The sequence below is a fragment of the Lynx rufus genome, unplaced genomic scaffold (genome assembly GCF_022079265.1).
Source record: "Lynx rufus isolate CCGP_SWC_20201006 ecotype Redwood Valley unplaced genomic scaffold, mLynRuf1.p SCAF_12, whole genome shotgun sequence".
Taxonomy (NCBI): domain Eukaryota; kingdom Metazoa; phylum Chordata; class Mammalia; order Carnivora; family Felidae; genus Lynx; species Lynx rufus.
The window spans coordinates 9,987,192-10,275,549 of NW_025814826.1; the positions used below are offsets into that span (position 1 = coordinate 9,987,192).

Genomic DNA, 288,358 nt, shown 5'->3' on the forward strand with positions numbered 1-288,358 from the left:
TTTTCAGTTTTTTGCAACTGTCAACTGTTGCAGGCGTCATCAAGCGTTTTAATTTTGTTATCTTATGTGTCAGAAAAATAGTATCTTATTGTTTGTATGTATTCCTTAATTATGAATGGGATTTGAGCATATTTTCATATATTTTGGTCTTAATAGTTTTTCCCCTTTTAAACTTACTGTTCCTATATTTTATCAGTTTTGGAGGGATTGTTATCTTTTTCTTATTGATATACATGACTTCATAAATTAAAGAGCCCTTTGCCTTCAGTGGGAATTGCAGATATGTTTTTCCAGTTTGTTATTGGCCTTTGCTTGTTCTGTAGCTTTTTTGTTTTTGTTTTTGCCATACATGAGTTTTTAATTTTTATGTAGTCAGACCTATCGGTCTTTTTCTTTGTTGCTTCTGGGTTTGTTTTTCTTAAAAGACATTTTTCCATTCCCAGAAAATACATTGATCTAAGCTTTTTTTTTCTAGAATTTTACTGTGTTTGTGTCTTTGCTCCATCTAGAATTTGCTTTTTAACATTCTCTGATTTTATAAAATTAATGTGTTTTAAATTTCCATTGCAAAAATAATAAGTATATTTTGTAAAATGGGGTTTATATTCTTTTTCTATTAAAATGGCAATGAAAGGAGGAATGTGTGTTGCGTAATTATTCATCTAAAAAGTGTATTTAGGGGGCGCCTGGGTGGCTCAGTTGGTTGACCATCCGGCTTCGGCTCCGGTCATGATCTCACAGTTCGTGAGTTCGAGCCCCGCGTCGGGCTCTGTGCAGACACACTCGGTGCCTGGAGCCTGCTTCCGATTCTGTGTCTTCCTCTCTCTCTGCCCTCCCCTGCTCACACTCTGTCTCTTTCAAAAATAAAAACATTTTTTAAAAATTTAAAAAATAAATAAAAACTGCGTTTAGTCATTTTAACAAGTAGGTAAAAAGATAGGACCGTAGGACTCTGTCAGGGATCTGGGACCTTTATCTTTTAATAATGTGGCCATGTTAAACATTAGACAAAACATGACTTTGGCTGGGATGGAGCTAGGGGGATTGAAATAAACTGGAATTTCCAGTAAGTACTGGGAGAATAACGGTTAAATAAAACAACTTTGTCGGGGAATGGAGAAGCAATGCTAATTTTTGTCTCTTGAAACTTTCCAATGTGTTCCCAGCTGTCCTGTGGCAATAGAGCTAGTCATGAAGGATGAATTGTTTATTGATTCGCAACATCAAAATCTGTCAACATTCTTTGTTTTTATACTTCCTCATCACAGAACATCAGTGTATGTATCGCAAGTCTGTCATCGTTTTTTAAATAATGGCACCCTTGGTCATAACCACGGGGCCTCTAGAACTAGAACATGACTGTACTCAGCCACTGAGGTAGGAGTTAGAGGAGTAAAAGCAGATTTCCGAAATCACCAAGTGTTTTTTAGTTTGTGTCCCTTAACCTTTCATGTGTATCTTTTTTCCACAGTACGTTTTCTTATTTATATATTGTTAACATTAAAACTAATTTATCTTTCTGAACATACATACGAGTAGAACGGGAAGCCTAGCCGAGATTAAAATACTCTCCACTAATCACACGCAGACATAACATAGACTCGTTTGTAGACTATTGGTAGTGTTCAAAAGAACTTTATCGTGCAGCTCCTGTGTTCAAATAAAATCTTACCAAAAGGCCAAATATGGAAAACAGATAAAAGTAAAGCTTCTAGAGTTGCTTCCGATAAAACAGAAATGAGGCTAGCAGCCCTTGTTCTAGTCCAACTCTCTTTTTCTTCTTGTTAAATTACAAGACTTCTTCAAAGTTGCTTTTATGAAAAAAAAAAAAAGGATGTATTTTCAATCTGAGTACAAAGTGAACAACTCAAAAAGGGACACCCCCTACCCTCGCCTTCTGCCTGGAGCGCTTTGTCTCCACCTCGTCTCCCACATTTCCATTCCCCTTCCCAAAGGCAATGGTGGGCAGCACCTTAGTATGTTGTACTTCGAGACATTTCCCAGAGCTGTCCACACACAGTGGGATGGAACATAGGATAATATTTTGACATTTGATTTTGTTTTGAGTTTAATAAGCCGTACTAGTTTCTCCATTTTAATACATAAACATTTGCGCTATCATTTTTTCTTTTTTATATTTATTTTTGAGAGAGAGACAGACAGGGTGAGAGCGGGGAGGGACAGAGTGAGAGGGAGACACAGAATCCAAAGCAGGCTCCAGGCTCTGAGCTGTCAGCACAGAGCCCGACACGGGGCTTGAACTCCTGAACCGTGAGATCATGACCTGAGCCGAAGTCAAACACTTAACCGACTGAGCCACCAAGGCGCCCCTGTGCTGTCACTTTTAAACAGTCCCATAGTACAGATCTGAGACGGTCTTTAACCATTACCCTACTATGAACATTTTGGTTGTTCCTAGCTTTTGCGATTGCAGACACTACTGCAGTGTGGATTTCTAAGTAGGGTAGGGTCCTAGAACTGAAACTTAGGTTAAAAGTCCTGCTAATTTTTGTATTTAGTATGTCATGTTAAGTTGCCCTTCAAAAATGTGTATTCTCACCAACTATGCACGAAAAGGGCCACTCTTCCCGACTGTCCAGAACGTTGCATGTTTTCAATTCTTATTGTTACCACACTGATCAAAGTTATTTTAATTGGCATGTCCTGATAACTAGTGAGGGATGAACAGTTTTTCATATATATTTGTTATGCAAGTGCGTGTGCTGTTAGGCATCTAATCTTTTCACCAAATGAATACTAGCTAGTTACTACACCATTTTCTATTAAGTGAACTAAACTTTGTCCTTTAATTTGGAATTCTGTGTGTGTGTGTGTGTGTGTGTGTGTGTGTGTGTGTGTGTGTAATTCTACGTCTGGAATTCTTTTTGTCCCATCGGTCACTTGTCCATTCCTGTGCCGCGTTTTTGATTACTGTAGTTCTCATTGTATGTGCTAATAATTGCAAATCCCTCATCATTAGTCCTTCAAATTTTTCTCAGCTCTTCCTGAGCATTTTTACTTTTTTAGGTGAACTTAAAATTTTTTCATTTTTTTTTTAATGTTTATTTTTGACACACAGAGAGACCCAGCATGAGAGGAGGAGGGGCAGAGAGAGAGGGAGACACGGAGTCCGAAGCAGGCTCCAGGCTCCAGGCCCCGAGCTGTCAGCACAGAGCCCGACGCGGGGCTCAAACTCACAAACCGTGAGATCATGACCTGAGCCGAAGTCGGACGCCCAACCGACCGAGCCACCCAGGCGCCTCTGTCAGTTCTATTTTTAAATCCCCATTAGGATTTACGGTTTTCAGTTCAGAAAGAGTGATGTCACAACATTGAATCTTTCTATCCAAAGACTTAAAATGTCCCTTTCTGATCTGTGTCTTTCCGTAAAGCCTTTATACTCATATAAATCTTGGTACTTTTGCCAAGTTTATTGCTTGGTATTTCACACTTCTGGTTTGATTTTGAATAGGATCTTTCTTGTTCTTACACTATTGTTTGCATGTAACCGCTCGTACTTTCTTACATCCAGTCACTTCACTGAACTCTTTTGAACAGTTCCAGCGTTTCAACTGATTCACTTTGATTTTCTAAATCGGCAGTCATGACACCCTCATAAGAGTTTCTCTTTGCCAATATGTGTGCCTTTTAATCTTTATTCTTTTCCTATTGTATTGGTTAGGATTGCCAGGAATGTTATGATAATGGCACTTGCTTCTTGCTTTTTATTTTGCAGTGAAAGCTTAGAAGCATTTCTATTCGATGTTAGAGCTTGCCTTAGAATTAAAGATACTACTGTATCCTAGAGGTTTTTTTTTTTTGCTCTTATTTAATAAAGTGCTAAAATACTCTTAAAATGTCAAATTATTCAAGAATATGGGCATGTATCATTAAATCCTACTTTATCATAATGTATTGTTTTAGTTCACTCTTGGATTTCACTTGGTAAGTTTACTTTGTTTATATTTGGTTTTTGTGCATTTTGCCTGGTTTTGGTATCAGAATTAGACTATGCTGGCAGAATGCTTTGGGAATGCTTCCTTTTTTTTTTTTTTCCTGTGTCCTAAGTAACATTAGCATTATTGGTTCATTGAACCCTTGGTTAGAAGTCCAGGAAAACTAAGCCTGATACTTTTTTAAGCAAGATACTTTCATTTTTTTAAATCATATTTTTCTTCCATTTTTTAATACTTTCGTGAGTTTTTTTAATAATTTATAATTTCTTCAGAAATATCCATTCATTAAAGAAAATGTGGTATATTTACAATGGAATACTAGTGATCAAAAAGAATGAAATCTTGCCATTTGCAACAATGTGGATGGAACTAGAATGCATTATGCTAAACGAAATAAGTCAGGAAAAGATATATCAAATGATTTCAACATTTGTGGTATTTAAGGAACAAAATTGACGAACATAGGGGAAGGGAAGGAAAAATAAGATGAAAACAGAGAGGGAGGCAAACCATAAGAGACTCTTAAATACAGAGAACAAACGGGGGGGTGGCGAGGAGGGTTGGCGAGGTGGGGAAAATGGGTGATGGGCATTGAGGAGGGCACTTGTTGGGATGAGTACTGGGTTTTTAATGTAAGTGATGAATCACTAAATTCTACTCCTGAAACCATTTTAATACCATATGTTAACTAACTTAGATTTAAATAAAATTGAAAGAGAAGAAAAAGTATCTTCACTTAGATTTTGGTCTATTGATATAAAGTTAGTACATTAACTTCCGATATTTCCTTTCATTGACTTTTTTTAAATGGTTTCTGTCATAAAATGATTGAAAAACTAGCATAAAACATTTTTTGTGGACAGCTCACTTGTTTTCCAAATGTTATTATCTCAGGCTGCCCGACAGTTCTGGAGGCCGTAGCAGAGGGGTGTAAGAGACAACAGGAAGTGCTCCCCAAGTCCTCATGTACCCCGGATCACGGCCCAACCAGGCAGAGGAAAGACGTCGGCCAGGCCAGTGCTTCCCAGACCTCAGGCAGTTGCCTGTTACCCTCATAATGTCACCACACCTGTTGTCAATGTGTAGCGGCAGTTTTTTTTAACTCAGCTAATTTTTAAAACTTAAAATGTATTTGAGGGGCCCCTGGGTGGCTCAGTCGGTTAAGCGTCTGACTTCGGCTCAGGTCCTGATCTCGTGGTCTGTGAGTTCGAGCCCCGCGTCGGGCTCTGTGCTGACGGCTCAGAGCCTGGAGCCTGTGCCCCGCCTCTCTCTCTTCCCCTCCCCCGCTCATGCTCTGTCCCTCTCTGTCTCTCAAAAGTAAATAAATGTTAAAAAAAAAAAAAAGTATTTGAAAAGCAATTTCAAATACGGCCAAAAATGAAAACTCACTATCCCTTTTAGTATTTGTATACTAATATAATAATAGAAAGGATGTTCATCCATTTAACTACCTAAAACAATGCTAGATACCACTCATTGAGAAACAGTGGAATGGATGGCGAACGGTAAAGAAGATAAAGACCCACATCGTCCCCTCAAGGAACCAAGAAGCGTGACACAGCATCCCGTGTACCATGAAAAGGCTGCCCTTCGAACATCATGGTAAGTTATCACAGGAGGAGATACAGGAGTAGGATTTTTCCAGGTTAACAACTTGGGACAAGACATTCCAAGAAAGGAAACAGCATTTAGAAGGCACAAAGGCAAAAGCATGCCATCTGCTTAGACATCAGTAAACGTCAAACTCCTGGTGAAGCTGAAGAGTCCTGTGCCTGCAACCTGAACACGGTGCTGGCTTTTTTAAATTCTTTTTTTAGTGTTCATTATTTTTGAGAGAGAGAGAGAGAGAGAGAGAACAAGCAGGGGAGGGGCAGAAAGAGGGAGACACAGAATCCGAAGCGGCTCCGGTCTCTGAGCTGCCAGCCCAGAGCCCGACGCGGGGCTCGAACTCACAGACCGCGAGATCACGACCTGAGCCGGAGTCGGACACTTAACCCTCTGAGCCGCCCGGGCGCCCCGAGTGCTAGCTTTTTTAAATCAACACATTAAATAAAATCTACTGGAGGGTTTGCTGGCTGCTGCCAAGTAGTGAGCCCTGTAAATGGTGTTTCAAGAAAGGTGCAACAACTAGAATGTTCCATGAAACCGTGTAAATGTCCGTTGGTGGCAGAGCACAGGTACTGCTACGAGCTTGTTTCGTTTTCTGTTTGCCACGCACATTCACACACTGCCTGAATTCCGCCCCTGATCGCTGTGGGGCCACGGACCGCAGCTGAAGATTTCCCGTGGAGGGATCTCTCGGACTCAGGAATTAGCCTTCCCCGGGAAGCAAGAGGCGTGGAAGGAGGCTCTCGTCCACATCAGTGATGTGTGTGTGTGGCACGGAGGACCAAAGGCAGAGGCAGATCTGAGAGAGGTTTAGGAGGTAGATAGAGCTCGGATGAGAGACGCGAGTGTCAGCCCGGTGGGCAAGTCCTTACTTTTCCTGGGAGACATTCTGTTCCTGGAGACCTCGTAGGATAAAACTCTCCTTTCTGCAAGAGCGGAGTGGGTTACTTCTCCAGCTTTGAATGGGGAAGGCATTCTGTAATTAAGCAAGACACCTCTTGGAAATCCTGAAGAGTATTAATGGGAATCCTCCAGATCAACACTGTCCAATGGAAACATAATAGGAGAAGGGGTACCTGGGTGGCTCAGTTGGTTAAGTGTCCGGCTTCAGCTCAGGTCATGATCTCACAGTTTGTGGGTTCAAGCCCCGCATCGGGCTCTGTGCTGACAGCTCGGAGCCTGGAGCCTGCTTGGGATTCTGTGTCTCCCTCTCTCTCTTCCCCTCCCCCACCAGTGCTCTCTCTCTCTCTCTCTCTCTCTCTCTTACGAAAATAAATTTAAAAAAATTTTTTAGAAATATAAGCAACAAACGTAATTTTACATTCTCTAGTAGCCACATTTAAAGGTAGAAATAAACAACAGGTGAAACTAATTTTGAAAATATTGTTTTAACATGTAAATGATATAAATCCATATTAATAAGATATTTTACTTTCTCTTACTAAGTTTTCAGTATCCAGTGTGTTTTTTTTAATTTTAATTTAGAGAAAGAGAGAGATCATGAGAAGGAGAGAGGGGCAGAGGGAGAGAGAGAGAAAGAATCCCAAGCAGACTCCACACTCAGCACCTAGTCCCACAAAAGGCTCGATCCCATGACCCTGGGATCATGACCTGAGCCAAAATCGAGAGTTGGTCGCTCAACTGAATGAGCCACACAGGCACCCCCTGGTTAAAATATTGTAAGTACTTTAAACTTACAGTACATCTCATTGGTAACCAGCTACACTTCATGTATTCGGTACCTACAGGGGGCTGGTCACTGATGGCTTCCGTTCAGATAGTGCAGATCTAAATTTCTGGAGAACGAAAAAGAACACTTTCATTCTGAGGCTTTGGTATCTTGTAATGAAATCTCAGATGCTTAGGAATTCAGATTTCATCCTTAGCTGATAGAAAGACATAGTCATTGAAGCTGGAAAAAGTTACCAGATTTGCATTTTATAACCCAGGATGAAATACTGCACAAGCCTTCCTCCTTCCAACTGGAAAGGTGAGATTCTTTTGCAGTATTTCAAATAAAAGCTTAGGAAGTCCTAAATTAAGGACTAATTAATCATTATCTCAAATGAAGTATAATCATGATTTTTTTAACCCTTGAAATAATCGGCAATAATAAGCTGAGATTACAAATAGTAAACCTATATGCTGAAAGTTTCTGTTGTAACTGTTACAGTGACTTGTGTCTGAGCCTAGACTAGCTATGGATCTTGGATGAATTTGCTTTAATTCTTTTAGGCCTGATGGCCTCGCTCTGGGCATTGATGAAGAACTCAGACTCCACAAGAACTCTGGGGAATTTGCCATTCTGGGGAATCCCTTCTCAACCTGCCCCACAACGAGGGACGGGAGAAGCGTTTTACTTTCTTTAAGACATGTGCTCCCTTTATTCAAATTCATTTTCTTTAAATGACATTTCTAAAATAAATAGAAAAAAAATGCATCTAAACGTTAATTTCCCGTGAGGAAATGCAAATAGCATACAAACACAAGAAATATACTTTTCCCTAATCACTCATTAAACAAATAAGTATGCCAGGCACTGCTAGACTTTGGGAGTTCACAATACCAGTTGAAACAATCCTTAAATACCAGGTTATATCTCTTCAGTTAGCAATTTAAAAGTAGTAGCATTCAATGATAGCTTGTTACGATAAATAATTCACTCATTCACTAGCTGTTCATTATCGCCTTTTGGAAAAGCAACGGAATGGGATCTGAGATGGCCCAGAGTTCTTTAACACTCGCTGCCAACCCAAGCCTGTGGCTATGACTCGAGGATTTGAGTTCCATCAGGTACCTTTAGTTCCAAATATGCAGTTTCTTGTCTTGTGGCCCCGGGGCCTACCAGCTTATCCCTGGATTCTGCTGCCCCTCCTGGGCCTTCCACACGGTTGGACTGGCCTCACGGTTGCTTGTTTCCATGTTGCCTCTAGACATGGTCTTGATCCATCCTGACCTCTTCATCTTTAGCCCTCAGTCCAGTCTGGATATACTCCCTCTGTCATTTATCTGACTCCTGAGGATCTGCCCTGCGGAAATCCTTGAGCGAGGGGGAAAATAGGCATATATCCATGAAAATATTCATTATATCCATGAAGATACTCGTTATATCCATGAAGATACTCGTTATATCCATGAAGATATTCGTTATATCCATGAAGATATTCGTTATATCCATGAAGATATTCGTTATATCCATGAAGATATTTGTTATATCCATGAAGATATTCATTATATCCATGAAGATATTTGTTATATCCATGAAGATATTCATTATATCCATGAAGATATTCGTTATATCCATGAAGATATTCGTTATATCCATGAAAATATTCATTATATCCATGAAGATACTCGTTATATCCATGAAGATACTCGTTATATCCATGAAGATACTCGTTATATCCATGAAGATATTCGTTATATCCATGAAGATATTTGTTATATCCATGAAGATATTCGTTATATCCATGAAGATATTCATTATATCCATGAAGATATTCGTTATATCCATGAAGATATTCGTTATATCCATGAAGATATTCGTTATATCCATGAAGATATTCGTTATATCCATGAAGATGTTCATGACATATAGGGAAAAATTTGAAAACAACCCAAATATTCCCTAAAGAAGACTGGCTGTTTACATTGTGACTATTAAGACCATGAAAACACATAAATCTGCTTTTTCAAAATGTGTATAGCTCAAAGGAATCTCTCCAATGTTCTCCAACACCAAATAGTGCACTTTGAGGCCCCCATCTTAGGTCTTGCTACCCCTCTCCATTGGTCAGAGTGGAGCCTGGGATTCCTGTCTGCTCAGCCTCGCAGGGGCCAACGCATCTAGGTTGTCCTGCTCTGTTCTGGCTTAACCTCAGGACAAACTCTGGCGAACTGAGAGTGGGCTGTAAAGGTATTTCAAGTTCTACCCTTTGCGATCACGGCGCACATGGGCTGTTTCTTCTTGTCTCTGTGCCCCACCACGTGGACTCACTGCATGAATTTATTTATGCCCACAAAATTAATACCCATGCTAGAAAAAACAGTGTGCCCTGGAATGTTCCCAGCCCTTCTCCTGGAGAAAAATGTAAACCACAGTTTGAAGCGATAATGGCACGGCTCACTTCCCCAAAACTGAATGGTACCAAAAGAGTTTTTAATATTTTAAACTTTCTCCTCAGATTCCAGTGACAGTCTCACCATTTGTTACCAGGGTTCTCTCTAGAGAGAAATGGTTTCTAGGTGCATTTTACCAGATAACTATATGTTGAGGCACCATCTGTCTTGAGATTTTATACCGTGGCATGTGAAAATAAAACAGGCAAACAGTGTAGCACGTAAAGAGACGTAGGCAAGATGCATAAAAAGCTGCAGGGGAGGGTACGAGAGTCAGATCTCTGCCCTGTCATCAGATAATCATTAGTGCTTCTTAGTAACACCAATAGTGAGACATTAAAATCTGGCGTGCGCCTTCATAATTACTTCTCCTTGGAATTTTGTAGCACCTTCTGTTTTAAAAATTTATCCATTTTGAGAGAGTGAAAGGGAGAGACAGAAACCCAAGCAGGCTCCTTCCATGCTGTCAGCGCAGAGCCCAACATGGGGCTCAATCTCCCAAACTGTGAGATCATGACCTGAGCCAAAATCAAGAGTCGGGCGCTCAACCGAATGAGCCACCCGGGTGACCCTGCAGTAGTAACTTCTAAAATCTTTAGCGATGGACAACCTGAAGATGTCTTTAATGTACAGTTGCTAACTAAGAAGCAGCCTCAAAGACGGCCTCCCAGTGATCCCTGCCTTGTGTAAGTCCCCTCCCCTTTAGTGTGGAGGAGACAAATAGAATTTGGCAGAAGTGAAAGAATCCGATTCTAAGATTAGGTTACAAAAAGACTGTAGCTTCCATTTGGGCACTGTTTTTCACTCTTGGAGTTTTCTCACCCTGAGAGAAACCAGCTGCCCTGTTGAGAGGCCCTTGTGGCAAGCCACTGAGGCCTGCCACCAAGTACGTGAGTGAGCTTAGAAGCACATCCCTTCCCAGCAGAGCCTTCAGATGAGACCACAGCCATAGCCAATGGCTCACCTGCAATGGAGTCTCAGGAGACACCTTGAATCAGAGACAGTCAGCTAAGCTACACTCGGACTCCTGACCCATGGAAACTCTAAGGGAAACATGTATATGGTTTTAACCTGCTGAGTGTGGGGATAATTAATTACATGGCAGTAGATACTAACACAGTAACCGAGCCATGAAGGTTACTACAGCCACTTGGTTGACCAAAAAAATTTTGACTTCTTATTCATAACTTATAAGCAAGAATCTCAAATTTCTGCATAATTGGTGAATCATCTCCTCCCTACTGATTCTCACTGATGGTATCCTAGTCTAGGCCACCATCATCTCTAGCATCAATTTCTACCGGGGCCTCCTAACTGTTGTTTCTGACTCCAAGGGTGTTCCCCCATCCGTCTGTCTTCTAACTCTGCAGCAAGCAAAGCTCTCTAAATTCCAAATCTGGTTGTGTCTCTCCCAACTTGAAACTCTTCAGTGGCTATTCCATCCTTCTCTGTGCCCAAAAGAAAACCCTGAGTATCATCCCTGAACCCTCCCTCATGTGGCCCCCATAATAATGCTCAAACGCCTTCCCACGGCCTAGCCGCCAGCCCAGCCCACTTCTGCTTCTCTCCCAGTCACACCACGCCCTCTCCACTCATCCCACCATCCAGCCCGGACCCTACTGTTCAGTTCCAGCTTCTGCAAAGCCCTTCCCTCAGCTAGGACATTTCCCCAACACAGCGTGGTCATCTGACTAAATCCAATTCAGCCTAGCTCTCTGAGATCAGAGACTTTGTCACTCTCTCACCTCCCAGTCCCCTCTTGCCACCCCGTGTGGACCAGTCCCTTCCCTGAGTTCCTGTGACTATCTGCCCTGAGCACCTGCAGACCCCTCACACTGTCCTTTGGCAGAGTCTGGACCACTTCTTTGAGTTGAAGCATTGAGCTGAGAACCGCTGCTAAAATGTAAAGAGCCCTTTATTTATTTTGTATTTTTTTTTAAGTTCACTTATTTATTTTGAGAGAGACAGAGACAGCATGAGTGGGGGAGGGGCAGAGAGCGAGGGAGACAGAGGATCCCAAGCAGGCTCTGCACTGTCAGCATGGAGCCCTCCACGGGGCCCAAACCCACAAAACCACGAGATCATGACCTGAACCGAAACCAAGAGTTGGATGCTTAAGTGGCTGAGCCACCCAGGCTGCCCCAAAACCCTTTATTAATTCACAGCCTTCCGTGTCCTTAGCTGGAATAGTTAGGTTATCGTTGTCCTTTTACTTTCGTAGGAAGATGGCAAATCGTTCTTCTTACAAGTTACTTCATTCAATATATGACAAGGATTTGTAGCATCATCTGATCTTTCCATTTATAGAAATTGAGATTGACCCGTAATCACATGATCAGTTAGTTTCAAAATCAAGAGCACCTACAATTCTCGAATCTCTGACTTCTGCCCCAAGTACTGATGGACACTTCCTGTCTCTACTCATGCTCACAAATCCACTGACTTCTCCTTTCTGCCTATGAGAAAGGCACCTCCCAGCCAGCATTACAAAATACTACATATGCCCCAAATATCTTGACCAGGGAGGTCTTTACATAAACATTTTCACCATGTCTGAAAAACTCATACCCAGCAAGACTCTGAGTGGTAAACTCACTTTTCCTGTTCTATAGATGAAAACAATAATAAATAATTAGAGATTTTTGCATCCCCATGTGCCAATTTTGTATATTAAGTAGACATTAGAGGTATTTCAGATATTAAATTGCCAATTTTGAGTTTTCTTTCTAGCCTAGTTCTGTCCAACTTTTTACTGTTGTATATAAAAGGAGAGTTTTAAAGATCAAATTTTATTATTTACTGCTTTTTTTCAAATTCATTTATTTTGAGAGAGACAGAGACAGCACAAGTGGGGGAGGGGCAGAGAGAGAGAGAGAGAGAGAGAGAGAGAGAATCCAAAGCAGACTCCACGCTGTCAGCACAAAACCCAACGTGGGGCCCGAACCCACAAAACCGTGAGATCATGATCTGAGCAGAAATCGAGTCAGGCGCTTAACTGACTGAGCCATCCAGGCACTCCTATTATTTACTGCTTTTTAAATGATTATAAAATTGACATTAAACTTTTTAAGTTTAATCCTTTTTCAAATTTTTTTAGTTTTTGAATTTGGAAGGCTGCAGTGTGATGAGTTGGTTTTTTTTTTAATTTTTTGATGTTTATTTCTTTTTGAGAGAGAGCGAGAGACAGAGTGCAAGCAGGGGAGGGACAAAGAGCAAGGGAGGCAGAATCTGAAGCAGGCTCCAGGCTCTGAGGTGTTGGCACAGAGCCCAACGTGGGGCTCGAACTCACGAACTGGGACATCATGACCCGAACTGAAGTCGGATGCTTAAACAACTGAGCCACTCAGGCACCCCCCCGACAAGTTTTTAAAAATGCTTCTCTCTAGGGGCGCCTGGGTGGCGCAGTCGGTTAAGCGTCCGACTTGAGCCAGGTCACGATCTCGCGGTCCGGGAGTTCGAGCCCCGCGTCGGGCTCTGGGCTGATGGCTCAGAGCCTGGAGCCTGTTTCCGATTCTGTGTCTCCCTCTCTCTCTGCCCCTCCCCCGTTCATGCTCTGTCTCTCTCTGTCCCAAAAATAAATAAACGTTGAAAAAAAAAATTAAAAAAAAAAAATGCTTCTCTCTCACCCACGTTAGTGAGCCATAAATCATTCAAAAACTCTGTGATCCAAACTAAATATTCAGGCACTTGGAAGAAAACAAAACCTATAAAGCAATCCATATCCTTCCAGAGAATATAGCAACAACCGTATGTTGTAGCAAATCAGACCCGTGTGTAATACTTTCATAGATCAGCGTGTCCTTCCAAATAGCTGGCTACCTCGGCTGGTCTGCCTGACGTCCCAGGATGATGTCTGGCAGCTGTGATCATCCCTGTCTTGCTCATGAGCAGGGATCAAGAGAGAGTTTCAATGAATCCATGGCCTGCCCCTACCTACCATTGCAGAGCACAGGCCAAGAGTACCAGTGGATGTCCGCTGTGTGCCTTTTGGCGTTGGTGATATGTGGTGTCTCTAGAGCTCAGGGCCCAGACCGTGGTTCTAAGAGCAGATCTGTTATTGAGAACAGGAGCCATAATGCGAGTCTTTTAAAACCAGATCCAATACTCAATTATCAGAGTCACATCATAATCAGGGAGCAAGGCTCTCGAGTCAGCACTTGAATCCGAAAAGGGTAAGTTGAACTTGGGGTATCTTAATTTAAGCCCTGACTTAATATTCCCTGAATTGCCTTATGAAGGATAATCCACGTTACCTTGTGTTACTAAGCCATGCACTATCACAGAGGATATTATTCATGGTTACCAACCTACCAGTCATTCCTAAAGGATCCCAAATTTCCCTGCCACAGAATTTGGGTACCTGGACCCTAACCTCTACTCTAAGGGTGGTTCCGAGAGTAGCCAACGCAAATCAGTATAGTCACATCTGTCCTGTGACAGCAATTGGATCGGAAGTGGACACATGGTCTAAGTCACCTCGATCAGCAGGAAGGTCAGACTCTAAGAAAGTCACTACTCTTTTTATAGGGATACTTTTTATGTCTTAATGATTTCCTGTTCTTCCTCTCTCATGAGGCTCGTCCTTCTCCTCTGCCACTATTTCCTGCCCTAAAGTCTATGTGCCTCCTCCCCAGGTTTGGGAGACCTTTCTCTCCACATGAAAAAGCAAAGAAAGATGGTTTATTTCTATTTATTTTTATTCTTTTAAATGTTTATTTATTTCTAAAGGTTTTTTAATTTATGTATTTGAGAGAGACAGAAACAGCTCAAGTGGCGAAGGGGCAGAGAGAGAGGGACAGAGAGAGTCCCTAGCAGGCTCTGCACTGTCACAGAGCCCAACACGGGGCTTGAACCCGTGAAACTGTGAGATCATGACCTGAGTTGAAACCAAGACTTGGACCCTTACCTGACTGAGCCACCGAGGCACCCCATAAATGTTGGTTTAGTTATTTATTTTTGACAGAGAGAGTGTGCATGCACACGAGAAGGGGGGAGGGGCAGAGAGAAAGAGAAAATCCCAAGCAGGGTTTGCACGGTTAGCACGGAGCCCAATGCGGGGCTCACACTCACAAACTGTGAGATCATGACCTGAGCCCAAATCGAGAGTCAGATGCTCAACCCACGGAGCCACCCAGGTGCACCAGATGTTTTATTTTCAAAATGAAGAAGAGGAAGGAAAAGAAGAAAGGAAACAAATGGAAGTGTAGCATATGGATCATGTCTAACTCATATACACAGTTCTTGGTGCTCGATCTCTCCATCTAAATACAAAATACTGTACGATTCCACTCCTGAACAGTCAAATTCATAGAGACAGGAAGTAGAATGGTGGTCAGTAGGGGCTAGGGGAAGGGAGGAATGGAGAGTTATTGTTTAATGGGTGCGGTATTTATGATGGAGATGATGAAAACGTTCTGGAGATGGGCAGTGGTGTTGATTGCACGACAATTTGAATGTAATGAACTGCACATTTTAAATGGTAAGTTTTATGTATATTTTACCACAATAAGAAATGAAAAAAATATATATATAGTATACACCAATATGTAATATTTATTACATAATTGTGTATATATCAATATGTAGTACTTATTCCATAACTTACATAATTATAATTTTTCATGTAACTTTATCTACCTCACTTCCTCATTAGCTATCTGACAGCCCAGCCCTCCATCATTACAGGGAGCAGACTCGAGAAAATGGATGACATCAGCACAAGTTATCATCAGGGCTGGGAAACAGCTCCACAGAGCCAACCTCTTCTGTGGTCAACGAAATAATGCAGTGCTCACCATGGGCAGAGACTGCTCTAAAACCTCGGTGTATATTAACTCATTAATACATAACAAGAACTCCACAAGAGGGGCGCCTGGGTGGCTTAGTCGGTTAAGCGTCTGACTCTTGATTTCGGCTCAAGTCATGATCTCAGGGTTGTGGTATTGAGCTTTGCCTCGGGCTTGCGTTGAGCGCAGAGCCTGCTTAAGATTCTCTACCCCCCTCCCCCTCTATCTCTGCCCCTCCTTGGCTCTCTCTCTAAAATTAAAAAAAAAAATCTTCTAAAAAACAAACAAACAAAAAAGAGCTCTATGAGATGGTATTTTGCTCATTTTGCAGATCAAAAAACTAAAGTACTGGAAGACTAAGTTACTTGTTCAAGTTCACACAACTAGCAAATGAGGTAGCTGGGATTCGAACCCAGGTACCGTCTCCAGAATTCTCGTAGTCTTTTGCCCAAATGAGACTTACCAAACCAGGGGTCCCTCTATGCCCCAAACCTATAAGGATACAGAGATGAGTCTAGAAATGGACCCTCTTTCTCTGTGCCTTGGTTTCTCCATCTGAAAAACAGAGGTAATAATGACACCTATTTCATAGAGTGGTCATGAAGATTACATGAGTTCATGTACATGACTTTGTAAAGTGCTCTGTGTATCTGGCTTGTAGTAAAGACTAGTATTCGTCATTGCTCTTAAGGAAAAATTAGGAATCAAAGATGGTTGTCGTGAAAAAAACCTCTCAACAAACCAGATATACAAGGAGCGTAGCTCCACATAATAAAGGCCATATATGACAAGTCCACAGGTAACATCATATGCAACAGTGAAAAACTGAAAGATTTTCCTGTAAGATCAAGGACACAAGGACACCCAGTCTTGACACCTTTATTCAACATAGTACTGGTAATCCAGGCAGAGCAATTAGACAAGAAGAAGAAATAAGAGGCCTCCGAGTCAGAAAGGGAGAAATGAAACTGTCTCTATTTGCAGATATCATGGTATCGTATATAGAAAACCCCAAAGACTCTATCAAAAACCTGTTAGAACTGATAAATTCAGTAAAGTTGCAAGATAAAAAACCAATATGCAAAAACAGTTGGATTTCTATACACCAATAACGAACTATCAGAAAGAGAAACCAAGAAAACACTTTTATTTATCATTGCACCAAAAAGAATAAAATACCTAGGAATAAATTAAGCAAGGAGGTAAAACACCTGTACACTGACAACTATAAGACCTTGATGAAAGAAAATGACACAAAAAAATGGAAAGATACCTGTACTCGTGGATTGGAAGAATTAATACTGTTAAAATGTCCATGTTTTTCAAAACAATGTACAGATTGGATGCAATCCCTATCAAGATTTCAATGGAATTTTTCACAGAAATAGAACAAATAATCCTAAAATTTTTATGGAACCACAAAAGACCCTGGATAGCCAAAGAAATCTTGAAAACGAAGAACAAAGCTGGAGACATCATAGTCGGTGATTTCAAACTATATTACAAAGCCATAGTAGTCAAAACTGTATGGTATTGTCATAAAAACAGATACCTAGATTAATGGAACAGTGTAAGAGCCCAGAAATAAACCCACACATATGTGGCCAATTAACTTATGACAAAGGAGCCAAAAATATGTAATGGGAGAAGGGCAGTCTTTTCAATCAATGGGAAAGCTTGATTGGGAAACCTTGATAACCACATGCAAAAAAAAAAAAAAAAAGAAAAGAAACTGGGCCACTTTCTTATACCATACACAAAAATCAACTCAAAATGGATTAAAGACTTAAACATAAGGCCTGTTTAAGTCCTTAAACAGATGCAAACTTATAGGGGTAAGCTCCTTGACAGGTCTTGGCAACGACTTTTTGGATCTCAGATCAAAATCAAAAATAAGTGGGACTACAACAAACGAAAAAGCTTCTGCACAGCAAGGGAAACCAACAAAATGGAAAGGCAGCCTGCAGAATGGGAGAAAATATTTGCAAACCATATGTCTGGTAAGTGGTTAATATCCAAATATATAAAGAACTCCTACAACTCAAAAACTCCAATTAAAAACTGGGCAGACAATCTGAACAGACATTATTCCAAAGACGTCCAATGGCCGGCAGGGACATGAAACTATGTCACCATCACTAATCATCAGGGAAATGCAAATTAAAACCACAATGAGATATCACCTCCCACCTGTTAGCATGGTTATTATCAAAGAGTCCAGAAATAACAAGTGTTGGTGAGGATTTGGAGTAAAGGGAACACTTGGGCACCATTGGTGGAAATGTAAATTGGTGCAACCACTCTGGGAAATGATATGGACGTTCCTCAGAAACGTTGGAATAAAACTAACATATGATCCAGCAATTCTACTTCTGGGTATTTATCTGAAGGAAACTAGATCACTATATCAAAAAGATATCTGCACCCTCATGTTCATTGCAGTGTTATTCACAGTAACCAAGATATGCAAACAATCAAAGTGTCCATCAACAGACAAATGTGAGATATATCCTAGAAGGAATCAAAATAGAAGGAAATCCTGCTATTTTTGCCAATATGCATATACCTTGAGGGCATTATGCTAAGTGAAATTAGAGAAAGACAAAACCGTATGAGCTCATTTGTGTGTGCAATCTAAAAATAAACTCATAGATGCAGAAAACTGTGCCAGAGACAGGGGGTGGGCAAAATGGGTGGAGGTGGTCAAAGGTGCAACCTTCCAGTGGTAAGATAAATAAGTCCTAGAGATATACTAATGTACAGCATGTTGACTATAATTAACAATAGCATATTGCATATTTGAAAATTGGTGAGTAAACCTTGACGGTTGTCATCACAAGAAAAAAGGTTTGTAACAGTGGTGACACGTGAATAGACTTAACGTGGTGATGGTTGTACAATATATACAAATACCAAATCGTGGGGGCGCCTGGGTGGCTCAGTCGGTTGAGCGTCTGACTTCGGCTCACGTCAAGATCTAGCGGTCTGTGGGTTCGAGCCCCGCGTCGGGCTCTATGCCGACAGCTCGGAGCCTGGAGCCCGCTTCCAGTTCTGTGTCTCCCTCTGTCTCTGACCCTCCCCTGCTCACATACTGTCTCTCTCTCTTTCTCTCTCTCAAAAATAAACATTAAAAAAAACCCATTTTGGGGCGCCTGGGTGGCGCAGTCGGTTAGGCGTCCGACTTCAGCCAGGTCACGATCTCGCGGTCCGTGAGTTCGAGCCCCGCGTCGGGCTCTGGGCTGATGGCTCAGAGCCTGGAGCCTGTTTCCGATTCTGTGTCTCCCTCTCTCTCTGCCCCTCCCCCGTTCATGCTCTGTCTCTCTCTGTCCCAAAAATAAATTAAAAAAAACGTTAAAAAAAAATTTAAAAAAAAAAACCCATTTTTACAAATATCATGTTATTCACCTGAAACTAATGTAATATGTTATATTACTAATTTCTCAATTTTGAAAAAGAACAAAATAACTAAAGGAAAAAGGTGCTAAGAGAGTAGATCTTAAAAGTTTCATCACAAGAAAAAAGGATTGTATCCGTGTGGTGATGCAGCTCATTGTAACCACAACGTGTACATCTATCAAATCATCATGTTGTACACCTAAAACGGATACCATGTTATACATCGGTTATAGCTCAATTTAACAAAAATGTTTGCCGGAATGTTGGTAAGAAAATTTTTAGAGAGAGAGTGAGAGAGGGAGAGGACAGAGGGAGAGAAAGAGAGAGAAAAAATAATCTCAAGCAGGCTCCACGCTCATCACAGAGCCCGATGTGGGGCTCGATCCCACGACCCTGGGATCATGACCTGAGCCGAAATCAAGAGCCAGACGCTCAACGACTGAACCATCCGAGCCCCCCGATGAGAGACTTTTATTTTTGCTACATAAAAACTGCCTTCTTAAGGTTTGTACATTTAAATTTTCTTCTTCTTGCAAACGAGTAAACGTAGAAGCATGAATGTTAGGGTTTTTTGTCTTCTCATTTTTAAACCCTGAACCCTCACCTTCCTGGTCATATTGTTTTAATCGTAAAGAAGCGTAGGTATTGGGCTTGAGGTCATAAGATGGCGATTTGATCCAGTTTGGGCAAGTGATTCAGTGTCTCCGACTCTTTGCTCCTCAAAATGGAAATAACAATTCCCGGTCCACAAAATAATCAGGAGGATAAGTGAAGAGATGCTATAATCGAGTGGTTAATGGTCTTAGGGTCATTCATTCCTGTGTTGACAGCCCAGGGTCTTGCTGAAGCTCCTTTGCTTGAGAGACTCTCATGGGTGTTGTAGGGTTTAGCACACTTATCGCTGTTCCAGAAACCATGTGGTCTCAAAACATAGAACTATTTATGGGGTGTTGATGAAAATGATGCTGTAGGATTGTGAAAGCACTAAGAAAATACGGGTTATTATTTCTGTTACTTCCTAAGCAACTCTTAAACGTGGGATTTAGAATCCCATTTTTTAAAAGAGGGATTCAAGGTTAAAGGCAGTTATGCGTCCATTACAGGAAACCTTCTGGAGACAGCTTCCCTGTTTGGGAGGTCTGGTAGCTTCTACTGCATAGCCACTCAGAGTAGAAGCGCGTTCCCAGGTGGGGTCACCATGTCATGCCCTCAACTACAAATGTGAAAACAGATTCACCAGTATGTGCTGCTGCGTTTTTAGTTTCACTACCGGAAAAGCCTGCTTGGATGGAAAGATTTCATTTGCTATGCTTTCTGCCTTTGAGTCTGGTTAGCATCGTAAGCAGGTGTTTTTTCATTCAAAACATGTTGTGGCCCTTGTTGAAAGCCGGCATGCAGTAGACAGTACAACCTGGGAGGGACACAACAGTTCTGGACTTGCTAGGGCTGTCGCCAGTCTCTAGAAATACTTACAGCAAGAAAGCTTCACTCCCTGGCTGGCACACCTTATCTTACTTATCACGCACCAATCCTCCTTCAACTTCCTGTAACTAATCAAAAGACAGTGGTTTAATATTTGAAATTCCTCCGTTCTTCTAGGTCAGGGCTCGGCAAACCGTGGTCCACAGGCCGAATGTGGCCCACCACCTTTTTTGTAAGGCTTGTCGGAGAAGGATGGTTTTTACATTCATAAAGAGTTTTTTTTTTTTAAGGAGAAAAGTACTTTATTTCATGGCAAGTGAAAATGAAATGAAATTCAGATTTCACTGTCTATAAATAAAGTTTTATTGGAACACGGCCCATTCGTTTACACGTTGCTTATGACAACTTTTCGTGCTCCAAGGACAGAGCTCCACTATTAGCTGGGAAGTTCCCATTATATTTTAGCTTAACAAAAAATAAAGGAATCAATAACCAGAAATACTTACCTTTTCACATGACAAGTTCTGATTTTCTAGTAGTGCTAGAAGCTAAAAATTAATTTCAGGGTTTAATCTGTTAACATTTAGGAATTGACTCAAACAAAGGGGAAAACCATGTCGAAAAGTATTGTATTTAATTTATTGTATTTATCTTTATTGTATTTATCTTTATTCTTTATATTTGTATTTATTGTGTTTATCTTTATTCTTTATTCTACAATTTATTGTATTTATCTTTATTCTGTAAATCAGGTGCCAAATATGCACTCTCTATTCCATGCTTGTCTCTGACATACCTATCCAAAAAGAAAAAAACAAACAATTGTTCTAGACTAGGCTTTAAGCTGAAATGGATACTGTAGAAAATGAAATTAGGGGATGTGGCTACATTATTCAAGATTTTAGCAGCTGTTGAAATAATTCCCTTAACTCTCTCTTTTATTTCTGTAGCAAGACTGCCCTTATTGTTGACTGGATTCAATGCTACCTAGAGTTTCAAAGGTTTTCCTTTACCAGTCTCCCGGGGCTTACTCAAGTGCTCCAGACTCCAGAGTTGAATTTGCCTCTGACTCGGTCGTTCCTTCCTTCTGCCGTGGGTCCCCCTACAGAAGAAACCAGTCAGTGGAGAGTGTGTGTGTGTGTGTGTGTGTGTGGAGAAAAGGGTGTAATAGCCACCCCACCTCAGTCTTTGAGTAGAACCCTGATGACTAACTAGCAGAAGCAGAGGTCCCGAGAGCATAACACTTGGCTATACTGAAAAAAGTCTGGCTACAGAAGAGTATGAATTTAAATGCAAATAAAACTCATCATGTAGATGTTCCCTGCAGTCCTCTTTTGAGTAAAGAGTTGAAAACAGTGTAGACATAGATTAAAAAAAAAAAAAAGAACTGAATTTTTAAACAGATTGTGGTACATACACGTAGAAAAATGCAATTCGGAACTATGTAGAACTATTGTAGAAATACTATGTAAAATTCAACCAAGACGTTCCGTGCAGCCATGTGACAATCCGATGAAACTGAATCTACTGATACACGGGTACGTTCAGGTCCCCAGTTTCAGGGTCACCTCATCTATATAGCGACTCTGCACCACCGAGTTTCCCCAAAATATCTCCTGCCCCACGTCGGTATTGACTACCTGCCTCCGTCATAACTATGGCCTGCGTATACTCAAGTCTTCGTGCCTGTGGACCATCCCCATTCCAAAGGAATAAGGGGAGGGAGTGAGGGGAGAGAGAAAAATAATTAAATTGCAATAAACTTAGTTACTGCTTTTCACAAGCAAAGTCATTTATTCAAATGACTGTTTGAACTTGCTCCCTTGATTTGAATATGTGGGACAACATCCTATAGAGATAACGCTATGTTAGGAATTTTACGGAACTTATTTAACTAGAAGATGGCAATTCATTTAAGTAGCACTAATTTGCAGGCAGCCTATCCCCAAGAGAAGCACGGAAGGATTTGTATGTTTGGATCTGAGCTCGCTGTAGGAAGTGCATTTGTGACTCACCAAGACTCCCCCGGGTAGCATCTGGATACTTAGTCTACACCGTTTACTTGGTTATTGTGATAAAGTCAAACCATGTCCCCACAAGTCTTCTATTGAACTACAAGTCCTCAGCACCTCAGACCGTGACTGCATTTGGACATAGGGTCTTTTAAGAGGTAATTAAGTAAAAATGGGGTCATTAGGGTGGGCCCTAATCCAAAATGACTATTGTCCCTCTGTCACAGATACGCACAGATGACGGAGTAAGTGAAGACACAGGGAGAAGAAGGCCAACTCTAAGCCAGGGAAGAGAGGCCTCAGAAGAAACTGCCAAGACCTTGATCGTGGACTCCTAGCCTCTAGCCCCGTGAGAAAATTAATTTCTGTTCCCTAAAAGCCACCCTGTGCAGTACTTGGCTATGACAGCCCTAGCTAGCAAACGAATACAGTAATTAATTGTGCAGTAGGGAGTTTTTAATATGATTTTAATATTCTTTATGTTTTATACATGTTTATGTAATGTGACGTGAGCACCACGTAAAACTTCTAATATGTGTATGTGTTTCGTCCCCACTAGATGGTAAGGTTCTTGGGAGCATTTCAAACCAAACCTGTATAGCTCAGTGTCCTTGTAGAACTCCCTAGATGTTTACTGGCTTAATCTAATCACAAAATGTGTCACTTCTATGAAAAAGAAGAAGTGAGAAAAGAGAGGGGGAAAGTTAGTTTGGGGTTAGACACTGACATCTCTCTGTGAGTGATTCTGTTGGTTACTTGTTAACCAAAGATTGAAACAATGCTTTAAGGCTTTACCAAATGATCTTCTTGGACCTAATGTCATATACTCTTCACAAGGGCCTGGGACAGGAGGGCCACCATTGGCTATACTTTGCAGACGGAGGAAAGCGAGCTCAGAGCCGTCACAGAACTCGGAAGGTCGCACAGAACCAGAGGGGCCGGCCTGGAAACGCGACCGGGCTCGGGGACACAGGGGAGGGGTCCCACTCCTGTCCTCGGCTAAACTGCAGTCACTAAACTCACCGAGACGCTCCCGGAAACCGAACTTGAGACGACCTGGAAGTCTTGCCCTTCTCAACCAGGCCCGTTGTCAGATCTGGAACCTCCGAGGGGCAGGGGAGAGGCTCTGCAGTGACAAAGAAAAGCGACGGGGTCGCTTGTTATAATTCGGGGGAGGAAATCAAGCCCCAGCACTGCGCTCACTGCAGGTTCTCAAATGTTTCTCGGGGCAGTTTTTCTTTTTCCATTCGTGGTTTTCCGGCCACGGTCAGAGGAGCCGTGCCCTTAGTTACGATGCCGAAACTTCTCACTTCTCCATTCCCGGGGCTTCCTCCTGGGTGACCAGCTGGCTGACAGCTGGCGAGCTCTCTGCGGACCTGAGAAGTCACTCCAGGCAGGAGGTGTCACCGGATTTCAGGGTGCTCTGTCTCTGGGGAGGCCGCAGGGCCCCGAGGCCCCTGGCCCTTCTGGGTCTGCCCAGCCCTCCCGTGAGGATGCCAGCCTGTCTGCCCCTTGAGTCGCAAACTCAGTAAACAGACTGCTAATCGTTGCCAAACGCGTGAATCAGGGAAGGATGGATATACCGACAGAGGAGATGTTGGTTTTCCTCCAAAAATGAGTGAACTATTTGGGAAACTGAATGAAAACTAGATCTCTCCGGGGCGCCTGGGTGGCTGCGTCGGTTGAGCATCCGACTTGGGCTCAGGTCGTGATCTCGCGGTTCATGGGTTCGAGCCCCGCGTCAGGCTCTGTGCTGACAGCTCAGAGCCTGGAACCTACTGTGGATTCTGTGTCTCCCTCTCTCTCTCTGCCCCTCCCCCGCTCATGCTCTGTCTCTCAAAAATAAAGGAACGTTTAAAAAAATTAAAAAAAAAAAAATCGGATCTCTGCCCCAGGTCGTGGAATGAGCCAGACCTCAGAGCCGCCCAAGGCGCTGAGAGGAGCGAATGCCACACTCCCTCCCCGTTCGTGGGGGATGCAAAATAAAAGCAGTGCTGAACAGACAGGCAGCTCCAGGAGGGCCAGATGCTCATAAAGAATATCACGTCCATCGCCCCTCCCGCAGTCTTGTCCTTTTCGTTGGACGAAGCCATCGAGGTTATCGGTCAAGTTGCCTTTCCGATTTCCAGCTTCGGTCTCCAGGGTCTGATATTAAGTGCCTTGCCAGCCTCCTAAACATAAAAGTCCCAAACTGTTTTTCAGCTTCTAGCTAAAGGCCTCCACTCCGCTCCCATCATTTGTTTTCCTAACCTAGAGTCACACGCTAAAAGCATGTCGCACGGCCATCTGCGCGCATCTGTAACGGGGCAGCACAGGGGCCTAATTTCTACCTTCACGAATATGCACCTTGAAGCCTGTAACTCGGGGAGACCTTATTTTGCTGAAGCGCTGGCTCCCCTCCAGGTAGAGCGAGCCCACAGGTACAGCACCTCCAACCAAGTCGGTCTCATGAAAGGCTGCGGAATGAAGGAAGTCTGAGCACGGTATCCGTGTGACGTGAGAGGGAGAAGGGAAGGGGGGTTGTAAAAAAAAAAAACAAAGGCACCCCCTGCCTTCCCATTCAGCGTCTGTCTCCATGATCTGCCTGCAGAATATTCTGCACAGAGAGGCGTGGAAGTCTGGACAGTTCAGTAAACTTTGCACACATGTCCGAAATATGCAGAAATGCACTTTAAGGAAGGGGTAGTGGCACAGTTTGTTGTGTTAATCTCACAGCGTCAGGCTGAGCGGAGAGGAATCCAGGGCAGCCGTGGAGAGATAGTAAGGGCAGGGTGGTGGTTGTGGGGAGAGACAGTGGCTCCAACTGCCACTCAGGCGTCCAGGGAGAGGGTGGAGGCCAGCAAAGACAAGTGTGGGTTTCTGGATGCCTTCTCTGTGTCCCCCCACCCCCCACATGATCTCTCTGATTCATTTTCAGACTCAGACCTTAGTAGGATTTCAAAGAGAAACTCCAATGGGGTATCACGGTATCCCTGCAAACTCCCCATTGTGACCCCCCCCCCACAAGGCTCTGCTGTTCCCCGGGAATGTGAACTCAGGAGGGGAGAGAACTGGGCACAGCCAGGGCACCTTCTCGAGAAGGACAGGGCGTGTCATGGGATTCATGGGAGTCGTGGGAATCGGAACCTGCATCCCCCTGCCCTCCACCCCAGGTTTCTCAGGAATGCACGCCTTACCTAACAGCAGCCCAAGGGGGTGGGGTGGGGGGACTCTTTGCTGGAGTGGAATTTCTCAGCAAGCAGCCTCAGCTCCAAATTGCTGGTTTGCTAAGAGGCCCTCTAATCCTAATGCCCGCTCCCGGGGAGCACTTTAAATGACCGTTCACACGGTTCCCAAGGTGTTTTCAAATACCTGGCTGCAATAAAGTTCGGATGGGAAAGATTTTCTTTCTCAACAGATTATATTTTGTCATTGTTTTGTTTTGGTTTTTAAGTTTTTTCAACGTTTATTTATTTTTGAGAGAGAGCGTGAGAGTGAGCGGGGCAGGGGAAGAGAGAGAGGGAGACACAGAACCTGAAGCAGGCTCCGGGCTCTGAGCCGGCAGCACAGAGCCCGAGGCGGGGCTCGAACCCACAAATGGTGAGATCTGACCTGAGCCAAAGTCGGATGCTTAACCGACTGAGCCACCCAGACGCCCCCATTGTTTTGTTTTCATACATCAAATTGCCTATGATGCTATTTTTGATTACAGAAGAACGTCAAAGGTTTTGCCCAACACCAACTGATTGGTACCATTACTGGTAATGATAATCCTGTGTTTGAATTTCCAGGTCACCCTGAATCCACTCAGGCTGAACGGTAGATAAAAGGCCACAGGGCCACCCCTTGCACTGGCCCCGGAGGGGGATCTTCTACTGTCATTATCGATCTATTCTCTTTGCTTCCCAAAGTTTTTCCGACACGCTCTGCCTCATTGGCGCCACATGGAGGGCGGTCCCAGCCTGTGGCTGCCACAGCCTTCGAGTTACCAACCGCAGCTTGACGTCGTCGTACCTGTATCTTCTATCTGTTGCCATTTATTTCATTCTCTCTTCCCTCCACCTTCATATATTTCCGGACCCCACTTGGCTGAGCCCTAGAAAGGCACTGGGTCTGTCGCCACCCTGGCCACAGCTACAGAAAACGCTGGAAGAAGTCCGAGTGGACAGGAACAGCGGGACGTCTCTCTCTGGGATTCCCTCCTCACCCGTGGTCCCCAGGCCAAAGCCACTCCTCTTGACTTCTCTTTACGTTATCCTAAGTATTCCCACCAGGGACTCAAGCACAGGAGTTTTCAGAATTCCACTTAGTATAACACGTGCCTGGCATCTATCAAGCAAAAGGGAGAGACCATCAAGGAAGGAGCCACATAGAGAATAACTACAGTCACGGTCCCAACAAACAAACAAACAAACAAACAAAAAACGGGTTTCAGATAGTAGTGATAATATACCCTCCGCTTCCAGAGGGCAAGCTCAGGGTCCCAGGAGTCACTGCCTCAGCTCTTTGCAAGTCTGTAGCACCTCACCGTCCAGGGTGCACGCGACCAAGGACAACTAGACATGTGGGCGGTAAGAGCTCTAAGTGGAAAACACACACCTGATTTCCAACAGTTCCAAAAAAGAATCCAAAACATATTAGTATTTTTTATATCAATTGCGTGTTTAACGATAGGATTTTGGATGTTGGGAGATAAATAAAACATATGGCTAAAATGAAGTCCACCTTCTTTTTGCCTTCTTTAAGGTGGCTATTAGAACATGAACGCTGATACCTGTGGCCACCATTTTGTTTCCACGGGATGTTGCTTCTCAAATAATGGCCTTACCTCCTGCCTTGCGGGGAGCCTTCTCCAGGGGACTTGCTTAGTTCCTTACAACAGTCCAGGACAAAATTCTCTGTGTCTCTCACTTCCCATATTCCTCCCATTCGATTCTGCTCTTCGGTCTGGGACAGTCACCTCATCCACAGCCAACCAAACGGACCGTCCTGATGGGGTAGGACCCTCTCCGATAACCAGGAGGATTGTATCTGCCCCTTACAGCCAGCTTCACCATCCAATAATCTCAGTCCCTACCATGAGAATTATAGATCCCCCTCATCATAACCCCTCATCCATCTCAGGTCTTTCCCAAAGAAAATGCAACATCCAGGACGAGCATTTATTGCGAAACTGGTAAGAGCCCCACCTTCCTGAGACGGTCTATGTATCTGGCCGTATCTACATGGAAGGTTCACAGATCTCATGAATGACCTTTATTTTTTTAATTTTTATTTCTTTTTTTGCCAGATGGAGGCTATGGCCTGCCCAGCACCACAGAGCTCCGGGAAGGAAATGCTGACCCGACCAGCCGGGTAGCTTGGTTTTAATCTTGTCTAGATTTCTATCTAATTCACATTCCTCTGGTGCCTACCAAAGAAGAACACTGACGTCACACACATCCTTTCGAAGCCCATAAAGAATAATCCTCTTACCATGACTTACCCGTAGGATAAGACTTTCCCTACCTTTTAGGGGTTACGATATACCCGGTAAGGGATGAAAGAGAGATAACAAGATCTGGGGACACATCTACGTGGGGCTGAACAACTAACTGGACCCCAAGAACATTCCCGAGGTCAGCTCTATTTACGCCAAAAAATTCGATGAACAGATTAAATGCTCTCACTTTTCATTCAGATTTAGAGGCCTGGTATAAAGACAGCTATAGATTTATGGAAACGGTAGGGTTATCGGAAAGGGCTGTAGGATGCTAGATTTATACCAGCCGCTGATAATGCAGCACAGTCTGGGGGCAGTTCCTGGTGGCTGACGTCTGAGGAAATAGACGGCAACACCCAACTGCAGATGGCTCCTGATAACTGGTCATCTCTTTTCCGAGTGGCCAGAAGTGTTATTTCGGGAGCACGACACAGAGCAGACCATCTGTTAAGGTTCTGGGGGAAGCTTCAGTTGGTCGTATGTGGCGAAGACAGCCAATGAGGCAGAACTCGAGCACGGCCGTGGACGTGCCAGAGGTCGCCGAACCCCCCCCCCCCCCACCGTGCTGACCGCAAGGGAAGGGCTCCGAGCTCCAGGGATCACGGACACTCCAAGGGAAGGGGCTGAGGGCTGCTGGGGTGTCTGCTGGGCCTCTGCCAGGCCTCCGTTGTCCCCGTATCTTGGAAACTGGGAAACGTGTTGCTTTGCTGTCTATTTTTGGTACCAGAGGACTGTGGCCTTTCCCGAACAAGCGTGTCTCTCGTGTTAACAGTGTGCGAGCAGACGTGCCCTGGGAAGGCTGGTTCAAGGCTAACGGGGCAAGAATTACAACACACAGCGAGTAACTGTAATTTCCCAGAGGAAAAGCGAAGCCTGCAGATCTTCTCAAACCTTTATCCCAAGCGTGAAGTTTTGTTTTCGATGCTTGAAAGGCCAGAGTTGTCTTCGTAAACAGAGACTGGGCCTCAGCAGGCCAGAGCAGGGGGTCGTCTGACCTCGGCCATCACTGGCCAGGCCCTGACGGGCTCTGGCATTCACCTGCTCTCGTCTCCAACACGTCCCTCGCCCCGGAAAGTTCAGCGTGCGCTTCATATGTCTTGCAAAGCAACAGCGATGGGTAAGTAAGCCATACGATACAAAAATACATGTATGCTGAAACAAAACAGCTTCTTTCTAGATTTCTCTATGGTCAAATTTGGGGTAATTTCTCCCTTTCTCCCTCTCTCCCTCCATTCCTTTCTTCTTTCTTCTCTCCGTTCCTTGTATCTTTCCTCCCTCTCACCCCCCCTTTTTCCTATCCTTCTTGACCCTGCCCCTCTTTTGCTAGTGCTCTGTGCACCTACATTGTCTCCCTATTGAATAATCCCGATCTGGTGTCACCTTTGAATAATCACACACCCCCAAACTCTTTGACTTCCTGCACTTCTCTTTATGGTTTTATCTCCCACGAATGTATCTACAGTGAGAACATCGTCTATTCATATCCCTCACCCCACATACAAGGACACTCTGTTCATTGGTTTCTGTAATCCCTAGTGTCTCTTGAGGTGGCACGATGCTCCCCCATCAGTTCTGGTGGCCTCTGACTAATATATCCCAACCCATCACCATCTTTCAACAATAATAGACCAGGGAGTGGGGTCCCAATCAGGGGGCTCTACAACCACAGGACTTCCTTTCCTTTTCCTTCTCAGCATCTTGGAGGGTCTCTTCCTCCTTCCCCCCATTCTCCCCGAGCCCATGGCCATCCTCAGGACCAGCAGAGGGTACGTCAGTGCAAAAGGAAGATGGCTGCCCCTCCCCCAATCACCTTCTCTCAGTCCCAAACCTGGCACATCACGGCATCCCTTTCCCTCAACTCCCCTCCCCACAGTCACTGTTCTATAACTCATGCCAGAAATTTTCTCCATCTCATGTAAATACAATGACCAGATTTTCCAGAAAGTTCTAACTTAAATTCTTCTGTTTGCCAAGCCCTACCTCCCATTTGAGGAAATATGGCCACTCGTCCAGTATGGAATATAATGGAAGCCTGTTGTCAGTACCTGTAAAAATAACTCTGATTTTGTCCTTTTTAGGGTCTAAGTAATTGTCGAGCAGCACAGGAAGAAGGACGGCATAACAAAGTTAAGGTGCATGACTTTCACACTGGACATCTCATACTTGCTTGAGAATCTGGAAAAAGCAGCAGACTTTGATTTCGGAAAAACACACAATGTGCAACATCAAACTGCCCTCCACATAAATGGAGAGGACAAATTCTTTTTTTTTTTTTTTTTTAGTTTGTTCATTTATTTTGAGAGAGACAGAGTGTGAGTTGCAGAGGGGCAGAGAAAGAGGAAGAATGTCAAGCAGGCTCTGTGCTGTCAGCACAGAGCCCACACGGGACTCGAACTCACGAAATCGTGAGACCATGAACCAAACCCAGTGGAAATTGGGAGTCAGATACCCAAGCCACTGAGCCACCCCGGGGGCCCCGAGAGGACAGATTCTTTAATGGGAAGTATCAGAGGAGGTAACGACGCAAAGGGAAAGCAGCAAGACCTTTTTTGTTTCACTCATTAATACGTTGACTCTTGTTTCACGCCCACTAAGTGCTGGAGCGTTCTGGGCACTTTGGGAATGCAAAGCAAATATGAGGCATCCCTTTTGCCATCCAGAAGTTCAGTGCAGTGAAGGTAGACACGCCTGCAAATCATTCTCTTTTGTTTTTTAATTTCAAAATCATCATAAACTTATAGGAAAGTTGCAGGTACAAGATGAAGACATTTTTCTTCCATCGCTTAATGCGAAGTTGCCGATCTGTCGTCCCAACTCTGATAACCATGTCTCTTATTTTCTGTATTCTGATGCTCTGACAGCTGGGGTCTTGCTGCCCCTGGAGGGGCCGCCCCTAGCAGGGTAGCCCGTTCCTAAAGATGACGAACAACCCGCATCGAGCATGCTTTTCAATGCAAACCGACCAAGCCAGAGTCCGCACCCATGATCTACACCAAACACCTGATCACCCCAAAGCAGGTACCAGACAAGAAGGACAGCTTCTCTGCCCAAGAGCCTACTGATAGTTCAAAACAGCCAATCCCACGCCCGCTCGCCCCGCCTCGCCTGTTCTTCCCATGGAAGCGAGAGTAAAAGCTCTGGTCTACACTTTCCCTTCACTCCCTCTGCTTCCTTACAGACACTGCTTCCCCTTGTGGGCCTGTGTGGGGTGCCACGGCTCCCGGGGACTATAACCAGCTAGATAGATCTTCGACGGCGGTCTCTCGTTCCCGTACCTAAATGCTAACAAAACCTGTTAAACCGCGGTCATCTGCGACTACTTCGTGCGTACTTCCTACATAACTACAAAACAACTCTTAAATTTTAGAAATTAACACTGATACGTTACTGCCATCCCATCTTCAGACACCTTTTCAGTTTTGCCAGTTATCCCAGTAATGTCCTCTAGAGCCAAAGGATCTAGACCAGAATCAGACATCACGCGTAGCCGTCAGGCCTCTTTAGCATCGCGTAGGCCGGAACGGTTCCTTGGCCTTTCCTTAACCTTCAGGACCTCGACACTTATTGAGATTACAGGCCAGTTATTTTGCAGGAAGTCCCTCGATCGGGCCTCTCTGATGCTTCTTCGCACGATTAGGCTCAAGTGCTGCATCTTTGATGAAATGCCACAGAAGAGACGCTGTGTCCTCAGCGTGTGCCTTCGGGTCACGATATCAGTTCGCTTCCTTACTTTGGTCACTTGATGAAATTGTGTCTGCCAGGCTTTTCCACTAAACGGTTACCCTTCTTCCCGTTATAATTTATAACCTTTTCGTGGAGGAAAAACTTTGAAACTATAGAAATATCCTGTTCCTCATCATACGTCCAATTTACGTATTACCACAACTTCTTCCTTTCTATGTTACTCAACAGGCTACAATCTGTTACTTAGAGCCCATTATAATTTGTTACTCTCATTATTTTGTATTCAGATTGACCCAAATTTAACAAGTGTGTGCTTTTTAAAAAAAATTTTTATTAATGTTTATTTTTGAGAGAGAGAGAGAAAGAGAGAGAGAGTGTAAGCAGAGGAGGGGCAGAGAGAGGGAAGCAGTCTCCAGGCTCTGAGCTGTCAGCACAGAGCCTGACGCGGGGCTCGAACTCACAAACCGTGAGATCAACCTGAGCCGAAGTCGGACGCTTAACCGACCGAGCCACCCAGGAGCCCCTAACAAGTGTGTGCTTTTAAAAAGTGACCTCAGGGGCGCCTGGGTGGCTCAGTCGGTTGGGCGGCCGACTTCGGCTCAGGTCATGATCTCGCTGTCCGGGAGTTTGAGCCCCGCGTCGGGCTCTGTGCTGACAGCTCAGAGCCTGGAGCCTGTTTCGGATTCTGTGTCTCCCTCTCTCTCTGACCCTCCCCCGTTCATGCTCTGTCTCTCTCTGTCTCAAAGATAAATAAACGTTAAAAAAAATTTTTTTTTTAAATAAAAAAAACAAAAGTGACCTCAATTTCCTTCTGACGTGCCCTCGGACTTTTTAAAGTACTTCCTTGCTTTCTTTCTTAGTGAGATGTTCCAGCCTCTTCTTGTACTTTCCTTGCCCCAGCTCCAGAATTGACCGTTTCTCCCAGGAGTCCTGTATCTTTTGAGAGGATGATTGTATTGAGAAGTCAAGCCCCAGGCACTGGATGTGTTCATTTCCATGGGGGTGTTGCTGCTCCCGGCCTTCTTGGGGAGCAGAAGGAGGAAGCATCGGTATGTACCCATATGCACATGTACACATCTGTGCACACACACACACACACACACACATTTTGTTCACATTTATTTCTCTGTCTCTATCTCTCTAACATACGATTCTGTCTTTGGAGAAGGATAGGGTAGGGTGGATGATGCCAATAGGTTTGGGGTCCTGAGAAGGTTTTTGTTGTTGTTGTTGTTCCTTGGTTGGTTGATTTATTAGTACGCTAGGGCTACCATAACAAAATGCCACGGACTGGGTGGTTTCTACAGCAGCTATTTGCTCACAGTTGTAGAGGCTGGAAGTCTGAGATCAAGGTGTCGGCACGGTTGGTTTCTCCCAAGGTCTCTCTCCTTGGACAAAAGATGGTCGCCTTCTCCTGTGTCCTCCCATGGACTTTCCTCTGTGCGTGTCTGTGTCCTGATCTCCTCTTCTTGAAAAGACACCTGTCACATCAGACGAGGGCCCACACATCTGCCTTCGTTTTCACTTAAATACGTCTTGGAAGACCGTATCTCCAAATACGGTCACGCTCTGAGGTACTAAGGGTTGAATCTGAAAGGGAGGGGGGTACAATTCAGCCTATAATAGTTAATTTACCAGAAAAATCAGCATGCTTTTTGGCAAAGGTCTACACGTTCTAAATCTAGAGAAGTCAAGCATCAACACAACAAACAGTAATGACGATTTTTATTTTATTTTTATTTGTTAAGAGAGAGAGAGCAAGTGAGCAGGAAAGAGGGGCAGAGGAAGACAGAGAGAAAATTTTAGGCGGGCTCCAAGCCTGAGGCAGGGCTCGATCCCATGGTCCTGGGATCATGACCTGAGCTGAAATCAAGAGTTGGGTACTCAACCAATGGAGCCACCCAGATGCCCCAGTAATGAAGACTTTTAAAAAGAAACAAACAAACAAAATTCATAGTTCCCCTCTTCAGTGGACAGGCTCTGTCTAAATTGGGATGAACCAGTCTGCTCACGGCAAAGAAGGACGTCCTTCCCTTCTAGGCCTTTCGATAGCCCGTGGGGACTCTCTTCTCCCTAATATCTGTAGTTACACTCAGTTTCTCATTTTAACTTTACTTGTAATGTCCAAAAAAAAAATGTCCTTTGAGAATTTAATTGGTTAAAAAGGCATTTTTAAAGATTGACCCTCGGGGCGCCTGGGTGGCTCAGTCGGTTGGGCATCCGACTTCAGCTCAGGTCATGATCTCACAGTTCATGAGTTCGAGCCCCACATCGGGCTCTGGGCTGACAGCTCAGAGCCTGGAGCCTGCTTCGGATTCTGCGTCTCCCTCTCTCTCTGGCCCTCCCCAGCTCATGCTCTGCCTCTCTCTGTCTCAAAAATAAATAAAACATTAAAAAAAAAATTAAAAAAAAAAACAGATTGACCCTCACGCTAAGCAAAAACAATATCAAGAAATTACGATTTCTGACGAATTTCATTCTTTGTTTCACAGGATCATCAGTTCCACATGAAGCCAAAAGGTCCACTTTTTTTTCTTTTTTTCTTAACATCTAAACTGGCTTCGAATGGAGACAGACTTCTCCTTTACTTATTTCCATCTTACTTTTTTTACAAACTAGTATCCGTGAGCGTGCATTTTATGCTACGTAACACAAGGGCATGATTTGACCGTAGTTGCTTTTTGCCACGAGGGGTTGGCACAAAGCTTCTCTCTGCATCAGGTTCTGCTGCACCAGCTCAGCGAGGAGGAGTGTGCAGTGCCCGGGCTGAGGCCGCAGAGCTGGGCTGTTCGGGGCAAGACTCCCGATCTGGCTGGCATGCCCTCTCCTCTGCCGTGAAATGGAAGAATTGCCCCCGTCAGGGCGCCTAGTGCCTGGAGAACGCTCAACAATAAACAACTTCGTGCCGAATACTTGTGGGAATCAGAGAGAGAGAGAGTGTGTGGCCAAAAGCCCCCGCGACGGTACCCGCCAGCCCGAGAGAAGAATCGAGAAAAGGGGCAGTAGAGAAAGAGCGATAGATGGCAAGCTTTATCATTTCTGGCGATGGGCCTTGGTGATAGGGTTAAGGAATTGGTGCAGAAGAGCGGAAGTCAAAAATTAGGGGAACTGCGACCCGTTTTCTTTAGATAAACCGTATCTTTATATGAAGAAGGTAGATTACACAGAGCATCACGCTTTTCCTTTGGTTCCATTGCGCACCCCGGACGGGCATCCCGTCCTCAGACCCGGCTCTGCGTCCCCCTAAATCCCGGGGAGTCGTGCCTCCCTGGCCACTGCAGTAAGAAGCGGTCTGGGGGACACACTCCCCCAGGGTGGCCAGTGGGCACCTTCCCGTGTGCATGAAAGTTCACTGAACTCGCCGCCCAGCCCACCCCTGGCCTTGTTCTCTTCCCTTCCATCAGCAGCTCAGAGCTGAGCTGTCCACTAAGCTCTCCTCCACGCCGTCCAAAGGCCCTCGTCCCCGGACTCTGAATTAGACACGGCAGAAAAGAGTCTGAAAGGTCAAACGCAGAGTAGTTCCTCTTTCGGTATCAAAATAAAGCATTCCTTGCATTTCCCTGAAATTTCTTCTTCCTCTTCTCCCGCTTCTCCTTCTCCTTTGAGACCGTCCGGGGAGAATTTCCCACGAGCCGAGCTACGCTACATCCTCGACAGGCTGGGGCTCGGTGAGACCCCACTGAAGTCGCGGTCTGCTCATTTTAAAACACCAAAACCCCAAGTTTAGCGAGTCCGGAGGTTCCCGAGCTTGGGGCGCGCCTGGGTGGCTCAGCCCGTTGAGGGTCTGACTCTTGATTTCGGCTCAGGGCACGATCGCGGGGTCGTGGGAGCGAGCCCCTCTGTTCTTGCACACTTCCTACAGATCCTCGTGGCTGACCCACGTCTCAAAATTTCTTCCCCGGACATGACACTTCACACGCACACGCGCGCACACACACACACGTGCATATGTCTGCGTGCATGCAAAGCTATACACATGCATCTAACACCCCATACACAGAACGCCTGCATACCCGCATTCCTGCACAAACACACACGAACATCCTCACATCGTGCTCCTACATACGTGCCTTTACCCCGCCCCCCACAGCCCTGAGCACACACACTCATCTACGCACACAAATGTCTATACACATAATTACACCCTGAACACCCATCGGTGCACCTACCCTGACGCACACGCTCCCCTGCGTGCACACACCCTTACACACGTGCCAATACCGTTCCCACGCACACACACCCCTGAACACACGCTCCCCGTACACACACAGACCTGCCCGCACATGCACACGCGCCCGGCCACTGTCAGAACACGGATGAAAGCGGAAGAAGCTAGGGTCACGTGTTATCATTTTGTATTTCCAATAATGGGACCAAGGGAAATTTTCTCTCTGCGTTAATTTTTTTTTTAATGATGTTATTTAGCAATACATATATACGGAGAGGAGAAAGATCATTTCAGGTCATCCAGTCAAGAAGTTTTCGTGCTGAGGAGACATTTGAGGCAACCTAACTAAGACCATGTCAAGAACTGCACTCAGAAGACACCTTTGTGTGCCCTCGTTTTGTTTTGCTTTTTAAAAGATTATGGAATTGAAAACATGGCCTTTGTTCTACTTTGTATTCGATTACCGGTGAATTTTTGCAATTAAAAAAACATTTTTTTTTTTTTTATTTTGAGAGAGAGAGAGGGCGTGAGCAGGGGAGGGGCAGAGAGAGAGGGAGACACAGAATCCAAAGCAGGCTCCGGGCTCTGCGCGGTCAGCACAGAGCCCGACGCGGGGCTCGAACCCATGAGCTGTGAGATCGTGACTTGAGCCGGAGTCGGTCGCTCAACCGACTAAGCCACGCTGGTGCCCCTGAATTTTTGCAATTTTAGAATACTTAAGTATTTTAGTTGAGCGCGTGCTATCCCAGCTTTGCAAAACAATGGTAAAACACAGAGATTCCATCCAGGGATACTGTCCTCGGACCATTTATTACCAACAACTTACGGAAGCAGAACTTCTGGAGCTTTTGAGAGTGCAGATAGAAGGCTTGGCCTGGTGCTGCTTACACATTCTGGGCTCTCCCCATCTACATGTCTGAGATTCAATTTCTTTCGCCTCGAAAAGAACTAGAGTGGATACTTTTCTATTAGGACAAATATACCTTGGTATCCTCCAACCTATGTGTTAATATTTACGAGGAGAGAAGTACTGAGCACAATAAAACCATTTCCGATGTGTCAAGTTTTATAGTGAGTCACGCATCTGTCTAACCAGATAAATGTGACAGGACATCCTGTAGGCACCATGCAGTTTTTCCAATGCTTCTAAGTTTTTCTCTTTTCTTTTACTTTTCTTTTCTCTTCTTTTCTTTTCTTTTCTCTTCTTTTCTTTTCTTTCCCCCTTCTTCTTCTCCTTCTTCTTCTCCTTCTCCTTCTCCTTCTCCTTCTTCTCTTTCTCCTCCTCCTCCTCCTTCCCCTCCTCCTCCTCCTCCTCCTCCCTCTGGCCCTGCATGAGACCCAAAGGCAATCACACTGTAACCAAATACTAAAACATGTTATAAGTCTAGCTGCAGCTGTGTACAAAAAGAAAGAATTGTAAAGGAAAAAACAAAAAAGAAAGAAAGAATTGTAAAGGTACTATTGAAGGCCGATCATGTTTGATAACATCTCCGCAAGACAGATTTTTCTTTTAGAGCACAAATCCCTTCTCTATTGATTTTTTACTCATTTGTACTTTTTCCACTCTCACTTCCACTCTTGCCGTGTGCTATTGTTGTTTGTTTTTATTGGGAAATAAGGGACTTCTCTGAAAGGGAAAGGACACTTCATTTTGTTTCAGCAACATGCTACTTTATACAGAGTTCCCACATCGACTTTGGTTTTTACATAACCTTCCTGACGGAATGGTGACAGGATCGTCAGATCCGGTAGACAACAGATGATGAGCCACCAATGAAAATAATCACCAGAATAGCACAGAAAGTCAGCTAATATGTATCAAAAGGATGAACAATTGAGAAGTTGATGAATCACTATTTAGGTTTTACTTACAGAACAAACTCTGTGGTTTCTTTAGCGAGAATAACACTTAATAAACATTAATTGATTGAGTCGTATTTGGTTTTCACAAACGTCCTCAAATATCTTAAGCATTGTATTTCACACCAAAAAGTTATAATCACCCGTCTAACCCCAAAGATGATCACGCAATGAGTTAAACTTAATCAAACATTTAACTGTAGATATTAACATACATGTACAAAAGTAATGCACGACTTTGATAATTATTCTTTCTGCCAGTTACTGGCTATGTGATACTGGGAAAGTGACCTAGCCTCTCTGAGCCTTACTTTCCTCATCTGCAACTTAGGGATTAACAACACCAACAGCACATCCTCGTTGTGAGAAGTAAATAAAGCAGCATCTAGCAAGTGTCCTGCTCAGCACACGATGAAAACGAGATAATTATGGTAGGTCAAAAAGCCTGTGTTCCATCCTGGAACCATCAAGTTACTAGTTTGAGATCAGACAAGGTTTCTCTTTTCTGTCGCCCAACTTTCTTATCATGAGATGAAACAAAAATACGCATGTGGGGGGGCACCCGGGGGGCTCAGTCCGTTAGGCATCTGACTCTTGATTTCAGCTCAGGTCATGATCTCACTGTTCGTGAGTTCGAACCTCACGTCGGGCTCTGCACTCACAGTGTGGAGCCTGCTTAGGATTCTCGTTCTCTCCCTCTCTCTCTCTCTGCTCCCCTACCCCTCCTGTTCTCTTGCTTTGTCAAAATAAATAAATAAAAACTTAAAAAAAAAGCAGGAGGGAGAGGGGAAATGGGTGAGGAGGGCACTTGCTGGGATGAGCACTGGGTGTTGTACGTAAGCGATGAATGACGGGAATCTACCCCCCAAAACCAAGAGCACGCTGTATATACTGTAGGTTAGCCAATTTGACGATAAATTATATCAAAAATAAAAACAAAAGCACGTGAAGCCTGCTGCACACTCCTGGCCATTGGAAGGCAGCTACTGGATTCCCTTTCCTGACCTTCCCTGGTGCTCTGGCTCAATAACGGTTACAGCTCTCACGTCCACTCCATCATTAATCCTACAGCTAGTTCATTTAACCAGTTCAGCGTCATTCACGTTAGCGAGGCCCTTGTTCCCTGGTTAGTGCAATGTGAAGCGTGTGAGATATAGAAACTGATTGAGAAGCTGGAAACAGCATCCACTTTTCAGAAATCTCATCGCATCTTTGAATGTCCCACTTCTCGACAGAGGAGTTCTGCCGATGAGCGTCTTGGACTTCAGGCCTGCTGAATCTTCCGGATGCTTCCATCGGAGCCTTCTCGGGGGCAGGGGGGCCCAATTCTCATTCCTGTTTCCAGACTCATGCCGCACATATGTCATGCACACACGTGTACACATGGATACAGTTATGGTCTCTTCAACCTCATTTAATAAATTGTCCTAAATTTGAATTTTTTTCTCCATCTGTCTGTAGCCTAACGTGTTTGATTATTCTAGCCTGACTGGTTCGCAGTCATGTCCTGAGCCCATTTCTTTAGAGCCCCCTTCTCTTAGGTCCGAAATCCGGGTACTGACAGAGATGAATAAGTACACATTAAAGATGATTTCTTACAGTCATCTGCGTTCTCTCGGGAATGCGCCCTAAACAGCCCTGTACTTGAGCACTGTTCTAAACTTTCAAGTTCAGATCACAAAACACTCATATGTAAAGGAATTTTAGAAGATTCAGCTTTAGTTTTCTGGTCACCGGAAGGATTTCTTTGATTCCATTTAACAGGAGCATCTAGTTGGACTGGTTTATAAGACTCCATAATAGTTGAAGGTTTAATCTCCTTAATACAAGCTACTCACCGCCTCTTTTGTTTGCAGATCCCCCTCAAAGGATTTTCCTTCTTGAAATCAAAAGCTGCTTCCAATTGGTCTAAGCAAAAATATCGCTTTATACTGCTCACATAATTTCCCAGGTCACAGTGAATAATTTTCTCAGGTCAAACGCCCTGAACAGGCAATAAAAGTCCTCCTAGTATGTCTTACCATCAAAAGCAGAGACTCTGAAACCTGAAAGTTCCTACGGATGCCATGCGGACCAGCCTCTAAGCCCAAAAGTGAGGAAACCAAGGTTTCACAGCTAATAAATGGTGAAGCCAGAGCTGAAACAGAGCTCTCATAATTCCTATGCGATGTTCTTTCTATCAAAGAAAGCTTATTTTTATCACCAGCTTAAATCCCAGAGAACTTAAGCTTTATGGATGCATAAAAGCATACGATTATTTTTATACAATTGATTTTTAGTGCACTGGAGAACGCATTCATCTCGCAGATATTCATTGAGCTGTATGTGTCTGGCAGGGAGTGCACAGATGAGGTGGGTCATCACTGCAGACCAGTGGAGATCATGGAGAGAGTAGAATGCACCATGGTTCTGGATCCGAAGACCTGAGTTGAGTCCCAGCCTCCCATTCGCTAGTTATGTGCCCTTGAGCAAGTCTTTTCATTTCTCTGTGTGACATAATGCATGCGATGTACCTCGACCAATGCCTAGTACTCCATAATCGTTACTTACCTTCCCCCATCTTGAAAAGCAGAGGTAGAAATCACGCCTACCCTCTGTACCTCAAAAGACTTCTTACAGAGGTTGAATGAACCAACGCCTTCTAAAACCACTTGTAAAATATTATTATGTTTCTCTTACCACCATATTATCGTGACTACTATCTTACTCTTTGTTTCTTTCCAGTTCAAGCATTCCAACCACTTAAACGAAACCCATCCGTGTGGTCCCAACCACCTTCCAAAACCCACAAAGACCAGAGTAAGGAGAAGAGAGTTTAAGGAAGAACTTGTGTTTCTGTGTGCCTGACCCCACTGGTTCCATTTTTTTGCATTCACCAAGCTCCCAGAGAAGTTAGGTAGTAATTCCAGTCTTTAATTGTATCAAGAGGTTGTTTTTGTGTTTTGTTTTATCTTCACGGAGTTTATCGAAAGACTCGTCCGTGTTTGTGATAAAGATATTAAGGATGACTAAGGATATTAATACTTTTGTAACACGTTGAACCATGTAAAATTGCCAATAGTTAACCATTTTTTGGACCTGTAAAAATGGCAGTTTCATAGGGTTCAACCTAGTATTTCATTCAAGAGCAGTGGTCATGGGAATGTTAGAAAGACTCACTCCCACATTTAGCTGCAAGATGGTTTCATAACATACACCTGAGGACGGCTTACAGCGATCTCTCAAGCAATGCATCTGGGATGAAACTAAGCCCGATGTCTAGAGTGCGATGCTGAGTGGAACAGTGGCCATCGTACTGGCTGGGAGTTAGGATATGCAGCCGGTAGAGCCCGCCATGTGTTAGATGAGTTGAGTCCCTGAGGCATCTCACAGAAGCTCTCTGAATCTCAGGTTCCCACACCGAGCCTAAGAAACTATACCCGTTCCTTGGATGCAGGCGAGAAGAGTCTGGTCTCGCTCCCCATGAGGTGGAGACCCTGCCCCTGGCATGCCATGCCCTTCCAGAGAAGAGTCTCTGAGTTCCCGCCCTCCTGGAGCCCCCCTCCACCCATGTTCCCGGTACGACAAACCACAAAGTCCCCGCCTAGGTGTTTCTGGGCACATCGGACGCTCAGGTCTCCTCCCCCAGGGAACGCAGCATGGCAGCTCACGTCTCCCTAGGCCAAGAGACAGCCGTCTACAGAGCTGCAGGTGGCATTTCGATGTGCGGGTTAGGAAGGCCGCACTCCTGCGTGCAAGGCTGCTCAGAGTGAGGGGCAGAGGTGAGAAGAGAAGGGGTGAGTGGCAGCACAAGGAAGGGCCTTCAGCCAGCCATCAGCGGTCCTGGTATCGCCTCGCTCCGAGGCAACTTCCCCGGGGTCTGAGAATTCCACCTTCCCAAGTCCTTCCAAGACGGTGGTCGTTAGTTTTGTGCGCCAGCTCGGCTGGGCCAGGTACCCGGACATCTGGTCAGACTTCACTGTAGAGTTTGCTGTGAAGGCATCTTTCAGACAAGACTAAAATCTAAATCGGTGGACTTTGAGTAAAGCAGATGAACCCGTGGATGGGCCTCGCTCAAGCACTTAAAGGCCTTAACAGCACAGACTGTGCTCCCCTGAGGGGCACCTGGGTGGCTCAGTGGGTTAAGCAGCCGACTTCGGCTCTGGTCGTGATCTCACGGTTTGTGAGTTCGAGCCCCGCATCGGGCTCCGTGCTGACACCTCGGAGCCCGGAGCCCGCTTCGGATTCTGTGTCTCCCTCTCTCTCTGCCCCTCTCCCTGCTCACACTCTGTCTGTATCTCTCTCTCACAAATAAATAAACATTAAAAAAAAAAAAAAAGACTGTGGTCCCCTGAGAAAGGAGGAATTCTGCCCCCAGACTGCATTTGAACTTGAGCTGCAACGTCAACTCTACTCTTTCCTGGCGTCCAGTCTGCTGGCCAGCCCTGCAGATTTTGGACTTGCTGACCTCCATAATTACATGAGCTGATTTGCTAAAGTAAACCTCTCTCTCATATTGATTCTGTTTCTCTGAAGAATCGGAATTAATACAAAGGTTTATTTTACAAGGTAAGAGGCTAATCATGTTTTATGTATCACTTGATGTATATAGACTAGATATATTAGACACATAGTATTTGGGCCGCTCAGAAGCAGTCCCACAAATATTAGGGCTGAACCTGAATATGTCTGCAGTCCCACTTTGTGCAATACAAGAGGTCCGAAAGTGTGTGCTTTAGCCATGTGTAGAGAGCCCTACATAGATGCTCATTGCTATCAGAGGGTCAAATCTTGGCATTAAAGCTACCGAGGACTCTAGAAAGGGGGCGGTGGGGGAGGGATGGGAACAGGCAGTAGGGCGCAGTGGGAAGGCCATAGGCTTGGTCAGCTAAACCCAAAGTCAGATCTTACCTCCATGTTTCAGCAGGGGTGAGTGATCCGTGTGACCTTGGAAAACTGCTCTTACTGGCCTGTGACAGCGTTCCCATCAAACGTAAGCCGGAGGAAACAGCAGGGGTCTCAAACATTACTGAGAAAACTGTGTATGTGATGTGTCTAAGGGACTTGCCCCGCTCAAGAACCATCCGCTACTTTGCGAGGGCTGTTGCCACAAAGGACCACGAATGGGTGGTTCGAACCACAGAAATCTGCCGTCTTGCAGTTCTGGAGGCCAGAAGTCCAAGATCAAGGTGTTGGCAGAGTTGATTCCTGCCGAGGCTCCGGGGAAGGATCTGTGGTATGCCCCTCTCCTAACGTCTGCGGGTTTCCTCGCGACATTTCTCATTCCTTGACTCGTACCTGCACCGCTCCGTCTTATGCGGCATTCTCCTGGCGTGCCGGCATGGTCATCCGGGTTCACGTTCTCCTTTTCTTTATAAGGACAGAGTCCTATTGAATTGCCCCCCCCCAATGACCTCTCTTAACTTGGTTATCTGCAAGTTAATACCTATATTAGAAGAAAGGTACGGGGGGCCCTGGGTGGCTCAGTCAGTCGAGCATCCGACTTCGGCTCAGCTCGTGATCTCACGCTTCGTGAGTTCGAGCCCCGAGTAGGGCTCTGGGCTGAGGGCTCGGAGCCTGGAGCCTGCTTCGGATTCTGGGTCTCTCTCTCTCTCTCTCCCCCTCCCCCAGATGTGTTCTGTCTCTCTCTCAAAAATAAAAAAAAAAAAATAAGAATTTATTAAATTCTTAAAAACAAAGAAAAAAAAGAAAGGTATAAAGCGACAAGTCAAGAAGAGCTAGAGGTGAAGTTTCATAGGATTTTAAGGGCTGAAAAGATGCAACGAATCTAAAGAAGTTTTTGCGACTCTTTGATGAGGTAGCATTTGAACTGGCCCTTGAAAGATGGGTAAAAATTGGCCAGGTGAAGATGGCCGGAAGGAGAATGTGTGAAAAACAAAAACAAAAACAACCCAAAAAAGATGTGAAGTTATATGTCAGTGTGAACTAAGCTGCATAAAAATATTCTCAACGTCTTGTGTCTTTAAAGTATGAGTTGGCCTTCTTGTCCTTCCTTCCACCTCTTCCCCCACCTCATCCCATCACCGTAACCCTAGACGAGGAAAACTGAGTCACTTGACTGCCTTCACAGGACCTCGTAATAGCTAGATGTGACTCACTTTGTAGATAAGCAAACAGAATCACGTTAAGTATCGCGTACCCGATCATCACAAAGGACCTCTTCTGATACCCTGGGGTCACGTCAATGAGCAGTTCAAGTTCAACATCACAGCCTTGAACCAAAGCTCTCCCACTGGGTGGTAAGACAAATACATATACTCTAAAATTCCAACTTAATTCACGTGAATTTTTTCTCTTATAACTTTGAATCTGTTCTACAGTCAGATCTGAAGACTCCCTAAGTAAGAACTTCATAGGACAGTGTATTTTTAGGATAGTGGTATTCTCAGAGCTTAACAACAGTGAATCAAAATAAACAGGACTTTGGAGGAACACACACACGCACACACACACACACACACACACGCACACACAAACTATTCAGATCAACCAAAAGACATACCCAAAGTCAGAAGAAAAAAAAATCATAAACCTACCCTGGAATGAACTCTCCCTTTAAGAGGGCGGTTGAGATTTTACGGAGTGGCCTGTAAGGAATATTCTGCATTTTCTGGACATTTCTGGAGGTGGGGGCGAGTGATGGAAAATGACCACAACAAGGCCGTGGAGGTCCCCCCTAACACTTCAGCTGAGCACTAGAGAGATATCACTAGCCTGGAGACAAGTCAAGGAATCGTACCAACACCTCTTTGTACATCATTAGAATCTGTAGCTCCCCGTGGAATACTTGGCCGAACAGTGGTGGCCATTCGCGCCCAAGAAGTGGTAATAGCCAGACCAGGCTATCAGGCTGGCTCTACAGAGAACTGGGGGGGGGGGGGGGAAGGGCAGGGGGTGGTTAGCTGATGCCTCCCACCAGGGTGAAAAGCAGAAGCAGCCTCTGAAGCTAAATTCATCCGCAGGCAGCATAGACCAAGGAACAATTTCCAAGATGGTCACCAAACTACATACATACATACTTACGTACATGAAAACGACACAACGTTGGTCAGTGCAGATAAAGGATGTAACCGGAATGTAAAATCGTTATCAGCGTTGCACGAACACCCTCCTCGGGCTAGGTCTCCGCACGACAGCTGGTTTTCTGGGGGAACCATATCCAGCATGCCATGCCGTCTTGCCGCTGGTCCATGAGAGGTGATGGCATTCACCAGACCCCAGAGGGCCAGTTCACCATGAAAGGCTCTGAGGGACAATTCTGTCAACACGGAGTGTCGCAGAGCTCTGAGAAGCAGTTCGGGTTTGTTTGCATACTGGGAAAGGGGCGCAAACACCCATGGGCACCTCGTTCGTGCTCACGATTTAAACTATTTTGCTGTCACGTCTGTGACAGCAGACGAGGTAGCGGCACGGTCCCAGGGGCCTCAGACACGACGCCCTGTTAGCACCAGGCGGCAGTGAGGGCTCCCCATGAACACGAGCAGCTGTGTTGTGACAACTGGTCCCGAGTGCGTTTCTCAGCACGCGCGTCCCCTGGGCCCGTGAGTTGGGCACACACACACCACACACACGCACACGCACTCGGGCCCCTTCCTAAAAGACCCACAGCAACATCGCTGTGCTACCTGGAGCCTCTGGGACCAGGTTCATCTCAAGATCCCCAAAGCAATTTAACCATGAAAACTTTTTCCATGTGACACCTATTCATATTTAACAGTTTGAGAAATCCTGCTTTGCGGTAATTAACGCACAAATAACGTTTTATGGAAAATTTTTGTAGCCTGAAAGGGTTTGTATGAGTTTTCGTTTTTCTTTATTAATTCCCTGGTGTCTACAAGCATTTGTGCTAAAGTCCACCCCCTGCCCCCAATTTGTGTGTGTGTGTGTGTGTGTGTGTGTGTGTGTGTTGATTTTTTTTTTTTTTTTGATGCTTACCGTTATACTCACACACAGGCATACAAGTGATTCTCTTCCAGATGGCAGTCCTGGGAGTGGGGGGAGGACCTGGGGGAGGTTGCGACTGTTAGGACAGCCAGTTTCCGGGGGGGGGGGTGGGCGAGCCCTCTTCTGGACACACTCACAGCATGGTGGCACCAAACCCACGCAGGTGGCCTTTGCTTTCTGGGAGCAGAAGAGGAGGAGAGCTTAAAGGAAGCTAGAGGAAGCAGTGGGCGGCCCGATGCACGGCCACTGGGCATCGAGGGCACTCCTCATCCGTCCGCACCCCAAGCCGCTTGAGCGGGGTGCTGCCCAGTTCTGGGAGTGAGGTCGCTGGCCTCGGCTCGCCCATCGAGACTGGCCCCCCTCCCCTGCCCGCTTTGTGAAATGGCTTCTTTCTTGCTGGGAACACTAAAGGTGACTAGCGGGGCTGCATCGCCCAGGGGAAATTACGCTACACAACCAAGCTTTCGAGATCAGTATCTGTACCAGGCACCCTGCACTTCCAGAGAAGCAAGCCAGGTTTGTCCCAGGTAAGGGGGGAGGGGGAGAGGGGCGAGGGCAGGGTGGCAGGGAGACTCTTTTTTGCAGCCCTTTCCTACCCGGCACCTCCCTCAGGTGCTGCTTCCAAACACTTCTTTCCTGCAAGATGTCCTGGGCACCAGGTGACCCCTGGCCATCATTCCCCACCGCCACCACCTTCATCCAAACCTCCAGGCTTAATGCCAATAACACCCCAGGCAAGCTCTCCAATTGAACTACATCACGGGGTGCTGGCTGGCTCAGTCGGAAGAGCATGCGACTCTTGATCTCAGGGTTGTGAGTTCAAGCCCCACGTTGGGTGTAGAGATTATAAACAAACAAACTACATCATGAAGCTGCTCTGAAAATTAAGTGGTTTTATGCTTCTTTTTTTTTTCTTTTTTTGATCCTTGCTACTTGTTTTTCCAAGGCTCTCTACTTCCTTCGACTGATGCAATCCAATTTCAGAAGGTTCTTTCTGTTCCAAAGTGATAGGATACCTCATTTCTGTAGACATTACAGAGATAACTGACTCAGGCAAGAATCATCAGGGGACACTAAGCTAGTGGGTAAAAGTTTGATGAAGTATAGGAAACTTCCTCACATAGTTCGTAGGGAGCAAGCTATCTCCCTACAAGATATTGATTAATTATAAAAGGAAAAATCGTGACTCTGGAATGGAAAAACTAGGCAGACACCCCCTTAACTAAGGAGATAATGGGCCTTCTGCCATCAATGATGCCTTCTGCCCGAAATGCACAGCCCGAATCTAATTATGAGGAAATATCACATAAACCCAACATGCAGCATGATCTGGAATTTTCTTTTGCTATAAAGTGTATTTGTGGGACAACTGTCAATATTTGAATGGTCTACAGATTTCTTCTTCTTTTTTTTAGGTTTATTTATTTTGATCGGGGGCAGAGGGAGGGGCAGAGACAGAGTCAGGGAGGGAGAGAATCCCAAGCAGGCTCTATGCAGGGCAGAGCCCGATGCAGGGCTCGAACTCATGAACCGTGAGATCACGACCTGAGCTGAAATCAAGTCAGACGCTTAACCGACTGAGCCACCCAGGAGCCCCGGAATGGTCTGCAGATTAACAGTGTATCAATGTTCGTTTCCTGATAAGAGAATGTTTTTAGGAAATACACACTGAGGAATTTAGGGGTAAAAGGGCATCGTGTCTGTAACTTACTCTGGAGCAACGGTTGAGAAAAATTTGCGGATTGATAGAGCACAAACATGGTTAAATGTTAATGGTTGGAGAATCTGGCTGAAGGATAGATAGCGATTCTTTGTGGCTATTTTTGGAACTTTTCTTCAAGTCAGAAATTTTGAAAAACTAAGTACATGAGTTCGTAGATATTATAAAAACATCTAGAATTAGAACCGGGGGCAGGGCTGATACCAGAGTGAGGACATCAGCTTGGTTTGAGGGCCTAGATACCCTTGCTAAAGATCAGAAGCTATGGAAGGAGGGAATATGGCACTGACCGGGGGCCTCGTCCTTCTGAGAGAAAACAAAAATGAAGTCATAACCAATTCTCCCTCTTACCTCGGGACATTCCCCCGTAGACCCCCTCCCCCAAGCCCTCCATATGACTACGTGAGACTTTTATTTTTTACACACAATCTATATTTTGGTCTAATTCCCATGTAGCCCCGTCTTGTGCATCATCGTGTATTTTGTTATAAATTTGATAGGATTCCAATCTCGACGATGTTATTGGTATTATTACCCTTATTCGCTAGCTCGGTTTTTAAATAACTTCTCATTCAGGTAGTTTGGTTATCCCTTTGTAATGTAGAAGAATTGAGAAGGACTCGGCCCAGATTCAGCCACGTGTGCTTTCGGGCACACCGGCGGGGTTTCTGCGCTTTGCCGACTGAGAAGCCCAGACTTTACAGAAGGCATTGGAATCCAAGGGTACAAACTTGGGCTGCGAGGTCAGACGGACAGAAGGGGTTTGAATCCAGCGTGTGCCATCTCAAGGTGAATTTGGGTGAGTCACCTTCCTCCTTTGAGGCTATTTTCCTACCTATCAAACATAGAAAATAAAGCCGGCTTGTTGTGAGGACCGATAGGAGGCTTTAATATAAAACAACCTGCCCAGTTCCTCCCTGGTTGTTGTGACAAAAACCCTTTGTAAAAAGCAAAGGGAGTCCTCCCTCCAGCAAAGGGAGTCCTCTCCTTGCTGCAACTTTTCCAGGGTTTTTTTTCCTTTTTAAGTTTATTTATCTTGAGAGAGAGAGACAGAGACAGAGACAGAGAGAGCCAGCGGGGGAGGGGCAGGGAAAGAGGGAGAGAGAGAATCCCAAGCAGGCTCCACACTGTCAGCGCAGAGCCAGATGTGGGGCTCGAACTCACGAACCGTGAGATCATGACCTGGGCTGAAACCAAGAGTCAGATGCTTAACCGACTGAGACACCCAGGCGCCCCTCCAGTTGTTTTTATGTCAGTGTGTGCCTGACGTTATAAATAAGCAATTTAATTAAGTAGCAACTTAGAAAAAAATGAGTGGAAAAGTTGTTTCTATGTAAACTAAGCTGAATATTTGGAAACGGTCACAGGTAAAATGGTAAAAGCAGGGGCACCTGGGTGGCTCAGTCAGTTAGGCGTCCCGACTTTGGCTCAGGTCATGATCTCGTGGTTCGTGGGTTCAAGCCCCACGTTAGGGCTCTGTGCTGACAGCTGGGAGCCTGGAACCCCGCTTCGGTTCTGTGTCTCCCTCTCTCTCTCTCCCTCCCCCACTAATGCTCTGTCTCTTTCTCAAAAATGAATAAACATTAAAAAAATGTTTTTAATGGTAAAAGCAAATAATTCTGCTGATTTAGGAATGACTTAGGTGTGAGTGAAGCGGCTGTAGAAGGCAGGAGACTGAGGGGAGAGATGGCTTCGGGAGTCTTTCCTCCGCTTCCAGAAAGCTGTAACTGGAAACCAGAGATGAGGGCCCATGGGTGTGGGTTAGGGAAGAAAGAGGATACAGAATGCCCAGCCGGGGATTCACAGAGGAAGTGCCGTAGCATCACATGAGAGATTGGCAGGGAACGAACGTGAATTCGACCTTAAGTTCAAGTGAAATATTTAAAAAAAATTTTTTTTTTCTTAACGTTTATTTATTTTTGAGACAGAGAGAGACAGAGCATGAACAGGGGAGGGTCAGAGAGAGGTGGAGACACAGAACCCGAAACAGGCCCCAGGCTCCGAGCCGTCAGCACAGAGCCCAACGCGGGGCTCGAACTCACGGACCGCGAGATCGTGACCTGAGCCGAAGTCGGATGCTTAACCGACTGAGCCACCCAGGCGCCCCTCAAGTGAAATATTTAAGGCACATGTACATCACTTTTATTACTTCCCCACTTTAAACAGCTTTTTTCATTCATCAGTCCCCAGTGCGTCAGGGGAGAGGCCTTCTAGTGCATTTGATCCGGAACGCTGGCGGTAAGTAGACACCCGTTTGTCTGACAGCTACCTCCCGTGTCCTCCCAGGGTCTTGGTTGGAGCTTTTACCAACCATCTTGGCCTCTCCTCGGCCCCACCTGGGGAGCTTCAAAGTCTCTCTCGCTCCACCCCTTTGATGTAATGACCGGGGTCGGGCCTGGGTAAGGCGACTCCCACGTGCTGCCAGGGCTGGGCACCGCTGGGCTGTGCTGTTTGCTACACGGGCCTCGGTCTGCGACCGTGTCTGCAAGGGTCAGACGGGCCGTCTCAGCCCCCACTCTGCCCCTCCCCACAAAGCCAAGCAGGGAGCTGGTGCAGAGAGTCTGTACGAGTCCCTGCATTGTCTGCAAGAGTCTGAGCCTCCGGAGGGCAGCTCCCGGAAGAGTGAAAGGGACCCTGGGACAGTCCACACGGTGACGGCGGGGTGAGCTGGGGGTCAGATGGCAGGTGAGCTGACACGGAAGCCTGTGCCGAGGATGCCCGATCCCCGCTCCAAGTGCCACGATCGGGCGCATGATGTAGATGGTGTTGAGGGAAAATTTCCTTGAAGTCAGGCATTTCATTTTCCGACCAGCGGATAACAGGATGTTCTTCCGCACCATCGATTCTCATTATTCCTACCAGTTACGGTCTATAAAGATGAATGAATCAGCTAATACCCAACCACTGCTCCTGACGGGAAGGCAGGCTTCAGCAGCCCAGAGCCTCTGGCCCCTGCACGTTCGTCGACGGACCGATAAGTGACCTTGTTTTATGTGTTTCTGTTTAAAGACACCTTCTTTAATGTAATCTGTTGACTCACCAACATCGAACTCATAGCCAACCGTACCATACGTAACTCATGCCCGAATAAAGCCTACCTAACACATATATCTCTTCCATAAGGCACATCACAGCCTTCTCGTGCTCGGAACGCTAGACCGCACTTCAGCACTACCCTTTGCCATTTTAAACAGTGAAATTACCAGCAAAAAGCACAGAAATGCAAAAAAACATGGCGCTAAACGAAGCCCCAAAGAACGCCCGGTTTATAGTAACAAGAGCTGCAACGGGAAGGCGGGGCGTGACCTTGTCTGACCTCTGCTGGGAATGGGTGCTGGGGAGACGCAGACTTTTCACTGCTACGCTCACGTCCCCGCGTGGCTGTGAAAGCATTGGGTGCACGGATTTGGGGGTTTCAAATAAGTTTTAGCGAGGGGGTGAATTTGCAGGTGCAGAATTGGAAAGACTGAGGATGTGCCATTTCCACTATTCCTCCTCTTGTCCTGCCCAGGCATGTCCCCCGCCTTCTTCAAAAGCCTGCTTCCCTTGCCAAGAGGGATCTTTGTTGATTTTCTTTTTTCTTTCTTTTTTTTTTTTTTTTTTTGTTGTTGATTTTCAGCCTGCCTCTGATTGTTGCCGTGTGTGCTCAGTTCCCTGTTGAGACTGCCCTTGAGACAACTCAGTCCGTCAATTATGAACCAACCAATACTAATGAAGTATTTTAAAGCACCTAATAGGCTTTTTAAAAAAGATTTTATTTTTAAGTAAGCTCTACCCCCCACACGGGGCTCGAACTCACAACCCTGAGATCAGGTGTCACATGTGTTACCGACAGAGCCAGCCAGGTGAGCCCTCAAGCACCTAACAGAACTTTTGAGAAGTGCGGTGGGAAAGAGATAAATACAAGAAGCCGTGCCTTCCAAAGAGGGGTTCGCTATCTCCCAGCAGTGGAGGAGAGAAAGTTACCATGTGAAACAAAGGCAAACAATGTTAAAAAGGACCTAAGTCTATTTTAAAATGAATGTTGCACACTCGGAGTGTTCTGGACGTCTGGAAAAGAAAGATACCAATGAGGGCTTTAAGTAAAACTTTTCCAAAGACATGAAACTTGCATGGGGCTTTGAGGAAAAACAAGTGTCGAGGGTGGGTGGGGAAGTATTCAGGATATATGAATGCAACCTGAGAAATGGAAAGGAACATAGATTCGCATCCAGCGCTCACCCCCCCTACCACAAATAAGAACAAAGAGACAAACTTAAGCAGGGTGCTTGTATGTAAGGTGCTTGTATGTAAGGATCTAAGTGCAAGCCCAGCCCTGCCTGGTGATCCTTTGTTCCTTATTCCACAAGACACTTTACTGAAAACCACTGACGGGACATTCCAGATGGATTAATCAACACCAAACATTTTGCCAGGATCTCAAGGATGCATGGGTAATAGTAGTAATAGTATTAAAATACGAATCAAACAGTAATTTTCATTTAGGGCCAGTGTACTTGACAGGTCGTCCTGAAGAAAGGTGTAGGCAATGGGGTCTCAGGTAATCAATTACTCCATAGGATCCGTGACCGATTTCACGCACACATTCAATACCTTCCAACAGGTGCCCTACCCTCTCCTCTTCGGCAGGAAAATGAACCGATTACATGCTATTGAACATCACAGGTATAGGCCATCCTACCTTTTTTTGTTGTGTAAGGCAGTAGATTGCAAACGTCTATAGTCTGTTGTCACTAATAGATGGCTGCTGTATAGGATTATGTTAAGGTGGCTACTTGATGGCTGGACAATGGCTGTCGCCTCAGGTGGGGCCAGCCTCTTAAGAATCTTAATAACCCACACTTACGTGGCCAATTAATCTGCAATAAAGAAGGTAAGACTATACAGTGGGGAAAAGACAGTTTCTTCAATAAATTGTGCTGGGGAAAATGAACAGCTATACGCAAAAGAATGAAACGGTCCACTTTCCTTACACCATACACAAAAATAAACTCAAAACGCATTAGAGACCCACGTGTAAGACCTGAAACCATAAAACTCTTAGTAGAAAACACAGGCAGTAAACTCTTGGACATCAACCAAGGCCATTTTTCTAGATATGTCTCCTGAGGCAAGGGAAATAAAACCAAAATAAACTCTTGGGACTACACCAAAGTAAAAAGCTTTTGCACAGCGAAGGAAACCATCATCAAAATGAAAAGGCAACCTACTGAATGGGAGAAGATATTTGCAAATGGTATATCTGATAAGGGATTAACATTCAAAAATATATAAAGAGCTTATACAGCTCAATACCAAAAAACCAAAAATGGTCTGATTTAAAAAATGGGCAGGGGACCTGAACAGATATTTTTCCAAAGACGACATCCAGATGGCCAACAGACACATGAAAAGGTGCTCCACATCAGCAATCTTCAGGGAAATACAAATTAAAACCCCAATGAGACATCACCTCACACCTGTCAGAATGGTTAAACTAAAAAAGACAAGAGATAACAAATGTTGGCAAGGATGTGGAGAAAAAGGAACCCCCGTGCACTGTTGGTGGGAATGTAAACTGGTGTAGCCACTGTGGAAAACAGAATGGAAGTTCCTCAAAAAATTACAAATAGAAACACACACACACACACACACACACACACACACACAGTGGAACATTATTCGGCCATAAAATAAGATGAGATCTTGTCTTTGTGACCACATGGATGGATCTAGAGGGCATCATGCTAACTGAAAGAAGTCAGACAGAGAAAGACAAACACCATATGATTTCACTTATATGTGGAATCTAAACAACAAAGCAAAAGAACCAACAAAGCAGGAACAGACCCATAAATAAAGAGGACAAACTGACCGTGGCCAGAGGACACGGGGGTAGGGAGATGAGCAAAAAGAGGTGACGCGAGTGGGAGCTCACAGACTTCCAGTGAGAGAATAAGTTAAGTCCTGGGGGCGAAAGGCACAGCGTAGGCAATGGGGTCAAGGGTACTGTAACAGCCTTGAATGGTGCCGATCAATGGTTGCTCCACCTGTGGTGAGCACAGCATTGCCATATGGACTTGTTGAATCACTATGTTGTGCATCTGAAACTCATGTAACATTGTGGGTCAACTGTACTTTGATTAAAAAAAAAAAAAGATTAAAAGAAGAATTACAGGGGGGAAAAGAGAAAGGTAATGGGTCAGAAGTGCTTAGCCCTGGCACCTGAGAGGCCCCACTTGTTCGCTATTATAAATACCAAGAGTAAATCTCCTACAGGCCGCTATTTATTTCCTTGTAAATTCCACAGCGTGGCGTAATGCTGGGATCCCGGGGAATCTCGCTTCGACCTGGGCCTCCGCCACGGCCGGGACGAGTATCTCGGACTTGCGTGTGGCATTTACTGAGTTGGGACACGGGCTTGAAGGCGGGCTCATTCTTTCAACAAACCACGATTATGCCCTTGCTGTGTGCCGAGCACCGTGCCGCATGCGGGGAGGCGGAGAGAGCCGGAATGAGAGAATAGCAGCGACCGTCACGGCGCGCTAGGGCACAGTAGGAGCCCTTTGCACGAGCATTTCATCCTCCCAGGCACCTTTATCTCCGTTTTCCGGGAAGGAAGTCCAAATTTTGAGGAACCGGGTAATTCTCCAGGCCATTCCACTCCGCTTCTACCCTCCGCCCCCGCTCAGCCCCCTGAACATCCCCGTGGGCACCCTTCAGGGGCTCACTCTGTTGGGAACATTAAGAATTCCGTGAGACTCTGCGCGTCAACTCGGCACATCTCAGCCTCTCTCTGGAGAACTCCAGATGCTGGCGCTCAGGGCGCGCCCCCTCTGCGGCCAGGAGCACCCCACCTCCTGACACCTTCGGGAGTGTCTTGGAGGAGAAGCCGAGGGGGCCGACCGAGGCTCCGTGGCCGGGCTCCCTGGAAGAGCCTTCTGTCCGCGTCGACAGGAGCATGTGGGGCCCCAGCGGCTCCACTCCCCCGAGCCGCACGCTGCGACTCCAAGTTTCTCTGCCTTCAAAGCTCGCGCGACGGCCACGCCGAAGACCCAAGCCTTGGGCAGAGGCCAAACGGTCACTTCCCCGCCCTCCCGGCGCAGTATGCAAATCCGAGCACCAGGAAGTAGCTGGGACCTCTCGGCCGAGCCCAGCGACAGCCAGTTCCTCTCCCGCCGCTCCGGGCCGCCGGCCGCTCGCTCCCCTGCCGTGGCGCCTCCGGGCCCGACGCGCCGCAGCCTCCAGCCCGCGGCAGGCGGGGCGGCCGCGCCACCCCGGGCCCCGAGCCCGCTGCCCGCCCTGCTCCGGCCCCGCGGGGCCGCCCCGTCGCGCCCCCCGCTCTGAACTCGAGCCACCGTGGAGCGCCGCCGCCGCCCAGCAACTTTCACCCGGAGCTGGTGAGTCCCCGGAGCTAGCCCGGGGGTGGGCGCGGGGTGGGGGTGGGGGGGTGGGGACCGCGGCTGTGTCCCCGGCCGGAGTCCCGGGCGCCGGGCGGGCCGGGGGCCGGGGGCTGGGGGAAACGGCGCGGGCCGCGGCGGCCGGGGGCGCGCGCCGCCTCCTGGCAGCACGGATGCCTCCAGCCTGTGGGTGGCCGGGCCCTGGGGGAGCGCGGACGCGGGGGCGGGCGGCTCCGCAGGTGTCCTCTCGGCTGCGGCGCGCAGGGGCGCGGTGGGAGGTGCGGGTGCGAGGGCAGGCGCGCGGCGGGTCCCTCCGGTGCCGACCCGAGCGCTGGCTGCCGTCCCCGCCCGGGCCACTCTCGGTGCGCCTCGGGGAAGCCCCTCGCCGCGCAGAGCCGGCGCGCGGCGGGGATCCCGGCGGGGACTCCTCGGGCCGCAAAACCCGGCCGCCCCGGGGCCCCCCGAGGTGAGGGATGGGGCTCGGCCCGGGCCCTCTGCCAGGCTCCTCGCGAGCGTGACGTCGGGGTGGGGTGGGGGGGCTGCGGCAGAATCGGTAGGCACCCTCCCGCCGAGCCCGGCGCCTCCCCGCCTGCCGAGGAGCAGTCCCGTGCCTCCGCCGGCGGAGAGGAAGCGAGAGTTATTTTAAGAATTCAGGGGTTGCCTTTCCTTCGCCTTGGGGGGAAGGGTGTAAGCGTCAGTTCCCGCTTTCCTGCGTTATCTTGGCCGACTGTGGCATCTTCTCCAAGCTGTGCGTTTGCGATGTTCCTTTCGAATAGCTGACGTGGTCGTGCGGTTGTGTCTCCGTGTGTGTGTGTGTGTGTGTGTGTGTGTGTGTGTGTGTGTATTATCCCAAACCCACCCAACTTCTTTGCCAGAAACCCGAGTTGAATCGGGCCTTGCAGTTTCCTCGCCGAGTGTCATCTTGGGCCTATTACTGTAATTACCTGCGTGGGTTTTTTCATCTCTGGGAGAACATATTTACTTTCTGAGCTGTGTATTGCATGCAAAGCCCCAAGTACACACACAGGCATTCCGTAAATGGCGCTGTTATCTGTCGCAAATACAGTAACTCTATCAAAACAGGGTTCCCTGGTTCTTTGCAATTTGTTGATTTTAAACCTAAGACTACATGGTCCGATTTAGCCACCTGACCCTCCTAGTAAACGTGCTTAATAAATACACCGGAGATTAGCTGTCTGCACAGCTAGTGCCCGGGAGTCTCACTCACCCTAAGCGCTAGCCAGTAAAGATGTTTGACTTTTGATTTGTTGACCACCCCTACAGGCACTTGTAGGGTTTAGGAGGGCAGGCCTGTTGTCCCTGCACAGGTAAAAGCCACAGCCGTGCAGGGCGGAACAGGAGTATAGGAATTTAGTAAGTCCCGAGAAGCCCTTCCTAAATGAAGTAAAGTCTGCTGGAAAAAGGGTGGGATTCAGTTAGTCCCCGGTTTTCGTTTGGAGGTAAGGAGCTAAATGTCTTGAGGCTTGAAGACATTTAATTTGATCACAGGCGGCTTTTGGTGACTGGGCCTCTTTGGAGGCAGAGTGGGGTAACCCTCTTCCTGAGTGAAGGGTAGAGGCCGGCCCCGGTAAGGGAAGAGAAAACAGGAACTGGAAAACCTAAGTTTGGGCCTCTGCCATTATCTACCAGAGCTGTGATTTGGGATAAGTTGGGTTAATGACTTGTCTGTTTGGCCAACGTTTCCTTCATAGCAGTAACTGGCGTTATATCATGATTTGTCCGTGTGTGTGTGTGTGTGTGTGTGTGTGTGTGTATTCACCACTGCAATGAAGGCTCTGTGAAAACAGCTCTGTCTTGTCCAAAACCCTAGCCCCAGTGCCTGTCGCAGAGTCGAGATTACTTGGAAGAAAGGGTGAAGTTTGGCTTCGAGTTTGGCTCCGCGCAAGGTCAAGGAACAGGGCTGGTTCGTAAGGCACTTGAAGCCCGCTGGCCCTCCGTCCTGGTTTCTGAAACGGGGATTTGAGGGACTTTTTTTGACCAGTTCTCCCAGGGTCAGTCTCTCTGCAGGACCCGTACTCAGCTGTATCACTGGGAGCAAGGGCTTGATTTGGATTAAAGGTCGTTTGCCCAATCAAAACGACCCACTCGTGTTGCCCACGTATATGGAGACCTTGCCATATCCTCCCAACCCCCAGGGGCTTTTTTAGCAGAAAAGTGGCCCAGCAATTTTGTGAATCGAGGACTATCCAAGCCCCTTAGGTCCATTTCACTTGTATTCAAAACATCGGAGACGCCATTTGGTTCAAATGAATACACAGAGTTGTGATTCAACAACATTAGCATGGGTTTGCTTATGGGTAGTATAATTTGCATCTGCGTAAATAAGAACACAAGGTGTCTGAGGCTGCGGTGCGAAACGTTGTCACAGCTCACGCTGCTGATCTCCATGACCCCCATGTCCTCAAGCATGGGTAGTCATTAGTTGGGACGTCGATCGATGACCCATCGCGAGGACGGTGCTCATCCCTTTCGCTTGTCAGGAGCGATTCCTGGGAATTGCTGATCCCAGAGTCAGAAGCCTTCCTGAGTTATAATTTCATCTGAACCTCTCATGGACCCCAGGGTGGGCAGGGACAGGTACAAAACAAAGGGGTTTGGTGTCCTGCCCAAGGTTTTAGGTGGCAAAGTAGCACCGTTGGGCAGAGTAGGTATGTTTTCTGGTTCCATATTCAGAGCGTTCCGCACTTTTCTGCCTTTGCCCTGTAGTAGGTACTCAACTACAGGAAAGAAATCACTTAATAAACATTTCCAAAAAGGGGAACCACAAGGTAATTTTCTTCTAGCTCTTGGTGATTGCATCATCAAGCAGGGCACTCAAGGCATGTTCCGGGAGATGCGTTTCTGTGCCTTTTAGCACTGCTTCCTGCTCAGGGAGGGGGGAGATCTGATCACTGCCAAGGTGACCCCTGTATCGGCTGTTGCCCAAGCAACTCTAGTGACTGCCTTGGGGGCTATTAGGGCTTATTGGTTAATACAGAAGTGCTCAGGTAATACTTTGCCCAAGGATTGCCTCCAGCCTCTGCTAGAAATGCCTCCCGTGAACCTTACAGGCCTCCTTGTGTGGTGGTTCTAACAGTAGGAGCATCATTTGCGGTGAAAATATAAAGTAGGGAGATAGGGCCCAGAAGATGCTCGTTAAAACATACACTACTCTTTACTGAGCACCTGCTATGAGCAAGGTACCCTTCAAAGCCAACACTCTTACAAGAGGGTACACATTGCCTGTTATCTTTAAAGATTGGTGACAGAAGAGGACAACTATGTAAGAGGAAGTCTTTTTTTTCCCCCAGTCAGAAATATTGAAAGATTTCTTACAGTTGCCCAGTTTCCTGATACTTAAGTTGTGAAATGTTGAGTTCACTCTATCATCATTTCTGAAATTTATTTTGAGTAAGTTCCCATTTAGGGGAGAAGCCCAAGTATAGAAAATAGCATAGGAGTCTGCCAGTTGAGGAATTAGAATTTTTGAAACAGCCCGGTTTAAAGATTTGGACCCTCTTTTGGATATCCTTGGCTTAAGTTAGCTGGTTGGGCTCTCTTGTAATTTAGAAGAGAAAGTTCAAATAACGATTTGGGATGTTGTGTTTAAAAGGTGCGTCCATGGGCACCTGGGTGACTCAGTTGGTTAAGCAATTGACTTTGGCTCAGGTCATGATCTCTTGCTTCCTGAGTTCAAACCCCACATCGGGCTTTTTGCTGTCAATGCAGAACCTGCTTCAGATTCTCTGTCTCCCCCTCTGTCTCTCTCTGCCCCTCCCTGCGTTCCCTCTCTCTCAAAAATAAACATTAAAAAATTTTTTTAAAAGGTACATCCATGCTAACAAGTTACAGGGCCCGTTGATGTAGCCTTTGTTCTTCATTCTTGGACTTTTTCCTCAATCTTGTTCTGTGCTTCACTTTCCCGTAGTACTGAATAAGCTGTCAGCATTCCTTATTTGCCGCAAAAGTAGTTCTTGAAAGTTCTATTGACCATCTGGAAATGGCTTTCATTTGTATAGAACTCTTCCAAAGTTTGGTTGTTTGACTGTCTTTATTAACCCTCACATATTCCCAGTCTCCCTTCTCTGGCCCCCCTCTTCAGCTCTCTGTTCACCCTCTTACCAGGTCCATGAACCATGAGTTGACGTGATAAGAGATGAGCATTTATGGCAAGAGTTTATTGGCTCATGTCATTGTAACTGTTCATTTTTCATAACGCTGACTTATACAAATGATGTCCCGTAAAATTATACGAATGGTGAGACCTTTATAGAATCCATCAATGTAGGTATTTCTTACTGGTCTGGGCTCTGCTTCCGGTGAGTTGGAGAACCCTGGGCAGAAGTCTCCATTCGTGTAGCTCAGAGTGCCTTTAAGTCAATCTCGTCTGCTTTTTACAGTTCATACCTCAGGCAAGTCTGATAATGCTGGGTCTTCCCACACTCCCACCTTTCTCTGAGCATCTACACTGACTCTGTTGATCCCAAGCCGTGCCATCTGAAAGCTCTTTGCCAACGTGCCTCTCTAGTCCTTCTTCCTCTGTCTGTGGGTACCGCATCAGTTGTGGGGCATGGGAGAGCTGTCAGGACTTCCTTGGGCCCACTTTTCAGTGCTGGGGAGACCGGAGAGATGGGTTTGCATTTATTCTACCTCCAACTCAAGTAATGATGTCTTCTTGGCCTTTGGGCCTTCTGGGTGCCTCAGCTCAAGTAGTGATGTCTTCTTGGCCTTCGGGCCTTCTGGGTGCCTCAGCTCAAGTAGTGATGTCTTCTTGGCCTTTGGGCCTTCTGGGTGCCTCAGCTCAAGTAATGATGTCTTCTTGGCCTTTGGGCCTTCTGGGTGCCTCTTCCTGTTAATGTTAACCCCCACGGGGGTGAGGGGAACAGAGAAGCTCGTCTCAGAGAGACCCTCTGGAGAGGGAGGACCACTTCTGCTTTCCACGGGGAAGCTGTGTCACAGAGGGCAGAACTGTAGCCAGCGGCCTGACGGGAGGCCCGAGGGAGGGGGCCGGCAAGGAAGTGATACTTCCTCCTGCTTGGAAGGCCCCAGACCCAGTCATTTGCCTGCAGCCCCACCTTCTTTACCACTCAACACTGCTTTTTTTTCCTCAGGGTTCTTTCTACCACCTTCTGCTCTGTTCATTTTCAGTTTGCCCCTGAGAGGGGGTGGGGGGGGGGAAGGGGGAGAACGAGCGTAGTCATCACTGGAGAGCCTTCTGTGGCAAAGCCCATGGTGGCCATGTTTGAGTCTTCAGCAACAGAAAGATGTACGTTTTGATGGTCACCATCATGGAAATCATTCTGAAAATCTAACTAGGTGTTCTGAGATCTTTTAATGTTCAGGCAATATAATAATTTCTTAAGCTAACTATAGTGGTTCAGTCCTGTTTTTAAAATTACTTAAACTCTAGTCTCTTGTTAATTTTTCGGGACAGGGCGGTGACTTTCATGTGACTTTCATATTTCTTTGACCATAACCCACATCAAGAAACATGTTTCACCTTGTGCCTGAATGCACGTCTATGTGTATGCAAAAAAAAAAAAGAAGAAAGGAAGGAAAGGAAGGAAAGGAAGGAAAGGAAGGAAGAAGAAACGAATTTGGTGAAAGAGCTTTTCCTTCTAGATCACCGGGCAGTGTGACCCAGAGCCGTCCTTTCGAGAACAGTGTAGTGAGATCTATTAGAGTTTAAAACATTTGGGGGAGCCCAGAGATTCCAAGAAGCTCCAGGCTGATAGGGAGGCTTATTAAGCAAATACAAATTAAGATAAATCCATACAATGGAACACCGTAGATCTTTCTAACAATAGTATTCAGTTGGGGTGCCTGGGTGGCCCAGTTGGTTGGGCTTCCGGCTCTTGATTTCAGCTCAGGTCGCAATCCCACACTGTCCACCTGAAACTAATATAACATTGTATGTTAACTATACTGGAATTTAAAAAAGAAAAAGAAAAAATAAGTTGAACACAAATGTGTGGGTAATATATGATAGTATTTCTGAAATATATGCATTGGTGAGACACATAATCTGTAAGCTATGCACATCAATACTTTTTGTACTAAAGTTTTGATAGTGATTATTTCTGGGTTATACCAATTTTATTGCCTTGGTACATTTTTTTTTTTTAAGAATCACTTATTTGGTAACATTTTTTTTTTTTTCATTTAATGTTTGTTTCTTTTGAGAGAGCATGAGCGAGAGAGGGCAGGGGAGGGACAGAGAGAGAGGGAGACACGGAATCCGAAGCAGGCTCCAGGCTCCGAGCTGTCCGCACAGAGCCCGACACGGGGCTCGAACCCACAGACTGTGAGATCATGACCTGAGCCAAAGTCGGACGCTCAACCAACTGAGCGACCCAGGCGCCCCAAGAATCACTTATTTGACTTTAAAACACCATTGTAACGAGCAGTGACGTGAAGCCAGTGTGAGTGCAGGGGAAAGGGAAGAGCCATCAGGAAACGTTGGGGCAAAAGCGGCCACAATGGAGCTTGTGTGATCTAATCGTGAGCAGACTTGCCCCTGGAGGAACTCATGGGCTCTGCGTCTTGTAAGTGGATATAATATTTTCTTAAAGGAGGGTCTCTTTCTTCTATTTAGTCATATTTAGCATGGAGCGTAACAAATGTTCCTTGAGTCAGCTGTGCAGGAATCATTCAAAGATCCAAGAACTCGTTCTAGTGGAGTGGGGATAAGCCTGGAGGGCCATTGCCCAGAATACCAAATGTTGGATTTTACTGTGTAAAAGGAGAATCGCTAGAGCCTTTTAGCGGGAAGCCATTTTTTTCCTTCACGACCAACTTCTTGCCTAGACTCTTGGCTATAAAATGGAGTTGCCAAATGATGAAGAGATAGTGAATACTCATTAGCTGCTCGGAAGAGGTGGATCATTAACCCAGGGGCTAACAGGCACCTCCACAGAGATTAATTTGGGGCTGAAAAGTAACATTTATTGCTGTCTTGTGTAACATCAGAAGCCTTGACCTTGTAGTCACTAGCAGGTCGGTACTTGATCGCTGGCCTGAGTGGTCATCCTGTCCAAACACCTATCTAAATATTCTTAATGATAGCAACACTATTGAAGAAATGAGCAATTAATTTGGAGTTGAGGTCTAAGTTTCTGTGGCATTATGAGTATTTTCCATTTGATTTAAAAGGCAAATCTGTTGGGGTGCCTGGGTGACTCAGTCAGTTGGGTGTCTGACTCTTTCTCTCCACTGAGGTCTTGGTCTCTGGGTCATGAGTTCAAGCCCCATGTTGGGCTGTGCACTGGATGAGAAGCCTACTTACAAAAAAAAAAAAAAGGAGAATGTATTATAAAGCAGCAGCTTGGTGTTGGGATCCCTTTTATGATCTATAAGATAGTAAAAGCATTACCAGGAGTGCCTGGGTGGCTCAGTCGGTTGAGCCTCTGACTTCGGCTCGGGTCATGATCTCACGGTCTAGGAGTTCGAGCCCCGCATCGGGCTCTGTGCTGATGACTCGGAGCCTGGAGCCTGCTTTGGATTCTGTGTCTCCCTCTCTACCCCACCCCAACCCGTGCTCTGGCACGCGTGCTCTCTCTCTCTCTCTCTCAAAAATATTATAAAAAAAAAAAATCCCTTCCATAACTAGGAATAGCAATATTTGGCCAAAATGGCATAATTTGCCAATGATGCTGGCAACTACCTTGCATAATCCGATACCATATATTGAATATCTCTTGTTTTCAATGCCTTTGAGAGATTCTTACCTTTAAATTTGAGGGGAGGTAATGTAAATGGTAAAAAGACAACGGGTTTGCAAGTTAAACGGATCTGAGTTCCTATCTTGGTTCCCCTGCTTATGACTTTAGGTAAGTTACTTATCCTCACCATTTAGTAATACCAGGTTTGTGATGGTGATTAACAGAGCCAACCTCCTATCTCCTAATGTTGTTTCTGGTACACAGCAGGCACCAAATAAAAGGGAACTCTTTTTATAATGGACTAGGTGATTCTTTCTTAGAGGGAAGAAACCCTTCCTTCCTTCCTTCCTTCCTTCCTTCCTTCCTTCCTTCCTTCAACAAACACATGCTGAGCAAAAATTTAAATACTGTCACAACCCAATGAGAGTTCAGAGTCTACTGGGGGGGGTCAGTCACAAACCATCCTGCCCAGCGGTTTGCCACATGCTGGAGTCTTGACTGAACTTTGGATCTGCCTACGAGGTACCCAGAACTACGGTAAGCCCAGGGGCTACCAGGGTTAGCAGGATGGTCTCGGCATTCAAGGATGCCCTTTGTAGGGGAGCGTGAGGAGACAGATGGTGTTCAGAGTGTGACCCGTGCCATCCTAGATGTATTCACACGGCACTCTGCAAGCGGAAGGAGAGGGCTCCCGGTGATAGGAAGAGACGCTGGAGCTGGGTGTAGAAGGAGTAGAAGGAATTCTCTAGATAGGGGCTTTACGGAGATAGGCAAATGAGCCTGGGGATTCCAGAGAGGCCAGGGGTCCTCTGGCCTAGGCTACTGGGATGGACTGCATCCTTACATGAGAGGCTTCGTGGTCTAGAGGGGGACAGACAAATATGGTAGTAGGCACCCAGTCTCTCTGGCTTCAAATGAAATTCTAATGTGGAATGCGGGGTCATCCATATAATCAAATGAGTACCGTAAGTTGTTTTTTTTGTCTCTCTGGACAAGACCTTGGTGTTGTCTCTCTGGACACGGGAGCACATTGCCTTTTTGAATGGTTTCAATTTTAATGGATTAAAATGGATATAGAAAGGAAATGTTAACCGGTTAAATTTCATAACTGCCTGTGTGTCTTTTACTTTCCGGCCCTCAGTTATTGTTAAGGTTTTAACTGAATTAATACGACCACTGAATGAGGATTTCATTGTAAGTTTCCTTCAATTCCTTTATGAGTGGATAACTTTTCAAGAGTCTAGTAGAAGAAACCATGCACTTTAGTGAATGACCCCAATGTTACATTACTGCCATAGTTAGAAGTCTTCAAGAGAGATGAGGCCGTGCAATCCAACTTAACAAATAACATAACCCTTCGGATGTCAAGTGTCAACCCTCGGGCTCTTGACGTCACCTATCTACCTTGGTATTCAACGTTTGAATCCTAGAATCTTGTAAAAGGAAGAGATTCTGGTAGTGTCTTACACATGGCCCTTAGCAGGGAGGTAGTTACCTTACCGTGAATACTGGGTCTCAAATGTTAGTTTCCTGCCAGGTTATCCTACTGCAGGTAATGGAGGCCACATTGTGAGAACACCGTGAGAGGGTGCTCAAAGTGACCCATTTCATTTTTGGACAGCTCTGGAGAGGAGACAGATTTTTCTATCATGCTATAATGTTTCATTTTGGTAACTTCTGCCTACTGCTTCTAACTCTGCCTTCTGGCACTGTTTTGACAAATTTTGAGGCTGTGGCTGTCAATGGGGTACGTGTAGGGACATGATTGATTGCCTGCCCACCCAGCACCATTACCCCATCTCTCTTCAAAACAGAACCCAGATTATTTCAGGATTCATCTTCTCCACTGAAGGTTAAGCAGAAGTTTTCCCCATCCCCATTGATAGGGTGGCCCTGACTGGTCAGAGGCTCTTACTCTTGCCAGTGATTGGTTCATAAATGGGCATACTTGGGTTTGGACGGTAGTCAGTAAAGGGAGGTAATGTCCCATAGGTGGTCCTAACATAAATAGAAAAGGAGTGGAGAGGGAGAAGCGAGAGATGAACGAGGAATAAAGGGGGGGAAAGAAACTCGTAAGAGTCAAGAAATTAGAAGGAAAATATAAGTTATCTTGATTACTAATTTGCTAATTTGTGATGTGTACAGTATGTGGTTTCTGTGTGTGTGTGTGTGTGTGTGTGTGTGTGTGTGTGTGTAGTCACACAGACTGGTGTGGGATTAGTAGTGATTACTGGACTTTCATAACCACAATTTATTTTTAAGATGTATATGTATTGAGTGTTGTGTGTTGGGCATTGTAGTGGGTGCTTTGGGGGAAGCAAACATTGGTAGCATGAGGTTGCTGCCCTGGAAGAGCTTATGGTACTCTGTTCTCTCTGGGTGGTTCACAGACCACAAGGCTGACAAATTAATGTGCCAAGGTCATGGATGGAACAGTAACCTTCTTGCTCAGGAGATCCCTGAGCACCTTAATCAGTGCCCAGAAACCAATATTTTTGGTTTCTCCCTCGTGCCCCCTCTCCCTCGTGCCCCCTCTCCCTCGTGCCCCCTCTCCCTCGTGCCCCCTCTCCCTCGTGCCCCCTCTCCCTCGTGCCCCCTCTCCCTCGTGCCCCCTCTCCCTCGTGCCCCCTCTCCCTCGTGCCCCCTCTCCCTCGTGCCCCCTCTCCCTCGTGCCCCCTCTCCCTCGTGCCCCCTCTCCCTCGTGCCCCCTCTCCCTCGTGCCCCCTCTCCCTCGTGCCCCCTCTCCCTCGTGCCCCCTCTCCCTCGTGCCCCCTCTCCCTCGTGCCCCCTCTCCCTCGTGCCCCCTCTCCCTCGTGCCCCCCCAACTCATGCAATTGCCTGCATGTGCTAGCTCTCTCTCTCTAGCAAACAAGAAAAGAAACAACAAAAACCCCAGAAAATAGCAAGTGTTGGCAAGGATGTGGAAAAATTGGAACTCTTGGGCGCTGCTGGTCGGAACGTGAATTGGTCCAGGATGGCTGTTCCTCAAAACGTTAAACCTAGAATGACCGTACAATCCAGTACTTCTATTTCTGGGTGTGTACCCCCCAAAATCGAAAGCGGGGTCTCAAAAGAAATATTTGTGCGCCCACGTTCATAGCAGGATTATTCACAAGAGCTGAGGGGCGTAAGGAACCCAGGCGTCCGTCGGCAGATGCACGGACAAACTAAATGTGTGTAAATACAATGGAATATTATTCAGCCTTAAAAAGGAAGAAAATTCTGACACGTGCTCAGACGTGGAGGAACCTTGAGAGACCAGTATGTTAAGAGAAATAGTCACGAAAGGATAGCCACAGATCTTCCTTGACTCATGATAGGGTTACATGCGAATAAACCCATGTGTTTTATCTACCTAACCTATTGAACATCCTAGCTGAGCCTAGCTTACCATAAATGTGCTCAGACCAGTCACATTAGCCAACATCAACGAACACAAAGACTGTTTTGTGTACTAATAAGGTGTTGAAGATCTCCTGTAACGTGCTGAATACATACTGCAAGTGGAAAGCAGAATGGTTGTGTGGGGACAGAACGATGGTGGCGTGGCAGTTGTTGACCCTTGTGATCGCGTAGTTCCCTGGGAGTCACTGCCACTGCCCGGCCTCACAGGAGAGTGCCGTGCTGTCTGTGGCTAGTCCGGGGAATGATAAAAATTCACGATGCCAAGGACTGAATGCATATCACTTTGGCACCATTATAAAGTCAAAGCATCAAAGGGCGCCCGGGTGGCTCAGTCAGAGGAGTCCGACTTCGGCTCGGGTCAGGATCTCATGGCTGGTGGGTTTGAGCCCCACATCAGGCTCTGTGCTGACAGCTCAGAGCCCGGAGCCTGCTTCGGATTCTGTGTCTCCCTCTCTCTCTCTGCCCCTCCCCTGCTCATGCTCTGTCTCGTTCTCAAAAATAAATATTAAAAAAAATTAAAGATTTTCTCCCTCTCCCCCTCTTGCATTCTCTCTCTCTCAGAATAAAATAAAATGATTTTAGAAAAGTTGCTAAACAGAAACGTATACAAATTAGATGAGGGTGGTGGAGAGGATATTTCATTGATTTTTCTTGATAAATTTTCCTTATTCTGAGATTTGCCCACCACGTTGGCTGGTGTTGACTTTTTTGGAAGGGAGGGGGCAGGGTCTTCAACTCTGTGTCATTTAACATAGAGCCATGTGGACTGATGGCTGACAAGATGTGGACACGGCTGTGTGTGTGTGTGTGTGTGTGTGTGTGCACGCATGAGTGGAGAATTGTACAAAGGCAGAGGCTAGATTGGAGGGTAAGGAGGAGGCACGATTGGAGGCCTGAAGGGGATATGGCTGGGGTGCAAAGTGGGCCTTCTCCATTCCCAGAAGATTGTAAACACACGCTAAGTGATTCTCTCACGGGACCCTTTAGAACAGGTTGGACCAGGGGCGCCTGGGTGGCTCAGTCCATTGAGCGTTTGACTTTGGCCCAGGTCATGACCTCAGGATTTATGAGTTCGACACCCGCATCAGGCTCTCTGCTGTCAGCACAGAGCTCACTTCGGACCCTCTGTGCCCCTCTCTCTCTGCCCCTCCTGTCCCCCGTCTCTCAAAAATAAACATTGAAGAAAAAAAAACCGAACAGGTTGGACTACCCGACTCTTGATAACTCTGTTCTTTCTAGCTGTGTACTCACTGATTCCAAATCATAGGAAAGCACATTTCCGATGGAGTTTTCCTCCTAGGCTCGAAGGGGAGCTTTTATTTATTTTAATTTTTTTAATGTTTATTTATTTTTGAGAGAGAGCGCAAGCCGGGGAGGGGCAGAGAGAGAGGGAGACACAGAGTCGGAGGTAGGCTCCAGGCTCTGAGCGGTCAGCACAGAGCCCGATATGGGGCTCGAACCCACAAACGGCGAGATCATGACCCGAGCTGAAGTCGGACACTTAACCGACTGAGCCACCCCGGTGCCCCTCGAAGGGGAGCTTTTAAGAAAGTTTTCCCAGCGCATCAGGGGGCTTTTTCTTTCGATTGAAGTGGAACATACACGCAGCAAGTGGCTTAAAGCAAAGCCTCCTGTGACCACCCCCAGCTCAAGAAGCAGATCCGGACCCTCTGCGTCCCCGTGCGCCCCCCTGACAATACTCTCTTCCCTCAAAGGCATCTGTCGTCCTGCGCCCAGTTTTAAGATCGTTTCCGGTGTCGGCTTGTCGGCAATAAGGTGTAAGAAACTGAAAAGCAGCACAAAGCCTTTTGTTTGGCGGATGAGCAGCTTGCCAAGCTCTGGGTGTGGCAGGCCCTGGCCAGCTCCCTTGCCTCTGCCGAATGACTGCGGTTCGATCCCGCGCAGGTCCTTGCCCTGTGTTCTACCCTGGCTGTTCCGTTGCTAAAATTCTCACCTGGGAGTTTTTCTTCCTCCATTCGTTCGTCTCGCTTTTCTCCCCATCTCTGCACAGCCAAGTGAATGTGTCAAGGCGGATATAAAGACGTGGGCTCGGGGAAGGTGGTTTCCGGCGGCCCAAAAGTAATCGCACGTCCGGCCACATGACCCGAAGCCAGTCTGTGCGTCGACATCTGGAAGTACTAACTGGTTTTGGGAATTCAGTTGGGAAGCGCCTCAGGAAACTAGGACCCATTTTTCTGATGCGAAGGAACACGGTACCCTTATTACTCACTGCCCTGCCTCCCGTCGTTCTGACACTTTATTTTTGTCGGAGAGGAGACCGCACCGTTATTTGACCTGTGGAATTTATTAATCCATGAAGTAATGCTTCATTTAGTCATCATTCAGAAAACATTTCTGGGATACTCCGTCCTCATGAATATGTATGCATGTGACCCGCAGCTACATCCACTTGCTCTAAATGGCAGAATGGTTCCATATGGACTCGGGAAGTGAAAATATTTTTAAAAAGTAGAATGAGGAGTAGGAATCTCTATTTCCTATGAAGTAGGAAGAGCACACACAGGCAGGGAGTATGGAGGCGCGGCCTCCCTCCGAGAAAGGGCGCGGGTTGTGGTCTGGGTCAAGGCCCCCGAGAACCACAGGCCAGGAGGGCAGGGGGAGCCCATGGCATAACCACCTGCAGCGCCCTGGCCCCTGACCAAAGTGTCTGAGAGTTTCCACCACTTATGTCTGTTGGTGACATAAGAAGGAATGCATCCTGGAAGTGGAGGACCACAGCAGGACCATGTTTTTGGTGAAGAAGTGTGTTCCTGAGTTGAAGATAAAAAAAAAAAAAAAAAAAAAAAAAATTAAAAAAAATAAAAATAAAAAAATAAAAAAATTGCGTTCTAATCCACGTCTGTCCCGTTGTAGGTGTAGGGCATGAGATGAAGTTCCTTAAACTCGTCAGGCCTCATTTTCCTTACACCCAAGTCAGCAATGACAGGTTTACTTCACATTCCATCCCATTGCTGCAAGGGTTAAATGAGGTAATATACCTGAAAGTCCTCAGAGAAATCTAACTCGCCACACGCCTGTGGGTGCCGTTTGGGGTCAAATTTCGGTCCCTCTAGCCTTTTCTTCCCCTTCAGGCAGGAGGCAAAGGGAAAACATTTTCTTTTATTGTTAGGCAGTCCTTAAGCATGAGAGGTAAAGCAGTTTAAAAAAAAAAAAGTTTTATAGATAAAAAGGGAGGGAATAAAAATCTTGCCTAATTTGGTCGAGGCCCACCCTCAGGCTCCCTCACCTGAGTGCCTGGATAGACTACTGTGGCCCGGCCAGAGAGTGGGTTCCATCCAGACTCCGCCCCCCTCAAGCCCTCTGACCTTAGAGCAACCTTGGCCTTTCCCCCTCCAACAGGGAGATGAGGTGCACACGTTACTGCTCTGGCTTTGATTCATGTGATTCTTACCATGCCACATAAACGAACCCAGATTTGAGGCTAATGAACGTTGAGTCTTCTCTGTTGTATCCTAAAAGATACTTTTTCTCCTCCTAATAATGGGTTACAGGATGCTCGAAGTCTGACTACCTTAAAAACACCTTGAGGTCGAGAACGAGCTTTACAGATGCTAAGCAGACCTCCAAGTTCACTTGTGGCATTTACGAGGGGCTTGACTGCATGGGACCCCTGAGTTGTAGCAATAATCCCGAACGCCGCCCTCCTCTTAAAATTGCCTTTTCTGCCTTGGATATCCCCCCTCTGACAAAAAAACAAAAAACAAAAAACAAAAAACGCTGATCCTTCAGATGTGCTCCAGAATATTTCAAAATCCCTTCAGTAGGGGGATACGGCACTCTTAAGTCATCGGAATAATTTTTTAAGATTAGTAAACATTTTTGTTTTGAAAAATTTAACAAAGTTAAATGAACAAAGATTTAAATGAAAGTAGGTTTGATGTTGAGAAACGACTGGAGTTTTTTTGTCCTTTTTTTTTTAGTCGACTTTAAAAATTTTCTATACAATTCTATGATTGAAAAAATGTATGGATTCCCTTGGCCGTCACCATAAGGATGCAGAATGGTTCTGTCACCCCCAGCGTCTGGCAAGCGCTGATCTATTCTCGGTCGCTATAGTTGGGCCTTTTCCAGGATGTAATATAAATAGAATCCTCCTGTATGTGGCCTTTTTTACAGCGTGGCCCTCCTGAGATAGAATTCACATACCATATAATTTACCCATTTAAAGTATGCAATTCAGTGGTTTTTAGTATGTTCACAGAATTGAGCAACCATTACCGCAGTCAACCTGAGAACGTTTTGTTCACAACAGAAAGAAATCCTGTACCCATGAGCTGTCCCTCTCCATTTCTCCCAAGCCCCCCCAAACCCTGCTTGCCCTAGGCACCCACTAGTCCGTTTTCTCTTTTGTATAGATTTCAGGCAACTGTTTTTAATGATATGTTGTGTGTGGCTTTTGATGTTTCCCAGACTGAACTGTTTCCAGTTTTGTTAACTAAACTTTGCAGGATTTCAAGGGGTAATTTATTTATTTATTTATTTATTTTAATTCTTTTTTTTCAACGTTTATTTATTTTTGGGACAGAGAGAGACAGAGCATGAACGGGGGAGGGGCAGAGAGAGAGGGAGACACAGAATCGGAAACAGGCTCCAGGCTCTGAGCCATCAGCCCAGAGCCCGACGCGGGGCTCGAACTCCCGGACCGCGAGATCGTGACCTGGCTGAAGTCGGACGCTTAACCGACTGCGCCACCCAGGTGCCCCACAAGGGGTAATTTATAATGCAATTGCCATAAAGCTTCATATTGTCGGCAGGGTGCGTGGGGGGGAACCTTTGCTGTGTCTTCTATACTCAAAATAGTTTTTCTCCTTTAGGGCTGCTACTTAAATAAAGGTCCTCCCCAAGAGAATCCTCCAAGATTGTAAAGGGCTGTGTTATTCACGCTGGCGGGGGGGGGGGGGGGGGGGGGAGGGAATCCTGGAAAGCTGAGCTTTAAATTCTGAGGGTAACCTGGGCATTTTGTCCTGTCCTATCCTGCAAGTGCCCTTAACTGCAAAGTTTACTTCGTGGGGAGGTGGTCTCTGGGAGCCCCAGCTCCCCCACCTAGAGAATGGACGTGACCGTAGCTTCTCACGGACTCTCCCAGGAGTCCAGCGTGTGATCACTGGAGCCAGTGCTTCTGTGTCATTCTCTTTGTGAGCGGTAATGTCATGTGGGGACAGTGGACGGAGGTCCCGGTCATGTGACCTGGCCACACATTTGCAGGTATAAATTCTCACTGTTGGAGGTATGATCGTGGGCAAGGCACTTGACTTCTGGTCATTTCCATGTGGCCATCTGTTGTGTGGCGATTAATTACAGAAGGTCTTTGGAAATTTAGCTGTGCCAATTTTTGTGAATCTATTCAGAACATAATAGAGTCTTAACAGATATTTGATATTTGCTTTTCTTTTGGTAAAGTAATCATTTTTGGCCCTTAGTCTTCAGGGAGCTTATTCTGTGCAACTGTATGGAAATTACTGAAAAGATTTTGCAAAGGCCATGGTACTCTGAGTCTAGATGCATGCTTGGATTTGAGCCAGCACTGCGTTATGAAATGTTTGTGAAAGCTTAGAAGCGCAGTGTATTGCCAAGAGGGAAAGAATGTTTGGATGAACGATGGACAAAGGAGAAACCCACACCAGGATGACTTAAGTTTTCCATGCGTTGTTTCGCCTCTGCAGGGGGCTAAAAGGACTTTCTGGCCCTTGGTCCTCAAATCCAGACCGTCTTACTAAACGCTAGCTAATGATGAGACACGGACTCCGATTCTCAGTCTTCTTAGACAAAAGACCGATGTGTCAGGACCAAAGAGAAAAGGGAGCTGGGAGTGATTAGCCGTGGTGCCGAAGGGGAAGCAAGCTTCTTTCTCAGCTGCTCGAGTTTTATAATCATGCCAGCACAGTTAGCACTCATTTTTCTTCCCATCTTGAGCAATCTTTACCTTTCACAGAAAATACAATAGAAATAGCAATTTTACTGAATGTGTGTCCTGTGTTAGATCACCAATTCTTTTTTTTTTATCTTTTTAAAAAAATTTTTTTTTAACATTTATTTATTTTTGAGACAGGGAGAGACAGCATGAACGGGGGAGGGTCAGAGAGAGAGGGAGACACAGAATCTGAAAGAGGCTCCAGGCTCTGAGCTGTCGGCACAGAGCCCGACGCGGGGCTTGAACTCACAGACCGCGAGATCGTGACCTGAGCCGAAGTCGGATGCTTAACCGACTGAGCCACCCAGGCGCCCCTCACCAATTCTTTACGAGGTGTGCTGCTAATATTTCTGTTATTGATAAGGAAGCCAAGGCTCAGAGATAATAAATTAAATGCTCCCTTAGCTACTAAGTAAATGGAACCTGAGCCAGCCTGACCCCCAGGCTGGTGTGTGTGTTTTGCAGGCATACCTTGGAGAGGTGGTAAGTTCGGTTCCGGACCACTGCAATAAAGTGCATGTTGCAGTCAAGCAAGTCGGATGAATTTGTTAGTTTTCCAGTGCATATAAAAGTTATGTTTATATTATACTGTAGTCTATTTAGTGTGCAAAAGGATTATGTCTTTAAAAAAATGCACATAGCTTAATGAAAAAATACCTTACTGCTAAAAAATGCTAACATCCTCTGAGTTCTCAGTGAGTCATAATCCCTGATCCCAGGTCACTGTAACAATATAATGATAATAAATGTGACAGAGACATGAAATCAGCAAATGCAGTTGGAAAAAGCCAAGTACAATAAAATGAGGTATGCCTGTATTTAACCTTGAAAGCTTATTTTTATTAAAAAAAAAAAAAGTCACGACTATACTACGTGGAAGGTGATGTCCTTGACTTTAGTTTATGAGGTTGACTTTATACGCTTACTTACATGGAAACCCAGGGATGTGGTCGCTCCTGAGAGACTGATAATTAAAATGACGCAGCGAATGTTTTTTTTGAGCACACACGGTGCGTCATTAACACTCACTAAGTTTTTATTCATTTAATCTTCACAAGAGCCTTTTGAAATTGGTACAGTTACCATCCCGTTTGTGCAGACTAACCACAGTGTCACGTAGCTCTGTGGGGGGACGGGGGGGGGGGCGGCTCTGGAACTTGAACCTGGGTCAAGCTCAGCTCCGCCATTCAGTGGATCTGATGTCTAACCGCTCTGTCTTGCGGAAGACAGAACCCCAGATGCTAAAAACCGGTCAGAGCAAGAGAACGCCCCGAATTTTGCCAATTTGGTGTGATTTTTTTTTTCTTTTCTTTTCTTTTTTTTTTTTTTTTTTTTTTTACCATGGTCAGAGCTTGAAAAGGTGAAGAGCGAATACATTCATTGAAATTGTACTGAAACTTTAAACATCACGTCAGGAGTTTAAAGCATGATCAGGATTAAGCCAGTTGAATTTATCCGCATTAACTTCAGCTGGTAACTGAGTTTAATCTATTACAGTTGTCACCCTTTGCTGGGAAAGAATAATTTTCCTCTTCCGCTAAAGCAGAGCAAATAATTTGTTTTATAGTGAAGACTGACTCGTGATTGGATTAAGCCTTTTCTTCAGAATGTATCTCCCATTTTTCTTTTGCTAATTACTTACGTAGCTTGCATTTTTCTTCCCATAAAGCAGGAACTCTTCAGTATCGAATACTCGCTAACGCTTGACCTTAAAATGCTGTTACAGAGCCTTGCGGTTCGAAAAGTTGTGCCTGGGCGGAGCCACTTTATTCCCTGGGAGGCAGTGTCCCCCAGCGAGTTCCCTGGGAGGCCGCTCTACGGCCAGTGTCTTTGCTCAGCACTCGGACAGTCCGTGACCGAGTGTCTCCCGTATGGTTTATAAATGGCCTTTTCCATTTCTGAATGACCGCTCTCTGAAAAGACGTTAAAAGAGCGATAGGTAAGACTTCAGCTTTTCGTTTACGAAGGATGGTGTATCAGAATCCCCGTATTCTCTTTCATTACTGGCGTTGTCAGGTGATTCTTCGAGTAAAACCCCAAATCCGTCTAGACGAAGTCGGAGCAAGTGGGAGTGTTGTGACCTTGACTTTAACAGAAAAGGAGCGGTCTCCTTTCACCGCCAGCCCTTGTGCCCATTCTTGGGCTCCTGCAGGATCTCTTGGTATACTTTGTGGCCTGACCAGAACCACCTCTGGTGGTTTCCCTGGACGAATAGTCCCCAAATGTGGTCGCTGCAGTCTTGGGGTCGGGCAGAGGTGCTGTGTCACGCTTGCTTTCTGTAGGGATGCAAGTGTTGCCGCGGGAGTCTTGGGTCAGTATTTTTCACGCCGATTCCGAAGGGGCACAGGGCATATGCTGAAATAAACTCCGTCGGCAGACAGTTTTGAGTCGTTGCTGGGCCTGCGAGAACCTTCGGGCCACAAAACCACTGCTTCATCCTGAACCTGAGCTGGAGGCAGCTAGGAGAGAGCACCCACTGAATAGCTTGTGCTAAGTCCTTATCTGGTTCCTGGGGCTCAACCAAACAGATGAGAGGAGCCGAAGCCAAAACAGGCATTGGCACCTTGATTTGGGTTAATGGCCTACCCAGGGCAGTGACAGACACCCGGCCGGAGCCAGACGGGAGTCACTGATCATATATCAGATGCATTTAAAAAAATGTCTTGGGGCGCCTGGGTGGCTCGGTCGGTTGGGCTTCTGACTTCGGCTCAGGTCATGATCTTGCAGTCCGTGAGTTCGAGCCCCGCGTCAGGCTCTGTGCTGACAGCTAGGAGCCTGGAGCCTGTTTCAGATTCTGTGTCTCCCTCTCTCTCTGCCCCTCCCCTGCTCATGCTCTGTCTCTCTCTGTCTCAAAGATAAATAAATAACTTAAAAAAAAATAAAAATAAAAAAATGTATTGATATGAAGGGGAAGGGCCTTCGCATTAGAGCAAACAGGAGAGGAGAGCCCTACCTTGAGGTATTTCTTTCAAGTCTTCAAAAGAACCAAGTGAGCTAGTGGGGAACACTGAGAATCACAAGGCTTCTGTATACAGGGCTTGTGGGACAAAGTTAACGATGATGAAGTAAACTTCAGGGGACAATGATGAGCTGAACTTCTGGTTTTGACGGCCAGTGTTTCAGGAAATGGACAGGTTGGGAACCTTCTGCTGTTGTAAGTTTTAAGAGCAGGAGATTATTTCTTGGGAAGCTTCTTTTAATTTCCGTGGTGATAGTTGAATATGAGTCCACTGTGGTTTAAGGAGACCCTCCCATTTGAAAGTGACTTCTGTCTATTTATGATTAGCCTATTGTTTGTTTATGTAGAATTTAGAAGGTTTTATGATAACTTTATATACATTTTGAGGCTTTAAACATGAAGTGACATTGTTTTATCACTCATAAAAATACTTGTTCCCTGAGAGTTGATTATAAACAATGAGCTAGCAGGAGTCTTGAAATAAAGGAAAATGATAGCCACAGTTTTACAATAGATAAATCTGAGCTAAGTAGAAGTGAGTTCTGTTTTTCATAAAATACACCCCAAAGCTAATACTTCGTAAATACTACCGTTTTCTTTATGGCTATAGTATAACCAAATTCAGAACTTTAATAACTTTCTATTTTTGGCTATCAGGTTTGTTTTTGTTTTGTTTTAAGTTTAGTTATTTATTTTGAGAAAGAGAGCATGAGTGAGAGAGGGACAGAGAATCCCAAGCAGGCTCCGTGCGAAGAGCACCCTTAGCACGGAGCCCAGAGTGGGACGTGATCCCGTGAGCCGTGAGATCATGACCTGAGTCTAAACCAAAAGTCGGACGCTTAGCCGACTAAGCCACCCAGGCACCTCGGCTCTCAGGTTTATGGAACAAAAATAAAGTTCACAGAAGCAAAAGTATGCTATGAAAGCCAGTTCCACTGCGGGTATGTTGCCATTAGGGGCTCTGTTTATCCCTTAGGGCTTTAATTTTTCTCCTGAGCATTGTTTTTCGTTTTGAGTTCAGGAGTGGGGTTAGGTTGGCAGTGGATACATCCCAGTCCCCACTCCTGAATAAGGGCGTGGAATCCCGATGCTGCTTGGAACTGTGACTGTTGTAGTCAACCAGCGGGGCCCCTGGAGTTGAACGATCCATGGCATTTCCATCGCTATGATTTCACTTCTGACATGGAGCCCAGTATTTGATGAGGTTCCTAACAAGACTGGATGGTGCCATTTCTTTTTCAAAAGCAGGTAAGGTTGCAGCGTAGGGTTTTTGTAATCGTACTCAACGCTGACTTCTCATGGGAATCACTGGAGAGCACGCAAGCCTTCCCATGCCAGGCTGCACCCCGATCAAGTAAGCGGGACTAGCGGGGGACCCAGGGTCAGTACTTCTTAGGGGTCTCCTTGAGATTCTGCTTGTGTGTCAGGCTGAGACCCATTTCACCAGCTCTAGCCATCGTGGAACCTCCGGGCCGTTGTAAGCAAATGTTCCGATCAGTGAGTTAAGGTGGTGCCATTACTCTCCGGTCACGTTCCAGCCGAATGTCAAGTGTGCTGGCGGGTGGAGACAGGCCCGGTGGAGCTACCTCTCCTCCCCCTTCGAGGAAAGCAACTAGAGTGGGCACCCGTGAGGACAGTGGACAGTTTGCGGGGTCAGAGTGCTTGTCCTGCCGTCTCCCCGACACACTTAGAAGCCTCTGGAGTGGGACGGGGACAGACCACCTGCTGGGCCAGCCTCAGTCACCACAACAGCATTGTTTTGGCTGTGTTTTTACGTGTGTGGGCTCCACAGAGCTTCTGTGACTCGGGGACTTCAGACTCAGGTGTGGGGGGGCGTCTCCCACGAGCCAGGGGCTCGCTCCCCTTTCCCCGGGACACGCTCCCCGCCGTCCTGCGGGTTGCCCGCTGCTCTTGACTTCTGTCACAGTGGCCCATGAGTGAGGAAGGACTGTGTCTGGGAAACCGTGGTGTAGCACAGTTCCATCAGAACCCCTCATTCGCTGGGGTTTCTTTCTCTCCCTTGACAGGCAGCAGGTTGACTGGGATGCTCCCAAATGGGAATCTGTCTCGTCAGAGGGCCGGGGGTGGGGATCTCCACCCGGTGAACTCGGGGCACGTTACCCCATCTCGGAGCTGCTCTTCTCTTCAGCTGTTAGAATTCCTTATCAGGACCGGTTTTGAAAGGGTCCATGAAAGTGCTCTGTGGAAAAAGAAAAGAATGAAAGGAACCCCATTCAATCTCCAGTGGAGCCGGGTGTGAACCTCCTGCCTGAGAGAGAAGGAGCAGAGCCGTGGCGAAAGCAATAACCCCGTGCAGCATCCATAGTATGGTGAGCCACGGTTAAAAAAAAAAAAAAAAAAGACTGATGGGGCGCCTGGGTGGCTCAGTCGGTTGAGCGTCCGACTTCAGCTCGCGGTTCGTGAGTTCGAGCCCCGCGTCGGGCTCTGTGCTGACAGCTGGGAGCCTGGAGCCCGCTTTGGATTCTGGGTCTCCCGCTCTCTCTCTGCCCCTCCCCCGCTCATGCTGTCTCTCTCTTTCAAAAATAAAATGTTTTTTTAAAAATTTTATTTAAGTTAAAAAAAAAAATGCTAGCTAGGATGCGGGGAGACCGCAGTACAAAACGGGACAGCTACCCCAGGACACCCTTTGACGTTTTCTTGTAAAATTCAACACACGTGTGCCTCACAACCCAGCACTTCTACTCCTAGGTGTTCACGGATGAGGAGTGAGAGCACGTGTCCACAAAATGACCTGTGCAAGTATGTAGGTAGCACTTGTTTCATAATATATATTAAAAAAGCCCAAACCCTGGAAATGCCTCGAATACCTGTTATCAGAAGAGTGGTTCAATAAATCTGGGTGGTGGATTCATAAAATGGGACACGACTCAGACCCCCCAAAAAAGGGGGGGGTATACCGATATAGGCAAGACCTGGTTGAATCTCACAAACGTATTAAGGGAAATACATCAGAAAGAAATCCAGATTGAGTGACTTCATGTGCATGAGGTTCAAGAATGACGATCAGAGGGAAGGTGTGACTTAGAAAGGGACACAAGGGGACGGTCTGAGGTGATAGGGACGTTTTGTATCTTGTTTTGGAAGATGGGTATGTGGCTGTGGACATACATCAAAATCGATCTCCTACAGCCTTTAAGATCTGTGTGTTTCATTGTATATACATACTGGTTTTGGTGGATAAGGAAAATTTCTCGTGTTTTTTTTTTTATTGTGGTAAAATATACATAACATTTACCACCTTAGCCATCTTGAAGTATACTGTGGCATTAAGTACATTCATCCTGTGCCACAACCACCATCACCATCTATCTTCAATGAGAAAAGCAAACGAGGGGCGCCTGGGTGGCTCAGTCACTTGAGCATCTGACTTTTTTAATATTATATTTATTTTTAAATTTACATGCAAATTAGTTAGCACCTAGTGCAATGATGATTTCAGGAGTAGAATCCAGTGATTCATCCCCTGTGTGTAACACCCAGTGCTCATCCCAGCAGATGTCCTCCCTAATGCCCCGTGCCCATTTAGCCCATCCCCCCACCCACAACCCTTCCAGCAACCCTCAGTTTGGTCCCTGTATTTAAGAGCCTCTGATGTTTTGTCCCCCTCCCTGGTTTTGTCTTACTTTTGCTTCCCTTCCCTTCTGTTCGTCTGTTTTGTATCTTAAATTTCTCTTATGAGTGACGTTCTAGTATAGTTGTCTTTCTCTGACTGACTAGTTTCCATCCACCTTGTTGCAAATGGCAAGACTTCATTCTTTTTGATTGCTGAGTAATATTCCAGTGAGTGTGGGTATACACAATGTCGTCTTCATCCACTTATCCGTCGATGGAAATTTGGGCTCTTTCCATTCTCATGGCTATTGTTGATAGTGCTGCTGTATACATTGGGGTGCATGTGCCCCTTTGGAACAGAACACTTGTATCCTTTGGATAAATACCTAATAGCATCTGACTCTTAATTTCAGCTCAGGTCATGATCCCAGGGTCATGGGATTGAGCCCCATGTTGGGCTCCATGCTGAGTGTGGCACCTGCTTGGGATTCTGTCTCCCTTTGCCCCACCACCCCCATGCTCTCTGTCTCTAAAATTAAAAAAAAAAGAAAAAGAAAAAACTAAAGACAGTATCATATGGTAAAGTCCAATTAAGCAATAACTGAGGTTAATACCTTGTGCATAGGTGAAGCCAACCCTGACACTTCTTGGCCCCGAAGCGTGTTGAACATACCTCTGTTGTACCTGTCGTGTCTTACCAGTATTAGCACTGATTTACCTGTTTCTCCTGCTGTTCTCTGAATTCCTGAGGGCAGAGAGTATCTTGCTTATCCTCTTTCCCCTGACATCCACGTAAGTGAGGCTTTCGTGGAAGTGTGCCACACCGTCCCAATGTCAGAACTTGGCTTGGTACATTTCCATGCTTTGCTTTTCTGTTCTTTTCTTTTCTTCTGCTCTTTTCTTCTTCAGCTCTTTTCTTCTTCAGCTCTTTTCTTCTTCAGCTCTTTTCTTCTTCTGCTCTTCTCTTCTTCTGCTCTTCTCTTCTTCTTCTCCTCTCTTCTCCTCTCTTCTCCTCTCTTCTCTTCTCTATTTTATTTGAGAAAGATCATGACAGTATGAGCAGGGGAGAGGCAAAGAGAGGGAGAGAGAATCCCAAGCGGGCTCCACACTGTCAGCTCAGAGCCGGACGCGGGGCGCAAACTCGGGAACCGTGAGATCATGACCTTCGGCAGAAACGAAGCGTTGGGCGCTTAACCGACTGAGCCACCCAGGCGCCCCTCCGTGCTTTTCTTAAATTACGAGCCTGTATTTTTCACAACTGCCGCTGTAGGATGGTTAAAGAAACTGTGAGAATTTAGAATCTTGAAATGGGGAACATTCGTGTGACTTCCTCAACGATTTGCTTCTACTTAACGTGTGTTTTATCTCCCCTCTTCTTGCTGGAGTCCGCTTATGGACTCCCACACCCGATACCATGACTTCGGCACTTCCCTTTCTCCTGTGCCCTGTGGTTTCCTGTCCTGCCTCCCAATCCTCTATCTGAACAGCACAAAAGAGCCTGGGTGACCACTGAAAATATTTTATTCTCCTAGCAGCTCGCAAGAGTCGAAACTAACACTTGGGGCTTGTCTTCTTCGGAAACTTCACGATTTCCCAGGAATAAGGAGGGGTATAAAAGAACGAGAGGGATTGCCATCTGCTGCTGCGGAAGGACCTGGACACGTTGCTTTAGGGCCGTGCCACCGACGGTCCACAGGCGGCCAGCGCCTTCTTCCTCTTCTGAGCCCGAAAGCCAAAAATAGGCTTATATGTGATAAGGGTTTCCATTCCCAGACAGCTAAACAACTTGTACCGTTTCTAATTGTACTTTCCAGATTAGACCTAATTTTCAATATATATTCAGCATTTTATCCTCGGTCTCTAATTTTATGCACTTTCTTCACAATAAGGCTACCAGCGGACATCAGAAAGAAGTGTGTGGCTTAAGGCTTCAGGGTCCTGGCTGTCAGCCTATCTTGTGATTTTCATCTTCTTGCAGTTGGATTAGGCTTCTGACATTTCTGCTCTTTATGGCGTTCATATCAACGCTTTGGCCTTTGGGCTTTTTACTAAACTTTTATTTTTTATTTTTATTTTTTTAAATACCTTCACAGCAACTTCTAGATTAATATTTTTTCAACGTTTATTTATTTTTGAGACAGAGAGAGACAGAGCATGAACGGGGGAGGGTCAGAGAGAGAGGGAGACACAGAATCGGAAGCAGGCTCCAGGCTCCGGGCCATCAGCCCAGAGCCCGACGCGGGGCTCGAACTCACGGACCGCGAGATCACGACCTGAGCCGAAGTCGGATGCTTAACCGACTGAGCCACCCAGGCGCCCCTTTACTAAATTTTTAAATCACAGGTTCTAAAACGCAGCAAAACACTCCGGTCACCGCATCCACTGTCGCCTCGTGCTAAGACACCACTCCTGATGCCTCTGACCTTGGAGAAGCGGGCGGCACTGTCGTGCAAAAGGTGAAAATGTGTAGTCGCTGCCTGACGGGGACAAAGTCTGCGTTTGGTGCAGGAAAGGTTGTGTAGGGATGTCCTCCTACTCCTGCAGAAGCTGAACCTGCGGACGTGAAGGGGGTTTCATTTTACAGATGGGAAACTCATTGACTTCGTCATCAGCAGGTATAAAGGGAGGCCGTTGAATGCCAGGTTCAGGTCTAGGTGCTCTGGAGACAGTGAACAGAAGACACAGGGCTCTGTTCTAATGGCGCGTGCATTGCTAGTCGGGACAAAAAAGGCAATATACTGAGTGCTTTCAGGCGGGATGAAGGGCCCTGAGGAAGGTAAGACTGAGTAACGTGACAGGGCATGTTGGGTTGCGTACTCCCCAGCACGTTGGCTGGGGAGGGGGCGTGTCTTTGAGCTGTGATCTGAATGATGTGGAAGACAAGGAGAGGGAGAGGATGTGAGAGGGGAGGGCAAGTGCAAAGGCCCTGAGGTGGGGATGAGCTTGAGTGTCTGCAGGGAAGAAGGACATCTCCTCTGGCTGAAGCCAAAGGGTGAGAGGTTGGAGAGGCAAGCAGAGAGCCCTCTCCAACCTCTCCTGCCTTCTCTGATCGAGGACCCTCGAGGCTTTGGTAAAGAACTTAGCTTTAATTCTAAATTCTGAAGAAAGCTGTGGGAGGATTTTAATCAATAGATAAAAGATTGAGGGGGCGCCTGGGTGGCTCAGTCGGGTGAGTGTCCGACTTCAGCTCAGGTCGTGATCTCACAGTTCGTGAGTTCGAGCCCCGCGTCGGGCTCTGTGCCGACAGCTCGGAGCCTGGACCCTGCTTCCGATTCTGTGTCTTCCTCTCTCTCTACTCCTCCCCTGCTCACACCCTGTCTGACCTCTCTCAAGAATAAATAAAGATTAAAAAAATAAATAAAAGATTGGACTGTGTAGGGAAAGCGGACAGGTTGGCAGATTTAACAAATAAAAATACAGGATGCCAGATTAAACCGAAAGGTTAGCAATGAATCCTTTTTTAGCATAAGTATGTCCCATGCCATATTTGGGATCTACTTCTACCAAAACTGACTCACTGTGCCTGTGAAATTCCAACGTAACTGGGTGTCCTGTATTTTATCTGGCGGTTGGGACACCCGCGTACACGGCCCCGGTGGTAGAGACGAGGAGGGTCAGACTGAGGATGGCTTGTGCATGTTGACTGAAGGACCTCGCTGCTGAGTTGGGTTTGGGGAATGGGAAAAAGAGGAGTCAGGCTGACTTCTCAATTTGCAACTTCAACAGCCGACAGGGCTCTTGTCTGAGATGGAGATGGCCGGAGTGGGCACGTGTGTGTGTAAGGGTATGATGTGGCGAACCCTTAAAATGGGAAAAATAAACGCACTTCCTAGGAACCTAAAGAATATTTGTTTCATTGTGTAACAGTTCTGTGTGCTTCTTTAAGGAGACACTGATAGGCATATTGAAACAAAACGATTTTTGCCATGGGGCTGTGCTGTGCGTAGGGAAGGACCAAATAAACCAGGCTCACGATGTCTGAGTTACGGCACTTCTAAAATCCAGCATTACGACCAGACCCTACCTACTGTGGCTCCACTTAAGTGTTTTCTGAAATGTTAGCCCAAATAAATTCTTTCCTTTTGAGTAAAAAGGCAAGAGTTTATAAGCACCTTGCAATACTGAATTTTCCGATAAAAATATCCTTTTTCAAAAAAAGAACTACAGGTATTATAATTTCTTTTTTGTTTGTTTAATTTTGAGAGAGAGAGAGAGAGAGAGCGAGCGCAGGGGAGGGGCAGAGAGAGAGGGAGACAGAATCCCAAGCAGGCTCCGTGCCGTCAGCCCAGAGCCCGACGTGGGGCTTGAACCCATGAACCATGAGATCATGACCTGAGCCGAAACCAAGAGTTGGACGCTTAACCGACTGAGCCACCCAGGCGCCCCTATAATTTCTTCTTAAAGTGGCCATTGTTAAAAGTTCCTTAGCCTTGACTTTATTCTTATGCAGTATAAGCCATTTTAGCAGATAAGCATTTTGATTAGAGGGGGATTGGATGTAAAATGTCCTCCTATCCAGAGAATATTTCAAGTCAAAATTGGATGTATTCCATGACTGTTTTTTCCCCCACCCTTTCTTCAAAATTAAAAAAAAAAAATGTTTTTAATGTTTGTTTACTTTTGAGAGAGAGAGAGAGAGCAAGTGGGGAAGGGTCAGAGAAAGATTGTGAGACACAGAATACGAAGCAGACTCCAGGCTCTGAGCTGTCAGCACAGAGCCTGACATGGGGCTCGAACCCCGAAACGCTGGGATCCTGACCTGAGAAATCAGACACTTAACTGACTGAGCCACCCAGGTGCCCTGCCCCCTTTCTATTTAAATCTTTCAGGAAGGAATTCCAGCTAAAATTAACATTATAGTATATGCAGTTAATAAAGTTTACTAGGCCATTCTCTTTCCAAAGGAACTGACATTTTAGTAGGGGACAAAGTATCACCTGAGTCAAATCAGCAGAAGAATTACCTGTGTTGTTTGCTACAAATGCCCTCAACCCCCATATGGATTCCAGTTCAAGGGTCTGTCAAGCGCAGGACCCAAGAATCCATTTAAAAAAATTTTTTTCTTTTAATGTTTATTTTTTGAGAGAGTGTGTGGGGGGGGGGGAGGGCAGAGAGAAGGAGACACAGAATCGGGCTCCAGGCTCCGGGCTGCCAGCCCAGAGCCCGACGCGGGGCTCGAACCCGCAGACCGCGAGATCATGACCTGAGCCGAAGTCAGACGCTTAGACCGACTGAGCCACCCAGGCGCCCTGAGTGAAGGAGCCTTTTGAGAGGCTGGAGGAGAGATGATTGCGCGCAAATGGTCTCCTTACTTGTGTGGCTCAGCGGAGTTCGTGGGGTGTCTTCTCGTGGCCGTGGCTGCGTCTCGGGCGCTGCTGGCACCCCGCGGAATAAACCGAAGGGGGTGCCGTGTGCCGAAACGGGTGGGGCCCGGGAGGAGGCATGTGCACTCCTGGCTGCCGGTTCAGGCCGGCTCTATCCGCAGGACACGGTGTTTGCGAGGGGTTATTCGAAACGAGAAGGAGCCCCGCTTGCTGAGCGGGGTGTTCGGGGAGGGATGGAAGGCTGCGGGGTACTGGGTTCCCGCGTGGCTGGCCTGCAGGGCGGGTGGGGACAAGGTGCACGGCCTACAAAACCAGGAAGCTACCTGCCAGGCTCCGAGGATGGAGGAAGCAGGGGGGAGAAAGAATCTTTCTTTTTGGAAAGACACCCAGGCCAGCCGCGAGTGGCACAGGGAGCAGAGGGCCGTGGTGAACTGGGGGGACGGGGAGTGGCGGGTGTTGGGGAGACTGGGACTGGACAGCGAGAGAAAGGGGAGAGAGTTTTCAGTACGGCTCCGAGGTATAGTGGGGTCCTGACGTAGGTCAGAGGGGTTCAGGCACGCATTCTGGGGGGAATGGGCCCCCCCCCGCTGCCTCCGTGAGCATTTTCTGTATCTCACGTGAATTATGCTGAGATGACCCCACACTTTCGGGGGAGGGTGAAAAGGCCAAGGAGAGGATGTTCCGATTCCGAGGTGAGAGGTGGGCAGTTCCTTTGGAGCTCAGGGGGGGTCTGACCACACGGGTGGACCAGGCCCCCGTCGGCGGCCCCAGCCAGGCCCTGGGAGGGGGGGGCACCACTGCCCTTCCGGCCATGTGCATGCGCTCTGGGGAGCAGCCCAAACCCAGGGACCTTTCTCCGAGGCCTCAGTGGCCGGGAAGTTCGGTGGTCATGCGGACAACAGGGTCACCGTGGCGGTCGTGTTCCCTGTACCTCCTTCCCACCTGCCTCGGTCTCCCCTTCCAGACATGAGGATACACTGTTCCAGAACAAAATCCAGGATACTGACCTACTGGGTAAAGTAAGAAGGAGCCAGGAAGTTGCTATTCTGTTCACTGCGCCCCCCCCCTGCCCTTTTCATCTTGTTGGTAACTGTGGAGCCCAGCTTCAGACAAACTCGGAAAAGGTGAACGATGCTCATGGAGTTGTTTCCAGGGGGATCCAGGACCAGCTAAACTTGAAATGGGCTCTTCGCCCTCTGTGTGTGCGCCTGGGGTTTCACCTGCTTTGAATCGGGATGATCTAATAACGTCCGATTAGACTGGGAGAGTACAAATGGGTTTGTTAATTAGATGAAAACATTACATTTTATGAGACTTCTGTGAACCACAGCTTGATGACTGAGGCCGTCCTCTGGCTTAAAGCCTTATCTGTGATCTGTTCTTCTTTTTGAAAATGTGTCTTCTTTAATTTCTATCAGGGTGTGCGGGGCTGACTAGTCTCCGGCATTCGAGAGCTGGGTGCTATAACTCCTTGGTCTTCGCCCGACCTGTTGTGAACTTACGCCCTGTGACACCAGATATCCTCTGCCTCCGATATCCGGGTTCCATGATAGGAACTATAGTTTGTTTCACGATATTTTAGCACATCCAAGTTCTTTGAAAATCGATACCACTGTGAACGGAGAACCAACCACTGAAACGGTTGAGGTTCTAGACGAAGACCCTGAGGGCTGCGGTTCTCTTCGTTCGCTTTGCTGTGTCCATGCGGCTGGACCGAGGGCATCACAGTCCTTGTCAGATAAGGACGTTGGACTGGTCAGGGCTGGTCAGTGGTTCTGGAACTTTAGCAGGCATGAGAATCTCCTGGAGGGTTTGCGCAAACCCGGGTTGTGCCTTCACCCCCCGAGGGCACAAAGTATGATTCCGAAGGTCTGGGCTGGGGCCTGAGCATCTGCATTTCTTATCGATCTCCGGAGATGCTGAGCTTGCTGGTCTAGGTAACCTTTTAAGTCCTCTCCAGCTCAAACATTTTGATTCTGTGCTCCTCTGTGAAGCAGCAAGAGGGGCCTTGTAAACACTTCTCAAAGGGATGTTTGAGACCGTTGCTGCACGTTCACGTCACAGGCGTTTTCTGTCACCCTTCCCTTGCGCTCCTGCGGATTTCCAGTCACCGCCCTGGGGTCCTGTTTCTCTGCTCCAACAGCTCCCTCCGGCCACGGAAAAAGCCGTTGGCGGTCGGGCTCCGGAGGCCACACCACATTCCCAGTCTGCAGCCATCCCGGGCCGAGGGACGGAGCCCGGTGGTCCTCCCTTCCCTCTTTGAGCGTGCGGCCTGAAGTGTGGACTCTTGGGAGGTTTCTCGCAGTACGTCCTGGGGAGCAAATGGTGCTCACCTACCAGCACGTGTCTCAGCTCTGACTCGACTGCTTACTGCTTCCGGCACCTCGGAAAAGTCACGTTCCCTCTCTAAGCCTCAACTTTCTCGTCTGTTAAATGGGGTTAATAATAGCATCTGAAGGCTTGTTCCAAGGACTGAAGGAAACAATCCATGTAGAGTGCTTGGCTCAGTACCAGGTACATAGTGTTAGAGAGATGACGGTTTTGTCAGATAGCATCAGGGCAGTGTTTCATTTGTAAAAAAAAAAAAAAATTCTTAAATTTATTCTTGAGAAAGAGCGAGAGACCGAGCGTGAGCAGGTCAGGGGCAGAAACAGAGGGAGACACAGAATCGGAAGCAGGCTCCAGGCTCCGAGCTGTCCGCGCAGAGCCCGACGCGGGGCTCGAACCCGCAGACCGCGAGATTGTGACCTGAGCCGAAGTCGGACACTTAACTGACTGAGCCACCCAGGATCAGGGCAATGGTTAGATGGGAAAACAAGGTCAGCAGGGATTAGAGATGACAATAATACAACTACCCTGCATAAACCGTGGGCCAGGCTTTTGAAATACTACTCACTTCACCATTAAATAGGGGGGAAAAAACAGACCTGCCATTTAAGTCTACTGAAATTCACTTTAATAACTAAATTCTCTCTACCTAAAAGGAATAGGAAGCAGCACTGTCAAACAAAAAAAGACATTTAAGAATAAAACAGAACCTAGATGATGACTTCTAAAACAAATGGATGTCCAATAAGCATGTATTTACTGTATTTCACAAGCTCTAAGGCAGGCACATTTTTACATTTTAATACCTCTGAAATCACAATTAATGACATCTTAATAATTTGCAGTGTAGCCATTCTGTTTTTCTTTTTTAATAAACAGCACATAAAATAATGATATAAAAATCGATGGTATTTTAGGTTCATGAAACAAAACTTTCAGTAAATTAATTTGGTAATTCCATTTCTTGGTGAATTATTTCTGTGATCGTCCCATTTGTTACCTAGGTCTTGAGAGAAAAAAATTTATCAAGTTGATCGTTGGCTAAAGGAGTCGTGGTTTTAAAGAAACACTTCTAGGGGTGCCTGGGTGACTCAGTTAAGTGTCCAACTTCGGCTCAGGTCATGATCTCACCATTCGTGAGTTTGAGCCCCACGTCGGGCTCTGTGCTGGGAGCCTGGAGCCTGCTTCCGATTCTGTGTCTCTCTCTCTGCCCCTCCCCTGCTTGCTCTGTGTCTCTCTCTCAAAACTAAACATTAAAAAATTTTTAAAAATAAATGCTTACCTTGTTTATTGAGGGCAGAAAGGGAAAATATTGGAGAGAAATGTTGGGTGTGTTAAACATCACTGTGCTTTTAACATCAGTAAACTGGAACCGATGAGATCGTGTTTCCCATTGTTAAACGGTCCTATTTCCTCATTTAAAAATAGTGCTTCTTGCGCTAGGCTTTCTACTTCTGGACGTTGTCAGGTTACGTCGGGTGCTTTCCAAACCTAATTCCACTCTGGAAGGGTGTGGGCATAATGTAGATCACAGAGCAGTGGAGACATACATTTATATCACGGGGCACTGGTGTGGAGTGTTACCCCGGACCAGTTGTTCTAGATGGGTATCCTGTCTTTGATTCCTGGGCACCAGATGTTAAGGAAGATATAAATCCCTCATCATGTGCTGAATTTCACAATGGTCCACCCCTGAGAGAAGAGTACGGACTGACCTCTGTCTGTCTCTATCCTAGAAATGTCGGAATAGTGACACTGCTGTTGAGACTGTGCAGGAAAATTAAATGCTGCCTCAGGCAGTGTGTGTGTGTGTGTGTGTGTGTGTGTGTGTGTGTGAAAAATTATCAGAGATAAAAGTTAAAAATTTAATTTGGGGTGATAGTTGAGGTCAGGGAGAGTTATTGTTTTGAAAGTGCTCTTTAAAAGTGTATGGGAGGGTCGCCTGGGTGGCTCAGTCGGTTGGGCGTCCGACTTCGGCCCGGGTCACAATCTCGCGGTCTGTGAGTTCGGGCCCCGAGTCGGGTTCTGGGCTGATGGCTCAGAGCCTGGAGCCTGCTTCCGATTCTGTCTCCCTCTCTCTCTGCCCCTCCCCCGTTCGTGCTCTGTCTCTCTGTGTCTCAAAAATAAATAAAGGCTAAAAAAAAAAAATTTTTTTTAAATAAAAAAATAAAAAAAATAAAGTGTATGGGATACCTGGGTGGCTCAGTCGGTTAAGCCATAAACTTCGTCCCAGGTCATGATCTCACAGTTCGTGGGTTTGAGCCCCACCTCGGGCTCTGTGCTGACGGCTCGGAGCCTGGAGCCTGCTTGGGATTCTGTGTCTCCCTCCCTCTCTGCCCCTCCCCTGCTCACTTTCTGTCTCTCTTTCTCTCAAAAATAATAAGCATCAAAAAAAATTTAAAAGTTTTGACTGCTGGCGACACCAATAATATTTTGTCAAACTTGTGAAGTTGAGGGAGTGAGAAAGGAGAAGCTGGTGCGAATGAGCTGGTGACATGAACTAAAGAAAGGAGGAAAGGAAAAGAGTTCTCGAAATACGCCCCCAGAGAGTCCCGTCCTCCGTTGACACAAAGGCATCATATACTCAGGTCCTCGGAGATGGCATGTCTTAGAATATTTACGCCTCCAGCGTCGCTCCGATAATGTGTCCACCAAATGGAAAGGACCCTGGATTCACGGGTGCCCAGAGCTTGAGCTGCGAGAGAGGTTTGTCTTACAAGTGAGGAGAGGGTGTGGGGCCAGGGAACATCAGGGAGCGTATTTGGGAGTCTCGGTGGTAGAGACTGTCCCGGGTTCCCCCAACTGTCTTGCTTTGAAGTTCCCTACTGGTCAAAAGACGATTGCATAAATAAGACTGAGTTAGACTAAAGAGCTTGTTGCCTTCGTAGAAGTTGGTTGGGTTGCCAGGGAAGCCTCCTCCGGCTGGCTTCAGCAGAAATGGGGAATTATTGGAGGGAGGCTGAAGCATTGCCCAGAATTGCCCAGAACTGGAGGAAGAGCTGAGCAAGCAAAGCCGTGGTGGGAAGGGACCTGGGTGGCCTCCGATCTGCTCCTGTCGCCTCAGCCCTGTGTCCTCCCCACTCTCCCTCCGCGAGGCTGGCCTCCCCTAGAGCGGCGTCTGCCCGCACCGGCCTTGCTCACCAGTCGTCCCGTCCTGAGCTTCACATTGACTTGTTGGCCTCTGGAGATTTTTAAGATGATGCCCAAGGCCTAACCCCCGGAGATTCTGACACAGCGGCTCGGGGGTAGAGCCCGGACACGTGCATTACTTTTAAAAGCCCCCACGTTGTCCCGAGGCATAGACAAGGTTAAGGATCGTGGTCTTACACGTTGATAGAACAAATACAGAGTGTACTGTTTGGAGTACGGCAGCTGAAAATATGTTTAAAAGAATTAAGAATGAGAAATCGAGGGCCGCCTGGGTGGCTCAGTCGGTTAAGTGTCTGCTTCTTGATCTGGGTCAGGTCGTGATCTCCCGGCTCGTGAGTTTGAGCCCCATGTCGGGCTCTGTGCTGACCGTCTGGAGCCTGCTTGGGATTCGTTCTCTTCCCTCTCTTTCTGCCCTTCCCCTGTTCTCTCTCTCTCTCTCTCTCTCGCTTTCTCTCTCAAAAATATATAAATAAGCATTAAAAAAAAAAAAGGAGAAATCTAGAAAGGATACATTAAGTAATAGTAAGGCACTTGTAGGTAACCACAGGGAAGTAAAATTACCAAGAGCCCTCCCAGACCGTGCTGGCTCAGCTCCCTTCTCTGGGTGTGTTACCTCCCTTCACCCTTACAGCGGCCTCACCTCCAGAGAGGGGGCAATAGCTTCATTTTCCCAACCAATTGACTGAGACTGAGGGGGTAGATACCCTCCCAAGGTCCAGTAGCTTGGGATTCAAACTCAGCCTGCGCCCACAGTTCTTTGACAAATGCAGCCATCAGGCCGAGAAGGCAAAGACGCTGAGTGGCCTCTCTGAGACCCGCGTTCCCGTGTGGGACACGCAGGGGCTGCGGGGAGGGGACCCCACCTGTCTGGAGGTTAGAGCAGCCAACAGTGACATGCCTGACGGGAAGGCCGTTGAACGTTGGGATCCGTTGCCAAGGGAGAACACGTTTTGTAGTAAAAATGCCGGGCGAGAAAGAGGATCTCAATTATTGCAAGAAAAGCAGAACTTGCTGGGCGTTCAAGGCTAATTAACGGAAATGTGAAGAATGCAAGTGTGTGAGAGCCTGAACCTAAAAGTGGTTTTGTTCAAAGAGGAGAAAGAAATGGTGGGGGTGGGGGTGGGGGGGATGAAATGTTGAAATTTGTCTTTTTTAGGAAGTTGAGATATTGTGTAGTGTTTGATGAGGAGAATGGGAAGCCTAAATCTGAATGATCTGTTGATACGGTACTTCTTCTAAAAATAACCGAGTGGAATAGGCTTCACCGAAGAGTCTAGAAAGCATCCCCTCTGCCTGGGTGACTTGGAAACGGCCGTGCTTTGAACACAGAGGATTGGACAACAGGCCTCCCAAGGGTTCTTGAAGAAAGAATCTGTAATCCTTTTGGGTTTAACCATTAGGCAAATTTAGTTTCCTGGTTTCAGAAAGAGAAAACACACCCACAGAAAGAAAAACCCAGGCCCGTGGGAACAAGTAACTTCCTCCTCCTGGGGGTGCTTGAAAACCCTAATCTGTCTGCCATGAGTCCCTCTCCTGCCCAGCATGAGGCTGGCTGGGGAGGCGTCCAAGGGGCCAAGGGGTGGTGGAGACAGAGCGTGCCAGCTGGGATAAGGAACTAAACACACTTCGGCTGAGAGGTAGGTGGGAAAGCAAGGCTCTCGAGGCAGAGAAACTGGCCAGAGCCGGCTTTGTGATTCTGTGAGCTCCCGGGACACAGAGGACCTGAGTGGCTGTGTTTCGTGCCTACCCTCTCTGCGCCTTTCTCTCCTTTTCCTTCAATCTAACACATCCTGAAGCCGAGAAGCAGAATTCTTCTTCTTTTTTTTTTTTTTTTTTTTTTACTTGCCTGGGGACAAAATCAGAGAAATGCCAAAGCCAGGTGAAAAAAACGTCTGCAAGCACAGAACTCCTTTTCCTGCCAGATATGTGAGCGTGTACCACCGATACGGGAAAACGAGTTCGCAGATTCGATGAGGGAGCCCAGCGTGAGGCAGGGAAGGGTCTGCAGTCTGGGCCACTTAGCTTTTAATAAGGCAAATGGGGGCGAGGGGTAAGAATTGAGGTGGAGGGGCGCCTGGGTGGCCCAGTCGGTTGAGCGTCCGACTTCGGCTCAGGTCTTGATCTCGCGGTCCGTGGGTTCGAGCCCCGCGTCGGGCTCTGACAGCCCGGAGCCTGGAGCCTGCTTCGGATTCTGTGTCTCCCTCTCTCTCTCTCTCTCTCTCACTTTCTCTCACTCTCAAAAATAAACATTTTTAAAAAATTTTTAAAGAATTCAGGTGGAGAAGAGGGAGAAGCTATCGTTAGAAGCTGTCTGGCGTGCCATGAAAATAGCTGGGGGTGGAATCCACACTCCTGAAGGCTCCCTAAGCAATTTTTCTGTAACAACTGTGTTCGTGCCAGAGGTTACCCAAGCCTTTTTCTCGCTTCGGTATGATAATGTCACTGTAATCTGGCTCCCCTTGTTTTCGGGGACAGGGAGGGAAAATGGGAAGTAACACATCACTCACTTGTTTTGGGTGAAGCACGTAACAGACGCTATTTCAGTTCATCCTTTACAGCCACCTTTGAAGGAGGAATATTCCTTACGTTTCATAAACGAGTAAAATGAAGTGTAATTAATGAGTAACTTGCTGATATTTATATGGCTATTAATAAATGGAGGAACCAAACCGGGCCCATGCTTCCTCATTCCAAAGCCCTTTGCTACTTCACTTCCGAAATGTTATTTTTTTAAGTTTATCTGTTTTTGAGAGAGAGAATGAATGAATGAATGAATGCGGGGAGGGGCAGAGAGAGAAGGAGAGAGAGAATCCCAAGCAGGTTTTGTGCTGTTAGTGCAGAGCCCGATGCAGGGTTTGAACTCACAAACTAGGAGATCATGACCTGAGCCAAGACCAAGAGACGACGCTTAACAGACTTGAGCCACCCAGGCACCCCCAGAAAAGTTATTTTTTTAATGTAGAGATCTTCAGCCCCAGTTCTTTGACTTTTAGTTAATGGGGGCATTTTGATTGTTTTCATGATCTAGATTCATGTTTTCATGGTCTGAAACTAAAATAATTTGGGGGTCTAACATTTACTGATCATCTATTAAAAAAACAAATGGGGTGCCTGGGTGGCCCAGTCGGTTAAGCATCTGACATTGGCTCAGGTCATGATCTCATGGTTCATGGGTTCGAGCCCCGCGTCGGGCTCTGTGCTGACAGCTCAGAGCCTGGAGCCTGCTTTGGATTCTGTGTCTCCCTCTCCCTCTCTGCCCCTCTCCTCCTCACGCTTCGTGCCTCTCTCTCTCTCTCTCTCTCTCTCTCGTAAAAATAAAACATAAAAAAATTAAAAAAACACAAAGTAATGAAGTCTACTTGTAGAATTACGTCTGACTGCAAAACACAGTCCTTGGAATTTCCAAATTCAACTTTAACTCGGTAGATGGTGTTTTATTGCTGACTTGGCAACTGGGGAGTGGTTCTGTGTGTGTTTGGGTGGCAGATGCAAGGTGGTCTACGAAAAGGTAGAAGAGACCGTGTCTGCCCTCAAGGAGTTTATAGTCTAGTCGAGGAGGCTATGTACACGTTCACAGGTAGGCAATTTAAGAGTTTTGTTACCGGCATGAGATGGAGACGTCGCGGGGCTTGTGCCTACATTCCAAATTGATTACAGAGAGAAGAAATGGGAGATAGAGAAGGATGTGACCTGAGGGGAGCAGGCAAGATTGGGTGTGAGTTAGGTTTGTTCTCGGCTCTGGCCCTACAGCTGTGTATAGAACTAACAAAAATCCCTGCTCTCCCCGGGAGGAGAGCCCGACTGATGGTGACATGGGTCCTGTAATCTGAATGCTTCCGATATTCCTATGGAGAAATGTAAACAGGGAAGTGGGCAGGGCAGGGATGAATGGCCGCAGATTGTCACTGTGAAACTGGGCTCTGCGAATAGGTATTAACTCACTGGACCACTGAAGTAACGGAAGGTGGCCTGAAGAACTTGGAATCTCGTCGGACACAGTGATCAGATGATTCGCAGAGATGAGCAAAGAGCAGGGGAAAGGCTGCTGCCGAAGGACTAGAGAGGAGGCACCTGCCACAATCTAGACTAGTTATCCCTAAAATGCTGCGATATTAGTGATTAACGTCATGTAGGGTTTCGTAACACAGGAGACTAATGTGGGAGAAACCACCGCGATCCACTATTCGTCCAGTCCATGCCTTTTTCTAAGCTTCGAAGCCAGCCACATCTTGCGGAAGGGACGGGGCTCGACGGAGCGTTGTTTCTACTGAGTCAAGCGTGACACACAGGTCGCAAAGGTGACGGGGGTCCTGAGCCCAGGTGAATAGGACAGTGAGCAAAAGGCATTTCCATGAAGAAAAATGGAAATTCAACAGAGTATGCCTGTCATGCTGTCTCCATGATTTGAGATTTTTCTAAAACGAATCGGGACGTCCTCTAGCGTATTCCTACTGAGAATGGGTGGGTTCTCCTTACAGCAGGGTAGGCAATGTGAAGTTGAAGGTGGGGGGTTCTCGGTGCCAGGAGACCTCGCACCCCCCCCCATCCTCGCCCCAGGTGCACCTGGCTGGTGGCCCCACCCTCGCCTGTCTCTCTGTCTCACTGCTCAGGCTCGCAGCACCCACCTGCTCTGTCCTAACCTGTTCACATGTTAAAGATTACTGACCCTGAGTGTGTCAGTAATTTTTACATGGTCAATCCTAGAGCAGAAGACACACAAAAGAGTTCCATCTGTGTTTAGGTTGCTAGGTCCAAACAACTTAATACACATTTATTATAACACCTTAGCACCGTTTGAAAAACTAGCACACAAACGTTGAAAGTAAAACATACTATTTTTACGTTATTCTTTTTTTTTTTTTTTCAACGTTTATTTATTTTTGGGACAGAGAGAGACAGAGCATGAACGGGGGAGGGGCAGAGAGAGAGGGAGACACAGAATTGGAAACAGGCTCCAGGCTCCGAGCCGTCAGCCCAGAGCCCGACGCGGGGCTCGAACTCACGGACCGCGAGATCGTGACCTGGCTGAAGTCGGACGCTCAACCTACTGCGCCACCCAGGCGCCCCTTTAAAGTGTTTTCTTAACGTGTATTTATTTTGGAGAGACAGAGTGTGTGTGTGCACGCGAGCCAGGGAGGGGCAGACAGAGGGAAGCAGAGGTTTCAAGGCAGGCTCTGTGCTGACAGCAGAGAACTCGCAAACTGTAAGATCATGACCTGAGCTGAAGTCGGATGCTTCACCGACTGAGCCACCCAGGCGCCCTGATGTTATTCCTAAATGAACACAATGTACCCTAGTGGGATGTGTGTACCTGTGTCATGCAGCCTCTCGACTTTTGGAGTTGGATTGGACACCACCAGCCTTACTTTCTGTTCCATGTTTACCTTCGCGTTTCTGTTCCCTGCGATCCTTCCTTTTTATCACGGCAACCACAGAAAACCCTGTTTCACACAGATTCGAAATTGCTGAAAGGAATACAGTGCAACCTAATGTTGAACCTGAGCTACCTTGAGCTACTCGTTCTCACAGCGTCCAATAGATGTCATTGTGTTTCCCTCGAAAATTTGAAATATCCCCAGGCACGCCTCGAGTTTGCAGTGGCACCCTGGGTGCCTTGGCACACAGTTTGGGAACCGTGACCGCAGGTCTGCTCTCTGCCTCCCGTCCCTTTTTCTCTTCCTGCATCTCGTGACCCTTTTTGGCCATACCCATTTTAAGAAAGTAACTTGGGACCCAGCCGTGGCCTCATTTCCTCTTTTTCACTTTTAGACTCCTGGAGTGAGTTTAAAGTTTACTGTCTCCCGTCTGCTTCTAGTATCTTCCACCACACTTGATAAGTCGCTGTTTTGTCTTCAAGCTTAGTCCAAAGAATGGTTTCCAGTTCTTCTTCTTCCTCACGTCTTTTGTGTTTAAAATTGTGGCCCTGTGACCTTTGGTCGTCTGGGGTAGACTCATTGCCTGGCTTTTAACCATCATACTTTATTGACCACAAGCTCACATGGGTGCCAGCCCGTGGGGAAGACGGGCTTTCCGTGCCTGGAGCTCTCTTGAATACATTTAAAGTCCCCCACAACCACACCGGGATGAGTGCCTGTATCACCCCATTCCCTATCTGAGGACACCGAGGCTGGCTGACCTCAAGGCATTGTAGCAGGACTGAACATCATATGGGTGTCCCTTGTCTCCCAGATAATGGGAAAGTCCAAAAGGCCGCTGTGGGTAGAGGGGACTAGCATAAATACATAGCTCGCCATGTTTGATTTCTAATTTTACAGGCGTATTTTTATCAGAGTCCAACACGGTAGCTTTCTGTACACATGTCGGCAAGGGAGAAACACCCGGAAAAGCTCTGACCCACCATAGAAGCATGAGGTGTTTTTGTTTCAATTTTGATTTCATTTGATTTTAATATTTCTTTCCAAACTTTTTGAACATGTGTAATCATATGTTCAATAATGTATGTGAAACTTACCTTGCTTTTTTTTTTTAATGTTACATTATAAAGTTGTTTTGTTTTGTTTTTTTAGTTTATTTACTTATTTTGAGAGAGCGGGAGAAGGAGAGAATCTCAAGCAGGCTCCGCACTGTCAGCACAGAGCTTGACGCGAGACTCCATCCCATGAACCGTGAGATCATGACCTGAGCCAAAATCAAGAGTCAGATGCTTAACTAACTGAGCCACCCAGGCACCCCATAAACAGTTTTGTGTTTTTTTTTTTAATTTAGGTACACAATTCTTTTAGCCATCCTTAAAAAAAATTCTTCATCGCCATCAAGGGGGAGACTTGTACACAATTTAAAAACCAAAACAGCTAAAAGCTTTAACATAAAAGAGCAGACTCCTACCCCCCCTTCCTAACACCCCCCATCCGGTTTCACTCGCCAGATCCAACCATTTTCTCCATAACAGTCCCTTAAATGGACCACATCTCTTACGTACCTGCCACTCCTCCTATTTTTACTTATTTGACTTAACTATCGGTTGACAGTGGTTCTGTGGGATTACTATTGCTGATAAAATCCTGTTCACTCTGCAGATACATATGTATAAATTCAGGGCTATATTATCAGATGTGTTTTGTCTTGCCATTTTTACAAGCCTAATGCAGTTTTACTTCTCATTTATCATAAAGGGCTATAAGCATATTGCTAGGATTCACGGCTTTATTATTAAACATTAATGGATCTCCTGTCTCTTACCAGTTATTTTCCCACACTAACACTGTAGAAGCTTAGGAATTCAGCTGAGAAGGTTTAATGAAATTCTACTGTATTTTACGCCATAATAAGGTAGAGCAGGTAAGAGCCTGCCCTTGATAATTGGAAAATTTGGGGTGTTGAGGAGCATACATAGTAGGTGGATGTGTGCAGATTTTCCCAGCAGAACTATTTTAAGGCAATCATCTTTTCTTTCTTTTTTTTTTTTTTTAAGTTTTTTTTTTAACATTTTTTTAAATTTATTTTTGGGACAGAGAGAGACAGAGCATAAACAGGGAGGGGCAGAGAGAGAGGGAGACACAGAATCGGAAGTAGGCTCCAGGCTCCGAGCCATCAGCCCAGAGCCCGACGCGGGGCTCGAACCCATGAACCGCGAGATCGTGACCTGAGCTGAGGTCGGACGCTCAACCGACTGAGCTACCCAGGCGCCCCAAGGCAATCATCTTTTCAAAATTGAAGATCTGTTTTCTGAAATATGGACTCAAAAGTATATGGATTGGTATCTTCTGTCATAATATAGTTTAAAAAATTAATACATTCCTGTTAGGGCAGTTTTAGGTTTACAGAGTGGTTTATTGAGTGGAAAGTTCAGAGAGTTTCCCATATGGCACCACCCAGTTTTCCCAAATTATTAACATCTTGGAGTACCTTGTACATTTGTTACAACTGATGAGCCAAGATTGGTACACTATTATCAATGAAAGTCCAGTTTTTATTAGGGTTCACTCTTTGTTTTGTACATCCTATGGGTTTTGACCAACGTATAATGTCATGCATCCACCATCGCATCTTCGAATAGAATAGTTCACTGCCCTAAAAATCCCCAGTGTTCCGCCTCTTCCTTCCTCCCCCTGAACTCCCCCTGGTGAGCACGGATCTTCTTACTGTTTCCAGGGAACAGTGCTGTTTGGCCTTTTCCAGAAGGTCATATAGTTGCAATCATGCGGTATGCAGCCTTTTCATATTGGTTTCTTTCATTTCGCAATATGCATCGAAGTTTTCTCCGTGTCTTTTTATGGTTCGATGGCCCACCTCTTTTTATTTATGAAGAATATTTTTTGTCTGGATGTACCTTCCTTTGTTGATACATTCACCTGCTGCAGTACGTCTTGGTTGCTTCCAAGCTCGGGCAGTTACGAATAAAGCTGCTGTAAACATCCGCGTGCAGGGTTTGTGCGAACTTAAGTTTTCAATTCATTCGGGTAAATGCTAGGAAGTCCGGTTACTGCATCATTTGTCAAGAGAAAATTTAGTTTGGCAAGACACTGCCACAAACTGTATTCCGAAGTGGCTGCACCATTTTACATTCCCCCAGCCACGAACGAGCGTTCCCGTTCCCTCGTATCTTCACCAGCATTTGGTGGTGTCGGTGTTTTGGATTTTGGCCATTCTTCTAGGCGTGTGGTGATATATGTCACTGTTGCATTAATCTGCAATTCCTTCGTGATGTATGGTGTTTAGCATCTTCCCATATGCTTGTTTACCATGATTATCTTCTTCAGTGGTGCCCGTTCAGATCTTTTGTACATTTTTAAAGCATTTTACATTTAGTTCTGCTTATCCATTTTGAGCTAATTTTTGTATATGATGTAAGGTCTGGGTCTAGATTAATGTTTTTTCTCATGTGGATATCCAACCGTTCAGCACCATTTGTTGGAAAGACTGTCATTTCTCCATTGAATTAATTTCACAGACTCCTCTGTCAAAGATCAGTTCACCATATTTCAGCAGGTCTGTTTCTGGGCTCTCTATTCTGTTCACAATGAAGTTTTTTTGTTTTTTTTTTCCATATGTGAAATTTATCGTCAAATTGGTTTCCATACAACACCCAGTGCTCATCCCAAAAGGTGCCCTCCTCAATACCTATCACCCACCCTCCCCTCCCTCCCACCCCCCCATCAACCCTCAGTTTGTTCTCAGTTTTTAGGAGTCTCTTATGCTTTGGCTCTCTCCCACTCTAACTTCTTTTTTTTTTTTTTTCCTTCCCCTCCCCCATGGGTTCCTGTTAAGTTTCTCAGGATCCACATAAGAGTGAAACCATATGGTATCTGTCTTTCTCCGTATGGCTTATTTCACTTAGCATCACACTCTCCAGTTCCATCCACGTTGCTACAAAGGGCCATATTTCGTTCTTTCTCATTGCCACGTAGTATTCCATTGTGCATATAAACCGCGACTTCTTTATCCGTTCGTCAGTTGATGGACATTTAGGCTCTCTCCATAATTTGGCTATAGTTGAGAGTGCTGCTATAAACATTGGGGTACAAGTGCCCCTATGCATCAGCACTCCTGTATCCCTTGGGTAAATTCCTAGCAGTGCTATTGCTGGGTCATAGGGTAGGTCTATTTTTAATTTTTTGAGGAACCTCCACACTGTTTTCCAGAGTGGCTGTACCAATTTGCATTCCCACCAACAGTGCAAGAGGGTTCCCGTTTCTCCACATCCTCTCCAGCATCTATAGTCTCCTGATTTGTTCATCTTGGCCACTCTGACTGGCGTGAGGCGATATCTGAGTGTGGTTTTGATTTGTATTTCCCTGATAAGGAGCGACGTTGAGCATCTTTTCATGTGCCTGTTGGCCATTTGGATGTCTTCCTTAGAGAAGTGTCTATTCATGTTTTCTGCCCATTTCTTCCACAGTGAAGTTTTAAATGAGTTTTTGTGTTAACTTCAGTGAAAATAAAATACATTTTCATAAGAGGGGAGTAGGTAGAATAGATGATTCTTATTGTTTCTTCTAGTTTTATCTCATGAGACTAGTTTTATTGATTTGTTTATTTTTAATGTTTGTTTATTTTTGAGAGGAACGGGTGGGAAGGAGCAGAGATAGAGAGAGAGGGAGGTTCTCAAGCAGGCTTCACTCTGACAGCACAGGGCCCAATGTGGGGCTCGAACTCACAAACCATGAGCCGAAGTCAGATGCTTAACTGACTGAACCACCCAGGCGCCCCATGACTAGTCTATATAGAAGTGTAGAGTCAGGGTCATGATTTTCTCATAAAAAGTTTCTGGAACCATTCCAACAAACATCGGATCTCTGTGTGTGTCTTTGTGGGTCTGTGTCTGTCCCTGTGTGTATAGGCAGACGTCCAGACATCTACCGGACAAAATTTCTGGCTATGTCCCTTAAACTTTATAGTGGGACATTAAACCTGACTTTCACCGTTGACTAACAAAGCATATTGTTTTACCCCATCGTGTAGCAGAAAATCTCAGTACGTAAGGTTATTGCCAGTAATTAAAACATCTGATTTCCTGCCACATAGCCTTCATCAAGGGACATTCGGCAGTGTCTGGAGGCATTTTTGGTTATCACGACTCACGAGGAGGTGGGGGGAGAAGGGTGTCACTCTCTTCTTGGGTAGAGGCCAAGGGTGCCGCTAACTACCCGACACTGTGCAGGACAGCCCCCCACAACAAAAAATTCTTTTGGTTCCAAATGTCAGTAGTGCTGAGGTTGAGAAATTCTGTTGTAGAGCAGCCGATTTATTTATATCTGAGGCCTCTTTTCCTCCTCTTGGCTTCAGCCTCAAGAAAACCTACACTTTTTGTCGATTTGCAGCCTACATCTAACAATTGCGCAGAAATTTACGGCAAGTTGTAACAGCTTCCTTCAGCTGCCTTGGGCTCAGTTTCACCTTTTTTTTTTTTTTCTTATTTCCTAGTAGTTTGTATTATGTTGCCTGCACGCATGTAAAGCTGCTTTAGTTCTTAAGATGGAATATAAATACATGATTTTATGCATTTCCAAATCTATGTGGCAGAATTCTTGATCACAGAAATCTGAGGCTAGACGCAGAGTTGAAGTTGATTACACTTCTTCGTTGGCTGTGCATACAGAATTCATACTCTGCCTTTCATTTCCTCTTCTGGTCATTTAAATGACACGTTTGATACATAAGCTTCTCTGATACATAAGTTTCCATGAACTCATCTTGTTTTCATTGTGTTCCCTTTTATTGTTCAGAGAAACAAAACCAAAAAAAACCCCATTGTTTCAACAATCTCCTCTTGTCTTCCTCTGTGTGAAATTGCTCAACTAAGACTTATGCAAATCGGGATCGGCTGTGTAAGCAAGGCTTCTTAATGCACACTGACCCAGGGGGATGCCACCCATCGCTTGTGCATTTGTCATCCGCTGTACACTTATCATAAGAGGGTCAGGACCTCGCCCTTGCCTCTTACCACTCAGATCCTTGCTTGCCTCACTCCAGCCATACCAGCTCCTCTTCTACCCCTCACCTCATTCCAGTCACAGGACCTTTGCACAGCCTCTTTCTTCCACCGCCAACTCCCTTACCTGAGACCTTCCGACTTTGCTAGGAGTCCAAGAGAAGGGGCCATGGGGGTATCAATTGCCTCTTGTGTTCACATAGGGGTCTGAGTCCTTGTCACCTCTTGAGACACCTGGCAGGTAGGTGTCTGTTTCTCTAAGCCCAAGACAGCTGAAGGAAGCTGAATTTTGTATCATGCCATAGATGCCCGCTTAGGTGCATCTCCTGGATGTTGAACGGTTTTCCTCAGGCGTAGTCAGCATATCCATGATTGACAGTTTATTTCCGTTTAAATTCTTAGCAAAGACCACAGCTTTAGCTGCAACCTCTCCAAGTTCTTAACTTCGACAGATTATCAGCGTTTCAAAGATCGGAAGCCACGGGTCCAGCTTCTCTGGTTTCTTATATTTCTATGCTGTACGTTCCATCCCTGTGACTTACTTACTTGATACTTGGAATTTTGTATCTCTTCGTCTTCACCTGTTTTGCCTATACCCCCAGCCCCCCCTCCTCTGATAACGACCACTTTTCCGTATTTATGAATCTGTATCTGTTCATTCATTTGCTTTGGTTTTTAGATTCCAGGTATAAGTGAAATTGTGAGATATTTGTCTTTCTCTGACTTATTTCACTTAACATAATACCTGTTAGGTCCATCTATGCCATTGTGAATGGCAAGATCTTACTCTTTTTTTATGGGTAAGTAATAGTCCTGTGTGTGTGTGTGTGTGTGTGTGTGTGTGTACCACTTCTTTATCCATTCATCAACTGACGGACACGTAGGTTGCTTCCATATCTTAGCTATTATAAATAATGATGCAATAAACATAGGGGTGCGTATAAAGTTTTGAGTTAGTGTTTTCATTTTCTGCAGGTAAATATCCAGAAGTGGAATTGCTGGATTATAGGTTATCGCCGTTTTTGATTTTTTTGGAGGAAACCCCATACTGTTCTTCATAGTGGCTGTCACAAACTTACATTCCCACCCACAATGCACGGGGTTCCTATTTTTCCACATCCTTGCCAGCACTTGCTTTTCTTGTCTTTTTTTATTTTAGCCATTCTGACTGGTATAAGGTTGTGTCTCATTGGGGTTTTGATTTGCATTTCCCTGATGATGAGTGATGTTGAGCATCTTTTCGTGTCTGTTGGCCATCTGGATGTCTTTGGAAAAATGTCTATTCAGAGCCCCAGCCCATTTTTTGATCAGACTGTTTGAGTTGTAGGAGTTCTTTATATTAATATATTTATGTTCATATTCTTCATATTGGATATTAACCCCTCATTGGATATATCATTTGCAAATACCTTTCCCATGCAATAAGTTGCCTTTTCATTTTACTAAAAAAAACTGTTTTTAATATTAATTTTGAGAGAGAGAGTGAGTGCACAAACAGGGGAGGGGCAGAGAGAGAGGGAGACACAGAATCTAAAACAGGCTCCAGGTTCTGAGCTGTCAGCACGGAGCCCAACGTGTGGGGCTCGAACTCACGAACTCTGAGATCATGACCTGAGCCGAAGTCGGGCGCTCTACCGACTGAGTGACCCAGGTGCCCTGCCTTTTCATTTTATTGATGATCTCTTTCACTGTGCAAAAACTTTTTAGTTTTTTGTAGTTTCAATTGTTTATTTTTGCTTTTGTTTCCCTTGCCTGGAAAGACAGAAAACTATTGCTAAGGCTGATGTCCAAGAGTTGATTGCCTTTGTTTTCTTTTGGAAGTTTGTAGGTTTCAAGTCTTACATTTAGGTCTTTAATCCATTTTGAGTTTATTTTTGTGCATGCTGTAATAAAGCCCACTTTATTACATATTACATATTACATATATATTTGAATATATATAGAATATATATATCTGGTGAAGCACCCAACTCTTGATTTTGGCTCAGGTCATGATCCCAGAGTTGTGGGATCGAGTCCAGCATCGGGCTCTGCACTGAGCATGGAACCTGCTTGGGATTTTCTCTCTTCCTCTGCCCCTCCCCCCCCTCTTTAAAAAAAAATTAAACCACTTATTACCTACTTATTACCAACTAATATTAATATAGTCCTAAGAAGATCCTGTTTTTTAAAATAGAACTGTTTAAAAACAATCCTGTTTTTAAAAATAGAACTTTCCTTAAAAGGCATCATAGGAACTTTCAAAAGCTTTTAAAACAATTACATTCAATAACAATTGTTATACCCTTAAGCTATTAAAACCACTTCAACTACTAATACACAGTTGTAAACTTAAGCTGGTAAAACCATCCCTCTAGTATAAAATTACATAAACCTAGTTAAAATGTACAAATGTTGGTAAATTGATCATTTTGTAATTTTTCAGAGAACTGGCTATAGGTGTAATAAACTTTGAGAGTGACCTATAGTTTTGTATTTCGAGTATATTTCTGATCGTGTGGTATTTACACACAGTCCCCTTTCTTTATAAAGAAAATATCCTTTTCTACAGAGCTTTGTGTAAGTGACCAGTTATTTTCTTAGAAACAATGTATTGCTGAATGGAATGTTAAGAAGTGCCCACATTTTTGTGTGTGTGTTTATTTAGATTAGAGAGTGCACGAGCAGGGGAGGGGCCGAGAAACAGAGAGAATGTGAAGCAGGCTCCAGGCTCTGAGCTGTCAGCACAGAGCCTGACACAGGGCTTGAACTCAGGCACCGCGAGATCATGACCCGAGCTGAAGTAGGACACTTGACTGACTGAGCCACCCAGGCACCCCAAGAAGCGCACACATTTTAAGAGACTTTAATATGTATTGTCAAGTTAAAAATAGTATCATTGACTCTCATGCCAAGCCACATGGTTTCATTTTATGGTGAAGAAATTAGAGCCCAGAGAAGAAAAGTGGTTTTGTCCGTAATTACAGGACTGTCAAGGCTGGACCCAGCAACTCTGCTCCCCAGTTCCTAGTTTCCTGTACCTGTCATTATCTTCTGCGGTCTTCTCGCCAGAGTCAAATTACCCTTGAACTTCTCCAGATTCCAAATGTTCAGGTATTTGAACCCTCACCTAATTCTTTCATGGTCTTTTCTGGACTCACTCCGGTAAATGCGGCGACTAAAACTGTACTGGTTTATTAAGGTTCTGATAAACGCAGCCGACTTGCTCTTTTTATGCATCGTTATTTCAGAATATTTCAGGATGGGCTTCCTGTTGTTTATGCTACACATTTACGTTGTAGCTAACTGCATGATACCTGGATCTCCCTGCTGCTCTGCGTCCTACAGCACATAATAAAAACAAGCTTTCAAACCAGATGGAGACATTGGCAAACATAAGGTAAATTAAAATGTCTCAGATTTCGATCACAAAAACATAAAATGGCACGAAGGGGAAGCCAGCCGTACTGCCCTATATCCATCTCTTGGGGGGGTCGAGGAAGCATATTTTGAAATTAATTCGTTGTCGACACAATTCACATGCCATAACTTCACCCTTTTAAGACACACAGTTCGGTGGTTTCTAGTAGCTTCGCAAGGTTCTAAAACCATCATCACGAATGCATTCCAGAATGCCCCTGCCTCCTGTGGGTAGCAAGCTTGCAGAATGGCCACACTGCACCTCGGCCGTGCAAAAACAGAGGAAAGAAGGCTTCACGGTCTTCAACCCTCGCTCCTCATCCCTCTGAATAACAGCAGGTCAGCAAACAGCCTTAAGTTTGCCAACAGGGTTTGAAGTTTTCCCAGCTTAGTCTTTTTTCCATCATGTCGCCACCGCTTCAAGATGGGAGTTTCGCTCTTTGGGTTTCTCCTCCTCCCTTCTTAGGTGGTACCTACGTAGGTACAGGGTTTCTGTTGTGCTACTTGGGGAGGGAAGAAAGCCACGGGTTCTCTCCACGTCCTTTGTGTGTCTGCTGCCATATGATGGGCACTGCTGACTGTGTGGAGCGTTAACCCGAACAGCCCCTCCAGAGCGAACGGATCACGGCGGGATCTCCCAGAGCCCCTGTCCCTTCAAAAGGCTTCTGAGTGAGGGGAGCCTCCAGATAGCCTTCCGTCGTGCCTCATCCTGTAAGCAAAGAGAGAGACAGACCCTCTGTCAGATGTACAGTCTCCCCCAGGTTGGATCTGGGGGTGTAGACCTACAACTACTAAATGTACTTAAAGCAACTTCCCGCCCCACCCCCCTTTCCCAGTTGGCCCTTAATAATAAAAGTGGGTGGGCGTGGCCCCCTTTTATTTAGAATGGGGGTTCTATCCCATTCTTACTCTTTCTAATGCTCCTTCAGGCTCTCTGTCACATTTTATGACTCAAGAAGTACTTCTTGTAAAGCACCCCGCTCCCTTCTACGGGGATCCCCCCTTTAGTCACAGACCAGAGGTGACACCCACACCACAGAGCAGTCCTGTGACCCGCGTTGTCAAGGATTTGCTTAGATTTACGGAACCCAGAGGAAACCTAGGAGCCAGGACTACCCAATACCAAAACGACATTGACTTAATTGCCCCTCAACCTTCAGGACCTCGTATTCAAGGCTGGTCGAAACCAGGGTCTGGACCCGGGTGGCCCTGGTTATCAGCTTACTAACTGTGTCAGTATGGCTTTCTGGGCGATTTCATCCAGGGGAAAATACCGAGAACATTTGAAAATGATTACCACGGCCTACAGAGGAGAGAAATCTTAGTTGTCTAAGAGAGTCTGGCTACATCTTTTTCAATTCTATCTTTCTCAAAAGGAATTTAGGAACGTTGGCAAAAGAAAACTACTTAAGTAGGAACTGATGGAGTTGATTATGGAGTTTAGTTCTGGAGCTTTCTCCTCCTCTGTTGTCCTGAGGCTACCACTGAGACACTTTCTCTCTGATAGGTTGTTGGAGCCCCTCCATCGACCTTGCCTCTCTAAAAACATCTCCGGAGTCTCATTCTTGAAAGTACACTAAGAAGGAAAACAATCAAAGGGTGTCAAGAAGGCTTCTATTTGGGCAGACAAAGCAAGGCTTGAGTTAAATAGCTGGTTTTGGAATGTAAGCACGAGGCATGGAAGACGTTATTTAGGGATAAATTCCTGGGAATGACCCTTGAACCAAACACAGCCTACTTTGGAAGTTCAAGATCACTATTTGGGGTTTTTTTTTGTTTTTTTTAACGTTTATCTATTTTTGAGAGCTAGAGAACACGAGCAGGAGAGAGAGAGAGAGAGAGAGAGAGAGAGAGAGAATCCCAAAGCAGGCTCTGTGCTGTCACCGCAGAGCCCAATGGGGGGCTCCCACTCGTGAACCGTGAGGTCATGACTTGAGCCGTGCTTAACGGACTGAGCCACCTAGACTCCCCCCTTCTTTTTTATTAAATGTTGAAGGTCACTTTGGGGGGGGATTCTTCTCCCTATGTCGTTGGGGGTTCCTTTTTCTTGTTTTTCTAAGCTCACTAATTCAGAGATGAAACTCACAGTATGGGGAGGCAGTAAAGCCTTGGGTGGGTCAAGAAGTGTGGCTTCGAAGCCGATGGAACAAGTTCCGTTTGTACCTAAGACCTTTGATAACCTCGCACGGGTTCACCTCTGGGCTTTGCTTTCCTCTTCGGGGCAATGCTGGGCACAAAGTAGGTAATTGCATATTCTTCGCTGCTCCTCCCTTCCCACATACACATGTCTGGTAACTCCAGAATGACGCTGGATATTGCAAGGTTAGACAGGAGGTCGGTAATCGGAGGAAGGTTCTGGAGCTCCTGATGAGCCTTTGGATGAGTAATTGGCTTGTTGCTGGGAAAACTCCATGCAAATTAAAGCAGTCGGTTGGGAGAAGTAGTGGTGAGTTTAAAAAAAAAAAAAGACAATTTACTTTCTTTTTGGCTGATGGAGTAAAGACAGAAAATTTACAAACCATAATAAAACAAAATGGGATACCAACACAGTTTCTTTGTAGCATTTTATAAAGGCTGGAAATGCAGGTTCTGGGGGGTTAAATTCTAGTAACCTTGTTTTTAAATTTTAAGATCTAGGATTTTAACTTGCCGTTAAAATACGGATTCAGATTACACAGGGGGAAATGGCTTCCAGTTTCCTACTTGATACATCTTTAGGCTCTGATAATATGAGAAATGAGTGATTTCAAAACTTTTATGTAGCAGTCAAGGAAGTGATTTGTACGGACTTGAAAAATATAGGTTGAAATATAATATATGGGGTGTAATACCTTTACTTGTTTATATATTTTTAAAATGTTATTTATTTTTGAGAGAGAGAGCACGAGTGAGCGAGGGGCAGAGAGAGAGAGAGAGAGAGAGAGGAAGAGAGAGTCCAGAGTCCGGAGCAGGGCTCGAACTCACGAACCGCAGGATCATGGCCTGAGCTGAAGTCGGATGCTTCGCCGACTGAGCCACCCAGGCGCCACCGTAGTACCTTTTAAACTTGGGAAATCTGTGACAGAGGCCAAGATATTACCCAAAATGCATGTTAAATGCAAACTCAGGAACCTCTTCCACTCCCCAGCTTCTCTCCCCGTCTTTAATCACAGGGTAATGCATATGCACTCACATTCTGCTCATCATGCCATACCCAAGCATACGGCAGAGTTGACCCGGCATGGAAGGCACCCACCCCAAAGAGGGGAGGGACGGAGTAAGGAAGAAAATGGCCATTTGGATGGGCCAGGTGGCCTGGTGCCACCCCGAGGGTGAGGTGGCGATGGGCTCCTACCGTTCCCTCTTCGGGGTGGGGTAGAGGCTGTGCCTCTGTTTCTCATCGGCGACAGTGTTTCCCTTGCTGCGCTGGAGGGAAACTAGCGTTTAGACCGCATTTATCTATGTGCTTAACAAACATGTCTATAGCTCTTCCGGTGCCGTTTTCAGCATACTTGTAAGCACTTTACAAACATTGACTGACTTCATTCATTTGAGCATCATAACAGCGCAATGAGCCAGGTAAGATTATCTCCAGTTTTCAGAAGGCTCCTGAGGCACAGAGAGGTTTGGCAACTCGCCCAAGATCACACAGCTAATAATCGATGGACCCAGGATTTGAGTTCAGCAACCCAACGCTACAGTCCTCACTCCAAAATATCTTATAAGTTGTGGCGTCCTCTTTAGGAATGTTGAAGAGAAAATTTCTGTATGGGATCTTGCCCCTTACAATGGACTTCAGAACCTAACCAACATAGTGATGGGTCTGTCTTCTTTTTCTGTGCATAGATGGATATGCTTCCATATGGATATGTGTGTGTCCCTATGTCTCTGTGTGTTTTTTCAATCAGTAATGACCGATGGTCAAGAATGCCCGAATTCTACAAATCTCTCTTTTTAACTCCTTCTACTCTCAGAATATGTCAGTTTATCCCAACTTAATGAACTCTCCCCTACTGACATGTAGATTGTCTCTCTATATGATGTACATAACGTTCACGTGAACAACCTTGTGTATCTCAAGAACAGTTCCTCTAAAGTTCTTACCATGAAAATAACCCCTGACAACCCCGTGAAGTGATTGAGGTGTTAACTAACCTTATTGTGGGAATCATTTCATGATACATGGTGTACAAAATCATTAACATCGTATGCCTTAAATTACACCATGTCCTATGTCAGTTATACTTCAGTAAAACTGGAGGGGGAGAAAAAGAAATCCGTCCCCGGAAGTAGAATTCCAAGCGGACGGTTGGTTTTTTAGCAGGTGCATGGATAATGGTAAGGCATTATTTGATCTGACCAGAGGCAGCAGGGTAGTAAATGAAGACTCATACTTAGTCTTTTCTTAAATCTTCTCTTAAAAACGATTTTAGTATTCTAAGGCCCTTAACTGAGGATAAGCCACCCCAAGGGATGTTTGTATTCTAAGGCCCTTAAAGGAGGATAAGCCACCCGAAAGGATATTTGTTCCAGTGAAAGAAATTTCTGGAAAGAAAAGTTAACCACCTCCCGTTTCCTGGGCGTGTTGGCAGATGACCCTTTGTGAGCAAGTAGTTGCCCAGATGTTTGTGTCTATTTTAGACCATGTAGTCCAGGTTATGTGATAAAGATCCCATGGCTGTATTTGCATGTCAAATCTTGGTTATTGTCATGATTTTTTTTTGATGTTTATTTTTGAAAGAGGGTGTGGGGGAGGGGCAGGGGGGGCGGGGAGACAGGTAGACAGAGGATCCGAAGCAGGCTCTGAGCTGTGAGCACAGAGCCCGACGCGGGGCTCGAGCTCACCAACTGTGAGATCATGACCTGAGCTGAAGTTGGACGCCCGACCGATGAGCCACCCGGGTGCCACTCAGTCTTTATCATTATTGACCGAAAATCCCCACGTATGAAATGCGTCTTCACTTACTGCTAAAAAATTGAAGGCCTTGCGAACTACATCATCCGTAGCACTTCACGTAAAGTTCATCATAAGAAACCTTAGCATCTGCGGGGGGGGCCTTGCCCTCCTGTGACGGGCCCGCCCTACTTCCTCTTGCCTTCGTGAAAGCGCCGTCACTCGCCCTGCACCCCTGTTCTTCCTGCCAGGAAACCTGCGATAGCAAATCTGGTGCCCGCCATGTTACCACATCCCCATTTTCCTCTTTTCCTTGGCTCGGCTCTTCTGCTTTCGTTTTATTAAACTCCTCATTGTCTGTTTTGGGAAAAGCATTTCAAGTCCTTCTGCAAGAGAAGCAATGATCTCTTCCTTCGGCATCATTACTGAAGTAGGTAAGACACAAGTTTCAAAGCCACCATCGTCTGGACTTTCAGCTAAGCCTGTGCGCGAGGCCCAGCGCTAGGGTTCAGCAGTGCCGTGGCTTTGGACTGGTCATAACCGCCTCTCTGGGCCTCAGTGTGCTCTTCTGTAAAGTGGGGTCAGTAATACCTGCGTCATAGGGTTTCTTCAGGGAGTCCATGGGATGCTCAAAAAATTATAAATATTTAAAAAAAATTCTAGAGTGTGGGGGCGCCTGGGTGGCTCAGTCGGTTGAGCACCTGACACTTGCTTTTAGCTCAGGTCATGATCCCCGGGTTGTGGGACCCAGCCCTGCATCGGGCTCCACACTGAGCGCAGAGACTGCTTGGGATTCTCAATCTCATTCTCTCTCTCTCTCTCCCCTCCCCTCCCCCCCCCTCCCGTTCTGCCTCCCTCAAATAAAAATAAATGAAATAAATGCTAAAGTGTGCATCATGGTAGAGTGTAGCTCCTATCACTTGCAAACGTGTAACCACCTTAGTTTTTGTTGGGGGTACGTTGGATTTTCTACTTTTCTGGAACCTTCCCACAGCATGAGGAATTGCAGGACCAGGTCTGAGTTCATCCCCGTGTCACCACAAGCAGCTCTCTGAGCTTTCTCGCTGGACGGTGATGAACTAGAACTCCCTGTCGGGTGGACCGTCGGCAGAGGCCAGCTCAGCCTGAGCCACCGAGGACGGTAACCCCACGGGGAGCAGTGTCGTAATTGTTGTCATCAACAGCCCTTGTGTGTTATCAGTTATCCATGGTGACGGGGGGGAGGGGAAATTATGAAATGAACATGAAGAGATGATCATCTGTGAACCGTTGCCACCGTTTACACATCCACCTGCTTTCTGTTTCAATCCTTCTCTCTTCCTTCGTGGGGCCACTGCCCATGGGCAGTCGTCATCACCTCTTTGTCCAGACCCCGGAGAGGTCTGGCTCCCAGACGCCCCCACTCCACACCAGCTGTCTTCTCTCTCCTTGTTCCCGCTGAGTCTCTCTCTCTCTCTCTCTGCCGGGGTTTCTAACATTTTGTACGACTTCTTTTTCATAAAGTTGTTCATAACATCCTCTTATTTTCTCCCCCTCCTCTAACTTTTAATTTTGAATCTAACAAAGCCGCAGGGAAAAAAAAAATGAAAGAACGTCCTCACCTGGGTTCTCTGATTTTTGAACGTTTTGCCGTATTTGCCTCCCCGCCCCCCCTTGTCTTTGTACTGGGCAAAGCGTTGTAACTTGTGACACCATGAGCCACCCTCCCCTGCACACCTGTATGCGTCTCCTAAGACTCGGCCTCGTGCCGCACGATCAGAGAGCTATTACCTCATCACCCACGAAACCTAGCAGTTCCCTAACATCATGTTCAGACACATTCAGATTTCCCCGGTTATCCCACCCTGTGTCCTCGTCTGTCCCCACCCCCATCCAGGATCCACACAGGGTTCACCCGTTATGTGTCTCTAGTCTTTTAATGTGTAACCGCCTCGTCCCCACCCCCCTACCCTGTGCACTCTTCAGCGTGTCCAGACATGGAGTTGGACCTGTGGACCTGCATGATCATTTCGTTCCTCTAACCTCTGCATTTCTTGCAAACTACAAGTCCGTTCTAGAGATACCTGCCTCTGAAACCGACGGAGGTGGGTTTCCTCTCCTTTCTCTTGTTCACCTTTTGCAAGAGGGTCGGGATGATGAGCGTGTACACAGCCAGAGCCGCCCCACCCGGTCATTCTCGGGGGCGTGTTCCCTGAGCACCTGCCCCGCACAGGCACTGCGTAGCCGCTGGGAATACTGCTGGGAAGAAACAGGCTGGGAGCTTCCCCAGCAGCCTTGAGTCTGGTGGGCGCTGACCACAAGTTGATCAATATGTAATGGGATGTCGGTCACAATTAGAAAAGAGAAGAGTGTGAAGCCTGTGCAGTGGAATGGGTAGACGGGGGATCTTTTCAATAGGGTCCTTAGTGACGACCAGGCTGGGCAGGTAGCATTGGGGTTAGCTCTGGAGACGGTGGGAGAGAGAGAGAGACAGAGATGCAGAGGCAGAGAGACATTGAGAGGGAAAGAGGGAGAGAGACACACACACACACACACACACACACACACACACACACAGAAGGAGAAACAGACACCAAGATACAGAGCACCTGCTGGAGTGGGGCAGCCAGCCGGGTCTCAGGAGCACCTGCAGCCCGGAGGGTTGGGGAGGGGTGCGGTCTTTGCGAGGGGGAGCTGGGCGGGGGGGTTGGGGGGACCCTCCAGGGCCTCCCCTTGGTGTTGCCCGTGTGCTCGGCGGTGGGTGCTGAGAGGCCTTCTCCAGGACCACATTCCCTCGTTTTAACGGACGATCAGTGAAAACAGCATTTTGGAGGGGGTGGGGGTTGGGACTGGTGAAAAAAGAACTTGCCTGTTTACCCTAAAACCCATCTCGCTCATTTACAGATCCACTTCAAAACCCTTCTCCATTTCAGAAACTCGAGCATATAAAAAAAAGGGGGGGGGGGGTGCTGTTTTGAATCAAAGAAATACTTGCTTCCCCTTTATTTTGGGAACTGTGCTTGCTAGTTTCAGAAAGAGGTGTGACTGAGCCTTTAGAGGCTTCGTATCTCACTAGTGCGATGATAAACAAGTTGAGGGGTGCGGGCCAACTGGAGCCTGCGGGACGAGGTGCAGAGATCAGCTGTGGCCACGTGCCCTGTGGGTGATAATCCAGAGATCTTGAGACTTCTTGGAACAGTTCTTCCTCTGGGAGTTATTTCCCGATTCCCAGCGCCTCTCCCCCAAGCTCTGAATCATCTCCCCCTCCTCTGCTGTTGTAGGCAGTGGTCCCCAAAATGGCAGTGCTTCCGAATTCCACAGATGCGCCCCCCTCCCCCGCTGGGTACCCTCCTCCACTGGCCCCAGTGGAATTTCCTGGAACGTGTCCCGGGAATCTGGTCTCTTGAGTTTGATGATCCCGGTGTTCGTTTAGGTTTGGGACCCACCGCGCTATGGGGCCTTCTGACAGAGCTCATAACAGATTGTTGTTAGTGTATAGATCGGACCATGAGGCTATGCTGTAGGCAGAATGCGTCTCTGATTATAGTTTTCAGAATCCTCTCTTTAGTCCCCAGAGTGCTTTGTGTGGTGCTCTATATATCCCAGTATTAACCAGATAAACGAGGAGAAGAGTTCAGCATTCGGAAGCATGGTTATGTCCTCGTGCTCTGGTCAGGCACAACCCCTTCTGTCTGTGGTCCTTCCTCCAAAGTAGTACGCAGTCATGCCTGGCTGATACCATCATTCATGCCTCTAGCTCCGCCGTCTCGCCTGGTTTCCACACTCACCTACCTTCCTGGGAAGCCTACTGGATCTGATCATTTGGATGTTCCTCTAGGCATCATCTCTCCTCCTGCATTTCCGGTCTTGGTGAAGGCCCCCCGCCATTTTCCCAGGCCCGAAGCCACATTCAGTTGCCCCCAGGCTCTCTGCCTTCTAGGTCTTCTTCATGCTTGCCTTTGAGGCCCCAAGCCCCTGACTTTGCCTTGCACGTTATGTCCTTGTGAAATGACAAAGTAAGCCCAACAACTCCCCGACGTTGCACCCAAGGCGTGCCTCCCTTTCCATCCCAGCCCGTGGCCTTCCCTACCTGCTCCTTGGCGAAAAGCTTTCTCATCGTAGAACTAGTTTTCTGAAGGGATCAGCTTGAACCTCTTCCCCGAAGGGGTGAGATGAACTAGTTCCCCAAAGGGGCCATGTTGTCTCAGGGTCAGTAGTTTGCATTGAAGTTCTTTCTTCCTGGAATCCCTTTACTGACTTTGCCGTGTGGCTTTGCCGTGTGGCTCCCATTCTGACTCACGGAGCATTTCCTTCAGGATGTTTCCCGCTGACTCCCTCTTTCTCCACCTGCCTGAGTTAGGTGCCCTTCCCTAGGTCCTAGTTAGTTGTATCCTCTGTCACGGACTCGTCCCGTTGTACTGTAGCTTTGATTCACACGTCCCCGCCGCAAGAATACGAGCGTCTCTAGAGCGGGAATGATGTCTTGCTGACGTAAAATTCCTGCTCGAGCAATAGCTGTTGAATGAATGAATGAACCAGCAAATGGGTATGTGAAGCACATTTGAGTTCGTTATCTATAATAAAGCATAAAAATATACTCTTTCTAGCCTCTGTCAATGGAGATGTTTGGGAGCCTAACGCCAGTTCTAGAATGGTAAAACCCTGTCATTGCTTTTATATTCCAACAGGAAATATGGGATGTATAAAATCAAAAAGGAAAGACAATCTGAATGGCGATGGAGTAGATTTGAAGCCTCAACCAGTACGTAATACTGACCGAACTATTTATGTGAGAGATCCAACGTCCAATAAACAGCAAAGGCCAGTAAGTAGATAGTCTCAGGGGAGCGTTCCCACAGCAGGATCAAAGCATGGCTGCGTAATTTAAACACCGAGTCCGTAACCTGTGCGTGCAGAAACTCAAATCCGTTACTTGGGCCTCCAACAACATTCGATATGCCTTGTAACTTAATCCTTTAAAGAGTTTGTAAACATTTTAGAGATAACCAGGCTCCTTCCTGTCCGAAAAAAAAGGGGCCGTTGGTCACCTTCTCCTGTGAAAAGAAAATCACTTTTCATGAAACTGGTGCAAAGACCAGCTCTTTATGCATAAAGATGAATCTGCCCATCTCTCTGGACCTGTATGACTTAGGGTAGATAGTGAGATTAGTGCAGGGGTCTGGAAGCAGAAGGAAATTCTGGATGCAAGCCAGAAGCTAGAAGAAGTGCGAATAGGCCCTTCGGCGTGTCATATTTTATCCCACATCTTGTCATTCTTCAGTTAATTCCAAACAGTGCCGATTCTGAAGCTGTCAGGACTTTTTGTAGAGAATTAAAAGATTTAAAAAAAAACACACAACTAATTCTGCCCCCTGACCTTGCACGGATATCTTTTATGAGTGACATGCTATTCGATGCAGTTGGGAAATGCTGGGCAAAGGAGGACCTAATACTGTACCTGACTTGATGGAAAAGAGGAACAGAGCTTTGGGTAGTTAGTGCTTCAAATGAACTTTATTTCAGGCCTACTGTCCTTTCCATCTACATATAGATATGTATAGGTAGGTAGATAGGTCTATAGATATACATATAGATACCTATACCTGTTGATCTGTTTATATAATGGAATTTCTAAGCATTTAAGCCGGAAGCAGTTTATTAGCCCCAGTGCCTTTATTAAGAACTTCCATAGCGGCTCTAGTCTGACCTGTTTTAAATATAACGCCTTGGCATTACAGAAGTCTGTTATTGTTGCCAAGGCAAAGTTACATATTGTTACCTATGTCAAAATCTCCTGCCACTGTTGAAATTGAGACATCACTGTTGGCCTCCGTAAAAATAAATGGAGATAAAGAGTGAATATATTATCGCTATTAATTACCGCACATGATTCTAGACAGAGAAGTGAACGTTACGCTTATATAGAAACTCAAAGTGTATAAGGATATGGCTTTAATAATTTCGTCATTATAAATACATGTAACTATATTTAAAAATATTACATAAGCATAGATGTAGAATCGTATTATATAAACATGATTAATGGGAAATAAAACGATTGAGAGAATTGGGAGTCACAAGTAGTTTTCTTATTAGAGACTTAAAAGATCTCAGAGACACTATATGCTAACTAATTTGGATGTAAATTTTAAAAAGTAAAAAAATTAAAAAAAAAAGATGGAGAAAATAGGGGCGGGCGGGGGGGGGGGGAAGATCTCAGAGAAAGAATCTGGCTTTTTCTGGTATCACATGCAATGCATTTTTCACGCTTTAAACCCAAGTTTTCTTCTGAACTGGTGATCGAAGATGCCCTTTACTCAGAAAGCACAAAGCCAAATAGTATGAACTTACCATGTTGCCTCTTACTTAATGTAAAGCAGGTGAAACGTTGAGGTGGAAAGCAGAAGTAGTAAAAAAAAACAATGGTTGCAACCCTGCCCCTCCGTCATGGATTCTGCATTTTAGTCTGTGCCTTCTGTGGTCCCAGATGCCTTTGTCTCACAAGGCTGTTAGCTTGGCCTTATCCCATGGCCATAGATAACACTCCCAGCCGCAGCCAGGTGTGCCAAAAATGCACGCCTTGTTTTGATGCCAGAGGATCTGTGATGAGACAGGCAGAAGTGATGGACTTCAACAACACCCCGAGGAAGAGACCCTTTAAAGAGAAAGAGTTAAGGCGACTGCACCGTGTATGTGTTTTGCTCTTATGAACAGGCTACTGAAACCTTTGTAAATTAAGGACTCACTGATACTTGAAAATCAGCTTGCTGCTTTCAAAGTGATTTAGTCTCTCGTCTTCTAATTATTTCCTCTACACCATTTATAATTGATCATGCGTCGTAATTATGCAAATCCAGTGATTAAAAAATCAGTCTAGAACTTCTTAAAATAAGTCTTCAAGGATAGTATGGACCCATGATTTTCTGCTACCGGGAAATGTAGCGTGTCCTCTCTCCTCTACAGCCCGCCCCCAACCTCCTAATTGGAGATTTTATGGGCTAGCTTTCGTCAGAAATTTAAATTTCAGCGCACGCCGTTTCAGTCCCATTCCATTAAGTCACTTTAATCAAAGAGAAAAGTGGCATGGTTTGCGGCTCTAGGCCTCCGACAGTACTTTCCTTAAAAGGGGCCCCGGAGGTCTTACCATCCTCTCCGTGGTCACTGAGAGAGAAAGGGATTTGATTTAAAAAGTAATTGAGGTGGCTTTTGTCCCACAGACCCTGATAATTCACCCCCCAGCAGAAATAACAAAAGATGCCAGCCGTCCCCATGACAGAACCAGGGTCAGCCTTAGGAAGCCTGGATCTGTTAGGACCCGTTCTCAGCTCCTAGGGACAGACCCCTGACCAGTTTTCTACACAAGTCTGGGAAACGCGGAGATCAGCAGTCCTGGCCAGAGTGGCAATCCCACAAAGCCAGCAGGGACCCCGGCTACCTACCCCCCCCCCCCACCCCCGCCCACCGTCTTCTGCTCTGCTCTCCCTGGTGTCTGATTTCCAAGCTGAGACTCCAGCCTCCACCTGTTTCTAGGCAGAAAGAGCGCAAGGGAGAGGGGGAGCCGGCCCAAAGCACCCCCACAACCAGTTTGCTTACAGACCTCCTCCCCCTCCCCCATCTGCATAGAATGTCAGAGAGTCAGAAGCATAGCCACTTGGCTGGGCAAATTGCCATCGCACACAGTATTAGGGTCCTGTTACCAAATAAGAGGGAGAATGATGATCGGGTTAGCATCTAGCAGCCCCCGCTTCGAGCCCTGGTCGCTTCCTGCCATCGCAGGCAAGAGACCTTGATGGAGAGTCTGTGGAGAGATGGAGAGACTGTGAGAGCTGGAGAGATGGAGAGACTGTGAGGGGAGAGTCCTTCCACCGAGCTGTGTACGTCAGGACGCAGCTATGCAGAAGTTTTTCTCTGTTCTCCTCTTCCCTCCGCCTTACTAAATTGCAAGTCCTAAACCTCACGTGCTACCGTCAGAAAAACGAGAGAACGTACAACGTGAACGCGGGAGAAAGAAAAGCTAAACGTCAGAATCCTCTTCCTAACAAATGTTCTCTCCTAGGTTCCAGAATCTCAGCTTTTACCAGGACAGAGGTTTCAAACCAAAGGTACGTCTTCATAGCAACACGGCTTCGTTTCTTCACTGTTGCAGGCTCTGTAAGGTAGTCAGCTTGAGTGTTTTTCTTTGTTTTTGTTGTAGAAAAACACACGCGACATAAAAGTTATCACGGTGGCCATTTTTTTTAAATGTTTTTTTTTTTTAACATTTTTTGTTTATTTTTGAGACAGAGACAGAGCATGGACGGGGGAGGGGCAGAGAGAGAGGGAGACACAGAATCGGAAGCAGGCTCCAGGCTCTGAGCCGTCAGCCCAGAGCCCGACGTGGGGCTCGAACTCACGGACCGCGAGATCGTGACCTGAGCTGAAGTCGGCTGCTCAACCGACTGAGCCACCCAGGCGCCCCTCACGGTGGCCATTTTTTTTTAATTTTTTTTAAGTTTATTTATTTTTGAGACAGAGAGAGACAGAGCACGAACGGGGGAGGGGCAGAGAGAGAGGGAGACACAGAATCGGAAGCAGGCTCCAGGCTCTGAGCCATCAGCCCAGAGCCCGACGCGGGGCTCGAACTCACGGACTGCGAGATCATGACCTGAGTGAAGTCGGCCGCTCAACCGACTGAGCCACCCAGGCGCCCCTCACGGTGGCCATTTTTAAGCACACAGTTTAGTGGAAATAAGTACGTTCGCGTTATTGTGAGGCCGTCACCACCATCCGTGTCCAGAACTTCTTCGTCTCCCCAAACTGAAACTCTGTCCAGGTTACACACTAGCTCCCTTCCCCTACTCCCCTCTGCCCCCGACAGCCCCCATTCTACTTTCTGTCCCTCTGAATCTGACTACTCTAGGTACCCCAAATAAATGGGATCGTAAAGTGTTTGTCCTTTCGTGTCTGACTTCGTTCACTTCTCATGACGTCTTCAGGGTTCATCCATGCTGTAGCTTGTGTCAGAATTTTCTTCCATTAAAAAAAGCGTTTCATTTTGAGGGAGAGAGTGGGGGAGGGGGAGGAGGGCCAGAGAGAGAGAGGGGAGGAGAGAGGGAATCCCAAGCAGGCCCCACACTGTCAGCACAGAACCCGACGCGGGGCTCAAACTCAAGAACCTTGAGATCGTGACCTGAGCTGAAATCAAGAGTCAGACACAACCACCTGAGCCACGCGGGCGCCCCAGAATTGTCCTCCGTTTTAAGGCTGAGTAATATTCTGTGGTACGCACTCACCGCATTTTGTTTATCCATTCGTTTGTCACTGAACGTTTGGATTGTTTCCTCCTTTTAGTTTTTGCGCGTCATGCCGCCATGAACGCGGCTGAATAATCTCTTAAGTACAGAGTTGGAATTAAATATAGTCGCGGGCCTGTACGATCGGCGATGACCGATAATGTATCCGGTGCGTATAATACGTTGCTTACCGTAGAGCACGTGGGCTGTGCGTCCCCCTGGGCAGGACTCCTTTGTGCCTGACAGGGACTCACTAGAACGTTTCCACTGATTCATTCTTGAATGTCTTCCTTCCCGGTCTTCGGTTTTAGATCCAGAGGAGCAAGGAGACATTGTGGTAGCCTTGTACCCCTACGATGGCATCCATCCAGACGACCTGTCGTTCAAGAAAGGAGAGAAGATGAAAGTCCTGGAGGAGTGAGTACGCCCTCGCACGCTGTGCCTGCTGTCCCTGGGGCCACCGAGGCCCGACCCCTCATTTGGCTTCCCGCCTCCTTGCTCGCCAGCAGGGCCTTGGGAATGGAAGGAGGAAGGCCACAGGAGCTTTCCTCTCATGTGTGGCTGTGAACACTCTCCAGGCGTCCCTTTGAATCCAGACGCTGGTTTCTTTCTTTATCCATCTGTGTCACCTTAACAACTTTGGGTCTGCGTGGAACTGGCACGTTATTCTAATGCCATGTTTGTTTCGTGATGTTGCCCAAATCCAGACTGGGCTTATGGGTCCAGCTTGGTTTGAGTTCTAAGGACACTGTTGAAGCAGCGTTTTGGAAACGCCCCTGCTCGGCAGTTGTAGCCCTCGTGGGAAGACACTTAGGCATCATCATGTCCTTGACCTCTCTGTGCTGACTCACAGACCCGTGACTCAGACCCCAGGGGCTCGGAACTGAGGATACGGATTTCCTAGGTATTTCCCGCTGATCTGGCGTACGTTGTCCCCTTGGCCCACCAACCACGTTGGAGGAGGGAGACCCCGTAGTAAGTACAAGGGGCTAAGTGGTTACGAGCAGCTGTCACTTACTGGTTGCAATCCCGGCTCTGCCTCGTGACGACTGTGTGATCTCTTGGTTTCTTCACTTACGAAATGGGAATGGCGGTACCTCGGTCTTGGGGGTGATGTGAGAATTAACGTGCGTGTAAATACGGCACGGGCGTCCCACAGGCAGCAGCGCGGTGTCACTGTGGTTGTCGTTCACGTCTTCTGGGCATGGAGCCCGACTGCGTGCGGGAATTGGAAGCCGATCATAGTTGAGGCTCGTGGGGACCCATCCGTTCTGCCGCCTTCCCTGGCCCCAGCCTCCTCCTTGCCTCCGTGTGAAGGCCAAGAACATGGGGACGAGGCTGCCTGCTTGGAATCATTTATTTTATGGTTTTCCTTTCCTTTTTTTTTTTTTTTTAAATGTTTATTTATTTTTGAGAGAGACAGAGTGCAAACAGGGGAGGGGCAGAGAGAGAGGGAGACACAGAGTCCGAAGCAGTCTCCAGGCTCCGAGCTGTCGGCACAGAGCCCAGTGCGGGGCTGGAACCCACGTACTGTGGGATCGTGACCTGAGCCGAAGTCGGATGCTTAACCCACTGAGCCACCCAGGTGCCCTGAATATATATATTTTTGAGAGAGAATATATATCTTATTTTGAGAGAGAAAAGGAGGAGGTGGAGGGGCAGAGAAAGGGAAAGAGACAGAATCTCGAGCAGGCTCCACACTGCCAGCGCGGAGCCCGACGTGGGGCTCGAACCCACGCACGGCAAGATCATGACCTGAGTCGAACAAAGTCAGACGCTCAACGAACTGAGCCACCCGGGCGCCCCTATTTTATGGTTTTCTATTTCTTTCCACGGCATCTGTCTATGGAAATTAGCGTTTCCATATTTTAACAAAGGAGTTTATAACCTAGGAACTATGGTTCATTAGTCCCTTGACTCCCCCTCTGTAAGGGTCCTAAAGCATTTCTTAGATGTCCCGGGTGAAAGCCGCAAATGTTGCTTCTGCCCGATGGGAGCCATTTCTACCAACTCTTGTTTGCACAGCACTGAGCACGGTGACCCAGTTGCGAGACTGTTTGCCCCTGCCTTCATCTCTAAACATATTTGTATTTCAGCAAAATGAGTGAATTTCCCACTGGATTCTGGGATTCCAGGGATCATCTCTCCCTCGCCCCCCAAAACAAACACCTTAAGACAAGTGCAGTTCTTGACTCATTGGACACGAACACTTCTCGATGTGTTTCCATTCCAGACATGGAGAATGGTGGAAAGCTAAATCCCTTTCAACGAAGAGAGAAGGTTTCATCCCCAGCAACTACGTAGCCAAAGTCAACACCTTGGAAACGGAAGAGTGAGTCCTTTACACGTTGTCATCTTGGGTGATTTGTTTGTTACATTGGCCGTCATGTTTATTCCTTATCTTTTTCTTTTTCTTTTTTTAAGTTTTTAACTTTATTTTGAGAGAGAGAGCATGTGCAGGAGGGGCAGAGAGAGAGAGAGGGAGAGAGAGGGAATTCCAAGCAGGCTCCCCATGGTCAGTGCAAGGAGCCCGATGCGGGGCTTGAACTCACAAACTCGCGAGACCGTGACCTGAGCTGAAATCGAGAGTCAGACGCTTAACCGACTGAGCCACCCAGCCCCCCCCCCCCCCCCCCGATTGGTTATCTTTTTCCTTCCCTGGAGCATAATACTCATGAAATGTCACAATGTCTTCTCAGGTGGTTTTTCAAGGACATAACCAGGAAAGACGCCGAAAGGCAGCTTCTTGCGCCCGGGAACAGTGCTGGGGCTTTTCTTATCAGAGAAAGTGAAACGTTAAAAGGTAGGAAGCGGTTTAAATCCTCCGATAAATCACTACTGAACAGATCACTCTTAGAAACTAGTCTGGAATTCTTTTTTTTTTTTAAAGAAAGATATATGACGTTCTGGTAGTGAAAGTTTTATAGTTTGGTAACAAATGACTCAAATGATTAGTTTTACTACAAAAAGTAACATAGGAAGCAGCCCAATTATGGCCATTTCTTACCACACTTTATGTTTGCTGGGCCTCTTACGTTATTATTTAGAGTAAATCTTGAAGTCTTCAGAGAAAGATAATCAAAGTAACTTTTCAATTCAGCGAAATCATAAAAACCTATTGCGAGGAAGGAAAAGGGCATGTTGGTAGGTTTCATAGCAAACAAAATACTAGCCTCATGTGTCAAGCGGACTTGTTTATAGGACTTTAAAAATTATGCACTCTATCCATACTTAATTTACATTTTGCATATTTTATGGCAAAATGCGTACTATAGTGTTGCATAAGGCAGATCTTCTAAAATATAAGCATGATCTTTACTTGTGTTTTTCCCTCACAGGAAGCTTCTCTCTTTCTGTCAGAGATTATGACCCTGTGCATGGTGATGTTATTAAGCACTACAAAATTAGAAGTCTGGACAATGGGGGTTATTACATCTCTCCACGAATCACTTTCCCTTGTATCAGTGACATGATTAAGCATTACCAAAGTAAGTAAAAGCCGACGGTCAGACAAGGCAAAACAGATGATTATGAGATGCAGGGTTTCAGACACTTTTTTACACTAAAATTCTTCTACATCGTACATCTCTTGGAAGAAGTTGGAGGATCATACTCTATAATTGATTCTAAATTCATCTATAATTAAATCCGCATTTAAAGTCAGATTTGATCCTAGTGAATAATCATCCTGGCCCTTCCCACCTAGTCCATGCCGTTTCACAGTTAATGTCCCAGAATGGTGAAGAGCAAAATGAATATTTTTTTCCACGTAGTGCATATTTTTACAACACATCTTTAAATATTTGGAATCGGAATGCAGATTCACAGATACGTGTCTTTGTAGACACGTGTGTATATGTGGTAAAGGTAATAAGGTAATGCGCATGCTGGGTGAAGGAAAACAAAGGACAGTGACAAGAAAATATTTAGAAGTGGCAAGTCAGTGGTCCTCTGTCTCCAGTGCCGGTTCTCAGCCCTGTTAAGCCAAACCCATGGGCAGCCTCCGAGTTCATTCCCTGTGTGATTGAAGTCGGTTGTGGTGGGCGGCCGTGGGTACTGTTTATTTCTGCAAGCCACTCTGACGCAACATACACTGGAGGTTTGCAAACCGTACTAATCGATAAAGTCAAGGCGCGTGTCAAATGGTCTCTCATGTAAGAATTTCAAAAGTCATGAGGACACAAAAGATACCCGCACGACATTTTAGGTCCGTAGACTACGTCAGTCCGAAAGCGATCGCGCTAGCAGTCGAAATTTCTTCTTAGATGTCGGTGAAATACAAAGTGGGACGTTGCATAACCTCTTTGAATTTGTGTTCTTTCAAATCAGAGCAGTCAGATGGCTTGTGCAGAAGACTGGAGAAGGCGTGTATTAGTCCCAAACCGCAGAAGCCATGGGACAAAGACGCCTGGGAGATCCCACGGGAGTCCATCAAGTTGGTGAAAAGGCTCGGTGCCGGGCAGTTCGGGGAAGTCTGGATGGGTGAGTTGCGCCTCTGGGGGAAGCGACCAGGGAAATAAGGGCCCAAGCTAATTTTGACGCGTTTTCTCAGCCAAACACTAAACCGCGCCGGAAGCATCCTTGCTTTTGTTTGGCTCTGCCCACCTGGCAACAAGAACTGGCCTGCAAATCTGTTTCGACTCTCTTCCTTGTAATTCTCTCTCTTCTTTTTTAAAAAATGTTTAAAATATATTTTTAAATTTTAGTTGAATTACGGTTGACAGTCAACATTATATTCGTTTCTGGTGCACGAAAATAAGCGATTCAGCAATTCTCTGTGTTCTGCTCTGCCCACCATGAGAAGTTTAGTCAACCACCTGTTGCCATACGACATTATTACAATATTCATAACTGGAGGTTTGTACCTCCTACTCCCTTTTGTCTATTTCACTCCCACCCACCCCCACCTCAGTAACTCTCTTTTAGAATAAATGTTTAAGGGCACTTGGGTGGCTCAGTCGGTTAGGTGTCCGACTTCGGCTCAGGTCATGATCCCGCAGTTCACGAGTTCGAGCCCCGCATCAGGCCCTGTGCTGATGGCTCAGAGCCTGGAGCCTGCTTCGGATGCTGTGTCTGCCTCTCTCTCTGCCCCTCCCCCGCTAGTGCTCTGTCTCTCAAAACTAAACATTGACAAAAATTTTGGAATGAACCTTCGTAAGGAAGAGGGCAGTGGGTCATTCTCCTGATTGTTCTACTTGTTCGTGATTCTCTCATGACTGGATTCTCAGGACACATGTCTTAAGTGCAGGACAGGAAAAATTACCTTCAGGGTTAGGATCATCCTTACTAGTGGCCGTAATAGGACACATCACACTTACTTCAGTTTCTCACCAAGGAAGTTTCTAAAGATGTTCAAAGCACCACCATTAATGAATCATTCCTTACCGTTAACTCCTGCCTTCTCAGGCTGACAAGAAGTACACCAAAATTATAGCAGTGGCTTCTCCAGGGGATTTTTCCCCCACCCCCGTCTGTCTTTTCTAAAGTTTTTACATTGAATGTGAATTGCTTTCTCTTTTGTGATAGAATTTTTAAGACCTTTTTTTTAAAAAAGTTCATGTTCCCCTCAAGGTTCTAACTGAAAATGCAGTTACTCTTGTTAAGGATAACATGTGAGGTCACACACATCTTATTGGGTCACTTTTTCTGTGCCAGCTTTCTGTGAGTGAAAGCAGCTATGATTTCTAGAGAGAACAAGGGGTAGCAGCTTTTAATACTGTGCAGTCCCAGCCGGGCAGAAACTAGAGACTCTTTCAGCCTGCTGTAGCTATATAGACATTTCACTTGCCCACCCAGGGGTCTGTGAGAGGGAGAGGTTTCTCCTCTAAAATCTTGGCCCCTGGGATCAGAGTATTGCCTACGAAATCCTGCTGGTGCTGCTTTAGTTGAAGCATGTTTTAAATATGGCAGACGTTGCAACTTCGTGGATGGAACTGGAGGGTATTATGCTGCGTGAAATTAGAGAAAGACAAATACCATATGACTTCACTCATATGAGGACTTTAAGACACAGAATAGATGAACGTAAGGGAAGGGAAGCGAAAATGATATAAAAACAGGGAGGGGGACAAAACGGAAGAGACTCTTAAATATGGAGAACAAGCAGAGGGTTACAGGAGGGGTTGTGGAGGGGGGGGATGGGCTAAATGGGTAAGGGGCATTAAGGAATCTACTCCTGAAACCATTGTTGCACTGTATGCTAACTAATTTGGATGTAAATTAAAATCAAAAATAAATTTTAAAAAGTGAAAAACAATTAATAAATATAGTAGACACTGACCCAGCATATGATGAATTCTTACTGCACTGGAAGTCTGTGAACATACTATGGAATTCGGGTAAATTATAATTCTCCACCTTGGTTGTCATATTTCAGAACCAGTCAGTAGTTCATATTGGACATGCCATTTCCATCCCAGTCATCAGATTCCTGGGTGTGAGTGTTGGCTGCAGATGTGGCCTCTTCTTACTCCTACTCTGTGGCTCAAGTCATAATATCAAATTCCCCCTTTCTCTTCTGCTCTTCTCTTTTTTATGGAGGTAAAAATCTATGTAACATAAAATCAATCATCTTAAAGTGAACAATGTTCAGTGACATTTACTACATTCACATCGATGTGCAACCACCTCCTCTATCGAGTTCCAAAATATTTTCACCACCCTAAAAGGAAGCGCTGTACCCATTAGTAGTCAATCCCCATTTCTCCTGCCCCCAGACACTTGCGACCACCATTCTACTCTGTCTCTATGAATCTGACTAGTCTAGGTACCTCACGGGAGTGGAATTGTACAATATTTGCCCTTCTGTGACTGGCTTCCATCACTTAACATAATGTCCTCAAGGTTCAGCCACATTATAGCATTTGTCAGAATTTTATCCTTTTTATGGGTGAATAATAATCCCTCTTTTTAAAAAAAAATTTTTTTTAATGTTTGTTTTTGAGAGAGAGAGACACACACACAGCACGAGCAGGGGAGGGGCAGAGAGAGGAAGACAATGAATCTGAAGCAGGTCCCGGGCTCTGAGCTGTGAGCACAGGGCCTGACCCGGGGCTCAAACTCACCAATTGTGTGATCGTGACCTGAGCTGACGTCGAGCACTTAACTGACTAAGCTACCCAATCACCCCAGTATTCTCCCTTTTTTGAAAGTCTGTTTTATTTTGAGAAAGAGTATGTGCTTGTGTGCGGGCGGAGGAGGGGCAGAAAGAGAGGGAGACAGAGAATCCCAAGCTGACAGGGCAGAGCGCGACACATGGGGCTTGATTTCACGAACAGTGAGATTGTGACCTGAGCCAAAATCGAGAGTCGGACGCTTAACCGACTGAGCCACCCAGGCGCCCAATTCTATTGTATGGATATAGCACGATTTGTTTATCTGTGTATCTGTTGATGGATATTCGGGTTGTTTCTACATTTTGGCTATTGTGAATAATGCTGCTATGAACATTCATGTACAGATTGTATAGACCAATGGTCTCATTTCTCTTGGGTACATACATTCTTTTAGGAGTGAAACTGCTGGGCCATGTGGCAATTCTGTTACTAACTTTTTAAGGAATCATCGAACTGTTATCTGCTCATTAAAAAAAAAAAAAAAGCCACCTACTTTATTCCCCTGAGGTATTTGTATTTATTTCTTAATAGGCACAGAATAGGGGCAGGAATAGTACAAGAAACATTGCAAACTCTTCACCTGAGTTTACTAGTTAGTAGTTTGCTATGTTTGCTTGATCTTGATACACACACATATACATACACGTTTTATTTTCGTTGTTGTTGTTGAACCACTTGTGAGTGAGTTGCAGATATGATGACTTTGCACTCCTAAATACTAAAACATGTGTCTCCTGAGAGCAGGGCTGTGATCTGACATGATACGTTGGCCACGTTCAGGAAATCTAACGCTGATGCATATGATTATCCCATAGAGTCCAAGATTTCTCTAGCTGGTCCCAGTAATGGCCTTGAGCTCCCTAGGATTATATATTTGCATTTAGTTGACATGTCTTCGCTATCCTTTGATCTGGAACAGTCCCTTGGCCCTTCATCCGTTTTGACACTGACATTTTATAGAACTTGGGTCATTTGTTTTGTAGACTGTCCCTCATTTGGATGGTTTCGTGATTTGGCTCCCATGATGCCTTCGTGCGTAAATAGTATCCAAGTACTAAGCGACGCTGTGTCCTCAGGGCATCTACCAGGAGGCACAGGATATTAGTTGATTCCATCATTGCTGATGGTCTGTTTGGTTTTGATGAAGTGCACCAGATATCTCCATTGTAAATATTAGTTTTCAATTCCCTTTCGTAATTAATGAGTAATCTGTGAGGAGATTAAGATCATGTAAATATCTTCTGCTCCAAAAGAGCTTTCCCCAAATGGTTCCAGCATTATCTTCTCATTTTCAATTCTCTTCCGTCTCAGAAGCCATAGCTTCTCTAAAAGGAAGCTGTCCCTGCCCTCCTCCACACTCTCGCAAATATGACTTCTCCAACCCTGCTGGCTCCCTAGGGACGCAGGGACCGGCCTTCTCCCCCTGGCCATCTGAACGCTCTTTCCTCCCTGTATTTACTATGACTCTGAATGGGCAGGAGATGATTGAAGCGAGCACAAGGAGGCAGAAGGACGGAGGAGAGGAAGGAATGTCCGAGTGACATGGTGTCCACTGGCCCCCCCGGGCACGTGTTCCATTATCTCTCGTACTCATTACAATAAGTCTGCGAGATCGGAATTATTGTCGCCATTGGATAAGCAAGGACTCTAGACTCAGATAAGCAACTTGCCCAAAGTCATTCAATGTAGCGAAGAAGCCAGGTACTCTGGCATCCCAGAGGCCTGGACTCGCTTGCTAATGAGCTATTTAGAAATTAATTTGATCTCCTCGGTTTCGTCATCAGTAAAATGGGCAAACAACTATCTTCTCAGTTGCTGAAATGAAGCACGAGATTATATACCTGACATGTTTCCTATAGTATATGGTTCTGTGCCCTCTACTTTTCTTATCTGTATTTGACTATGGCCACGGGAAGCTATGTTTTAGTGGATTTTCCCTCACTTTCAATCAGAAATTCAAACTATAAATAATCCAGTTCGACTTTCCCGTGAATATTTTTTGGCAAAGGAATTGCATACTTGAGGGGAAAAGCAGAGGGAGCTTAAGCAGGATGTACTCATCTGCTCTGAAACAGTAACCCCGTGTGTGAAGGGACAGTATGGCATTTGGTTCCGACCTCCTTGTGTTCAGCTGTGAAGCCAAGAGGAAGGGATCAAACTACAAGCCATTTGCCCCCAAGAGATAAGAGTGAGATCTGGTAGTCTGGGAAGCTATCACTTGGAGGGGAAGACCTTATGATAGTCCTCTTGTATCTTCTTAAAAACTGTCTTGAGAGTTGGGGCGCCTGGGTGGCTCAGTCGGGTAAAGCGGCCGACTTCAGCTCAGGTCACGATGTCGCGGTCTGTGGGTTCGAGCCCCGTGTGGGGCTGTGTGCCGACAGCCTGGAGCCTGCTTCCGATTCTGTGTCTCCCTCTCTCTCTCTGCCCCTCCCCTGCTCACGCTCTGCCTCTGTCTCTCTCAAAAATAAAATAATGTTTCAGTAGAACGGTAACCACTGCGCCAGCTTTGCGGTGGTGGCGATCACAAGTGCCATTTGAAATTGACAAGGGGCTGTGCTAGTGGGAAGTCAGGGGCGAGGTAGCAGCGGAAGGGGGGGGCGCACCCGGCCGAGTAGACCTGCTCACGGCCCAGTGTTGCCCTGAGCGGCCCAAAGCTATGCTGAAATTGTCACCTGGAGCTCAGGCACATTGGTCCTTCTGAGATGCGGAAAACCTCTGCTGCACTGCAATTCTAGATACACTAAAGCTTCCTGCCCATTTCTCACCCTTCCCTGTTCATGGGCGTCCACTGGCCACGTGCTAAATATTCACACTGACTTTAGAGAACATATTCTAGCATGTGCCCAGGTGGTGGGAGAAACTGAAGTTTAGAAGAGAGGAGAGTGGGGCATTGAAAAATACAAAGTGTTACTTTTGACTTAAACTCTTTGAAAGGGGGGTAAAAGCCTTGTGAAAAATTCATCGTTTAAATAGAGTTGCTGATAATTTTATGTGTGTGGCAAAATGCACACACATAAAATTTACCATCGTAACTATTTTTAAGTATACAGTTCAGTACTGTTACAGACGTTAACATTCTACAACCAATTCCTAAATCTTTTTTAAAAAAATTTTAAAAATGTTTTGTTTACTTTTGAGAGACCGAGAGACAGAGCGTGAGCAGGGAAGGGGCAGAGAGAAAGAGAGGGAGACACAGAATCCGAAGCAGGCTCCGGGCTCTGAGCTGTGCACAGAGGGAGATCAAGCTCAAACCGCGAGATCACGACCTGGGCCAAAGTTGGTCGCTTAGCTGACTGAGCCAGGCGCCCCGTTGTTCCTAGGTGTGTGTGTGTGTGTGTGTGTGTGTGTGTGTGTGTGTGTGTGTGTTTTAAGTTTATTCATTTATTATTTCTGAGAGAGAGAGCATGAGCAGGGGAGGGGCAGAGAGAGAGGGAGACACAGAATCCGGAGCAGGCTCCGGGCTCCGAGCTGTCAGCACGGAGCCCGACGCGGGGCTCAAACTCAGGAACTGTGAGATGAGGACCTGAGCTGAAGTTGGATGTTTAACCAGCTGAGCCACCCAGGTGCCCCTGTTCCTGGATTTCTTAATTAAAGTTTTTATTTTGAGGGACACCTGGGTGACTCATTCAGTTGAGCTTCTAACTCTTGATTTTTGACTCCGGTCATGATCTCACAGTTCATGGGTTCGAGCCCTGCTGGCAGCACAGAGCCTGCTTGGGATTCTCTCCCGCTCTCTCTCTGCCCCTCCTCTGCTCATGTGTGTTCTCTCTCTCAAAATAAATAAACATTAAAAAAACTTTAGATTTTGCGATGATTATAGATTCACCTGCAGCTGTAAGAAATAATACACAAATTAAAACATATCTGTGCAAACACTTCTAGATGAATGTTTGTAAGAGCATTATTCATAGTAGCTAAAGGCCATAAACAACCCACATGTCCATCCATGCAATGGATACACAAAATGTGCTGTTTCTGTCCAATAGGATATTATTCAGCAATAAAAAGGAATAAAGCAGCTGACACATGCGATCCATGTGGGTGACCCTTGGAAACACTGTTAAATGACAGAAGCCAGACACAAAGGACCACGTGTTAAGTGATCCCATTTGTGTGAAATGTTGTGGATAGGCAAATCTATCGCTCCGAGTAGATGAGTGGCCGCCTTAGTGGCAGGGCCAGGAGGGTGGGGACGTGACTGTCAATGGCTATGGGGTTTCTTTTGGGGGTGATGAAAACGTCCCAGTATTTGATTGTGCTGCTGGGCCCACAATTCTGAATATATAAAAACCAATGAATTGTATGCTTTAAACAGGTGAATGGTATGGCATATGAATTCTCTTTCAATATTCGTGTGTGTGTGTGTGTGTGTGTGTATATACACATATACATATATATACATATATATATACACACACATACACACACACACACAGGTACTATACATAAATAGTACAAAGAGATCCCATGTAACCTTGACCTAGTTTCCCCCAGTGGTAACATCTTGCAAAACTACAGTATGATATCCTTGCCAGGATATTGACGTTGATAGTTGTTTTTTAATCATGCTTTTCTCCTCTAGTCTTGTATTAAAGGAAGGAAGGGAAGAGGAAGGGGGTGGGGAAGGAAGGGAAAGAAAGAAGGGAAAAAAAGAGAAAAGAGCAAAATAGAAATTTTGATCTGGGATCTTTTGCAGATACGGTTCTATGAATTTGGCTGTCAAGGGAGTACTTCCTTTGCTATTGAAATAACGTCCATGTGCTGAATGCATTTAGCAGAGGAATACTGGGAATCAGACCAAAAGAATAAATGATTGGTGACACTATGTTATGGATCAGAGGTCAAAGGATGCCCCCCCCCTCCTGGGTGTATCTGTGTCTCCTTCCATCTGTCCAAGGGTTGGTATAAAAATCAAGGTCTGCAATTTAGAGCTGCCTGAGTTTAGTTTCTTATTTCTCTTTTGGGATTTTGGATCTCAAGAGATGAGCCGACTAGTTTTTCTCATTGATAGCAAAAGTAGAACAAATTAAAAATTGTATCACTGGCAACCAAATAAAATCATATTTTTGTGACATTCATAGACTACCAGTCACATTTTACGGTCCAGATTTTTCTGGTCTGCAACGCACGAACAAATACTAGGAAGTGACCTGCTTTAGGGGAAGAGAGGGTGGGGCTAAAAGAAAGGAGTTTCTCCCTCAAGCTGTTTCCTCTCGTTCGTGTGATCCTCTTGACATCTGGCTTGGTGACACGTTTTCCCCCGTGGATTGTTGGATTCCAGGGGAACTGACTGCTCGGTGAAGCCAAAGATGATGTTTCCTGTTGCCACTTGATCTGCGAAGAGACTTTGTAGAAGAAAGGGAACTTGTTTTCCATTGAATGTTGCCTGATACATTTTGAGCCAGTTGCATTGAAATTTAGTCACCAGCCAACACCAACCACACGCCTCTCTTGTGAAAACCAGCTTCCATTTTGCGGTACTTAGGAGCTTTTTAGCAAATTAGTCACACCCGGAAGTGGAGCTGTCTCAAAGTGTCACACGAGCTTTCTTTAACTGTGCCAAAATGGCACTCTTCAAGAAATTCTTCGCTTTCAAGTGATTTTTTTTTTTAAACGTTCATTTATTTATTTTGAGAAAGAGAGGGGGCACGCATGCGAGTTGGGGAGGGGCAGCGAGCGACAGAGCGAGAGAATCCCGGGCAGGCTCCACACCTGCCAGCACAGAGCTTCGCACGGGGCTCGATCTCCTGAATCATGAGATCGTGACCTGAGCCAAAATCAAGAGTCACATGCTCAACAGACTGAGCCACCCAGGCGCCCCCTCAAATGATTTTTTTTTTTTTAAAAATCATCGTCTATCTGTAATGCCGACCCAAATCTCCATGACTAGGTTAATTGAACCCTATGGGAGAATATCTCGGCAAAGTACAGTCTGATCCTTAGTGCCGAATACAAATCATGCCTTTAGGGCAAGTCGGAGACCTGCCCTCTTGTTTAAATACCACCGCCCCCAGACACCAGTGAGTTTGGAAGCTGCTGCAATCTTGAGCTGTGCTTGATGGAACCGTTTTATTCACCGTTCATCTCAACCTCCTTATCAGCAATTTTAATATCTTTAGCAGCTGTGCTGTTTCCTGACAACTTTTTCCCCTGCCCTTGGAAAGCGTTTTTTTTTTTTTTTTTCTTCATCCTTTACCCATAATTTTATTTATGTAAAAAGGCTCGGTGAGTTCCATTGTTGGATGACCGAGAGAGAGCGGGTTTGTTTCTTTCCCTTTTTATTGCTGGGTGAGCTAACCGGCAGACCGAAAAGTGTATACAACACAATTGTTCAATATCACAAATAATTATAAAAGGAACACTGGTGCGGTGGCCGCTGAGACCACATGGTAGAAACTTACCAGCACCCAGCAGCCCCCACTTATCCTTTACCAACCACAACCTCACCGTCCCCCAAAGGCAGCTGCCATTCTGGCTTTTGTGATAATTTCCTTTTCTTTATTCTTCTGTTACTTACGCACATGGGGGTAAGCATCCTCCAGAATATAGTAGTTTTGCCTGTTTTTAAACTTTATGTTAATGAGGCATACCAAAAACTACCCTTTTATTTTTTTTTAATTTTTAAAAAATGTTTATTCATTTTTGAGAGAGAGAGAGACAGGGTGTGAGCAGGGGAGGGGCAGAGACAGAGGGAGACACAGAATCCGAAGCAGGCTCCAGGCTCCGAGCTGTCAGCAGAGAGCCCGACGCGGGGCTCGAACCCATGAACCGTGAGATCATGACCTGAGCCCAAGTCAGACGCTTAACCAACTGAGCCACCCAGGCGCCCCCAAAAAACTACCGTTTTCTTACGTCTTGCCTCTTCTGTTCCACATTATAGTTGTGAGAGTTCATCCATGTTTTTGGGTGTGGCTACAGTTCATTTACCTTCGTCGCTATAGCGCATCGTGTTGTTGTACTCAAGGTGTAGAGAGGTTTAGCTATTAATTTCACCATTTACTTTTAAATGTTAGCGAGGGTGAGTGAGCAGGGAGGAGCAGAGAAAGAGAGAGAGTGGGGGAGAGGCAGAGTGTGTGGGATAGAGGATCCGAAGCAGGTTCTGGCTGACAGCAGTGAAACTGAGACGGGGCTCGAACTCATGAACCGCGAGACCTGAGCCGAAGTTGGACGCTCAACTGACTGGGCCACCCGGGCGCCCCTGATTTCGCTATTTATTGATGAAGCTGGACGTGTTCCCAGTTTTCAGCAACTATGAATGACAATTCTGCTGGGAACCTTTTTGTAGCGGATCAAGGGTCCATGAGTTTTTCTAGGGTGGCCAGGAGTCACTTTGCTGCATCACGGGAGTATGGATCTTCAACTCTACCAAACACTGCCAACTTTGTTTCCAAAGTGCTTGTCCCAGTCAAATATACAAGAGTTCTCAGTATGCCATTTCCTGATCAACAGAATTGTATCTAGAAGGAGGTGGGCCACAGGTCAGCACAGCCTGTGGGGAGGTGAGGGGTGTGGCCAACACTCAAATGATTGCACTTGAAAGGAGGCTGGTCTGTCAACATCCTTCATGGGCCCCTGGGAATATTATTAAAGACAAGCTTCACGGCTCGATTTCACTGATGCTCAGAAAAGAGCACAGAAGGCCTTGGGGGAGCTGCCCCAATCTCTCTATCATGGTCATGTGCTCACCAACACTCAAGTTGTCAGGCTTTGTGATTTTTGTCAAGCTGGGTGGTGGCTTCTTCCTATAGCTTTATTTGCATTTCTCTGATTACTAATAAGACTGAGTTCTTTTTTACACGTTTGGCAGCCATTTGGACGACTTCTTTTCAAAATGCCCATTCAAGCCCCTGCCCATTTTTCTATTTTTCTTATTGATTTGTAGGAATTCTTTGTATATTCTGGACACCAGTCCTTTGTCGGTGTCAAAGAGAGTGTATTTTCTTGCTCTGTTTTGCCACTGATACAGTCATGTCACTGAGGATCTATGTAGAAACCTTTTTTGCATTTTATCTAGTTTGTTTTTTGCATTTATTATTGAAGTTTGGCACACAATGTTACATTACTTTCGGAGGTACAACATAGTGATCTGACCATTCTGTACATCACTCACTGTTCACCACAGTAACATAATTGCAGTATTATTGACGAGAGTCCCTATGCTGTACTTCTCATGTCTGTGACTTATTCACTTTGTAACAGAAAGTTTGTACTTCTTCATCCCCTTCACCTATTACACCCATCCCCGCACCCCTTCCCCTCCGGCAACCACCAGTTTGTTCTCTGTTGAGTCTGTTTTTGGTTTTTTTTGTTTCTTCATTTATTTTACGTTGTTTTTTGTTTTTGTTCTTTGTTGTTTTTTGTTTTTTTGTTTTGTTTTTTTTTTTTAGATTCCACATATAAGTGAAATCCTGTGGTATTTATCTTTCTCTGTCTGACTTCCTTAGCATAATGCCCTCCAAGCCCACCTGTGTTATTACCAACGGCAAGATCTCATTCTTTTTTATGGCTGAGTAAATTGCATCGGGTGTGTGTGTATCACTTCTTTATCCACTCATCTACTGATGGGCACTCAGGTTGCTTCCATGTCTTAGCTGTTGTAAGTAATGCTGCAATAAACATAGGGTTGCATATATCTTTTAGAATTAATGTTTTCATTTTCACTGGGTAAATACCCAAAAGCGGAATGACTGAATCACATGGTATTTCAATTTTCAGTTTGTTTGAGGAAACTCCATACTGTTTTCCACAGTGGCTGTACCAGTTTGCATTCCTACCAACAGTGCATGAGGGCTCCTTTTTCTCCTCGTCGTTACCAATGCTCGTCATTTCATGTCTTCTTGGTACCATCCATTCTGACAGGTGTGAGGTGAGGTCTCATTGGGGGCTTTGATTTGCATTTCCCCGATGATTAGTGATGTTGAACATCTTTTCATACATTTGTTGACCATCTGTAAGTCTTTTTTGGAAAAATGTCTGTTCAGGTCCCCTGCCCATTTTTAATCAGATTATTTGGTTTTTCTGGTGTTGAGTTGTAGAAGTTCCTTATATATTTGGGTATTAACCCCTTATCAGATGTGTCATTTGTCAATCTCCCCTCCCATTCGGTAGGCTGTTTTCTCATTTTGTTGGTGTCCTTTGCTGTGCACAAGCAGTTTATTTTCGTGCGGCCCCAGTAGTTTAGTTTTGCTTTTGTTTTCCTTGCCTGAGGAGACCTATTCATAAAGATGTTGTGAAGACTGATGTCCACGAGATGACTGCCTATGTTTTCTTTTAGGAATTTTATAGTTTCAGGTCTTATATTTAAGTCTTCCATCTATTTGAAGAGCTTTTTTTTGTTAATGGTTTAAGAAAGTGGTCCAGTTTCATTCTTTTGCATGTAACTGTCCAATGTTCTTAACCCCATTGATCGTAAAAACTATCTTGTCCCCATCGTATATTCTTGCCTACTTTATCATAGATTAATTGACCATGTAAGTATGCGTTTATTTATGGGCTTTCTCTTCTATTCTATTGATCTGTGTGTCTGTTTTTGTGCCAACATCATACGGTTTTGATTACTGTAACCTTGTACTGTACCTTGAAATCTGGGATTGCGATGCCTTCAGCTTTGTTCTTTCTCAAAATTGCTTTGGCTATTCAGGGTCTTTTGTGGTTCCATACGGATTTTAGGATTATTTGTTCTAGTTCTGTAAAAAAATGCTGTTGGCATTTGGATTGGGATTGCGTTGAATCTGTGGATTCCTTTGCACAGTAGGAACATTTTAACAACATTAATTCTTCTAATCCATGACCCTGGTGTATCTTTCCATTCGTTCGTGTCGTCTTCAGTTTCTTCCATCAGCGTTTCATAGTTTTCAGGGTACAGATCTTTTGCCTCCTTGGTTAAATTTATTCCAGATATTTATTCTTTTTGATACAATCGTAAATGGGATTGTTTTCCTAATTTCTCTTTCTGCTACTTCATGATTAGTGTATAGAAATACGACAGATTTCTGCATATCAACTTTGTATCCTATGACTTTTCTGCATTCATTAAATACATTTGTGTCACTGAAAACCTATGTATAAACCTTGAAACAAATTTGTAACGACTCTCCATATTAAATTTTTTAACATTTTAATCAAAACAATTGTTTTATCACGGTAAGTGTGCTCTTTAATCCCTACTGCCTATGTCACCCATCCCGCAATCCCTTCCCCTTTGGTAACTACCAGTTTATTCTCTATAGTGAAAAGTCTGTTTCTTGGTTGGTCTCTTTCTCTGTTTTCTCCCGTGCTCATTCGTTTTGTTTCTTAAATTCCACATGTGAGTGAGATCATATGGCATTTGTCTTTTTCTGGCTTATTCCACTTAGTAGTATACTCTCCTGGCTTCATCCATGTCCTTGCAAATGGGGAGATTTCATTCTTGTTTATGGGTGAATAACCATGCTTAGCACGGAGCCCCATGCGGGGCTCGATCCTGCAAGAAAAACTGTGAGATCGTGACCCGAGCCTAAATCAAGAGTTGGACACTTAGCCAACTGAGCCACCCAGGTGCCCCGCATATAGAGGGTTTTTTTTGTTTTTTTAAATAATGCTTTATGAAAACTTTTTGGTTTTGGGGACGATTTTAGATTTCTTTGGTAAAGATGGTAGACGGAAGTCTCACATTCTCACACACCCTTGACTCAGCCTTCCCTCGTGTGAACCCTGTAGAGAGTTTTGTGTAAGTTTTTTCGACCTAGGACGAAATTTCCTTTGAACTCTGCATAAAGTTTTTGGTTTTCAGTTTGATCTATAAAGCTGAAGTCACAAAACTTGCCCTCCCTTCTGCTTGCTTTCTAGGTTACTATAACAACAGTACCAAAGTGGCTGTAAAAACCCTGAAACCAGGCACCATGTCTGTGCAAGCGTTCCTGGAGGAGGCCAACCTCATGAAGACCCTTCAGCACGACAAGCTGGTGAGGCTGTATGCCGTGGTCACCAGAGAGGAGCCTATCTACATCATCACCGAATACATGGCCAAGGGTGAGCACGTCCCCCCGACCCCGTGCTTTTTTTTATTTTTTTAATTTTTTTTAACGTTTATTTATTTTTGAGACAGAGAGAGACAGAGCATGAATGGGGAAGGGGCAGAGAGAGAGGGACACACAGAATCGGAAGCAGGCTCCAGGCTCCGAGCCATCAGCCCAGAGCCCGACGCGGGGCTCGAACTCACGGACCGCGAGATCGTGACCTGAGTTGAAGTCGGACGCTTAACCGACTGAGCCACCCAGGCGTCCCCCGACCCCGTGCTTTTAAGAGGCTTGACGCTCCCAAAGCAAAACGCTTAAATGCTCAAAGAATGTTCAGTTTTAATTCTAACACAGCAGGCTCACCACGGAAAAATGAGAAAATGTGGGAAAGCAGAGCATGTTCACAAACCACCTCATGAGACATGTTATAAATATTACCTGAATTATAGAAATAATACATAGTCTATTTTCTCTGCATTTGTCTTCATATACATATTAGCCACAAGAAAAGCACGCAATACGTCGTAGGCCCCTAATAAATATTTGTCAAAAAAAAATCTATTTCAAATAGGAGTATTTTTGTTATATATTTAAAACGGGAATTCTTAAAATCCTAAAACGAGTCATTTTCCTCTTTAGCATTTTTTAATGGTCAGGGTGTCACTTTAAAATGCTCACGTTTTGGGGCACCTGGGTGGCTTAGTTGGTTAAGTGTCAGACTTCTGTTCAGGTCACGATCTCACAGTTCATGAGTTCGAGCCGCACGCTGGGCTCTGTGCTGACAACTCAGAGCCTGGAGCCTGCTTCGGCTTCTGTGTCTGTCTGTCTGTCTCTCTCTCTCTCTGCCTCTCTCTCTCTCTGCCCCTCCCCTACTCGTACTCTGTCTGTCTCTCAAAAATAAATAAACATTGAAATAAATTTTTTTAAGTTTCAAAAATGTTAACATTTTTTAAACTGTTGGAAGTTAAATTCCTATGTATCAGAATCACTGAACGAAGAGGTTTCCAGCAACCACGTTTTCTCCCACTGATGTTACCTTCAGATAACAGGGTTTGAGTTATCATCCTTCCTCTGTTCAGTTAGAGATACTAACAAACTGCCAAATGGTTCTTTAAAAATCTTCGGAAGGAACGAAGGAAGAAAAGAAAGCAACATATGTAATAGAGAATTAACAATCATCTCGTGCTTAATGGAGATTATAGTGTAATGTCGTAGCTGAATAGAAAGATGAACGTTACATTTGCTTATTTAATATATATAAATATTTCAGAATATTAGTCAGTCTGGGGCACCTGGGTGACTCAGTCGGTTAAACGTCCGACTTTGGCTCAGGTCATGATCTCACAGTCCATGAGTTCGAGCACCGTGTCGGGCTCTGTGCTGACAGCTCGGAGCCTGGAGCCTGCTTTGAGTTCTGTGTCCCCCACTCTCTCTCTGCCCCTCCCCCACTCTCGTGCTCCGTCTTGCTCTCTCAAAAATTAAAAAAAAAAAAAAAAATGTTAAAAAAGAATATTACTCACTCTGAGTCCTTCCAGAAAAGGACATTGTTTAGAAACGAAAACCAAATACCTAGTCCCTATGGCTTAGGTTGCTGTCACCCAGAAACCAGGCTCAGGATCAGACACTTTGTAGGAGTTCAGTAAATACGTGTTGAATTAATCAGCCGGTAGCATCCGGGATCGTAACTGTTAATAGGAGTTTCTCCACATAGCGATGCTTAGCCTTTACTGAGTACTTACTGTATACCAGATTGTCCTTGCTGCCTTCCCCGGGTGATCTCGCCTGGTCTTCTTAGCAATCTGAGGGCTAAGTACCATTGTTCTGTGCTGTGGATGAGGCAGCAGAACATTTATTGGGCGCTTACTGCCCGCCAGGCACCATGGCACGTGCTTTAAATCTGTTCTTACGAGGACCCTGATAATAGCTGGTAGGCTGTGCCCGCTGTACAGGGACTAAGACGTTACAGGTAAGCAACTTGCCTAAGGCTGACACTTCAAGTTCTAGGGGAGAACGCAGGTCTTGTTTTAGAGATGATGCCATAGGAAGCCGGGCAGGGGGGGAGGTTATCGACAAACTTTCTTTTAGGTACAGAGCACGGTATGTTCATCAGACACTCGTGAGCATCTGTAGCCTGTGCTGAGCTCTGTGCTTTTGCTGGACACAGATAGGAGTGAGCCCAGCCCAGTGCCTGCCGCAGGCAGGTCGGCCACGAGGACTTGCTGACGTCCGTCCCCGAGCAGCTCTGAGGATTCGGCAGCTGCACTAAGTGTATCGTGGTGCCAGGTGCAAAGTGCTCTGAGATGCGTGCTCTCGGTCACCCGGAGCCAGAAAAACCATGTCCCCCATCGGCCTTTCTTACCTGGACCACACACTACATTTCCCATCAGGTCAAAGGGAGCAGCTTAGAGGGGACTGGGTATGACCAACTTCAAGAAAAAGGCACAGTGGCCATACAGCATTGTCAGGGCCGTCATTCCGTGGGTTCCCCCGCTAATAGGAATGATTGACTTGTGTTCGGATGTTGGTCTTGTGTGTTTGAACTACCCTGACTTGTTCCTCTCTATCAACAGGCAGTCTGCTGGATTTCCTGAAGAGTGACGAAGGGGGCAAAGTCCTGCTTCCAAAGCTCATTGACTTCTCTGCTCAGGTGAAGTATTAAAAACCCAGGGTGCCCGTAAATTCACGCAGACCGCCTTGCATCAGAGTCGCGATGTTCCCGGGAGAAAGCATTTTCCTTGAATGCTTCCCAGGAGCGGTTCTGAGAAAAAGACCTTCCAGGGCACGCTTCCCCGAAGACAGTAATGCGTGTTTCACACCGAAGGCATTTGTGCGTGTGTCGAGCTCTGGCTGGGGTGTCGTCTGCCTTAAAACAAGTCAGCCCCTTATACTTCCGTTCGCTTCTGCACCAGCTATAGAAAAACGCAGCTGAAGTGGTCACTTTGTTCTGCGTTTTGGAAATGCAGTCCCACGCGACATAAGCACAGCGCATTCTAAGTGATGCATGGTGGTATTTCAGGTACTAACCTAAGGTACGGAAACTTCGAAGTCCTTAGTATTCGTGCAAACAGAGGGAGCTCCTTATCTCCCCCCCGTCTCGTCCTTCTTGTTGGCTGTGTCTTTAGGATTCTAAGAAATACTCATTCGTAATATTTCTAGTACTAGCCTAGAAGTGGCAAATGTGTTTAGTTTGGAAGCACACGTTTCCTGAAGGGCATTTAAGGGCAGAGGGACGTCACCCGAAACCCAGCAGTATGCCCGATGTGTCCAGGAAACGCACGTCCGGATGATGCCAGCTGCTGACTTTTAATAGTTTGATTGTGTCTGGTCGGCACGTTACGTACTTGGCTTGTTTTGTTTCTAAATCCTGGCCGTGGGTAGTTCATGTTGGGAAGGCCACGTGCCATAAAGCCTGAAGTAGCACAGGAGGTTTCTAGAAGTTTCAGGTAGGGGTGGCCCTCTTGATCTTCGTTTCTCACTCCGGTTTCTTCCCTCCGACCCTCTTTAAGTCGGGAAGTTGATAAGGCCTTCTGGGGAGGATGAGATCAAAGGAATGAGTGTGCAGGTGAAGTACTCCAAGTAAGAGAGCGTCAGAATACGTATTCTGCAGTAGAGGATTGTGGGCAGAGCTGGGGTTCAACATCCGAAGGCTCGTGTGTGTCGGGACTCGATAGCCATAACCACCCAGGAAGTCCTTTGCCTCTTTGGGTTGGTGTATCGGCCCGTCAAATGGGAATGCTAATTCCTACTTTAAGGTGATGTTGTTGGGGGTCTAATCTCACCACAGACTGGCGTGGATACAGGCACATCGCAGCCTGTTGGGGGAAGCTGAGGTCACCTTGGGGATGACAGTCCCCATCATTCCAGTAGAGGTGCATGACGAAGTCCTCATGCTCGGGCCCCATCTCCTCTCCCTGAACTTGACAGCCTTAGTAGATTTCTTATCTGAGTAGGACATTCAAAGGTGATCTGGAACCCCAGTGTCTAAGGTGGAAAGAAGCAAGATCGCTGTGGTAGAGCTGGGGGAGGGAAAGAGTCCAGCAGCCCTGACTTTTTAACCCTTCCCTCAAGCTCTGCACGCTGGCCCCTGTGAGAGGCTCTGTGGGACTGCAAGGGTTCCAGGACCACAGTTTGAAAACCACTGTTCTGCAGTAAGAGGAAAGATCACTTGGATGGACGCGGCTCTAGATGCTAGGTAGATAGGGAGGCAGAAAATGAGAAAGCAGAAGTTGATGTACTTGTGTCATACTTGATGTAGATAAAGGAGGCAGTGATTTACGCATCCCCAGTGGATGAGAGACACTTGAGTGTAGTGAAGGTTTGTTGCACCTGCTTCTCAGAGGGGGAAGGTTGCTGACAGGGGTATGGAGAAGTGGGACATTTGGCCTGGAGGCCTGAGCGGTTATAGTTCAAGTGCAACTGAGGGTCTGATCTGTGCCTACAGTTCTATGGGGTAATATAGGGTCTACAGTTATAGAGAAATTATGCACGTCAGGTTGTGTACTGTACCTGGAGAAGGACTTTATTTTGTCACATGAGTATTTTTTTTTATGTTTATTTATTTTTGAGAGACAAAGCGTGAGCAGGGGAGGGGCAGAGAGAGAGGGAGACACAGAATCCGAAGAAGGCTCCAGGCTCTGAGCTGTCAACACAGAGCCTGACGCGGGGCACGAACTCACGAACTGTGAGATCGTGACCTGAGCTGAAGTCGGACACCTAGCCAATGGAGCCACCCAGGCGCCCCATCACATGAGTATTTTTTATTTGATTTTACTTGGCTTACCTTATAAAACTTTATCTTGACGTAGTTAAAGCTTTAAGAGACTCAGGGTCTCTGTACCTATTCTTTAACTTGGTAAATTACTACTATTACTAAAAAAGGGACGTTTTTCTAGCTTACAAATGAGTTGGGGGAGAAAGGTACTTTCTAAAGCTTTGTAGTTTGCAAGGAAGATGATCTCAGAGCCTGGCATTGACCATGACTTTCAAAGCGTAGGTTCCAGGTGGTTTCAGTTGACTCCTCGGTCAACTGGGATAGGGCTGAGCCCTTCCCCCCCCCCCCCCGCCCCTCACCCCACCCCCCATGAGAGGAGGGGCCTGGGATAATCGAAGCCACCACCAAAGGAGTTTTGCAAATCCAGCTCCTGCTGGATGAGCTCTTGTTCCCCCGCCCAGAGTTTCTTTCCCAGCCGTGACCACTGGGTAGAACTGGTGGGACATCTAATTTAAGTGCCTGGGGAGTTAAGTGTCATTGGGAGAGTCAGCGGGTCAGCAGCGCCTGGGGTTGTCGCAAAGCATGTGGTTCAGCACAAAATTCATTCACCAAATACAATTTCATTTTGAGTTCATCTTTTTTTTTTAAGTTCTCTGAGTTCTATTTTACTTTATTTTATTTTATTCTATTTATTTATTTATTTACTTACTTACTTATTTTTAATATGAAATTTATTGTCAAATTGGTTTCCATACAACACCCAGTGCTCATCCCAACAGGTGCCCTCCTCAATACCCATCACCCACCCTCCCCTCCCCCCACCCCTCATCAACCCTCAGTTCTCAGTTTTTAAGAGTTTCTTATGGTTTGGCTCCCTCCCTCTCTAACTTTTTTTTTTTTCCCTTCCCCTCCCCCATGGACTTCTGTTAAGTTTCTCAGGGTCCACATAAGGAAAACATATGGTATCTGTCTTTCTCTGTATGGCTTATTTCACTTAGCATCACACTCTCCAGTTCCATCCACGTTGTTACAAAAGGCCATATTTCATTTTTTCTCATTGCCACGTAGTATTCCATTGTGTATATAAACCGTGACTTCTTTATCCATTCGTCAGTTGATGGACATTTAGGCTCTTTCCATAATTTGGCTATTGTTGAAAGGGCTGCTGTAAACATTGGGGTACAAGTGCCCCTATGCATCAGTACTCCTGTATCCCTTGGGTAAATTCCTAGCAGTGCTATTGCTGGGTCATAGGGTAGATCTATTCTTAATTTTTTGAGGAACCTCCACACTGTTTTCCAGAGCGGCTGCACCAATTTGCATTCCCACCAACAGTGCAAGAGGGTTCCCGTTTCTCCACATCCTCTCCAGCATCTATAGTCTCCTGATTTGTTCATTTTGGCCACTCTGACTGGCGTGAGGTGATATCTGAGCGTGGTTTTGATTTGTATTTCCCTGATGAGGAGTGACGTTGAGCATCTTTTCATGTGCCTGTTGGCCATCCGGATGTCTTCTTGAGAGAAGTGCCTATTCATGTCTTCTGCCCATTTCTTCACTGGATTATTTGTTTCTCGGGTGTGGCGTTTGGTGAGTTCTTTATAGATTTTGGATACTAGCCCTTTGTCTGATATGTCATCTGCAAGTATCTTTTCCCATTCCGTCGGTTGCCTTTGAGTTTTGTTGATTGTTTCCTTTGCAGCGCAGGAGCTTTTTATCTTCATGAGGTGCCAGTAGTTCAAGTTCATCTTTGTTCATGGTGCATACCTCACCCACACTCTTCCCCAGTCCTTCTCTCAAGGTGGACCTCCCAGACCACATGTTGCCCCACCTTTGATTATTATCTGCTTCGTTTGCTTGTGACTTTTCTTGTTATGATATCAATAACGTGAGAAAAAGGCCTGAACCTTGGCAACAAGCAGTGGGGGCCTGCACGCCTCGGTCTCAGTCTGAAATCGGCTCTCTGTTGAGCCCGCCCAGTCACCATCCAACCTTTTCCCATCCAATTGGTCAATGCACCGATTGGCCACCGTCAGTTCCCTTTGTGACCGGTCTGAAGTGATCTCTTTATACAAAAAGTCATCTCTGAAGTCTTCCTCCTTTTCCTCTCCATCGCGTGCAACCAGTTAACTCTGCTGCCTGTCCATAATGGACGAGAGTAATAAATACGCTGGCCCAAGGTGATAGAGGACACTTGGTGCCCGTACCTAATGATCGGTCCTTTCCGTGCCTTCCTCCACTTGACTTTAGGAGGATCATGGAAGTCCATTTGGCATGTGGACTCTCAACAACTAGCAGGCTGTAGTTTGTACTTTCTCATATTAGCATTATCATAGCATCAAAGAGCACAAGAGGACGCAGTTAAATTCAGCTGGTTTTCGCAGTGAGGGACTGAGAGTAGAAATAAAGCAGTTGCTTCATCCCAGCCCCGGAGGGAAGAGGGAGCGGGGATAAGGGGCAACACTGGGACTTTTCTCACAGCCTCTTCCTCCCTCTCCCCGCGACCTACTTCCCCAAGCTCTACTTTCCCCTAGGCAACCTCCCCTTCGGCCAGTCGAGACAGGAAGTGGGTGAGTGCACATGATATCCTCCCGGTTCATGTGAGAGCTGATGTCATCACTTCCTGTCTCAGGATGAGTCCTAAAAAGCTCTTGCGAGCCCAAGTGTAATTCACCTTGTGCAACCCATCTCTTAGCTCACTGGCCTTCCTCTGCATTTAGTGGAGAGGAAGAAATCTCAACGAAGGCAGCTGCAGCAGTGTTCTTCTTGTAGGAAAGGAAGCGATGTTGTACGCTCTGTGCTAAAATCAGAAAATCCCCCCTTTGCAGAGGAAGCTGGATACTTTCAGGGCAGAGAGACTGCATAGTTCCCTTCCAGCCTTTGCCTCCTGGAAGAGAAGAAAAATGAACTTGAAAAGCCAGGGGGTTGAAATCTGTGGGGATTCCCTGCAACGGAAGCGGAAATGGAATCGAAGACTTGTACAAAGGAGTGGGGAGGGGGGAGAAGCAGGAGATTCACAGTTGCAAGATGGAGGTCAGAGATCATCTTGTAATTCAGGTCAGGTGAAGCAAAGCATTCCTAGTTCTTTGGTGGCAACATCACTGAAGTACAGAAGTTAGGAAAACTGAAATGGACAGTTGTGCAATAACAATAGAAAAGTCAAGGCTTGGACTCCAATAATGGCCACAAGTAACGTTTCTTTAACTCCTTCCATTTGATAAAGCACCTCTATGTCCATTATCCGATTTGAGCCCAACTATCTTGAAGGCATTTTTATCGGTAGTTACCACATGTCACAAATGAGGAGGTGACCTTGGCTTTGTCTAAGGTTACAGAGCCAGTGGCTGGAAGTGCTGGACTCTGTCCTGGGTCTTCTGACTCTAGATAACTTGCTCTTTCCTCTGCACCATCTCACGCTCGGACGCCAAGATCAGAGTTGCCCTAGGATTGTTTTGTACCCCACACTGTGCCGATACTCCTCTTTACCCACTGGATGGGTATTGCTTATCAGAATTAATGATACCTGGCTTTCTTCTCTCCCCCCGCCCCCCCGCAATCTCTATTATCAGAGATTATAGTTTTATCACATAGTGATTGTGCTTAAATATATTTTGCCCTCTATGTTACGTTTAAGCTGCGTTTTATATTGGAAATTGGTAGACTGAGGAAGGCAGGCAATCTGTCCGTGTCATTCTCAACCTTTTTGAGTGGGAAGGCCTTTTGCCATCAGAGCTTTTTTGAGTTCCCCCTCATCATGGGATCTGCTGCCTGAGAAAACAAGGCATAGACTGGGAATCCGTAGCAATCACCCGGGACCCACCAGTCTCTTGGTGGTAAATGAGGTCTGCGGTGCCTGGAGGGGAGTTTCTGAAGTTTCTACCGCGTCTGTCGATACCGTCAGGTAACGTGTCTCCTCGCTCTACCTCTTCGTAAAGAGCCTACAAGATAAGTTAGGCTCTCATTCCGCCACTCACGGCCAGCCTTCCCTCCCCTTCCCCCAGCGCAAGGGAATGAAACAACTCCTCTGTTTCCCAAACCGTCATTAATCAACCCTCGATGGATAGTGTCATCACGTTTCATTTACTCAGACTGGAGGAAGGATTCCAGTGGACGTGTTGAATCAGATTCAGCGGCGAGGGGAGACCGCGGGTCACAGACGTGGTTTGCACTGCACCCCTGAGGCCAGATCCCCTCTCCACCCCACGTTTGGTCTCACTTCTCGCGCACGACTCTAGATCGAGGCCCCGTGTTGCCAATTCTTTATTCCGTGCCGCAGGCTGTGCTGGCTGATGGGGCGTGGTAGTGACTCAGTGTGCATTATTACTAAGTAGCCTTGGTCTCTCTCTCTCCCTCTCACTCTCTCTCTGCCCCTCATTTGCTCCTCCCCCCCCCAACCCCCACCCTTTCTCTCCAAACGAAAAACTAAGGAGCCAGGGTTTGGACTGTAAATCCCAGCATAAAATCTAGAGGTGGTGGTTAACTCTTTGTCCAGAATACGAGAAACATCACTCATTTTGCAGATGGCACTCTTGGTGATGCCAACAGAGAAGGCATGGAGCTGAGGGCTGGGAAACCTGGCCCTGCCTGGGGAAAATCCTTTCACAGGCCGGGCCCTCACGTGCAAAGTGAGAGGCACAGATTAGGTTTCCCGCATCCTGATGCCCCAGCGCTAAAATTCCACGACTGACTAAGAAAATCTACCGAGAGGGGTGCCTGGGTGGCGCAGTCGGTTGAGCGTCCGACTTCAGCCAGGTCACGATCTCGCGGTCCGTGAGTTCGAGCCCCGCGTCGGGCTCTGGGCTGATGGCTCAGAGCCTGGAGCCTGTTTCCGATTCTGTGTCTCCCTCTCTCTCTGCCCCTCCCCCGTTCATGCTCTGTCTCTCTCTGTCCCAAAAATAAATAAACGTTGGAAAAAAAAAAAAATTAAAAAAAAAAAAAAAAAGAAAATCTACCGAGAATATCTATGTGAATCATCACCTGAAAGTCTAAGTAATGATTTTGCGCGTATTCGGAGGACACTGATACAGGAGTTTGACCTTGCTCTAAAGAAAGGAATATGAACGTATCGGAGGAAGGTGTTTTGCATGGTGAGCTTTGGGCCCGAGACTTGAACTTTGGCTGTGAAAACTTACAGAATGGACACGTGAAACCAGAGTGACCGTCAGAATTGCAAAACTGGACCCTACGCAGTTTCCGTCCGAAAAAGTTCTTCCGTCTGAAGAATGGGAAACTGTCGTTTAAAACTGGTGTCAAATGGGAACTCTTTTTCCCCACTTTGGTGGGGGGTGGGGGCAGGGATGTTGAGCATCTTGAAGCAGAGGGACCATGAACTAGCTGTTACTCTTGTTTTCATTTTGATGGGAAAACTTTGTAGCAGCAGGACGAGGCTTTAAGCTCACGTAAAGGGGAGGAAGCTGCCCCGCTGGTCTGCCTGCTAGATCTGCCTCGTCTCTCGGTATTATTTTGTCCAGGGGCGGCAATTTCTGGTCACTGCTAGTGTAAGCCCCGGGATAATTTCCTGTCTAGGGACTCCTCATGGAGTGCAAGGCCAGCATTAAATTGAAGCCGTTTAGAGGTGGACACAGTTTGTGAGCGGCTGCCCACAGTTCAGAAGTGGAGACGGGAGCGCTCGGAAAGGAGCAGCAGAGTGCGCATTCCAGTCGGTCTTTGTCTGAAGCCCTTGGCTCACGCTCCCCGTGTGTCCGCCACCCCCTTGGGAAACCTCCCTCTTCTTCGGCCACAGACGTGTACAGAGAGCAGCCTGGCAGAGAAGTAACAGCAGTGGAGGGCACCGCACAGCAGGGGTGCAAATAGGAATATGGCGAGGCCTTTCTGGGACGGGCGCCGCAGGCTGCTGTCGGACCAGTGGGCGAGGTCTCAGGAAAAGGTAGGCTGCCTGGAGGAGGCGACCCGAAGAGCCAGGGTTAGCCCTGCTAGCCTGAAAGGGGCTGGATCTAAGAAGGAGTCTTTGAGAGAATTTGGCGCATAAGGACACGGCGGGGGCGGGGGGGTGCACATAGGATGTGTGGAAAGAATGGGACAGGGGACACGGAGCTGAGAGAGCCAGCCTGGGAGTATCGCCCACTCTCGAGTTACAGAGAAGGGACAGGTCACTGTTTGGTGGGTGACTGAAAAGACGTATTTGAGAAAGACAAAAAAACGTTTATACTCAGCAAAAGTTCGCGCAGGAGGTACAGGTCTACCCTTTCCATTTTGCTTGGCCCTTGGGTGTCAGTGGGTGCCGTTTGTATTTACTACAGTAGTATTTGTGCCTGCACACGCGCCCACGCGTGCCCTCGAGGCGCTTGCTGTCCCCGCAGCCAGGGGAGCTCAAGAAGTGTCCTGGGAGGCTGGCCGATCTGATGACTTTCAATGGGACTTTGATTGACTTCCCAGAGAGCACCTGTGCGGGGGCAGAGGACAGCCCGGGGCAGAGCCTCAGGGAAAGGGCTGAGAGGGACAAGGATGGAGGGCAGCCTGGGGACACCAGGAGCACCCATCTGGGAGACAGCCCTGTAAGGAGGAGGGGCGATTTGGCCATTGGGATTTTTAAACCAGGAAGTCCTCGGAGAACTCGGCTAGACCCTGTCAGCGTGGTGGTTTAGGCAGAAGCCACATGCCTGGCCTCGTTGCCCCTCTCTGTCCCTGGCTCACCTCCTCTGTTCCCAGCTCCTCGGATCCTTTCCTTCGTTGGCACAGCTAAGTCTCTAAACCCGGCTGGCTTGTCTTCACCACCTCGTCTTCCCTGTCGGTCCTCCCCCGCCGTTCCCCAGCCCACACCCTGGAAACAACTTCTTCCTATCATAACTTAAATGCAATTATTTGGTCCTCATTTTCAAAAGCAAGTTCATATTGGTTTTTTTTCTATAAAATACCATTTTTGTTTTTTTAAATGTTTACTTATTTTTGAGAGAGACAGAGCACAAGCAGGGGAGGGGCAGAAAGAGAGGGAGACACAGAATCCGAAGCAGGCTCCAGGCTCTGAGCTGTCAGCACAGAGCCCGACGCGGGGCTCGAACCCACAAACCGCGAGATCAGGACCTGAGCCGAAGTCGGAGGCTTAACCGACTGGGCCACCCAGGCGCCCCAGCGAGGAATAATGTTTTAGCAGCAGCATTCTCTTTGTGTTTTACCTGGCAATCCTGTTCTCAAGGTCTCTCTCTCTCCTACTTCTTTGGCTTCCTCTTCCCAAGCTGCACAGAGTAGGCAGAGCCAATTGGATAAATGTGTTTGTGCATTTTTTTTTTATTGTGGTCAAATATACGAATCATAAAATTTTTGCCATTAGAAATTTTTTTTAATGCTTATTTATTTTTGAAAGACAGAGAGCATGCATGTGAGCGAGGCGGGGAGGGGAGAGAGAGAGGGAGACCGAGGATCCGAAGCAGGCTCCGCACTGTCAGCACAGAGCCCGACGCGGGGCTCAAACTCATGAACCGCGTGATCATGACCTGAGCCGAAGTTGGAGGCTTAACCGACTGAGCCACCCAGGCGCCCGCCTTCTGAATCCTTTTTAAGTGTGCAGTCCGTGCCTGACGTACGTTCACGCTATTATGCGACTGTTCCCGGCGTCCATCTCCAGAACCTTCTCATCTTCTCACGCTGAAAGTGCCCACCCATTGAACACTAACCCCTCACTGCCTTCTCTCCCCAGCCCCTGGCAACCACCTTCCGATTCTCTGCCTCGGTGAAGTTGACCGCTCGAGGTATCTCACCAATAGGATGATTGTGCATCCCCGCTTAGCTCCTTTAGTGCATTCCCACCACATTTGTAAAATCTGCCGCACCCCCCCCCCCCCCCCCCGCCACCGGCTCCTTCGTAACTTAGTGCCTCTCCCAAGCCCACTCCTGGAACCCACCCCTTCTGCACCGTGCCTTACCCCACCTCCCGCTCAAGGACACCTTCCCCAAGCATCCCGCCTAAAACGATTCCACCCCAAGCCCCCACTCACTCCATTCTTCTCTGTCTTGGCCTCCTGTTCCTTTCTTTCATAACATTTACTGCAGTTTGAACATTTTGGTAAATTCTTGTCTACCTTTTATCCCCGGCTCTCAGCACAATGCCATGTAAATAGGGTGTGCTCGATAATATTTGTTGAATGACTATGCTGACCAAAGTGGGGACTGTCTATAGTCAGTTTAAAACAATAAATTTCGGGGGCACCTGGGTGGCTCAGTCCATTAAGCAGCTGACTTAGGCTTGGGTCACAATCTCACAGCTCATGAGTTCCAGCCCCGTGTCAGGCTCTGTGCTGACAGCTCGGAGCCTGAAGCCTGCTTCGGATTCCCTGTCTCCCTCTCGCTCTCTGCCCCTTCCCTGCTCACGCGTTCTCTCCCTCCCTTTCTCTCTCTCAAAAATAAACATTAAAAAATTTTAAACAATAAATTCTTTGTTCTCTGCTTCATGCAGCTCTGAAAGAATGTTTAGAAGAATGTGTCTTTTAATGTGTGCTGGGTCACTATTCAGGTGTATTTAGCCATAAAGTATTTTCCTGATACATTTATTCTTCCTCTTCCTCCAAGTGTGTTTACTTTCCTGCACAAAACTGACTTTGTTGAACTAAACACAAGGGAGAGAAGAAGGAGGAAGTAGATACAAGTATCTGGGCCTTTATGCAAAGACAAAGAGCTGCTTTGTTTCTCGTTCTCTGTGGAATCAAGAACACCAGGAGGAAGGAGAAATTATAAGTGAAACGTTTAGCGCCGAAGCCAGTGGTGGATGCATTGAATTTGGGGAGAGGGGAATGCAAGCAAGTGTTTCCTCCCACTGTGTCATTCAGATCCTTGCGTGGCCTTTTTCTGATTCTGGGAGAGCCCTGTAGCCTCACCTGCACCAGTTGGCAGGGGCAAGGGACGCTGGAATTCAAGTGGCCGTGTGGCTGGCTGATTCTTCTTCGAATGTCAGGGTTTCCGGGGCGCCTGGATGGCTCAGTCAGTTAAGCGTCAGACTCTTGGTTTCAGCTCAGGTCACAGCCTCCTGGTTTGTGAGTTCAAGCCCGGCATCAGGCCCCATGCTGACAGTGCAGAGCCTGCTTGGGATTCTCTCTCTCCCTCTCTCTCTCTGCCCCTCCCCTGCTCATGCTCTCTGTCTCTCAAAAATAAGCCAACTTAAAAATGGGGCACCCGGGTGGCTAAGTGGGTTAATAAACATCTGACTTCTGCTCAGGTCGTGATCTCACAGTCCGTGAGTTCGAGCCCTGGGTTGGGCTCTGTGCTGACAGCTCGGAGCCTGGAGCCTGCTTCGGATTCTGTGTCTCCCTCTCTCTCTGCCCCTCCCCCATTCTCTCTCTCTCTCTCTCTCTCTCTCTCTCTCTTTCTCAAAAATAAATTAAATTTTTTTTTTTAATGTCAGGATTTCCAGGTCTTGTTAATTATTTTATCCACATTTCCTCTCATGTAGAACATAATTGGGCAACACACGAGGTTACAGAACTGACTGCGAAGATGATATTCCTACCTTTTACCCACAGAAGATCCATAGCTTCCTTCTCCCTGACCGGCCCCCCCCCCCCCCCCGCCCCCAGGACCTCCAGCTTTGAGGTCCACTGCCCTCCGTGTAGTCGTCCCCAGATCCCTGGACGCTTGTCACTGCCACACTTCGGCTCGGGTTCACACTTTCTCCCTCCGGCCCCAGGAGACCCTGCCCTTGTTCGTAGGGACCCACGCAGGTAGACCTTCAGACTCAGGCCTCCCTGCCTCTTGAGTTTTCCTCTTCTAGGACTCTGTCCTCTCTTCTCCACTGCCCCACATTCCCTGGGGATGACCCATGTCTCCACCCCTGCGCAAGTCCCATCCGGCCCTCCGGCCCCCGTGTGCCTGGCCCACTCCCGCCTCCAACAATTGTACCCCTTCCCGCCACTTCCCGCCCATGGAACCCGCTGCCTGTTGCCACGCCTCCCTCGCCCCCACCTCGTGTGTCTCTTCTGTCCCCACCAGGCCTCTGCAAGACTCCCTTGTGCCTCTCCGTTTGTCACACGTGCCTTAAGTCCAACTCTTTACTCGTTTTGCCCTCCCCCTGCTGCCACCGGCACAGATGTGACACACTGGCTCTTGGCACTTTTTTCTTTTTTTAATTTTTAATTTACATCCAAGTAAGTCAACACGGTGGCTCTTCCCACTTGGAATTCAAGGCCGGTACGGAGGTGCCTAGAACTTCTCCTCACGCTCCCAGACAGCTGACTCTCACCTTCTCCTCTGCCCCCCGAACCTAACTCCTCCTTCCCCTTCTCTCTCTCGGTGGATTTCCTTGCTCTTTCGCCATCGCAGAAACTCCCCCATTCTACTCCATCCCTCCTGCATCATTCACCAGGTCCCATCCCCTCTTGCTTTTTCAAGACATTGTTCTAGAAATTCTGCCTTGGCGTTTTCCCCTCATTTCTCTGCCATTCTCAAAGGAATTAGAATAAAGGTCTCCCTTTCTTCCATGTCTCTCTCCAGCTACCCCCACCTCCATGTTTCTCCTCTCTTGTTTTGTAAGATCAAAAGCCCTGGAAGGACCAGCCTCATTTTTCCCAGCTCCTTTCCTCTTGCTCTCGAACTCGGCACCATTCGACCAAACAGGTCCTGGCAAGCCTTGGATGGTCCCCACCACACTGAGTCCAAGGGCATCCCTCTGCCCCTTCTCTGGTGGCCCAGCAGCAGTGGTTGGAGCAGCCGGTCCCTCTCTGCTCCCAGACATGCTGGGATGCCATTCTCACTGGCCATTTCTTTCTCATCTCCCAAAATGTAAACATCGGAGGGGCCCAGAGCTCGGTCCTTGGACCTCCTCTTTCTTTCCCCATATTGACCTCCCAAGTGGTCCCATTGAAAGTGTTGTATTCCTTTCCTAGAGGTGCCATAACAAATCCCTACCCCCTGGGTGGCCTAAAACAACAGGGATTTATTCTCTCACAGTTCCGGGGGCCGGGAGTCCTGCCAAAGATGTGGGCCTGGCTGTGTCCCCTCTGAAGGCTCTAGGGGAGAACACTTCCTTGCCTGTCCCACCTCCTGGTGCTCCCTAGCTTGTGGCCACAGTGCTCCACTCTGTCTCCTTCTTCACAGGCCTTCTCCTCCGCATGTGTGTCTCAAATGCCCTCTGCCACCCCCTCATAAAGACACTGGTCGTTGGATTTGGGATCTGCCCTAAATCCAGGATATGCCTCCCTAGCGAGATCCTCAACTAATTAAAACTGCAAGGACTCCATTTCCAAATAAGTCACATCCCGAGGGTCCAGGTGGTCATGTCTCTGAGGGGGGACGCCATCCGACCCAGCACAGCTGTCTGTACTGTGACCCCTCTGAAGTGTATGTCCCTAGCTTGATCTGCCTCCCTGAGCTAACGGCTTACTCAGCATCTCCCCGTGGATGTGCATCGGGTATGTCAAGCTCAACCATTCCCGAACTGAGCTCCTGTCCTTCCCCCTCCAGAGCCTGCCCACCCACCCATAGCTTCCTCCCCTTCGGGTGGTGGGATCTCCATCCTTCTGGTGGTCAGGCCCCAACCCCCGAAGTCGTTATTGACCCTCCTTCTCTTACACCGCGTGTCCAGTCCTTCCGCAAATCGGGTGATTCTGCCTCTAAAACAGACTCCCGTTCCTCGCTCCCCCGCCGCCGTCACTCTAACCCAAGTCCACCGCTCTCTCTCAAACCAAATAACTCAGTAGCTGCCTAATTAGGCTTGTGCTTTAGGGTTTGCTTCCCTCAGCGCTTGTTTGTAACACTGCTGCTTTGGAAACCTGAATCAGACCAACGTCCTCCTCCCCTTGGCCTCTAGTTACGCTTTGCCTCACTCAGAATAAGAGCAAAAGGCCCCAGAGTGGCTGTTTATCTGCCTGCAGTGCTAGTCTTGTTGTGGATTATCTTTGAGAAGTTTCATCTTTTCCTAACTGTTTGATTCTTTTATTTGTATGGAAGTCAGGGTATGTTACAGGGTTTCATGCACTTGCCTCATCACAAGACTCCCCTTGAGCCCTTGTTTAAAATCTGTAGATTTTTGGGTCCTTCTCTTGGACATCAGTAATTAAGGAGCAGAGCTCAGCACGATCAGCAGGTGTCTTGGGGGCTCTGATGAGTTCTAGAAAGCACTGCCACGGAGAATTTGCTGAGCTGAGTGATCATTTTTCTAGGTCTTACACCTTCTAAAGTACAGTTGCCCCTTGGACAACACAGGAGTTAGGGGCCCTGACCCCACACGCACTTGAAAATCTGTATATAACTTTTGACTCCCCCCTGGAGGTAACTACTGTATGGAAGACTTACTGATAACATAAAGTCAATTAACACGTATTTTGTATATTACACATATTACACACTGTATGAGAGTAAAATAAGCTAAAGAGAAACGAGTTATTAAAATCATAAGGAGCGGGGCGCCTGGGTGGCCCGGTCGGTTGAGCGTCTGACGTCGGCTCAGGGCACGATCTCAGGGTTGGTGGGTTCGAGCCCCGCGTCGGGCTCTGTGCTCATGGCTCAGAGCCTGGAGCCTGCTTCGGATTCTGTGTCTCCCTCTCTCTCTGCCCCTCCCCCACTCACACCCTGTCTCAAAAATAAACATTAAAAAAATTTAAGAATCATAAGAATACATTGACAGTAGTATATTGTATTTATTGGCAAAAAAAAAAAAAAAAAAAAAAAAAACCACGTAAAAGTGACCCATGCAGTCTGAGTCTGTGTTCAAGGGTCAAGTGCACTGTTTCTTTTCCTCGTTGTGAAGCTGTGGCCAACAGGGAGGACTTTATTTCTCTTCCCATTTTACGTTTGTGAAGACCAGTAACTATTTTCTCCAGTCGTGAGGCACAGAAGAATTCCCCCCGGTGAACCAAATACTTGACAGCTTTCTCCTAAGATTCCGCCTTTCCGGCTCCCCCCTCCTCCCATATCCTTATGAAAAGGAAAAGGGACAGGAGCCATCGCAGAGAGCAGACCTTCACCAGCTCCGTTAATAAACACAGGCCACTTTGGAAGCTTATTTCAAAAGGGTTGAAATGTAGCAACGTGGATGGAACTGGAGAGTGTGATGCTAAGTGAAATAAGCCATACAGAGAAAGACAGATACCATATGGTTTCACTCTTATGTGGACCCTGAGAAACTTAACAGAAACCCATGGAGGAGGGGAAGGAAAAAAAAAAAGAGGTTAGAGTGGGAGAGAGCCAAAGCATAAGAGACTCTTGAAAACTGAGAACAAACTGAGGGTTGATGGGGGGTGGGAGGGAGGGGAGGGCGGGTGATGGGCATTGAGGAGGGCACCTGTTGGGATGAGCACTGGGTGTTGCATGGAAACCAATTTGACAATAAATTTCGTATATTGAAAAAAGAATAAAAATAATAAAAATAAAAAAGAAATAAAAAAAGAAATGTAAATACAGTGATTACAGCGCCTCTGTCTCAGGTATATTTGGAGTTTATCAGATCTCATCACAGGCTGCTTTCAGTTGGTCCCAGGAAAGAGAAGTCAGGGATTAGTTCCGGAGCCACAGCCCAGGCTTTGCCAACCCAGCCAAACTCCAGTTCTTTAAAGTGCGTCGTTGGGGCGCCTGGGTGGCGCAGTCGGTTAAGCGTCCGACTTCAGCTCAGGTCACGATCTTGCGGTCCGTGAGTTCGAGCCCCGCGTCGGGCTCTGGGCTGATGGCTCAGAGCCTGGAGCCTGTTTCCGATTCTGTGTCTCCCTCTCTGTCTGCCCCTCCCCCGTTCATGCTCTCTCTCTGTCCCAAAAATAAATAAACGTTGAAAAAAAAAAAAATTAAAGTGCATCGTTGGACTTGAAACACAGCACGCGCGCCTCCGTGTTTTCTTCCGTGCTTAGCCGTCCCACAACAGGGGACGTCTGTTTGCCGACGTGCGCTTTTCTGTCTGCCCCGTTTGGAAGTAAACCCCACGGGGCAGGGACGCTGTTTCGTTGCCACCCGCCCAGAACAGGACCGGGCTCCTAGCGGGCAGACTAGCCTGTGTGTAATTGGGAAAGCCCGCCTCAGAATGACAGTGATCTCCATTCTTGTAGTGGACGAAGAGTGTCCTCTGGGGGTGGCATCCTCGTGAAGCTACAAGTGACCGGACCCCCCCCCCCAGTACGTTCCTAGCTGCTTTCTGTTAACTTGGGGCATACCCACGTATTGATATGATTGTCTAAATGTGAATACGTACCTAGTGAGTAATCCTAGAAGTCTTTCAAAGCGGACGTAGCACAAAACAGGTATTCATGCTCTGGGAAATTCTTGGAAAATGTGATCCATATCAGATCTTTCTTTCTTTTTTTTTTTTTTTTTAAAGAGGGGTTGTTTTGCTTAGTAGAAGTCAGTGCAGGGGCCCCTGGGCGGCTCAGTCGGTTAAGCTTTCGGCTCTTGATTTCGGCTCAGGTCATGATCTCACGGTTCATGAGTTTGAGCCCCACGTCAGGGTCTGTGCTGACAGCTTGGAGTCTGCTTGGGATTCTCTCTCTCTCTTCCTCCCCTGTTCTCTCTGTCTCAAAATAAATAATCATTAAGAAAAAAGTCAGGGGGCGCCTGGGTGGCGCAGTCGGTTAAGCGTCCGACTTCAGCCAGGTCACGATCTCGCGGTCCGTGAGTTCGAGCCCCGCGTCGGGCTCTGGGCGGATGGCTCAGAGCCTGGAGCCTGTTTCCCATTCTGTGTCTCCCTCTCTCTCTGCCCCTCCCCCGTTCATGCTCTGTCTCTCTCTGTCCCAAAAATAAATAAGAACGTTGAAAAAAAAAAAAATTAAAAAATAAAAAAAAAAGAAAAAAGTCAGTGCACGTTTCTGATAGAAATATTGAAAACAAATGAAAACATAGCATTCAGATGACATTTTCCTGTTATAAGCTTTTTCGTGTGTTCTTATGCTACATTTCAATTTTATTTGTTTAATGATATTTTTTTAAGCATTGCATTGATAATGGGTTTAAAAAGAAAAAAAGTCAAAGTAAAGTATACTCTAGCTTAGAAACTAAAAACCTTATACCCCGATTCCTCGGTCCCAATTTTAGCAATTCTAATGCATCATTCCAGTTACCAGCATTGGTTATGGTCATTCTTCCCGGTCCCCACAGAAATGCATGATATGTACAATATGCTGCAACTCCGTAGCTTGATGTATCTTGGCTATTTTTGTATCAGTGTAGAATGATCCCCCTCATTCTTTGTTTAAGCTTATTTATTCCGAGAGAGAGCGTGAGTAGGGGAGGGGCAGAAAGAGAGGGAGAGGGAGAATCCCAAGCAGGCTGTCAGCACAGAACCCACCTTCTAATCCTCTCTCTCTCCCTCTCTCTCCCTCCCTCCCTCTCTCTCCCTCCCTCTCTCTCTCTCTCTCTCAAAAATAAATAAAACAGGGGCGCCTGGGTGGCGCAGTCGGTTAAGCGTCCGACTTCAGCCAGGTCACGATCTCGCGGTCCGGGAGTTCGAGCCCCGCGTCGGGCTCTGGGCTGATGGCTCGGAGCCTGGAGCCTGTTTCCGATTCTGTGTCTCCCTCTCTCTCTTCCCCTCCCCCGTTCATGCTCTGTCTCTCTCTGTCCCAAAAATAAATAAGAACGTTGAAAAAAAAAATTTAAAAAATAAAAAAAAAAGAAAACAGTCAGTGCACGTTTCTGATAGAAATATTGAAAACAAATGAAAACATAGCATTCAGATGACATTTTCCTGTTATAAGCTTTTTCGTGTGTTCTTATGCTACATTTCAATTTTATTTGTTTAATGATATTTTTTTAAGCATTGCATTGATAATGGGTTTAAAAAGAAGAAAAGTCAAAGTAAAGTATACTCTAGCTTAGAAACTAAAAACCTTATACCCCGATTCCTCGGTCCCAATTTTAGCAATTCTAATGCATCATTCCAGTTACCAGCATTGGTTATGGTCATTCTTCCCGGTCCCCACAGAAATGCATGATATGTACAATATGCTGCAACTCTGTAGCTTGATGTATCTTGGCTATTTTTGTATCAGTGTAGAATGATCCCCCTCATTCTTTGTTTAAGCTTATTTATTCCGAGAGAGAGCGTGAGTAGGGGAGGGGCAGAAAGAGAGGGAGAGGGAGAATCCCAAGCAGGCTGTCAGCACAGAACCCACCTTCTAATCCTCTCTCTCTCCCTCTCTCTCCCTCCCTCCCTCTCTCTCCCTCCCTCTCTCTCTCTCTCAAAAATAAATAAAACATTTAAAAAAATGAAATTAATTGTAGGTTGTAGATCTACCAAAAGTGTGTGTACATTTAAAATTTTGATAGTTACTCCTGAAAGTCCTTCCGAAAAATGAGAGTATCTTTTGTCTCATCTCCTTGCCCAAACTTGGTATTGTTAGTATTCTCCAATCCAGTCGGATAGATCAGATTTAGCATTCATTATTGTAATTTATGTTTATTTAACATAGATGAGGTCAAGCACCTTTTTCCATATTTATTCTTTGCAGTATATTTTTCTGGGAACTCTTTAAACCTTCTGCTCATTTTTTCTATTAGCTCCTCACCATCCATTTTAATTATTTCTAATTATGCATTAGATTTGTACTGTAAATTCTGTGCTGTTTTGTATGTATTGGACTGAATATTTTTCAATATTTTTCCAATATATTTTCCAATAATTTTTCCTTTTATTAAAAATAAATATCACGTTATAAACATGTATGTGCTGGGGCGCCTGGGTGGCTCAGTCGGTTGAGTGTTCGACTTCAGCTCAGGTCACGATCTCATGGTCAGTGAGTTCGAGCCCCGCATCGGGCTCTGGGCTGACGTCTCAGAGCCTGGAGCCTGCTTCGGATTCTGTGTCCTCTCTCTCTGCCCCTTCCCGGCTTGCACTCTGTCTCTCTCTCTCTCTCTCTCTCAAAACTAAATAAACATTAAAAAAAAAAAATCTAAATACTAGTTACCGTAGAGTGTAATATTGGCTTCAGGAGTAGAATTTATTGATTCCTCACTTACACGTAAGACCCAGTGGCAATGAATAGAGTGAATTGTTTCTCAGTTTGAGGTGTCGGGGCGGGGGGACCGTCTGGGTTGGTTCACATCCCACCTCAGAGGAAATCGGTATTCGAGCTCAGAAACAAGACCCATCGGGTTCTTTTCTCACTTCCTCCCACTGCGGCGGGATAAGTTGTGAACCATTTGCTTCCTTCTCAAAATCTGCTTGCTTTTCAAAGCGATAAGCAGGAGCGGGGCTCATTAGCCACAGATCAGGGGGTAGCTCGTTTACGGCACAGTAGTACCGACGAAACTGATGATGACGGAAGAGGGGACGGTAAGCAAAGGAGCTTTCTGATCCCCAGTGTCATTGATTCACCGCCTTGTCCTGAGTGTGCAGAACTGGCCAGTCTCTTTCGTGGGGGGGTGGGGGGCGTCGTTGGCGGACCATCCCTTTACCCTCTGGGGCAGCTGGTGGGAGGGAGCTCGCTGCCCACCCCCAGCGGAGGCAGCATCTTCAAGTTTAGCCTCTGCCAAGGCCGCTTGCGTCCAGTCGGCCAAAGCCGAGAGCCGCGAGCCGGTGTGCCGGGGACCACACTCCGCCCTGTGCCGCAGCTTCCTGCCACTGTCCCTGGGCTCCACGGAATCCGCTCCGCTGTCTGTCATGTCACCGTTAGGAGCCACATCTGGATTTTGGTCTTTTCTGTTATTAACAGCAGCAGCAGGAGGAGGAGCGTAGCGGTGACGAGAGTCGTCATCTTGCGCCGAACGTCCTTCCGTTCTCTTCTCAATCTCCTCTGGACTTTACCAGGTTGTTACTGATATTAGCCCCACTTTGCCAAGTGGGAAACCGGAGGCTTTGAGGAGAATCCCAGCCCCATCTTGTCTAAACTCCGGCTGAGTCCTTCTAAAGTTTAGGACGCAGAGTCGCAACGGTCCCAACTGTGTCCCGAGGCAGCGTCGGTAATCTCTTTCCCGCCAGGCCCTAGGTGGGTGTCGCAGTCACCGCCAGGGTTTATGATGGAGGAGCTGCCCCAGGCGGAAGAAGTGATCGGGTAGGAGCTTTCCCTGCTTCCCAGTTTGGTTCGGTCCCGCCTGGTGTGCCACCGGGAAGCTGCACCTTGATCAAGCTGCACCCACAGGCGGGTGGGTGACGAGTGCTGTGCTGGGCTCTCTGCGGCAGAAAGCCTTTGCTGGGCTCCGGTCCTGCTTCCCGACGGTGCGAGGCTTCCAGTATAGCTGTGGGGGAGGGGCGCGCGTGAAATAAACAGAACAGAAAATCTACCATTTTTAAGCTCAGTGGCAGGGCCGTGCAATCATTACCACCGTCCATCTCCAGAACTTTTTTCACCTTGCAAAAATTTAAAAAAAAAAAAAATTTTTTTTTTAGATTTATTTATTTTTGATAGAGACAGAGCACAAGTGGGGGAGGGGCAGAGAGAGAAGGAGACGCAGCATCCGAAGCAGGCTCCAGGCTCTGAGCCGGCAGCCCAGAACCCGACACGGGGCTCGAACTCACAAACTGCGAGATCATGACCTGAGCTGAAATCGGTCACTTCACCGACTGAGCCACCCAGGCGCCCCTCACCTTGCAAAAATAAAACACTATACCCATCAAACAACTCCCCGTTCTCCCTCTCACTGGCCTCTTGCCACCACCATTTTCCTTTGTGTCTACGAATTTGACTACGTTAAGTCTGTGACATGAGTGGAACCATACAGCATTTGCCCTTTCGTGCCTGGCTTAGTTCACTTCACATAATGTCCTCGAGGCTCATCCATGTTGTAGCAGGTGTCAAAATTTCACTCCTCTTTAAGGCTAAATATTCCGTCGTATGTATGGATCACATTCTGCTTATCCATTCACTCATCAGTGGACTCTTAGGTTGCTTCCACCATTTGACTGTTGTGAATAATGCCGCTGTGAATAGGGGTGTACAAATATCCGTCAGATATTGTATAAATATCTGCTTTTAATTTGGGGCGTGTGTACCCAGAAGCAGAATCGATGGATCCCAGGATAATTCCATGTTTGTGTGGTAATGTTTTTAGGAATACCCGTTCTGTCTTCCTTATATGGTTGTAGCATTCTGCATTCCCACCAGCAGTGCACAAGGGTTCCAGATTTCTCCATATCCTCACCAACACTTGTTACTTTCTGTTGTTTTTCTTTGGTGTCTTTTTGTTGGTCTTTACAATAGCCATCCTGATGGGCGTGAAGCAGTCTAATTAAAGTTCTGTCAAGAAAACCTCTGTGGGAATTAGTTGACAGATTTGTCTTCCTTTTTCGCTAAAGAAGGTGAATCTCCTTCATGGAAACTTGCTGATTTGAGTATGATCATTCAACGAAACTGTCTCCATGGAAAGTTTGATGTCGGTTTGATTGCTTGCTGTCGGTTTGATTAAATTTTGACCGGTCACAGGAAACTTACGAGCCCCAAGTTCGCATATGCCAAACTGCCCTCATCTGAGAGCTCTGACGGTAGTCGGACAGTCTGCAAACTTTAACTTGGCCACTTTTTAAGTTATCTAGTTTTGGGTTTTTTTCCCTCTCTCTCTCTCTTTTCCCTCCTTTTACCTGCTTGTGAGCATTCCACGACGTGTACCTCTTGGTAAAGGAAGATGCCAGTCTGGATGAAGGGTTCAGAGCGCAGGTGGTGGGACCAGCCAGACTTGGATTAAAACCCAAGTTTATCCAGGAAAAAATGACCTTCTCCAAGACTCCGCTTCCTCATCCTTACCACGAATATCGCCTGCCTCGTGGGATTGTTTTAAGGAGTATAAATGCTTCGCCAGATGCCTGGGCAGAGTAAGCAGCGTGTAGCTATAATCGTCACCGTCCCCACCATCATTATCAAAGGAAAAGACTTCACTGTTTCTTAGCAGTTTCGCTTGAAAGGGAAGAATAAAGAAGAACGTTATAATAACCAAATAAAGCTAAAACAAAATTTCTAGGAAGTTTTGACCCAAAACCCAGCGGGGGGTGAGCTCCGTGCTCCCTCCATCCAAACTACACATTAAAGACTGTAGGAATCCAGTATAGGAAGATCAATGAATATTTATAGAGAAGTTTTCTGTAAAACCATCGAGTGCTGTAAGACACGTGCTGCCATATTTGGACTACAGAGGGGATGTGTTCTCACTTAAGCTTTCTGTTTGAAAGCTCCCTGTTGTCTTTATGTCATTAAATGGTCTTTAGGTGAGTTGGGATGGACTCTAGAGGCTTCCTGTTACAAGGACCCTTCACACAGACCCTAGGTTTTACTCAGTTCCTCATTTGTTCCATTCCAGCTTATTAATACTATCCCCATCATTATTTCACGAGCCCCCTAGGGCATTTGAAAGTAATTAGTGATCGGAATCCTCTTTTTCCCAAGTGTAGGAAGGAAATGCCTATCTAAAGAATGAAGTTACCGATGCCTAATAGGACAGGTAAAGCATAAGGAAACCAGATTTTTTTATTCTCTCCTGCCTTTTGGCACTTTGCTTGTTTAATTTCTCTCGTTGCTGGTCTAGATGACAAATGTTTTCCAACCAGCCAATTCTGAGACAGGTTGTATTTTCAGTTCCAGTTTCTCATTTAGGCTGGAACTTCCTGGGGCAGATTTTAGCTTTGCTTGAGAGATCACGGCCGAGTCCCTCAATTAGGCTCCTTCCATTCCTTTGTTCCCTCCGTCATCCGATTCAAATGCAGGCTTCTTCCTCATTAAAATAAAAAATGACTCACTAAGCCAGATAGCTTGTTCCTTGCCAATTTCTCAGGAAAGTGATAGTAATTAGGACGAACAGAACACCGGAGCAAGACTTCCAGAGCAAGGCCAGCCACACGAGCCTTTTGTTATCTGTCCAAAGCATCACTCCGATTCTCTGGTGAAAGCAGCCCAGTGTGTGTGCCCAGCAGACCATCCACAGAGCACAGGCCTGGGAAGGCTACTGAAGGCTCAGAGCCTGTGAACCGGAGGGAGCCTACTGGAAGGCGGGCGGGGGAGAGGGGGGCGTGGGTCCTGTGTGGGACGCTGGGATGCTGGTTGCTGATGGGGCTTCTAAGAAAAACAGGAAAAGATGCGTGACCTCTGTGGTCAGTTGCTAGCAAGGAAGGTCACTTGCAAGGTTTATTTGAGCTCTGCTTTGGTATGTAAGAACATAATTGAGATTTTTTTTTCCCCCTCCAGAGTTGTAGTCCACATGAGATAAGCCTCTGATACTGACCCAAAGCCTGTAGTCATTAGGTATTTTCTGCCCCAAGCGGAGCTGTACTGAGAGCCGCGAGTCGGTCACTGGCAACTCGCGTCTCCATAAATGTATCTGATGATGGAAGCCACGGGTCACTGAAAAGGGCAGGACCCGTGTGGCCTTCCTCAGAGCGGCCCAGGCAGGGGTGTGTGGAGAGGGTCTGCTGAGCTGCCTGCCATGTTTACGCCTCCTTTGGGGAAGAGGAACACACAGACTTTCTCTACCTAAATGTTACTGTTGGAGCAGGAATTTAAAAACGAGTGAACTCAGCTCAAATGCTTCTGAAAAGTTTGGTGTGATTTCCGACCTTGTACCCTGGGGGAAAAGAAATGTATTTGCAAAGTAAATAGGACTCTAGATTTTGTGTTCCGTCCCCACTTTGCATACGTGCGTGTATATGTGTTTGTTTGCAGTAGAAAATGATGGGCAGAGGGAGCAGAGGCTGTTAAGAGTTCTGAACACTCGCCCTGCGCTTGTGTTGTATTTGTGTGTGTACGTGTGTGTGTCTGTAAAATCACATCTGTACACGTGGATGTACCAGAACGTAGACACCCACGGACCGCGACGCCCCGTCGAGTGTGCCCTCGAGGACCCTCTGAGATGCTGGGTGAGGATCGGAAACCCACCCCCCCAATCCAGCTCACCCACCAGCCAACACGGCCGGGTCACCTGCCCTTGGAAGACATGGCGCCTTCTGATTTGTTGTGGGCCAGGGAGGCTACACGGGTTGGGAGGGAGGACACTTTCTATTTCACACCAGCAGCAAAAATAGGCCAGTGTGTTTGGGGTCAGAACATTTGATAACCCCTTCTTTCTCTGGTTGCACACCTATTTTTAGCCCCTTGACTTCCCCCATGTTTGAAAGCTGATTGGCAGACCCCTGATGACCAATGTCTTTTCTTCTAACAGCACATTCAAATGGCCTCTTGGAAAAACTTGCATTGCCTGAGACCTAAAGCCTGCTTATTTAGCACCTGCCCTTTAACTCGGGAAACAGCATGTTTAATGTCGCCCCCGTGCCTAGAACTTTCACCAGGTACTAGATGCCTGGAATTTCACCAGAGCCCATCAGGGCTACTGGCCCAGGCTGGGATCCCAGGGGGTCACTATCTTAGTTAATAATTCCTCACTGCCCTCCCAGGACAGCAGTGAACAACATGCGTGTGCACACACACACACCCCAAAGGCAGAAATGTCACCCTCATATATTTCCACTGAAGGTACAGAAAGAGGAACCAAGAAATGTACGTTTGTCATGCTATTTGAGCTGAAGAGCATGAGAAATGCAAAACACACCCAAACCTAAATCAGTTCGCTTAAAACCAGGAGCACGAAAACATCGCCAACGTTATCTTTTTTACGTGACTGTTCTCATTTTAGATGATGGAGGTGCTTTGTATTTCAAATTTCCCCAGTAGCTTCACACCCAGACTCTCTAATACAGAGTCAGGAATTGGCACACGGACAGAAGAGACCTATTTAATTGCTGCTTTAGCCTCAGCAGGTGGTTTGCGGAATTGAGGTCCTCTCGTGTTTGTACATCCCTGGGCCTGGCCTTGTGAAGCTGCCGTGGTCCAGGATGATGAGAGAATCTCTTCATCTGATTTAAAACATAAAGGTCAAGTCAAGGGTGCCCGGGTGGCTCAGTCGCTTAAGCGCCCAACTCTTGGTTTCGGCTCAGGTCACGATCCCCCAGTTCGTGGGATCGAGCCCCACATCGGGCTCACTGCTGTCCGCTCAGAGCCTGCTTCGGATCCTCTGTCCCCCCTCTCTCTGCCCCTCCCCTACTCATGCATGTTCTCTCTTTCTCTCAAACATAAATAAATATTAAGAAAACCATTTTTAAAGAAATACTAGCATAGGGGTTAAGCTTTCATTTTAACCGCTAAACGTACACAAGGGAAATTAAATTGACTTCCAGACCATCACATTAACCTGTGGTATGATTCTGGGAAAGAAATTTCCTTTCAGCCTCATTAAAGTTCCAAGGGCAAGGATAATGATTGCCTTTTTTTTTTTTTAATAACATATGGGTCATCAAAATCTGTCCCCAAGAGCCAGAGAGGTGTGGATACTTGGTGCCGTGTTCTAGAAGCTCTGTCCACGCCACCAGTGCACATCTGTGTGGGTCATCTGCTTCCTGAGTGCTCTGGCCAACTGCAGTGCAGGCCCAGGTTGAGATTGTAGCCGACTTTGGCTTGCTGGGCTCCCTGACCCGGTTTACGTATAGTTACTGGAATGTTACATAAGGGCCCAGGAACAGAAACGCCTGCCCTGATTTATATTCCCGCAGGGCTCGTAGGTAAACAGGTGAGGAGCAGAGAGCCCTGGGACCACACGCATTCCCCGAGGAGAGCTGGGTAAGGCTTCTTAGAGGCAGTGACATCCCCACTGAGGCCCTCAGAATGAGTTGGATGTGCCCAGCAGAGGCAGCTGGGGAACCAGGATACGGGACAGGAGCTGCTCGTGGTGAGGAGGCAGGAGGGCCGAGCAGGGGCCGGTCACACGAGGCCTCAGTGGCGGGGTTACAGAGTTCAGACATTGGCCTGAGGCTGGCTTTGAGCAGGGAGTGACCCGGCCGGACTCACACAGAGGACTAAAGCGTTTCTGTCGAGGGAGGAGGTCACCTGGGCCCTCACGGAAGTGAGGGCTGGCCAAGCAGGGACCTGACTCCAACTTCACCCGGTAGGGGTTCACGTAGGCTGGGTCTTCCACGCCACCTGCCTAGTCAAAGGCCACACGCACCGCTCTTGCTTGTAAAAAGCTCTGAGAAGAGGCTTGGTGAAGGAAGGTTCCAGGACATAGAAGTGAAAGCAGAAAAGGTACAGGGTGTGGCTTCGGCCCTGGAGGTGTTTACTGGCTGGCAGGCCTGACATGATAAACACATTAAACAGCGTAAAAATAAAGACCGAGCTCTAATCGGTACCAGCACGTGGTTTTGTACAAGGTGACCCTTGACGGTGGGCAGAGAGTGACGAGAACTCATCGCAGAGGGGTTGAGGGAAGGGGAGGAAAGGCATTCCAGGAGAGGGTCCAGGAGAAGCACAGCCGGTAACAAGGAACAACACCTTGGCAAAGCGGCTTGGCCTTGCTGAAAGGGGGTTTGAACCGAGTGGATGAGGGGTGAAAGTCAGGCCCTCCGAGCTGAGACTCTTGGATTTCAAGATAGAATCCAGAAGAATACATTCATTCCTATGTGACGCGATCCTAATTAGAACTTCCTCTCTAACTGCTCACCAGATACAGCTCCCTCCTTCCCTCCCTCCCTCCTTCCTTCCTTCCTTCTGTCCATCCTTGATTCCTTCCTTCCTTCCTTCCTTCCTTCCTTCCTTCCTTCCTTCTGTCCATCCTTGATTCCTTCCTCCCTTCCTTCCTCCCTCCCTCCCTTCCCTCCTTCCTTCCCTCCTTCCTTCCCTCCTTCCTTCCTTCCTTCCTTCCTTGATTCCTTCCTTCTGTCCATCCTTGATTCCTTCCTTCCTTCCTTCCTTCCTTGATTCCTTCCTTCCTTCCTTCCTTCCTTCCTTCCTTCCCTCCTTCCTTCCTTCCTTCCCTCCTTCCTTCCTTCCTTCCTTCCTTCCTTCCTTCCCTCCTTCCTTCCCTCCTTCCTTCCCTCCTTCCTTCCTTCCTTCCCTCCTTCCTTCCCTCCTTCCTTCCAGATCCTTATCTTTATAATTTGGTAATGTTTTTCCCTAAACATCTCATTTGGATTTCCTTAAAAACCGAGTTCCGCGAGTAGTAGTTTCACCTCCCTGGCTTTACTACAGTTTTGTTTAAATCTTTGCTTCTTTCCTGCTAGCGTGCCTTGTTGTCAGGGTGAAGCTCTGTGGTCATCGACAGTGCGGGGAGAGCTTGGAGAACCGGCCCTGTGGGCTGCTGATGAACCTGACAGCAAGGATCTTGCTGACCAAGGACATCCTGTTCTTAATACCCTGATAATTTCCTTGTGGAGCATGGCCCTTTCTCCAGCTCTGTTTTCTCATTTGAAGCACGGGGATCATGACATCCGTGTAGCTCCGTGCAAGAATTTAGTGGGAGTCTTAAAAAAGATTCCCCACACATTAGGAAACGTCAACACACGTAGCTATGACCAAAACCCGGTTGAGATGTGATCACTGTTGATGGGGTTTTGGGGTGATGGCGGGGTTTGGAGCTGATGGCCAAGAAAGAATTCTTGAAGACACCTTTGGTGCAAAAAGGTGATTTTATTAAAGCGTGAGGACAGGACCTCAACCCTGGGGTTGCGTGGAATGACTGCTTATATACTGTGGGGTTGGGGGAGGTAAAGTCAAGGCTTCTCAAAGTGATTTCCATATGCTAAAGAGGATTGACAGGTGACTGGAGGCGTAGCTGTTGTCAGCTAAGGTTGTTTCTCCATTTAGCAAAGCATAATCATTTCCTGGAGATTAGGCTGTTGATGAGATATCTATGAACTGATGGAGACGTGATCAGTTTAACCATTTGTTTTCTGTCCTTTCCTTTGTTCTTGGGCAGCCAGGAGTGCCTGAGGAATATCACACGCGTCCCACCGGAGTGTGTGTGTGTGGGGGGGGGGGGGTGGTCGGGTGGAGGGGTTGTGCTAGCTTGTGCTTGGCCCTCAGCTTGCCTTATGGCCCTTTTCAACTATCATTGGAGATTTGGGGCGGGGGCAGCTCTTTTAGAAAGGACTCAAAATAGCAGTTGTAATTTATCCACTGTATTTATTTGTTTGTTTATTTGAGAGACAAAGACAGAGAGTGAGCAGGGGAGGGGCAGAGAGAGAGACAGAGAGAATCCCAAGCAGGCTCTGTCCTGTCAGCACAGAGCCCAACGCAGTGAGATCATGGCCTGAGTCGAAACCAGGAGTCGGACTCTTAACTGACTGAGCCTCTCAGGCGCCCGCCTACCCACTGTTTTCAAATTTTTGAAAGCTCAGAATAATAGACGGGAAAGGATTTCAGGAACTTGTAAGTCTTTTTGGTTTTCCTGATGGTCCTCTGTGATAGGTTACCCTCAACGGAAAATGAGAGCCCTTTTCTGTTTGCAGATTGCAGAGGGAATGGCATACATCGAGAGGAAGAACTACATCCACCGAGATCTACGAGCAGCGAACGTTCTGGTCTCTGAGTCACTCATGTGCAAAATTGCGGATTTTGGGCTCGCTCGTGTGATCGAGGACAATGAGTACACAGCAAGGGAAGGTATGTTGTCCTCACCGCTTCAGCTGTCTTGCAGTTTCGTTTTATTTCGTTTCTCTCTCTCTCTCCCTTTCTCTCTCTCTCTTTTTGCTTTTACAAAGCAATTACAATAGTCATCATTTTAAAAAAAAGAACTCCTGGGGCTCCTGGATGGCTCAGTTGGTTAAGCGTCCGACTTTGGCTCAGGTCATGATCTCGCGATCTGTGGGTTCGAGCCCCACGTCGGGCTCTGTGCTGACAGCTCAGAACCTGGAGCTGCTTCGGATTCTCTGTCTCCCGCTCTCTCTGCCCCTCCCCCCACTCGCCCTCTGTGCCTGTCTGTCTGTCTCTCTCTCCCCCTAAAAATGAATAAACCTTAAAAAACAATTTAAAAAGAAGAAAAGAACTCCTTTGGTAAAATGTTCACGATGTACCGTAGTTGCTGTTTGTGGGTCTATTCTAATAATCGTTTTTAAAAAATTACTCTCCTGATTAACTCCACACACTGTGTGTAAAGTTTATAAATGTTGTCATCTGTATTTCAATTAAGCAAAGGAAAACAAAGAGAGACTTGGCAAACAAAGATTAGATTTTGTTGCTAATTGTATGTTAAAGCTTTTTGCCCAAACAAGGAAGCACACTGTTCCTAACTGTGGAGAAAACATTTGTAACGATAATTCTGTATCCTGTATTCTGGCCTTTCCATTGCGAATCAAAACTTGGAAAGTATGGCACACGGAGAAGTAAATGTAATGCTACAAAAATACACCCCTTTTATTTAACCACGTTCCATGTTCTCCTACACATACTAAAACGCACAGAGTAAGCTGGCTCATGGCTCTGTCTGGGGCTGTGCTCGCCTTTCCGTGTTGCTTAAGGTCTGAGGATCCTGAAGGTCTCACTCACGAAAGTTGCGTGCATATCTTTGTAGAGCCAAGCATTCTCTTGACAGTCCCAAAAATTATTAAACGAGGCTTATTTTCCTGGAAACACACGCGTGCCGTTTCTGGAAGACGTCTACTGGATTTATAAAGGCTCATTGAGGGGCGCCTGGGGGACTCAGTCGGTTAAGTGTCCGACTTCAGCTCGGGTCGTGGTCTCCCCGGTTTGTGAGTTCGAGCCCCGCGTCGGGCTCTGTGCTGCCAGCTAAGAGTCTGTGTTTCCCTCTGTCTCTGCCCCTCCTTTACTTGTGCTCTCTGTCTCTCAAAAATGAATAAATGTTAAAAAATGTTAAAAAAAAAAAAAAAGGTGCATTGGAAACACCGCTTTGATCTGTTTAGCGTCTCTTGTGCCCATCATGGTTCAGGTGGCTCCCCCCTGAGGTTGGGTGATAACTTGTCCTCAGCGAAAAGGCAGGTGATGTAGGATGCCACGTTGTTGTCCTATCATCACCCTTCCCACCTTCTAGGTGAGGCCACGGGGACATTCGGCAGCTGCTAAGGCCTCTTAGTAAGTGGGAGAGCCAAGAATCGAACCCAGGAGGGGTAGCCTCGACCTACACCAGCCGGAATATATTCCACTGGTTTTGTTGGATATGACGAGACTGGTGTCTCACAAAAATAACTAACTGTTCTCGTGTGAGACAGGTGGCTTAGCGCAGAGAGCTTGGGTTCTAGAATTAAATAGTAGCCATTTCAGGGCAACGGGAATGTTTAGCCTGTGCCAAGCACGCGGATCAACCCAGTTGACTCTGGCACCAATCTTGGGGAGGTTCCATCTCCTCAGGTTAGAGACGGGGAGATACAGGTGCCCAGAAGGCCTAAAGACAGTTAAGTGACTTGCCAGGGTCACACCAAGTTGGAAACAGCAGACCTGGGATTCAAAGCAGGGCGCGCTGGGCAGGACTGACCTCCCCCCACCCACCTCAAGACACCCTGCCCCTCCCCCACCCACCCACCCCCCCCATCCCCCCTGCTGCTGCCCAGCCCTGTGGGGTTAATCGCCAGAATGTGCTAGAGTGAGTACCCTGCATGCAGGACCTAGCTGTTCTACAGGGCCGTCTCCTGTCCTTACTGTTCTAGTTCGGATTTCCAACTTGGGTCTGATACTTCAAGAAATTCCAGAATCCTGGTGTCCTTACTGCTTTCCTCTGGGCAGATCATTATGCTACTCAGTTCCCGCAAGTAGTAATGTTTGCTCCGAGCAAATGAAGGCAGGAGACCTGAACATTTGGAGTCGTATCTAAAATTCCCGCTGGTGTGGGTTTACAGAGATTGCCCGCCAGAATGTGCGCGTCAAGGGATTATTTATGTTCCATACAAACATAGAATGGGTTCAGTGACCATCTGAACACTGAAGATGTATGCTTTGGAGACCGGTGTCGAGGGACAAATACGTGAGTGAAGAATAAATGCCTATACATTCCATGTCACGTTCTTTTGTTTCAGGTGGGCCCGTCATGATGTCCCTGGGAGGGCACACAAGGAACTTTGCTTCTCACAAGGGGAATGCCCAAAAGGGACACAGGGGAGGGAGGCGACTATTTTCAGTATGATGTTTTCTACTGTCTCTGTTTTGTACTGTATGGAGGCATTCTCTGTTCAAAAGAAATGATTAAAATCTTCCCCCAAAGAAGGAAAGTATGAAGGCCACATGCCCATGACTTTTTTCGTGTCAGCTCAGAGGCCCAAGTGACACATGTCTTCTCCCTTAGGTGCCAAATTCCCCATTAAGTGGACGGCTCCAGAAGCGATCAACTTTGGATGTTTCACGATTAAGTCTGATGTGTGGTCCTTTGGAATTCTCCTGTATGAAATCGTCACCTACGGGAAAATTCCCTACCCAGGTATCGTTTGCTTACCTATTTTCATTCGAGTAGTACCCATGAAGAAAAAAAAAGCCAAAGGGCAGGAGGCATAAAAAAATAAACCCATCCCAAAAGTTAAGAATAAGCCCTTTGTGCTAGAACTTGACTGTGACTATCTTTAGTGGAAAGTGTTCTGAAATAGGCTTAGACACTTCCCTGCCTTTTTATTGATTGATGTGTATTGAATGTGTATTGATTGAATGTGTATTCCCTTTTTTAAAAAAATTCTTTTTAACATTTTATTTCATTTTTTGATTGAATGTGTATTCCCTTTTAAAAAAATTCTTTTTAACATTTTATTTCATTTTTTGATTGAATGTGTATTCCCTTTTTAAAAAAATTTTTTTAACATTTTATTTCATTTTTTGATTGTGTATTCCCTTTTTTAAAAAAAATTGTTTAACATTTTTTTCATTTTTTGATTGAATGTGTATTCCCTTTAAAAAAAATTTTTTTTAACATTTTATTTCATTTTTTAAGAGACAGAGTGGGAGCAGGGGAGGGGCAGAGAGAGAAGGAGACACAGAATACGAAGCAGGCTCCGAACTCTGAGCTGTCAGCACAGAGCCGGATGCGCATGCGCGCACAAGATCATGATCTGAGCCTGATGCTTAACTGACCGAGCCCCCCAGGCGCCCCTTCCCTTTGTTTTTCTAATTAATTCCACCACTTAATGCCTGGAAGGCGCCTGGCACCCTCATAGGCGTTGCTGTTACCAGGACGTTTGGGACACAGGCGCCCTTCCTCGGGAGTGCACCTGTCAGAGAAGGAAACAGACACAACAGTGAGGATTTACAATGCTTTTGGGCTAGTTTTGAAACAGATTATATTGTATAAAGTACTTTGGAGTCTCTGCCTCTTCAGGAAGGGACCGCCTCTGCTTCTCGGTGAAAGATCTTCCCAGTCTGTAACTTACTGAATGTGAGGCCATCCACTCAGTGTCTCTAGATTCCTAACACCCGAAGCCCTTGGAGCCAGACTGTGCCGGCCCGCCCTTTTTTCCCAGGATCCGTGCCTGAATATGCAGGAAGAAGGATTTCTCCCAAAGCCTCCGCATTTTTGTTAATGTTCGGCTTTTTGCAAAATCGATGATACGATGAAATTACAGTTAAATCTTTAATGTTTCAATCGTCCCCTCATTCAAAAAATATCTGAGGGCGCCGGGCACCTCGAGGTGCCTGGATGCCACAGTCACAGCTCCTGTGCCTCTGAGAGCTGATATCCTAGCAAGAAGGGACTGGTAACAGTCAACTGGGCGACCGACTGTCAGAGGGCGCAGTGGGCTATGGAGTAGCTTAAAGATCAGTGAGTACGGGAGGAGGGTAGCTGGTTGTCTACTGTGATCCTGGTGGCAGCAGGGACTCAGCAATTTGAGGAGGGAGCCACAGGGCTGTCTGGAGGGTCCGGTGACCCACAGGGGAAACAGCCACTGTATGACTTCCTGAGGCCCCGTGGTTTGGGTCTCAGTGAGTGCTTGCCGGATGAATGAACGAGCGAATGACGCGCCATTTAACGTGTAGACAGACACCGTGCTATGGATGAGAAAAACTTGTGGACAGAGTAGCAACGTGGCCTTCGTGCTCCTGGTCGCCCTCAGTGCGGTTTTGGGATGAGCCACAGAGAAGTCAGGGACCAGGGGACCAGGGAGGGGAGAGCCTCAGCTGGTGGGCTGACCGTCCCGTGAAATCCTTCTTGTACCAACGTTTCATATTCCGACTGCCAACCCCGCTTGAAATGCCGAAGTGAATGAAAACACTACTATAAAATGGGGAAGATGTTTTTTAGAATGTATTTATTTTGAGAGAGACAGTGTGAGTGTGGAGGGGCAGAGAGAGAGAGAGAATCCCAAGTGGGCTGCAGGATGCGGGTGCAGAGCCCAACGTGGGGCTCGAACTCAGGAAACCGTGAGGTCGTGACCTGAGCTGAAACCAAGAGTCTTTTGCTTAACCAGCTGAGCCACCTAGGTGCCCAAGGAAAATATTTCTGGATCAGTCCTGATATCTGGCATGACATACCTGTATCTATCATCTGGATCTGTATCTATACGGAGAGACTGTAAATTACGTGTATAATCTGAATCTGATCAGATAAACATTTGACTTCATAAAATGATATGTGATACGTAGGACATGCTCCACAGCGACATACAGACGATGCCTGTGAGGCTCAGAGGAGACTCGGGCCCCAAACTGAATCACTAGCCCCTTGCAGAGCTGCTTCTGAACCCCAGGCCTGAACCCCAAGAATACCTCGTTCTTATTTACTGTGCTCAATGCCCAGGATTTAAAAATATTTAGGGGAGGGGCGCCTGGGTGGCGCAGTCGGTTAAGCGTCCGACTTGAGCCAGGTCACGATCTCGCGGTCCGTGAGTTCGAGCCCCGCGTCGGGCTCTGGGCTGATGGCTCGGAGCCTGGAGCCTGTTTCCAGTTCTGTGTCTCCCTCTCTCTCTGCCCCTCCCCCGTTCATGCTCTGTCTCTCTCTGTCCCAAAAATAAATAAAGGTTGAAAAAAAAAATTTAAAAATATTTAGGGGAAAAAAAAGTCATTAAAAATGTTTAAAAAAAGAAAAAGAAAAGTAAAGCAGTAGAAAAATGGTGGGGGGGGGGTGGGATACAGTAAGACCAACCAGAAAGCACTGATTGCTCTGTCCCCCAGATAGCTTGTCCCCTGTAAGGACAGGGGATGTGAGATACTGTCAGGAACTCTGGATTGGTGAGGTGTTCCAGTCGTGAGGGTTGTAGAAGATGAGAGCTTCCAGGGGCGCCTGGGTGGCGCAGTCGGTTGAGCGTCCGACTTCAGCCAGGTCACGATCTCGCAGTCCGTGAGTTCGAGCCCCGCGTCGGGCTCTGGGCCGACGGCTCAGAGCCTGGAGCCTGTTTCCGATTCTGTGTCTCCCTCTCTCTCTGCCCCTCCCCCGTTCATGCTCTGTCTCTCTCTGTCCCAAAAATAAATTTTAAAAAGTTGAAAAAAAAAATTAAAAAAAAAAAAAAAAAAGAAGAAGATGAGAGCTTCCAGCATTAGGAGATGTGAGCAGAATTGAACAATCCTATTTACTTAAATATCAGAGGACTTGATTCACAGGTAACATGGAAATTGGTGAATATTGCCAACACAGGCCATATCCATCACTGCTATAAAACTTCTTGTGGGAGAGAGACCCCACTGATAATTGAGTTATCTGGGCATATTTTCTCTACCTGGAAGAGTGCTGGAGATGCTTTTTTTTTTTTTTTTTAAGTGGTTTAGAAACCACTTTTTTTAAAGTGGTTTGTAAAATTAATGGGAATAAAAGAAAGGGAGGGAACAAAAAGGAAGTAAGGAAGTCAGATATAAAGTGAACATGTACTTTAAAAGAAATCAAAGACAGGGCACCTGGGCGGCTCAGTCAGTTAAGCGTCCAACTTTGGCTCAGGTCATGATCTCGTGGTTCAAGCCCTGTGTCGGGCTCTGTGCTGACAGCTCGGAGTCTGGAGGCTGATTCAGATTCTGTCTCCCTCACTTTCTGCCCCTCCCCCACTCACACTCTGTCCCTCGAAAATAAACATTAATAAACAAAATAATAATAAATAAAAGACCAGAAGGTGAAATATACCAAAATGTTACTATCCTTGGGCAGTAAAATGATAGGTTATATTAATTTTCTTCTTTTTTTTTTTTTTTTTTTTTTTTAAATTTTTTTTTATTTTTTTAACGTTTTTATTTATTTTTGAGACAGAGAGAGACAGAACATGAACGGGGGAGGGGCAGAGAGAGAGGGAGACACAGAATCGGAAACAGGCTCCAGGCTCTGAGCCATCAGCCCAGAGCCCGACGCGGGGCTCGAACCCACGGACCGCGAGATCGTGACCTGGCCGAAGTCGGACGCTTAACCGACTGCGCCACCCAGGCGCCCCTATTAATTTTCTTCTTGATAAACTTCTGATGTTTCTAATTTTTAAAAAATTATGTCTTTATTAAATATTTCAATTCTTGCTCAAGTAATATATGTTCATCAAAAAACCAGGTGGTATGGAGAGACTTCTAATGAAAAATTGCCTCCCTGGCCTCATGCTCCTCAAAGACATTTACTTTCACGAATTTTAGTCATTGTAATATTTGTTGCTCAGAGGGGCACCTGGGTGGCTCAGTGGGTTGGGCATCCGACCTCGGCTCAGGTCACGATCTCATGGTTTGTGAGTTCGAGCCCCGCGTCAGGCTCTGTGCTGACAGCTCGGAGCCTGGAGCCTGCTTCGGATTCTGTGTCTCCTTCTCTGTCTCTTCCCCTCCCCTGCTTGTCTCTGTCTCTGTCTCTCTCTGTGTCTCAAAAATAAATAAACATAAAAAAATTTTTTTAATATTTGTTGCTCAGAATTCAAAATACTATACTCATACTAGTCTCTCTTAAGTAAAAATGTTCCCCATTTTACTTACCATTAAGGAGGAATATGGTCACATGGTTCTAAATTCAAGACCTACGGGGAAGTATATGGTGGCAGTTCTGTGTGCCTTTCATCCCTAACCTCCAGCCGTACAACCCCCCTTGCCCCCTTGCCCCCATAGGAACCATTGTTATCAATTTCTGCGGAACTGAACAGAGACATTCTAGAAATATTCATGCAGATACAATTAAAGGTGTACCAAAACACATGTTGACTGGGTTCCAAAACTGGTTATCACCCACATAGAACAAACTTCTGGGAATAAGAGAATAAAAGGTACAAATCCATTTTGATCAGTAAAATCAAAATGCTAGTAGTCACATACTAAATATAGGGTAGATGGTAGGAGTGTCATTTCCCATTTCAGTTCTCTGTGTTGAAATAGATACATTGAGGAGGCTCGAACTTCTGGAAAGGTCTTTTTCTTAACACACCTTTTACAAACAGGCTTTTGTACCTGTTAATCCTATTTTGGGCAGATCCCCCAAACCCTTTGTTTTCAATTACTGTGAGTCCATTTCAACACTTTTCTGCTGTGTTTTAAAGTTCTTAGCCCCCCTGGGCTCAGAGCGGTGAGAAATGGTTTTTGTCAAGCATTCTGTTGTTCTCATTGATGCGTTAGCACTGAATGACTAAAGACAGCTTATCACCGTCATGAAAATTTGAGGCTTCAGAGGTGATACTCTGCTTGTACTTCATACTTAGGACTCTTCCCGAATGGGGCTTTTTCTTGAGAGACTCACGACCTAAATAAAATTAAACCACTAAGTAAGTACCGTTATCGAATTTGCTTATGTTGTAAATGCTCGTACAGCAAACCTTTCACCTAGAATGTTAAACAGATTCCTCGGCCGAATCTGCCTTCCTAAGTGGCTTAGCCACAGCAGATGGCTTCCGAGTCCCATCCCGTGTCCCGAATCCCCTTGTTTTTCGATGGAAGAACTCAGGATCTTTCTATCTCCCTGAAATGTCATTGGTCATTATGTTACTCTGAGTACCTGTTTGTCCTTTCTACTTGGAAACTTGCGGCTGTAAATTCTGGGAAATCTTCATAGGTAGCTTCCTCGAAACTCCTCCTCCCCATTTTCTGTTCTCTTGCTGGATCACGTACGGGGAGGTTGAGGCTCATGTCTGTTCGTGGCTTCTGTCATCCTGCCCTTTGGTACTGCTCGAAGGCTTTATCTGCCCACCCTTCCTTTGATGAGGGGTCTTACGGGAACGAAGGTCTGCGGTGGTCCAGGCTCACCAGTCAGCACCCTTCCGGGACAGTGTCTTCAGGTCTGTTCTCTGGGAACATTTAGTTTCTTCAGAAGAGAATCTCCAGGTCCTGCCTGTGGGGGACCAGGAGGTGCACTGGGAGGTGCACTGGGGAGGAGGCCTCAGCGTCTTCTGTGGTTGTTTGTGGTTGTATTTTTTTGTTGTTATTGTCGTGAAATATACACAGAGTAACCACGGTAACCATGGTTGCCACGGCACGTGAAATATACACAGAGTAAGGTTTGCCACGGTAACCATGTTCAAGTGCACAATTCCGTAGCAGTGAGTACGCTCACCTTGTCGTGCGTCCATCGCTACCCTGCGTTTCCACAACTTTTTCATCATCCCGGACCTAAGCTGTAGTAAGTCCCCAGCCCCCTGCCCTCCAGCCCCTGGCAGCCTCCGTTTTACTTTCCGTCTCTGAATTTGGCAAGTCCAGGTACCTCTGATAAATGGAATCATACGGCATTTGCCCTTTTGCATCTGGCTTGTGTCCTCAAGGTTCGTTCCGGTTGTGGTGTATGTCGGGAGGGTCCCGTCTTCCCATCCTCAGCCTTCAGGCTGCACTTTACCCCCACCTCCACGGGGGCTGGCGTTCCTGAGCGTGGGGCTTGTCGCCTTCAGTGTCTCCAGCGCTAACGTGGGCCACCTGCCAGGCAGGCTCTGGGTGCAGTCTGTCTGCGGCCACCAACGTCACCCTTCTGTTGAGTGTGCGGTGACTCCATATGGAAGTTCCCCAGGGCGTGCCGGGAGGACACACCCTGCCTGTTGGTGGTGATCCTCTCGCCCAGCTACTTCTTTTCCACGTGCCTGCTCCTGGCTCAGACCACATCTGCCTCCGGGTGACAAATGCCTCCCGGTTTCACCAAATGCAGAGCTGAAGTCTCTATTTCTTGTTCTCCTTGTGTTTTAGGATACATTAAACGGGGGAGGGGGAGGAGGTGGGGCAAAAGATCCTTCCTTCCCTATCCTAAAAGCAAACTGCAATCATATTCATATATGAATTTTCTAAAGAAAATAGAGGGGATCTTTGTGGTCGGGGTTTTGTTTTGCTTTGCTCTTACAAAGAAAAAGGAAGTTTGAAAATGACAAAGTTTCCTGAAGCATCTTGTCTTTCCTGGCTGTTTCTTTTTTGAATGTTTGTTTATTTTGGTGAGAGAGAGAGAGAGAGACAGTGTGAGTGGGGAGGGGAAGAGCAGAGGGAGACACAGAACCTGAAGCAGGCTCCAGGCTCCGAGCTGCCTGCACGGAGCCCAGCGCGGGGAATCGAACTCACAAACCCGTGAGATCGTGACCCGAGCTGACGTCGGACGATGTCGGACGATTAACTGACGGTGCCACCCAGGCACTTTCCTGGCTGTTTCTTACCAGACACGTCCAGCGTGTGAAGTGGAATCAGGGAATTCATGTGCTGTGAATACTCACCTTGGTCACAGACGGTGCTCAAAAGAAAGAGAAAAAAAATTGCCCTTTTGGAAGCATTAGGGGGTGGGAGGCTGTGGTCCCATAGCAGCTGCTACTCCCTCGCTCACACGCACAGAGGGCCCCTTGTCTCTAAAGACTCATGGTCTCTGGGGCCTGCCGGACTCCCATTCAGAGGGGAGAGAGTTGCTAACTCTCCATTCCTTTTCTGTTCTCGGCTGCACTGCGTTTTTCTCCTCCCTGTGCTCCTTCACCAACTTTCAGTCTCTGCTAATTCCTACCCACTCCGGATTTCACTTCCTGCTCCCCACCCACCTCCCTCTCCTTGAGGGCCTCCTCCCTGCTGGGCTGCGTGCCCTTTGAGGACAAGACTCTGTCTTAATCATCTCTGCATCTCTCAGAGCCTAGTGCTAGCTTTTCCGTCACCAGCCAATGGGTGTTTGCTTTCTTTAACCTCACACAACAGAGCAAGGACCAAGTATCAGGTTTAACCTTGCGGTCTGGTTGAAGTCTCCCTGCCCCCCCCCTCCCTTTCTTCCGTAAGACTCGTCATTCGGTAGCCTCGTTGTGCTTCTTGATTTACGTGTGCATTCAGATTTCTCTCTGGTCCTCTTATCAAGTCAAGTTCCCTCAGGCAGGATGGAGCACACCTGGCCTTTATCTGCATCATGGAGAGTTCTTCAGAGTTTAGGAAAACAGAGGAGAATGAGGAAAGAAAACTCTGCAGTGAGCCAAGCGGGGGCGGGCTAGAAAATCATCTCTTCTGTGGGCACGTTCTGACCGTTTATTCAGCTAGGGTTTCTCCAGGCAGAAAGCAGAAGAGAGGGGACGCCTGGGTGGCCAGTCGGTTAAGTGTCCGACTTTGGCTCAAGTCTTGATCTCATGGTTCGTGGGTTTGAGACCCGCATCAGGCTCTGTGCTGACAGCATGGAGCCTGCTTAGGATTCTGTCTCTCTGCCCCTCCCTGACTTGCGCTTTCTCCCTCTCTCAAAATAAATAAATTAGGGGCGCCTGGGTGGCTCAGTCGGTTAAGCGTCCGACTTTGGCTCAGGTCTTGATCTTGTGGTCCGTGAGTGGCTCTGTGCTGACATCTCAGAGCCTGGAGCCTGCTTCAGATTCCGTGTCTCCTTCTCTCTCTGCCCCTCCCCCACTTATGCTCTGTCTCACTTTGCCTCTCAAAAATAAACAAATGTTTAAAAAATGTTTTTAATAAATAAACTTTAAAAAAAGTGAAAAACATATTCCTAAGAAGTTTGCTGGTCCAGCTGCCGTTTTCTATCATCCTGGGTGTAATCCTCCTACCAGGATCGCAGAGCCTCACCCAATGCCCAAGTAGAAGCAAATACAGAGATTTCAACTGAAATTTATCCAAGTGAGCTTGGCTAGTTACAAGAGCCAGAGCAATGCTGAAGTCACATAATTTATGGAGACTGGAACCCCAAATGAATAGAGTGGTGCACATCGGTCCCTTGGCTTCAAGCAATGAGAATAAGTTGAAGTCTTTCCATTAGAACATTGCTGTTACACAAATATCTGAAGCTAGTGTTTCAAAAGACTTGAGCAAAATTAATTCACCGTGTAAATAAACAACTTTCAGGAGATCCTAACTATTGTAAGGTTGGCTTGGATCTTTCCATTTCAAAGGCAAGGACTTTTCCAAGACTGAAATAATGATGTCTTCTTTCAAGGGTTTAAAATCCATGCAGGGCCTTCAGTCATTGTGTCCTTAGAAAAAGAAAGGTTAGTTAAGGGCAGAGGAGTTCAAAGGTCACCGATCATGCCCCACGGTAAGAAATAAACAGAAAGTCCGCTCCACAAACAAAACAAAAGGTTTCACAAAATCGCACTAACTTTTACTACGTGCGGGGCATTCTGATCTTTTCTATTTTATTCTGTTATAATGTATTTTTAAAAACTGGTAGCTCCCTAAAAAAAAAAAAAAAAAAAAGGTCAATTTGTTGATCTCAAATCAAATGTATGTAGTGACCCACAATTTGAGAAACACTGATCAGAGAATAAATTCACAAGAAGGCTCTGTTTCAAATCTGGTCAAAGACCTTTCACTTCTAGCTATCTCTTAGAACCTTCTCAGTGACCGCCCCTGGTAAAACCTATGGCTAATGGAAAGGAAATTGTTGTAATGAATGGAATGCCTCGTATGCCGGGTATCAGATACTATGTGGAAACATTCTGCATGACTCACCTTTTTCCCTACACGGTAAGGTATCCACACAGTCGGCAAAACATGCAGATGTAGATACCCCATTTCAAACACGGAGGCAAATGTTCTTTTTTCTTCCTTAAAGCTGTTCTCAGGATCAAAGATGGACAGTTGCCCACATGAAAGGCCACCCTTCACACGACGAACACTCCCCTTCCCTCGCTGGACGTTAAGAACATACACATTCTAGAGTCAGTGTGAGCTCTGAAGTCTTTTTAGGGGACAATTTCATGACTGGGACATAATCCACTGGACTGGCTGATTTAAGGATTTTGACTTCCTTTAGTAAACTTATGTTGAAAAGCTGATTTGAAAAAACTACGTTGGTACGAGATAACGTACGCGAGGATGATTTTTTTTGTATGTGTATTACAGGTAGAAGTTGGAAAAAATACCGCAAAAGAAATTGAGATTGAGGGTCAGAATTGGGTTTGGCTAGATCATTTAAGGCCAGTCAAGTCCATTATCCTTTTGTCATTCAAAGAACCTGCTCTGTCTTCTGCTTCTCTCGTTTGCCCCTTTTCACTCTGGCAAACCGAATGCCGTCTTGATCCCCTTCGTAGTAAAAGTTACGCGTTATTTAGTTGCTTACCGAACCCTCCTTAGCCTCCCTATCCATTTGCAAGGGCTGCTGTAACGAAGTACCACAGCCTAAATAGCTCAAACCACAGAAAGGAATTTTCTCACGGTTTTGGAGGCCGGAAGTCTGCGACAAGATGCTGCCAGGCTGGGCTTTTCCTGAGGCTCCTCGTTGGCCTGGAGAGGGCCATGTTCTCACTGTGTCTTCGAGTGGCATTTCCTCGGTGCCCACACGTCCCTGGTGTCTCTGGGTCCTAATCTCCTCTTACAAGGAACATCAGTCAGATTGGGTGAGAGCAGACCCTCAAGGCTTCGTTTTAACTTGATTACCTCTCTCAAAGCCGCATCTCTGCCCCGTGGTCACGTTCTGAGATGGAGGGCTAGGACTTTAACGTGTGAATTTATTTGGGGGCCGGGGTGGGGGACACAGTTCGTTCAGTCCATGACAGCGTCTACAGCTCGCTTCAAGAGTGGATGTGGGATGCCGGGAGCGGAAAGACCACTCCAGTGCTCGACCCTCGGTCAGGTTGCTAAATGGTACATTTCTTTTGCTTTAGGGCGAACTAATGCCGACGTGATGACCGCCCTGTCGCAGGGCTACCGGATGCCCCGCATGGAGAACTGCCCCGACGAGCTCTATGACATCATGAAAATGTGCTGGAAGGAAAAGGCAGAAGAGAGGCCGACGTTTGATTACTTACAGAGTGTCCTGGATGATTTCTACACGGCCACGGAAGGGCAGTATCAGCAGCAGCCTTGACACCCAGGGAGGCTCGTGGCCATCGGCTGGGACGGCTGCCTCATTCGAGAGGAAAACATGACCGTCGCTGGTTGTGCTAGTCTTTCATATGCTAGGATCATCTACCGGCCCTGCTTCCTGAAAGCGAGGCCAAGTTACTCAGGAAGAACACTCTCGACACGGGCAAGTATTCTCTTTCTCATCGGCTGATGCCCACCGGCAGCCGCGCGGACCGCACCCAGCCGGCAACCTTGCTTCGCTAGACCGACGTCTGCCTTCGGAGAAGAAGCCACCTGTTCCGTCCAACAGGCACCCACCTCGGCCTCTTGTTTACAACTCGATGTGGGACTCATGGGCGCAGAGGCCCTCGCAGTGAATCTCAAACAGTAGCAGAGTGAAACTCATTCCTAAAAAGCGAAGTAACCAGACGCAGATCACGACCCTCGTTTGCATTTTCTCTCTGCCTTGGCTTATCTGTTAAAAAGAAAAAAAAGAAAAAAAAATTACTAATCCAATCTGTTACGTTTTGCAGCTGAAGTCAGAAGGTTAAAATGGTCTCTCCCAGATTGCAGTGATTTCCCCTGCCCCTAAAGTCTGAGGCTGTTAAAGATTTTCCTTCCACGGAGACGGCTGGGAACTCCCAGACACGAAGCGTGCTCTCCTGTTCTGTTTCCTATAGGAGTGTGTGTGGTTTGTGAGTGTGCACAGATGTCGTGTGTCGCCACACAGACCCCACCGACGGCCAGGGCTGGCCCAGACCTCCCAGGAAAGAGAGAAGAACCAAAGGAACTGCTGTACCCTCAGAAGGAATATTTTTAACGGCCCAGCTTTTCAATTCCCCAGTTTCCTATCTGAGAGACTTTTTTGACCACGTACTTTGGGTCAAACAATAAGATTCTAATCTCTGCAGAGCCTTATAAAAGGCCTTCTAAGACATAAGAATTCTCTTTATTGCTTCCAATGATTTGAACGTTATTTTAACGATGGAATGTTAATTTTCGTTGTACTCGAGAAAGTAAAAACGCCATATTTGGGTCTATTTTTGTGATTCAGCCATCTTTTCTAAATTGTGTAAGGTGTGGGTGGGACTATTTATACGAGGATACGAAAGGAACGGAAGTGACTGAAAGGCTCAAATGAGCTCCTGCAGCAAGGGAGACGAGAGGTCTTGTTTACTAAGTTGTTCTACTGTGAGCTTCGAATAGAAAATGCTACATCACATCGTGTTTCACTTATGCTGTTGTGTATATACCTAATATTGCTGTTTTTTTGATTTTATTTGAATACACCTGGCCCAGTAACATCTCAAGCTTTTTCCTTGTGTCCAACATTTCCAACTATCGTCAACGTAGAAATGAGTGCCGGTTGGGGGAAAATGAGAGGCGATTCCATACAGTTACATCGTTTAAAAAACTTGGAACAAGTTCTACCTCCATTCCTTTGAGCGTTTCCAGATTGGAGAACTGGGACGTGACAGTCTGGCTATCCCTTTATGGGGGCCAAATAGGATTTGTTTTCAAATAGGCTTAGCAGGCACCATTAGAATTTCATTTTGTGTGTGTCGCCTAGGTGTTGGGTACCTAGGGGAAGGGATAAAATATTCTACTTTCCTGTGCAATCTTTTTTAAACGTCCTTTTTAAAATATTCTAAAGTTCTTGATTCACAAATGCCATATTCACAGAGGGAGAATATTATCACCATAGAACGTCTGCACAGCTGATCACTTGATTCACCCACCTGTTCACATTTCATTTCAGAAATCACACGTATGACCCAGCATGTTCTATGGAGAGAAAGTGTAAAGAATCCCTAAAGCAGAAAGAAACGTCTAGAAAATTAGTAAGTTTATCTTCGCCCTGTTTTTCTTTTCTCAATTCTGCTTCCTTTCGCCATTTTACGGTCCACTTTTCCCTCCCAATCAAGCATGTGATCTTTTCCTCCATCACCTGGGGCCTCGTCACTCAGTTGCAGGATGTGCTCCTGTCACATCATACCCCATGGACAGCATGGGTCTCTCCCCTTGTCTGTAGGATTCCAGCTGCCTCGTGACCGGCAGGCAAAATGAGGGCCTGGGCAGTGTTTGTATCATCTTGGGGGGGCGGGGACGCGGACCAGAATGCCTTACATCATCACATCCCAGCTCATTACTGGGGACTTGAAAAGGAGCATGGCCTCAGGTCCCGCCATTGTTGTTCCACAGGAGGGCTGTAAGTCACTGTACTTGAGAGGCTTCCCCGGTAGATATCTGGTTTACCCAGGCTTGAGAGTCCCTCCCTTGCTTTGGTCCATATGGCAAAGTTAATTGCTCAAAGGAAGGCCAGCCTGCACTTTCCTCAGATGCCCCCAGGGAGGACAGAGGAATACAGGAGGAAGGAAGAGGGAAAATGTGCCTTTTTCCTCTTTTATGGCCATGAAGCTCACTGAATCCAGAGTAAAACTCATAGGCTTGACCCTGGTGTCCTCAGTAGAAGGGACACTCTATAGCCCCTCCAAGATGCCTCCCGGGATTCTGTCGGAACCGCCCTGGAAAAGCATACTGCCCAGGCCTCCTAGGGAAGATAATATACTGCGGAAGCCTTGATTCCTGTCCCAAGAGTGTGTAAAAGAGGCCAACAAAAGGAAGCACCATATTTATTTACTCAGGCAGTGGGATAGCTCAAGGGCACTGAAATGTAAATACAAACACATTTCCAATTTAGCCTCTGGTGATGGCTTTCCTTGTATCTTTTCCTTTGCTCAAATACAAACTACATTGGGGCAGTAGCTGCTGAAAGGCGCTCAGTACTGAAACACCAGCATCGGGGTACGCTTGATTGAATTAAAACAATTGTTCATCCCATAGCTGAGCTCCCTGGCCTCTATGAACGTTATTGCCACCTCCACAGCCCGTTAGTTCCTTGTATTCTCAGATGAGATCTCACCACCCATCTTTCCTCCCAGGATCTTTGTTTTCTTAGCAGATTAAATGACCATGAGCCTTGCCGTTCTTCCTGATGGAAACGGCGGTTATAAACCTACAGAGATAACTATACACCCGCCAGTGGCTCGGCGCTCTCTTTTGTACTTGGGCACGTTGCAAAAATTACCTGTAACTCACGCCGCAACCCTTGAAGGTATGGCCCGTGCTATCGCTATTTAACGGCTGAAAACGCAGGTGCATTGAAGGCCACCGGAGGAATAGACTGGCTTCACATCATGTTGTTTCCTTGTGAGATAAGTGAAAGGCTTTTACAGCAGGACTCATTTGAGCATTCCAGGCGCACAAAGGAATCACTTACAAATTGCTTCATTGGAGTCTGCGCAGGTATGAGGGAAAATTTCTGAGTAATTTTAACTTGAGAAGAGAGGTCAGACAAGAGCTCAACTCACTACTCACACCTTTTTAAAAAGACAGTTGAGGGGTGCCTGGGTGGCTCAGTCGATTAAGCATCTGACTTCAGCTCAGGCCATGATCTCATGGTTCATGAGTTCGAGACCCGTGTCAGGCACTGTGCTGACAGCTCGGAGCCCGGATCCTGCTTTGAATTCTGTGTCTCCCTCTCTGCTCCTCCCCCACTCATGCTCTGTTTCTCTCTCTCTCAAAAAGAAGTACACATTAAAAAAAAAAAAAAGATGATTAAAAAAAACAAAGACGTTCTTTCCTAACGTGCAATTCAGACCATGTGGAAGCACTACATTCAATTCTGAACGCTCGATGGTGAATTGTCAAATCTGAACGGCTCTGGAAAAGTCATTTGGATGTGGTCTATGGGGTACGTGAGAAAGAATTGGGAGCATGTCAAGCGTGGAAGTCTTTGGGCAGTCGGGGAGAGCCACACCACAGACGTTTTGACGTAAAGGAGATAAATGGAATCATCTAAAAAACGTTTGCTCTGTCAGAGAATTCATTTTGAATCTTACTTTGTAAGACGTTTTAAAAGTGGCTCAGCACACTCCTAATCTCTTTTTTGTCCTTGCACTTCGCTTTAAATAGGGTGCTCGGTGGGCTAACAGTAGTCATTCAATGCGGTGCTTTACCGGACACTTCCCTGAGGACAGGAAATGTAGCAGACGCCTTAGGGACATGGACGGTGAGTCTCAAATTCCTTGCTTTAGGGAGACAAGTACAGGGATGCTACAGGTAATGCCAGAAACCTATCATACGGGAAAAAAGAGGTGGAAAATGTGAAGAAGATCATTCCCAGGGGAGATGGCGAAGCTGGTTACAGGAACAGGCGTGGAGATGAAGACAAAAGTCTTCGTAAAGAAGTGGCATCCGGGACTGGCTTTGCAGGGAGACAGGGGCGCTGGCAGGCGGACAGGAGACTCTGCAGAGAGAAGCTTCCGAGAAAGGACGCAGCAGGCAAGAGGCAGGGGCAGAGTAGCGTGGGAAACACCAAAGGGCAGAGCCCCCCAGCCCGGTAGAAGGAGGGCCCTGCTACTCAAACTCGAGATCGCGTCAAAATCACCCGGAATTTTTTTAAAACTGGGGCGCCTGGGTGGCTCCATCGGGGAAGCATCTGACTCCCGGCTTCATCTCAGGTCACGATCTCGTGGCTTTGTGGGTTCAAGTCCTGCGTCGGGCTGTGCGCTGGCAGCGTGGAGCCTGCTCGGGATTCTCTGTCTCCCTCTCCCTCTCTCTCTCTCTCTCTCTCTCTCTCTTCCCCTCCTCCACTTCACCACTGTCTCTGTCTCTCTCAAAAATAAATTTAGGGCGCCTGGGTGGCTCAGTTGGTTAAGCGTCGGACTTTGGCTCAGGGCGTGATCTCGCGGTCCGTGAGTTCGAGCCCCGCGTCAGGCTCTGTGCTGACAGCTCAGAGCCTGGAGCCTGTTTCAGATTCTGTCTCTCTCTCTCTCTCTCTCTCTCTCTCTGCCCCCCTCCCCCCGCTTGTGCCCTGTCTCTCACTCTTAAAAATAAACATTAAAAATAATTTTAAAAAAATAATAAATGAATAAATTTAAACAAACAAAAAAAAAGAATCATTATAACAGATCACTGCCCCCGACCCTGAGTTTCTAGTTCTGGGGTGGGGGCCTGGGGAGGGACCCAAGAACAGCAGGCGATATTCCTGAGTCTGGACCACCCTTTGAGATCCACTGGACGTACAGGTGCTCAGCACCTGGGGAACCCAGTCAACTAGGATGAGCCACCTCGTGGAGAAAATACGGGCTCCTGGGTGAGGAGAAGGAACTTTCTTAGAGCACGCGGGTGGTGGCCTACACATTCGAGGGGGCCTCAGGTGAGGCGGTTCAGCATAGAGGTGGTGGCCCTTGGACAGAGGAGTCACGTTGCCTGGCTTTCTACCCCAGCTCTACTTACCGTGCTCAGCTACAAAATAGGGGTAAGAATGGTCCTCCCCTCCCTGGGTTGTTATGAGAAATAAATCATGTAATAGTTCATTAGGAACCAGGCACACAGTTGAGCCAATGCGTTTGTGAAATGAAAGCGTGAAATCAAGGGGTGCCTGGGTGGCTCGGTCGGTTGGGTGTCTGACTTCGGCTCAGGTCCTGATCTCGGGGTTCGTGGGTTCGAGCCCCGCGTCGGGCTCTGTGCTGCCAGCTCGGAGCCTGGAGCCTGCTTCGGAGTCTGTGTCTCCCTCTCTCTCTGACCCTCCCCCGCTCATGCTGTCTCTCTGTCAAAAATAAATAAAACATTAAAAAAATTATTAAAAATTAAAAATAAATATTTAAAAAATTAAAACACAATGTCAGAAAATCACATGATGAAATCCAACCAGTGAGCAGTGTGAGGGACGGATGGACAGGAAAACCGATGAGGAGGCTGTTACGGCAGCCCCAGCGGGGGGGAAAATAAGCGCCCAAACTGTGACTGGCATGCTTTGGGAGACACTGTGGATGCAGACCATCTCAGGGCCTTGCCTGACACCCTGAGACTGGCTTTCTCCAGATGTGGAATGGGGTGCAGAGATCTGTTTGTGTGGCTTTTTTTTTTTTTAACAACCTCCCCCATCGGTGAGATCTGATTTCAGTATTCAAATTATAACCCTGATAAATGCAACTAGGGAATTGGATTTTGGCGTTGGGAACTGTTAGGGTGGAATTGTGTTCTCGGGGCGCCTGGGTGGCTCAGTCGGTTAAGCGGCCCACTTCGGCTCAGGTCATGATCTGCGGTCCGTGAGTTCGAGCCCCACGTCGGGCTGTGTGCTGACAGCTCAGAGCCTGGAGCCTGTTTCGGATTCTGTGTCTCCCTCTCTCTGACCCTCCCCCGTTCATGCTCTGTCTCGGTCTCAAAAATAAACAAACATTAAAAAATTAAAAAAAAAAAAAAAAGGAATTGTGTTCTCCCAAAATGGTATGCTGAAATGCTAACCTCGGGGACCTCAGCATGTGACCTTATTTGGAAATGGGGTTGTTACAGATATAATTGGTTAAGCCAAGAGGGACTGCACCAGCAGGTCCCTAACCCTATATAACGGGCTCCCTTATAGAAAGAACATCCTGGGAAGAGAGAGAACGCGCATAGACCGAAGACTATGTCAGGAGCCCCAGGGAGAAAAAGACTGTGGGCAAGCCCTGGAGAGGCCTGGAGCAGATCCTTCCCTCAAGCTCTCGGAACAACAACAACAAACCCGCCAACAACTTGATCTCCGACTTCCGGGCCTCCAGACCTGCGCGCGATTAAATTTCTGCTGTCAAAACCACCCCGGTTGTGGCGCTTTGTTACCTCGGCCCTGGCCCATTAACGCAGCAGCCTAGGGAAATTACAGGAGTGGCCAATAAAAGAGAAACTCGTGGAAAGCAGGGCTGGGGGGGAGAGGAGAGCGAGGCCGGCCAAGACAAAGTGTGTGCTGAGGCAGGAAGTAGGGAGAGCTAACGTGGGGTGCCATCCAGGCTCCGGAGGCCTCAGCAGTATGTTTCCACGTGTGGGTTTTGAACTCAGCGTACTCAAGTGGAGCGAGGCCAACAGAGGAGGAGACAACAGCCATTGAAAACAAAGTTTGTTACAGTTCCCCCGAGAAGAGAGAGCTCCAGGCCACGCCAGGAAGTGCTGGGGGTAGGGTGGGGCGGGAGGGGAAAACAAGGGCCACGGCTTTCTGGTGGTTTCTGCAGGCAAGGCGGATAATGTCAGGATGACGTCAGCCGGCTCTGGGGCCTGGGGCGAGCTAGCTGGCAGTTACCTGGGCCTGGGGGATAGCGGTCCCAGTGTGGGAGCAAAGGTTAGGTGGTGGGGTGTGGCCTTTGGGTCGCATGTGAAATGCATGCTCCCAGGGGAGTCATTCGCTGTCTCTAGGAATTGATTGACCCTGGGGAGGGGCGGGGGACAGTCAGACCTTGCTGAACCTGCCCAACGAGCTCCCCCCCCCCCATCGGCTTCCTAAGACAGCGCCAGAGGGAGAATCACGACTGGATGGAGAGTTCTGACCCAGACGCAGACCAGAGCGATCTCTGACTCTTAGGATGGCGAAACACGACGGGCGGCCACCGTCCTGGACACACGCACGTGCACGCACGCAGGCGTGGTTATCATCAGTCGCCAACGTCTTCCGCCACATCATTATTCCAAGGGATAGGGAAGTGTGCCGAGCCTTTTTTTTTTTTTAAACATCAAGGTATTTCAGAGACAGAATGCTTTCCTATTCTCTCTCGCCAGAATCCTCAGAGATTGGGGTGTTTCGTTGTTAACGATGTTTAAAAGGACTTTGATCCCCAAAGAAACCAGAACTCATGGATGAGAAAGAGAAGTGAATTGATCTCGACTGGGGTGGGGGGGATGTATAACAGTAAACTACCAGCTGTTTATCAATCAACTAATATTTATCGATTGCCTGCCGTGTGCTAGGCGTGGTCGTGGGTATTGCCCTCGCTGGGGTGTATTTCATATTGAAGGAGACCTAGAGGGCTCCTGGGTGGCTCAGTGGGTGAAGCATCTGACTTTGGCTCAGGTCGTGATGAGCCTGAGTCCCGCTTCGGATCGTCTGCCCCCCCCTCCCCATTTCTCTCTCAAAAATGAATGAACGTTAAAAAAAGATACCTAGACACGCACACCACCACGACCGTGCACACACACACACACATGCACACACACACACACACACACCCCTAGTCATTTCTGTGATCATTAGTTCTCTCAACAGCCGCTTCCCATCTGTCAACAGCTTTAAAAATATCCAAACCATATTGTAGATAACTGCTCGGGCTGTGGTAGGAAATGAAGAGAAAGAGAGAATGAAAAACGTGAAGAATCAGATTAAAACCTTCAACTCCAGAGAGTAGAGTAAAAGAGATAAGGACTTTCCTCCTTGTCACACATAGCCAGAGTGTGACAGAGAATCCCTTTCAGGAGTGAATTCAGCTATGCACCAGCATCTAGGAGAATGCTCTGGAGTGGAAAATAGGGTTCTCTGAGAGGAGAAGACGTAAACCTGAGGCAGAGGAAGAGGTGAGAATGTGTCACACTCCTCACAGGGCGGAATTTGAAAATGGGGAGTCCCCACTGGACACACCTCCCCAAGCCAACATTCAACAACGTGTGTGAGGTTTAAAGCCTGAATGTTCGGAAGACGCAACCCCACAAAAAAAGCCCTGTGGTGCTAGACCAAGTAATGCAAAAAAACAAGGACTGAACTCTTCTGCAAGAGAAAAATAGTTTAAAACCTTTTTAAAACTGGCAGCAGGAAATCTCTTTTCAATCCTCTTAATATATTACCACCTCCTATCAAATGTAGGAGTCTGGCTTCTGGGGTTTTCTGGGGTTTTCGCACTACTGTGTTACGTTTTTAACGAACCTTGTGGATAGTACAGGAGTGTAATTAAGCGGAGATCTTAGGGAGAGATGTGAATTCTCACTGTTCTGCCCACTTATGAGAGCGCTTGAGAGGGTTATGTGGCCAGTGCTTCCCAGGATGTGTGTTCTTCTCCTCCTGTCTTCTCTTGAACAGAATCGAACGGGGCACACAACTTCCCCAAGTTTCAACAAAGCACCGAGAATGTGTGCTTGTAAGGGCAGCCCCCAGGCTCTGAATTAGACAGCATGTCTCCAATAAGTCTTGTGTCTCATCAGTCAGCACACATTTTGTTGAGAGGCTCAACCAGTGACCCCTTGCCTCCTCGCACAGTCTGGACAATATTTTTCCCTTCCTTTCAGTGGGTTAGCCTCATACGATTTGCCCAATTTCATAAAATCTGATCATGAATTAAGAGCTTCAAAAACATCAGGGTGCCTGGGTGGCTCAGTCGGTTGAGCGTCTGACTTCGGCTCAGGTCATGATCTCACGGTCCATGAGTTCGAGCCCCGCGTCGGGCCCTGTGCTGACAGCTCGGAGCCTGGAGCCTGCTTCCGATTCTGAGTCTCCCTCTCTCTCTGCCCCTCCCCGACTCATGTTCTGTCTCTCTCTCTCTCTCTCTCAAGAATAAATAAACATTAAAAATTAAAAAAAAAAAGCTTCAAAAACATCCATGCTATTGTTGGACTCAGCTCAACTTCTAGAAATCTTAGATATGTAAAAATACTTAAGTAACTTGTAGATTCAAACACATTCATTTCATCACTATTTATAATTCCAAAATATTGAAACTTTCTAAATAGCTAATTTATTCAGTCCTTATGTGTTAAAGACCTGCTATGCATCCAGAATTATGCAATACACTGAGGATATTTATGGGCTAATTTTAATCAAATTAAAACAGGAAAGGTTAATTGACTATGTAGAACATTCTCTTACTTTAAAGTTTTTTGTATTATTTATTTTGAGAGGAGAGAGAGAGAGAGCACGCATGAGCAGGGCAGAGGCAGAGAGAGAAGGAGAGAGAGAGAGAGCACGTGTGAGCGGGGCAGTGGCAGAGAGAGAATCTCAAGCAGGGTCTGCAGTGTCTGCACAGAGCCCGATTTGGGGCTTGAACTTGTGAACCGGGAGATCATGACCTGAGCAGAAATCAAGAGTTGGACCCTTAACCGACTGAGCCACCCAGGTGCTCCTTATGTAAAACATTTTAAGTGATATATATATATAATAATATTTTATATATAATATATATTATAACTAATATATTTAATATTTTATATATAATATATATTTTATTTATATATACATTTATATAAAATTAAATATATATTCTATATATATAAATGAGACAGGAAAATGTTCATAATGTATAGTTAAATAGAAATAACCCACATATCAAATTACTTACAAAGAATGACTAGACCCATTTTTTTAAAAAAGAAACGTTGAAAAGTTTGCAAAGCAAGGAAAAAGAAAAAAGAAGGCACTTCAAGAGTACACACTCAAGTCATAAAGACTGAATTGTGCTTTTTTTCCCTACTTTTATCTATCTTCCAATTTTCATTATTGTCTGTAATTTTAGTAATGGAAAGGAGAAATGCCCACAGAATGATGGAGCTAAATACTATTTGTAGATCAAACAAAATCTATTAGAAAGCAAACAAGTTGCTTAAAAGAAACAACCCACAGCGATGGTGGTATGTCAGAGGGACACAAGAGCCATTTGAAAGAGCTCCCAAGGGCCAAAGCTGGAAGGATTTGAGTAACCAAATACGTAAAGTAGTATTGGGTTATGACTCAGAGTGTAAAATAAAAATTCATGAGTCCACACCGGTATAAATAAATAATTCAACAAATAAATAAGTGGAGGAGAAGAGAAAATGTTTCCATGCAGAGGAATTCCAAATAATTTATGTAGATATTTCGCCTTCAACGAGGTAAAGCATAACAGCCCAAGCCTTAAATGTCCGCTGTGCACAGAGACTTCCTTCCAAAGAGGACGGCATGGGAAGGGAGGGATAAGGTAATGTGGGTGAAGAAACCTGACAAACAGTGCCCCAGCTAGGTGATAAAAGTCTACATTATCAACAGTGATTGGTCACATTGACAATATGTACCCTTGATGTGATAAAATGGCACTTATGCCTCTGTAATCTTCCTCTCCCAAATCTATAACCCCAGTCTAATCATTAGGAAACATTAGACACATTCTAATGCAGCGGCATCTTATAAGACAGCCAATCAGCGACATTCAAGACCTTCAAGGTCATCAAAAATGAAGAAACTGTCACAGCCAAGGGGAGCCAAAGGAGACATGAGGACTAAATCTAATGTGGTGTCCTAGATGGGATCCTGGAACAGAAAAGGGACATTAGGTAAAAACTAAGGAAATCTGGATAAAGTGTGGACTTTAGTTAATCATAATGTATCATTAATAATGATACATTATTATTAATAATAACGTATCAACATCGATTCACTAGTTGTGACAATTGTACCATAATAGGCAAAACTGGATGCAAGGTATATGGGAACTTGCTGTACGATCTGTGGAATTTTTCTGTAGATCTAAAACTGTTCTAAAAATTAAGTTTGTTAACAACAGCCACGGAAAGGTAAACAAGTTCCATGAGTCTGCTCTTGGTACCATGAAGCCGGAAAGAGTTACCATCCAGTCATCTACCTTTACCTAACATCTTACTTGGAGTTACATTCTTCAAGAAGTCCACGTTTGTTTCAAGTGTAGATGCTTATTCATAAAGTTAAAACCTCATTAAGAACAAAAAGTAAAGGAAATATTTTTATCTGACTTTTGGAAAATAACCAACCCTTGACAATAGGCTTTAAAAAAAAAAAAAACAAAAACCTTAGCATTCCAGTCAATTCCTTCAGGGGACAGCGCCATCTTGTGTTCAGTCACATAAATGACCCAGTGGTGGTTCTGGTTCCCTCTCTATGGGCTGCTGTACGTTACCTTAAGTCCTCTTTCAAAGCTGGAAAGAACAATGAAATGGAAATGTATCTCCACCCCACGCCCCCAGAAAGCGCTCATAATCTCAAACAACCCGAGTCATCAAGTTGAAATAACCTGGCTGCATTTATAACTTCAGCCTTGAATCTTTCTGTTTGTAAAATGCCTGTGTCTGTTTGCAAAAATTCAGTCCAAAAATAATGTGTATGAAAGAGATTTTGTCAGAAATACAAACTCGTGAAAATGTGTAATAATGTGGTCACTGTTCAAAACGTATAACTTACTCCTTATAAAACAGCAGATCTGAATTCCAGCTGTCCGTTCCAGAAAACTGCAAAGCTGTGACAAGTTACTATTGTGTTAACTTCAGTCCAGCACATACATAAAGTGCCCTTGCTTAATGAGTTCATGCCTATTTTAATATGAGATTGTTGTTCATAAAGTTATATCTTTATTAAGAAGAAACGGTAAAAGGGGGGGAGAATGGGCTCCTTTAATTAAAGTCTTAAATATCTCAAGTGAAAAAACTCAAATGATTAGTTAATATATATTGCTCTTGAACCTGGATGATTTTTCAACATGTGTCACAAAAAGAAACATGGCTGAAAAACCAGCACCTTCCAATTGCAAATAACCAATGAGGTAGTTTGCCTAGAACATAAATGGCAAAAATTGACTCCCCACCCCCAATTTCCTCTGTGCTTGGCATACAGAATAGTGGGGGGAGAAACACTCCCGTTATTAATTTGAATGACCCTTCTTATTCTTTTCTGACCACACAGATATATTAAGATAGGCCCTGAAAGGAATCATTCCCATGATGCCTTGAATTAAGAGGTATGTCCGTGTATTAAAGAAGTCACCTCTCAGGGAAGATGGGTTTGGGGCTTTGTTTTTCAGATTTTATTAACATTTAGTTAGTAGAGCTTAATGGCACTGATAACGACTTAGCCAGGTTGTAATTTATTCCAGTGTTTTGTTTTGTTTTTTCACAGTAAAACTTCTCTTAGATTTGGGGCTTAGACGTTTTCCTGAAAGCAAACAAATTGTTGTCCCACTTAAATGATGATGATCTGAGTTATGATGTAACTACAGACAATTTGCCCCATTTTATTGGTTGATGTATTTTCGCTGGCCATATTAAAATTATCCAGCTACAAAACCAACCAACCAACCAATGACATCAAGAAAAACAGAAAACGTATGACATGTAAGACACATAACAAAGAAGTAGAGAGTGTTTTCTTCTAAAGGGTTTAGTCCCAAGAGACCTGGGTGGTAATAAACCACAGGGAAAGAATTTGGACAAAACTGACTCTGACAATAAGCATGGATATGGTCGCTCCTTCTTACCTGGAAACAGGTGTCTCTCTTCCCATAGTCACGAAACACCCGCCCTGTGCATCTCTAACCCGGAATCATGACTGCAAAGAGGTGCAAGCCTGGTGCCTTTCCACTGTCTAGCATTTCCAGCTCAGCCTTGCTTTGTTGTTCCCCCGGGTCACCTCTTATCAATAGGGATATTTATGAGATAAAACAGAGTTGGCTTTTCCCATTACAGACAAAGAAAGCCAAATACTTCTCCTAGTGATAGAGACAAACAAAGTGGAGCTGTCCAAGGAAGTGATGACACTGGAGCAGAAAATAAGAGTTTGGGACAGAGTCCACAGTGATCCAACAATGGCGCTGATCCATGCTAGAGATCTTCGGAAACAGGAAGCAGCAATTTGTAATCCTCTGCCCGTGAGGCTCTAGACAGAGGCTCTAAACAATGGGGGAACTTCTGTAGAAGGTGTGCGCACAAGAAACAGGTGACCTGCACAGAGCGGTCGGGCACAAGGCTGGAGAGGTCCCCAGGACAACGGGCTAGGGTCTTCCTCCTCCCAACATGTACTGGGCATAATTACGTCAAGTCCATTGGAAAGATTTTCCTTTTCACTTGAACTTACCAGAACTATCATGTCTTTCCTTCCCGAGCTGAAGAAGCAGACCAAAGATGAGCTTCAGCAAATGTTCAGCACGGACAAAAACTAGCCCGTGTTACAAGAAAACACCTTCGTGAACCTCCAGGATCCAGAAGAAGAAAAGCCTGGGTTTTTGATGACCAAAGACAGACAGACTTGCATTTTATGGCACTGATGCTGAAGGTTTTGCTTTTCCCTTCTCAAAATCTAGGACATTACAAAGAAAATATTGGGATTACTGCTTTCAGTCTAATAAAATCTTGGGACACGGTACATTTCTTTCTAAGTCTGTATCATAAATGTTCTGTCCTGGGATGGCTTTCGCAGATTTAGGGCTTTCAAGCATCTTAAGGTCTCTTCGCACTGGTCCTTGGAGAGATGGGGCAATGAGGCAAGGAGGCAACAAGCCTCCAAGGCATGTGAAGGAGAGAAAGCTTTCCCAGGGACAGAGCACCGTGGGAGGAACCATTGTCCGCCACCAACTCCAACAAAAATAGAAAACAAAACAAAACACTGGCCAGGACTTTATGAGGAGAGGGTTGGAATCTAGTGGTGCTGGGAAGGAAGAGCCTTTGCTGTGCTAATACGTCTCATGAAAATTAGTGGGTCCTTGGGTGAGGAAGACAGATATTCAGCAGAGGGGCGCCATCAAAGAGCCAGGAGAGCTGCCCCATCAGGATGGGTCGTGGGAGCAAGCCCGTGGGGCATGCGCGGTAGAGGGCTCACCTGCAGTGACCGCAGCCTCTGTGGACTCTCCGCTGTTGTCCACGGAAGGCAAATGTGACGGTTGTTGTTACTGGATTTCATTACTTAGACATCATCTGTAAACTGAGGATAATGCTATCTGCTTCTAGATTCAGGAGTAAATGAGCTAATATGTGTGGAGACGTTTACCACAGTGTCTGACACAGAACAAGCACTAGAAAAGGATTTTATTTTTTATATCTCAGAAAATGACATTAAGGATTCTTACAGGTAATAAATGCTGGGCATGGGGTCCCTGGCTGGCTCAGTCCGTGGAGTGTGTGACTCTTGATCTCCGGGTTGTGAGTTCGAGCCCCACGTTGGGTGTAGAGATTCCTTAAAAAGAAAATCTTAAAAAAAAATTAGGAGCCACAAATATGTGGCCAATTAATCTTCAACAAAGCAGGAAACAGTATCCGATGGAATAAAGACAGTCTCTTTAGCAAATGGTGCTGGGAAAACTGGACAGCAACATGCAGAAGGATGAACCTAGACCACTCTCTTGCACCAGACACAAAAATAAACTCAAAATGGATGACGGACCTAAATGTGAGAGAAAACCATCAAAATCCTAGAGGAGAAAACAGGCAGCAACCTCTTTGACCTCAGCCACAGCAACTTCTTACTCGATATGTCTCCAAAGGCAAGGAAGTAAAAGCAAAAATGAACTATTGGGACCCCATCAAGATAAAAAGCCTCTACACTGCAAAGGAAACAATCAACAAAACTAAAAGACAACCAACAGAATGGGAGAAGGTATTTGCAAATGACATATTGGATAAAGAGTTAGTATCAAAAATCTATAAAGAACCTACCAAACCCAACACCCGAAAAACAAACAATCCCTTGAAGAAATGGGCAGAAGACATGAACAGATGCTTTTCCAAAGAAGACATCCAGATGGCAAACAGACACATGAAAAGATGCTCAACATTGATCATCATCAGGAAAATATAAATCAAAACCACACTGAGATACCACCTCACACTGGTAAGAGTGGCTAAAATTAACAACTCAGAAAACAACAGATATTGGCGAGGATGTGGAGAAAGGAGAACCCTCTTGCACTGTTGGTGGGAATGCAAACTGGTGCAGCTGCTCTGGAAAACAGTGTGGAGGTTCCTCGAAAAATTAAAAATAGAATTACCCTACAACCCAGCAATTGCACTACTAGGGATTTATCCAAAGGATACAGGAGTGCTGATTTGAAGGGTCACATGCACCCCAATGTTTATAGCAGCATTATCGAAAATAGCTGAAGTATGGAAAGAGCCCAATGTCCATCAACTGATGAATAGATAAAGAAGATATGGTATATATACACAATGGAACATTACTTGGAGATGAAAAAAAACGAAATCTTGCCATTTGCAACAACATGGATGGAACTGGAGAGTATTATGCTAAGCGAAATAAGTCAGTCAGAGAAAGACAGATACATGATTTCACTCATACGTGGAATTTGAGAAACTTAACAAATAACCATAGGGGAAGGGAAGGAAAAAATAAGATACAGAGGGGGAGGCAAACCATAGAGACTCTTAAATACGGAGAACAAACTGTAGTTAAGGGTGGATGGGGGTGGGGAAAATGGATGATGGGCATTGAGGAGGGCACTTGCTGGGATGAGCACTGGGTGTTGTATGTAAGTGATGAATCATGGGAATCTATTCCTGAAGCCAAGATTGCACTGTATGTTAGCCAACTTGACTTAAAAAAAAAAAAAAAAGATTTAATGCTATCTGATGTGAGATAGTTAGATGGTTGTAATGGCCGAAGTGTTCAACGGATGGTATCATATTCATGACTCAGGATCGAAATGACATTAGGCTCTTCCCCTTCAGAATTAAGTCATTTACTTGTGTGGCATACTTGCCGTTAATGTTGATGTCCCCAAATCTTTGTTTCTTTCTCATATCATCTGGGGCCCTATTCCCTGCTAAGCTAACGTGGGTCTCACGGAATGTGATTAAGAAAAACATCTTTGGTGGGAGTTCTCTATATAGTAAGTGCTAAATAATAATGACTTTTGGAGAATGGCAGTAAACCATTTCGAAGGATGAATAAGGAAGCGCTAACTAACTAAATGCTGGGACTCCAATAGGCATATTCCAAGTGAAATATGACTTCCCTTCTCTCCCATGGAGCAACCAGTAGCCTGAAGGCCATGACACTTTCTACTCCTGTTGGAGGAGAGCCATGACAGCTCCCTATACTCTCCTTTCTTCTTTGCCGGGAGTCCTAAGGATCCTTTCCTCTGGAATGGTGGTCACCGCCGGACCTATCCTTTGGAGTTTTTTTGTCCTCCGAAACAGGACTCTCTTCAGCTCTCACTTTCTTGCTCTCTCGAAAGATGAATATAAGCCCTTCCCACTTTAAGATTTTATCCCAGAGAAATAGACACTATGAAATAAGAAGTCACAAAGTCCACCCATGGTGGTCCGTTGTCCTCTAGTGTCCAAAAGCTGACTCAACAGATCAAATCCCCAATAGGCTCCTGCCCTCCCTTCAAGTTCTCCTGAGAGAGTGAGGTTTCAGTGGGTAACCAAACCCCTCTCCCCCAGTATCAAAAGGGCTGGTGGATCTAGTCGAATTTTCTTTGAGAAAAATCTTTTCATAACGGTTGTAAGTTGGTTTAAAACTAGATAAAAGTTGTAGGCAATAAATGCATTTCCTTGTTGATTGAATGCAGTAGGGTTTCAGTTTCAATGAATCTCCTCACCATTTTGGCGTGTGTTGTATAGCGACTTCAGAAAAGCCTTAGCAAAATTTTATGCATAACTGTAATTATAAAGATATCCCTTAAGGGTTGAGTGGATTTAAAACATTTTAATGATGTTTAGTGACACTCCCAGGGGGGCTGAGGTCACAGAGATTTATAATCGGATGAAGGCTGGTGGATACGTCACTGCAGGTGTGAACACATTCCCCACCAACTGCCTGGGCAGATTAATGACCAAGGGGTTATTTCATTAAATTTTTGAGTAAAAGTAAAAAAAAAAAAAAAAAAAAAATCTCCCTCAGGAATCTCTTCAAAGTTGCAATTAAAATGTGCAAAGATTTAAATTGTCTCTAATAAGTTTCAGCCCAATCCTGAGTCCCTGGGATTAATAAAAACACATAGACATATATTATGCTGTGAGTTCTGGAACCTCCTGAAGAACTGAAGAGACATTCTTAAAGAAACAAGGTGGGCATAGAGGGGGGAGAGGGTCCTGTGGGCCGGTCTAATGGCACCACTCCCTACAACGGGTCAGGAAGTGACAGGGTAAGACACCATGTGGTCCAGTCCCAGCAAAATGGCAAAGAACAAGGTATGCCATAGCACCTCAGTTGAGATGGACATGAGGAAATGGAATCTGGCGGTTTGGTATGATTCCCCTTGGTTCTCAGAAGGCCCAGTTAGGAGGAGAAGAGATTTGAATATGATTCCGGAGTTATTTCTTTATTACAAGGTTCTGGTGTCATCCTCCACAGCACCCCTGGAGGTTCAAGGAAAGTGAGAAAGAGAGGAAATAAGCAAGGCAATCTGTACTACTCAGTGGGGCTCCTTCTCTTTGGTCAATGACCAGGACCTCCAGACCGTGGACCTCCAATGGAGATCTGCAGGAGACGTGGGGAGGAAAGGAATGGGCGGGGGGGGGGGCTGGTTTAGTTTGCACCCTTGGCTCTCCCACTCATTTTAAGTGAGAGTGTCTTACACTGTTTTTTTAATTAGCTCCTTGTTGCAGTGTAATTTTATTTTATTTATTTATTTTTTAATTTTTTTTAACATTTATTTATTTTTGAGACAGAGAGACAGAGCATGAACGGGGGAGGGTCAGAGAGAGAGGGAGACACGGAATCTGAAACAGGCTCCAGGCTCTGAGCTGTCAGCACAGAGCCCAACGCGGGGCTCGAACTCATGGACCGCGAGATCATGACCTGAGCCGAAGTTGGATGCTTAACCGACTGAGCCACCCAGGCGCCCCTCGCAGTGTAATTTTAAATGTACAACTCAATGAGCTTTGGCATGCCTATCCTGTCATCTAACCACTACCACAGTCAAGATGTGGAATATTTCTAGCATCTCAGAAAGTTCCCTCGTGTTCCTTTGCACCTCTGTGCCCACCCCTGCCCCAGGCAACTGCTGGTCCACCTTCTGTCACCATGATTTCTCCTTTTCTAAAGACTCATATAAATGGAATCATATGGCATAAAGACTTTTTGCTTTGTTTTTAGAAGATGAATTACCGTGTGGGCTAACCTGTCCCTTCCTGGGTCCCTGTTGCCCTCAGTAGTCACTGGGGTTCTGGCAATTCCACCTGTGTGGCTTTTGCAGCCATCTTGCAATAAATGCATTGCATCTTGCTGACCATCTTGCAAAGTCAGTAGTAGACCCTTACCGGGCACCATACAGTAGATGGGGGTCTTAAATATTCTTCAGAAGGAAGCAACTAGAAGATTTTCTAGGACTATCATAGCATAACATGGACGACTCTTCACTCTGCCTTTCAGAGGTCTCCCTTTCTAGCCAGCCATGAGGAGAGAAAGAAGAATCCTCACACAAGTGTCTCTCAATGGTGGGAAGAGGAACTGAAAGCCATGATAAGGTTAGATCCTGGTGTGGGGGGTGGGTAGGGAATAAAATCCCATCACACAAATTTGGTTTGTTGGTTTTCCCCCCAAATCCCATATGAACTTAAATTTTCTTCAAATAGTGCACTTTTTAAAAGACTTATCCTGGGCCAAGAGAGGGGGAGGAAAATTCTTCCTTAGGACTAAGCCTATGAGGGGGTCATTGGGAACTGAGGAGAAGCAAGTGATCTCATCTGAAGGAGAACACGTTGTCAGACTCGGCCAGTGACAGACTCCATACTCAGGGCTCCTGTCCGCGTCCTCAGAAAAGAGCAAAACACCCCTGAGCTGAGATGGGTTCATCCTGGTGGGCGGAGGTGAGAAACTACACGAAGGCCTAAAAAGGAGACAGAAGGGCCCCTTGGTAAAATCAGATTTTGCAGATTCTTACAGATGCACCTTCTTCCAAGAAGGCATCAATAAAGCCAGGAAGCAAAGAGGTGTTTGTTTGTTTGTCTGTTTGTCTGTTTGAATCTCCCCTAGGGAAGGGCAATGAGAGTCAACGCTCCCTGCCCATCCACTGTATATATATCAGGTTCCATGTTAAGTGCTTCGTATTCATGTTCTCATGTAAAAGAAAAAAACAAATTCGAAACATTTTTTTTGAGAAGGAAGAAGCTGATGTGGGAATGAAAAGAAAAGGGATCTTAAATTTTTTAAAAAATGTTTATTTATTTTTGAGAAAGAGAGACAGGGCGTGAGCAGGGGAGGGGCAGAAAGAGAGGGAGACACAGAATCTGAAGCAGATCCGCCTTTAACGCTTCTATGTGCGGCACATACATCAGATCCAAGTGCAGAACATTATCTTTTTCAGCCTCATGCCTTTTGCTGGTGGACGGGAACCTTAACTTACAAAGGACTTTATTTTAATTACGAGGGATTACAGAGATCTCACCACGGCCGTGGTACTTGTGCTGAGGCCGAGGGAAACGTCATCGTTATCTCAAGGTAGCTCCGATTTGTCTAAAGTTGATACGGTCAGTCCAGGTTTTTTTTCAAAAATTAGTGTCAGTGTGATATGTTGTTCTTGATCTTTTTACTTTTCATGTGTCTGAGTGTTTCAAAGTGGGATGTATTGGTAGAAAACCTGAGATATGGTAAGGCCAATCATCAGGAGAAGGCGGTTTCCATTAAAAAGATAGTTTATTACTCACAGTTCCTCAGAGGAGGGGACACGCCATACCACAGGGGGCCACACGGGGAAGCACCCTGGTCAGTCAAGAGGCAGAGAGAGAGGGAAACTGTTGGCCAGGGCCTTTGTTGAGCTTTCTTCAGGGCAGAAATGGCAAGAAAGGACAAGCAGGCTTACGATTGGCTAGTTTGAATTATTTCACTGGGCTCTGGGGCACAGGGGCACCTGGCCCTGGTAGTTAGAGCAAGGGGATAATATAACTCAGTGTGAGTCCGATGAAAGAGGTGGTTGGGAGTGTGGACTCTGGATTGATTAGCTTGCATTTAAAAAGTACACTCTGGGGCACCTGGGTGGCTCAGTCGGTTGAACATCCAACTTTGGCTCAGGTCATGATCTTACGGGTCCAGGTGAGTTCAAGCCCCATGTCTGGCCTTGTGCGGACAGCTCGGAGCCTGGAGCCTGCTTGGGATTCTCTGTCTCCCTCTCTCTCCGCCTCTCCCCCACCTGCATTCTGTCTGTCTCAAAAATAAATAAACGTTAAAACATTTAAAAAGCATACCCCACTTGGGGGAGAGCAATGAGGGAGGCAGGAAGGCAAGGAAAGGTGACTAAGGTATATTATTGGGTTGCCTAGAAAAAGACATGTCAAGCCCATATGTGTAGAGCACATGTTAAAACACAGAGTTTACTGAAGCTAGAAACTTGGTTAATACCCTGCATCTTCATTTTTAAACTGAGTTGGATCCTTTCTTTTATTTAATGTTTATTTATATTTGAGAGAGACAGAGAGAGAGACAGAGTATGAGTGAGGGAGGGGCAGAGAGAGAGAAAGACACAGAATTTGAAGAGGCTCCAGGCTCTGAGCTGTCAGCACAGAGCCCAATGCAGGGCTCGAACTCACAAGCTGTGAGATAATGACCTGGGCCGAAGTCAGACGCTTAACCAACTGAGCCACCCAGACGCCCCTCTTTTTTTTTTTTTTTTAATGTTTATTTATTTTTGAGAGAGAGAGAGAGAACAAGCTGGGGAGGGGTGGAGGGAGAGAAGGAGACCCAGAATCTGAAGCAGGCTCCAGGCTCTGAGCTGTCAGCACAGAGCCCGACGCAGGCCTCGAACCCACCCAGGCGCCCCTGGATCTTTTTTTAAAATTCAATCTGACAATCTCTGTTTTTTTTTAACTGGCATGTTTAGACCAGTCCCATTTAAACTGATTGTCAATAGCGCTGGATAAAAAAAAATCTCCCATTTCTGGAAATGTTTTCTGTTTGCTGCATTTGTACTTTGTTTCTCTCCCCACCCCTTCCACCTTCTCTAGTTTTAATTCAGCATTTTATTTGATCCCATGTTATCTCTCTCCTATCATTTATACCTCTTTAAAAAAAATTAAGTGGTTGCCCTAGAGTTTGCACATACCTTACAAGTACCCTAAGCCCACCTTCAAATAATACTATACTGCCTCATGTAGAGTGCAGATACCTTAGACTAGAATATTCCAAGTCCATCGTCCATCCCTGTGACATTGCTGGCATGCAGCTTACTTGTCCATATGTGACAACTGTCGCATTGCTGTTCTGATTCCTTTAAACAGTTCTCCTTTAGAGCAGTCAAAATAAGAAAAAATAGGGGAGCCTGGATGGCTCCATTTGTTAAGCATCCAACTCTGGATTTTGGCTCAGGTCATGACCTCACAGTTTGTGAGACTGAGTAGCATGTAGGGCTCTGTGCTGATGGTGTGTGAAACCTGCTTGGGATCCTCTCTCTCTCTCTCTCTCTCTGCCCCTTTCTTGCTTGCACTCCCCCCCCTTCAAAGTAAATAATAAATAAACATTTAAAATATAAGAAAAAGTAAAGAACTTATTTACCTTTATTTATACCTTTTCTAATTTTCTTCCTTTCTTTTGTAGATCTGAGTTTCTGACTTACATCGTTTTCCTTCTGCCTGAAGACTTTCCTCTAACCTTCCGGGGTGGGTCTGTGGGCAATGAGTTCGCTCAGTTTTTGTTTGCCTTTGAAAGTCTGTATCTCTCCTTCATGTCCGAAGGCTAATTTTGCTCTATCTAGAATTTTGGCAATTTCATCTTCAGTCTTCAACACGCTCAAGATTTCCCTCTACTCTCTTCTTGCTTGCATGGTTTCTGAGGAGAAGTCGGCTGTAATTCTTACCCTGATTCTTCTAGAGGCAAAATGTTTATCCTCACTCTGATATCTTTCAGGTTTCTCTTTGTTTTTGGTTTTCTGCAGTGTGAATATGATAAGCCTCGCTGTAGATTTCTTGGTGTTTAACCGACATGGCATCTTATGAAATTCTTGGATTTGTGGTTTGGTGTCTACGCATCAGACGTTCCATTCTCTCTTCTGTTTTATCTCTGACATTCCAATTATGCGTATGTTATACTGTTTATAATTTCCCCATAGCTCTTAGATGTTCCACTCTTTTTTTTTTTTTCGTTCCCTTTTTTTCTTTCCTCTTTGAATTTCAGTTTGAGAAATTTCTATTGACTTACCTGCAAGGTCACTGATTCTCCCCTCAGCTCTGTCTGGTCCCCTGATGAGCCCATCAAAGACATTATTTATGTGACTGTGCTTTTGACTTCTGGCCTTTCTCTTGACTTTTCTTTAGCGTTTCTCTCTGTGTACATTACCCGTCTGTTCGTGCACCTTATCTACTTTTTCCGTTACAACATTGAACATATTCATCATAGTTCTTTTTAATTACCTTTCCGATAATTCCAATATCTTCGTCATTTCTGAGTCTGGTTCTGATGCTTGCTTTGCCTCATCTTTTGGCACACGTCAAAAACAGTTTTTGGGTGTTTTTTAGAAGTTAGATATGTTTTGTCTGGTAATAAGAACTGAGGTAAAAGGGAGAAATGTCATTAATTACATGGAAAGCAAAGACCTAAACCAGGAGTGTCCCAGACAAACCATGTTATAAGGGCAATCTTACGAATAGCCAAAGTCCTATCATAAAAGACAGTAAAGGCCAGGTGATTAAACTAAAGTGACTCCTTTTTTCTCTTCACTATGACTCTTCATTATGTCCATAGTTTGGTATCTCCTTGGATTTTCAGTGCTGAGGACATTTGCTCAGCAAAAAATAAGTTAGCATCTATTATTTACTAGAACTCGTTTCTAACAAAAAGTTTGTTTCATTGAATGTCACTAGACCCTTTGCTGTAGCCCCTTTAAAATAAAAATCCTAACATTTCTCCAAACTTGTTATGCCAATATTCTCAGATCACTAGTCTGAATTAAAACAACAGAAAGTCCTCTTGTGATTATGGAGTGTATCATTCCTATTAGTTATGGTTTATAACCACAGCTGGAAATTAGCATCACATCCATGTAGAATCATAGAAAAACTCTTTTCCTTCAATATAATCCCAGAATTCTAGAATTTCAAAGCTGAAGGGGACTTCTGAGATCATTTAGTCTAAGGATTTATACAGAAGGCATCTGAATCCCAGAGAGGTCATATTGCTTGTTCAAGGCCAAACAAGAGGGAAGAATTGGAACGAACATCTTCTGATACCAAGTCCTGTGCTCTTTCCAGCTCCACATTGTGTGTGTGTGTGTGTGTGTGTGTGTGTGTGTGTAACTTGAATGCTGCTGTGAGATTGCCAACGTATACTTTGACTTTCCTTCATTCTGCCAGAATGTAATTATCAGAATCTTCTGTTGCACATCTTCCCTATCATTCACAGATTTCATCTTCTAGCACTTGGCATTTTTTTTTTTTTAATTATAGTGAAAGCACTTAACATTGAGATCTTCCCTCTTAACAGATTTTAAAGTGCACAACAAGGGCACCTTGTTGGCTCAGTCGCTTGAGCGTTGGTTGAGCGTCCGACTCTTGGTTTCGGCTCAGGTGATCTCATGGTTTGTGGGATCAGCGTAGAGCCTCTTTGAGATTCTCTCTCTCTCTCTCTCTCTCTTTCTCTCTCCTTCTCTCTCTACTCTTGCCCTGTTCACTCTCTCTCCCTTCCTCAAAAATAAATAAAATTTAAAAAGTAAAGTGCTCAACCCAGTATTGTTATCAATAGGCTCAATGTTGTATGGTAGATATTTAGAACTTATTTACCTTGCATAACTGAAATTTTATACGCATTGAAAGCAACTCCCTATTTTCCCGCCACCCCCCCCCCCTCGCCCCCAGTCCCTAGCAACCACAATTCTTTGCTCCCATGAGTTTGGCTATTTTAGCTCTTTTTTATAATCCTCTTATTTTGGTTAATGTCAACACTGTGGAATTTAAATAGGTTATGTCCTGTCTCTAGTGTAATTATCCAGTTTTGTTTCTTGTTTGCTCTGTTTTATGTTTTGCTTCTTGTTCCTACTTTAAGGACCTTGAAGATTTAGGGGCCTGGGGTAAACAGTTTCCAGTATAGATTTTGATACTGGCTTTTCAAATTTAGATAGGGAAATAGTTGGGGGTTGAGACTACTCAGGACCCCTGCAAATGGCCAACTTCTACTGATTCTCCCGCTAGGAGAAGGTGAATGTCTTCCAGGCCATTGGAGATGACAGAGGGATGTGGAATAGAGATCAACAGGACTTTCTGTCCCTTCTATTCAAATTGAAATTCATTTGAATGAAAAAGATGGCTGTGTGCCAGGCAGTGTATCAATTACTGCCATGGATCTAGACTCTAGATGAAGTAAGACACCTTCTCAGGTAAGCTACAATCAACTGAAGTCAATCGGTGGTAGGAGGTGTGGGAGATACACAAAGAACTCAGGACCAGACTGAATTTGCCATTGGCCTAGGAGCGTTATCAAGTGTCAGTAAAAGTAGGTTTCATTTCTGATGCATCAGGTACCAGGCTGTCACGCCTTTCACGTGATGCGGTGTCTATCTCCTTTCCTACATACAAGGTCCTCATGGTCATGCCTATCCATCCTTGCCTGGCACAGAGGACATGCTTTATAAGTCCTCGTTGCTAGAGGAAAGGTACAAGCAAGGTGCTCTCTCTCTCTCTCTCTCCCTCAAAAAATGAATAAACATTTAAAAACATCAAAATCAAAATCATTTTTCTCTGGATGAAATTTGTGGAGTTCTCGTTTCCCCTTAGTGGTACATCTTAGTCATGGATGAAAGTAAATTCTAGAGGGGCTACCCTTCTCATTCCTAGTTGAATTCTAGTTGAGACCTTGCATCCCACAGAGGAGAAGTGGGTATGTTTGTGTGTCTGGCCGCTGAGACTGATGGGGTGGGTGGTGGTGAGGGACTGGTGTTTAGGGAGAACTGGCCAGGGTATCAGGGGAGGAAGAAGGGTCAGAGGACTATTTTCTTTGCTAAGTGGAGTCAATAGCTTTTCCATTTTAAACCATTTTATTCCTCAGATTTTATTTCCTTTGTCACCTCTATAAATATGAAAGTCCATTTATCCTTCTAACATAATTTTTCTTTTTTTTTTTTTTATGTTTATTTTTGAGAGAGAAAGAGCATGAATGGAGGAGGGGCAGAGGGTGAGAGAGAGAGACACAGAATCCGAAACAGGCTCTGGGCTCTGAGCTGTCAGCACAGAGCTGGATGTGGGGCTCAAATTCGGGACTGGTGAAATCATGACCTGAGTCGAAGTTTGACTGAGCCGCACAGGCACCCCAGAATTTTCATTATTTCCCCACATGGGATGTTTGTGGCTTTATAGGTACCTTTTCATATGTAAAAAAGAATTATATGATTTATGAAGGCAGGTTTTAAAAGTCTTTCTATAGATGAAGTGTAAGGTTTCATTGAATTTGTTGATCTTATTCCGAAAGTATTTTTTTTAATTGAGATATAATTAACATATAACGTTATATTAGTTTCAGGTGTACAATTATTCAATATACGTATAGATTGCATGCAAACCAATCACAGCAAGTTTAGTTAACATCCATCATTATACATAGTTATGAATTTTTTTTCTTGTGATGAGAACTTTCGAGATCTACCCTCTTAGCAACTTTCAGATATACAATACAGTATTTTAACTACAGTCACCATACTGTACATTACATCCACAGGGTTTATTTAGTTTATAACTGGACGTCTGTGCCTTTTGACCACCTTCATCCACTTTGCCCATCCCCCACCCCCAGGTCTGGTAACCACCAATCTGTTCTCTGTATCTGTGGGTTCGGTTTTTGGTTTCACTTGCTTATTTCTTGCCTTTTTTTATAACAGCCTGGATTCTAACAGATGTGAGGTGATAACTTACGTGGTTTTGATTTGCATTTCCCTAAGTTTTATTTTAATTCCAGTTAGCATACAGTATTATATTAGTTGCAGGTGTATAACATAATGATTCAATATTTCCATATATCACCTGGCGCTCATCACGGCAAGTGCCCCCCCTTAATCCCATCACCTGTTTCACGCATGCCCCCACCCCCTCCCCTCTGGTAACCATGAGATTATTCTCTACAGTTAAGAGTCTGTTTCTTGGTTTCTCTCTTTCTCTCTTTTTTCCTTTGCTTGTTTGTTTTGTTTCTTAAATTCCATATCTAAGTGAAATCATATGGTATTTTGTCTTCCTCTGACGGACTTACTTCGCTTAGCATTATACTCTCTAGCTCCATCCATGTCCTTGCAAATGACGAGATTTCATTCTTTTTTTATGTCTGAATAATATTCCCTTGTGTGTGTGTATATATACACACCCCATCTTCTTCGTCCATTCGTCAGTGGGCTGCTTCCATATCTTGGCTATTGTAAATAATACTTCTATAAACATAGGGGTAACATGTTTCCCTTTGGATTCGCGTTCTTGTATTTTGGGGGGTAAATACACCGTAGTGGAAGAGCTGGATCATAAAGTAGTTTCTCTTTTTCACTTTTTGAAGAACGTCCCCACTGTTTCCACGGTGACGGCCCCAGTTTGCATTCCCACCCACAGGGCACGAGGGCTCCTTTTTCTCCACATCCTCGCCAGCATCTGTTGTTTCTTGTGGTTTTGATGTTAGCCATTCTGACAGGTGTGAGGTGATGTCTCGTTGTAGTTTTGATTTACGTTTACCTGATGATTAATACGGTTGGCCGCTTTTTCATGTATCTGTTAGCAAGTGTGTGTAAGATAAGTGAAATCATGCAGTATTTGTCCTTCTGTGACTGGTTTACTTCACTGAGCGCAATATCCTCGAGATTCATCTATGTCGTCACATACTCCAGGATTTCTTTTTTTTTTTTTTAATGTTTATCTTTTTTTTTTTTTTTAAACGTTTATTTATTTTTGAGACAGAGAGAGACAGAGCATGAATGGGGAAGGGGCAGAGAGAGAGGGAGACACAGAATCGGAAGCAGGCTCCAGGCTCTGAGCCATCAGCCCAGAGCCTGACGCGGGGCTCGAACTCACGGACCGCGAGATCGTGACCTGAGCTGAAGTCGGACGCTTAACTGACTGAGCCACCTAGGCGCCCCATTTTAATGTTTATCTTTGAATGAGAGACAGACAGAGCACGAGTAGGGGAGGGGCAGAGAGAGAGGGAGACACAGAATCTGAAGCAGGCTCCAGGCTCTGAGCTGTCAGCACAGAACCTGATGTGGGGCTCGAACTCATGAACCGTGAGATCATGACCTGAGCTGAATGGTGCTTAACTGACTGAGCCACCCAGGTGCCCCAGGGTTTCCTTCTTAAAGGCTGAATAACATTCTGGTGTGTGTATATACTGTATTTTAAAAAATCCATTTGTCTGTCATCAAGAAAACTCAGGATGTTTCCACATTTTGGCTATTATAAATAGTGCTACAATGAACATGTAAGTGCCAATATCTGTTTGAGATCCTGACTTCAATTCTTTTGGATAAATATCTAGAGTGGGATTTTTGGATCAGATGGTAGCTCTATTTTTAATTTTTTGCAGTTTTCCAGGGTGGGGGTGCCTGAATACATTCCCACCAACAGTGCGCATCCTCATGAACACTGTTTGATTTTTTGGATCACGGCCATCCTAACAGATGTGAGATGGTATCTTATTGTTGTTTTAATTTGCATTTCCCAGATGACTAGTGATGTTGAGCATCTTTTCATATACCTGCTCAGTATTTATATGTATTCTTTGGAAAAATATCTATTCAAGTTCTTAGCTTACCTTTTAATGGAGTTATTGGGGTGTTTTTGCTATTGGAAATATTTTTTATATTCTCCACTCTCTTGTTATATCTCCCACCATTGTCGTGATCCGGAAAAGCCCAGTCCCAGATCAACACAGCCATTTGCTTTCCCCATTTCTAAATCTTGATCACGAACTACAGAAAAAGTAATAAAATGGCTTGGATTGGTGCCATTATAAAATCAGTCTTACCACCCCCAAATCCTCCTGTTTTCTGGTTGGCTCTATCTCTCTCCTGGTCTCCCTTAAGCTTTTTCACACTTTGCTCATTCTCTTCAAGTCTTGGACTCCACAGTTCACTCCTTACTCATGTGCTCATGACTCTTCCATTCACAGAGACACTAGGAATCGATGGATGAGCAATTATTGAACTTCAGGCACTAAACAAACTTACCTCCCAATAGGTCTTGTCCTTACCATTTTCCTTCTACATAAAATGGAAAAGCATAAGGTGTCCCTCCTCCTCTTCAAGTTAATCCCTCTACCTGTCTCTGGACTCCATCCCCCCAACCTTCTCATGAACCTCACCCTCCCATCTCCTTCTCCCATGATGTCATCCTTCACCACTTTCTCCTTCTCTTGCCACCCCCTTCTCCCATGGGTTCAACTCTTGCTTCTCTTCCCATCAGCCTTTAAACTCACCTTAAGTTCATCTGAAGAACACCACGTCCACTCAACCACACACAGTTGGCCTCTAGCCCTGTCTCTCTTATCTCTGTTACAGCCCAACTCTCCAGAAGATTCATCTGTGCTCACTGCCTCCATTCTCTCACCCTCCTCTCACTCCCCAGCCTCTCACAATCTCCCTCACATCCCCACCAGCTGTTTGAAGCGATAGTTGTGGAAGTTTTTACTAAATCTAATGGACTCATCTTGTTTGACCCAGTTGACATCGCTCTCATTCTTGCAATGTTTTCCTTGGCTTCCCTCATTCCACAGTCCCTTGGTTTTCTTGACCAGGATTTGTATTCTTCAGGTTCCATCCAGCCCACCTTGTCTCACTAGACACATGCTCCCTGGGCCATCTCCTCAATCTCTCTGACTGCAATTATCTTCGTGCTGAGGTTCCCATATCTGATCTCCACTCCAGAGTTCTATCCTGAGAAAGAGGTCTTCTGATCCATTTTACCCAGCTATCTACCAAGTACCTGCACATGGATGTCACATGGTCACTTCTAATAGGTCAAGCCAGCCCTCCAAACCTTCCCTAGTGTTCTTTGTAAATGCTCTCTCAGCTCTCCAATGTTCAGGACACCGCATCAGGTGCTCAAGACACCTTCTTCCTCCTATTCAACCTATTTACAAATATGGTGGATTCTACCTTCTGAAAACTTCTCACAGTGATAGAATCTCTCCATTCCAATTCCCACTATTTTAGTTAACATTGCAGTTGTGTCTTGTCTGGGCTCTTGAATTGGTCTTCCAGCCTTCAGGCTTCTCCCTCCCCTCCAATCCATTTTTAGTACTGTATCTCATCATCTTACTCTTCTGACCAGAACCCTCTAATGTCCTCTTCTTTCTCTGAGGATAAAGTCTACAGTCCTTAGCATAGAATAAATCCTCTGCATGACCTGATCCGTCTTACCTCTCCAGCACTCTCCATCTCCTCACGTGAATCCCAGGCTAGATATTTCATCCACACCCAATTTCTCCCAGCCCCTTTCACATGCCATGCTCTTTCTCACTTATGAGCTGGACCTTCTGCCTAGAACACTCCTTCACCTGTTTTCTACCTCCTCCTTAGTACCTCCAGACCCCACCTCCGGGCCCTCAATATAATACATTCTTACTTATATTTCACATTGCTAATGGGTCCTTGGCAAATCCAAGTGAGTTGGGCAAAACATTTAGCTCTGAGCTGTGCAAATAATAAAACAAATACTCACTGACTTGGAACCATGATTTTATCAAAACCATATTGAAATTTACAGAAAAACATCTGATCTACTAAGCATCGCCTTCATCACAGAGCTCAGCTTTCTTCTTCATATGGAACCGCATTCTTAATATACACTCAAAGAATCCAGTAAAATATTAAAAGTTGTGCAACTGCCAAAAACTTGCAGGGAGATGACTTCAAGAAGAAAACTTCAAAGTTTGCATTTAGAAATCACAACCCTTTTAAAGTTTTACAACTTTTCCCTATAGGACATAAAATTATTCTTCTGTGGGTAATAGTGAGAGCTGTAGTTGCAGCCAAGCATTCTTTACCTTAGGGGCGCCTGGGTGGCTCAGTCAGTTAAGCCTCTGACGCTTGACTTGGGCTCAAGTCACGATCTCACGTTTGTGAGATCAAGCCCTGAGTTGGGCTCTGGACTGACAGTGTGGAGCCTGCTTGGGATTCTCTCTCTCTCTCTCTCTCTCTCTCTGCCCCTTCCCTGCTCACACACTCTCTCTCAAAATAAATAAATAGACATTAAGAAAAGCATTATTTACCTTTTAAAAACCCCACAGAAATATGGTAATTACTGTGAACATTTCCTTAAGTCAGTTCATACTTAAGTTGAAGTCATGTTATAGAAATTTGTATTCCTGGGGCACCCGGGTGGTTAAGCGCCTGACTTTGGCTCAGGTCATGATCTCACAGTTCGGGAGTTCGAGCCCCGAGTCAGGCCTGGAGCCTGCTTCGGATTCTGTGTCCCCTTCTCTCTCTCTCTGCCCCTCCCTTGCTCATGCTTGAGTGCTCTCTCTCTCTCTCAAGAATAAATGAATATTACAAAAAAGAAGTTTTTATTACTAATTTGTTCTGTTCCTGGTATTTCCTGAAATATTACTTTGGATATTAATATATCTTTACTCAGTGCATCAGTGTATCATTACTTTTTTGGCAATTGACTTTTCTAGCAGATTTCTAGCTACCATAACAGATCCTGCAAAAACAAATTGAAAAAAAGAAAATAGATGCATGAGTAATTTGTTCTAGAGTAGGATCAAATTTCGTATCCACTGAGAAATGGGGGCTGTAGCCCATGTCACTCTGGGCTTCTCACTTTTATAACAGGTAACACTGTAAAGATATATTTATTGGGGCAAATGTAAACATACATTTTATGGAAAAATAAATACAAATGCTCCATGAATATATGGAAATCTTTAAGGGAATACATAAAAAGCAAAGTACAACACCTAATTTCAACTATCATTCTGGAAAATGCCCAAAAGATATTAATAATGCCCTGTGTCTGAAGGGCACGAGCAAAAAGGCACGGCCATACATTGTGCAAAGCCATATGTACAAAGATATGCAGTGTTTCATTGGTTTACAACAACAACAAAACTACAATAAAAAAAATCTAGGTATCTATCAGTGGGGTGCTAGATAAATAAATTGTTGGTGTAGCCATACATAAGAATCCCACGTGATCATGAAAAAGATTAGCACAGTTCCATAAACACAAAAATAAGATGCCTAAAATGATGTCCTGATATATTAGTGAAGAAAGGAAAGGTGTAGGGCATTGTGTGGGGAACAGTATCTTTTTAAATTTCTTTTAATGTTTATTTATTCTTGAGAGAGAGAGAGAAAGAGACAGAGTGCGAGCAGGGGAGGGGCAGAGAGAGAGGGAGACACAGAATCCAAATCAGGCTCCAGGCTCCGAGCTGTCAGAACAGAGCCCGACACGGGGCTCGACCTCACAAGCTGTGAGATCTTGACCTGAACTAAAGTCAGACACTTAACCGACTGAGCCATCCGGGGGCCCCTTGTGGGAAGCATTGTAACTCGAGTGTGATATACACTTACATATGCGTCAGACGCTGATCCAATAGAGATAACCTTGCCCTTGTATTTATACCTGATGCTCAGCCCAGACTGAGCCTGTGTAAAAGACCAATGTAACTCACTTCATCACTTCTTTTTCCTCAGAGTTAGAGGGGTAACATCTCAGCCTATTTCACTGCCTCTGAGAATCTCATGAAAATATTGGAACTCCTTCCCAGGAAAGTCAGGCATAAGCCTATACAAAATTTTATCTATGATTTCAAAGTGAATTCACCGGAGTCCATTCACAGATTTCTGGTGATCCAGAGATCCGAAGCAAAGAGCTCTTTGTTAAGAAAGAACTCGTGGTACCACAACACACAGAATTCTAGGAAAGCATCATCACCAGATTTGGATAAGCTTGCATACCCTCTTGAGTTTAGTGGGTGTATTGCTCCTCAGATATGCTCTCAAAACCCTGGAGGGCAGGTGAGCACAGTCATAAGGGTACAAGACTGACCAGGGACCTAGACGGGTTCCAGTCCAGTCCACTCCTACTTGGTCTACTGGTACCTTTCATCTGAGAGCTAAGGTAATGGGACTTCTGTCTTGCTCTAGAAGGTTTTCCTCTAGGTGTTGTGCCACTGGGAAGGACAGCCTTGAAGGGCTTTCCTGAAGGAACAGAAGAACAGCTAGAGGATTATTTATTAATGTATGTCTATATGTATTTATTTAGTTTAGTTTATTGACCTTGAGAGAGGGAGAGAGAGCAGGGTAGGGGCAGAGAGGGAGGAGAGAGAGTCCCAAGCAGTCTCTTCACTGTCAGCATGGAGCTCGATGCGGGGCTCCACGAACCATGAGCTCATGACCTGAGCCAAACTCAAGAGTTGGACGCTTAACTGAGCCACTCTGGCGCCCAGAGGATGATCTCTTTAAATGCACTCAAGGGGCGCCTGGGTGGCGCAGTCGGTTAAGCCTCCGACTTCAGCCAGGTCACGATCTCGCGGTCCGTGAGTTCGAGCCCCGCGTCAGGCTCTGGGCTGATGGCTCAGAGCCTGGAGCCTGTTTCCGATTCTGTGTCTCCCTCTCTCTCTGCCCCTCGCCCGTTCGTGCTCTGTCTCTCTCTGTCCCAAAAATAAATAAACATTGAAACAAAAAAATTAAATGCACTCAAGGGCCTCTCACGGTACGATGTCCTGGAGGACAGGATAGCCTTCTAGCGCGGTACAGCACCTGTTCTAGATCGTCTAGCCTACCAAAGCCCAGTAACTGGTATATGTACTTCCCTCATGCAGAGATTTCGGAAACGTGGAAATTAGAAAGGATGAAAAGTGTCTGGTTCCTCTTAGCAGCTGCATCTGCCCCAGACAAACAGATGCTTGCCTCTGGCCTCTCCCAGAAAACGCCTGTGTCGCCTTAGATCACCATCTGGTTGCCTTAAGACCTCAGCAGCCTGATGAGTTCAGTAAAAGTCACGCATTTGGGGGCTTTTTTTCTTTCTTACTGCTGTAAGTTTGGGAGTGGCTCTTTTTCTAGTTCTGTACATCTCAAGCAGGAACTCGATGTCTCTATTGGAGCAGTTTACACAGAAAAAATTACGTGACCCGATTTAAATATCTGAAGGATAATTTTAGCACATATGGAAAAAACCAGAAAGAGCCTTTGGTTGGGCACAAGAGACAGGGAATGAGGCGACCGCAACAACCCAGGTAAGAAGTGAATGGTAGACCATACGATCCAGCAATCCTACTTCTGGAAATTTACCCCAAAGAACCGAAAGGAGGGTCTTGAAGAACTGCTTGCACATCCACGTTCATAGCAACGCTATTCATAGTAGCCAAGAAGTAGAAACAACCAAAATGTCCATTAATAGAGAAAGAAAATGTGGTACACACAGCGGAATATTAGCCTTAAAAAGAAAGAAAATCCTGTCAAATACTACAACGTAGGTGGGCCTTGAGGACATTATGTTAAATGACATGGGCAGTCACAAACTGACAAATACCGTTATGATTTCATTTCTGTGAGGTATCCGACATAGTCAAACTCTGAGAAACAGAAAAGTGGCACAGTGGTCGAGGGGCCAGGAGGTGGGGGAAAAGGGAGTTGTTGTGTGATGAGTATAGAGTTTCAGTTTTGCAGAATGAAAAAGTTCTGGAGATCACAATGTGAGTATATTTCACACTACTGAATTGCATACTTAAAAACAGGAAGATGTTAAACTTTAGGTTATAGGTGAAAGAGGAAAAAAAAAAAAGAAGGGATGGTGGTCTGGACTGGCAGTAATCACGAGAGGGTTTCCTGTAGGAACATGCAGCTTGCCATTTGTGATGGTTAATTTTTAAAAAAAATTTTTTTTTTCAACGTTTATTTATTTTTGGGACAGAGAGAGACAGAGCATGAACAGGGGAGGGGCAGAGAGAGAGGGAGACACAGAATCGGAAACAGGCTCCAGGCTCCGAGCCATCAGCCCAGAGCCTGACGCGGGGCTCAAACTCACGGACCGCGAGATCGTGACCTGGCTGAAGTCGGACGCTTAACCGACTGCGCCACCCAGGCGCCCCAGTGATGGTTCATTTTTATATGTCAACTTGACTAGACATCTCACGAGGGGCCCAGATATTTGGGCTACTATTATTCTGGGTGCTTCTGTGAGGTTGTTTTGGGATGAGATTGGCATTTAAAATTTTTTTTAATGTTTATTTATTTTGAGAGAGAGAGAGCCAGAGCCAGAGTGCGAAGGGGGGAGGGACAGAGGCAGAGGGAGACCCAGAATCCGAAGCGGGCTCCAGGCTCTGAGCTGTCAGCACAGAGCCCGATGCGGGGCTCGAACTCACGAACTGTGAGATGACGACCTGGGCCGAAGTCAGACGCTTCACAGACCGAGCCACCCAGGTGGCCCTGAGATTGACATTTAAATCAGTACACTGAGTAAAGCAGATTGCCCCTCACCCCAACATGGGTGGGCCTCACCCAATCACTCGAATGCCCAAATAGAACAAAAATGCTGACCCTCCCGGGAGTAAGAGGGACTTCCTCCTACCTCACTTCGAGCTGGGGCACTGGCTTTTTCCTGTCTTCAGACTTGAACCGAAACGTTGTCTCTTTCCAGATCTTCAGCCTATGGGCCTACAGACTGGAGCTATACCATTATTGCTCCTGGTTCTCCGGCCTTTGGACTGAGACTGGAACTAATCCCCTGGTTCTCCCGGGTCTCTGCTTGCTGACTCACCCTGCAGATCTTGGGACTAGTCAGCATTCATAATCACATGAGCCAATTCCTTACAATAAATTTCATATATTTCAATAAATGTCATGTATATAGAAGTTATTGGTTCTGTTTCTCTGGAGAACACTAACACATCATTATAAAACAGGAACCCAAATTATGTAATAACAGCTTACACGATAATTTTTATTGGTTTCATTCTTGTGTATACATAGAAAATGTTGAAGACTCAGTGAATTCTCTGCGCATGTTTTTAAAATAATCACAGTCAAATGTGACCACCCGTTTTAACACTTCAAAATACTCCTTTGGGATTCATGATGTAAACGAGAACGCTTTTGTGCTTACGGTTTGTGCTTTCTGCTTAAGTAAAAGGACTTCAGTTCGTCAGCCGGTTCGGCTACGACTCACGTACAGACAGATACTAAAACGCGTTTCCGAACACCATCCGAAGCTTGTCCTTTTTCCCGTGATCCCTCTCCCCCTGAGCAAGTCAGCCTTTGCGTGAGACCAGCCGCCCGGGGAGTGGGGCGCCGCGACGTTCGCATTGCAGGCTGTCAGCACCGCAGCAGGGTGAGGTGGGTGTCCGTGGAGGGGCTGCCCAGCGCAAGGTGCTGTCGCCTCAGTGGGGTGAGGGGTGCTGCCTGGGTGGGGGCCCCGGTGCCAGGGTGCCGGAGCCCGAGCAGGGTGAGGTGGCGTCACTGCGATGGCAAGGGCAGCCGGGCTTGGGGCGTCCGGCCCAAGTGGAGGGTCGCCGTGCAGGAGGGCACGCTTGCAGGAGGCAGCCCCGAATGAGGCGCCGCAGCCCACGTGGGGTAAGGAAAGCATCCAAATTTCAGTGCCTGGAACCTTCTGAAGCGTCAGGGGCATGACGGTCAAAGGGACACCAAGGAACCGTTCCGGGCTAAATGAGACACACAAGATCTGTTAACTCAATGGGATGCCTGATTGTTATTGGGATCTCTGTGCTCTAAGGGGCAAAATTGGAACGACCGGCAAAACTTGGAGGAGATGTGAGGACTGGACGGAGCTAACGCTATCAATGTGAATATTCTAATTTTAACGGCTGTATTATGGTTGTGGAGAATGCATTTTTGTGCCGGAAATAATACACTGAAGTGTTTGGGGGTGTCGACCACCTTTACCCAAACGGTTGACAAAATGTTCTTTGTACTGTTCTTGCAGCTTTTCTGTAAGTTCGAGATTATTTCAAAAGAAAAACAAGAAGAATCTTTAAAGAACATGTGTCAACCTCATTTTCTGGCATCGTGGCAACAAAGGACTGAACTGCGATAAATCGGTCTTCCTGGTTTTAGTGTAGTGGTTGATTTCTCCTTCCTCAGTTTTGTCCTTGTGGGTCTTCTTTCATTTTTTTGTAAAGCAAAGTTTAATGGGATTTATCTTTGAAAAAGACTTAAGCCCACAGTGCTGACTTTTTTAGAAATGAAAACACTTGAGGCTTCATAATGCAAATGTGCCAAATTGTAAGTGAACAACTAATGAATACTGTGTGATTAAAAACACCTGTCAAATGCTTACAGGAAAACAATGTCAAAAGTTCTTTCTAAAAAATATTGCCGGGGCGCCTGGGTGGGTCAGTCGGTTGAGCTTCAGCTCAGGTCATGATCTTACCATTTGCGAGTTCAAGCCCTGCGTCGGGCTCTGTGCTGACAGCTCTGGGCCTGAAGCCTGCTTCGGGCTTTGTGTCTCCCTCTTTTTCTCTGCCCCTCCCCTGCTTGCACTCTGCCTCTCTCTCTCTCTCTCTCTCTCAAAAATAAACAGACATTAAAAAATATTGCAATTTTGCAGAACTGTATCTTTGGCTATTTTATTATGGTCTTTTGGTTGAGCTTTCAATAGGTCGGGTTCTTACTTTCCTCAAGCTTTGGCTGAAATATTGTGCGAATGCAAGGGTTAATAAAAATAAAGGAAACAAACGTTTGGAATCTGTTTCCTTGAGTGTTCCCTTGGCCAGGTTGTGCCTCTTGACTCTGTTAGTCAGACTTTCTGTGAATTCCTTTCAGTCGCGACTGTGACGCCTGTATATCTTGTCAGGGATACACACAGTCATTCAAACTTACTTAAGTTCGTTTTTTTTATTAACTACCTACTTAAGTGCAAAAATTGTTACCATTCAACTTAGTTGACCTCTAAGCAGAAGAAAAAAATGTTGTAAATCTTGCTGTATTCGAGGAACTCTGTACCAGGTATGAATGAGACAAATTCACGGGGCCACATTCTCAGATGCATTTCATTTTCTGAAATTCAGATTTATTCAATTCCAAATATTGAAATAGTTCTTACTCTATGCCAATCACTCACCTAAGTACATTAAAAATATTAACTCATTTCATCTTTGAATAACTCCATAAGGGATTTTTAGTATTTTCATTTGATTGGTGAAGAAACTCATATACAAGAATGTAAGTAACATACCTAACCAAAGTCTCAGCTAGAAAAGAGAAAAGCCAAATTTGGAACCCAGATGGTCTGGTTCAGGAGCCCCTACCTTTCAGCACAATGCCACTCTACCGTTCTTGTTAATGAGAAATGTCCTATATGGGTTATCTATATAAAACAGATGCTCAAGAAACCTTAAGAATCAGTTAAATCTCAGCTCAGGGTTGCAGACTGAGCACAGATAGTTGCTTCATCTCTGCCTAGAGACCTCACTGAAACTATCATAGAGGAAAACCAAGGAATAAATAACAAAGAAAATGGAAACAGATTTGTGAGTTCAACTTTCTGGAATTCAAAAAAACCAATTTAGTCAAGTTCTTTGGTCAAGGAATTCACAAGGGAAATTAGAAAATACCAGGAGACAAATGAGAATGGAAACACAACACACCAAAATGTATGAGATAAAGTGAAAACAGTACCAACAGGGAAGATTATAGGTGTCAACGCTTACATTAAGAAAGTCTCAGATCAGTAATCTAACTTTACATCTCAACTAGAGAAAGAAAAAGAAACTCAAAAGTTAGCATGAGGAAAATACTAAAGATGAGAGCATACACAAAATAGAGAATAGAAAAAACCCCGATAGGGATATCAACAAAACTAAGAATTGGATTGTTGAAAAGATCAACAAAATTTAAAAACCTTTAGCTAGATTAATTTCAAAAAAAGAAAAAATATTTGAGTAACTAAAATCAGAATTGAAACCTGGGACATCACAACTAATGCCACAAAACCAAAAAGGATTGGGTCACCTGCGTGGCTCAGTTGGTTGAGCATTGATTTTGGCTCAGGTCATGACCTCACAGTTTGGGAGTTTGAACCCCATGTTGGGCTCTTGGCTGACAGCCCAGAGCCTGGAGCCTGTGTTGGATTCTGTGTCTCCCCCTGTCTCTGCCCCTCCCCCACTCCGTCTCATAAATAAATAAATAAATAAATAAATAAATAAATAAATAAATAATTTTAAAAACCCCAAAAAAGGATTATGAGAGAATACTATGAACACTTACATGCCAACAAACTGGATAACCCATAAGAAATGGATAAATTCTTAGAAATACACAACGTACTAAGACCGAATGATGAAGAAATAAAAAATTGAAACAGACTAGTAAGGAGACTAAATCTATAATCAAAACCTACCAACAAAGAAAAGCCCAGGATCAGATAGCTTCACTGGGGAATGCTACCAAACATTTAAAGAAGAATTAACACCAATCCTTAAACTCCTCTAACAAACCAGAGAAGGGAATACTTCCAGACTCATTCTTAAGGACAGCATTACTCCAGTACCAAAGCCAAAGACACTACAGGAAAACTACAGACTATATATACAAATATTAAATCATTACCTTACACACCTGAAACTATTGTTATATGTCAATTATACCTTAATAAAAAAAACCTACAGACCAATATCCCTGATGAATACTGATGCAAAAATCCTCAAGAAAATAGTAGCAAACGAAACTCATCAGCATATTAAAAGGATTACACACCATGACCAAGAGGGATTTTTTCCTGGAATGCAAGGATGCCTTGACCCTCATGTATAGGGTCAAATGATTTTCAATCAGGGTGCCAAGAACGCACAGCGGGGGAAAGGACAGTCTCTTTAACAGATGGTGCTGGAAAAACTGGGTATCTACATGCAAAACTGTGAAGCCATATTCAAAAATTAACTCAAAATTAAAGACTTAAACTAGGGGCATCTGGATGGCTCAGTAGTTAAGCATCCCACTCGATTTTGGCTCAGGTCACAATCTCTCAGTGGTGGGGTTGAGCCCCACATTGGACTCTGCACTGAGCATGGAGCCTGCTTAAGATAGTCTCTCTCCCTCTCCCTCTGTCCTGGCCCTGCACATACGCACGCTCTGTCTCACACAGAAAAATATTTAATACCCACGCTACAAAATTCCCGGAAGAAAACAAAGTTTTCATGACAAGGGATTTGGCAATGATTTCTTGGATACGACACCCAAAAGCATAGGCAACAAAAGCAAAGTAGACAAATGGGACTGTATCAAACTTAAAAAAAGCCTGCACATCAAAGGAAACAATCAACAGTGAATAGGCAACCTACAGAATGGGAGAAAATATTTGCAAATCGCACAACTAATAATGAGTTAAATATTCAGAATATAGAAAGAACTCCTACAACCCAATAAGAACATAAATAACCTGATTAATAAATGGACAAATAACTTGCATAAATAGTTCTCAAACAATACAGAAATGGCTAACGAGTGTAAGAAAAGATGCTCAACTTCACTAATCATTAGAGAAATGCAAATCAAAACACAGTGTGGTACCACCTCACACCCATTAGGATAGCTACTATAACAAAAACCAAATTAAAAACCCAAAACAGAAAATGTGTTGTCGAGGATGTGGAGACATTGGAACCCTTGGTGAGAACGTGAAATGGTGCAGCTGCTATGGAAAATGTAATGGAGGTTCCTCAAAAAATGAAAAATACAAAGTTATGCCATATGATCCAGCAATCCCACTTCTGAGTATTTACCTAAAAGAATCGAGAGCCAGATCTGGAAGAGGTATTAATACTCCTGTGTTCAGTGCAGCATTATTCACAATAGTCAAAAGGTGGAGGCCAAATGTTCATTGAGGGATTAATGAATAAAATGTGGTATGTACATGCAATGAAATATTCAGCCTTTAAAAGGAAAGAGATCTTGTCATACAGCACAAAGATGAAGTTTAAGGACATTATGCTAAATGGAATAAGCCAGTCACAAAGAGAAATACTGTAGGATTTCACTTCTATGAAGTATCTAAAGTAGTCAAACTCATAGAAACAAAGATCAGAATGGTAGTCGGCAAAGGTTAGGGGTGGGGAGAATGGGGGTTGTTTTTCAGTGGGTATAGTTTGTTTCGCATGATGGAAAACTTCTGGAGATCTGTTGCACAGCAAAGTGAACATACTTAACACTACTAAACTGAAAAAACAAGGTAAATAATTACAAAGTAATAATTAAGAGTCCTTTAGACACTGAAAAATGTGTATATATAATAATATGTTTGGGATTAACTTCAAAATAATTTGAAGGTCGGTTGGGGGAGAGATGAAGTTATACATGAAAACTGTTGACAGTTCTTAAAGCTGAATGGATTCATTATACCATTCCCTCTACGTCTATGTTTGAAATTTACCAGAATGGAGGAGTTAAAAAAAAAAAAAAAAACACCTCAAGATTATCAAAATGAAAAATTAAATCAATAAAAGTGCTAGATGAGAAAGTCAAAGAAATAATCCCACACTGTAAAATTAAAAAAGACTAAAAGAGCCTGTGAAAGAAAGCTAACATACAGGACCTCCAGGTCACCCAATCAATAGGAGCCCCAGAAAGAGAAACTCAACAAATGGAGGGCAGAGATAAAATACTGATACATTTTTTTTGTCCACCAGATGCACGTTATTGCACTTCCACTACTAGTAGGAATATAAATGGGTGCAATCATTCAAGGGCACCAATTTGGTAACAACTTAAAATTAAAAATTCTGGAATCTTAGGACAGAAATATCTATTTCTCTTTTATCTCTTCTCTTGTATACATACCTACAAGCTTGTTTTGATGATTGACGTATATTGCAGCAAAGAAGTCTTTGGAATACATTCAATATCCCGAGAACTGGCTGAAAACCATCTGAATTAAGATTCCGATAGTTCACATAATTATGTGAAAACGTAGACTAAGAGTGGAATCAAAGTGACTTAGACAAAGTCATACCTGAATATAGTAAATGTTCTTAAATAAATAATTCAAATGAATAATTATTAAATTCTGGTTATTTAACTAAATTCAGGTGCATCCATATAATGCAACATTCATTAAAAGAAATGAAGTTATGTGCTGATATAGGAACTTCTCCCAGATATATGATAAAAATAATTTACATTTAGTATTCTCATTTGTATTTCTTAAAGATATAGACTTTATATAAAGAGTAGATTATGATTACATACACTTTTATGTACATGAAAAGTTTTGAATAATACAATATTAACAATACCTCTTAGGGTAGGTTCTATGTAAAGAAAAAAAGGCAGTTTACAGAACAAAATGTATGAAAGGATTCACTGCTCTCGTTCTAAAAGCTGAACTTGCTATATAAGTGAACTATACTATTCCTGGAATGAAGTAAATTATTAATTTGGCTCCTCTTATTTTCGAAAAAATAAAGCTTTGGCCTGGCCAGGTTCTTTGTATAGTTAGATCTACACATTCACTTTTTTGAAGGAGGATGGTTAGAAAGGCCACGCCTCTGGGGATTCACGTGTACTTCTCTGATGAAGCATAATTTGACCGAATACCATTGACCAGCAGCGTACCCCGCCCTCTGGGAATCGAGGTCCAGGCGCGAGAAATCTATGCCCTTAGCGAGCCAGTCTTGGTTTGGTTGGAAAATATCCCCTGGAGAGAGAAAGGAACACCCATATATGGTCTTGAGATAGTTACTAAGTGTTTTGCAGGAGTCCCAAAGCACTGTCTTATCAAGCCCACTGATCCAAACAATGACGTTTGCAGATCTGACTGCTCACGGCCAAGAATTTCTACTTCTAGTTCTCTTGCCTGTTCGCTTTATATCCACAGAGCTTGTACACCTGCACTTAAGAATGTCAGGTGAGGACATGTGATCCAGCAAACGCACGGCCAGGGTGGTTTTCCTTGCCTTATGTTTACAGCTCACAGCTGTGAGTACTCTGTAAATCCAAAGGAAATGAGTTTAGGACAGGAGAGGCCTCCCAACTTCGTGTTTCTTTACATCCCTAATCCATACAAGTTGGCCTCTAAGGCTCACTGGCACCACGACCACTATTTAACCTATCTTTAGGTCAGTACTAAATATCCCAAGGTCCTGCATGGGTTTTGTTTCCAAGTACTACAGATGTTTGAGGAATGGAAGACAACAGCAGTTCCCCAAATTTTAAGTGCTGTGTTTTGGCTGTATCACAGGCTCTCTAAATAGCTGTAACTTAAAGACAGCTCCAACTGAGTGGGAAACTTCACAAACGCTCACGTATTAGTTACTCTGGCACATCACCTAAAATTCCCAACTGCCGTGAAGGCCATAAAGCTGTTTTCAACATCTTCCGATGTACTGAGGCACACTTTTCACAATCAACCTGTTCTTTAGTCCCAAATGACTTCAACGTTTTCACAGGAGATCGCTTTTCAAACAATTCTCAGGATATTGAGTATATTCCAGAGACTTCTATGCTGCAATACTTTGATCATCAAAACAAACTTGTAGGTATTTGTGTGAAGGCCACACATTACCAGATACTGAATATTAAAATGATCTTAACTGATAAGTAAACAGCTCTTAGCAGGGGTCCTCAATGTAGAGAAATCTTAAAGTTGGGTTAGAGGACAGGTCAGGACCTCACTACTTGGCTTCTGATCAAGAATTCCTTCACTTCTAAACCAAGAACACCAGCCTCTCTGTAAAGAATGGATCACTCACTGTTTGCTTACCCCAGGAACCTTAACTAGACTCCCTGCTTAATTCTTCAAGTACTATGTTTATGGCCAATGTTTATTAAAGTTACAGTTAAATTTTTTAGTTTCCCAAACTAATTAAACTACTGGAATTTGTGAGTTCATCAGCTTGGCATAATTCGTTCCTGTCAGTTCCACTCAAATCCCTTCAGTCCAAAATGCTGAGGTCTAAGAGAAGGGTTTTGAGCAGGGAGAGATTTCCATTTTAGGCATGTCCAGTTTGAGCTTGGGAGGCGCACAGGTATCTAGCACACTACTGGATGTATACAGCAATCTGAGCTCAAGTTCAATTTGAATGCACATAGTTAACTGAAGACAGTGGACAAGACAGTGCAGCAAAGCGAAGGTCTAAGCCCAAACCTACAGGAAAGGCGTTAATTTCATCACTGTTATCCTAGTAAGCATAGCAAATACAATCATGATTACTTTCAGGGCATTTTGTAATTTGCAAAAATGTTTGTCAAAATATTTTTGGCAATTTTCTCTAGTAGAAAACTAGACCTATTGAAGATATCCATCTGATTATAAATTTCAAAAAGCAAAAAATCTCGATACTGGAACATCAGCATTCTCCCGAGACACATTCGAGAAAAAGCACTAACAGATCCTGACAGCTACACGTTATCCATTACTGTGCCAATAAGGGTTTGGCTAAATAAATTTGGCCTACAGGACATGCTTTTCACTCCTAAAATTAACTAGTATTTATATATAAACTACATGTCAGCATAGCCCCATGTTAAATGGTCTACATTATCAAATGAAAACTCCAAGGGCTGTATATAAAATACTTTTATAGATATAACCTAAATGCTAACAAATACCAGGTTTACTTTTTTCAACCCGTTCTTCTAAAATATAAAACACCTGCCTGCAAAACCGCAAATGTTCCCAAAACATCTGTTTACTCTTTAGCCTGGTCTTCAGGAGGAATAACATGAACTGGCAGAACTTACTGTTTCCCACGTTACCCACCCACCAGAATACATTGGGTTCTCAAGTCATAGCTGCATCCCAGAAACTTTAGATTTGCAGCACCCTGTGATCCATCAATTTAGAATTTGGGGGTAGGATCCAGACACATCCTTTGAAAAAGCTCCAATATGCAGCCGTAGGTTTGTCAATCCTGAAGACTTCACGCGTTGCGTGAATACAACTCAGTTCTCAAGTGATGTCAAATGCGAACGGCTTCAGTGGCCTCTAAGAGACCTAATGAGAACAAGCGAGCCCACCCCAGGACATTCACCTAATTTTGACCAGTCTACCTGCAAGATGGACTAAACTTCGTGGCACAAACGCATATTCCTAAAATCTGATGGCATTACGAATGAAAGTCAACGAGATTTAACTGATAACCAATTTATTAAAAGGCCGATTTAAGCATCTGCAATGGTGACTTCCACCTCAACTCCTGGCTCAATACTGATGGAAGTAATCTGCTTAACAATCTCAGATGGACTGTGCAAATCAATGAGCCGCTTGTGGATCCTCATCTGAAAACGATCCCAAGTCTTAGAACCTTCACCACAAGGAGTTTTTCTTGTAGTGATTCTCAGAGTCTGCAACAAAAGACAAAGGAAACCGAGCATTTATGGCTTTACGCTGCTCTCTAGAACATCCGGAAGACCATCACGCCCATTCCCTGGGATTACTCCCCGGAGCATCACTCCTCTCCTGGCACCAACTTGCAAGGGCAAGTCCGTGTCCACTCAGCCCGCACGGTGCCCTTACGAGCGCCGCACCCACCCAGGAACAGAAGAGCAAAACTTCCACAGCTACCTGTAAACACCCGGTACTCAACGGGAACAAACTCTAACCGCTTTTCTTTCGGGTTGTGTGGTTTTCCCACCCCTCTGACTCATTTCACCTTGGTGGGCATCCGAACCGGTCCTTTCACTTTGAGATTCTTTTCCTTGGCGCCTCTGATCAAGTCGGCACACACTACAGGGAAATAAAAGCATCTTTCAGTTCGTCCAAATCAGCCAAAGCAGCCCTAAGAAATCTGAACTGATGCTGGCTCAGAATAGCGTATAAAACTATCATCATAACTCAACACACTTGTTGTCTCATCATCGCCAACAAGGATTTAAGAGGCACCAACAGTTAAGGGGGGGGGGGATCCTTCTCATTTTCCCTTTCTAAGTTAAACAACTTGTCACTTGACTTTTCCGAGTCGATCCTGTACAGCAACAAGTCAAATTCATCGTTTTTTATCATTTATTTATTTATTTTTGCCCAAAGCCACCGTACTGACCCTTCTCCAAAGATTTTACGTTGCGGCTGGTTAGAGTGATTCTAATTCGGTGAATCGCCACCTCCGGTTCCACGGGGGTCTTCCCGGTGTCTTTAAAAGCCTAGCATTACACAGATGAACACAGATCTTTTAAAAGCCTAGAAACACGCTTCATCGCGTCTCCCCAGGCTCCTCCACCACTTCAGAAGCCCCTTTCCCGGGTAAGCGAGGCTCGCGCCTTCGCCGCTTCCGCCCAGCCCGGCAAGCGTCCCAAGAAGGGACCAAGTCCCGCCACGTTCCGAACCGCGCGGCGCCGCCCCCCGTCTCACCATGGCTGCGGCGCGGCTTCCTGACCGACTTGTTCCTCGGCGAGAGCGAACAGCGGTGAGTCAGGAGCAGGCGCGGGGGCCTCCAAAGCACGGCTCCGGCTGCGACCGCGTCTTCCTCAAAGAGAGAGGCGTGCGGCCTGCGCGGCACTTATATAGCTGCGCTCACGTCTGCATCCGGGTCCCGCACGCGTCTCCGCACTGCCCCGGAAGAGGAACGGCCCTCAGGGCTACGGAGGCGGCTGCGCGAGCCGGGGCTGGAGCGCCCGACGAGCTGGCGGGAAAGGTGCGGCTGCGGGCGCCCCCTATCGGCCGGGAGGAGTCAGAGCCCCGCGAGGTGGCGTCCACGCCAGCGCAGTCACCACCGCGGTCCTTTAACCGCCTGGGAGAGATGACCGGGAGATTGCGATCTAAAACCTGAGAAACTCCTCTGCCGGGCGCCCCTGCCCCTGGTCTCTGCAAAATCAAAACGACTCCTGTGGTTTTTACAGCGCAAATGTTTCTTCCCATACAAACCGAATCACTCGTTCTCTGAGCAGGTGGGTAACATCTCTGAGTTTAACTCACCTGGATATTGGGAAAAATGACTGACAAGCTGGGCGTGTTGTTTTTAAAGTGAGTAGGCAGTTGTTTTCATAGCCTGAAATACCTTTTCGTGATACTTTGCCTTCTGGCTTCGCAGACCGGTAGAAGCGTGTAATCCGTTTCTAGAAAGCATCTGAATTTGGGTTCTTTCCCTCCGGGAACGTGATGCCTGGCTGCTGGGATTATCCTGGAGCGTGTTGTGCCTCCAGAGGCCCATCCTGGCGACCCAGGCTCTCTCCCTAACTCTAAACATGTATCCCCTCTCTGTTCGGATAAGGTAACATCGGAAAAGACCCTTCCAGATCGCCTGAGTGTATGGGACAAAGTACAGTGGAAAAACTTAAGAGCGGTCAACTGACTTGGGTAGCCAGGAGAGAGAGCATAACGAGGACACATGTACTGAAAAATGGCAGAGTGGTTAAGTAGAACGACACAGGGACGGTGGGTTTTGGTGCAGGGCAGAAGGAAGGGTAAATAACCTCGTTATTTTACAGGTGAACCGTTGGGTGCATGAGACTTCTTTGCTCCGACACACTGAACTGGTGGGCAGAGCTCTGACCCCTCCAGCTAGGGCTCCTTCTTGAGCCCTTCTCTTCTGTTCCTTGAAGGGAAATGATGTTTGAAACTTTCATGAAATAACAGCATTAACTTACTTATTTGGTGATAACTGGGCAGAGCTACAAGCTGGCTTTCTTTGACTCACAAAAATATGTATACTAGGTTTTTCTGCCATTTAACAGTTAATTTCAGTGTTAAAATTTGTACCTTTCTAGTTCATTTTATTCTAAAATGGCATCCATTGGCTGTAAAACAAACAAACATATCCGTAGAATTTACAGCAGAAAATCTGAAAACCAGAATTCTTAGTTTACTAGCTGTAATCTAAATGAGACTTCATAACTTGAGGTCTGACTGTGATGGCGACCAGTAGGAATGCTTAAGTGTATTTGTGATTTTTTTTTAGGAACAAATCTGGTCCATCTATTCTTAGGTTTGTTTCCCCTCAAGCACTTGAGAAAGCGGTGAACAAATTAACTTCCTTGACCACAGAAAAGAATTTCAGTATAGGAAAAGGCAAAATGTGGCCCAGCATGTATGGGAATAATTCTTGATGTGACCAGAACTAAGGGAACAGCTGGTTGAGGTAATATTAGAAGGCTGTAGTGAAAATTTACAAAAAAAGAAAAAGAAAAACGTAATGAAAACACCGCTACTTTCATTTTTTTAAAAATATAATTTATTGTCAAATTGGCTAACATACAGTGTGTACAGAGTGCTCTTGGCTTTTGGGGGTAGATTCCCCTGGTTCACGGCTTACATACAACACCCAGTGCTCATCCCAACAGGTGCCCTTCTCGGTGCCCATCTCCTGTTTTCCCCTCTTCCCCCGCTCCCCCCCCATCAATCCTCAGTTTGTTCTCTGTATTTAAGAATCTCTTTTGGTTTGGCTCCCTCCCTCTCTGTTTGTAACTTTTTTTCCCCCTTCCCCTCCCCCATGGTCTTCTGTTAAGTTTCTCAAATTCCAAACGAGTGAAAACATATGGTATCTGTCTTTCTCGGACTGCCTTACTTCACTTAGCACAATACCCCCCAGTTCATCCACGTTGCTGCAAATGGAATGATTTCATTCTTTCTCATTGCCAAGTAGTATTCCGTTGTAACATCACTATTTTCAAATTTATGTTTAGTTCAAACATTTTGTTGTATTTTTCTCTTTCAAGTTAATAGCTCCTGTAGTCCCCATATTAAAAAAAAATTTTTTTTAATGTATATTTTTGAGACAGAGAGAGACAGAATGTGAGCAGGGGAGGGGCAGAGAGAGGGAAACACAGAATGTGAAGCAGGCTCCAGGCTCTGAGCTGCCAGCACAGAGCCTGAGGCGGGGTTTGAACTCCCAAACCACAAGATCATGACCTGAGCCGAAGTTGGATGCTTAACCGACCGAGCCACCCAGGCACCCTGAGTAGTCCCCACATTTTAATTAAAAATGTAATGTTCTAACATTAGATGTGAGATATTCATGGGAGAAAAAGTGAAAATTAACAATTTATCCAAAAGAAGAAGAAAATGCAGAATGCCCTCCGTAATGCCATAGATCAATTACTAGATACGCTTTTCCTTTGATGGCTTAATCAAAGGATATGCATATTATGCAATCAGAAATACTTTGGTGTTATGTAAGTTGCCCTTTAAGGCTATGCTCAAATAGATACTTCTTCCAGCAGTGTGGTGATTACATTCTCAACATCTCTATTCGTAGGCTTCCTTTGCTGATTTTTGTAGGTCTTTTTTTTTTTTTTAACGTTTTATTTATTTTTGAGACAGGGAGAGACAGAGCATGAACAGGGGAGGGTCAGAGAGAGGGAGACACAGAATCGGAAACGGGCTCCAGGCTCTGAGCTGTCAGCACAGAGCCCGACCCGGGGCTCGAACCCACGGACCGCGAGATCATGACCTGAGCCGAAGTCGGCCGCTTCACCGACTGAGCCACCCAGGGGCCCCTTGTAGGTCTTTTCAAATGATCTTGTGAAGACTTCCTTTCTGTGGACAGCCATCTACTGGTCTTTTGCTGTAATGACAGCGTCATCATAACTTCTCACCAAAGGAAATTCATAGAAGTTGAAAACGACTTCATTCATGGTACAGATGGGTACATTGGTGAAATAATGAAGCCGTATTTTCAAATGAATGTGTCAAGAGGCTGTTTAGACACTGTGTTCTTTCAGAGTTTATGATCTAAATAAATTCGTCTTAAAACTTCTGTCTGAAATTTAAGAATAAAAACCAGAAAGGGTTGAAAACTTTCTCTTGTGGTGACCCGTGTTGTGTTGGTAGGGGAGTGAAATATGGAGGCAATTCCTCGTGTGCCAGGATTACATGTGTGTGCTTAGAACAGTGCTGGGTATATGGTGTATTCACATCAATTTGTTTGATCTTCACATCGACCCCCCCCCCCCCGGAACGTATTTTATACATGAGGAAGCTGAGTTTAGGTGAGCTGCTCAAGGTCACAGGAAAAGCCGGTGTTTGAACCTATGCAGTCGAACTCCAGAGTTTGTACTCTTAGCCACTACGCTATGGTGTCTCTCACTTACAGAGCTTGTATCATCATCGTTAGTAGTTGTACCTATGTGCGAGGTGTAAAAGCATAGAAAGGCTTTCGGTATTTTACTCTAGCTGAAATCAGAAGTTTTATTGAGCTACTAATGTGTCCACTGTAAGGCAGAATCCTTATTTTCTTTTAAATTTTTTAAAATGTTTGTTTTTGAGAGAGAGAGAGAAAGACGGAGAGTGAGCAGGGGATGGGCAGAGAGGGAAGGAGACAGGCTCCCAGCTGTCAGCACAGAGCCTGACGCGGGGTTCAAATTCATGAACCGTGAGATCGTGACCTGAGCCGAAGTTGGATGCTCAACCAACTAAGCCACACAGGCGCCCCAGAATCCTTTTTATTTAATTCTTTCATTTTTTCCGGTTTGCAGTTCTGTAGATACCCAAGGCCACTTAACTCTCTTTGCTCTTAAAATGGTTTCACAAAAGTGAGCAATGGAACAGAACTAGGGACACAGATCTTTTCATTGAGAACGATTCATACGGAACACGCATTGGGTTGGTAATTTTCCACCATATTTAACTGCACAGCTCGCAGAATTCTTTGTAGGGGTGGAAACTGAATGTCCGATCCACCAGACCTGAGAGTACTTCTCTCCCTGCTTTGTTTCTCCTGTTCCCAGGCCTGCAGGCCTAAAGATTTTAGCATTTCTTGAAATGCAACCTGAAAAATGGGTCTACTTCCGTCGCCTAGTGCCATTTCCTAGTTTCAGCAGATAACCTGCGGAGGACTCCCACGGTCACACTTTTGTGATCCTGATCTCACACAGGGGAGCCAGGTACCTAGCAATCATTCCCCACCCCCCCCGGGGTTGTGCTTTTCATGTTGCATAGAATTGGCACAAGTCTTTAGGAAATATTTCTACCATTCGCCTCCCTTCGTGAGAAGATTGGAACCTATAGCTTTCACCACACACAAATACTGCCGCATTGCCTTTGTGTGGTGGACAGCCTCAAATGTGGCCCCCAGTGATCTCCGCCACTATGTTATTCGTGCCCCTGTGGAATCCCCTCCTCTTGAGTGTGGGAACATGTGAGTTGCCTCTGAAGACGAGAATTTAGCAAAAGTGCTGGGACATTACTTCTGTGAATAGATTAAATGGGGTTCTGACACCTGACTATCTAGAAGACTCTCTCCCTTGTTGGATTTGGTGAAGCAAGCTGCCACGTTGCGAACTGCTATAGGGAGGGACCCACGGGGCAAGGAAATGAGGGCAGCCTGTGGCCAACAGCCAGCAAGAACTGAGGCGTCCGGTCCAACATCCCTGAGGAACTGAAATCCTACCGACAGCCATGTGACTTTGGAAGCAGATCTCTCCTTTCAGACGAGACCTCAGCCCTGGCCGATACCTTGAGTGCAGCCTTAACAAGAGACCCTGAGTGGAGAGCTTCCTAAGCTGAGCCTGGATTCCTGATCCACAGCCCCTGTGAGATAATGACCGTGTTGTTTTCCTCTGCTAAATGTGTGGTAACTTGGTACTCGGCAATAGATCACTACCACATTGGATACACACAACATGTTTGAACTGATGAAATGAGCTGCAAAGGGTCATGTAGGAGTCCCCAAAGGGCGACCTGAAGTGATATTTGATCATCACTTCTCGGCCTTTTGGCTAGGATCAAGTGAAGTGATATTTGATCAGAGGGTGTTGAACCGCTTTGCCCATGTTGCGGGGAATGCAGAATCATAGGCTGCTTGCGTAAGAGATACCTGTTCTTCGGAGTTCCTTCCTGTTGCCTTTGTGAACTGTTGCTGGCCTGTCAACAGCATGGAGACTGCCCTTTCTCGTAATCACGAGGCTCAGAGTGTTCCTCCGGTCAGCTTGTCCCCACGGGTATCTCTCAACTGGCCCTGTGTGGTGAGGAGTAACTTTCGAGTAGCTTCACTACCTCCCTTAATGTTCTTTAGAGCCAAACTCATAATTGTAATTTGAAAGATCTTAATTCTCTGCTGGGAAACTAGCCATTTGAAACCCACTTCAAGTTTAGACATGGTCTTATTTCTGCTTTCTTTTTTTTTTTCTTTTTATTTATTAACAAAAAAAAATTTTTTAACATTTATTTATTTGTGAGACACAGAGCAAGATAGAGCACAAGCAGGGGAGGGGCAGAGAGAGAGAGAGGGAGACACAGAATCTGAAGCAGGTTCCAGGCTCTGAGCTGTCAGCACAGACCCTGATGTGGGGCTCAAACCCACAGACTGTGAGATCTTGACCTGAGCTGAAGTCGGATGCTTAACTGACTGAGCCACCCAAGCAACCCTCTTTTTTTTTTAAGTGTATTTATTTTGAGAGAGAGAGCATGAGGGAAGGAGAGAGAGAGAGGGAGGGAGAGAATCCCAAGCATGCTCCGCACTGTCAGCACAGAACCCAGTGTGGGTCTTGAACTCACCAACTATGAGATCATGACCTGAGCTAAAATCAAGAGTCAGGTGCCTAAACAACTGAGCAGGCGCTCCTTTTTCCACTTTCTTTTATTACATCGATTCATTGCACAGATCTTTATGGATTGACACCTATGTCTCGGCCGTTACAGGCACTGGGAATACGATGGAAAACGAGACCCTTGTTTTCATTCCTGCCTTACGGAGCATGCCTTTTAGTGGAGGAGACGGATAACTGGCCGTAAAGTAAGTGGGAATTTCAGCGGTGATAAATTCTATGAAGGAAACAGCACAGGATATGTGCGTAGAAGTTGTGCGGTCTGCAAGGGCCTCCCGAAGAGGCACATCCCTTGAGACCCCTGGTTGCAATCTACAGAAATTACTTCTGGATCACTTTAAGCAAATTGAAATGTGGCAGGGCTGCAGAACCGGCTTCGGAGGGTATGCTGCGGACACAGTGCCGCAGTTGTCCCGGGGCTGAGCCCTGATGTTGCAGTGTCCTCTTGTGACCCCAGCTGTGCTGCACCATGGCCACTGGACGGTGTATCGAAGCCCCTGCCTTGACGACCGCTGGCAACCGGATCTATGTGCCGCTGCAGTCGTCGCTCCTTCCGGATTCTGCCCGGTTCCTTGTTTCTCGATGCCAACATCTGATGGGCAAAGCCTAGCTCGTGTGGCCGCGGCCAAGTTGCCGGGAAAGTGATATCTGGCATTTTCAGCTGTGTAGCCGAAGAGAACAGCAAGTGACTCAGGAGGTGTCACTGGGCAGAGGATGGGATCACAGGAAGGAGCCAGCAAGGGAGTAAGCTGGGGGAAGAGCTTCTTAGTCAAAGGGGACAGCAGAGTCCCCAGGGGAGAAGTAACCTTGTTTTGTTTGTGAAAAGAGAAGACGCAGCACCGTGGATGAGAAAAAGGTGAACGGAATTGGAGTCAAGGAGAGGGCAGAGCCGGGTAACGTGCCTTGCGAAGTAGGATTTGGAGCCTGGATCTTATTCTAAGTGCAACAGAAAACTGCTGCCCATATTAACTTCCTATGGCTGCTGTCAAAAATTACCAACATGTGGCTTAAAACAACACAAACTTATTCCCTCACAGCTCTTGGTAGGGATGGTTCCTTCTGGAGGCTCTGAGGGAGAATCTGTACCTTGCCTTCTCTCCGCTTCCAGGCCTCTCTCCTACCAGGACGTGGCATTCCTTGTCCTGTAGACTCATCACACCAGTCTCTGCTCTGTCTTCACATGGCCATCATCCTGTGCCTCTGAGTCAAACGTCCTTCTTTCTAAGGACACAAGTCATTGGACTTGGGGCCCACACCAAATCCAGAATGATCTCATCCCAAGGTCCCTAACTTAATTGCATCGACAAAGACTCTATTTCCAAATAAGTCCACATTCACAGGTACTGGTGTCAGGACTTCGACATATTTGGGGGACATTACTTACGACACCACCCAAGGGTTTTTGTCCGGGGAGGGCTACGATCCGATTTGTGTTTTGAGGAGATGAATTGTAGGGGGATGATGGTGAAAATGAGAAGTTAGGAGGCTGTTGCAGGTAGGATGAGCTTAGTGTTATATACAAGAGTGGTAGCCTTGGCAATGAAGGCGACTGGAGATCAGAAACAGAGTTTGAAAGTCGATTCTATGGCACTTGTCGATGGGTTGACTGTAGGTACTCGGGCAGGAAAAAAATCAAGAATGTCTCTTGGGTTTTAAGCCTGATGAACTAGGCCACTCACCGGGGTGGAGAGGCCTGAGGAAGGGACAGGTTAAGTGAAGATTGAGAGTTCTGTTTAGACACGTTCAATCCCAGACGAATATTAGACATTTAAAGCTATGTATACCATGGCTGTTCGAGCCTCAGGCGGAAGGAAATGTCAGTCATACCGATGCTGTCTTTATTGCACGTTGTGATATGTTGGTTGTCGTGGGTTATTTTGCTTTTTAAAAATATTGCACCGCCCTATTGCTGTTCTTTACTACTGAGTTTTTTTGGCACCCCTTAAATATTATACCTGAGGTGATTACCTCCTAAGGCCTCACCCTGGTCCTGGCTCTGATGGGCGCGGGTAGGAGAGGCAGCCGTAGGGCAGCAAAGGGCACACTGAAAGGAGTTGTGAGGACATGCTTAAGTCCGCTGCTGGGGTGGCCACCTCGCAAGGGTCACACTATCTACACGGGCCTCAGTTTTCTCATTGTAAAAGGAGGGTGTTGGACTATGTGATCTTCCAGCTCTGAGAAGCTACTGCATGGAAATAAACAGATCCGAGAATATCTCTTCACCGCCAACATATTGCCAGACACGCAAGATGGCTTCTGCCTCTTTTGTCCCTCCTTCCTGCTCCCCAACACTGGAGGAGCTAGATATAGAATCCACAGGGGAGGAGGCTTGAAATGGCAGATGGGGACTCCTCTCTCCCCATTCAAGTCCTGTGGTCTCAGGTGGCCATTCATCTGATTTGGCCAGGGCAGCCTCAGTACGTGACCAAGGTGTTGTTTTGACCAGCGCCAACTTTCACTCAAGAATGCTCCGATTTGGATTGTTAATGTTATGGTCTCTTTACTCAAGCACAAGTCCGACTGGTGATAGCAAGGAAGAGCCTTCGAATTGGTTCAGTTTAGGGTTTTAAACTGCATTGGGACTGAGTTTTAATAACCTGAAGTTAGCAGAGAGTCATTGTCTCTTCCCTAGATTTTAATTAAGGGATGGGAAAAGATGAGTGACAAAATGCAATTGAAACCAGTGATTAGATTTAAAAAAACCTTTTCCTTGTTTATACCTCACTGGATGGGACACATCAAGAAAATAATTGATTGCTAAGAAAGACCCTCCACGTTCTGAGATTATTTTTTTAAATTATCTTATGGTTTCTTTTAGTAATTTTCATTTTGGAATGAATTTAGGATTTTGTCAAATGCCTTTTCAGTAAGTAAGTAGGTGTTCATACTAATATGGTGAATAGATTTCTTAATATTGAGGGTTTTTTTTTTTTTTTTGCATTCCTGGGGGAAAATATCTCTTCACAAAACGTATTACAAATGAGATTGTTTTTAAGATGTGTGTGTGTGTGTGTGTGTGTGTGTGTGTGTGTACATATTAATGTCCTGGCATCAGAGAAACAATTTGGAAGCTTTCCTTCATTCTGCACAAAGTTTATATAGTAGTGTGGTTATGCGTGTCTTAAAAGATACGGTAGAATGCATGTTTTATTGAGAGGTAACTCTAAACATTAATTTCTTCTATGGTAATTAATTTGCCTTGATATCTCTGTTCTGGGGTCACTTTTAGCAATTTATAATTTTCTAGAACAGTGATTCTTAAACTTCCCATTCTTAGTAACTATATGCTTACAAATTATTGAAGACTCCACAAGCTTTTGTTTATGTGGCCCGATGTCTATTGGTGTTTGCTGTATTAGAGACTAAAAATGAGGAAGTCTAAAAACATTTGTTCATTATTTTAAAAAATTAGAAACTTACTCGTTAACATTTTTATGAAAAATAACTATATTTTCATTGTTTTATATTTTTGCAAATCTCGTTAAAGTCCGGCGTAATAGAAGAAAGCTCACTTTTCATATCTGCTTCTCCATTCAGTCTGTTACAGTAGGTTGCCGTGGCTGATGTGTAGAAATTCTGTGTGAGCACAGATAAGAAGTTGGAAAAAGGAGAAGAATTTTAATAATCTATTCGGATATTTGTGGATAATCTTCTTTGATGCACTTACACTGGATAAGTGGCAGTTTCTTAAAGACTAATTACAATGAGAATCTGAAACCACATCAGTGGCCTTTTTGTACTCTCCTATAATAATATCTATTTGTCCGGCTTGCACTTTGAATGGACCTTTTACCCCTACTCATGCATGATTTTGTGACATCTTGCATTGGTCACTTGGAAAATACTGGCTTCTGAGCTTATGCAGATTTTCTACATGTTGACATATTTCACTTTATAATATTTTAAAAATTATATTTCTTACTACTCAATTTGTCAGAAAAGTCCTTTCAGTATTAGGAAGCTGTGAAGTTCATGGTGGCAGACATAGGTTTTCCAAAGTCCTCTGACTTTTGGAAACTAAATTCCACTTACAAACAATATGAAGGGTAGTAGAAAAAGACACCACAAGGGAGCCACAAGTCTGCTTGAAAGCTCAAATTTTGTCATTAGCAATTGGCTGTTAATTGTTTTCCTTGAAGTGACAGACTCCGTGCATTTAATGTGTACTTCCAGTTTGATCACACAGAATATTAAAAGGAAAGGATGGAGATTTAGTACAATTTGTTAGTTTTACCGCTTTTAGCATTCCTCTAAAATTGTTGTGGGTTTTTTTGTTTGTTTGTTTTACTGAGCTAATTAAGCCTAACTTAATATATTTCAGAGCCATTTGGAGTATTTTATTTTCTGTGAATAGTCTATTGGTATCCTCTACCCATGTTTTTCTATTAGGTTATTTGTTTCTATTCAGGTATTTGGTAGGAGCTCTCTGTTATGCACATTAGCTCTCAATCTGTGATCTGAGTTGCAGATATTATGTTTCAGTTTTTCAGTTATCTTCTAATTTTGCTAATGTCAGTTTTTACTATGCAGAAGTTTTATTTTTTTGTTGTCATTAATTACACTTTTATTCCTTTGGATCTGGGGTCATACTTATCTCTCACAGCTTCCTTTTTAAAAATGTCCATGGCTTTTTAATGATGCTTCGAAGGTTTCATTGTTTATCTTTATTTCTTTGATCCTTCTGAGATTTATTCTGATATAAGATATTAGGTGGTTTCAAATTATTTTTTTCCAGATGTACCTAGTTGTCTCACTTAAAAAATACACTTAGGATTTCTTGATCTCTATTATAGATATCTTGTATGGAAAATAATCTGTCAGCACTTATTTGCTGAGCTGTGGTGGTGTATAAGTGTGCCATGTGTGTGCTATGTACTTTTCCACATGGTTATCTTTATCTCACCTTATCTTTATCTTATCAATGTTGAGAGTGAAAAGAGTGGTTGAAATAGAGCCTATTGATGTGCATTATTTTTGTTTTTCATTTTTAACAGCTTTGTTGAAGTATAATTAACATACTGCGTATGTTTACTATTTTTTTTTTTAATTTCAAAAAAACTTATTCTCTGGCTGTATCCACAGAAGCAACCCGGGGGCAACAACAGCCCAATAACCATGAGCTCAACCCGTGCCTGTGTTGTGGTGTCTAAGTACCATTCCCCACTACAATAATCCAGGGCTTATTGGAGGAATACCTGATTCTGGATATGGGCAGGAATTTACAACATGAGCTTGGGACATCTTGTTGTGTCACAGAGGAAGGAAGATTAACGGATTATGTCAAAAGAACAAAGGCCAATATGAAGAAGCTTCCGTTAGACAGTTATGAGACCATTTGAGTATCAAAATAATAATGACTAGAATTGACAGACATTGAATATATAAAAAACAATGAATTTACAGTGATATCCAAAGAGAGCAAGCAAGAGTGTGTGTGTGTGTGTGTGTGTGTGTGTGTGTGTGAGAGAGAGAGAGAGAGAGAGAGGAACAAGACTATAGAGGAAGAAAAGAAAAATAACTAAACTCACTGGATGCCTAGTAAGTAAATAAGGCACTAATGCCTTATCGTGAAAACTGGAAATTAGAAGCAAAAATTAAGCATTTATCTTGATTTTCTTATACATACTGTATTCCCACCAAATGGTTCTATTTTATATGGGAGAGTTCCTTTTTTTAACAGAATTTCAAATACTAAATAGCGTAGAAACAGTAAAATTAGGATGCTATCATTTTACAATTCCTAATTAAATAATTGAATCAGGCAGGGTATTTGGGTGGCTCAGTCAGTTAAGCATCCAACTCTTGATTTTGGCTCAGGTCATGATCTCACAGTTGGTTCACAATCTGAGCCACACTATTAGCATGGAGTCTGCTTAGGATTCTCTCTCCCCCCCCCCATCTCTCTGCCCCTCCCCGGTTGTGTTCTCTCTCTCCAAATAAATAAGCAAATTAAAAAAAAAATGGCATCAGGCAACATGTAACGGATGGAACCATTACAGGAAAGAAAGCTCGAGGGTAATCTTACAATGGGGAGATTTACCGAACCCATTCATCCATCTTAGTATCTCTAAAAGGTGGAGAAAGTAATGTGTTTCTCCTGGGGTAAAGTAACCGGCACCACATAGGAAGTATTCTTCCTCAAAGAGTTGAACCTGAACTTAGTCAAGGCTCTGGAACTAAATTCCGCTTACAAACAATATGAAGGGTAGTAGAAAAAGACACCACAAGGGAGCCACAAGGCAATTGTGGCATGTGAGACATTCTGTAGAAATGTCTGGTTTCTGAAAATGTGCAACCAAAGGAGGGTGGACACTCTAGACTAAAGAACACCTAAGCACAATGTGTATACCTTACTTCAATCCTGATTCAAACAAAATAATCATAAAACATATTTTAAGGCAATCAGGGAGATTTGATTGTTGACAGATTATTAGATGTTAGTAAGGAATTATTGTTGATTAAAGGGGATAATGGCAATATGGTTATGTAAGAAAAAATTCATATTTTTAGGAATGGAAGTGGTGTTTGCTTTAAGATATTTCAGCAAAGAAAAAAGTAGAGAAAACACTAAATGAAGCACATTTGGCAAAGCTGTGGTAATTGTTCAGTTTGAAAATTAATTACACTGGCTCCTCTATTTTCATATATGTTTGAAAATGTTCATTAAAAAGGCACTTTGAGATTATTTTAGAAATTAAATCAAGTGATGATGAGAGCCCGAACTAAGATCAAGACAGTGAGGCAGTTTTGTGTTCCCAACTCCTAGCAAAATGCCTGATACATACTAGATGTTCAGAACTACTTTTAATGAATAAACACACATTTCTTTGTCTGAACTACAAGTTACTTCAGGAAAGATGCTCTGTCTTTATAGTTTTTGTACCTTTCACATATCTTATTCATTTCTTCAACACATATTAGTTGATCAGCTACTATGTGTCAGATATTGCTTGAGGGCAGATACTTTGAGGCCACATTTTCTCTCATGGAGCTTACATTCATTACATGACATAGCGGATGAGGATGGGTTATTTTTTGGAAAGGTAAGCGAATAAATAGAATAGTTTCATATCATAATATTTCTTTCTTTATAGAAAATAAAAAGATGAGTGGTATAGAACAGAGAGTGACTGGGGAGTACAGTGTGATGGTTTCTTCTTAAGATAGAATATCCAAGGGAGGACACATTTAAGCTGAATTCTGAGTGATGATAAAGAACTAGCCATCCCTTGCTGGAAGAAGCTTGGTATATTACAGGACAGGATGAAAGATGGTGTGTTTAGGCATGAAAAATAAGAAGGGTGAATGGTAAAGTCTGAGAGATACCCAAGGCCCAGATCATGTTGGATATTTAGGTTATGAATAAGATGTTTGGGTTTCATTATGAAGGAATGGGAAGGCAATGTAAATTTTTTAAAAAGCTTATTTATTTATTTTGAGAGAGAGAGCAAGTGGGGGAGGACCAGGAGGGAAAGAGAGAGAGAGAGTCCCAAGCCCCAACATGGGGCTCAAACCCACGAACCGTGAGGTCATGACTTGAGCCAAAATCTCGAGTGGGACAATTAACCTATGAGCCACCCGGGCACCCTGGTAATGTAAATTTTGAAGTAAGAAAGTGGTATGATATGATTTAGGTTTTAAAAACCTAAACTGGGCTGCTGCACAGAGAATTAACAATAGCAATGCAAACTATTAGGAAGCTTATACAGTTGTCCTTAGTAATATAGATGATCAGAAGTCCTTGAATTTGGGATGTATTTTTGAAGTAGACATGACTCGATTGGGCTCGGAAGGTAGAGGAGAAAAAGAATCAAGACGACTTCTCGGTCTTTGCTTAAGCAAATAGGTGCATTTGGGGAACATTAACTGAGCTAAAGAAGACTTGGAAAGCAGTGGGAAACAATCACTTTGTTTTGATCAAGTTAAGTTTGCATTGTTAATAGAAAATGAAGACATAAAGGAGGCAGTATGATCTTGCTCTGAGCTCAAAGAAGAGATCAAGGCTGGGAATATAAATTGGGGGCCCATTAGCATGGGGATAATCATGGGACTGGATAAAATCATGCAAGGAGAGTGCAAACAGAGAAGAGGAGAGGGTTCAGGACAAAGCCCTGGATCCTCAGCATTTAGACAGAGGAAAAGGAACCTGTGAAGTAGGAGAAAAATAGAATAATGAAGTCAAGAGAAGAAAATACAGTATTTCAAAAAGCAGTACTCAAACTGTGTTAATATTGCTTGGAGGTCAAGTAGGAATGAAGAGAGAATCCAAAAATCAACCAATGTGTTAAAGGACAGAAACCACATGATCATTTCAACAGATACGGAAAAAATTCTGACAGAGTTCAACATGCCTTAATGATAAAAACACTCAACAAACCAGGACTAACTAGAATGGAACCTCCTCAACATGATTAAGGGCTTCTCTGAAAAACCCACAACTAACATCCTACCTACCTTACCTAAGGGGAAAGCTCTTCCCCTTAGATCAGAAACAAGACAAGGATGTCCACCCTCATAATTTCTATTCAGTATTATGCTGGAGTTTCTAGCCAGGGCAGTTAGGCAAGAAAAAAAGAAAAGAAAAAGTCATCCAGATTGGAAAGGAAGAAGGAAAGCTATCTATTTACAGATGACATTATCTTATATATGAAAAATCCTAAAGAATGCACAAACCCATTTAGAACTAATAAATGAGTTCAGCAAGATTGCAGGATGCCAAATTTAATATATGAGATTCAACTGGATATTTCTAAACTGAAGCAATGAACAATCCAAAAATGAAATTTAAAAAAAGATTCCACTTCTAATGGTATCACAAAGGATAAGGTACTTTGGAATCAATTTAACAAAAGAGCTCAAAAACTTGTAATCTGAAAATTATAAAACGTTGTTGAAAGAAATTGGAGAAGACCTAAGTAATTGGAAATGCATCCCATGTTCATGAGTTGGAATACTTACTATTGTAAGATAGTAATACTTTCCAAATCAACATACAGATTCAGTTCAGTCCTTATTAAAATCCCAGTTGGCTTCTTTGCAAAAATTGTCAGGCTGATCCTAACACTCACGTTGGAAATAGTAAACAGTCTTGAAAAAGCAAACCAAAGTTGGGGGACTCACACTTCCTGGTTTTAAAACTTGCTACACAGCAGGAGTGCCTGGGTGGTGCAGTCGGTTAAGCATCTGACTTTTGATTTCAGCTCAGGTCATGATCTTGTGGTCTGTGAGATTGAGCCCTGCATCAGGCTCTGCACTGATAGTGTGCAGCCTGCTTGGGATTCTCTCTCGATGTCTCTCTACCCCTCCCCCACTTGTGCTCTCTCTCGATCTCTCTCTCTCTCTCACTCAAAATAAATAAACTTAAAAAAAGGAAAAAGAAAACTTGCTACAAAGCTACATTAATCAAGGCTGTGTGGTACTGGCATAAGGACTGATGTATAACCCAATAGGATAGAATCGAGAATCTGAAAATAAGCTCTCACATTATAGACGGTTGACTTTTGAAAAGGGTGCCAAGACAATTCGGTGGGGACAGGGAAGTCTTACTTATGTCATATGCAAAAGTTAACTCAAAATGTATGTGAGGCTGAAATGTCAGAGAGAAAACTTCAAAACTCTTAGAAGAAAACATAACTCTTGGTGAACCTGGATTTGGCAATGGTTTAGAGCTACGACAGCAAAACTACAGTCAACAAAAGAAAAAAAGATAAATTAGACTTCATCAAAATTAAACCATTTTGTACCGCAAAGGAGACTGTCTGAAAGTGAAAAGATTGGGGCGCCTGGGTGGCTCAGTTGGTTGAGCGTCCCACTCTTGATTTCAGCCTGGGTCATGATCTCACGGTTCATGAGCTCGAGCCCTGAGTAGGGCTCTGCACTGACAGTGGAAAGCCTACTTGGGATTCTGTCTCACCTCTCTGTGCCCCTCCCCCACTCACACTCGCTCGCTCTCTCGCTCTCTCTCAAAATAAATAAACATTACAAGTGAAAAGACAACCTATATAATGTGAGAAAATATTTGCAAACCATAGATCTGATAAGGGATGCATATATAGAATATGTAAAGAACTCGTATAATTCCATAATACAAGACAAATAACCCAACTGAAATATGAACCAAGAATCCAAATAGAAATTTCTTAAAGGAAGATACACAAACGGCCAATAAAAATATAAAAAGATGTTCAACCAAATTAACCATCAAAGAAATGAAAATCAAAACCATACTGAGATGCCACATCACACCCACTAGGGTGGGTACAATTAAGAAGGCAGTTAATAACAAGTATTGATGAAAATGTGCAGATTGGGAACCCCCATACACTGCTGGTGGAAATGTAAAATGGCTCAGCTGCTTGGGAGGACAGTCTCAGTTCCTCAAGAGGTTAAAACTCTTCATCATCCAATTTAGACACTCCCCTCCTAAATATATATACCTTAGGTAAATGAAAACATATCCACACAGAAACTTGTATGCGAATGTCCATGGCAGGATTATTCACAAAAGTCAATAAGTGGGAACAACTGAATAGATGCACAAAATATGGTGTGTGTGTGTGTGTGTATAATGTTATTTGAATATAACATAGAATATTATAGGGGCACCTGGGTAGTTCAGTCAGTTAAGCATCTGACTTCGACTCAGGTCATGCGTGATCTCAGAGCTCGTGAGTTCAAGCCCCACGTCGGGCTCTGTGCTGACAGCTCAGGGCCTGGAGCCTGCTTCGGATTCTGTGTCTCCGTCTCTCTCTCTGCCCCTACCCTGCTCACGCTCTGCCTCTCTCTCTTTCAAAAAGAAATAAACATTAAAAAGAATTTTTAAAAAAGAATATTATATGCATTATATATATCATATTATTGGGAATAAACCATTAAAGGAATTCACCTTGAAAACATGAGGCCAAGTTAAAGAACCCAATCAAGAAGACCACATAGTATATGATTCCGCTTACCTGAAATGTAAGACTAAGCAATTCTGTAGAGATAGAAAGTAGATTAATGTTTACCTGAAGGCCGAGCGTGAAGGGACAGTGGAGTGGCTGCTAATAGGTATAGACAGAGATTTTCTGGGGGTGATGAAAGTATTCTAGCATTGATTATGATCAATCTAGCATTGATTCAATACAGATGAATGTATTGAAAACCATTTCATTGTGTACCTTAAATAGGTGAATTGTATACGTGGCTTATATCTCAAGAAAGCTGTTTTTAAAAGACAATGAAGATAGAGAATGGACCATTTGATTTCATAAAGTGGATGCAGTGGTGTTACCTTGACGCGCGATGTTTCAAGACAGTCTTAGCGTGGTTTGAAGTGGAGACTACGCTTCGAAAAACTTTAAGTGGAAGCATGTGGCTGCATCAGCCATTTATTTCATTTCAGAACACTTTTTGACTCCTTAATGTTTTATTGTGATAAAAAGCATAAAATGTACCGCTTAAGGCTTTAAGTTTCAGTTCAGTAGTGTTACATGTGTTCACCTTGTTGTGAAAGGATCTTCAGAACTTTTTCATCTTGCAAGTTTGAAGCTCTCTACGTATTAACAACTCCTCTTTTCCTCCTTTCCCGCCCCTGTTAATCATATTCTAGTTTCTGTTTCTATGAATTTGACAATTTTAGATACCTCATATAAGTGGAATTGTATCGTATTTGTCTTTTTATGACGGGCTGTTTGACTCAACCTAATTTTCTTAATCACTTTCTTCATCATTGTCGTAGCACATTGCCAGATTTCCTTCCTTTTTAAGGCTGAATAATATTCCACTGCATGTATATATCACATTTTGTTTATGTATTTATCCATTCATCTGTTTATGGACATTTGGGTTGTTTCCACCTCTTGGCTATTGTGACTAAGGCTGCAGTGAACATATCTGCTGTGGAGATATATCTTTGAGACCCTGCTTTCAATTCTTTTGGATATATACTAGAAGTGGGATTACTGGATTGTAGGGTAGTTCTAGTTTAAAAATTTTGAGGATTCTCTGTACTGTTTTCCAGAGGCTGCACCATTTTACCGTCCTACCAACAGTGCCCAAAGGTTCCAGTTTCTCTACATCTTCAACCCTGGTTTTTTGTTATTATTATTATTTTTTTTATTTTTATGATAGCCATCCTGATGGATGTTAGGTGATACCTCATTTTGATTTTGATTTGCATTTCTCTGATGATTAGTGATGTTGAACATCCTTTCATATGCTTTTGGCCACTTGTATGTCTTTGGAGGAAATGTCCATTTAATTTTTTTAATGTGTATTTTTTTATTTTTGAAAGAGAGAGAGAGAGAGAGCAAGCAGGGGAGGGGCAGAGAGAGAGGGAGACACAGAATGGAAGCAGGCTCCAGGCTCTGAGCTGTCAGCACAGAGCCAGATGTGGGGCTCGAACCCACAAACTGTGAGATCATGACCTGAGCTGAAGTCAGATGCTCAACCGACTGAGCCACCCAGGCACCCCAGGAAATGTCTATTTAAATCCTTTGCCCATTTTAAAATCAGGTTATTTGATTTTAGTCACTGAGTTGTATGAGTTTGTTACATATGCTGGGCATTAAGCCGTTATCAGATGCATGATTTGTAAATATTTTCTCCCGTTCTCTAGGTTGTCTTTTCACTCTGTTTCCCTCATGTGCAAATGTTTTTAAGTTTGATGTAGTCCCATTTGTCCATTTTTACTTTTGTTGCCTGTACTTTTGGTGTCAAATCATCGTTAGGTCCAATATCATGAAGCTTTTCTTCTGTATTGTCTCCTAGGAATTTTATTTTATTATTTGATTTTTTATTTTTTTATGTTTATTTATTTATTTTGAGAGAGAGAGAGAACAGGAGAGGGGCAGAGAGAGAGGGAAACAGAGAATCCCAAGCAGGCTCTGTGCTGTCAGCACAGAGCCCGATGTGGGACTCGAACTCACAAACCGTGAGATCATGACCTGAGTGGGGTGCTTAACCGGCTGAACCACTCAGGTGCCCCTCTCCCAGGAATTTTATATTTCTAGGTCTTATGCTTAGGTCTTTAATCCATTTGGAGTTAACGTTTGCATATTTTATGAGGTAAGAGTCTAACTTTATTCTCTTGCATATCCAGTTTTCTCAGAACCATTTGTTGAAGAGGTTATTCTTTTCCCATTGAGTGGTCTTGCCATCCTTGTCAAAGATCATTTGATTGTATATGTAAGGGTATACTTCTGGGCTCACTATTTTATTCTATTGGTCTATTTGCCTATCTATGCCAGTAGCACACTGTAGTTTGATTACTGTAGTTTTATTTTATTTTACTTTATTTTTTGTTTCAAGCGTTTGACTTAAATTCTAGTTAGTTAACATATAGTGTAATATTGACTTCAGGACTCGAATTTGGTGATTTGTCACTTACGTGTAACATCCAGTGCTCATTACAGTAAGTGCCCTCCTTAATAATATATGTTGAATCAGGAAGTGTGAGCACTTCAACTTTGTTCTGTTTTATCAAAATTGTCTTGGCAATTTGGGGTCCCTTGAAGTTCCATATGAATTTTAGGATGAATTTTTCTCTTTTTGAAAATTGCCATTGGGTTTTTGATAGGGATTGTGTTGAATTTGTAGATTGCTTTGGGTAGTATGGACATTCTTAATAATATTAAAGTCTTCCAATTAATGAACATGAGTTGTCTTCCCACTTAATTGTTCTTTAATTTCTTTCAGGAATATTTTGTCATTTCTAGTGTACAAGTCTTTTAACTCTTTGGTTAGATTTATACCTAAGTGTTTTTTTGCTTTTGATGTTATTGTAAATTGGAATTTTCTTAATTTCCTTTCCAGGTTGTTCTTTGTGAATGTATACCAATGATTTTGGTGGCCATTTATTTTTAAATAAGTATTTTCATTATAAAGAATATTTAGAAATTGGAAAATAAGAAAAGCTTTTAAAAAATAGACATCCACAGTTGCCCAGACAAACAAGAATTTCAGTCTTCTTCTACATGTTTTGAAAACAGTTTGCTTAAAAATGTTATAGCCAAACTGATAAATGATTTTGTATTCTGCCCCATTCACTTAATGAGGTAGTATAGCCATTTCTGTATTATTATAATCATCATAATGTTAAATTTTTTAAAATATTTATTCATTTTTGAGAGACAGTATGAGCAGGGGAGGGGCAGAGAGAGAGGGACACACAGAATCCTAAGCAGGCTCCAGGCTCCGAGCTATCGGCACAGAGCCCGATGTGGGGCTGGAACCCACAAAGTGTGAGATCATGACCTGAGCCTAAGTTGGACGCTCAACTGACTGAACCACCCAGGAGCCTCGATCATCATAACATTTTAAATCAACTGTTGTATTGTAACTTATTTAACCATTTGGACAATTTATCTTGTTTCGAATTTTTCTTGAAATAAATGGCTCTTAGTGAACATTTTGTTAATTAAAACGCTTATTTTGTAGCATTTCCTAGGATCGCGTTCCAGAAGCATAATTACTGAATCAGCGAATGAAAATATTTTTAAGGTTCTTGATACATGTTGCCAAATTGCAAGTGCTTTCCAAAAAATTGCAGTAGTCTGTATTATGACCAGCAATGTATGAAAGGCTGTTTTACCACAACTTCATTAGCATTACGAATTTTGTTCATGTGTCTGTTTTTCTCAACCCATTGTCTGCATTTTATTTCTTAATATCCAGAACTTATAATCCTTATGTAATTAGATGTGGCAATCTCTACAGTTTTTATACTGCTTTTATAAAACTTTAGAAATTGCTTCCTCCTTCAAATTTATATTAACTATTCAGTTGTCTTCTTCCGGCTCTCTAATCCACCTGGAAATGATATTGGTGTGCGATATGTAAAGTATTTATTAAAAAATACATACGTAGTTTTAGTAAAACTTTTGGTGGTAGGCTAGAAGCTCCTTGAAAATAAGAAGCATGATTAGGGGTGCCTGGGTGGCTCAGTCGGTTAAGCGTCGGACTGAGGCTCAGGTCACGGTCTCACGGTTCACGGGTTTGAGCCCCGCGTCGGGCTCTGTGCTGACAGCTCGGAGCCTGGAGCCTGCTTCGGATTCTGTGTCTCCCTCTCTCCCTGCCCCTCCTCCCCCGCTCACACTCTGTCTCACTCTGTCTCTCAAAAATAAATCAATGTAAAAAACAACATTATTTTTTTAAAGAAAATAAGAAGCATGACTTACTCACTCTTTGGTTTCCTCGCAGGTTCAGGGAAAAGGCTACCCCAGCTGTTAGCCAGCAGCGCCCCCTGGCGCTTCTTTTATTTTCATTGTTCTGCTTTCACTTGTTCATACAACCGTCCATCCTCTCCACTGGAAATTTTTCCTGGAAGACACCTCGAAAGATCTTTCTCAGCCCCTAAGGTAGCCTGAGCTACCTGCTCTGATAGTCTTTTCAGAATACATTTCTTTTCCATTCCAACAGCTCCTCCTTAGTTAAGGAAATGCCATTATTTCCTGGTTGTGTTTTTATCTTTTTGATGGGGAGAGGTGGAGGGGTTGCAGGTGGAGGGCTCAGCTATGAGCCCCAGTTTCTTTTTTTTTTTAATTTTTAATGTTTATTTATTTTGTGTCTGTGAGAGAGAGAGAGAGAGTGTGAGAGAGGGTACGAGTGGAGGAGGGGCAGAGAGAGGGAAACACAGAATCTGAAGCAGGTTCCAGGCTCCGTGCTGTCAGCACAGAGCCTGACTCGGGCTTGAACTCACGAACCGTGAGATCATGACCTGAGCTGAAGTCGGACACTCAACCAACAGCCACCCGGTGCCCCAGAGCCCCAATTTCTTAGTGATCTCTTTCATGAAATCTTTGAGGCTTTTACAAACAAAAGCCCAGTCTGGCCTTCCCGCTGCCTTCACTGATGCCTGAAGTTATAAGTTCCAACTATAGCTCTGACTCTGGGACCTCATTAAATAGTTAAAAAAAAAAAAAACCTAAAAAACAACTCTTGAAAATAGAATTTTAATTCCTGAGGAAGAATCTATAAAATGGGGAGTTGGGGAGGGTACAACTAAATGAAATCTAAAAGTAGTCCTCAAATCGAATACAAGCCTATACTGGACAACAGACCTGTTAGAAAACGAAATTTGAATTTGTCTCCATCATTTTCTCTCCTAACATCTGGTCAGGGTTCGAATGAGTGCCAGAATGGCCCAAATGTGGACAGCAAGAAATCCAGAAGACAGAGCCTGAACAATCCACTAATTGCATAGTCAAGCCTGAATTCAGTCCGCTCTGTCACAGGAACAGAATTGTCCTCGTGGTGGGTAATTCTAGCTGAAATCAATAGCAGGAAATTGAAATACTTATGGAAAGAGACACTTCAGCAGACAATTAATAAGAGTTACATGATCTATCTAGAGTAGACCGGCATGACCCTGTCATGACAGTCAGTTGAGAAATAGGGGAGAAAACGGGTGGCTTTCCTGTCTTTTTTTTCTTTTTTTTCCAATGGTTTCTTCTTCAGACTGTGGAAGAATCAAAATTCCTTAACGACTTCAGTAAAGATTACTCAACGTTTGACAAATGTTTGGTCGGACTGACCGTCCCGTGTGTTCTAAGATGATTCACCGTTCCTGAAAGGGGGGAAATCTACTTCCGGTTGTGAAGTCAGGGAAAGTCTGTAACTTGACTCCCGTGTAAGGGGACTTGCTCCTGGCACGGGCTGCCATTATTCTGTCCAGTTTTTCTCTCCTTTCCCTTCAAATATCTTCTGGCCCTACTCTATCATTCCAGAGACCTTGAGGGTTTCCCTCTTTGTAATTTGTTGCCCTATTCAGCAGTGTGCCGGAAGCTGTCTTGTCCGCCACTTCTGCTTTCCTTAGCTGAATGGGTGGCTTGCTCCTTCTGTCAGGCTTCCCCCTTCTGAGGGAGCCCGCCATGTTTCACCAGGCTAGTGTGAAGAAAGCGTGGATGTCGCAGAGTGAGTTGATTCACGCATATTAAAGTCATCAGAGATAATATTTACTTCCGTCTCTTTGATAGCGTTTCTTAAAATTCATTTGGTAGAAAAAGGCACATTAACATATATCCCTGCCATCCACCTTTTCCCGAGACACGCCCACTCGTGTTTCCTTTTTCTTTCTCAAAGTTAGTTTTACTTTTCTTCGAAGTCAACTAGTTGCACTACAATTCGTGCAACAACAGCAACAACAACGAAAGGCCTCTAGGGTGCCGCATCAACTCTCGGAGTCTTATAACCATTTTCAACTCCCTTTTGCTGGTGGTTTTGGTATCTGTGTCTGTGCCTAGAAGCAGTGTGCTTATGTGGACACTGCTGGGGTTTTTTTTTTCCCTTAGGTTTAGGAACTACCCATTGATACCTATGGACTTCTGTCTTCGGAAGATTAGGATTTAGTTTTTTCCCATTCCCATCTCCAATACCTATAGTCAAAATTCCCCTCCACTGGTCCTTCTTTCATTGTTATAGCTTTGGTTAGATCAACATACAATGTGGTGTTATTATAGCTACATAGGGCTATTTTGAACTGAACTGCTTTTTATGCTGTATTTGCTTTTCTTGTATTGCCCAACTTTTTGTGTCCCCTCAAGGTAATACATTTTTTGTTTCATTCGCTTTGTTTTCTCCGTACTCATCAGTTAACCCTGAGCTCTCCTCAAATTGTGGAAATGTTCTTTCAGTGTATTCAAACACAGATATTCTTTAGTTTTATCTTCTTGGGTCTTCAGATTTGCTCTAATTTGCCCTACTGCACGATTGGTAACTTGTGATCTTCATTTACCATCATCTTTGGAGATTCCCTTTGTCTCTCTATTGAGTTGGGTCTATTTCTTGAATCGCATATTTTCTTCTTTTTTGGTTCCTACTTATGCTTTGGTGGAATACCCCCTCAAGTAGTTTCCTGAGAAAGGGTGCACAGGAGTAAATTGAGATCTTGCATGCCTGGAAAGGTCTTTAGTCAGACACACATTCACTCGATAGTTTGGCTGGGTATAGTAGAATTCTAAGTTGGAAATGATTTTCCCTCAGAATTTTGGAGGTGGTAGCCTCCATTGTCTTTTAGAATCCTTATCTATTGTGTGTGATTTCTTGGGGAAGCTTTATTAAAAGCTTATTGTATTTTGTTTTTGTTGTCTGGGCTGCTCTCTGCTTTGAATCTGAGAAAGGTCAGGAAGAAATGAATTTCCCGGCACACTTAAAAGCATGTTTACCGTGATTCCATTGGCTTGAGGGAAGCTGGATGAACAGGGCAGTTAGGTGAGACGATTCAAAGTGGTTTGGGGCAAACTTGTACAGATAAGGTTTGACTTTATTTTTAAACATGGTTACTACTCAATGTTGCTGTTTTTGCAGAGGCAATGCATTCATATGGTTCAAATATCAAATTCATAGAAAATAATAGAAAAGATCCACTGCAAAAACTCAACACCATTCCTGTTCCATCCATCTCTTTTCCTACCACAGATCATCACTTTTACTTTGTTTTTCCTTCGGGGGTTCTTATACAAATACAAACAAAAATGAATATATATTCTTATTTTCCTTCCTTTTTTTTTTTCGCAAAAGGAAGCATAGCATGGCATACGGCATTCATTACTGTCTTATACCTTGCTTTGAATTTATTTTTAAAAAAAAATTTTTTTTTTCAACGTTTATTTATTTTTGGGACAGAGAGAGACAGAGCATGAACGGGGGAGGAGCAGAGAGAGAGGGAGACACAGAATTGGAAACAGGCTCCAGGCTCTGAGCCATCAGCCCAGAGCCCGACGCGGGGCTCGAACTCACGGACCGCGAGATCGTGACCTGGCTGAAGTCGGACGCTTAACCGACTGCGCCACCCAGGCGCCCCAACCTTGCTTTGAATTTAAAAATACACTCTGAAGTTTTCTCAGTAACAGTAAAAAGTGTATTCTTTTTGTTCCTGGGAATAGTGTTTTATTATATAGATGAATCAAAGTCTAACTAGTTCTTATTGAAAGGTACTTGACCCGCTTCTAATCTTTTGCTATTCCAAAAATACTATAATGAATAAGCTTGTTCATATACCTATGAGTAGATCAACAGGATAAATTTTCAGAAGTAAGGTTACTGGATCACAGGGTACATGATTTTGTAATTTTAATAGATGTACCAAAGTACTTTCCATGAAGTTCATAACAATTTGTACTTCCACTAGCAATATCTGAGGGGATCCAGTTCCCCATGCCTCACCAATCTTATTTGTCAATTTTTTTGCATTTTGGTGATCTGTTTTCAATTTCTGTAATGGAAAATGGTATCCCAGAGTAGCTTTAATTAGGAATTTTCATATATTTACAGATTATTCATGTTTCTGTGAACTGATTGTTCACCCTTCTTTTTTTTTCCCCTTATCAAATTCTAAGAGCTCTTTTTGTATTAGGGATATTAGCTCTTTGCGGTGATTTGAAGTATAAATACTCTCCCCCAGTCTGTATTTCTCTTTTGACCTTATCTGTATTGTTAACTTTTTTTCCATGTAGATATGTTCCTTCTTTTTGTAGTTGGGAATACCAATTATTCCTCTTATGGCTTTGGAAAAACTTTCCCACTCTAATGTTATAATGGAGTTGACCCCACCTTTTTTTCCCTGGTAGTTCCCATTAGTTCATTTCTGACACTTAAATCTTTGACTCATTGAGAACATATTCATATGTTGTGAGATGTAGACCTAATTTTGGTTCCAGTTGGCCACATAAATGTCCCAACATAATTTCATTGAAATGTCCATCTTTTCTCCATTGATTTAAGAAGCCATCTTTATTGTATGCCAAATTCACGTATGTGTTTGACTCTTTTGCTGGACATTCTATTCTGTTTGAATGGTCTGTGTATTTATACATCATACCACAATATTTTCATTACTTAGATTTTATACTACATGTTAATGTTTAATAAGATTAGTGCTTTCTTGTTGTTCATTTCTTTCTGAATTTTTCTGGCTGTTTTTGTTTTTTTTATTTTCCATATAAATCTTAGAGTCAGCCTGTCTGATTTTCAGATGGAGATATACGAAAATTGGAATCATTTAAAAATTATAAGTTAATTTAGGAACAATAGCCATCTTTATAATAAGCTTTCATTTTGTTTGATGCCTCTTATGTATTTTTTAAGGTGTTTTAAAGTCTCCCCCATAAAGATTTTGCACATTTTTTAAAGCTTATACCTACGTATTTTCTTTTTAATTGTTTTATTTTTTTTATTTAAAAAAATTTTTTTTAACATTTATTTATTTTTGAGACAGAGAGAGACAGAGCATGAACGGGGGAGGGTCAGAGACAGAAGGACACACAGAATCTGAAACAGGCTCCAGGCTCTGAGCTGTCAGCACAGAGCTCGATGTGGGGCTCGAACTCATGGACCGCGAGATCATGACCTGAGCTGAAGTCGGATGCTCAACCGACTGAGCCACCCATGCGCCCCTTAATTGTTTTATTTTGAAATAATTCCAAACTTGCAGAAAAGTTGCAAAAATGACATAAAAGTCTCCCAAATCCTCTTCAACAGAGATTCCCCCAGTTGTTAAATTTGACCACATTTACTTTATCATTCTCTTTACATATGTTTATAATTATTTCTTCTTCTGAACCACTTGAGAGGAAGTTACAGACATGGACACCTCATTACTCTTTTAGTATTTCAGTGAGTATTTCCTAAAAACAAGGACACTCCAACATAACTGCAGTATAACTATGGAAATCAAGAAATTGATCCAATACTTATCAACTAATCCAGAGGGTGCATTCAAATTTTGCCAGTTGTCCTGGTAGTGTCCTTTATGGGACCATGATCCAATTCAAGATTATGTGTTAGATTGGGTTGTCATGTCCTCCTCGGTCTTTCCTTGATGGTTTTCAACTACACGGGCCAATTTGGGTTTGTAGATTGTTTCCTCATGATTGAATCAGGTTGTATATCTTTCTCAGGAATGTCATAGAAGTAGTGCATGTTTTTCTCAGTGCACCGTATCAGGAGGCACATGATGTCAATTTGTCCTGTTGCTGGTGATACTAACTTGATTAAAATAGCTTATATCTATCTATTTCACTTGTAAGATAATGTCAGCAGGACTTTCCACTGTAAGGATAATTAATAATTAATAAATCTTTTGCATTTATTAGCAATTCTATTGTAAGGTAGGACTTTCCTTTCTCCCTTATCTAGTTAATTATTCATATTAGTATGAATTCCTATTTCATTCACTAAGATTATTTGTTCCTATTTTACTTACTGCTATTATTATTTTATTTTTTTAATGATTCTCTTCTTTTAATGTTTATTTATTTTACATTTTTTAACTTGTTTTATTTTTTATTTTCTTGCCGTTATTATTTTAATGCACAAATAGTCTTCGGTTTGGCCAGTGGAGACCTGTCCTGTGTCCTTTTGACTTGTCCCTCTCATTCTGGAGCACTTCCTTTATTTGGGGCGTAAGATGTTCTAGGTCCATTTTATATTTTCTCCGCTCTGCAATCAGCCAATTCTCTAAGAAGCCCTGTCTTTCTTCTGCTGTGAATAGTTAAGAATTTAGAAACTAAAAACTCAGAATTCAGAAACTAAAATCTGATGTTGAAGTCTGCTTCAAAACACCATTATTTTAGACCCTCTCAAAGGACGGAAATAGAAAATACATGTATGTGCATGCACACCTATAGATACAAACACATTTATGTCTATTTCTATATGTCTGTATCTTGCTAGCCATCTATCACTATTAAAAAGTATGAATTTACACTGATACCTCTTATTTCAATCCAACAGGATGCAATTTATTGTAGACTATTTCCTTTTTGTACTTAGAGCCCCCTTCTCCAAGGGGTTCCATTATCTTCAATATATTTACTTCTCCGGCCCACGTGTATACAAATCATATCCCTCCCACACTGGCCAAATATCCCATCTTCTGGCCTTAATATCACCAACCAACTGGCCCATTGGATGTGTCAGGGAGAGTATTTTTCTCTTTTTCATTGCTATGGTAAAAGGAATCCTCTTCTATAAATTCTGGGTTTTTTTTTATTTTTACATATTTGAAGTCTATTGGCTCATTAATTTTTTATTATTGAAATACAGTTGACATATTTTATGTTATTTTTTATAGTGCTACCCTATACAGTCTTTTCATTGCTCTTTAGTTTTTCTGTTAATTCTTTTTCAGTTTTGCATCCCGAAAATTGAATCTGCAAACAGAATTAGCTTGCCCTCTATCTTTACAATTATTAGACCGTAAATTGCCTTCTTTTTTCTAATTTCAGTGATAAAGTGTTAAATAGTAGGGAAGTAGTGTACATTCTTATGTTATTCTTGACGTTAGTGGGAATGTTTCCAGTGACTACTCATTAGGGTGGTGGCTCTTGGGCTGAAATGTGTGTGTTGTGATTTTTCACTTTTTATTTGGAAATAATTTTAGAAATACAGAAAAGTTGCAACGATAGTACAGACAATTCTTGTCTTGTATACCCTTCACCTGGCTTCCCTTCATGTTAACATGTTATATAACCATGATATATTTATAAAAACTAAGAAATTAACACTGGTATGTGGAGTGTTTTTAAAAATATTAAGGGTTCCTCTTTTTTAGTCTCTTTTTAAAAATTGGAACTGAACGTCTAATTTTGTCAACTGTCTTCTCAGTATATATTATTTTTTCTTTGACCAATTAATATGATGAATTAATAATTTTTAAATACTGACCCATCCTTGCATCTTGGAATAAACTCACATTTATTTATCATGCATGATATTGTTTGCTAATATTTTATTTAGAACCTTTACACTGATTGTTATAAATAAGGTTGGTCTTTGTTGCTTTGTAAAGCAATCTTTATCAGGCTTCAGAGTGTTATTCTCAAAAAGAGTTGGGAAGTTTTTCTTCTAATTTAAGTAGCACCAAGATTACCTGGTCCTTAAGGATTGAAGTCAGTGGAGCTTTGGGTCTTATGCCTAATGGGGTGGGGAAAGGGAAAGGATTGGACAACCTTCTAGAGAAGGCAAGGATTGGACAACCTTCTGGGGAAGGGAAGGATTGGACAACCTTCTCTATTCTATAGAAATGGGCCTGCTGAGATTTTGTATCTTTATTGGTGCCAGACTTGGTAAATTATAGTTTCCTAAAATATTATATATTCTTCTAGGTGCTATAACTTTTTGAGACTACAAATGTTCTTTGACTTTATTGTTTTCCTTTGTGTTCTAATATATGTGTTTTTCTTATTGTTGCCCTCTGGAGTTCCCGCAATTTTGACTAGCATTTCTTTTTGACACACAATTACTTAAGAGTTTCAAAATTTCTAGGAGGGGGCACTTGGGTGGCTCAGTCGGTTAAACATTTGACTTTGGCTCAAGTCACAATCTCATGGTTCACGAGTTCAAGCCCCACGTCGGGCTGTGTGCTGACAGTTCAGAGCCTGGAGCCTGTTTCAGATTCTGTGTCTCCCTCTCTCTCTGCCCCTTCCCCACTCACGATCTGTCTCTCTCTGTCTCAAAAATAAATAAACATTTAAAAAAATTTTTTAAATAAATAAAATTTCTAGGAAAAGGAGCTTTTTCTTTTTAAATTTTGTTAAAATTTCAATTGTATTTGTCTTTACAATTTTTAGGTTTTGGAATTTAAGGTTTTCTTCATGGTATAGATCAGTTTTCCACAGGTACTTGAAAAGAAGCTATGTTTATTTTTTTGGGTCTTAACTGTATTACAACCAGATGTATTCTATTACTTTTGTCAATGTCTTCGACATCATACCTTATTTTGTGCCCATCTAATCTGTTAGTCTTCTGTGGATAGTGTTTCAGTTTGTTCTCTTACTGCTTGTTATTTCTGGTCTGTGAAAATTGTTGCTATAATATGTGGTTCGCAGTTATTTCTAATTTTTGTTTATTGATTGTGAATTGTATTCCGTGACATTATGCAATATCCTTCTTTGACTTCAACTCCTTTTTATCTTACGATAAAATTGTGGCTCCCATTTTTGGTTTGCATTTAGTTGGTATATTTTTGTCCATACTTTTAAAAAAGAATTATATTTGGGGTGCCTGGTGACTCAGTCGGTTGAGCATTTGACCTTGGTTTCAGCTCAGGTCATGATCTCCTGGTTCATAAGATTGATCCCCTGGGTGCCTATGTGGCTGTTGGTTAAGTGTCTGACTTCGGTTCACGTCGTAATCTCGTGGTTCATGAGTTCGAGCCCCACACTGGGCTCTGTGCTGACAGCTCAGAGCCTGGAGCCCGCTTTGAGAATTCTGTGTCTCCCTCTCTCTCTGCCCCTTCCCCGCTTGTGCTCTGTCTCTCTCTCTCTCTCAAAAATAAACAAAACAATTTAAAAAATTAAAAAAAAAACAAAAACAAAAAACGATTAAGCCCTGCATCGGTCTCTGTGCTGATAGCCCAGAGCCTACTTGGGATTCTCTCCCTCCCTCTCTGCTGCTCCCCTGCTTGAGAACTATATCTTATAGCATAGAGATTTTCTTTTAATAGGTGAATTAAGTCACTTACATTTATTGGTGATGACAGATAAGCTTAATCTAAATTTTCACATTTTATATTAGTTTGTTCCTATAGTTTATGTTGTTGTCTTTCATTCTGTGCTTGGTTCTTTCACCTTTTTGTTTTGTTTTGGTAGTTCTGATTTTGAAGACGGGTTTTTTTTTTTTGTATTTGTGTTCAATTATATACTTGTATATAACATCCTTAATCCTAGACAATATCTATGAGTTTACTTCTATGAACAGTGATAACGTTGACAGCTTACATCCTTTTTCCTCTCTCCCCCTGTGCCTCAATTTATGTCAGGAGTATATCTTTAATGCTTATCTTTGTACTGTTAAATATGCCTTTACCTCTGACTTGATGTGTCTACTTTAAGTAATTTCCTGTAACTGTTCGCTATTACAGGTGAAGCCTTCCGCGTACTTATTCTCCTCCCATCAGAGCAGTCTTCCCGCAGCTCAAAGACTTCCTTTCTCTGCCACCCCAAAGACCATATTTGTCTCCTTCGAGCATGGCATTTCTGTGGGTTTCTTCAAGCAACCACACCTTTTTCTCTCTCCAAACAAACCCGGCTCCGGAGGCTTCTGTGCCTGTCTTGTATTCCCTGACCACCCCCGGCCCCCGCCCAAATGACCCTCTCATGCTCAGAAGGGGCTGTTTGCTTCCACTTTCTGAGCTGGGCCGTGGCCAGACCTCCCTTAGTACTTTCTGTGTCTTCGTTCTCTATCAACTCCTGTAAGCTCAGCTCCGTTTGATCTTGGCCCTGTTCTGAGGATTTTTTCCTCCACGTTTGCACTTCACAGCGCGTTCCTCTTCATCAGGCCGTGTTTTTGCCAAGACTTTGAGGTCGGCCACCGATAGGTCCTCCCCTGAGCTACCCTCTACCGCTCCCCGCGCTCTTTTCCTGCAGGCTGTGTCCAGTCATCTGGCGTCACTACATACACTTTGTAGCCTGTACATTTTGTCTCCTCGGGTCACCGATTAGGGGGTATGCAAGGTACCTCCCACTTTGGTTTCCAGAAGAAGAGAAGGTATTTGAGTCTAAGCTGTGGCCATGTTCATTCTGGAAGGGAATTCTGGACCTTAATGCTTTTGATAGGGGATCCTCAAGGAGCTCACTGTCTGTTAATGAGATATTCGGCATAATTAGAATCTCATTTTAGCATACTTGATGGAGCAAACTGATTTCATTTTGCTTTTGAGCCCTCGTACCTTAAACTTTCCAACACGAACCCCTGTGGCTCCAATGAACAGGGGAGGAAATTGTTCGCTGGTATCTGGGTGCTCTGTGCTCCAAGCTGCATGGACAGAGATAGCGTGCTGAACCAGTACTTTACGTGGGCGTGGACAGCTCCCTTTTGTTTCCCTCAAGAACAGTTCCAAACCGTGATCTCCTTGTAGACCTCCTACTCTCAATCACCCTTAACAGAAAATAGAAGCCCTCAGATGTGAACCTCCCCAGTGTCTCCTTTTCCTGCGTAAAAACTCACCTTCAGTGGCAATTGTCCCGCCCTCGTTTGCGTGCTCGTATTGTTCGTTGGGGAGAAATACCCTTTCTCTCTAAAGCTATGGTTTCCTTCCCTAGGTACTACTTTCCATTTCTTTTACAACTTTTTAAACTTCATCATTTGTCCTTGTCTCTTCTTGCTTCGTTCACAAATCAACTCACTTCCTTCATCCTAAGACAACTAAACCAAACCCCGAAGCCGAACACGGGTGTGTCTTACCCCCTTTGAAGGTTTCTGCTCTTGCCTTCTTCCTCAAGAGCCCAAGCACATCGAGTCTTTGCCATAACTGTCTGGTCCATTGCAATGGCCTTGCCCTCCACCACTCACGGAAACTGCTGTGCTAAACGGAAGTCAGAGTGGTCCTAATGACAAAATTCAGTCACCTCATTCTTCACAGTCTCATGTCCTGGCAGCCATTGCCTTGATTTCTAAAGGGGGCATTCTGGTTTTACTTGCCTGCTTTCCTCCAACCAAATGTTAAATGTTACTCTTCCTCGGGGTTGTCATTTTCTTCTCACATATCATAAATCTTTGCTTTGTCACCTATTTCTGAGTCCAAATAATAGGTAAAAGAGACCCAGTTTAGAAGTATTTTTCTACTGGGGCGCCTGGCTGGCTCAGTCAGTTAAGTGCCTGACTTCACCTCGGGTCATGATCTCGCGGTTCGTGGGTTCGAGCCCCGCATTGGGCTCTGTGCTTTGGTGTGGGAGCAAGCAAACTGTTAATAGGTTAAATTTAGGTGGTGGGTACGGAGCATATGATCTGAATTTATAGAAACTTTTGGCATTTTATAATTCAGTTCTTTGGACAAGCCGGTTTCACCAATAACAGATTTGAATAAACGCAGGAGTAGGGGACTGCAGAAGTAAGCATGCATGGGGCACCTGGATGGCTCAGTCAGTTGAGCGACCAACTTCGGCTCAGGTCATGATCTCACGGTTTGTGAGTTCGAGCCCCATGTCGGGCTCTGTGCTGACAGCTCAGAGCCTGGAGCCTGCTTCAAATTCTGTGTCTCCCTCTCTCTCTGTCCCTCCCCCACTTGTGCCCTGTCTCTCTCTGTCTCAGAAATAAATAAACGTTAAAAAAAAAAAAGAAGCATGCTTGCTGCGAAAGCAAAGTGTATGATTCTCTAAGGGAATAAGGTTACTAACAATATTAAGACAACTACTAGATTTGTAGTTGTGCTGTGTGTCTTAGAAGAGGTATTTGAGGGGCGCCTGGGTGGCTCAGTCGGTTGAGCGTCTGACTCTTAATTTCGGTTCAGGTCATGATCTTATGGTTCAGGAGTTCCAGCCCCGCATCGGGCTCTGCGCTGAGAGCCTGCTTGGGATTCTCCCTCTCCCTCTTTCTTTCTCGACCCCTCCTCCCCCCCCTCCCCCCCCATCTCTCTCTCAAAATAAGTTAAAAAAAGAAAAGGTATTGGAGACAAAAAAGGAGTTTTTAATAACTTTATTTTCTAAAAACCCATCCCGCAGATATGTTTTTTTTCTACATGGTCACTTCTTTAAAAACGAGCAGAAACAAAGACAAAGCCTATCTTGATACAGGTTTAGTCAGCCAAATTCAGCTCTTAAGGAGTTAAGGTCGACCAGGAGGAGTTCTGCACTTGGCCGCTGCAAGGCACTGGCCCTCCAGCAGCACTGGATGATCTTCCCCAGTCTTTTCCCAGACACGGAGTCCGTGAAGACAGCTGCTGACAGAGACGGGCGAAGATCGTAGGCCACCACAGCGTAGAGCACGTACTGCCGCTCCCCTGAGTACGGGGCCTCCTTGGTACTCATTTGCCAGAGAGTGATGGCAAAGGAATAGATGTCAGCCTTGGGCGTTACGGCCTCTCCTTTCAGGAGCTCTGGGGCTCGGTGGGTGTAGGTGCCCCCCGGGGGGTAAGGCGGGGTGCGGCAGCACGGCAGATCTCCCAGCTTCTCGGAGCAACCGAAGTCGCCGATTTTGCAGACGTCCTGCTCACTGATCAGAATGTTCGCAGGCTTCAGGTCCAAGTGGACGATGCTTTGCGAGTGAAGGAAAAGCAGGCCGTTCACGACATCTAGGGAATACTTCAGACACTTTCCCAAATTGAAGTGCTCTCTGGCACAGCAGCGAGGCTCCGCGTCCTCCTCAGGGCAGCTGGGGGCACCGTATATGACTTGGTGTAAGGTGACATCGCCACCGAACTCCATGATTATGGTGCCCAGGCTGTTAAAGCCTGCGGGCGTGCGCGTGCTGGCGGCCACCACCCGCACGATGTTGTCGTGGCGAAGCCTGGCGATGTTGAGCTCGGCCCAGAAGCTGCGCTGGGACGCCAGTCGGTTCTTGGTGCACCTGTTCACTTGCTTTATGGCCACCGGAACACCGTGGTAGGTGGCCTTGTACACCGAGCCAAACCCGCCAGCTCCCAGCCTCTGCAGGAAGCGCACCTGCTCCCAGTCAATGGAGCACCAGGCCAGCCGGCGCGGTAGCCGCGGGGCCCTGGGAGGAGTGCCACCCACGAGGAGCTTCCCTGCGCTACCTGGCAGCTCAGCAGGGCTGCTGCAGGGCCTCGAGTCCACCGGCGGCGAAAACTCGCCGGGGAGGTAACCGCGCCGGGGAAGCGGCGAGGGCATCGCGCCTTGAAGCGGACCCCGGAGCCACACAGGCGAGCGGAAAGAGAAGAGGCCCCGGGCGTTTGGAAGCCTTGCTGCCCACCCCTTGGCTCCACCCAGCGTTTTTCTCCTCTTCCTTCGTTTTCCCCCAAAGGAGCCGCATCTGGGGTGTAATCAGCAAGTGTTTTTATCAGAAGGGGGAAACAATCTTGAATGAAGCACAGCCCTCTTTTTCAGAGGACAGGATTTCCCTTCAACGCTGAAAGCGCCTTCTTGTAAAAACAAGCTCTTGACTGAGAAGAGTTCACCAGGTAAACAACACCGAGCTGCCCCTGGGCCCACCCCCTTTTCCCCAGTATTTCCCTAATTATAATAAAACCGGCTTTTCTTTTTTTTTAAGCGTCATCCGCAGAACGTGATCAGTCCTCAGACTAAGGAGACCACAATAGTGCAATGAAATGATTTCACACTTTGCAGGCTATAATGATTGTCAGTGTTGTTTTCCAGCTGCATTAAATCACTTCCAGCAGTTATTGGCAGGAAGAGTTGAAATACGAACAGCTGACATTTGTTTAACCGATTACAGGGATAATTAGGTGCAACATTCATACATGGATAAAAAACTAACCTCGAAGTAATCGATCCAAATAGAATCACTGATACAGGTCAAAACATCCATCTCCTAAGTTCATCAGGGGAAAGGAAAATTCTCTGACACTCCATTCAGCTAATATAGCAAATTAGCAAGACTTCTTAGCAACGTATCGACTTCCTAACAACCCTGGGCCATGGTAGTTTGGCCCACCCGGTAAGCTCACTTACAAGAGAGATTCTCGACTTCCCAGCAAATGAGTTACAGAAGTGTCGAAACAGAGTGGGGGGGGGGGGTGAGGAGCGGGGGAGAAAAAAAGAACAGATTCAGATTCAGAGCCATGATCAGAGCTTCAAATAATAACAAATAGAGAATCCTAGGAGAGGAAAGATCTGAATAAAAATGGCACAGAATCACTACTGTCTATATGTAATGTGGACAACCAGATGTTGAAATTAAACCAGGGGCTTGCTGTGCAACCATAAATTCTTCCTTTCTAGTTTCTGTAACAACAAACTCCCTACCTCCCACTAATTTGCATTCCATATCTTTGGGGAAAAGACCAACATTACCCTATTGATAAAAAAACAGAGGAACATGTTAGGATCTACGTCTTTAAAGTTCTGTTCTTCTTGTACAGAGAGCACACAGGTGATGTTAAACTATATTTTTATGATGATAGATCTATGCTTTTGAGATATATTCGTTCTGAGAAGATAGGAGAATAAACCCAAGGCATTTACAGAAGCCATTTGAAGTCTGTTGAGCCCTAGGATAGGATTTCTAGTCTATACTACCCATCTGCCTTAGTATGTGATCTCATGTATAGTGTTTAACCTGTTTGAGCTTCAGTTTTTTCACTTAAAGAAATTAGGATAATAATTACTAAACTTCTTTATTTTGGGATAAAAGTTGGGGAGTCCTGTACACACTGATAACAACAAAAGTCTAAAAAGTGGACACTTATGAAATATTTTAGTAGAAAGGGAGTTGAATCCAACCCAAAATACAAAAGGATGACAGTGGAGAGAGGAAAATAAGAAAGTAATAAAATTCTAAGTCTATACTGCAAAATTTATTTAATAGTTGTCACATAGGTATAATTTAGTTTCCTGGCATGAGGAATGCTGCGAATATTAGTCAAAGAAGAGTAATAGAGTGCCATAACCTTCTTGGCAAAATGACGTGACTTGTTATGTAATTTTTATTGTTAAGATAAGAGCATAGAGAGTTCATTTTCCAAAGGTTGATTTTATTATTTATATAAAATGTAAGGTATTAATGAAAATGTGGTACTCTACATTCACAAGCCCCAAGTTCATTATACCCATCATCTGCCAATCTGCTCAAGAGTATTTCATTGCTGGGGCGACTGGGTGGCTCAGTCGGTTAAGTGTCCAACTTCCGCTCAGGTCATGATCTCACAGGGTTTGTGATTTTGTGAGTTCGAGCTCCGTATCCCGCTCTGTGCTGACAGCTCAGAGCCTGGAACCTGCTTCGGATTCTGTCTCCCTCTCTCTCTGTCCCTCCCCTGCTCGTGCTCTGTCTCTCTCTCTCTCTCTCTCTCTCAAAAATAAACATTAAATTTTTTTTAAAGCTAATCTTTTTTTAAAAAAAGAGTATTTCATTGAATATCCATTTTAAGATAGCCTCTGGGGCCAGATGGCCTGGGTTTCTGCCTGTCCTCCAGTTTCATCCGCCCTACCTCAGGATTGCTGTCAGGATTAACAGAGTTCCAGATACTTAGATCAGGACCTGAAAAATTATACCTAATTGCTAATTGTTTCAAATACTTAGATCAGGACCTGATAAGTAATGCCTAACTGCTAGTTATTATTTATGAAACTCATAATAAACAGTGTATAGGTGTTGATACCCGTAAGACACCGATTTGTTAAACAATAGTGGTTTAAAATGTACCCTGCCAGGGCTGATGTAACTCACTACAAGCTAAACCAATCTGAAGTTTGACTAGTTTTTCCGACTTAAATTTTGAGGTTAAAGATCAAAGAGCCTACTGCCTTCTTGTAATATACTAAAAACGCAGAGGATTAAGATTAATCTGATCAAGTGCCGTAACCTTGTCATCCCCAAATAAAGGCAAAGGATGACATTTGTTGATAACAGGGTGGGCACTATCTACCCTCCAAGTGCTAATGAAACAACGGAGAGAGACACACTGGGTGCACCCGCCGAGGAGCAAAAAAAGGCAATGATTGGAAATGCTCCGATTGGCAGCCCTTCTGTGAACAGCTACTTCGGGATCAGGCGGACAAGGGCGTGTTTCTCACAAGTTTCTCACAAGCTGCGACAGCGGAGGGCCGAGTTACCAGCGCGTTGAATCTGATTTCAGTCGGAGACACCGCGGAGCACGGGCTGCAGGAGAGAATCGCTCCTGGTGCCCGCGCAAGGTCTCCCTTCCCAAAGGGCGGCCGGGCCGGGGGCTCGGGCTCCGGCGTCCGGCAGCGCCTCCGCTCGCCGGCCCCGGGGGCCCAGGAGGGCGCTCTCCCCGCGCGGCTCGTGCGCAGGCAGCGGGACCGACGACGCGGGCGCCTCCCCTGCACGACGCACGGGGGGCCCTGAAGTCAGCGCGCAGCCCCGTCGGCCGCGGGCCCGGCGCTCCCCAGGGGGCGGAGAAGCACGTGGACGAGGCCGTGACGCCCGAGGCGGCCAGCGGCCCGAGGTGTGGTGTGCGCCCCGCTGCTGCGAACTTGCCCTTCGGCGTACACAGAAGTGCGTTCGCCTTTCAATGCAGAATCGTCCCGTAATCCTCCGGAGGACGTTTTCAAAAGGCCGTTACGCTCCGGGTCGTGCCGACTACGCGCACGACCCCGCCGATGACGACCGCGGCGGAACGGCCACGGCCCTGGCTGCGCATGCGCGCCGGGTGACCACGATTTCCCGGCGGTCTCCGGTCACAGCCCAGTTTCGGAAAGTTACAATGTGAGGGAATAGGCGTACCGAGGTCGTTGAAGTGTTGTATTGCTCTCTACAATCATGAATTAAGGTCGAAAATGCCCTTCTGCTGTTTTTTAGAACTAAAAAGCTAAAAAAAAAAAAGTGTACTTTGCTACGGATAGAGATTACGGAGTCAAACTTGCAAAACATTTTTTTTTTTTTTTTTACTTAAGTGGTATTATAGTATTGATATTATTCTGAACTTTGAATTTTATGCTTCGCAATGTATCATGGACTTGTTTCCATGTCTGTAAGCGTAGAGAGCTACTCTGGTTTCTTCCAAAATTATGTGATGGTCAAGGGCAAATCCAAGTTTTGTGGGGCTCAAAGCTTATACAAATTGAATATTTGTAAGAAAACTATTTAAAAATTAGGCATGGAAGTGAATATTTTTTAGATGATAAATCACAACAGATTACACATTTTGAAAAGCTGACAACATAGTCATCACAAAATTCAGAGAAATAACATAATTTTATTAAAGACTAATACCTGATACATCTATATATTACTTTCCCCTGCATTTTGGGGGGATATACTTTTTTATTCCCTCTTCAGATGACAAGGATTCTGTCAAAATTTGATCTTGGGTAGAACAAGTAATATCAACATGAGCATTTTGTTGTTTTACTATTATGGGTTTATTTTATGGAAAATTAAATCGATCCCAAACTTGTAAGGGTGTAGAGCACTTTGGGGGAGATTGCTTTTATTTAATTCTATTCAGTGTCAGTCAAACATCCAACACACCCCACCGAATGAGATGACGGATTTAGATGTGGTCATGAAGGCAAGTCAGAACAAACTGCCGCTTCTCTAAAATATTTGGTTGCACATCTTATTTTTGCTGTACTATGTGGATCCGTACATTTCTCGGTGAAAACTTTGTGTACCTCCAGATTTTTACTCTTATTTAGCTTTTCATTAGCACAGAAGTTAATGGATCTTGCTTTGCCCTGGGAATCATTAATTGCTTGGTTAGTAACAGTGTCCTGGCCAGACTTAGATGTGGAGAGAATTAATTTTATATTTATGTGTACTTCCATTCATACATGCAACTTTGGCCAATAGTGTTTATCACCTCATGTATTGTTTATAAAATTGCTTTCTTGGAACAGTATAAGAATACAAATGAAAATAAAGGAATAAGTAGAGGCTGTTTGATTATGATGCAGCCTTTCATAATATAAGAAAAGATACAGGACTGTAACATGAAGTTTAAAATAATGAAGAGGCTTTGGAGCAATCATCCTAATTCCGGTCCTGGAACTAATACTTACCAGCCGGGTGGTCTTGGGTAGGTCATTTATAAAATATAAATATCGATAGTGCCCTGCTTCTCAGCTGCGTAGCACTTAGAACTGGAACATAGTAAGTACTCAATACATGTGTTTCGATCAGATAAAACTAACCCGTAACTTGACCAGCTAAAAGTTAAAATGGCCCTAGAAAGTGGCAAAAATGCTTAGGTTTATAATGCATCTTTTAACAATGTAACAAAAACTGAAATCATAAGTGAAAAATTTATATTGCTGTTTAAGTTAGATACATATATGTGGCAGCCTTTTTTTAAAAGCCACATTTGTAATTCAGCACTAGCTACCCAAAGCTGGAATCCGATGAAATATGAGACTAAGAGCGCACGGACAGTGATGCTAGTGATATCTGGATATTACCCATATTGTTTCCAACCCTGCACCTCAGATGGGAAGAATACTGAGTCATCTAGGTTGACCTGAGTCCCAGAGCTGATTTTTTGAAAGAGGAATTGAAAGAGATATCTAGAGTTTGGAATATCTAGAGTTTGGACCACAGCTTTGGGCAAGCCCCTAGCAGAAGTCCGTCCATTCTAGAAAGGGGAAAATGTTTATGCTGGCCACCTCAGAATTTGGGCCAGTGGTAAAAGTTCATGGGCTTTATTTAGTATATGCTAAGCTGTCACTAAGTTCTCCCTAATCTATCCTGAGTATGAAATACTTACAAATCTATGAAATAAACAATGGCTGGGATGAGTCTCAAGTTGTTTTTTTTTTTAATACTAGTTTGAATACTATATGTAGTCAGACCTTAACTTAAAATGACCAATCTAAACAAATTATTCAATTATACATTTTAAATTAGAGATACAGGCCATCACTCTAATAGGCCAAATCCTCTTACATGTTAACAAGTGTATAAAATCTGAAATACACACAGGTTCCCACTTGCCAGATAGTAATGCTATGCATTGCTCGGATCGTGTCCCTGGATGGAATCTGCACACAGTACCTGCTGCTTCTGTCCATTCACAGAGGTTTGTGGCTCTCATCTGGGCTGGTTACTTGGATTTTGTGTTTTGACTCTTAAGATACAAAAATGCATTTTTACTTCTGTAACGTGTAACTTCTAGCTTCTCTACCTTTTAACTTCACAAGATTTTAAGACATTTGCAAATGCCTTTCAAACTGGTTTTCAAAATCTTTGAGTATAATGGTATCTTGCGATTTTTCCATATTCTTAAGACCATAAAATGCTTGTGGACATTTGAAATGATATCTGATTGAGGTTTGGTAATCTTGAATGTCTTTGTCCAACTTACAGTCACAGTTTATGGGATCATTCTACTGGCATCCTTCCTTAAGCCAGAAAACACTTGTTAATAGTATGTATTTAATATTTACTAAATTCTGAATTTTTCCCTGATAAAGTAAATGAATCAAAATAACATCATATTTGAGTAAAGGATTCAACACTAATACGGGCTATTCAGTTCGCCATCTTTATTCATCTTTATGCTAATTTTCCTCCTGTATATCATTATAGACTCATGACTTTGCAGAGTCTCAATGTGATTTAACCAACTGCAACAACCATTGTCTTTTACTGCAAATTGATGCACCCATGGGAATCACAGCACTTGTGTTCTTTTGACACAGTCCCATTAATCTGCATTATTTCTTGTCTCCTGGTTCAGCAAGTTGCCCCAGGCTTATAACCTACCCACCCTAGACGTGCAATCAGCCATTTTTTCCAACGTATCCTGGAAAGATGGAATTAGAAATCATAATAGCGAAGTTTACTCATTAGGTTCATTTCTTAGTCCCTTGTTCCTAGCTCATTTTAGCTGACAGAATTGGAAAACATATGCTTTTTTTTTTTTTAAGCATGGGTTCATATTGTTTCTAATTCAGTTCTAACATTATAGTTCCTAACTAAAACACTTTGCTTTTATAATTCCCTTCCCCTTTCTCTTATACTTAAGATTTTGATTCCAAACGAAATTAAGGTAATTACTAATGTTGTCTAACAAAATGATTAAATAAAGCTTAAGATTTCTTTGGCAGTTATTTTTATCCTTATACTTAATGCCATTACGGATGCGTAGTCCAATTATTTTCTGGGAGAGTCATTCATAATAATGTATTCTGAGTCTTTATAATTACATGTATCATGTATGTATATGCATATATCATATGTGATAAATATGATTTAATTGGCTTTCAATTCTGGGAGGTTATCAGCAGTTTTCTTAAGAGGTAGTGGCTTTCAGCCAAGAAGTTTTCTTCTTGTGTGGTATTCAAACCCTGGAGGAGGACAGAAGCCAATTATTAGCCTACTTGATGAGATGAGGAGTAAAGGGCAAATCAAGCAGATGAATTTCCAAAGTTCTGTATGAAAATTTCATTTAGCTACCTATGTTCATATATTCCACCAATATTTAGTAAACATGAGATGATAGTAAAGCCTTTAAAATTTATTTTTCATTTTTAGCTTCCTTACACAATATGTAACATTTTTCTGCCAACTTAATAATATCACATTATATCAAAGTTTACAATGTGTAAAATCCAAATGATTCCCTAAATGGGAATCCCAACATCTTTGATTTTCCTCCAGGAAGATCTTAAGGAGGTATGTAGTATCTAATGAAACAGTCGAATTCTGTTTTATTAAGAAAGGATGGATGCTGTGTTAGTCCACCTTTTCTGAGGAGCAGATAGCATCACAAGGTTAGACACGCAAGGGACCTACCAGGGACACACAAGGAGGAAAAGTAAGGAGGGACCTGGGCTGGAGGGCTGTCAGCCCGTGATGCAGTTCTGACCGTTGTGAAGGACAGAGGGAGAAAAGGAAGGTGGGGCGGAAGAGTCTTCGCCTGTAACGGAGCCCCTGAGAAGGTTCAATATGGCGGACGAGGAGTCCTCAAGTCGAAGATGTCCCTTAGAGGAATCCTGCGTCTCGTAGGAATGGGCGGGCTTCTGCGTCCCTGCTGCACAGCCACTGTCCGGGAGCAGTGCTGGGAAGCTTGGCTTCGGTACAAAAACATCGTGGCGGATTTTAGAGCAAGTGCAGCCCGCTGTGGGGCCACTGGCCAGCGATACGTTCTGCATTCCGTGGTCTGAGAGACACTTTTCCATGGCCACCGCACATCAAATATTACAAGCTTTAAAGATTTGCCTGAGGACCTGTCTACTTGGGTCAAAATTCTGACGTCATTTTGCACATAATAGTTACTATTATCCTAATGTTTAATTACAGTGTAGAATTCCAGTTTTTAAAAAGCCTTTGGATACGTTCTATTTCTTTTTGAGGTTAAGACTCTGCTTTAAAAAATAGATGTATTTGCTTAAAACCCATTGTAATTTTAGCTTGATACAAATACATATATACTTACACACATTCAACCAAAGGGGTAAACACAAAGTTGTATATATGCTTGAAGCAACAGAACCCTTAGAAGTTTCTAAGCAGACCATTCTTTTTTTTTTTTTTTTAATTTTTTCAACGTTTATTTATTTTTGGGACAGAGAGAGACAGAGCACGAATGGGGGAGGGGCAGAGAGAGAGGGAGACACAGAACCGGAAACAGGCTCCAGGCTCCGAGCCATCAGCCCAGAGCCCGATGTGGGGCTCGAACTCACGGACCGCGAGATCGTGACCTGGCTGAAGTCGGACGCTTAACCGACTGCGCCACCCAGGCGCCCCTCTAAGCAGACCATTCTTGACAATTACAGCACCATAAGTGCTTTTTGGAAGTAAGGCATTTAAAAAAAATTTTTTAAGTTTATTTACTTTTGAGAGAGAGACAGAGACAGAGAGTGAGAGAGCAAGAGCAAGCAGGGGAGGGGCAGAGAGAGAGGGAGAGAGAGAATCCCAAGCAGGTTCCATGCTGTCAGTGCAGAGTCTGAGGCAGGGCTTGAACTCACGAACTGTGAGATCATGACCTGAGCTGAAACCAAGAGTTAGATGCCTAACTGACTGAGCCACTCAGATGCTCACAGGAAGGCATTTTTTTTTCTTTAATTTTTTTTTCCAGGTTTTTTATTTATTTTTGGGACAGAGAGAGACAGAGCATGAACGGGGTAGGGGCAGAGAGAGAGGGAGACACAGAATCGGAAACAGGCTCCAGGCTCTGAGCCATCAGCCCAGAGCCCGATGCGGGGCTCGAACTCGTGGACCGCGAGATCGTGACCTGGCCGAAGTCGGACGCTTAACCGACTGCGCCACCCAGGCGCCCCAGGAAGGCATTTTTTAAAGCTGGTACAAAGAGAATTGTTTTATGTGTGTGTCTGGATAGATAGGTTGTGTATAAAACTGTAAGTAATTCTCTTTTTATTGATTAAATACTTGCCTTACTCAATGCCTCTTATTAGACTAAGACTTTTAAAATACAAAACTTTTAAACCCATTTCTACATAAAATATATAATGTATCTTCTTAGTGCCTCTTGTTAGACTAAGACTTGTTAAATTTGAAATACAAACAATACATTTCTCACTTGGCCTTCTGCAGTCTGGACCTATCTAAGGAAATATTTATATCATTTTCATCTATTCTAAAGTACTCAAATGTGCTACCTTTCATGGACAAAAATCTCCTAATTATTTCTAGAGTGTCTCCTTGCCAGCTTGAGGATTTCAGTGCTAATGCTTTAAGGCTTAATCTTACATGAAATTAAAAACGCACTTTATAGTGAAGGTCCTGGCTCCCCTGGCTCCTCTCTTTGGAAACAGAACATCAGGAAACTTGTTGGAACTCCACAGTAGGTGATTTTAGGTGGTTCTGGAGGAGGAAGAACCTATTACTAGAAGATCTTTTAGCTCTTGTTGAGAGGAAAAGCTGGAGTATAGGCTTCGTAGTCAAACTTGGGCAAGTAGCGGAAAGAGAATCTTCTTGAAGGCTTCCCCTCAGTCTCTCTCTCAACATCTTTAATGAGGTTTTGGCTGCTTTCTTGGCAACTTGTGTCAGATCCTAATCTCCTCTTCCGTGCACACCATGAATCAATGTGGTTGGCATGGTGTTTGCCCTGGTTTTCCTTCAGGTGTTTCTGGCAAAAACCGAGGTGGTAAGGGGGACGTGGAGGTGTGTCTAATTCCTGTGCTCAGCTGGGGTGATTTTGCATGCTCTAGAACCCTCATGCCATTTCAGGGTAATAGTTTAGGTCGCGGTGAGGATTCCAAAGGCTCCTTCTTTGCAAGTCCTAATAACAGTCCCTTTCAGATGTGCTCTCTACACGTTCACACTTTTCAAGGATAGCTTCCTTTCTATAGGACCATGATAAATCAGTTCTTACGCTACTCTTGAGAAGGGAAAAGCTGGCACAGGGTAATCGCCAGGCCTGACTGGCCCCCTTGAAATGTTTGCACAATTAAGTCATTTTGGACTTTTACTTCTCCATAAGTTCCAGTGGTGAAGGGGGTCTTTTCATTTATTAGGGCCCTCGGGCCCAGCTAATTATCATATGCTCTTTCTCTCGGCCGTAATGATTGGTTCAGGAAGTCCCAGTTTCAGGAATTCTCTAGACCAATGAAGAACTAGTAGCCCCTTAGGCAAGTGCCTACCTGAGAGAGAAGTGAATGCGGAATAAAGCACAGCAAAGATGTGGTCAAAGAGAGATGGGGATCGAATGGCAACGTTTGAATTCTGAGAACTAATTCTGCATGAAGCAAGGCACTGTGCACGCGTCAGTTATGTGATGCAGTAAATAGATTACCTTTGGGGAGAGAATGGATGTGAGAAAGTCCCCACGGTGGCTGACATAGGATTTCCCTACAGTTTGGTGAGACAGGAGCCGTGCTCCCCAGTCGCCCTTTCTCACCTGTTACCCAGGGGCAATCCTTTCCAACTTTCCAAGCTGGGTGTTGGGTATTTACGAATTCTGGCACATACACCCACCACTCTCTTATTTCAGAGTGGGTGGTGGTTCTAGTCTATAACATAGCTACCATCTTGGGTTTCCCTTTACTTTCGCTCTTGGGATTCTCTTTGACTCTCTCTTGGTTTGGATCTTCTTTTTCTTGCATTCTGCACCTTCCTCTTGTCTGGTTTATTTTGATTTTTTTAAGTTTATGTATTTATTTTGAGAGAGACAGAGACAGCACGAGCAGGGGCGGGGCAGAGAGAGAGAGAGAGAGAGAGAGAATCGCAAGCAGGCTCCATGCGGTCAGCACAGAGCCTGACACAGGGCTTGATCCCCACATGCACCGTGAGATCATGACCTGAACCAAAGTCAAGAGTCTGACGCTCAACCCACTGAGCCGCTCAGGCACCCACCCGCCTCAGTTTTTAAAGCCGCTGATGAGATGTCAAGTGCTTTTATATCCTGGGTGCTTTTCATGTAACTAATTTTTCATTTGTGGAAGTTCTTAGGATAGCCTCTGCATTACATATCTCTTGTTGCATAACAGATGGCCCCAAGGCTCAGTGGGGTTTATATCTCACGTATGTTGCCTCATAATTTTTGTGTGGTCAGGAATCTAAGCGCAGTTAGCTGAACTCTGTAGCTCAGAGGCTTTCAGAACTTGCAGTCAAGGTTTCAGCTGGGGCTGCAGTAAGGGTTTTTGTAGTGTTCCTCTGCTTTCACAGACTTCCTATCAGACACTCTGTAATCTAGAAGATAATGGAACAGTCTTTAAACTGCTGAGAGAAAAACTAGGCATCCGTCTATTAATCTTGAGCAAAAATGGCACTCAAAAATGAAGTTGTAATAGCCTTCTTTTTTTTCCCTTTTCTGAAACCATTTTCATTTTGCCTTCATTTTTTAAATTAACTTAAATTAATTTTATTTTTTATTTAAAGTTTGGCTAGTGAACATACACTGCACTATTGGCTTCAGGAGTCGAATTCAGTGATTCATCGCTTACGCACAACACCCACCGCTCATCCCGAGTGCCTTCCTCAATACTCATGGGCACTCTACATGTTCAGAGAAACTTCTCTAGTAACAAACTATAGAAAGGATCCCTGAAAGGATCCCTGAGAGGATAGTCTTTGCAATCGCCTCCTGAGGCAAACAAAAACAGAAAGAATTTATTCTCTGTGGACCCATGCTATCACAAGTGTTAAAGGAAGAACATTAAGCAAAAGGAAGATGATGGCGGATAGAAACCTGGACATACACAAAGGAATAGAGATTATTGAAAATAGTAAATAGGTAGCTAACTGTTCTTATTTAAAAAGTTTCTTGAAGGGTACCTGGGTGGCTCAGTCAGTTAAGTGTCTAACTCTTCATTTCGGCTTGGATCATGACCTCATGGTTTGTGAGATCGAGTCCCGTGTTGGGCTCTGTGTTGGGTGTAGAGCCTACTTGGGATCCACTCTCTCCCTTTCCCTCTGCACCCACCTCAAGAAAAGTGTTTTTTTTTAAATTTTTTTAATGTTTATTTATTTTTGAGAGAGAGAGACAGAGAGAGACAGAGCATGAGTGGGGGATGGCCGAGAGAGGGGAAACACAGAATCCAAAGCAGGCTCCAGGCTCTGAGCTCTGAGCCGTCTGTATAGAGCCCGACGTGGGGCTCGAACTCTTGAACCATGAGATCATGACCTGAGCCGAAGTCGGATGCTTCACCGACCGAGCCACCCAGGCGCCACTCACCCCCCAAAATAAAGTTTTTTAAAAAGCGACTGAATACTTAAAAGAATATTAATAATGTATTGTTGGGTTTAAAACGTATGTAGTAGAAAGCATGACAACAGTAGCACAAAGGAACAAAGGGGAGAAGAAACATGGTGTAAGGTTTACATTATAACTGAAGTGATATATTACATAGGTGGACTATAATAAGGATGTATATGGGAACTTTAGAGAGACCACTAAAACAATAAGATGAAGAGGAATAGCTAATAAGCCAATGGGGGAGATAAAAAAAAAATCTTAAAACTTACTCAGCCCCAAAGAAGGCAGGAAAAATGGGACAAATTATAGACATGAAATAAAAAGCAAATAGTGAAATGACAAAGCCTATCTATCTATCTATCTATCTATCTAGAGATTTGCTTTAAGGAACTAGATCATGCAATTATGGAAGCTTTGGCAACGCCAGGATCTGCAGGGTGGGTTGTGTGGCTGAAGAGTCAAGTAAGATTGGCAGTTCACTGAGGGAAGGATGACGGGGGGGATCTGGATGCCTGGAAGAAGGTTTGAGTCCTGAAGAAGGCTGTGGGAAAGCCCTCGCAGTGTCGCCTGGACACCTCGCGTGGCAGATTCACTCCTTGGAAGACACACGTGCCTCCACCCTGGTTGTCCGGTCATTCCACCGAGTCTTCTGGGAGTGAAGGGATTCTTGAGCACCGCCTGTAGCCTCTGGCTTCCCTGTTGTCTGAATGAATGTTCATTCATTCAAAGCATCATGGGGCCCATCAAATCTGTAACTGGGCAAAGTCTCAAAGATATCCATCTCACCAATGATTTCTTCTAGGTCTTAAACCTTTTGGTATATATTTCCATCGTAATTTTGACATGCCAGTTCTCTAAGTCTGGAATATGAACTCTTGATTAGGATACTCCAAATTCTAACTGTCCCTATGGAGAAAATCGGTCTTTCTCTCTCTCTCTCTCTCTCTCTCTCTCTCTCTCTCTCTCCTGTATTTATCTCTGGATATGGAACACAGTGTATGCATTAGTATTGAACCTCCGCCCCCTCATCCCCCCAGTAGTGTGACAGCAGATATACAGGCCTTCCGGAGACAGAGTCGGGGAGACCCCTCCATGATGCCCTTGCATCCAGAGAGAGTTGACTGCCGAGTTCTCATGGGATTCTGCTCAGTGGGGCTCCACTTCTACCTGTAAGGTTGGAGCCACAAGGAGCAGGTGGGAAAATGACCCAGGTGTCCAGGAGCCAAGGTTTCTTATGAAGCTGACATAGTAGGCTTGGCTGGGTTGCTTAGCTGGTGTCCATTCAGAGTGGCTGCTGGGGGCTCTTGATGAAGGTGGCTGGGAAAACGGGATGTGTGAAACTCCGTGGTTGTAAGGGGAAGGTGTTCGTGTTATAAGAAGCATCTCAGCACCTCTCGTTATAAAGATTGGAAGTGTGGGGTCTCAGTGGCTTAACTGCTGGATTATGTGGTTAGATTGGAATTTCTCAAAGGGATAATACGGATCAGTGAGGAGATAATGTCACAATTGCTCCTCCAGCTGGGGGAGGCATTTGAACAGTGCCGGCCCCGCTTGGAACAACCTGTAACCTTTTAATCGTGGTGGTTCGATAATGTGGCCAGCAGCCAGGTGCCAAATACCTGGCAGTCCAGACCCTTCGTGTTCTGAAAGCAAATGCCTATGCATGGTTAGGGGCTGAGCAGAAGCCCAAATCCAAGAGCTTCGCTTTTAGGAACTCTCTGCTTCTGCAGAGTAGGGGGAGCTGTAATGAAACTCCAGAGCCAGGGGCATTGTCTTCTCCCTCACGAATCACATGCATGCTTGCTCCACGTTTGCTCGACAATTGTTTGCATTGAATTTCTGTAGGCTATTTATTTGCAAGGTCTAGGAAAGCACAGTAAGTCTAGGAGTCCTGAGATCTTAGTAAAGGGCAGTCAGTCAATGATCTGACACGTAAAATCTAGAAAAACCTTTGTCCATCTTTTTCATTCTGTACTGTAGCGATGGGGAAGAAATCAGGAAAATGATAAATGCGGGTAGGCCCTTGCACCCAGAATAGCAGCCCAAAGATGAATCTGTTGTACATATCCGTTAGTTCTCGGGACCGGACTTGATGGGGAGGTATTAACGTATGTATAGCCAGGGATGCCTTCATGTGTCCTCTGTGGTTTTCAATTTTGAATGCACATCACAAGATATTTCTGGGGCACCTGCCAAATTCCAGCAGTTAATGGAAAAGTAATTGGGGGCTATCCATTATCTAGAATGGTTGGTTTGGCTTGAGCCCTGGAGGTGGGTGGAGCACGTATACAGTTGTCCCTAGACAAGCACCTATTCCGTTAGGCGTCTATATGACGCATGGGGTATCGGTGCCATTCCACAGACTGGCTTGAAAAAATGCCGCTGTCACCAACTGGTCCTTTCCTTGTATTAGTTACAGAAAGTTAATGTTTAATAACAATTGTAAGAAGCTTAAAAAGGATCCTTCCCCAGTTTTTGGACCCCTTTGAAATTCACTCAGAATCATCACATGAAGGTTGTGACACTGCACACACAGCAGCACACCCTCCTGGGGGCCACCTCTGCTCCACACTGTGGCCTCTGGGACGTGATCAGATTTGCATTAAAAGAAATTTTTTTTAGTGTTTATTTATTTTTGGGAGAGAGAGCAGGAGAGGGACAGAGAGAGGGAGACACAGAATCCAAAGCAGGCTCCAGGCTCCAAGCTGTCGGCCCAGAGCCCGACGCGGGGCTCGAACTCACAAACCGTGAGATCATGACCTGGGCCAAAGTCAGACGCTTAACCGACTGAGCCACCCAGGCGCCCCCAGATTTGCAGTTTTAGAAAGTTTCTTTCGTGGGCGCCTGGGTGGCTCAGTCGGTTAAGCGTCAGACTCTTGATTTCAGCTCAGGTCATGAGTTCACGGTTGGTGAGTCAGAGCCCTACGTGGGGCTCTGTGCTGACAGCGTAGAGCCTGCTTGGGATTCTCTCCCTGCCCCTCTCTCTGCCTCTCTCTCTCCAAATAAATGAATAAACTTAAAATAAAAGTGTCTTTTGGTAGTTATGGGAAAATGGATTGGATGCCAACAAGCCTGGAGGAAGGTAGCCACCTGGGAGGGCATTCTAGTAAGCCCAGACTTGGAATTAGAGAAGTCGGCCCACCTCGTCCAGGGCTACCAGACCCACCACGCACTCCCGGAGGGTTAGAATCGTTTCAGAACTTTGTTGTTTTAGGTCTAGCTGGAAAAGAGTGAGGTCGAAGGAAAGATGTGGACCTTGATCACAGAGGCAGGCTGCGTGCACAGTCTATCACTTAGTGGGTCCACTAAGCCCACCAGTGGACGGAACACGCAGAAGGCCAAGGGTGAAGTGCACACAGTGCCCCGGGAATACCCAGGAGACCGATTTGACTTAGGCTGAGGAGGCCCCAGCAGCCAGAAGGCCACACTGTGGTTCACAGTTTCGGGCACATTTGGATTCCCAGACCCCAGGGCACTTTCCTGTCCTGTGCACACAGCAGTTAGAGCCGGGGATTTCTTGACTAGTTTGTGCCAGATGGGGCAAGAGAAGGAAAAGTTCCTGGGAGGAAGGGAGGATAAGGGAGGATGTGGATTCAAGGGGAAGAGCTGGAACGTTATCTCTATGTTCTTTGTAGGGTAAAGGGGTTGCAAAAGTTGTTATAATGTTATAATGATCCCTCATAACTTTCATCCTTGCTGTTTTGTTGTGCTTGTTGTTGTTGTTGTGGACGTGCACCTAGTCCGCTGTGCTGTCTTTAAGGACATCAACCCTGAGGGGTAAGAGTTTGCTCATCCTATTATGAATAGAATTCTTTTACTTCTGTTACGTGAGACTTTGGCAGACTCTTTTCCTGGAACCATCTCCGGGTTCACAGGGGATTTATGTAGGTGAGATCAGAGGTTTTCAAACTTTTGGGGCTCAGAATCTGTCAATCTACATTCCGCACCCCCCACCAATAATATAAAAGGTTTATTTATTTAATTTTCCAATAGGGATTATATCTGTAAGTATCGAATGATACACAAGGAAAAGACCTCCCTTCCAGCTTGTTCTTCTGTCCATTGCTTCCTCCTACCCATGGAAACCATTCTTACTGGATTCTATGTATCTTTTCAGAGTTTATGTATATCCAAGTAGACACAGATACAGAGCCTTATTTTTCTCTATTTTTACACAAAAGGTGGCTCATTATGTACCTTGTTCTGAATGTTATCTTTTATTTACATTATATCTTAGGGGAATTTCCATTGTGAGTACAGAGAGCTACTGATTGGTTTTTATCTACATATTATCCATTATATTGATGTGTTATAATTTATTTAAACCTTCTTTTCTTTTTCCAGTATGTACTCCCCCCACATTTTATTTTATGGAGATATAATTGTCATACAGCACTGTATATATAAGTGTAGGGTAACAGCATAATTATTCAACTTAAATATATGTGAATTATCACCTAAATAAGTTTAGTTAACAGCCATCATCTCATATAGATACAGATACCAAAAAAAAAAAAAAAGGAAAGAAAATTTTTTTCTTTGTAGTGAGAATTCTTTTTTTTTTTTTTTTTAATGTTTGTTTATTTTAGAGAGAGAGAGAGAAACAGAGTGTGAGCAGGGGAAGGGCAGAGAGAGAGGAAGACACAGAATCCAAAGCAGGCTCTCAGAGCCGGATGCAGGGCTTGAACTCATGAACCGTGAGATCATGACCTGAGCCAAAGTCAGACACTTAACCAACTGAGCCACCCAGCAGCCCCTCCTTGTAGAGAGAACTCTTAAGAACTCTTAAGATTTCTTCTAGGGGGGCCTGGATGGCTCAGCATCTGACTCTTGATTTCGGCTCAGGTTATGGTCTCATGGTTCATGAGCCTGAACCTCACATCCAGCTCTGCGCTAACAGCTTGGGATTCTCTTTCTCTTGCTCTCTCACTCTTCCTGTCTCTCTGCCCTTCCCCTGCTCACATGTGCTCTGTTTCTCAACATAAATAAGTGAACATTTTTAAAAAAAGATTTATTCTAACAACTTTCATATACCATATAGCAGTGGGAGTTAAATAGTCAGCATGTTGTACATTATTACATCCATAGTACTTTTTTTTTTTCTTTTTTTACTTTATAACTGAAAGTTTACAGCTTTGGCCACCTTCTTTCAGTTCTCCCCCACCCCTACCTCCTGCTGCTAGTAACCACAGATCTGGTCTCTTTTTTTCCCACTTTGGATTCCTTCCACAAATACGTGAGATCCTACAGTATGTGTCTTTCTCTGATGTATTTCACTTAGCATAATCCTTATCCTCAAGGTCCATCCAGGGCTGGTCTCAGATGGCAGGCAGGATTACTTCCTTTTAATGGCTTAATTTTCTGTATCTTTACCTCTATCTCTATGTATATATCACATGTTTAGTCATTCATTTGTTGGTGGGCACTTAAGTTGTTTCCATGTCTTGGCAATTATAAATAATGGTGTCCCGTGAAAAAAGAGGCTGGTTCAGCTTGCAACTTTAACAACTGTACAAGTGCTTTTCCCCAGGATAATTATGTGTTGGTATACAGCAGAAATGCCTTAAGTATACATCCTGTTCAAACGATGGAGATTTCATAAAAGCAAAACTTTTAAGCACTTTACTAGACATAGTTCTAAGTGAAACTGCCTCTTTTTTTTTTTTAGTGGGAGTGTGAGACGGTGAAGAAACAATACCTTACTAGCACAGTCTGTTGCCCTGAATAATGCTGAGGGTCTGGCAATTTTGCCCACCTTTCCTTTTGCATCACAAACACAAATACCAACCGAGACTTGAGTGAAACAAGCAGGGACGATCGCCATCTCCTAGAGTTCCTGAGGGGGATTCTCGGGGACCCCACAGGGGTCCACGCAGCACCCCTCATGAGCTGCTCGTGAAGACAGAAATGAGAAGGGCATTACGCCTTGGGGTTATTTCAATCTTCAGAGGTTGGGCTGAAGAGGAGGAGGGCCCACCAGAGGAAAATGAGGTAAAAAAGACATCCAGGAGGATTAAGATGTCATTACAAGAAGGAGGAAGCCAAGAGTAGAAGGAAGAAAGGCTGATTTGAGTGTGTCCAAAACAGGAGAAGAAATGGTCGTATTAACCATGTTTGTCATTTTCTCTATGCTGATGCTTTGACATCTGGGGCCTTGCTGATCTTGGATGGTCTGTCCCTTCCGGGGTTACCAGTTCCTAGAGATACTGAATGACACTCTCCTGAGCACATTTTTCAAAAACAACCCAACCAGTCCAGAGCCCATATCCCCAACTCTCACATTCTGGGCCACCTTTCCCCTGCCCTGACCACCCAGGGCCAACTACCAGACAACAAGGGACATCCTGTGCCCCAGAGCCCACTGAAGTGATTCGAGGTAGTCAGTCCCAAGCCTGCCTGCCCTACCTTGCCTGTTCCTTCTCGTGGAAACCACAATAAAGCTCTTGTCCACAGTGGCTCCCTCTGCCTCCACCTCTTTACCTCCCAGTGCTTCCCCAGGGGCCCAGCAATGGTGTGGCCTTCCTCTGCCTTTAGGAACGATGAGTAACGAACTGTCAAAATTTTCCCGGTCCATTGTTGGCCTTACCATACCTCGAATTTTCTATTAATACACTCTATTTTAAAACAACAGTGATGGCGGGGCGCCTGGGTGGCGCAGTCGGTTAAGCGTCCGACTTCAGCCAGGTCACGATCTCGCGGTCCGTGAGTTCGAGCCCCGCGTCGGGCTCTGGGCTGACGGCTCGGAGCCTGGAGCCTGCTTCCGATTCTGTGTCTCCCTCTCTCTCTGCCCCTCCCCCGTTCATGCTCTGTCTCTGTCCCAAAAATAAATAAACGTTGGGAAAAAATAAAAAAATAAAAAAATAAAACGACAGTGATGGCGAATACAGATAACTCCTTTAGGACATTTTGCTGCAAAGAACAGAAAAATGGGGGGTAAGCTGGAAGGGAATATGGGATCCATATAGTGTGCCCCGTTCGCAGGACACATAGCTGACGGTAATGATCTTACACACAGGGTAAAAGTAATGATTTTACTTTAACGGGGGGCTGCAGGGGAGGTGGGACCCAGTGCAGAAATGGAGTCGCTGGTCTTATGTGGACAATAGATGGTTAGATTCCGTGGCCAAAACATATGGAACTTCTCTTCTGTTTGCTTCTGTTTTCTTAGTAGAACATGAAGTAAGGCCACCAGCTGGGACTGGACTGGAGAGCAGTGTGGAAGATTTGTGACAAGTGAGGAAATGTGACTTGGAAAAAGGCAGAGAAATTTGTTTAGGACAAGACAGTAAGACCTCTAGACAACACCAAGCACTCATTGGAGGTCTGGGGGTTGTAAAGTTTAGGTGAGACGAGTTCGCCTGAATGTGTGGTTTTCCTAAGGAGGAGACACAGAGTAGATGGTTTAGAATTTTATTTAATTTTAGACTTTTCATTTTAGAACAGTTTTACATTTACAGAAAAGTTGTAAGAGAGTACAGAGAGTTCGCAGATAGCCCACACTCAGTTTCCCCTATTACTAACAGCTTGCCTTGCACGGCACATTGAATGATCGGTATGGAAACATTATTAACAATGGTCCATACTTTGTTCAGATGACCTTAGTTTTTCCCTGTTTTCTGCCCCAGGATCCCATGTAGGGTACATGATATTTTCTTGTCATGTCTACTTAGGCTTGTCATGCCTATGGCAGTTTCTTAGACTTTCCTTGTTTTTGATGACCTTGACAGTTTTAAGGAGTCTTGGTCAAGCATTTTGCAGAATGATGTCCCCCATTTGGGATTTGTCTGATGTTTCCCTCATGACTCGACTGGGCTTACAGGTTTCTGGAAGGAAGATTATGGAAGTAAAGTGCCATGTTCATCACATCACATCAAGGGTGTAAAGTATCGACAAGACTCACCTCTGTTGGCGTTGACCTTGATCACATGGCTGAGGGAGAGTTTGTCATGTTTCTCTACTATGAAGTCACTCTTTTTACCCCCCTTTTCCATACTGTGCTCATTGGAAAGAAGTCACTCTGTGCAGCCATTACTGGAGAGGCAAGGGATTATGCGGTTGCACATATACATAAGTTATTTGCATTCTTCTTCACAACAGATGTGTCTGTTCTCTCCCCTGTTCAATCGTTTATTTATATCAATATGCAGGCATGGATATTTACTTTACACTTTGGGTAATGACCCAATACTACTTTATCTTGTTGCTCAAATCACTCCAGCTTTGGCCACTGGGAACCCTTTCAATTAATTACTGGGTCCCTTTGACACACCCCTCTCATTATGGGCTCTTTATTTCTATTTTGAGCACTCCCTTGCTTTCGGACACTGAAAGATGTTCAAGGCTCATTTTACGTGTTTCCTGTTCGAGAAGCAGCCATTTATCCAGTGCTGTTGTTTTAAATTTATTTTTATCCTTTTAACTGTAAACTATTCAAAAACTAAATGTACAGCTCAGAGAGTTGTTACAAGGAACACAACCTCCCAGTGCTGTGCCGGAGCTGGCCCACGCGGCCCTCTCAGGGCCGTTTGTGCAATCTTTTCCCAGCTCCACGATGACATCATGTTGGTAGCTTGAAAATTGGCCATGGTGGTAGTGTTTACATGATGGAAATCAGGAAATGCTACAAGCCCAGGCTTTCTTTTCCCCCTGGAGAGCACACCACTGCTTGTAACTGCCACCCAAGTCAAGAAATAAAACCACAAGCTAATAAATAAAATGTTGCCAGCTACCCCAGTAACCCCTCTGTGTATCCCATCATAACCATCTCTATCCAAAAGTAACCACTACCCTGACTTTTATAGTAATCACTTCCGTGTATGTGTGTGTGTGTGTGCACGCACGCGTGTGTGTTTAATGGTTTTTATCAACCATGGGTCCATCCCTAGACACTTTGGTTAATATCACACATTATTTTTACCTTGCTGTGTACTTTAAGTCTTTAATCTACAGATTCTCTCTTTTTTTTTTCTTTACAAATTATCTGTTGAAACATGTGTGCCATTTTATCTGTAGTCCTTCCCCTGTCTGGATATTCACAGTATCGTTCAACATATTGCTTTGTACTCTGTTATTTCAAATTGACATTGATAGAATATTCCACCTAACAACAACAGCATACACGTTCTCTTCAAGTGTGTGTGGAATATATCACAAAGACCACATCCATAAAGCAAACCCCAAGGAATGTAAAAAAAAAAAACAAAAAAAGAAACCAAACATACCGAAGTATGTTCTCTGATCATGATATAATTAATTAAACTAGAAAAGAATAACACAAAGATAACAGGAAAATCTCCCAGCACTTGGCAACTAAATTACACACTTGAAAATAATCCGTGTTTCAAAGGGAAAAATCTCAAAGGAAATTAAAAAAAACCAAAACAACATTGGAGTGATATGCATGCAGCATATTCAAAATTTGTGGGACACAGCTAAAGCACGCTAAGAAGGAAATTTGTAACACTAAATGCTCACATTATAAAAGAAGAAAAATTTCAGATCAGTGGTCTGCATTCTCATTTCAAGAACTTAGAAAAAGAAGAGCAAAATAAGCTTAAGAATGCAATAAAAGAGGTCAGAAAGCAAAGTATAGGCAGAAAAGCAATAGAGGAAATCGATAGAACAAAATCTAGCTCTCTGAGATAACAAAAATGGACAAACTTCAAGCAACATGGACATATAAAAAAGAACACAAATTACCAATATCAAGATTGAAACAGGGAGTGTTGCTACAGGTCCTGCAAACATAAAAAATATAATAAGAGATGCCACAAGCAATTCTGTATGTATACAGTTGGCAAAGTAAGTGAAACAGACCAATTCCTTAAAAAAAAAAAAACCTACCCTATTTCAGCCAATATGAAATGAATAATTTGAATTGCTCTATAAGGATTAAGGAAATTGAATTCATAATGTAAAAACTTTCCCCCAAAGAAATCCTGAGGCACAGATGGCTTCTTCAGAAAATTCTCCCAAAGGTTTGAAGAAAAATTAGCACCAAGTCTGCATAATCTATACCAGAAAATAGAAGAGGAGGGAACACTTTCCAAGTCATTTTATGAAGTCTGTATTACTTTGATCCCCAAACCAAACACAGCACAAGAGAAGCAAACTATAGACGAATATTCCTTGTGAACATTGATGCAAAAACCCTTAACAAAATATTAACACACAGAATTCAGCAACATATAAAAAATTGTGCACTATGGTCAGGTGATGTTTATTCAAAGAATGCAAGGCTAGTTCAATATTTGAAAATCAAATAATGTCATCCACCATATCAATGGGCTGAATAAGAAGTCACATGAGTACATCAATTGCAGAAAAATTTGAAATATTTAAGACTTATTCTTAACAAAATTCTTTACAAATTAGGGGTAGAGGGGGACTTCTCAACTTAATAAAGTGCATTTATAAAAATCTACACTTAACAGTTACTTAATGGCAAAAGGCTGAATGTATTTCTCCTAAGATTGGGAACAAGGCAGGGTTGTCTGCTCTTCCACTCTTAATAAAATGCTGAACATTCTAGCCAGTATAATAAGGCAAGAAAAGAAAAGGAAAGGAAAAATAGAGTTTAGAAAGGAAGAAATAAAACTGTTTCTATGTGCTGATGATAGGCTTATTATCTATATAGAAAATATTTTTAAAATCTATTAAAAAACTCCTAGAATTAATAAGTGAGTTCAGCAAATTCATACCAGATAAACATACAAAAATCAATTGTATTTCTACAACAAACACATTCTCATCAAAATTGAAAATACAGTCCCCATTTACAATCACGAGAGAGAGAGAGAGAGAGAGAGAGAGAGAGAGGGAGAGAGAGAGAGAGGGAGAGAGACACCTGGGTTGTTCAGTCAGTTAAGCATCTGACTCTTGATTTCGACTCAGGTCAGGATCGTGAGATTGAGCCCAATGTTGGGCTCCAGGCTGGGCATGGAGACTGCTTGGGATTCTCTCTCTCCCTTTCACTCTGCCCCTCCCCTGCTTACACACACTCCTATCTCTCAAAAGAAAAAAAAATTACATGTAAATCTAACAAAACATGTACAAGATTTGTACATGAAACTAGAAAACATTGATGAAAGAAATCAAATCAAAAAGATTTACATAAATGGAGAGACATACTATGTTCATGGATTAGAAGACAACATTGTAAAGATGTCAGTTCTCCCCAAACTGATATTCAGGTTTAACACAATTCTTACCAAATTTCCAGCAAGAGCTTTTTGTAGATAAAAAGATTACTCTCAAATTTATGTGGGAGGGGCACCTGAGTGGCTCGGTCAGTTGAGCATCCAACTATGGCCCAGGTCATGATCTCGAGGTTCATGAGTTTGAGCCCCACATCAGGCTTGCTACTGTCAGCACAGAGCCTGCTTCAGATCCTCTGTCCCCTCTCTCCCCCTCCCTGCTTGTTCTCTCCCCTAAATAAATACATAAATAAATAAATAAAATTTATGTGGTATTGCAAAGAAGCCAGAAGAGCTAAAACAATTTTGATAGAGAAAAATGAAATGAGAAGAATTAGTCTACTCCATTTCAAGACTTATTATATAGCTATAGTAATTAAGACTGTGTAGTATTGGTGGAGGGATAAACATGTAGATTAGTTGAACAGAACAGAGAACACAAAAATAGATCCACACAAATATGCCCAATCAATTTTTGACAAAGATTTAAGATAAAAAAAGCAAAGATAACCTTTTCAATAAATGTTGGCACAAGTAGGCATCTATGAGCAAAACCCAAAACGCAAAAAAAAAAAAAAAAACAAAAAACCCACCCTGTTTCAGGGTCTCACAGCTTATACAAAAATTTACTCAAAATGGATCAAGGACTTAAATGTAAAACATAAAGGGAAAAGACCTATGAGAAATCTTCAAGATCTAAGGTAATGCCAAAAATTCTTAGATTGGAGACTAAAAGCATGAACTTTAAAAGGGAAAATTGATGAATTAGACTTCATAAAAATTCAAAACTTGCCAAGCGGATAAAAATACAAACTAAAGACCAGGAGAAAACATTTGCAAACCACGTATCCAACAAAGGACTAGTATCTGGAATATATCAAGAACTCTCAAAACTCAGCAGTTAAAAAAAATCAAACTATCCCGGGGCACCTGGGTGGCTCAGTCCATTGAGCATCTGACTTCGGCTCAGGTCATGATCTCACAGTTCGTGAGTTCGAGCCCCGTGTCGGGCTCTGTGCTGACAGCTCAGAGCCTGGAGCCTGCTTCGGATTCTTTGTCTCCCTCTCTCTGCCCCTAACCCACTCGCATTCTGTCTCTGTCTCTCTCAAAAATAAATAAAAACATTAAAAAAAATCAATCCAGTTTAAAAATGGGCAAGAGACAGGAAGAGTCATTTCACCTAAGAAGATATGCGGATGAGAAATAACCACATGAAAAATGTGCCATTAGGAAAACTCCCTATCATTAGGGGCATTTGTTACCTCCGCTTTGCTTTTCTCCCCAGCATTTATTTTCACAATGTGCATCATGTATTTATTTGGGTGTTTATTTATTGTCTTTCTCTATGTGGGTGGGGACTGTGTTTTGTTCGCTTTTTTCATCCTGGAGAGAGAATTGTGCTGGAAGATGGTAAGTACTCGGTAAATATTTATAGAATGAATGAATACATGCTCTTGAAAGTTCAGATAGAACTCAGTTATGAGTTTTATCCTGGAAGTATTGGTCTTTCCAAATAATAGAGTTTTAAGCACTTTTCCATTCTTGTCTGATTTGATTAGCATTTGTTTTAGTCCAGTTTTTTACTGCTTCTTGAGTCTTTATAATTCATATTCTGTTAGGAAACCATCCATTTCCTCTAAATTTTCAAAATATTTTCAATAGGTTAAGATAAAGTAGTCTCACAATTCTTTTCCTCTCTTCTTCACCCCTTTTTTTCTTTAGCCAGAATCACCAAGGGTTTCGACCTTATTCAGTTTTGTGATTGTAAAGCACCAACTCTGCATTCATTTTTCCTAATTTTTACCTCACTAAATTCACCTTTAATTTATTTCATCTGTTTTATTTCTCAAATTGACTCTATTTTCCCCCTCAATTTGTTAAGTTGACAGGGCACCTGGATGGCTCAGTTGGTTAAGCATCTGACTTTGATTCAGGTCACGAGCTCACAGTTCGTGGGTTCAAGCCCCGCGTCGGGCTCTGTGTTGACAACTCAGAGCCTGGAGCCTGCTTTGGATTCTGTGTCTCCCTCTCTCTCTGTCCCTCCCCTGCTTGCACTCTCTCTCTCTCTCTCTCTCTCTCAAAAATAAAATAAAAAGTTTTTTAAATTAAGTTGACATAGTAGTTACAATGAAGGCTAAGTTCCTGGAGCAGAGACTCGATCGCGAAACGTCTTTGTTATTTTCTTTCCTGGAACAGTCCTGGGTGGGTAAGTGGCCTGTTCCATAACGTCATTCAGGAACACAAGCAAGTGGGAAAACTCTGCCATTCTCTAGGGCTGGGGGCAGCATACCAATGGGAGCCATTCCTGCCTATTACCTGTTTTTTATCAGTAAATTTTATTGCAGTGCAACCACACTGATATGTTTGCATCTTGCCTACATTTTACTTTTGAGCTTCAATGGCAGAACTGTAGTCACGAGAGACCAGATGGCTCACGAAACGAAAAGTATTTTCTCATCGGCCTTTGTCAGAACTAGTTTGCTGATTCTGCTCTAAGGCAGAGTCCTGGGTGCGTAATCAAAAGTGGGTCACCAGCGCGCCTTCTTCCAGCTGGTAGGGAAGGAAGAGACAGTAGAGAAAAGGCATGTCCCCCCTGTGCCTAGAAGTGGTCCATACCACTTCCATTCATATTTGAGAATTTAGTCACATGGCCGCATCTAACAGCAAGGGAGTCCTGGGCCGGTGTCACTGGGCACCAGCTTGTCCTGCCATGTGCCCAGCTACTGTTGTTTTACTGTGGTAAGCGGAGGATTGCTTTTGAAGGACAACTACCAGTTCCCCCCATAGAGAAACATGAAGTTCCTTTATCTTCTGTCTTTCTCTTTGAAGAGTGAAGAGATTTCAAGTGACAGATATTTTTCCAGCGCAACTAACACTTTGATTCAGAGGTTTTGAGAGGGTGTGTTCTCCTTTTCTTGATCTCTTTTAGGGAGTGGTTTCAGTTTGGATTTCTTCATTAGTCCAACGTGTATTTGGGACGATGTTTTTTTAGTTTGCAACTAGTTATGTATTTTCTAAAGTCATATTTTTTATTATTTATTTCTACTTCCATTAAGAGAAGGTGACCCTGGGACACCTGGGTGGCGCAGTCGGTTAAGCGTCCGACTTGAGCCAGGTCACGATCTCGCGGTCCGTGAGTTCGAGCCCCGCGTCAGGCTCTGGGCTAATGGCTCGGAGCCTGGAGCCTGTTTCCGATTCTGTGTCTCCCTCTCTCTCTGCCCCTCCCCCGTTCATGCTCTGTCTCTCTGTCCCAAAAATAAATAAACGTTGAAAAAAAAAAATTAAAAAAAAAAAAAAAAGAGAAGGTGACCCTAACATGTATAGTTTTAAAACTGTGTTTATGCTTTATTTTTGACCAAATGCATATAAGATTTTGTAATACCTGGACATACATATGTGCGTGTGTATTCCTTTTTCAAATGACAAAGGTTTTTCAAATTTATTTTTATTAAAAAAAATTTGTTTTAATGTTTATTTGTTTTTGAAGGAGAGAGAGACAGATCGTGAGCGGCAGAGGGGCAGAGAGAGAGAGAGAGGAAGACACAGAACCCGAAGCAGGCTCCAGGCTCTGAGCTGTCAGCACAGAGCCTGACGCGGGGCTCGAACTCGTGGACCGTGAGATCATGACCTGAGCCGAGGTCGGATGCTTAACTAACAGCCATCCAGGTGCCTCATCAAATGACAAAATTTTATTTCATATACACATCAGGTTTGATTATGTTATTTGATTTTATGTCCTTTCTTATTTTTGTCTTTTATATCTAATTCTGAGAAAATGGTTACTCTCATTTTAATATAATTTTAGAATGAAGTTCTTTCATTTCTAATGGTTGCCATTTATATATTTAGCTACCTTTTTTTTTGGTGCAGCAAATTTATCACGACTATATCTTGTTTTTAAATTTATGCATTTATTATTACTTCGTGTCCTTGTTTTTCCTTTTTGAAGATTTTAATTTTAAAATCTATGTGTTCTGATAATAATAATACCACTTGTGATGCCTTGATGCCTTTTTTTGCTTTTTTTTTTAAGGATCTATTTCTCATCCATTTTTTTTTAAACCTAAGAGTTACTTCTCTGATCTGTAAAAATGAAGATGATAAA

The 288,358-nt window shown here is 44.8% G+C and overlaps 3 protein-coding genes, 1 long non-coding RNA gene and 1 other non-coding gene across 12 annotated transcripts; 2 read left to right on the forward strand and 3 right to left on the reverse strand.

Annotated features, from left to right (window-relative positions):
* The first annotated feature begins 28,200 nt into the window (after positions 1-28,200).
* Positions 28,201-36,044, forward strand: LOC124507652 (uncharacterized). Of its 7 annotated transcripts, none has more exons than XR_006961070.1 (5): positions 28,201-28,877; positions 30,939-31,464; positions 32,305-32,493; positions 32,824-33,018; positions 33,937-36,044. It is a non-coding gene; the product is annotated as an uncharacterized LOC124507652 (long non-coding RNA). The 7 variants fall into 7 exon arrangements; XR_006961071.1 differs by having other exon boundaries at positions 31,353-31,464; XR_006961073.1 differs by lacking the exon at positions 30,939-31,464.
* An 18,410-nt stretch (positions 36,045-54,454) lies between these two features.
* LYN (LYN proto-oncogene, Src family tyrosine kinase) lies at positions 54,455-181,566 on the forward strand. 2 transcript variants are annotated; one of them, XM_047073943.1, is made up of 13 exons: positions 54,455-54,515; positions 113,179-113,315; positions 116,547-116,592; positions 118,074-118,179; positions 119,996-120,094; positions 120,462-120,565; positions 121,101-121,250; positions 122,092-122,244; positions 135,705-135,887; positions 138,445-138,521; positions 166,693-166,846; positions 169,476-169,607; positions 180,082-181,566. In XM_047073943.1, the coding sequence occupies exons 2-13, from the start codon at positions 113,184-113,186 to the stop codon at positions 180,282-180,284; spliced, it is 1,539 nt and encodes a 512-aa protein (XP_046929899.1). In that variant the 5' UTR covers positions 54,455-54,515; positions 113,179-113,183; the 3' UTR covers positions 180,285-181,566. The 2 variants fall into 2 exon arrangements, with proteins under 2 accessions (XP_046929899.1, XP_046929900.1); XM_047073944.1 differs by having other exon boundaries at positions 54,456-54,515; positions 113,179-113,252.
* A 43,194-nt stretch (positions 181,567-224,760) lies between these two features.
* On the reverse strand, positions 224,761-226,101 carry RPS20 (ribosomal protein S20). Its single transcript, XM_047073945.1, has 4 exons — positions 225,980-226,101; positions 225,672-225,771; positions 225,285-225,358; positions 224,761-224,976 (listed from the first exon to the last, which is right to left on the reverse strand). The coding sequence occupies exons 1-4, from the start codon at positions 225,980-225,982 to the stop codon at positions 224,794-224,796; spliced, it is 360 nt and encodes a 119-aa protein (XP_046929901.1). The 5' UTR covers positions 225,983-226,101; the 3' UTR covers positions 224,761-224,793.
* LOC124507951 (small nucleolar RNA U54) lies at positions 225,429-225,495 on the reverse strand. Its single transcript, XR_006961172.1, has one exon. It is a non-coding gene; the product is annotated as a small nucleolar RNA U54 (small nucleolar RNA).
* Positions 226,102-259,607: 33,506 nt separating the features above from the next.
* MOS (MOS proto-oncogene, serine/threonine kinase) lies at positions 259,608-260,842 on the reverse strand. Its single transcript, XM_047073899.1, has one exon. The coding sequence runs from the start codon at positions 260,652-260,654 to the stop codon at positions 259,608-259,610; it is 1,047 nt and encodes a 348-aa protein (XP_046929855.1). The 5' UTR covers positions 260,655-260,842.
* Positions 260,843-288,358: the final 27,516 nt, after the last annotated feature.

What these genes read in the sequence shown, in the direction of transcription:
- MOS (XM_047073899.1), bottom strand. Translation starts at nt 260,654, where the DNA reads ATGCCCTCGCCGCTTCCCCGGCGCGGTTACCTCCCCGGCGAGTTTTCG.
- LYN (XM_047073943.1), top strand. Translation starts at nt 113,184, where the DNA reads ATGGGATGTATAAAATCAAAAAGGAAAGACAATCTGAATGGCGATGGA. An exon ending in GTTCGGGGAAGTCTGGATGG is followed by an intron (nt 122,245 to 135,704) that starts GTGAGTTGCGCC and finishes CTTGCTTTCTAG; the next exon opens with GTTACTATAACAACAGTACC. An exon ending in TCATTGACTTCTCTGCTCAG is followed by an intron (nt 138,522 to 166,692) that starts GTGAAGTATTAA and finishes TTCTGTTTGCAG; the next exon opens with ATTGCAGAGGGAATGGCATA.
- RPS20 (XM_047073945.1), bottom strand. An exon ending in CGTAAAATCTTTGGAGAAGG is followed by an intron (nt 225,359 to 225,671) that starts GTCAGTACGGTG and finishes ATTTCCCTGTAG; the next exon opens with TGTGTGCCGACTTGATCAGA. An exon ending in CGGTTCGGATGCCCACCAAG is followed by an intron (nt 224,977 to 225,284) that starts GTGAAATGAGTC and finishes CTTTTGTTGCAG; the next exon opens with ACTCTGAGAATCACTACAAG.